Source organism: Halichoerus grypus, chromosome 3, assembly GCF_964656455.1.
Source record: "Halichoerus grypus chromosome 3, mHalGry1.hap1.1, whole genome shotgun sequence".
In the NCBI taxonomy this organism is placed as follows: Eukaryota; Metazoa; Chordata; class Mammalia; order Carnivora; family Phocidae; genus Halichoerus; species Halichoerus grypus.
This window is the reverse complement of record NC_135714.1, coordinates 155,854,761-156,143,118: the sequence shown is the minus strand read 5'-3', so window position 1 is coordinate 156,143,118 and position 288,358 is coordinate 155,854,761. Positions and strand designations below refer to the sequence as shown.

General features: G+C 45.7%; 4 protein-coding genes and 1 pseudogene across 13 annotated transcripts; 2 read left to right on the top strand and 3 right to left on the bottom strand.

The window, feature by feature from the left end:
• Positions 1 to 60,984: 60,984 nt before the first annotated feature.
• On the bottom strand, positions 60,985 to 80,914 carry STMN4 (stathmin 4). 4 transcript variants are annotated; one of them, XM_036104439.2, is made up of 8 exons: positions 80,772 to 80,914; positions 68,180 to 68,271; positions 66,983 to 67,078; positions 66,239 to 66,319; positions 65,591 to 65,799; positions 64,544 to 64,735; positions 63,805 to 63,858; positions 60,985 to 61,605 (listed from the first exon to the last, which is right to left on the bottom strand). In XM_036104439.2, exons 2-7 carry the CDS (start codon positions 68,190 to 68,192, stop codon positions 63,838 to 63,840), a joined length of 612 nt encoding a protein of 203 aa, XP_035960332.1. In that variant the 5' UTR covers positions 68,193 to 68,271; positions 80,772 to 80,914; the 3' UTR covers positions 60,985 to 61,605; positions 63,805 to 63,837. The 4 variants fall into 4 exon arrangements, with proteins under 4 accessions (XP_035960332.1, XP_035960331.1, XP_035960334.1 ...); XM_036104438.2 differs by lacking the exon at positions 63,805 to 63,858; XM_036104441.2 differs by lacking the exon at positions 66,239 to 66,319.
• A 104-nt stretch (positions 80,915 to 81,018) lies between these two features.
• On the top strand, positions 81,019 to 85,844 carry LOC118543402 (V-type proton ATPase subunit D pseudogene; annotated as a pseudogene).
• Positions 85,845 to 106,741: 20,897 nt separating this feature from the next.
• On the bottom strand, positions 106,742 to 133,880 carry TRIM35 (tripartite motif containing 35). Its single transcript, XM_036104436.2, has 6 exons — positions 133,357 to 133,880; positions 120,080 to 120,175; positions 118,646 to 118,876; positions 115,624 to 115,646; positions 114,704 to 114,822; positions 106,742 to 113,366 (listed from the first exon to the last, which is right to left on the bottom strand). Exons 1-6 carry the CDS (start codon positions 133,789 to 133,791, stop codon positions 112,789 to 112,791), a joined length of 1,482 nt encoding a protein of 493 aa, XP_035960329.1. The 5' UTR covers positions 133,792 to 133,880; the 3' UTR covers positions 106,742 to 112,788.
• Positions 133,881 to 145,573: 11,693 nt separating this feature from the next.
• PTK2B (protein tyrosine kinase 2 beta) lies at positions 145,574 to 268,690 on the top strand. 6 transcript variants are annotated; one of them, XM_036104430.2, is made up of 31 exons: positions 145,574 to 145,754; positions 209,234 to 209,477; positions 236,846 to 237,024; positions 237,555 to 237,642; positions 238,821 to 238,900; positions 242,296 to 242,358; positions 242,570 to 242,624; positions 243,052 to 243,192; positions 243,603 to 243,677; positions 244,281 to 244,382; positions 245,100 to 245,217; positions 245,767 to 245,806; positions 246,259 to 246,305; positions 247,016 to 247,066; positions 247,544 to 247,641; positions 248,885 to 248,969; positions 249,219 to 249,319; positions 249,560 to 249,675; positions 251,335 to 251,435; positions 251,635 to 251,724; positions 252,581 to 252,785; positions 255,409 to 255,517; positions 256,788 to 256,853; positions 258,128 to 258,253; positions 262,550 to 262,696; positions 262,915 to 262,950; positions 263,326 to 263,350; positions 264,810 to 264,856; positions 265,506 to 265,643; positions 265,898 to 265,978; positions 267,585 to 268,690. In XM_036104430.2, exons 2-31 carry the CDS (start codon positions 209,271 to 209,273, stop codon positions 267,798 to 267,800), a joined length of 3,033 nt encoding a protein of 1,010 aa, XP_035960323.1. In that variant the 5' UTR covers positions 145,574 to 145,754; positions 209,234 to 209,270; the 3' UTR covers positions 267,801 to 268,690. The 6 variants fall into 6 exon arrangements, with proteins under 6 accessions (XP_035960323.1, XP_077925613.1, XP_077925614.1 ...); XM_036104433.2 differs by lacking the exon at positions 145,574 to 145,754 and adding an exon at positions 208,977 to 209,127; XM_036104431.2 differs by lacking the exon at positions 145,574 to 145,754 and adding an exon at positions 208,981 to 209,154.
• A 1,019-nt stretch (positions 268,691 to 269,709) lies between these two features.
• Positions 269,710 to 280,479, bottom strand: CHRNA2 (cholinergic receptor nicotinic alpha 2 subunit). 2 transcript variants are annotated; one of them, XM_036104422.2, is made up of 6 exons: positions 280,407 to 280,479; positions 279,723 to 279,874; positions 279,277 to 279,321; positions 275,665 to 275,774; positions 271,904 to 272,918; positions 269,710 to 270,743 (listed from the first exon to the last, which is right to left on the bottom strand). In XM_036104422.2, the coding sequence occupies exons 1-6, from the start codon at positions 280,477 to 280,479 to the stop codon at positions 270,618 to 270,620; spliced, it is 1,521 nt and encodes a 506-aa protein (XP_035960315.1). In that variant the 3' UTR covers positions 269,710 to 270,617. The 2 variants fall into 2 exon arrangements, with proteins under 2 accessions (XP_035960315.1, XP_077924349.1); XM_078068223.1 differs by lacking the exons at positions 275,665 to 275,774; positions 279,277 to 279,321; positions 279,723 to 279,874; positions 280,407 to 280,479 and adding an exon at positions 275,297 to 275,342 and having other exon boundaries at positions 271,904 to 272,913.
• Between the last annotated feature and the right edge of the window lie 7,879 nt (positions 280,480 to 288,358).

The following is a 288,358-nucleotide window of genomic DNA, read 5'->3' as shown; positions in this document are numbered from 1 at the left end:
TCCATCTCTTTGTGTCTTCCTCAATTTCTTTCACCAGTTTTCTGTAGTTTTTAGAGTACAGATTTTTTTACCTCTTTGGTTAGGTTTATTCCTAGGTATCTTAAGGTTTTTGGTGCAATTGTAAATGGGATTAATTCCTTAATTTCTCTTTCTTCTGTCACATTGTTAGTGTATAGAAATGCAACTGATTTCTGTGCATTGATTTTGTATCCTGCCACATTGCTGAATTTGTATACTTTAAATAGGTAAATTGTATGGTTTGTGGATTCTATCACAATAAATCTTTAAAAAAGGATTTCCTGGGGCATTACTGACCTGGCTCCACAACCACCTACCACAGCTCTAAAAGCTGGTAGCACATCTTGTGTCAATGTGACAAACTGCAAAACCCAGGGAAATGTCTAAATTCCCCCCTCGTGAGGAGAAAGAAACATACTGCCTCTCCCACCCCATTGAGAACCATTGGGAAAAAATGATGCAGAAGGATGTCTATGAACAAACATGTTGGAGATTTCCAATGCTCTTGCCCACAGGTACTCATGCAACCTAATTCTCAAACAACCTAAGTCTTTTCTGCTGTCTTTTCTCTAGTCTACAAGAGTTGAAAATCAGGAAAATAAAAGAAACTTCTTGGGGCAGCTGAGTGGCTCTTTCGGTTAAGTGTCCAACTCTTGATTTCAGCTCAGGTCATGATCTCAGGGTCCTGGGATTGAGCTCCATGTCGGGCTCCTCACTCAGTGGGAAGTCTGCTGGAAATTCTCTCTCTCCTTCTCCCTCATTCTCTCTCTCTCTCTAAAATAAGTAAATCTTTAAAAAAAGAAACTTTTCTTTCCTATGGAACCATAAATCATCCTACATGTTTCTCTCAAATTGCATTGGCATTATGTCATTGCAAACAATCTCAAACATAATTTTGCTGAAGCTACTTTCATTTACAAATAGCCAATTATTATTTTAATCTTTGAAATGAGGTGTTTTCAAACACACAATCTAGATAGGAAATTATTTTTGACAGCTTATAAGAGTGTCTGTGATATAGCACTTGCACAGTTCTTCAATAAAGACTAGTCTAACTAAGAGAAGATGGACTGACAACTCCAAGCCTGGAGGCAAGAGTGATCGTGTAAGATCAGAAGGAATGATTTCAGCTCAACACCATCAGTATTTATGTAATTAAAAAAGAGTCATGTTGAAAGCCATCTAAACTGGTAAGAAGGAAGTAAAATTTTCACTATTTTCAGATGACCTGATACTATATATAGAAAACCCAAAAGACTCCACTAAAAAACTACTACAACTGATAAATGAATTCAGCAAAGTCTCAGGATACAAAATCAGTGTGAAGAAATCCATTGCATTTCTATACACTAATGATGAAGCAGCAAAGAGAAATTAAGAAAACAATTCCATTTACAATTGCACCCAAAATAATAAGATATCTAAGAATAAACCTAACCAAAGAGGTGAAAGAACTGTACTCTGAAAACTAAAAAACACTGATGAAAAAATTAAAGACAACACAAAGAAATGGAAAGACATTCCATGCTCATGGGTGGAAAGAACAAATATTGTTAGAATGTCTATACTACCCAAAGCAATCTACACATTTAATGAAATCCCAGTCAACATTCCAACAGCATTTTTCACAGAACTATAACAAACTATCCTAAAATTTGTATGGAACCACAAGAGACCTCAAATTGCCAAAGCAATTTTGAAAAACAAAAACAAAACTGGAGGTATCACAATTCCAGACTTCAAGTTATATTACAAAGCTGTAGTAATCTAAAGAATATTATACTGGAACAAAAATAGACATATAATTCAATGGAACAGAATAGAAAACCCAAAAATAAACCCACAATTAATGGTTAATTAATTTTTGACAAAGCAGGAAAGAATATCCAATGGGAAAAAGACAGTCTCTTCAACAAATGATGTTGGGAAAACTGGTCGGCTACATGCAAAAAAAAAAAAAAGAAAGAAAGAAACTGGACCACTTCCTTACACCATACACAAAAATAAACTCAAAACAGATTAAGATCTAAATGTGGGACCTGAAACCATAAAGATCCTTGAAGAGAGCACAGACAGTAAGGTCTCTGACATGGTCTGGAGCAACATTTTTCTGGACACGTCTTCTGAGGCAAGGGAAATAAAAGCAAAAATAAACTACTGGGACTACGTCAAAATAAAAAGCTTCTGCACAGCAAAAGAAACAATCAACAAAACTAAAAGGCAACCTACTGAACACAAGATATTTGCAAATGACATATCTGATAATGAGTTAGCATCCAAAATATATCAAGAACTGATACAACTTGGAGCATCTGGCTGACTCAGTCAGTAGAGCACGTGACTCTTGATCTCTGGGTTATGAGTTCAAGCCCCACAATTGGCATGGAGCATGCTTTAAAAAAAAAAATGTAAAAAAAAAAAAAAGGGACGAAGAACTGATACAACTCAACACCGAAAAAACAAATAATCTAATCTAAAAAATGGGTGGAAGACATGTTCAGACATTTCTCCAAAGAAGACATCCAGGGGCACCTGGATCAGTTAAGCATCTGCCTTCGGCTCAGGTCATGATCCCAGAGTCTTGGGATCGAGCCCTGCATCAGGCTCCCCACCCAGTGGAGAGTCTGCTTCTCCCTCTGCCCCTCATCCTGCTCATGCACTCTCTCGTGTGAGCTCTCTCTCTCTCTCAAATAAACAAATAAAATCTTAAAAAAAAAGAAGACATCCAGGTGACCAACATACACATGAAAAGATGCTCAACCTCACTCATCATCAGGGAAATGTAAGTTAAAACTACAATGAGCTGTCATCTCACACCTCAGAATGGCTAAAATCAACAACACAAGAAACAAGTGTTGGCGAGGATGCAGAGAAAGGGGAACACTCATGCACTGTTGGTGGGAATGCAAACTGGTGCAGCCACTGTGGAAAACTATATGGAGGGTCCTCAAAAAGTTAAAAATAGAACTACCATATAATCCAGTAAGCACACTACTGGCCATTTATCCAAAAAATACAAAAACACTAATTCAAAGGGATATGTGCACCTCTTATGTTTATAGCAGCATGATTTACAATAGCCAAATTATGGAAGCAGCCTAAGTGTCCATCGACTGATATAGATAAAGAAGATGTGTGTGTGTGTGTGTGTGTGTGTGTATGTGTGTGTGTAGACGCATATTATTCAGCCATAAAAAAGAATGAGATTTTACCATTTGCAATGACATGGTTTGAGTTACAGAGAATAATGCTAAGTGAAATAAGTCAGCCAGAGAAAGACAAATACTATATGATTTTACTCATATGTGGAATTTAAGAAACAAAACAAATGAGCAAAGGGTGGGGCAGAGAGAGAGAGGCACATCAAGAAACAAACTCTTAACTCTAGAGAACAAAGTGGTGGTTACCAGAGGGGAAGTGGGTGGAGGATGGGTGAAATAGGTAATGGGATTAAGGAGGGCACTTGTGAGGAACATCGGGTGTTGTATGGAAGTGTTGAATCATTATATTGTACACCTGAAACTAATATAACACCATATGTTAACTATACTCGAATTAACATTTTTTTAAAAAGGCATGTTGAATAAAAAAAGTTAAACCAATGAATTATTTAATGAGATAGTAAGAGCCAGAAGCTACTTGAGTGTGAAAGTATTAATTTATTAGCCTCTTAGAATGATGGTTAACTCCTTTGTTAGGCTTTGGAATTACATTTTTTCATCAACAAAGAACAAAACAAAATGAAAAATACAAAAAAAAAAATCACTTTATATCATAGATAACCTCATTCCATCCAAAATTGAATGCTGCAGTTGGTGTGGTAGTGGAGTTGTAAGTGACAAGCTTCTTTTCTCTTGGTGCTTTTAAAATCTTCTTGTCGTTATTTAGACAGTTTTAGTATTATGTATCTTGGAGAAGATTTCTTTGAGAAAATTTGTTTGAGGACTATAAGCTTTATGAACTTGACTGTCCAAATCTTTTCCCAGTCTTGGGAGGTTCGCAGCCATTATTTCTTTAAATAAGCTTCTGCTCCCTTCTCCCTCTCTTCTGGAATTCCAATAATTATGTTTGTTTCTTCTGATGGAATCCCATAGTTCACATAGGCTTTCCTCACTCTTTTCTATTCTTTACTCCTTGTTCTCTTCTGCATGGGTAATCTCAAAGATCCTCTCTTCTACTTCCCTACCTCAATGGCTTTTTCTCCATCCCAAATGGCAAAAGGTCTGAGCACTACATGAGGTGTCAGTTGCATGTGTGAGCAGAGCAATACTCCTCACCCATGGGCTGTGGTGGTGGGGGGGGGGGCAGAAAAATAATCTTGGGCAGATATTCAAACAGATCACTCATGTACAAGGGCGAGGCATAGAAAGAGATTCTGAAAATGAAGCCAAAGCAATAGTGACTTGGGAAGATAGAAAAAAAACAAGAGATTGGGGTGGTAGTGGTTAAGGGTCAGATTCTGAAGTTAGATTGCTTGGTTTTGATCCTAGCTCTGTTTCTTGCTCACTGTGTGATCTTAGACAAATTACTTAACCTCTCTGTGCCCCCTTTTTCCTATCTGTAAAATGAGGATGATAGATAGTATCTACCTCAAAGACTTAAGTGAGTTAGTCACCTACAGCACTTAGAAAAGTTTGTGGCTCACAACAAACTACTATTATTCTACCCAGGCAAATCTGCTACCAGCAGCTCTCCACATTTACTCCAACACCTTGTCCACTTAGAAGCCAGTGTCAGAGCTTATGGGAGTGACCGCTTTTCCTTCCTCATAGGAAAACATACTAGGACTAAGGTCGTTGGAGGAAAGCATGAAAGTGATTGCTTGTGCTTATTTGTTCTCTTGAGAACCATTCCTGATTGTGAATGGGAGATGGTCTTGTGAATGCCCAATCCAGAAAAGATTTTAGTAATATAAGCCAATTCACTCATTTATAGATGAGGACAACGTACTCAGGGAGGTTGTATGAGCTGCCCAAAGACACAGCTATGAGGGCTAAAATGGGAGTAGAACCTAACTACTACTTTAATGCTTTCTCTAACACATCATGATCTAGGGCTAGATCTGCATGATTCAACCTACAACACAGAGGCATTGTGGCACAAAGCTGGGGGATGTACAATCTCTCAGAATGTACAATCTGAGAGAATAGCCTGGGCAATTCACACACACACACACCCCGCCCCCCGCCTTGTTCCCTATTCATCAGCTCAAAACCTCCAGGAATGGCCCATCTGTCACTTGGGAACCTGAAAAACTCAGGAGGATTCCGTAGTCCACCTCTGCCAGAGATGTGAGTTTGGGAACATAGGTGCCTCTCTGGACTCAGGGTAAGCCCAGTGAACTCCATCACCCACATTTTCAGGAAAGCTCCAGCAGCTCCAAGAATAGCACTAATGCAATTAAGAAAGGGAAACTATGCAGCAAGCAGGAGATTTAAAATCAAAACAGCACCGCCCTTAGGGAGCCCCTGAGAGCTCCACAGTCAGATGTCTTTTTATTTGCTGTTTGCCGTGAGGAATCCAGCCTCCTACGTTCCATCAGTCACCTTGGCTACCGCGGCTAGCAGGGCAAGGATGACCGCTTTTTTCCAGCCCTCTGAAGGTACGTTATGCTTCCCTTTGGGGGCTATCAAGTGACAGAACAATCTGAAAATACTTCTTTGCAAACTCCACTCCACAAATGAAACTTTACATCAGCACATCAGTAGGTGCGTGGGGATGTTGTGCTTCGGAAGTTTCTTAATGCTTCTGGATTTTGAGTGAGTAGATTTCATGAAAACATGACAGATCATCAAGCCAAGAGAGGGGGTCAGGTCTAAATTCAGAACTTGCCATCTGACTTTTTAAAAGCACTTGCATAGCAACAAGGGTTTCCCTTCTGTTAAAACAATTAGAGACAGAGATTAAATGTTTCAATCTAATTTTACATATCAAATTCAGCTCTGATCCGAGCTCTCATCAGAAGGAACAATCTTCAGCCTGCAAATGTATTTCATTTCAGGTCCTTTGGTTCAGAAGCCCACGAGGGAATTAACAAAAACCCTGGTTATGAAAAGAGCAAATGATTGAGCACCAGCTAAATTACTACGCAGTTGTAGCAGGGTCTGATTTACCCGGTAACCAGCAAGCACATGCTTCTGAATTTAAGACCCATGTCTCTTGAATCAAGATCCTGAAAGGTCATGATATACTTTGGTGCCCCCAAATTGGCATCTATAGATACAAGCTTACACATTTAAGAAAATTACAAGCAAAGAAATACCTATTACTAGTTAGAACTTTGAATCAAAACTCTTGGATCATCTCCCAACCATGGTGAACCAGATTCATCCAATTTATGCAGCCTAGACCAATTGGTTCTCAAACTTTTTGGTCTCAGAGCCTCTTCATATTCTTAAAATTGATTCACGGCTCCAAAACTTTTTGTTTATGTGAGCTATATTTACCTTACTAGGAATCGAGACTGAGATAATTTTAAAATATTCATTAATTCATTTAAAAAGAACAATAAACTGATCACATATATATATTACATTTTTATGAAATATGATTACAGTTTCTACAACAAATACAATTAGTGAGAACAGTGGCACTGTTCTACAAGTTTACAAATCTGTTTAAGTCTGGCTGGAAGACAGCTGAATTTTCATATTTGCTTCTGCACTCAATCTGTTGCAATATGTTGTTTTAGTTAAACTATATGAAAAATATTCTCACCTCAAACAGATATTTAGTTGGAAATGAAAGGAGTATTTTAATAGTCTTTTCAGATAATTGTGGATATTCTTTTTAATTCTTCAACAAGTGTTTCTCAAAGCCAAGTTAAGATCTGAAATTTTGTCAATGAACTTGTTTATTGGTATGTTTTAAAATCCATTAGTGTCTCTCACATTTCCAATTCACTCCCACATGTTTTTGTAATATCATGCAGTGGTCATTCGGAAAATATTCACTAATTTATACACATCTTCCAAATGTTGGCAAATTTCAATATTATATTATCAAAACATTTTTTAATTTGTTAATATCACCATTTGTTAATTATTTGTTAATATCACCACTGTTCTCATTAGAAATGCCTTTAAATTTGGGAGACTGTCAAGCTAACAGTGATGGATGCAAGTTTTTCACAACTCTAATTTTCTAGTATCTGATATTCTCTTGAGGGGCTGAATTTTATCACTGGCAACAAATCCAGTCAGTTGTCTTCCTTGAAGTGACCATGGTGACATTTACTTGCAAGAAAATGCCTAAAAATACCCAAGTCTGAGTAACCACAGTTTTTCTGTCAGCCATGCTTCAAGTAAAATTCGTGTCCCATGAAATAAAGTGGTTACTTCAGCTCATTATTCAAAGCTAATTATTCAAAGAAGTGCTTTTCTTCAATACAATCATCTTCAGTATTCAGCAGAAGGGCTTCATGTGTATTTTGCATTTCATCACACAGGAAATTAAAAAGACATGTATTCAAGAGTCAAGATTTAATAAAATTAACATTTTTACTTTTTCACCAAAAACATTCTTTTTTTAAAAAAAGATTTATTTATTTATTTGAGAGAGAGAGAGTTGGGGGGTGTGGCAGAGGAAGAGGGAGTGAGAGAAACCCAAGCAGACTCCAAGCTGAGCATGGAGTCCGCACAGGGCTCTACCGCACAACCTGACCTGACGTCAGTCATGACCTGAGCGGAAACCAGGAGTCAGATGTTCAACCAACTGCGCCACCCAGGCACCCCTCACCAAAGACATTCTTGATTAAAACTGGCTTTGCTTTTTCCTGAGAATGAAGAATCAATGACTGTGAATATAATTTGGTGCCACTGTCTTGACTGGCATTAAAGCACAGAATTGACCCACCACTGTTTCTGTACCATGACAGCAAATATGCCAACACAACGGAAGAAATAAATAATGTCTTGGCATTATAATGAAAATAGTTTTGACTTCACAGATGCCTCTGCAAGGATTTCATGGATGGCCAAGGTTCTGTAGACCACACTTTGGAAACCACTGGCCTACATCAAAGGCAGTTCTAAGGGCTGCCCCCTGCCCCTCCTCCTTTGTATCCCACCTTTGTTATTATGTGGCTAAAATATACAAAGTGAAGTATTTTGTCCCATAAAGAAAAATGTCCCAGACTATCCTATTACCTTGCCATATGAAATGAATTTAAAAAAAGAATGCTAGCAATTCAAATGAGCAAAGAAATTCCAAAAGCCAAGAAAAAACAAGCCATATGGAAGAAAGAACATTTAACCTCTTGGCTCCTCTTATGAAAGCCCACCCTCAAACATGATGCTCCTGGACCCTTTACTGGTACAACCAAATCCTTCCTGGGAGTGGAGTGAGGGGGGAGAGAAATCTTGAGCCCCCTTCCCAGAAGCTATAGCATGTAAATTACACCCACTGCATTTCTTCTTAAAGACCAAGATGCAAGGTCAACCAAGGGTGCAATTCTGTTCAGTGAGTAATCATCAACATTTCAGAAAAACTCTGCCCCTAAAAAGGGTTGTTTCCAATCTTTTCTCTTTGTCCTAAGAACTCAAGAACTCTCAACTGTGTTCTGAGTATCTCAAGACAACTTTCAAATGTCTCTTCAGTGCTTTCCCCAGAAGTTGTTTTAATATATTATTTCCCAAAGTAGGGGCGCCTGGGTGGCTCAGTTGGTTAAGCGACTGCCTTCGGCTCAGGTCATGATCCTGGAGTCCCTGGATCGAGTCCCGCATCGGGCTCCCTGCTCAGCAGGGAGCCTGCTTCTCCCTATGACCCTCCCCCCTCTCATGTGCTCTCTCTCTCTCTCTCATTCTGTCTCAAATAAATAAATAAATCTTTAAAAAATATATATATATATTATTTCCCAAAGTAATATTTTAGTTTTAAAATTGTATTATGTATTTTTCAAACATACTTAGCAATTAAAAAAATAGTGTGAAGAACCTCCCTATATCTTTCACCTAGATCCACAATTATTAAGGTTTTTTCATATTTGCTTCATCCATCCATCGCTTTTTCTTTTTCTTTCTTTTCTTTGCTAAAGTATTTTTTTTTATTTTTTTAAGATTTTATTTATTTGACAGAGAAGGACACAGCAAGAGAGGGAATACAAGCAGGGGGAGTGGGAGAGGGAGAAGCAGGCCTCCTGAGGAGCAGGGACCCCAATGGGGGGCTCCATCCCAGGACCTGAGCCAAAGGCAGACGCTTAACGACTGAGCCACCCAGGCACCCCTTTGCTAAAGTATTTTAAAGCAAATTTCAGGCATCATGTCATTTTCCCATACATAATTCAAAAGACATCTGTAAAAATATGACTATGTAACCGTGATGCCATTATCACAGCTAATTAAATTAACAATCATCTTTCTGTTTCATGTAATACAAGCCCATAAAAAATTTTTACCAATTATCTCAAAAGCGTTTTTTCTACATTTGAATGGTTCAAATCAGAATCCAAATAAAGTCCAATCATTACCTTTGGTTGTTATGTCTTAAACCTCTTTCAATCTAGAGTTTTCCTTCCTTCCTCTTCTCCATGCCAGGCACGGACATGTTGCAGAGACCAAGTCAACCATTTAGAAAATGTCCTACATTCCAAATTTGCCACCCTTGGGGTCTTAACTTGTTTCTCTATACTTAATGTTTCCCATAAATGGGAATTAATGCTATAAGTTTGATTAGATTTATTTTCAACTTTATTTTATTTTTTGCAAGAAAATTCATTGGTGGTGCCGTGAGCTCATGTTTGGACTTCCCATAGTTGATGATGAGTGATTGATGAATGGATTCAGCAGGTGGCAGTCCGGTCCTCCCCCACTCCCCATTACAAAGTTCCCTACCAACGTTTCACCTAGTCCCTTTTCTAATGATTAGTAACAATTGCAAAATGGTAATTTTATGATTTCATTATTTCTTCCACATTTTTAGCTGGTATTTTTCTATGATAAAGAATTCTTTTTCTCATCATCCAAGGCTTTCTGATAACCCTGAAGTACAGCTCATAAGAAAAGACAGCCTAAATGTCTCATTCTGTCCTTTTAATTTTCAGCGTTTGCAGTAAATTGTTTTTGCTCCAGTTACTTCCAGTGGTGTTCACTGAATTGTCCTTCTGTTTTATAAGTGTCACTTTGAAACTCTGGGGGTTTTATAGTCAATGTTTTCAACCAATTACATTCATTATCTTTTCAAATATTCAAATGGTTCCATCTTTGGCCAATGGGAACCCCTTCTGGAAGCCCCTGTGTCTTTTGGACATGCATCGTTTTTAGTCCTCTGTGACTTCCTTACTTTCTATCATAATGCAATGTTCCAGGGTTGTGGAATACATTTCCTTCCCCATACCTGGATACAATGATTACTCCAGGATCACTGTTTCTTTTCAGTAGGGATAGTGTTAGGAGGTCACAATCTCAGTCAATGTGGTGTCATTTCTCTTAAAACTTTACAGTGGGCAAATCTATAAAAGATGTAATTTTGAAACTAAAAAATTCAAAAGTTCATACTAATATTTCCTATTCAGATATTACAGATTTTTTTCATATACTCTTTTATTATAACTGTACCTCCTTTATCTTACACTGAAGGTTACTATCAAACATTCTGAACATAATTATCTATTTTCATTCTCTTTCAATATGCATGAGATTAAAAATAATTATTCCAATATTACCACTAACAAACTATGGAATGAAATTCAATATATTATAGCTTCTTTATGTCTCCTTATTGTACATACTCTAAGAACATAGAGTCAAAATACTAACCTTTAAAATCACTTAAAAATTTTTTTCTGTGTTTTTCCTTAAATTATGTGTTTAGGTTGATTTTAGTTTTTTTTCCTTTCCATGGGTGATCGTTTAAATCAGTGTTCTCCATGAGCTCCTGGACTGCTGCTGAGAGAAGCAGTAGCCTCTTCATGAGCCATTCAATGTCCACAGCCGGGACCAAGGTCTGTATGCCTATTGCTTGATACATGGGTGGGCAAGGCTCCTCCTAGGTCCCATGGCATATGGTGCAGGTGACAGAACTAAAGCCAAACAGGGCTGTAGCTGAGTCCTCAGGGATATGGTGCAGTTTTCAGGTCTAGAGCTAGGACCTGGGTCAGCAAATCCATCACCTTGGTGCAGGCATGTGTTCTCAAAATGGTTCTCCTCATTCTTGGACTACACCAGGGTTTTGCATCTCCTACCTGGATCCCACAGCTCCCAGAAAAGCACTTTTGTCCATGGATGGATGCCAAATTGCTGTTGTTGGGGGGGGTCTGGGGGGGGTTATGAGCAAGGGATGTCTTATTCTGCCATCCTGTTGTGCCATTTTTTTTTTATTGAACTAGCCTTCTCTGCTTCATTCTTTTGGTATTAAATACTGTTTCACTGTGCAACTGTGTGCATTGGTTATTCTATGGCTTTTCCCTGTGTATCTTTGGGATAGGTTCTCAGTGGAATTGCAGGGTCAAAAGATCAATGTCTGTTACTTTGCTAGGTGCTCCTTCATAGATATTGTACCATTTTGCATTCCCATCAGCATTGTGATAGACTGCCCATTTCCCCATAGCTTGCCAACAGATCATGTTGTAAAACTTTGGAATCTTTAGATCTTATTGATAAGTGGCTTCTCATTGTAGTTTTAGTTTGTATATTCTTGCTTTGTATAGCAGTAAAGTTGAACATATTTTTTCATATGTTAAAACACCATTTTCATTTATTCTTCTACAAATTGTCCACTTATGTTTTTTGCTCATTTCCCAGAAGCTCTTTTAAAATATTCTAACTACTATTTTGCTTCCATTAACCCCCAAATTTTACTATACCCTGGGCCAAGAAATCCATCTACAAGCTATTTCTATTCTCAAGGTTTGCCACTATGTTGTCCAACAAAGAACAAAAGATAAGCTTATAAAAATTACACCATTGCAGTCAAAACTACAACGTCAGCAGTATAAAATGCCCACTCTATTAAATATTACCTTCATAACATCTCTACGAAGGGAATATTACAATTACCTCCATAATAAGTTCAGGAAATTAAATTTTAGAAATATTAAGTAACGGGGCACCTGGGTGTCTCAGTCGTTAAGCGTCTGCCTTCGGCTCAGGTCATGATCGTAGGGTCCTGGGATCAAGCCCCACATCGGGCTCCCTGCTCGGCAGGAAGCCTGCTTCTCCCTCTGCCCCTCCCCCTGCTTGTGTTCCCTCTCTCAGTCTCTCTCTCTCTCTCTGTCAAAATAAATAAATAAAATCTTTAAAAAAAAAGAAATATTAAGTAAAATATCTAAGATTACACAGTTAATAAAAGACAGAGCCAGGACTCAATTTCACTTCCATTTTATGCCAAATCCTATACTCTTTATTACTAGGCCCGGCCTTGTATCATCTGCTTTATTATTGTTTTAAATTTCATTTGTTAATTCCATTGTTTTTAACTTTTTAAAATATTTTATGTCTGTTTTCCCAACTATATTATGGACTACGTGAGGTGGTATTTTATATGCAGTTGTTTAGTTCCATCTATTAAGTATAAACTCTGCATAAACCATAAATGTATACTTTTCTATAGATGGATATTAACATTCTGTTCTTTTATTAAGATATATATATGTATATACATATATATATATATATATATATATCTCCCTCTTTCTATATTACTAGGAAATGGTGCATGCATAGAATGGTGAGTAAACAAGATAATTCTGGAGAATTAAGAATTGTAGTAAGACTACAGAAGGGCTGGCTGATCAGCATTACTCTGTTACAGGGAATGGGTTTCAAAACATTGGTAATCACGTATCCCAAGATGGGAGTTGACAGTTCAAACTAGATCACACAATTCAAATGAGATGGAGCCTCTGGAAAACCATACTGATTTTGAGAATGCATAAAAAGGATAGGGAAAACTGAGGTAATAAGATTCTGTGATCACCTTGTGAGTATTAGAGTAAATGAGAGGAGGAGTATCATTGCAGGAAAGCATCAGAGAATGATAAAAGGAGAGGATAAGAGTGTGTTGTATATGTCATTGAATCTAGGCCAAACTGAAAATGGTTACAAGCACCATCAAGATGCAAGGGTCCAGAATCGGTAAAAGTGAAAGTCATTTCTGAACTAACAAAAATCATAATCATAAGATATAGATATAATATACACAATATCACCTAAATGTAAATGAAATTCTTGCCTTTGAAGGCATGGGCTGCTCAACAATACTATTTTACTCAACTCTGACAATTAACAAGACATTTGGAAAATTAAAAATAGGTAAATTCTATCAAAAATAAAATCCAAATATAAATTTATTTAAGAGGCACATGTGAAACATGATGGCATGAAAAGTGTAAAAGTTAAGGGTCTGGCAAAGGTCATATTATGCAAGATAAGCTAAAAGAAAACAAAGATTGCATTATTAATATCAGAGTTGAATTTGATGTAAACAGCATTGAATGAAACAAGAATGCCCCTTGAAATTAATAAAAGGTATAATTCACAGTGAACACATCATGAGTATTATTTGCTGAACACTTCATCTACTACTACTCCCTCCCTAGCTCCCTCTGCTCCAAGCACATTCCTGACTTCTTTTGAACACACCAGGCATGCTCTTACCTCAGGGCCCTTGCACTTGCTATTCCTTCTGTGTAGAATGCAAGATAGGGGCAAGTCGGGCTCCTTCACCTCCTTCAGATCTTTGCTCAGCTATCACTAGATAGTGAGGCCTCCACTGGCCACCCTATTCAAAATTGCAACCTCCCCCCAGACTACAGCTTGTCTTTCTTCCCTACTTTAATTTTCTTTAAAAATTCTTATCCCTATCTAGCTGGCCATTTGTTTTACTTATTTATCTTGCTTATTGTCTGTCTCCTTCTACTAGAATACAAGGCCCAAGACAGCTGGGATTCTTATCTATGTTGTTACTAGTAGAGTTCCTCACCTAGTAGATACTCAATAAAGAATGGATGAAGGGATGAATGAATGACTTGGTAAATTACATTACATTAGAAATGCAAAGAGAAATTTATAGAAAACAGTAGTAAGGAGAAATTTAACATAACAAAAAGAAACTGAAAAAGATAACAGAGACTAAGTAATAAAATTGATAAGGCTGATTTAATCGCTACACAGATATTCCTTGACTTACGATGGGGTTACATCCTGATAAACCTATTTGTAACCTGAAAATACGAAAAGTCAAAATGCATTTAATACACCTAACCTACCAAACATCATAGGTTAGCCTAGCCTACTTTAAACATGCTCAGAACACTTCTAGTGGCTTACAGTTGAGCAAAATCATCTAACACAAAGTCTATTTTATAACAAGGTATTGAATATCTCATATAATTTATTGAATACCGTACTGAAAGTGAAAAACAAAACATCTGCATGGGTACAGAATGTGGTAAGTGCACAGTTGTTTACCCTCATGATCGCCTGGCTGACTGGAAGCTGCAGCCCAGTATCAGGAGAGAGTATCACACTACATACCATTGGCCCAGGAAAAGATCAAAATTCAAACTTTGAAGTACAGTTTGTACTGAATGTGAATCATTTTTGCACCATCATAAAGTCAAAAAATCATAAACCGAAACATCATAAGTCTGGGACAGTCTGTGCTGTGTAGCAAACTTAAATTATGAAATAGAAACTCTCCTTTGTTTTCAAGCAACCATGAAACATATTAACTGGTCATATACTGAGCCACAGAAAAATTTCAATAAATTCAAAAAAGAGGACTTTTCATAAGATGTAGTTGTAAAAGTATTGTAATAAAAATAGAAATTAAAAACCAATATATATTATATAATTCCATTTATATGAAAGGCCCAGAATAGGAAAATTCATTGAGATTGTAGATTAGTGCCTGGGCTGGGAGGAGAGAGAAATGGGAAAACACTGATAATGGGTATAGGATTTCACTTGGGGTAATAAAAATATTCTAGAATTAGTAGTGATGGATGCACAAATTTGTGAATATACCAGTTGTATCAACTGTACACTGTAAAAGGCTACACTTCATGTTATGTGAATTACTTCTCAATAAAGATTTTATTTTAAAAAAACATATAAATAAAAATATCCTCTCACAAATAATTACTGGATCAGGGGCACCTGGGTGGCTCAGTCGGTTAAGTGTCTGCCTTTGGCTCAGGTCATGATCCCAGGGTCCTGGGATCAAGCCCTGCATTGGGCTAGCTGCTCAGTGGGGAACCTGCTTCTCCCTCTCCTGCTCCCCCTGCTTGTGCTTTCTCTCCCTGTTTCTCTCTCTGTCAAATAAATAAATAAAATCTTTAAAAAAACAAATAATTACTGTATCAAAGAATACATCAAAACTATAATTACTAATTATTTACAAAACACAGCAATGAGAACATGACATATCAAAACTAATGAGTTTCCACCAGAGACATGCTGCTAGGAAATAGTAATATTTTCATTACTAAACAAAATAAAACAAAAATAAAACAACTGGAAATTCAATTCAGCAAGTTAGAAAATGGAACACAAAACAAACTTCAGTAAGGCAAGGCAAATTTGCATTTACCTGATGATCAGCGATGTTGAGCATATTTTCGTGTGTCTGTTGGCCATCTGTATGTCTTCTTTGGAAAAATGTCTGTTTATGTCTTCTGCCCATTTTTTAATTGGATTATTAAAACTAATGAGATATCACCTCACACCTGTCAGAATGGCTAAAATCAACAACACAAGAAACAACAGGTGTTGACGAGGATGTGGAGAAAAAGGAACCCTTGTGCACTGTTGATGGGAAGGCAAACTGGTGCTGCCATTCTGAAAACAGTATGGAGGTTCCTCAAAAAGTTAAAAATAGAACTACTCTAGAACCTAACAATTACACTACTAGGTATTTACCCAGAGAATACAAAAATACTGATTCAAAAGAATACATGCACACTCATATTTACAGCGGCATTATGAACAATAGCCAAATTCTGGAAACAGCCCAAATGTCCATTGACTGATGAATGGATAAAAAAGATGTGGCACATACATACAATAGAATGTTATTCAGTCATAAAAAAAGAATGAAATCTTGCCATTTGCAATGACATGGATAGAGCTAGTGAGTATTATGCTAAGCGAAATAACTCAGAGAAAGACAAATACCATATAATTTCACTCTTATGTGGAATTTAAGAAACAATATTTCCCTTAAGAAAGCAAAGGGAAAAAATAAAAGAAAGGCAAACTAAGAAAAAATACTTTTTTTTTTTTTAAAAGATTTTATTTATTTATTTGATAGAGACACAGCGAGAGAGGGAACACAATCAGGGGGAGTGGGAGAGAGAGAAGCAGGCTTCCCGCTGAGCGGGGAGCCCGATGTGGGGCTCGATCCCAGGACGCTGGGACCATGACCTGAGCCGAAGGCAGACGCTTAACGACTGAGCCACCCAGGCGCCCCAAGAAAAAATACTCTTAACTACAGAGAACAAACTGATGGTTATCAGAGGGGAGGTGGGCGGGGGGGATGGGTGAAATAGGGGATGGGGATTAAGGAGTGCCCTGTCATGATGAGCATTGGGCATTGTATGGAAGTGTTGGATCACTATATTGTACACCTGAAACGAATATAACGCTGTGTGTTAACTAACTGGAATTTGAATAAAAACTTAAAAACAAGGCAAGATGAAGTTGATAAATATAAAAATGAGAATTATTAAATTAATGAGTTAGAAGAAATGTATATAAATAAATCAAGAGCTGATTCTTTGGAAAAGAAAACAATATAGACAAGTTTTTGGCAAGTCCATTCAAGATAAAAATTAAAAACAAAAAAGATCCACAAATATAAAACCTAGGAAGTGGAAAGTCGATGTATCCATAGAGGAGAATTAAACAATGCAATAAAATATAATACTCAATGCTTTTGTTTGTTAATGTTTACTGAGGCGTTCTATTGCCAGACACTTTGCTTCTTTACCTCATTCAGTTCTCTTAGTGGCCCAATGGCATTGCAGATGGGATTGGAGAGGCAAGAGATTCACTAGGGGAAAACACCTGTGGAGAAAAATGAGGAATGAGTTGTAAAAGGCTCGGAAAGTGGTAGGGTCAAGAGGTAGAGCTGAACAAAGAGCAAAGGAAGGGAAGAAGTCTGGGTAGAATGAGTCTTAGACTGCAATGGGTTCTTTTTTTTTTTTTAAATTCAATTAATTAACATATAGTGTATTAGTTTCAGAGGCAGAGTTCAGTGATTCATCAGTCTTATATAACACCAGTGCTCATTTCATCACGTGCCCTCCTTAATGTCTATCACCCAGTTACCCCATCCTCTCACCCACCTCCCCTACAGCAACCCTCTGTTTGTTTCCTATGATTAAGAGTCTCTTATGCTTTGTCTCCCTCTAATGCAGTTAAGTTCTAAGAAGAGTCTGAGCAATGCTGATAGGGAGGCATCAAGGGAAAGAAGGGCACCCATCAGAGGAGCCCCATTCATCTCAGGATCCAGACCATTTTCGTATCCCTGCTGCCTCAGTCACTGGCTGTCAGAGTGACACAAGTGGATTCAGAGCACAGCAGCTGGTCCACTGGCCAATTACCTCCCCTCTCCCCCCCAGCAGTGGATCTGGGAGGCACTGTTTTATGGTTGCCATGGATTCTCATAGACAATTTGACAAAATTGAACACTTATTCTTGATTCAATTAAACTTCCACTGATCTGGAATGTGGATATTTCCTTAAATATGATAGACATATTTATGTAGTTCTCAATCATATGACTGATAATTACATTTAATGTTGAAATATTAGAGGCATTTCTGTTAAAGTCTGGATCAGGATGCCCATTATAATTGCTTTTGGTTAGTATTTTTTCTGGAGGTTCTAGCTAGTGCAATGTACAAGAAAAAAAGAGTATGATGTATATATATATATATATATTGAAACAGGGAACAAACCATCATTATTGTAAGTGATGTGATTGCCTAACTAGAAACACCTTCCTCTCTCACCAAATTAACTAAACATATTTAAGAATTAGTGAGAGTTCATGCTCAATTACAAAATAAATATACAAAGGTGTTTTTTCCAAAATATTAGCGATAACAAGCTAGAAATAACAAGCAAAAATATAAACTACCCAAGCATTACATTAACAGAATATCAATAAACCAATCTGAGTAAGATTACAAAACTTTACCAAAGGACGTGAAAGAGATTTGAATAACTAGAGAAAAACAGCCATACTAGTGCTAGATGAAAATATTTAATGAGTCAAGATTTTAGTTCTCCCCAATTTGGACTATTCATTTTATCAAATTCCAATAAAATCTCCAATATAATTTTTAGGAAATTGTAGACTTGTTTCTAAATTATTTTTTCTGGCCAAAAAAAAAAAAAAAAAAATCATGGATTGGCCATAATAAATTTGAAGCAAAAACATTATTCTAGAAGATTTATTCTATCCAATTTTAAAGTATAAAAGTTACCACCTACTAAAATAGTACTGGAACAAGAATAAAAATATAGATTAATGGAAGGGAAATGAAATCCCAGAACAGCAATATATGATCATGAATGTATCATGTGTTAAAGACATTTCAGAACATTCAATATGGAAGAAATGGATAATGCAAAAATAGTATCTAAACAACCGGTTGGAAACAACTTAAAAATTAGAACTTTACCTCAATCCATACATCCAAATGAGTGCCAGATGCAGTAGTTAAATGTAGGGCAGGAAATGAAATCCAAAAGACTGAGAAAAAAGAACAGATAAATATTTATATAATTTTGTGGTCATGGAAAACTTTCTAAACGTTAAACCAAAGGCAGACTTTAAAGAAAAAAAATTTAACTAAATAAAAATTTAAAATATTTGTGCATCAGAAAACAATGAAAGAAAAATAAAAAATATAATAAATTGGGAGACCCTTCTTTTCACTACATCTGTGTCTTTGTGGTAAATACCCAGGAGTGCAATTGCTGGGCCATAGGGTAGCTCTATTTTTAAATTTTTGAGGAAACTCCACACTGTTTTCCAAAGTGGCTCTACCAACTTGCATTCCCACCAACAGTGTAAGAGGGTTCCCCTTTCTCCACAACCTCTCCAACATTTGTTGTTTCTTTCCCTGTCCATTTTGGCCATTCTAACTGGTGTAAGGTGGTATCTCAATGTGGTTTTGATTTGAATTTCCCTGATGGCTAATGATGATGAACATTTTTTCATGTGTCTGTTAGCCATTTGTATGTCTTCTTCAGAGAAGTGTCTGTTCATGTCTTCTGCCCACTTTTTGACTTGATTATTCGTTTTTTGGGTGTTGAGTTTGAGAAGTTCTTTATACATCTTGGATACCAGCCGTTTATCTGTAGTGTCATTTGCAAATATCTTCTCCCATTCTGTGGGTTGCCTCTTTGTTTTGTTGACTGTTTCCTTTGCTGTGCAGAAGCTTTTATCTTGATGAAGTCCCAAAAGTTCATTTTTGCTTTTGTTTCACTAGCTTTTGGAGATGTATCTTGAAAAAAGTTGTTGTGGGCGATGTCAAAGAGGTTACTGCTTATGTTCTCCTCTAGGATTTTGATGGATTCCTGTCTCACATTGAGGTCTTTCATCCACTTTGAATTTATCTTTGTGAATGGTGTTAGAGAATGGTCGAGTTTCATTCACACCCCAATGTTCATAGCAGCAATGTCCGTAATAGCCAAACTGTGGAAAGAGCCGAGATGCCCTTCAACAGATGAATGGATAAAGAAGATGTGGTCCATATATACAATGGAATATTACTCAGCCATCAGAAAGGATGAATACCCAACTTTTACATCAACATGGATGGGACTGGAGGAGATTATGCTAAGTGAAATAAGTCAAGCAGAGAAAGTCAATTATCATATGGTTTCACTTATTTGTGGAACATAAAGAATAGCATGGAGGACATTAGGAGAAGGAAGGGAAAAATGGGGGGGAATTGGAGGGAAAGATGAACCATGAGAGACTATGGACTCTGAGAAACAAACAGGGTTTTAGAGGGGAGGGGGGAGGGGGGATTGGTTAGCCCGGTGATGGGTATTAAGGAGGGCACGTACTGCATGGAGCACTGGGTATTATACGAAAACAATGGATTGTGGATCACTACATCAAAAACTAATGATGTATGGTGACTAACGTAACATAATAAAATTCAAAAAATAAATAAATAAATAAATTGGGAGAAATATATTTTAAAGATTTCAAAGGTAAAATAGACTCAAAATATTAAGAACAAGTGTAAATTAATTAAAAGAAAATTATCATTAGGAGGCAATTCACAAAATATGAACTATGATGCCAAAAAACCCTATTCTTAACCCTTAAGGTGCTCAATTTCACTAATAATGAAAGAAATACAAATTAAACTGATGAAGTACAACTATTTGGAATCTCTATTTGAGAGGATAGTACTATCCTGGGATAGTGAAGTTAGACAGAAAAGCACTCATACAGCACCAGTGTGAGTGTAAAGTGGATTAATCTTTATGCAAGGTCGTTTGGCAGTACATTTTAATAGTCCTAAATTTTTACACTTTCTTTGAGCTAACAGTTCTTTTTTCCAGGAATTTATCCTAAGGTATTAATCATGAATACATGCAAAAAACCTTGTCCTCATAAGTAAACATACCATTGTTGACCTTAAAAAACAGAAGAGCTAGTTATTTTACCAGAAAAATGAGCTTATTCAGAAATAACAGAGGAATGGCAATTTGAGACTTACAAGCTATGGCAAACCATAGGCAAGTCCAGAGAACAAAAGAGAGGAACACTACTTTATAGAAAAAGAGGAGAAAGTTTGGCTATTGTGGACATTGCTGCTATGAACATCGGGGTGCACATACCCTTTCGGATCCCTACTTTTGTATCTTTGGGGTAAATACCCAGTAGTGCAATTGCTGGATCGTATGGTAGCTCTATTTTCAACTTTTTGAGGAACCTCCATACTGTTTTCCAGAGTGGCTGCACCAGCTTGCATTCCCACCAACAGTGTAAGAGGGTTCTCCTTTCTCCGCATCTCCACCAACATCTGTCGTTTCCTGACTTGTTAATTTTAGCCATTCTGACTGGTGTGAGGTGGTATCTCATTGAGGTTTTGATTTGGATTTCCCTGATGCCGAGTGATGTTGAGCACTTTTTCATGTGTCTGTTGGCCATTTGGATGTCTTCTTTGGAAAAATGTCTGTTCATGTCTTCTGCCCATTTCTTGATTGGATTCTTTGTTCTTTGGGTGTTGAGTTTGTTAAGTTCTTTATAGATTTTGGATACTAGCCCTTTATCTGATATGTCATTTGCAAATATCTTCTCCCATTCTGTCGGTTGTCTTTTGGTTTTGTTGACTGTTTCCTTTGCTTTGCAAAAGCTTTTTATCTTGATGAAGTCCCAATAGTTCATTTTTGCCCTTGCTTCCCTTGCCTTTGGCGATGTTTCTAGGAAGAAGTTGCTGCGGCTGAAGTCGAAGAGGTTGTGGCCTGTGTTCTCCTTTAGGATTTTGATGGACTCCTGTCTCACACTGAGGTCTTTCAACCATTTGGAGTCTATTTTTGTGTGTGGTGTAAGGAAATGGTCCAGTTTCATTCTTCTGCATGTGGCTGTCCAGTTTTCCCAACACCATTTGTTGAAGAGACTGTCTTTTTTCCATTGGACATTCTTTCCTGCTTTGTCAAAGATGAGTTGACCATAGAGTTGAGGGTCCATTTCTGGGCTCTCTATTCTGTTCCGTTGATCTATGTGTCTGTTTTTGTGCCAGTACCATACTGTCTTGATGATGACAGCTTTGTAATAGAGCTGGAAGTCCGGCAGTGATGACTTTTTGTTGGCTGAGTTGTGGCACTTTCTCATTGGCTGGGCTGCTGTTGGGCAAGAAGAAAATTTTCCTTCCTCCTACCCAAGTAGTAGAGTGAACTTTTTCTGCCTGGAAACTTGGAGTAATCTGCCAAGGAAAGTTTGTGCATGCGAGCTCCCACTTTAGGGCACCCCAGCTCCATTCTAAATGAGGTTTTCCTTTATTAATTTTTACACCATTGGTGTTTTTGTATTAGATATAAATTAATAAATCTATACTTTTTTTATTATTTAACAATATTCATTGAAAGACTAGTAGGTGATAGGCACTGCACTAGGTGTTTTAAATGTACATACATGTTTTAAAAAATAAAACAACCAAAATGTTGTTAATCAAACCACCAAAATGTTAAAAATAAAACAATCAAAAATTAATTGAAAATAGTTAAATTAGTTACAATGGATGCCTAAAACAGAGTATTAATACAGTCATGAAAATTTTTTGTTGTAGAAGAAAATTTGATGACATGGAAAGATTTTAATGATACATTTTCAAATAGAAGAAGCAAATTACACAGTAGCATATGCTGAGTGATCCACTTTTAGAAATATATATCCAAAGATAAGTATGCATGCATAGAACAAAGATTGCCAAGACACGCAAAAAATGTTAATAGTTTTAATCTGAGTGGCAGATTATTTTTAGTTACTTTTGGTTATTTTTACTTGCCAATTTTCATGGAATAAATATGTTACTTTTCTAAAAAGTCCAGAAAAGTTACTTTAAAAATTTTTATTCAATTGAAAAATCTTTTTTTCTGAAGATACTCTCTGTGACAAGAATAGTCTCACAGCAGGATGAAAAAGGACAAAATCTACTGCTTGTCCAAATTGCTTTCTCTTTGAATATGGAATTTACAACACTTTTGTCTCTTGGGAAAACAGACATTTTCAAAAATGGGATGTCCAGTCTCCGCGTCTTTTTGTGCAACCCTCATCTCCCCAACTCCTCCCATATTTTTTTTTTTAAGATTTTATTTATTTATTTGACAGAGAGAGACACAGTGAGAGAGGGAACAGAAGCAGGGGGAGCAGGAGACGGAGAAGCAGGCTTCCCACCAAGCAGGGAGCCCGATGCGGGGCTCGATCCCAGGACCCTGGGATCACCACCTGAGCTGAAGGCAGACGCTTAACAACTGAGCCACCCAGGCGCCCCTCCTCCCATATTTTTAAACGCTTGATTTTCCATCAGATTTATCCTTGGGTCCCTGTGTTCCAAGCATAATGAGTATTGTCCACAATTCTGTCTGACATCCATGCTTGTAAATTGTAACTTTCCAAGGAAATTAAACACCATGCATCCCCACCCTACACCCATACTCTAAAGCTCATTTTCTGCAGTTCCCCACCCCAAGGCTCTCTCTGTCCATGAAGCTATTATTAATGCTTCTGAGACTCCTGAGAAGTGTTTCCTCTGCCAATTGTCCCTCCTTGGAGCCTTCCTGCATTCTCCAGAGCTTTGAAAGCCTTCTCTCCTATTACTGCAGTACCTACATCCACGTAGGATGCCTTTTATCCAGCTGCAGCTGTACATACCTTGATTTTCCCTAGAGTATCATGTCAGTCCTTTAAACCCACATGACAATTTGGATAAAGGACCAACACCATCAAATCAAAACTCTTCATATCAAAATTCTATATGTTTAGAGGTGAACCCACAATAGAATTTAGAGGATTAACCAGTACTGAGTCCTACTTCCTAGGATGGTCAATTCAGACTCACAATTATGTTTGCGTCTTGAGGTTTTAGAGTGAGCCTGTTTTTGGTCTCATTTTCACTTATTCATTCAATAAATGTTTACTGAGCACTTACTGTGGCTATGTGCTATATGCTAGGCATCGGCTATACACTGTTAAAAATAATAAATAATAAAAAGTAGATGAGGTCTCTGTTTTGCAGAATGCATAATCGATTAAAGGAGATATGATAAATTCTCAAAATTGTTTTATCTATAATGCTAGTATAGCTAATGGGATAATACAACAAAGTAGAAAAAGGAATCTATTTAGATAGAGAAATAGAGGATGCTTCTCTGAAGAGGTAGCTTTTGAGCCAAGACCTGAAATATGGAGAAGAATATTCTGTGACCAGGAGCTGGGCTGATGTTGGCCAGTGTACACATGGTCATTTGACGTCCATTCTGATTGTCTGCAGTCTATGCCAGATTGGAGGGCATCTGCCCTATTAAATGCAAAAAATGTTTTAATATCATTTCTGGACATAAGCATGGATGTCAGACAGAACTGCAGACAATACTCATTATGCTCTGGCATGAGCAAAAACTCTACAGCAGAAAACTAGTCAACATGTTTGAGAAATTGAAAAGTAGCCATTAGGATGGATATTGAATGAGTGGGGTAATAAAGCTGAGGTAAGAAAATTTGCAGGGGCAAGACCATGGCAAAGAATAAAATTTTCTTCCATGTTCAATAGGAAGCTACTAAAGAGTTTAAACTCAAGAAGATGGCACAATATGATTTAAGGTTTGTTCAAGGTGCCTGTGCCTACTCTATGAAGAAGAATTGGAGGTAGGCCAGAAAACCATCAATTGATTGCAGTGTGTTTAATAGTTCAGCTGGGATATGCAGAAGAGAGGAGGTTGGCAGTGGAGATGAAGAAAATTGAAGGTAGTACACATGGACATCTGGGATACAGACCATAGAACTTGGTGTTATACGTGCTGAGGGCATGAGAGGAATCCATTTTTCATCCACATTTCTGGCCTGAGGCAATCATGGAGGATGTTTCTTTTTATACACTGAGTTGAGGGAGCCTGAGGAAGGCTGCAAAGTTAGGAAGATGTGGAGAGAATGCAGTGTTTTATCAGTAATGGGTTAAATTTGAGGTGTGTGTGACATACATTCAAGAGCAGATAAAAAGCCAAGGTGACCTGTGACCCCTCTAGTCTCTACTTAACATTCTGTGTATTTAACAGAGTTTATCCTCTCTGTCTCAAAGGAACGTGAAGGATTCCCAGCCCCGCATGATTTCCAGACAGCACTCTCTGCCTTCATTCTTTTTTTTTTAATTTAAATTCAATTAGCCAACATATAGTACATCATTAGTTTCAGGTGTAGAGTTCAGTTATTCATCAGTTGTATATCACACCATCATTCTTTCCTCAAAGATTTTTCTCATCAGGTGGTTTTCATTTTCAGGAAAATGTCTTCATGCATCTTCATTTTCTGGAGAACAGTTTCACTGTGTGGAAATCTAGGTTGCTACTGCGTTTTCAGCATTGAAGTGTTATTTTATTATCTTTCAACATCCCTCATTCCTGTTGGGAATTTTTCATCAGATTTCCTATGATGTGCCTTCTTACGGTTTTCTTTGTGTCTACCCTGCTTACATTTATTTCCACTTGGGAAGATTGTTCAGCCTTGAGCTCTTCCAATATTGTTTCCACCTAATTTTTTCTACATCTATCTTCTAAGATTCCAAAAGATGCATGTTAGATCTTTTGCTGCAGCCCTATGTCTCTTATACCATCTTATCTATTTTCCATCCTTCTTTTTCTGTTTGCCTAGCTGTTTTTTTCCAATTTATCTTCCACTTTACTAATTCTCTATCTGTATATAATGTGATGTTAAACCATCCATTGAGTTATTAATCATTTTTTTATTTATACATGGTCTATTTATTCCTTTTGCATAGTTTTCAGTTCTCAGAAAATTCAAAGCCTTTTTTCATAAAACTCCTTGAATATAATCAAGATGGTTACTTAACTTTCTGTTACTGGTAACTTTATTATCTGGAGCCATACGGTCTGTTTCTGTTGTTTGTTTCTTAACCTTGGCTTCTTATCATATTGCCCTGTGTCCTTATAAGCCTAGCTATTCTTTTATTGTTTACGAGACATTTGAACTTCTGGATGTCAGTATATTCCTCAGTATCTTATTTACCATTGCTCCTTGAAAGCAACTAGGGACACCAGCAATTCTGGATCATTTGAAGACAATTTCACAGATGGAATTATTTGAAGCTGAAGCTGGATTTTAGCCCAGTGAATGCAAACTTACTTCTGATTTGTCAATATTTCTAAGATGTAGCTGCTTGAAGTCTCAATCCAAACAATGCTTTCTGGGACCCCTGCATTTAATACATAATAAACTTTAATTTTTATCTCCCTAGGTACTGGAGGCTATGAAAAGCTCTGTTCAGTTTCTCAGACCCAAAGCCACCTCTTCTGAAATTCACAGATTCCAATGAAAGAAGAAAATAGACAGATGTTCACCTCTGTAGATTTTCTTCTTTTCCCAGATTTTAGCTTTATTGTTTCTCACTGCTTTCATAATAGTGTTGTTCCTGTCTTTTATATCATTACTGACTATCTGTCTGCTTGTTCTATCAACTTTGAGTGGGGAATGTATACATTCAACATATGTGAAATGTTTATTGGCATCCATGAAGAAGGAAGCCTAAACATATCTGTGTATTAAGCTGCTTGAAGTTGTTACACAATTAACTAGTAATCTGTTCTTTTCCTTTTGAGTTTTTTGTCTTTTGTGTGTTTAATTTCAAATAGTGCTATTGCTATGACTTTTAGTTCTCTAATCTTTTCTTTTGCAGTGTTTAATTCCTCCAATGGATTTTTCATTATGGAAATTTTATCTTTCATCTCAGACATTGTATTTTCATTTCCATGTGTTTGATTTGTCCTTTTTTATATCTCTACTTAATGTAATCAATTTTTCTCTACATTTTTGAACATATGGAATATAGTTTAATAACTGTTTTATTTTCCTTATCTACTAATTCTATCATCTCTGTCATTCCTCGGTCTTTTTCTATAGATTGTCTTTTCTCCTTTCACAATATTGCATACCTAGTAATTTTTTATTAGATGTTAATGAATTTTACCTTGTTGCATGCTGGATGTTTTTGGATTCCTGTAAATATTTTTAGCCTTTATTTTGGTGTATAGTCAGGTTACTTGGAAATAGTTTGATTCTTTCAAGACTTGATATTAAGCTTTGTTATATGGGATCAGAGCAGTCTCTTGTCTGGGGCTCATTTTGTCTCACTATTGAGGCAATATTTTCCCGGGTATTTGACAGGATACCCAATGAATTACAAGGGTTTCCACTCTGGCTGGTAAGAACATGAACTGTTCTCAGCCCTTTAGGAGGTCCAGAGAGTATTCTTGTATTCCTTTGGATTGGATATTTTCCCAGTGTTGGGTAGTGTCCTCACATGCATACGCAGATCAATAGTTGACTTAATATCCAAGAGGGACCTACTGAAGCTCTCCCTATACATATCTCTCCCCTCTAGTACTCTGCAATGCAAACCTAGCTGACTAGGCATATTCATCTCCCTAACTCTTTGATTAACCTAGAGAGACCTCTGGGCTCTGACTGAGTTCTTCCTCTCTGCACTGCAGCCTGGAAACTTTCCTCTGTCCAGGGAAATTGTCAGGCTCATCTATATTTCCCCCTACCATCTCAGAGACCACTGTCTTGTGCTGCCTGGTTTCCAATGTCTGAAAACCACTGTTTTATATATTTTGTCCAACTTTTTATTATTTCAAGGCAGAAGGATAAATCTGATCTGTATTACTCCATCTTGACCAAAGTGGAAGTCTTCACTATTTCATTAGCTCTCCGGTGTCTTTATGGATATATCTTTATGGAACTATTCTAATTGTTTCCAGTGGGAAGATTCACCTTGGCCTTAAAGTCCCCTGTTTCACTCATCATGATACTAATCTCCCCTTGTTCTTCTTATTAAGTGTAACTTCCTGGTTTCTGCCATGGCTTAAACACATTAATTTTCCTAAACTTGCTTTTATCTATTTATTTCTTTCTAAGTTCTATAGTCAAGAATTTGTCCCATGGTTTTGCTCTCTGATAGCTCTTAGCCCTTGGCATCTATGAAAATGGCAATCACATTTAACCTCTTAAACTCCAACCTCTGATTTTTGCATAGTCTCATTTTTCCCTATACTATCAAACTAACTTTTAAACATGTGGGATTTTGGGGCACGTGGGTGGCTCAGTTGGTTAAATGTCTGCCTTTGGCTCAGGTCCTGATCTCAGAGTCCTGCTCAGCGGGGAGCCTGCTTCTCCCTCTCCCTCTGTGCTCTCTCTTTCTCAAATAAATAAATAAAATCTTTTTTAAAAAATGAGGGAGTTTTTTAGGGGGAGAGGAGTAGAGGGAGAGGAAGAGAGAGAATCTTCAGCAGGCTCTATGCCCAGCACAGAGCCCAACACAGGGCTCGATCTCATAACCCTGAAATCATAACCTGAGCTGAAATCAAGAGTTGAACACTTAACTGACTAAGCCACGCAGGCATCCCTAAACATGTTTTATTAAAATACTTTGTTATATCAATAATCTAATTTCTTTATGTGACATATCTGATTTTTTAAAATTTTATTTTATTTTATTATGTTAGTCACCATACAATACATCATTAGTTTTATACATATCTCATTTTTATCTACTTTTCTTTTCATCCACTTCTATATCCCTATTATTATAAGTATTATTAACCTTGTAGCCTGAATTACCATTTCAAAGTCCTAGGAAATCCCCTAATTCCCAATTCCATGATACCATACCTACAAGTGGAGACCATCTGAATGAGAGAATAAAAGTGTATCATTTTACTAATAACAGTTTGAGAGCATCCCTTAATGCATAAATCATGATTGCTCATTTGAAACTTCATATGATTTAGTTATTGTCAAAGTTTTAGTTACCTATGTGATTCTTCGTCCCAATTCTCAGTCCCATACTGCTTTGATAGCACTCCCCTCAGTCTGCTAAATTCTTTCCTCAAATAATAGTTCTTGTATGAGGCAAAAGAGAACCATGAACCCAGTTCTGAATTAACATTCTTCATAACTACATACACCTACTAGAACAGTAAAACATGTATATTTATATCTGTGAGGATATTTGAAAAAAGGAACACTGTAATCCATGTTGGGACTTTAGCTAAACCACTTTTTATATTTCTAGATCTTACTGAGTTAATTTGGACCACATTAGGGAAGATTATTTTTTACCTAATTAATAGACCTAAATAGTCTGCCTCAAGACTCCCTTCCTCTGGGCACCACCTTGGTTGCTACTTTGCCTTCCGAGAGATAGAAGGAGCCATCGGGTATTGTCTTCTTGAAAGTGGGAAGAGGTACCAAACCATCTTACATTAGCCAAATTAAGAAGAATTACAAAGAAAAACAATCCAAAGAGGGGAAATGGACTCAAGAAAAATAAGGGAGCAATCCCAAACAGGAGAAGAATTTTTGACTCTTTGATTTTCCCCCTCTGAAAGAATCAAGTCCTAACTCAAAGGCTCAAATGTGTACCTATGCTCCTGATGAGGCTTCTAGCTTTCAGTAAGAAAAGAAGGGTAGATAGGCAAGATTTAGAAGCAACCATAAGTATAGATGAATGGGTATGGAAAAGATGTGGTATACACACACACACACACACACACGCACACAGAGGAATATTAGGCAGCAAAAAGGGATGAGGTCTTGCCACATGCAGCAACATGGATGAACCTAGAGGGTGTTATGCCGAGTGAAATAAGTCAGACTGAGAAAGACAAATACCATATGGTCTCACTCATATGTGGAATCTAAAAAAACAGCAAATGAATTAACAAACAAAAAGCAGAATCAGACTTATAAATACAGAGAACTAATGGTTGCCAGAAGGGAGGGGTGGAAGGATGGGCAAAATGGGTGAAAGCAAGTGAGAGATACAGGCTTCCGGTTATGGAATGAATTTAACTCACAGGAATAAAAGGCACAGAATGGGAATATAGTCAATGATATTGTAATAGCATCGTATGGTGACAGATGGTAGCCACATGGTAATGAGCATAGCATAATGTATGAAGAAGTCGAATCACTATGTTGTACACCCGAAACTAATGTAACATTGCATATCAACTAGACTGAAATTTAAAAAAAAATTAAAGAGAGAGAGGGAACGTAGGACAGAGGAGAAAGCCTTGAGCTCCCCCTAATGCTACTAAGGGCAATAATTTTATAAGACTCTTTCCAATACTTAGAAAATCTTTCTGTGACTTATTCCCTTCTCTCTCTCCTTTTCTTCTAAGACATGGGAGAGGGACAAGTAAGGCATAGTTTTCAGAAATATTCAAGAGACTCATTTATAGTGAAAGGGAAGAAAAGAAGGAAGAAAGAAGAAAGGAAGGAAGGGAAGGGAAAGGACATAGAAAGAGAAGGGGGAGGAAGAAAATAAATGGAAGGAAGAAGGAAAGGATAGAAGGATGGAAGAAAACTAATGTTCCAGGAATACCAATAATGTCTCCCAAAATGCACTAGGAGCTTTGCCTACATTATGTGATTAATGCTCACTGTCATCTTGCAAGAGAAAATCCTTTATCATTTCCACATCATAGAGGAGGGAATTGTGTCCTAGACAAAGAAAATAATAATGATTTTGTTGATGCCTACTTCATGTTTTCCAAAGGCAATAGCCAAAAGGTGGTGTATGGATAAGTGACTCCCTGAAAAGGCATCTTGCCATTCGGGAACAGTGGTTAGATGGTAGACCCTGAGAGGAAAAACGCAGAAGACCTGAAAAAGTTGGAGGAACCTGGGGCAACTTTAAGAGAGGAGGAGTGGAGAGAAGCTGCAACTATAGTAACTGTATGGACACTATGTGTGCAGGGGCCAGAGATGGGCTCTGAGTCAGTAGGCAGATCCAGAGTACTCCTGAGTGAGAGATTGGGGCAGAGGAACAAACTAAGTCCAGAGAGACCTTTCCTTTCCTAGGGACCAACAGAACCACATCTCCAGCCTTAGACTGGGACTAGGAACTTGTAACAAATGGTTACATGAATGTAACAGATGAATGGATTGATTCATCCCATTAATACTTCACCTGTTACATGCAGGTGTAACAACATGGGCTGTATCATGATAGAAAATGAGCTCTGGGAGTAACCTATCTAATTGGGAAATGAAATGAAGGGCCTAAAATTCACTGTGCTAAAGATTTAAGGCAAGTCTGAACTGAATAACATGAATCTGTATAAATCAAATTTCTTTACAGTCTTTATCCCCAAATTCTTTCCGACTGCAGTAAATTTGTTTCTAAAGTTGAAACAGCTAACTGAATTTGATCTCAGATATGTTTCTCCCTGACGTTTGAGGGGGATTATTTGTATAAAATTCAAAATACATATCTAAAGGACTATATATTATAAAACTAAACCTTAATGACTTTGGAAAAAAACACCCATTATACAATTAATTCTCCCTATAATCAAATAAACTGCTAGAATAGCTTAATGTGTGGGTCACTGATTTGTATTTAAGCTGGTAATTAAAGCCATCAAGATAATCCACTAGGTATAAAAAAGAGTGCTGTGTTGATCATCAGTGAAATCTCAGAAAAACATTCATGTGTAATTAAAACATCCTAAATAGAAGACAGTCGTCAACCTTCAGATAAAAAAAAAAAAAAACCTGGAGGTTTGATCGAAACAAATCTGTAAATTTATTTTTTTAAAGATTTTATTATTTATTTCTCAGAGAGAGAAAGAGAGAGAGCACAAGCAGGGGGAGTGGCAGGCAGAGGGAGAAGCAGGCTCCCCACTGAGCAAGGAGCCCGATGTGGGGCTCGATCCCAGGACCCTGGGATCATAACCTTAACCGACTGAGTCACCCAGGCATCCCAAATCTGTAAATCTAGAAAAAACCTTTAAAACAAAACAAAACTACTGATAAATAAGTACCAGTCAAAAAGATACCTGACAACAAGCCAGCAAGGCAAAATAGTAACTCAGTGAATGGATGCAAAGGAATCGGAGACCAGAGCTAGCACAGAAGACAAGTGAATGTGGACATCAATCACCCAGCCAAAATTGGCTAGTGAGCATCAGCTGCAAGATAAAAGTGAGAACGTTTCTATTTCGTGATGAAATAAGCCCCCACCTATACCCCAGGAACATTGCCAGCTCACTCCCCCTGCTACCTTTAGATAGTTTCGTGAGACTGAGATACCAACACTTGTGGGTGCTGGAAATAAAGGACATAAAGCAGGTTGAAGGAGGTGGCAGGACTTGTCAGCTCTAAAGATTTATCAAATGGAGTTTGAAAGAGTCGAGACTGAAAAGTGAAGTATTTAGGTCTAGCTCCAGATGTGGGTGTCTGTCTTATTCTGTTGGCGCTGCTATAACAAAATACCGGAGACTGGTGGCTTATACAGGTCAGAAATGTATTTCTCACAGCTCTGGAGGCTGGAAGTCCAAGATCAGGGTGCCCGTGTGTTCGGGCTCTGGCGAAGGCTCTCTTCTGGGTTACAGACTGGGGACTTCTCGCTGTGCCCTCACATGGTGGAAGGGACAAGCTAGTTCTCTGGGGCATCTTTTATAAGAGAACTACTTCCATCGGGTTTTTTTGTTCCTTTTTTTGTTTGTTTTTTTAGTTTCATCCAAGTTTTTATTTAAATTCCAGTTAGTTAACACATAGTGTAATATGAGTTTCAGGTGTAGAATTTAGTGATCCATCACTTACACACAACACCCAGTGCTCATCACAGTCAGGGCCCTCCTTAAACCCCATCACCCATTTAGCCCATCCCCCCACCCACCTCCCCTCTAGCAACACTCAGTTTGTTCTCTGTAGTTAAGAGTCTCTTATGGTTTGTCTCTCTCTTCTCCACCCCCCCACCCCGTTCATCTGTTTTGTCTCTTAAATTCCACATATGAGTGAAATCATATGGTATTTGTCTTTTTCTGACTGGCTTATTTCAACAGATGATTTTGGAAGAGACGCAGACATTCAAACCATAGCGTTCCCCCCCAAGACCCCCAAAACTCATGTCTTTCTTACATATCATCAACTCAAAAGTCTAAATCCACAATCTCATCTAAATATCATCTAAATCAGATAGGGCTGAGATTCTAGTTGGGAATCTGGGAAATCATACAAGTTATGGGCTTCCAAAATACAATGATGGGACAGGCATAGGGTAGACATTCCCATTCCAAAAAGGAGAAATAGAAAAGAAAAAAGAAGGAAGGTCCTAAGCAAGTTCAAACCTGGGGCTCACTGGAGTGAGGCTTGGGCCCCAGAGACTCCCCCGGGCCCACCCCTGCTGCTTTGCTGGGTGCAGCCCAAGCCCTGGCTCACACAGGATGGTATTACTCACCACCGGCGGTCCTACTGGTCTGGGGTCACAGGGATGGCTTGTCCCCATGGCTCTGCCAGCCATTGCCCTAGGGGTGACTGTCTACAATAACTCTGCCCCTGGAGTGTCTCTCTGCTTGGGTCATCACCTGGGACTGTAGATGGAGGGAGCCAAAATGTAGCACATGAGGCCCCAGGCCCACCAGAGCTGCACAAGGGGCATGGCGTACTGAAATTTGGGGAGCAGAGCCTGAGAAGTGGGGGCCTCTCCTTGAAACCATTGCACTACCCAGGCCCTTCACTCTGGACCTGTGATGGAAGAGGCAGCCCTTCAGACCCTCCCATGATCTCCAAAGTGCCTTTGAGGTTACTCTTCCATGGTCTTGGACATGTTCCAGCTGCCATTGAGATGGCTGATTAATCTCATCAAACCCCGGTTTGGCCACACCCATGTTTTCTTCCAAACACATTTTTTGATTTTTTATTCAATATGGATAGGTAGAGAATTTCCTAAGTTTTTCAGTTCTGCTTCCCTTTTGGTGAAAAATTCCATCTTTAAGTCATTTCTCCTTTCTTGCATTTGAAGCATTCAAAAGGAAGATGTGCTGCTTCGTGGACACTTTGCTTGGAAATTTGCTCAACCAAATATCCAGTTCCATTGCCTGCAAGCTCTACCTTCCACAGAACACTAAGACACAAAACACAGTTTAGCCAGACTCTGAGCTTTATAACAAGGATCACCTTTCTTCCATTTCCAACAACACGTTCCCCATTTCTGTCTGACACCTCACTAAAGAGCATGTTTCTACCAACATTCTGCTCACGACCACTTTAGTATTTCCTCAGAGGATTGAGGCTCTCTCTACAGCTCACCTCCTCCCCTGAGCCCTCAAGAGAGCCACCTTAACAGTCAGTTCATGGCAACGCAGGCTTTTCTAGCACTCACCTCTTGCATGCCTCTTGCAGCCTCTCTCCACTACCCAGTTCCAGACCACACCCACATTGTTAGGTATCTATTAGAGCAGCACCCTCCTCTTGGCACCAATTTTCTGTCTTAGTCCATTCAGGCTGCTAAAACAAAATGCCACGGACTGAGAGGCTTTTTTTTTTTTTTTTTTTTAAAGATTTTATTTATTTATTTGAGAGAGAGAGAATGAGAGAGAGCACATGAGAGGGGGGGAGGGTCAGAGGGAGAAGCAGACTCCCTGCCGAGCAGGGAGCCCGATGTGGGACTTGATCCAGGGACTCCAGGATCATGACCTGAGCCGAAGGCAGTCGCTCAACCAACTGAGCCACCCAGGCGCCCGGACTGAGAGGCTTCTAAATAACAGGAATTTATTTCTGTTGTGGAGGCTGGAAGTCCAAGATCAGGGCTCAAGCATGGTGGGCTTCCAGTGAGCCTGCTTCTGGATTCCAGACTCCCAACTTCTCGATGTGTCCTCACACGGTGCAAGGAATGAGCTAGCCCTCTGGAGCCTCATTTCTAAAAGCACTAATCCCATTTATAAGGGCTCTGCCTCATGATCTAATCACCTCATGAAAGTCTGACCTTGTAATACTATCACCTCGGGCATTAGATTTTCAACATATAAAATGTGGGGGACACAAACATTTAGACCATAGCAGTGTCTTCCAATATTATCCCCACTCCATACCCTTAGATTTCATCAGTTTTTATCGCCATCAATGTTGGAAGAAAGAAAACAATGGGTGGCTGAGTCAGGTAAGCATCCAACTCTTGGTTTCGGCTCAGGTCATGATCTCAGGGTCCTGGGATGGAGCCCCGTGGCCAGCTTTGGGCTCAGGGCTCAGCACAGAGTCTGCTTGAGATTCTCTGTCTCCCTCTCTCTCTGCACCCCCCACCATGCATGCACTTACGTGCTCTCCCTCTTTCTCTCTAAAATAAATAAATAAATCTAAAAAAAAGAAAGAAAACAATGGAAAAAGTAAGAAGGTAAAGGGAGAAGTAATATTTATGGAGTGCCTACCTGTATGACAAACACCTTTCTGCTTCATTACATACCTTATCACATTTGATCCTCAAAGTAACCCACTTGGTAGGTTTCATTACCCCCATTTCACAGATAAAATGAAGGCTCAGAGGTTATACACACCCCCAATCTTGCACAACTTACAAGGAGTAGAAAAATATTTTGGAGCCTGGATCTGCTCAAATCCAAAGTCTAGCAGAGGCTATATTATTTAGAAAAGAAACCCCCTCAATGGAAGCAGCATAGAGTCAGCCAGAGGAAAGGAGTGAGGGGACCGTCTGCCTGGTGTCCTGATACAGGTTTCAACAAAGAACATCCCTCCTTGTGTGCCATGGCTATTGTTTTTTTTTTCTGCTATAGAGAGTCAGTTCAGACATGCAAGGTGCTTCCAAAAAAGGCAAGAGGCACAGGGATATACACACAATAAAATATTAGTGAGGATGACTCCCTGGGGAGATAAAGCAGGTATGTGCAAATACTCAGTGTTTTTGCATGTTTGTGTGTTTTTTGGAGCTATGTTTTATGATCTATCACAAATGCTTATTCACAGGGGGAATGGTGTCTCTCTGAAAAATTGCTAACAACATAGTGATCTTAAAACATTGAGAAAATGCAATAAAACAGAAAATAAATGGTGAGTAGAGGCAAAGTGCTTCGAACCTTTGCCTTTTCATGAGAATGTGGTAATAATTTGATGCTAAGGTACACATGACTTATCATCAACACCGTTGGCTATGTCTCAGTGTTAATTCATTTTCCCACTAAAACTGAGGGCTAAAGATCGTTTATGAAGAATAATTGCAATCAATAGTATCCATGGGCAGATATCAATTCAAAAACATTTCTTAGGAGCCCCAAAACAACAATTAACATTTATTGAACCTCCATTCCACACTAAGAGACACTGAGCCTTTGCTGGGCCTGTGCCACAGAAAAGAACCCAACACCTCATTGCGGAAACCTACATAAACATGATCAATTGCAATTGAACCCATTTTTAACAGAAAATTCATTAATATCTTAGCAAAAAAATGAGGGTAGATTCCCTAAGTGTTCATGAATATTCCACTAAGATGGATTCAATTGTCATTTGACTTTTTGGAAATGAAATGGGACTTTGCATAGACTTTAATATGCTGGCATATACTGTGAATCTTCAAGAGCATTAGCATCATAGCATCTTTCCCAAACCTGTTAGACCATGGAGTACTTTTATGAAAAATACATTGAGAAGTGTTGGTGATGGAGAGAAAACAAATATGGGAAAAATAAAAAATCCAATGTAGAATAAGATAAACATGTTAAAAGGAGTACACCCTGGTTATAGCCCTCAAAACACAGAAGAACATAGAAAGAATAGTAACTACCGCAGGTTGCACAATCTTAGGGGATTTTCATGACCTTGTTATGCCATCCATTATCATCAAAGGAAGCAGTCTGATAGCTTATAAAGCATTGGCTCTTACAAAGCCATAAACATCCCAAGACATCCCCCTCATCACCATAGCAACCCTATCCCTAATTACCAATTATGTGAGCTCTGGTATAACAATCTCTTTTGTGCAAGTCTACGTTTTTGCAGAACTATGGCTCGAGCACCTAGAACGAAAAAAGCAAGAACCAAGAGCGCCACCTGGTGGCCAGCACTCTCTCCTGCGCGCTCCAGGCCTCCTCCGCGGTGCAATGCCAGGCAGTCAGGATCAAGGTCTGCTCGCTGCAAGTATCCTCCTGATTTCCAGAAAGAAATGCATCATGATCAGACAGAACTTGCACAGTAATAAGCTTCCATTCTTATATCAATGGAAACAAAAGTCCCAAGCCCAATGGCAAATTCTTAAAACATAATAAGAAGCCAAGATAGGAAAGTAGGAACTAGCATGTGGAAATAAAACCACATTTGGGTTTTATGTAAATTTCTGGAAAATGAGTCTCCCCATAGACTCTTTTCTGAGATCGACTTTAAGTGCATTCAGTACTGTCAATGAGTAAATAAGTAGATAAAGACCTCCTTTACAATGAATGTTTAGCTCAATGTAGTAAGAGAGAAAGCCAATGAAATGGGAAACATTTTAGGGTTGACAATTAAGGAACAGCGGTCTTGAGACACGCTCGAAGCCAAAAGCACTCTGAGCCATCTCAGTCATGGGAGCCCATAAATTCCCTTTGATGCTTAAATTTGTTTGAAGTGAATTTCTACCTGTACCCCCAAAAATGCATATTAACACATACTACATTCTATTTATTGTTTGTTCACTTTAAAAATTGTATTTCTCTTTTCCCCTGCATTCTGGGAGAAATTTTCAGGTGTGTATTACACTTGGCTTAAATATTCCTTTCATGGTGAGTTATTTATTTGTTTTACTGATGCGAATACATGACTCAATTGTGGTATGCATTTTTATTTTTCTTTAAGACTTCTCAGTATCATATGTATCTCCATATTTCTTTCTTTCTCTTCTTGGTCCTTCTCTCATTAATCTTTTGTCTTTGCTCTGGTCCATATCTTCTTGAATTTTATTGAAAGACAAAGCAAATGCTATGTAAAATTCATTTCTCTTTTCTATGATAATAAATATTTCTCAAAACAATCCCAAGCATTCATATACGATGAATGCTATGAAAGCTTTATTTTGTACTTTTATCTCTTTTCACAGCCTCAGATTGGTTTTTCCCTGTTTACACATCCCTGAGCAGGGACAGTTCTATCTGGCCCTGGAATTGATCAATTCTCCCTGGGCCTTTTCCATGTGTGTCTCATTTATGGAAATGCCTTATCACAGATCATAAGCTGGAAGACCGGTTGACAATAATCTACATGAGCACTCAATGATACAGCAGTCTAAGGTGACAAGAGAAAAATCCTTGGGGAGCCTCAGGAGGCAAAATTACCCCGGTGCAGTTTCTTCTACTTGTTTTGGTGAAAGAGGAGCTTTCTCCATCAAATCGTATCTTTGGTGTGATCTCACGCCACAGTTCCCAGGTGGCTGTTGTTGGCTCTCATCCCGTAGCAGCTGTGTCTGGGTCTGGAAAGCCCCGAGGCCCCTCTGGCTTTCTGCCCTGACAGAGCACTGCAGGGACCCTGGCCTCCCAATTCCTCCACTGCTCTCTGACTGTGCTGCCCTTCGAGGGCAGGAGGAATCCCCAAAGGCACGTGGCCCCTGGTATTCCTCAGCCACCATCACCCATATCCTTTGACCCTTCCAATTAGGGTGTGTCATAGGCAGAAATCTGGTCCATTCAGATGGACACCCAAGATTTCCATATCCTAGAAATGGGTTTCTTCAGTCAAACACTAATGTAGGTGCTGCTGCAAAGGCATTTGGTAGATGTTAAAGTCCCAAATCAGTTGATCTTAAGATAGGAAGACTATCCAGATATGCTTGGCCTAACAACATGAACACTTTATTTTTTTTATTTTACTTATTTATTTATTTAATTTTTAATTTCTGTATAGTTAACATACAGTGTTATTTAGTTTCACGTGTACTGTATAGTGATTCAACAATTCCATGGTGCTCATCAAGCTACGTATACTCTTAATCCCCTTCACTTCTTATCCTTGGCCCCCATCCACCTCCCCTCTGGTAACCATTGTTCCCTGTAATTAGGAGTCTGTTTTTTGGTTTGCCTATTTTTTCTTTGTTCACTTGTTTTGTTCCTTAAATTCCACATATGAGTGAAATCACATGGTACTTGTTTTTCTCTGACTGACTTATTTCGCTTGGCATAATACCCTCCAGTTCCATCCACATTGTTGCAAATGGCAAGATTGCATTCTTTTTTGTGGCTGAATACTATTCCACTATATGTATATACACCACATCTTCTTTATCCATTCATCATCGATGGACACTTAGGCTGCTTACATAATTTGGCTATTGTAAATAATGCTACAATAAACATAAGTGTTCATATATATTTTCAAATTAGTATTTTTGTATTCTTTGCCTAAATATCCAGTAGTACAAATACTAGATCATAGGGTAGTTCTATTTTCAATTTTTTGAGGAAACTTCATACTGTTTTCCACAGTGACTGTACCAGTTTGCATTCCCACCAACAGTGCTCAAGGGTTCCTTTTTCTCCTTCCTCACCGACACTTGTTGTTTCTTGTGTTTTTTATTTTAGCCATTCTGACAGGAGTGAGGTGATAAAATAGTCAAACTGTGGAAAGAGCCAAGATAGCCATCTACAGATGAATGGATAAAGAAGATGTGGTTCATATATACAATGGAATATTACTCTGCCATCAGAAAGGATGAATACTCACCATTTACACTGAGGTGGATGGAACTGGAGGGTATTGTGCTGAGTAAAATAAGTCAGTGAGAGAAAGAAAATTATCATATGGTTTCACTCATATGTGGAATATAAGAAACAGCACAGAGGATCATAGGGGAAGGGAGGGAAAACTTAATGGGAAGTCATCAGAGAGGGAGAAAAACCATGAGAGACTCTTAACTCTAGGAAACAAACTGAGGGTTGCTGGAGGGGAGGTGGGTGGGGGGATGGGGTAACTGGGTGATGGGCATTAAGGAGGGCATGTGATGTGATGACCACTGGGTGTTATACACAACTGATAAATTATTGAACACTACCTCTGAAACTAATCATGTATTATATATTGGCTAATTGAATTTAAATTTTTAAAAAGTTAAAAAAAAGGAGGGAGGTTATAGTTCATGTAGTTTTGATTTGCATTTCCCTGATGATGAGTGATGTTGAGCATCTTTTGTCTGTTGGTCCTCTGGATGTCTTCTTTGGAGAAATGTCTGTTCATGTCTTCTGCCCATTTATTAGTTGGATTATTTGTTTTGGGGTATTGAGTTGTATCAGTTCTTTATATATTTTGGATACTAACCCTTTATCAGATATGTCATTTACAAATATCTTCTCTTATTCAGTAGGTTGTCTTTTGGTGGTTTGTTTTTGTTTTTGTTTTTAAGATTTTATTTATTTATTTGACAGAGAGAGACAGAGGGAGAGAGGGAACACAAGCAGGGGAATGGGAGAGAGAGAAGCAGGCTTCCCGCAGAGCAGGGAGCCCGATGCGGGGCTCGATCCCAGGACCCTGGGATCATGACCTGAGCCGAAGGCAGACGCTTAACGGCTGAGCCACCCAGGCGCCCTTTGTCTTTTGGTTTTATTGGTTGTTTCCTTCACTGTACAGAAACTTTTTATTTTGATGTAGTCCCAGTAGCTTATTTTTGCTTTTATTTCCCTTGCCTCAAGAGATATGTCTAGAAAAATGTTGTTGCATCCAATGCCAGAGATATTACTGTCTGTGCTCTGTTCCAGGATCCTTATGGTTTCATGTCTCACATTTAGGTCTTCAATCCATTTTGAGTTTATTTGTGTGTATGGTGAAAGAAAGTGGCCCAGTTTCATTTTTTTTTTTTTTTTGTATGTAACAGTCCAGTTTTCCCAACACCATTTGTGAAGAGACTGTCTTTTTCCCACTGTGTACTCATTCCTCCTTTGTCAAAGATTAATTGACCATTAATTGTGGGTTTATTTCTGGTTTTCTGTTCTATTCCATTGATCTATGTGTCTATTTTTATACCAGTACCATACTGTTTTGTTTACTACCACTTTGTAATATAGCATGAAATCTGGAATTATGATACCTCCAGTTTTGGTTTTGGTTTTCAATATTGCTTTGGCTATTTGAGGTCTTTTGTAGTTTCACACAAATTTTAGGATAGTTTGTTGTAGTTCTGTGAAATATGCTAGTGGTGTTTGACAGGGATTGCATTAAATCTGTAGCTTGCTTTGAATAGTATAGACATTTTAACAGTATTTGTTCCTCCAACCCATGAACATGGGATTTCTTTCCATTTCTTTGTGTCATCTTGAATTTCTTTTGTCAGTGTTTTATAGTTCTCAGAGTACAGGTCTTCCATCTCCTTGGTTAAGTTTATTCTTAGATATTTTATTATTTTTGGTGCAACTGTAAATAGGATTATTTTCTTAATTTTACTTTCTGCTACTTCATTATTAGTGTATAGAAATGCAACAGATTTCTGTATATTGATTTTGTATCTTGCTATTTTACTAAATTCATTTATCAGTTCTCGTAGTTTTTTGGTGGAGTCTTTAGGGTTTCCTAGTTAGAGTATCAAATATCATCTGCAAATAGTAGAAGTTTTACTTCTTTACCAGTTTGGATGCCTTTTATTCCTTTTTGTTGTCTGATTGATGTGGCTAGGACTTCTAGTACTAACGTTGAATGAAAGTGGTGAGAGTGGATATCCTTGTCTTGTTCCTGACCTTAGGGGGAAAGCTCTCAGGTTTTCACTATTGAGTATGATGTTAGCTGTAGGTTTTTCATATATGGCCTTAATCATGTTGCCATATGTTCCCTCTAAGCCTACTTTGTTGAGGGTTTTTATCATGAATGGTTGCTGTACTTTGTCAAACGCATTTTTTGCATCTATTGAAATGACCATTTGGTTTTTATCCTTTCTCTTGCTGATGGGATGTATCATATTGGTTGATTTGCAAATATTGAACCAATTGCAAATATTGGTCCATTTATTCCTTGCATCCCAGGAATACATCCCACTTGAACATGGTGAGTGATTTTTTTAATATATTGTTGGATTCACTTTGCTAATAATTTGTTGAAGATTTTTGCATCCTGTTCATCAGAGATATTAGCCTGTAGTTCTCTTTTTTATGTAGTGTCTTCATCTGTTTTTGGTATCAGAGTAATAATGGCCTCATAGAGTGAATTTCCTTCCTCTTCTATTTTTTTAGAATAGTTTGAAAAAAAAATAAGTATTAACTCTTTAAATGTTTGGTAAGATTCACCTGTGAATCTGTCTGGTCCTGTACTTTGGTTTGTTGGGAGTTTTTTGATTACTGGTTCAATTCAATGCTGGTCTTTTTCTCTTGCTGTTTTAAGATTCTCTCTTTATCACTACTTTTTGCCATTTTAATTACTATGTGTCTTGGTGTGGGTCTCCTTGGGTTGATTTTGCTGGGGACACTCTGTGCCTCCTACATCTGGATTTCTGTTTCCTTTCCCAGACTCAGGAAGTTTTCAGCTATTATTTATCCAAATAAATTTTCTGTCCCTTTTTCTCACTCCTCTTCTTCTGGGATCCCTATAATGTGAATGTTATTATGCTTGATGGTGTCACTGACTTTCCTTAAGTCTATTTTTATTTTTATTTTTTTTCTCTCTCCTGTTCAGCTTGATTGCTTCCCATGACTGTCCTCCAGGTAACTGATCCATTCTTCTGCTCTTTCTAGTCTACTATTTATTCCATCTAGTGTATTTTAATTTCAGTTATCAAGTTCTTCATCTCTGACTGGTTCTTTTTTGTTTTCTATCTCTTTATTAAGGGTCTCACTAAGATCCTCCACTCTTTTCTCAAGTCCAGTAAGTATCTTTATGATCATTACCTTAAATTCCCTATCAGACATATTATTTACATCCATTTCACTTAGGTCTCTTGCTATGATTTTGTCCTGTTCTTTCATTTAGGACATATTCCTCTGTCTTTTCATTTTGTCTAACTCATGGTGTCTGTTAGGAATGTCAGCTATGTCTCCTGCTCTTGAAAGTAGTGGCCTTATGAAGAAGAGGTCCTGGAGCGCCCTGCAGTGCCATGTCCCCTGTTCACCAGAACCTGGCACTTCAGGGAGGTCTCCTATATGTGTTGTGTGCACCCTGCTATTGTGGCTGAGCCACCTCTGCCTTAGTCCAGTCATCTGCAATGGCTCTCTTTGTCTGTTGTGGGCAGGGTTTGGTCCCTGTGCTGTTAGTGGGCCTCTTTAGAGCCACTCTAGGCTTGAGTTTGCCAGGTATTTGCCAGAGATGCAGTAGCACTGAACTGCAGGGTGCTTTTCCTGTGATTGTCCCCTGAGAAGCTTCCATTGGTGGATTGGGCCTGCAGTCAGACCAGATGTCTGTCCCCAGCCCATAGCTGGGGCCACAGTCAGATTGATATATGTGGTTATTTTCCATTCTCCCTGGGGCAGGCGTCACTTTGGAGTGGTGCTTGCCCCATCAGAGACCTTATACACTGCTAGGTTTGTGGCACCACTTTGGATGGGCTTCAGCCAAGGGTGAATTGGAGGGGGCAGGTCCACTGGAGAATGCGGGGGCAGGGCACACAATCTTAGCAAGGTTTCCTCAAGATGTGTTATGGGAGGGGACCTGGACTTGAGACACAGCTGAAGAGGGCATGTCCACAGGAGAACACAGGGGCAGGCTGTGCTGTTACCAAGTTAAATAGCAAGTGTTGGTGCCCTGTTGGTTCCCACATGTGTCTGGGTGTCTAGGCTGGGGGTGGAGAGGGAAATGGTGCCCACCAGCTCCTTTGTTCTTGGTGAAGTCTCCCAATGATCTCTGTCCTTCTAATGCAGGTTCTGTGACTAATAAAAATAATTGTCTCTCCTATATTCCCTAGGAGTTTTTCAAGCTGCTGTTTCTATGCTGTCTCATTGGGGCTGTTTGTTGTGCTATCTCTCTAAGGGCAGGGACTCAGTTTTCTATCATCCTCTGGACTCTCCCAGAGCCAAGCCCACTGATTCTCAATGTTCCAGGTGTTAAGCTCCACTGTAAGAACTCAAGAAATTGGGTGGAGGACCTTAGTGAGACCCTTAATAAAGAGATAGAAAATATTACAGGGATTTGTCTTTCTTTTTTTTTTTTTTTAGATTTTACTTATTTATTTGAGAGAGAGAGAGCGAGTGGGGAGGGGCAGAAGGGGAGGGAGAAAGAATCTGATGCGGACTGCGCACTGAGTGTGGAGTCTGATGCAAGACTCAATCCCACAACTGTGAGAACATGACCTCAGCCTAAACCAAGAGTCAGACACTTAAACAACGGAGACACCCAGGCACCCCAGGATTTGTCTTTCTAATGCAGGTTCCCCATATCTGGGGTGCCTGGTGTGAGGGTCTTTTTCCCCTCTCCCTGCCATCACTGTCCCTTCCTCCCAAAAACAGTCCTGTGGGTCCATTTAACTCCCAACCACATATCCACCCTTCCTACTCTCTTCAATATGGCCTCTTCTCTACATTTAGCTGTGGGGAGTCTGTACTGCCAGTCTTTGGGTCATTTTCTGAGTTATTTATACTGGTGTGGGTGTTATCTAGTTGTATCTGTGGGACGAGGTGAGCTTTGGATCCTTTTACTCTACCATCTTGCCCAGAAGTCTCAATATGAACCCTTTAAAACAAAAGGGAAGTCAGAGGGGTTTCAAGCATATGAAGGATTTTATGTGTCCTCACCAGCTTGAAGATGAAAAGCACACATGAGAAGAATGTAGGTAGCCTCTAGAAACAGAACAGACCCCAGCTGTAACTAGCAAGGAGATGGATCTCAGATCTGCAACTAGCAAGGAAATGGACTTCATACCTACAGTCAGGAGGAACTGGATTTTGACAACTTGAATAAGCATAAAATTATTTTCCATAATCTTTAGTGAAGAGTCCAGCCTAGCCAACACCTTGGTTTCAGCAGTGTGAGACCTTGAACAGAGAACCCAGCAGAGCCCATGCTGGACTTCTGGCCCACAGAACTATGAGCTAATAAGTGGACATTATTTTAAGCTGGTAAGTTCCCACAGCAATAGAAAATGAACACATGGTGTGTTCGTGGGTTTCTTCTAGGATCTCCTCTGCTCTCTTCCTGGAGTTCGGCTAATTTCTTAGTAAAGGAGCTTCAAGTCAACCCTCAGCCCTGTCTTCAGTCTGGTCATATCAGCACTAGATGTAGCAAAATTCCCTGAGATGGTATTTCTACTTTACAGATGAGTATAGCTTAGAAATACTAATTTGCACAATATCATACAGCTACTTAATTTTAGAGCGAGGATTTTAATGCAAAGACAAAGCTTATCGTTTTTCAACAATACTGTTTCAGTGACATGTTTTTGCCTAAACCAGGAAAGCCAAACACATGGTAAGCTTTTCATTACTTCCTTCTCCTGCACCCATGTCAGACATCTCCAATCTATCATAGAGCTCTTGGTCTCAGTCTAGAAGGGCCTTCAGAATCCTTCTTAAAACAGAGGTCCAGAGCCTAAGGTTAGTTCCAGTGATTGAAGTTAGTATAATAAATGAACACATTTTGTTCATGAATTGGAAGAATTTATGTTGTTAAAGTGTCCATACTATGCAAAGTGATCTATAGAAACAATGCAATCCCTATCAAAATTTCAATGGCATTCTTTACAGAAATGGAATAAAACAACCCTAAAATTTGCAAGGAACCATAAAAGATCCCAAATAGCCAAAGAAATCTTGAGAAAGAACACAGCTGGAGGCATCAAACTTTCTGTATTAAAATGTTCCAGTAATCAAAATAGCCGGGTACTGTCATAAAAACAGAAATGAGACCAATAGAACAGAATAGAGAGCCCAGAAATAAAACCATGCACATACAGTCAACTGATCTTTGATAAGGATGCCAAAAATACAAAATGTGGAAAGGACAATCTCTTCAATATATGGTGTTGGGAAAACTGGATATCCACACACAGAAGAATTAAATTGGATCCTTATTTCACACCGTATACAAAAATCAACTCAAAATAAGTTAAAGACTTAACTAAGACCAGAAACCATAAACTACTGAAACCATAAACTACTGAAACCATAAAGCTACTAGAAGAAAACACAGGGGGGAAGTTTCCTGATACCGGTCTAGGCAATGATGTTTTGAATATGACACCAAAAATACAGGCAACAAAAGCAAAGATAGATAAATGGGATTGCATCAAACTAAAAAGCTCTGCATAGCAAAGAAAACAAAGGTAACAAAGAAAACAAAGTTAAAAGACAATCTACAGAATGGGAGAAAATACTTGCAAGTTGTATCTGATAATATCCAGAATATGTAAGAATTCATACAACTCAACAACAACAACAACAACAAAAACCCAAATAACCTGATTTAAAAATGGGTAAAGGATATGAGTACATTTCTCCAAAGATGATATATAAATAGCCAACAAGCTTATGAAGAGATGCTTAACATCACTAATCATTAGCAAAATGAAAGTCAAAAACACAATGAGATAATCACCTCACAACCATTAGGATGGCTCATATAAAAAATAATAATAACAAGTGTTGGCAAGGATGTGAAGAAATTAGAATCCTTGTACAGTGTTGGTGAAATTGTAAAGTGGGGTAACCACTGTAAAAAACAGTATGGCAGTTTTTCAAAAATGTAAAAACAGAATTACCGTATGTTCTGGCAATTACACTTCTGGGTTTTATCCAAAAAAATTGAAAGCAGGGTCTTGAAGAGGTAGTTTCACACCAGTGTTCATAGTCACATTTTTCACAACAGCCAAGAGGGGGGAGTTCTCCAAAGGTCCACTGACAGATGAATGGAAAACAAAACATGGTATATACATACCATGAAACAACATTAAAAAGAAAGGAAATTCTGTCATGTGCTATAACATTGATGAACCTTGAGAAAATTAAGCTAAATCAAATTAGCCATTCACAAAAGGACAAATACTGTCCAATTCCACTTATATAAGTTATGTAAAGTTGTCAGATGTATAGAAATAGAAAGTAGAATGGCGTTTACCAGGGGCTGGGAAAAGACAGAAATGGGCACTTTTTGTTCAGTGGGTGTGGGGATTCCATTTTGCCAAATAAAGAAGTTCTGGAGATCGGTTGCTCAACACGGTGAGAGTACTTAACACTACTGAACTGTACGGTTAAAAATGGCTATGATGATAAATTCTAGGTTACGTGTTTTTACCACAACTAAAGGTTAATTTTTTTTAATCAGAGGGAAAAAAGACACATTCCATATATACAGAAAAGCTGTTATTTAGAAATATAAAATCATCTAAACAGCCCAGTTAAAAGGTGGAAATAGATTGAGTAGAAAAACAGGATTCACTTATGTGCTACTTATGAGAAAGCCTGTCCAGCTTTGTTTGGATTCACGTTAGCATATGTCTGTTTTTGTTTTTTATTTTTTTACTTTAAACTTTTTATGTCTTTATATTTAAAGTGTCTTGCTTGTAGGCAGCAAGGATTAAGAAATAATAAATTGAAACTTTTCCAAAAATAATAAAGAAAATCAAACCACCGATCCAAGAAGCTCAGAGAACCTGAAGCAGATAAAGAAAAAAATCCTGAAAGCAACTAGAGAAGAAAGACACATACAGAGAAACAAAGATAAGAATAAAAGCAGACTTCTCATCAGAAAATATGCAAGTGGGAAGATGATGCTAGAGATTTTTAAAGAACTGAAATATTTCCTTCCTTAGATGCAGACAGAATAGAAAAATGAGGCTAGACATGAACTGTGAGGTGTAGAACAAGTAATCCCAGGTGTGAGAAAGCATAGGAATAGAGAGGAAGCTAATAAGATCTCATGTTTTGTTAAGTGTTTATTGTATTTCTTGTACCATCATAAAAATTCAGAAGCTGTATCAGTAATTTCTTATGACTATATGAAGTATTGTTACCTCCCTCTCACAGATGAGGTATAGACATTGGGATAATTGTCAGTCCTTCAGAGAAGCTGCGTGTCCTGGTATGTCTGAGACCCATGCAGGGCATTCCAGCTCCGTAGGCAAGGCAACAGTAGAAAGCCAGCCTCAAGAATCATGAGGATCTGAAAGATGAACATCAGAAGACAATGGTTGGCAATGTGCGAGCCAACAGGAGACTGCGGGAAGTAGAGGAGGGAACACCAGAAATGAGAAGGTTGAGAACAGAGCTGGGTCACTGGGAGGTCCTAAGGAAGTGGAGATTTTGAGAGTCATGCTGCACTCTTTTTTACCTGCCATGCAGCTGAAAGGGTGCGCTTTCCAAGGGGCATGCCCCAGGACCTGTCAATCCTCAGTCAGCATTTCCTAAGCACCTACTAAGTACTGGCGATGTTCTCAAATAATTTAATCAGAGGCAAATAAATTAAGGTAAGGGATTAAAAACAACATGAAATAGTAGAATTTTAAGTTCCAAGGGAAGGGCAGATTGTAAGAACCACAAAAGCTTCCTGGTAAAGTTGAGATTTGCACTGTTCCATGAAAGAAGAACAGGACAGAGGCAAATAGATGAAAGAGAAGCGCATTCCAAGCAGGAGGGAAGGCACAGAGTTGGAAATACATATTCCATGATGAACATCATGCTGATAGGCAAAGGGGCTTTGCAAAAAAAAAATATCAAAAGTTAGGAAAGATAAACGCCAGAATGTGTGAACTCTTGACTTCTGGTTTTTAGGGCAATACAAGGTGTTTCATTTTCCAACCATTTCCTATCTCTACATTGGGGTCCCACAGCCTGATGACAGAACTTTAGACTCATAATACTATATTTCTACCTTCACGGGCATGACAATTCCATGAAATCACCATGGAGGAAAGGAAGTAAGAAAACTAAATGCCCATTACCATGAGGGTTCACAGATTAATATCCTGTGTGATTTGAGATATTCAAGGCTTATGAAACACTAAAATATTAAAAATAGCTAGCTAAAAATAGCATGTAACAAGGCATTCCCATGTTCTTAAAGCTTCCCATATGGTTCAAGAGCCTTATACTCCTCACCTTTCAATGAAGCATGTGGTTTATATGTGAAGAGATGCAGTGACTTAAGGTGGTTTAGAATTGTTCAGCAATCCCTCCTGTCTCACTGAGGCCAGAGCATTCCAAGTGGCTTTAAAAGACTTTTCTGCATAGATTCAAGGGACCCAAATAAAACTGCCAACAAGAAATAATGGGATGAGTGCTCTATTTCCTTCCCATGAGAAACTTAACCTGGAATCACTAGTGTGCCTCATTTCAGGGTTCCCAGAAGCATCGCCTTTGGGAATTCAGAGCATAACTTAGTTCGCCTCATTACGGCTATCCAACAAAGCTCTAGTTCTCTCGGCTGGTGAAAGGCAGAGCCACGATGTTCTTTGGGTTTCAAAAGAACATAGACTCTACAGTCAATCTGATTAGAATTCAAATCCTGGTTCTGCCACTTAGAAAGAACCTGGGCATTATTCTCAGTCTCTAAGACTGTCAGCTCCTTCTGTAAAATGGGTGCAATCATGTCTACCTCCTAGGGTTACAGTGATGGGTAAACCAAATGAGGTGAGGTAGACTAAGCCCCAGCCATAGTCTAAGCACATGGGATGCATGTCATGTCCATTTTCTTCTCCTGTTTCCAGCGCAAAACTTAATTTTAAAATTACAAAATTTCCCTTGGGTATTTATAAAAAAATAAACCTGGAATTAAATAAATATTGCATGTAACATTTCTAGAAACTGAATCAAAAAGGCATTTAACATCTATTACCATTAACCTGCAAAGAAGCCACAAAAATAGACCTAGGAAGAAAGTGTGAAGATCTCATTACAAATAAATTTACAGAGAGTTTTCTCCTTCCCTAAGGCAAAAATGTCCCATGATCTTAATTAAACTTTTCAAAATTCATCTTCATTCTTCCTTCCATTCCTTTGAAATCTTTTCTGATTCAAATCTTCAGGCTTTCTTCTCTCTCTTATCTACCATCTGGAGCTTCTATTAAACATGCACATGTACACATTCTGTGTGTGTGTGTGTGTGTGTGTGTGTGTGTGTGTCCCTCCCTCCTTTCCTTCCCCCAACTCCCGGTTCTTGCCCAAAAAATTATTTGAGTCTGTGAAAAAAATTGTAATTATATTGTATTTCTATAACAAGTCCCCTCACTATTTTGCTGCCCACAGATAGATGATCTGAAAATGGAACTGTGTGATCGCTGCTATGGCAAACTGTGACTAGACTTCTTATCTTTGCAGATTATTAGATGGCTCTTAATTACTTGTACATTAGGTACAAATTACTTAGTTTGACATTCAGGGTCCTTTCCAGGTTCATCTGGTGCCAGTCCCATTGCATATGGCATTCTGGTCATTCTGGATAACACACTGTTCCCTAAACACACTAGCCTTCCAGAGAATACTCCTGTTAGTTGCACATACCCATTGCCTTTATCCATGCTGTATGATCCTCGAAATGCCCTCTCCCCACACTGCTTCCATACCTGCCTCCTCACATGGAGGCTTCAGCTCAAATGTCATTCATCCTCACCCTACCTGAGCTAGCTAATGACTCCCTCTTCTGTGCCTCCAGCAAACAACAATGGGACCTATCACCTGTGGTTTTAGCTGGTGGTGTGTGATTCTTCCCCAATAGAACGCAAGTTTTATAGTCCTTTTATTTATATCCATCATCCCAGTGTTTTCAATGCATCATTACAATCTCGGGCATGGGGAGGACAAAAATTTTATGTAAATTATACTAATGAAAACAGAAATTATTTTATTTTTATTTTTTAACATTTTTTTACATAGGCTCCATGCCCAACTCAGGACTCTGAGATCAAGAGTTGTACACTCTGCCAACTGAGCCAGCCAGGCATGTCTGAAAACAGAAATTAAATTCAGTATGATTAGATCCAATTGTTACTGACAGAGAAAAACTCAAAAAAAAAAGGGGGGGTGGTTATTTCTCTTTTATATGTCTGAAGTATGTTTGGTACCCATGGTGTTAGGGATTCAGGCTTCTGCCACCTTGTTATGCCCCCAGGCGTACCTCTTTTCCCATTTTCACCTCAGGATGCAAGATGGTTGCCCCAGCTCCAGTCATCCCACCCACATTCAATCCAGCAGGAGATATGAAAGGGAAGAAAAAGGGCACACCTCTCCAATTAAAAACACTTCCTGGAGGGGCGCCTGGGCGGCTCAGTTGGTTAATTGTCCGACTCTTGATTTTGGCTCAGGTCATGATCTCAGGGTCGTGAGTTCAAGCCCCAAGTCTCCAGCTCCATGCTCAGTGTGGAGTCTGCTTGAGATTCTCTCTCTTCTTCTCTCTCTGCCCCTTCCTTGACACTTGCACATGTGTGCATGCGCGCGCTCTCTCTCACACACACAAATAAATAAAATCTTTATTTTTTAAAATTTTATTATGTTATGTTAGTCACCACACAGTATTAAAAAAAACAGTATAAAAAAAATTGTATTACCATTTCCATTTCCTGGTCAGAAATTAGTAAACTGACACCTAGCAATAAGGGAGTTTGGGAAGTGTAGAGTGTAGTTATCTAAAGTTTCATTATGCAAACTAAACACGTACTTATGAAACAGAATCCCTGCAACCACAATGACTTATGATAATTTGAAGTTATGCTCAAGGCAAGTTAAAATGTGCAACACATTTAGCATTAATTACTCTACATTCACGCATATATTTTCACATGTATTTATAGCTAGGACTTAAACTTAACCATGTATTGGGTTATTACTGCACTCAGTGCTTCTGAGATTGCCTATGTCTAATTGTGGCAGAATTGTTCCCCCACCTTCGGTTGTTAAACAGGGCACCCCATTACTCCTTGATGGTGTTAATGAAAAATGGCTCATAAGCAAGGTAGGCAACTTAACTGTAATCAAGAAATCAGCTTAGTGATATTACTTTAAGAAATCACATCTCAAAGTCACCATACCCCAAACCAAATACGTCCCCTCCTCCCATGCTCTCATCTTAAGGATGGCACCACCATCTGCCCACCTGCTCAAGCCAGAAACATGGAAATCTCTCTATACAGTCACCAAGTTCTGTTGATTCCTCCTGCTTCCACCCCTCCCTCTACTCCCTCACTATCACATTCTTAGTGCAGGCTGTCACCCTGCCTGGTCTTCTCCTGTACTTTCACCAGACTCCTGCTTCTAGCCACAGCCCTTTCCCCACCACTGTCAAAATGACCTTCCAAATTACAAGTGTGTTGTTCTCTTGTCTTAAATCCTCCCTACCACTCACAGGACCAAGCCCATACTGGTTAACTCCCACCCTCCCGGGCCACATGAAGAATCCTGCCAATCCTTCTGGCTCCAGCTGTTGGAACTTCCCCTTATTACTATAAATCCCTGCTTAAGGGAGCTACTTGTCACTTCCAGAATTCCATGTGACATTCCTACCTTTGCACATGCTCTTCTCTTGGTCTGGAAGGCTCTCTGCTCCCTTCCCCCATCCTTTTCTTCCCATTCTCTGCTGTCCTGACCTTTCTTAGTTATCCTCCAAAAGTCAGCTCAGACATCATTCCTCTGTGTAACATCTGCCCGTCACCCTGCTCGCACTCCACCGAAGAGTGAAGCCTGCCCTCTCTGCTCCATTCCCATGAAACATATACTTGACTTATCACAGTATTTTAAAACTTCATCTCAGCTAGACTGCATTCAGAATAAGAATTTTAACTGTTTATATCTGTGTCCTCAGAACCTCACATGAGACCTAACCCATAATAGGATCTCAGTAGAATGAAAGACTAAAACATAAACTAGCATGTTGCTGTGTTTATGCCTGTATAGTCTTGTGTGATTGAGAATTATCTTGTTTTTTTCCACTTAAGATTATATAATAATTTTTTTTATTTCATAGGGACTGCTGAATCAAGCTCCCTATAAACATTAAAATTTTAATAAGCATCTACTATGTAACTGTTCCCTACTTTTTAAAGTATTTCCCTATAGCTAGACACTTAACATTATTTGCATTTTTATATTTAACCCTTTGATGAACATTAAGGTTCATGAAGCTTTGTATTTCAGAGTATTTCTTTAGATTAGATTTTTAGAAAGAATATAACTAAATCAATGGGTATGGACTTTGGGGGGGTATGGACATTTTTAAGGGTCATGTTACATATTGCCAAATGGCTTGCTAAAATGGCCGAACCCATTTGGATTCACAAAAGCAGGACATGTAAGTGAGCATCACATTTGGAGAGCTATAAGCCAACTAGAAATCACCTATAGCAGAAGGAAACAAATTTGAGGAATTTGTTAACATCACATGCAAGTAATTATTGAAGATACGTGAGAGCTAGGTATGAAGTAAGGGTGAAGATAGGAGAGGAAAAGTCTTCAAAGAGGATACTTCTCTGAAGAGAAGTAAGGGTGGACACAATATTTCCAAATCATGAAGACAGTATTATGATAATGTTATCATGAGGAAGAGGAAACAGACTTTGGTGTCATTTACAGAAAACAATAGAATAGCACTTGCTACTATTTATTGAGCATTAGCTGTGTGCCAGGCACTGTGCTAAACATTGTAGCTATGGTAGTTACTGACTCTTCATCTTACAGATGGGTAAGTAAGACTTCCAAAGGTTTAGTTACTTACCAAGAGTCACAGAGGTAATTCATAGCAGATCTAGTATTCATAAATCCAGGTTGTACTGATTCTAAAGACCATGTTTTTCACTACTACACCAGGAGTTCCCAAATTTTTCTACCAAAGGAAGCCTAATGGTAGAGAAGAGTGAAAGCTGATCCTTGGGATACGTGGAATTGAGTGGACAGAGCTAACTCTCTATCATGTCCATATGTTCCTATCATCATCATTCACATTGGCCAAAAGGACGAAATAACCCAGATGTCCACCAATGGGTAAATGGATAAACAAATGGTGTATTCGTACAATGAAATTCATACAATTCTTTAGAAGAATGGAAATCCTGTCACATGTTACAATATGGCTGAAACTTAAAGACATTATGCTAACTGAAATAAGCCAATCACAAAAAGATAAATATCATCCAATTCCACTCATATGCGGTATCTAGAGTAGTCAAACTCATAGCAACAGAAAGTAGAGTGGTAGCTACCAGGGGCCGAGGGGATGGGGAAGGGGAGCTGTTGAATGGGTACGGAGTTTCAGTTTTGCAAGATGAAAAGTTTCTGTAAATCTGTTTCACAGCAATGTGAATATACTTAATACTGCTAAACTGTACACTTAAAATGGTTAAAATGGTAAATTTTACATTGTGTGCTTTCACTGCAATTTAAAAATCTAGCTACATTTTTGTATTGTATTTGATTTTCATATTTACCATAACAAGATGTTCCCCCCAACTTTCTGATAAAAATGATCCTCTAGGAAGATGTGCAATTTTATCTGTAGCTTTGCATATCCTTGCATGTCATGTGCTCAGTTTGAGAAGCATTGCTCTGCATCACATTTCCAGGGAAACCAAACTCAACATCATCCATGGGGTACTGTCATTTCTGTATCTTCATCCAGAGAAACAATTGGCTATCGTCTTCCTGTTTTTAATTCCATTGATTTCTGTTCTTATCTTTATGCTTTCCTTTTGGCTACTTTGGGTTTAATTTGTTCTTCCCGTTCTAAATTCTTAAAGTGGGATTTAGATCTTTTTCTAACATAGGCATTTGAAGATATGAACTTCTGTCTAAGCATTTCAATAGCTGCATCCTATAATTTTTATATATTTTTGTTTTCATTCAGTTCAAAATATTTCTAATTTTCCTTGTGATTTATGCTTTCATCCATGGGTTATTTGGAGTGTGCTGTTTAATTCTTAAATATTTGGGGATTTCCCCATATCTCTGTTGCTGTTTTCTACTTTAATTCCATCATGGTCAAAGAACTTATTTTGTGTCATTTCCATCATCATAAATGTTTTGACCCTTGTTTTATGGCCCTGAATATAGTCCTTCTTGATGAATTCCATGTGTACTCAGAAAAGAATGTACATTCTGCTATTGTTGGATATAATGTTTTAGTTTAGTTGGTCAAGTTGGCCAACTGTTTTTCCTTTCAGTTCTATCAGGTTTTGTGTATTTCGAAGCTCTAGTTATTAGATGCACATATATTTAGAATTATTATTTTCTCTTGATAAATTGACTCCTTTTGTTATTACATATTTTCTCCCTTTGTGCCTGGCAATAATCCTTGTTCTGAAATCCGCTTTGTCTGATATGAATGTGGCCACTCTAGCTGTCTTTTGATTGGTACTTGCATGATATATCTTTATTCATCCTTTTCCTTTTAACTTGTCTTTGTATTTATATTTAAAGTGGGTTACCTGTGTCTGTGAAATAGCTGCATCTTGCTTTTTTGTCCAACGTGACAGTCTATGCATCTTAATTGGAGTGTTTAGAACTTTTAAATTTAATGTGAATTATCAATATGGTATATTTGAAAGCCATTAAGAGAGTAAATTCTGAGTTCTCATCACAAGGAAAAAGCCTTTATTTTCCCTTTTTTTTGTATGTGTCTATAGGAGATGATGGATGCTACCTAAATTTATTGTAATCATTTCTCAATATATGTAAATCACTATGCTGTACACTTTAAACTTTTACCATGCTATATGTCAATTATATCTCAATAAAAATGAAGAAAATAAAGGAAAAAATTATTCATGTGGTTAGATGTAAATATACCATCTTGCTATTTGCTTTACATTTGCCCCATTTGGTGTTTCTTTCTTTTCTCTTGTTTTGGGTCGGATTTTTTTTTTTTAATATTCCATTTTATCTCCAGTCTTGGTTTATGAGCTACGCCTCTCTGTTTTTCTTTTTTTTTTTTTTTTTTAAAGATTTTATTTATTTTTTTTTACAGAGAGCACAAGCAGAGGGAGAGAGAGGGAGAAGCAGGCTCCCTGCTGAGCAAGGAGCCCGATGTGGGACTCGATCCCAGGACCCTGGGATCATGACCTGGGCCGAAGGCAGCCGCTTAACCGACTGAGCCACCCAGGCGCCCCCTCTCTGTTTTTCTGATTCTCGTCTTTCTTGTTGTTGGCATTGCTGTTTTCATTGTTGCTCTAAGACTTACGATAGATATCCTCAACTTGCTTCAGTCTCTCGTCAAACAACATCATACCCCTTCACCTACAGTATAAAAACCTTACAGCAGTATGCTTTCATTTCCCACCTCCAATCTTTTGTGCATTCTTGTAATACATTTCACCTTTATGTGTTATAAAGCCTTCAATACATTGTCATTAATTTTGATTTAAACATTTTTAAATGAGAAAAAATGTGTTTTATATCTACCCACATATTTATGATTCTTTTTTTTTTAAGATTTTTATTTATTTATTTATTTATTTATTTGGGAGAAAGAAAGAGCGAGAGAGAGCAGAAGCAGAGAGAGGGGCAGAGGGAGAAGCAGACTCCCCACTGAGCCGGGAGCCCCATATGGGACTCAATCCCAGGATCCTGGGATCAGGACCTGAGCCGAAGGCAGATGCTTAACCGACTGAGCCACCCAGGCACCGCCATATTTATGATTTTTGATACTCTTTAGTCCTTTGAATAAATCTGATAGCATGTTCCTGCTGCCTGAGGAAAGTTTATCATTTCTTTTAGTTTAGATCTGCTGGCAATGAATTCTCTCCAATATTGATGATCTAAAAAAAGTCTTTACCTCACCTTCATTCTTGAAGGATATTTTTGATGCAGATATAATTTTAAATTGCCAGATTTTTTCCTTTCAGAACTTTAAAGATTTTGCTCCATTATTTTATTAGTTTGTTAGGGCTGCCATGTAAACTACCAGAGACTGGGTGGCTTAAACAACAGACATTTATTTGCTCATAGTTCTAGAGGCTAGAAATCCAAGATCAAGGTGTCGGCCAGGTTGGTTTCTTCTGAGGCTTCTCTCCTTGGCTCCCAGATGGCCACCTTCTTGCTGTGTCTTCACATGGTCTTTCCTCTGTACATTTGTGTCCTTACCTCCTCTTCTTATAAAGATACCACTCATATTGGATTAGGGCCCACCATACAATCTCATTTGAGACCCATCTCCAAATGCAATCACATTCTGAGGTGCTGGGGCTTAGGACTTCAACATAGGAATTTGGGGACTGTATGTTCAGCCCATAACAATTATTTTCTGACAAAAGTGTGCTATCACTCTTAGCTCTGATTCTCTGTATGTAATATCTTTTTTCCCTAGCTGTGTTTAAGATTTTTCTCTTTATCATTTTTTAAAAGATTTATTTATTCATTTGAGAGAGAGAGTGGGCGCACAGAGGGGTAGAGGGAAAAGGAAAGAGAAACTCCAAACAGACTCTGCACTGGAGCACAGAGCCTGAGGGAGGGCTCTATCCCACGACCCTGAGATCATGACCTGAACTGAAACCAAGAGTCAGACACTTAACCAACTCTGCCACCCAGGCGCCCCTCTCTTCATCACTTTTTTTAAACAATTTGGTTGGGATGTGTCTTGATATGGTTTTTCTATGTTTATCTATCTTTCTTGAGGTTTGTTGGGATTTTTAAATCTGATGCTTATACTTTTTATGAAAACTCAAATATGCCAGCCCTTACATCTTCATATATTTTTCTGTTCTCTCACCATCCCCAACATTCTCCTCTCCTTCTGGGACTCAAATTTTACATATGATAAAGCATTTTATCTTGTTCCACAGGTCATTGTTGTCCTCTTCATTTTTTTAGTCCTTTTTCACTCTGTGCTTAGTTTTAGATAGTCTTTGTTTTGTCTTTACCTTCAAGTTTTCATTTACTGTAACTAACCAGCCATTAATACCACCCAGTATATTTTTTTCCAATTGTATTTTTCATTCTAGAAGTTGCATTTGGGTCTTTTTCACATCTTCCATTTCTTCTATGCTTTCCACTAGTTTCTTGAACATATGGAGCATATTTCTAGAAATCTTAAAATCTTGGTTAATTCCATCATAGTTGTCATTTCTATATGTGCATCTATAGATTTTCCTCTTAAGTAAATGTTATATTATCCTACTTCTTTGTATGCCTGATAAAGTTTTATTGAATGCTAGACATTTTGGAATTCTACATTATTGGTCCTGGGTTTTGTTGGATTCCTTTAAATCAGTTGGGACTTTGTTCTGGCATGCCTTTAATTTACTTGAAAGCAGTATGATTCTTTCAAGGCTTATTTTTTTTTAAGATTTTATTTATTTATTTATTTATTTATTTATTTATTTATTGGGGGGGGCGGGCAGAGGGAGAGGAAGAATCTCAAGCAGACTCTGTGCTCTGACAGGAGCTTCCATCTCATGACCCTGAAATCATGACCTGAGCCAAAATCCAGAGTCTGACACTCAACCGACTGCGCCACCCAGGCACCCCTCAAGGCTTGCTTTTTAGTGTTCTCAGAGTGGGTTCAAATTAGCTTTTCTCTTTGAGAAGGTGCTGAGTGGAAGAGAAGAATCAAGTCCAAGGACAGAGTGAATGAACAGGAATAGGACTCAGGAGACAGAAAAGAGGAAGAAGAATGAGATAGATCAGGGGACAAAGACCAGAGACCAGCCGACCTGAGAAGTTGTATTCCTGCAAAAGTCAGCAAATATTTAAATTGGCATGGGAGGGGGGGTAGTTGTGTTTATTTATAAAACTGAGCTAGGTTCTGGGCTTAGATGATCATAAACAGGTTTCTCATTTACATTTAGAAGTCGAATGTGATGTGGGACATTCTCTTGGTGCATCCTTGGTCTCCACCCACTCAAAGGAAGCGCTGAGCCTGCTCCTTTTGTTTACCAAAACTGCTGCTGCACATTTCAAAATGCCCTCTAGGGGGCATTACTGCCTCCATTGAAAACCACTGGTTTGGGATCTCAGGATTTAAAATATGTCTCTCTTACTTTGCTCTTCCTTGGCCCCAACTCCTCATCTTGCCACAACACTAGGGGAATCCCAAGAGCCCTTTGCTTTGTATACTCTTCCTGGACGAAGAATTCATCCACTTCTGTGGCAACAACTACTTCCCAATGCTCATGGTTCCCAACTCACATTTCCAACTCTCCCTTCCTATGTCTGCCTCTTCCTCTCTGTTCAAAGTCTGCTCATCCTTAAAGCCTCAGCTCAAGTGCTGCCCACTCCATGAAGGGATCTCCCTTCCTCTTGCCTTCGGAAATACTGCCTAAGACTTAGTCCTTAATTGTACAGAATTCCTCAAACTGTAGTCATGATTGGCACCTAAAAAGCTGGGAAATGGCTTTTTAAAACGTAGGTTCCAAGGCAACATCCTCAAAAAGATAATATTTCAAAAAGCCTGGTCAATTATTTTCATTTACAAACAGCCAATGTTTGTAATGTACCTTGTAATGTACATTTTAACAAGCTCTCAGAGGGATTTTGATAATAAACTGAAAATTTAAGATCTGTTGCTTTGGTCATTTCATTCGTATCCCAAGTGGTGTGTAAACCTTTCAATGTAGGAATCCTTTTTAATGCTTGGAAGCTAGCTCCATGCTGAGCACATAATTGGAGTTTTCAGTTTTCAGTGTCAGGCATTGAAGATTAGTGGGACCCAGGGGGTGTCTTGTTGACAGATTTTAGTTTTCTGCATAATCTGGATCAGCCATATTCTTTGATATGTACAATTGATTGTGTTTTCTGGGTCTTATATACAGTGCTTCAGTAAAATGGTGTATCAGTGAAGCTTCAGGACAAGTGGCCTGGCCTTTCTTTTAACTAGATTGCTGCCCATATTCTCCCTATGAAGAAATTCTGGAGCAGCCACTGCCTGGGACACAAAGAATAATAAAACTGGTTCCTGTTTTCAAGGAACTTCAAGTCTAATAGATGAGAGAGATAGGTAAACAAATAATTACACAGTAATCAAAGCATGTAAAAGGTACAGAAATATTGGTGGAGTCAGGGAACTTACTATCTGAGTTGAGTTTAAAAGAATGAGTAAGAATTAATATTCAGCCAGGCAGGGAAGAGCACCCCAAGCAAGAGGACTGCCTTTGCAAAGGATGGAGGGGTGGATTAATAGGGTTTATCAGGGAATGAAAGGTGAGTGCAAGAGTTTGGTGAAAGAGAATAGTGGGAATGAAGTTTCCTCCCAGCCTTGGGTTTTCCCGTGGGAGGATGGAGATACTGGTGGGGTAGATTTGTGGGAATAGACCCTTGAAGCCATTCTTGTCTCCTTTTACTCAGAAGCAGACAGTTCTAGATGGCATGGCCCCAAGCCTCTCACTTTCTCAAGCACAGCAGCTTCTAAAGCCCCTGGGGCTCTAAGTCTGGTCTCCACATTCACTGGAGAGCAGTGACTTTCAATGAGCTTTGATTGCAACCCCCAGAAAGAAATACATACTATGCTGTGACCTAGAACACACATATGTAAATATAAAATTGAAACACAACTTCTACAAAATACTATCTCCATTGTTGCCTGTTTTTTTTCCTAGTCTATTCCATTAAAAAAAAATTAAGGTTGGGTGGCACCCATAAGTTGATTTCACAGTCCAATGAGCCACAACTGGCACTTTGAGAAACACTATCCTGGAACTCATATTCTGGTTTAGAAGTGTTGAGAAACAGCACAGTGCAGTGGCTAAGGGCTTGGACTCTGGGAGCAAATGACCAGAATTCAAGTCTCTATTCACCTATTTATTATCTGTGTGGCCCTGAGCAAGTTACTTAACCTTTCTATACCTCAATTTCCTTGTCTGCAAAATGGGATAAGAGTACCTACTGGGTAGGGTTGTTGTGAGGATTAAGTGACAGATATAGATATAGACATAGATATATACCCAGAAAATTGCCAGACAGCTAGTAAGTGCTGCTTAAGTGTTAATTGCCATTACCTTCCTCCTCTCCTGCATATCATCATCATCAATGATGCTTCCTGTTATCCCATCCTAAAATGAAGAAGTCAAATGTGTACCATTAGTGGGTTGGGGTGGGGGCAATACCAAAAGGTTTATTTATAAAGCTGTACAAAGCTACAATGTGTGGGGCAGAGTGGGGAACCTGCAGGCTGTGGCCTGTCTGCAGGGCAGAAGAAGAGGGAGACTCCTTTCCCAATCATGGTTTAGTGTTTTGGATAAGGTGACTGCTGGGTCTGAAAGGATCCCTCCACTTTCTACTAACAAACATTTTATTTCCTTGCTCACTTTTGTAACCACCTAGAATACCACACTCCCAAAGTGAGGAGAACTTCCTTCTTACTATGCATGTGGGGGACCATCAGAATGTCAATCCACAGAAGGCAATACGGAATTTCTTTCCTCATTAATTCAGTGAACTCAATCCAATAATGGACAACCCACAAAGGGGGTTTAAAAAAAAAAAAAGAAAAAGAAGAAAAGCAAAAGCAAACTTTTCAATTATGCCAAAGGCTGGCATGTTTAACCCACCTCGCCCAGCACCTCTCAGATGCTCTGATAGTCCAACTAAGGAACAAAAGGGGCATCTGCCACCTAATGGGTAGAAACCAAATTCAAGAATATTCTGCCCACCACTCAAAGGACAAATTCAGGAAATAAAGAACGGGAGACCTGGAGTAAATATTTCATTGGTCATGATGATCAAAAGATAATGGTTAATACACACACACTCAGACCTCATCCCACCTGTTGCAGGGCGGAAGCAATACCTCCAGGCCCCCCACCCTCTCCCTGGGCTTCTCCTGCCATGCCCTGCAGCCACTGCCTCACCCAGGACTCCACCCTTCACTTGGTAATTCTCCTGCCCCGTTTGCAGCTTCCCTCAACACGGTGCCTGGACGTTCACTGTGAAGAAAAGCCAAGGACTTGACCTGAGTCTGCGGTGGGCAGGGTTGCAATGTCCATGAGTCCTTCTCTACCTCCTTTCCCAAATTCTCTCCTTCTCTCCCCTCTCCCACCCCATCATTGTTCCCCGGAAACAAATAGGATGGCTTCACTGGTCAATTCTTTACATGTACAAACACCAAAAGCAGAGGAAACACCCCTGGCCACCCCCCTCCCCCCAAACCCCAGTGCTGGGAGAGCAGCCGACGGCGGACGAGGCTGCCTCGGGAACTGCGGAGCTGCTGGAGCTGTCCGGCTGTTCTGGAAACTTCTTTGGCCTCTGGGCTTTACCTGGAGGCCTCTTCCTTCAGCTCCTTGTTTTTCCGCACCTCCTCCGCGTGCTTGTCCTGAGAAGGAAGGGAGCGAAAAGGGGAGGTCACACAGGCTTCCCCGGGGATAAAAGGGAAGCCAAGGGGCAAGAGAACCCAAAGTAAAGAATTGCTGCCGCAGGAAGTGAAGAGAAAGGTCTGCAAAGATGTCCTGAGAAGGGGCAGAAGGTGGCAGGTGAGACTGGTAGGAGGCAGGTGAGCAAGCCGACTGGTGTGGCCCCAGGGAGCTCATTGACTGGGACCAACCTCCCATGGGGGACCCACCTCACAGCGACCCCAGAGCCCACCAGCTTGCCCCTCCTTCACCTGGCCATCCTGGGCTTGCACTGAGTGCATTGCTTGACTTAATGTAGGGAGCAGCTCAGTGTAGCTACGCCAGAGGAGCAGGTAGGACAGACAGGCCTCATTACAAATGTCCCCTGCACACACTTGCAACGTGACCGCTGCTTTCATTTCTGTCCATCCCCTCAGTGCAAGTTGTTTTCTTCAGCCCTTCAGTGAAAGATGAGGGCTCTTAAGTATAAATTGACTGAAGAATTTTTGGAAATGTCACCCAGCTCCAAAAAGTGGACTCACTCACAAGTGGTGTATGAGAACCCTCTTCATCGGACAGTGTAATCAAGCCAAAAGATGGGATCTGACTTCAAAGACCCATCAGCTGTGTGACCTCGACTAACTGCTGCATCAATCAGGCCTCCTCAGCTCCCTGGTTTTTAGAGAGGGCCCTAAACTGAAAGCTCTTTTTACCTCTAGAATTCTGTGATTTTAGTGTTCACCTCTAGGGCACATTGTGGTCTGCCTTACATCCCTGTTCATTGTGCATCTGTCTGGGTCCTCTATTGGACGGTGACTTTCTTGGAGACAGGGAGCACATCTTTTTCTTCTTTCCCAGTTCCTCCTATGGCACTTTGCACATGGCAGGTGCTCCATAAATATTGTCTCTGCCAGACCCTGGCAATCATCCAGATAGTATCATATCCAGATACCAAAAGTCAGACTGGAGTAGGCCTACTGAGGCAATCCAGGAGCCCAGGATATACCTTAAACTATGAATCCATCCCTGAGAAAGCCCTAGAACTTTCTATGGCCCTGGGGAAAGTGTGGGTAGTGTTGTATCTAGGGCAGTGGTTCTAAACCTTGCTATGTATCAGCATGACCTAGGGAATTTGTTATACTGCTGGGTCCTCAGGCGCCCCATGACAGTAGATCAGTAGGCTCCCAAGGATCTGTAGTTTTAAACTTTACACCAGCTGAATCTGATGTGGATGATCAGTGACCCATGCAGATACCGACACAGAAAGCATTGGCTTGGAGCAGGGCAGAAGCCACACACCTGTCTCTTATTCCATCTCCCACATTCATCAGTGGCCAAGGGTGCAAAGGAGTCAGTCAATCCCAAAGGAGTGGTGCCCACTCAGATTCTGACTCTGACATCTTGCTTTTTTGAGTCTTACTCCACCTCCATAGCTATTACTCCACAGTGGGGGGCTTCTCAATCCCTTCCCCTTGGAATTGACCTCCACGTGAGCCTCTGGGCAGAACCCTAGATTTCTGGGCTCTCTTTCTTTGGTCTCCAATGGTCCCCTCTCTGGCAAAAGGCCAATAGGATGATTGTGGGCTGGCCCCCCTGAAACAGGGGTTGAAAGAGTCCCCTGGACTTACATAGCCAGAGAATTGGGTTCTGGTCCCAGCTGCACTGCTTAGTGGCTGCGTGACCCTGGCCAAGTTATTTGACCTTCTCTGACATGGTTTCCCCATCGATTAAATAGGGATAACACTGTTCTGCTTACCTCATGCATTTGTTGTGAGGATAGGAGTTGGAAGAAGTAAAAGTGTTTTTGCCATTTTTTAAGTACCATATCATGGCTCTAGCCCCAATTATTTCTTTTGGGTTTGGCCTGAGAGCCCATGCCCCCTTTTTACGGCAATCTCAGATTTTTTTTTCCTGCAAGAGTTTATTCCTAGCCATCCCTCAATAACTGGGGAAGACTGAAATGAGACCCAGATCACTTCCCTCCCATCTGATACTTGGTGGAGGTCTTACTGCCCCTAGAATGGTGGAGTGTGAGAGCGGAAGGGCTGCCACATGCTGGCTAGCTGCAGGGCCTATGCAACATTCAGATCCCCTGTAAAGAAACCAATCTTTCTAGTAGCTGTTGCCAAGGGCCTGAGACTCTAGGTGGATGGGCAGGAAGGAGTGGGGACCACGCTGCTCACCATGGGACGAGGCCACCGATCGGGTCCCGGGAGTCACCGCGCAGCAGGCGGCTCCTGGAAATAAAACACAGAGCTGGAGCTCTCCCAGGAGCTGCAGGAGAAACTGGGGCAGGCTTGAGACTCAGGAAATGAGGCCAACGTGTTCTCAGCAGAACGGGCTGTTATTCTGCTGACACGTGGGACCAATCCCAGTCTCTCACGTTTCTCTTATATAGGTGACACCATTTGGTTTATTGACAAAGGGCAGAATATTGGAAAGACCAGTGACTCACTCAGTCCATATCATAGGTTTGGAGAGAATCATGTTTCCTGCTCAATGGTCAACTCAACTTATCATGCCCTTGGCTTAGAGCCAAGAGCCCAAGTCATCACCTTTCATTAAATCGAATCAGTCCATTCAAGGATGAACCAGGAATGTACAACTGCTTGTTCATCCTTACTCTCTTGCATTAAGCAGGCTTTCTCTAGAAGATAAGAGGTCTAATCTCCCTAAGACAATGAGAAATTTCAATTGTGTAGCTGCGCATAATATCCCCCAAGGAATTCTAAAGCTCAGCTCGTTTCTTGCCAATGACTTCCCAAAACATCCCTTGAAACTCTGTAAGGATCCAGCCTAACAGAAATACCCCCTTTCCTACCTGAGGCTGTTTGCTACCTGAAATAATATGTAGGTCCTTTATACTTGCCATGTAAGGAAGAGAGTGTTCCAGGAGTCTCTTCTCTCACCAAGAACACTTACCTTCTCTTGCAGCCGTTCCAACATGGCGGCAAGGTGGGCCTCCCGGTTCTCCTTATTGGATTCCATCTTCTGAGCCAGTTTTTCCTTAGCCATCTTGATGAAATTGTTGTTTTCCTCAATGGCTTTTTGGATCACCTCCCGCTCATGTTCTCGTTTCTCTGCCAGGTGCTTCAGGAGCTCAGCTTCCTGGTACTAAGGCAGCACAAAGGGAAAAAGAGGCCCTTGAAAGTGAGCATGCCATGGTGTGTTTTCACCATAACTTAAGAACTCTACACCCAGAATGCAGCCTCCCTGAGCCTGGTCCCTGGCCCACTGGCAGGAAGCAAGGACACTTTCTGGATTCTCCCACCATTCCCTCAGTTCTTTTTTCTCATTGCCTTCATTCATTCCCTCCTTCCTTTATTCATTCACAAATACTAGATGACTATATACCATGTGCCAAGCACTATCCTAGCAACTTGGGAAAGAAAAAAGTCTCATAGAGGTAAGACATATATATATATATAACTCTAATCCAGACTAGCATGTGACATATGCCTTAAGAGGTAGAGAGGAAATGCTGTAAGAATCCAAGGGAGAAGAAGATTATTTTCTGCTTCAAAGATGAAAGCTTACATAAAGATGGCACCAGATTTGGGCCATAAGAATCAATAGGAAGCACAGAGGGCACACAAAGGGTGGAAGGATACCATACCATGACCTTCTCCTTCCCCCAGTTAAGGAGTCCTTTCCTTGATTGTCTAGCCTTTCCATAAATCCTTAGTGTTTGTCAATGTCTTCCTCCTGTTAGTGTGCATACTAGGCCACCTCTTGGACATATGTAATGCAATGCCTTATCCCTCTAACCAAACTGTAAGCTCCTAGAGACCAGGGATCTTTACTTCCTTGTTTCCCTCAATGGTACCTCATTATCTGCCTTGAACATGGGAGGGGCTACTTAAATATTTGTAGGTTGGTGGTGACTTGACCTCAGCTCAGAGCCACCTCTTATCTTCTCCAACTCCCTCCTGTCATGCTGAGTTGGAAGAAAGAAAGGACAGCACTTACCTTCCTTCGCTCCTCAGCTGCTTCTAGTTTCTTCTGGATCTCTTCCAGTGATGGGTCTCGCCGCCTGGGTAGGGAGGCATTGAACTCAGGAACCCCATCAAAGGAGGGTGGCTTCAGGATGACTTCAAAGGACTGGCCCGAGGTACATTTGTTCAGCTCGATGACTTCCATGTCAGAAATTACACACCAGTTCAGGTCCACTGTGTCTGCTGCAGAGAGCAGGAAACAGGCTGCTCACCCCCTGTAGACTAGATGGGCACCCCAAAAGCATGCACACATGCATACATATATGGGAAATCTGGGGTCCCCAAGGCAAATCAAAGACCAGTGTTCTGGGTTGGTCCTGAACCTGGCACCTAATAGGGTCAATGGGCTCCAGTGGGGCTGAAGGAGTTGGTAGCCACAGCAAGGGCTCAGGCTCCAAGAGTAGAGGTCCCAGGATTTGTGGTTTCTAATAATGGCTGTAGCAAATGCTTTTGCTTTTGCTTCTGCAACAAGGCTCCTCCCATACTTGAGCTCTTGCTCAAATTGTCCTGAGTGGTGGCCAACAGTGGTGCATTTGCCCACCACCCACCACCCATTCACTCCTCATCCCACTACCAATCTGATGGCTCATCCTGTTGCCACCTCTCCCCTGCTCCCTCCTACCCTGCTCTCTTCTTTCTCTCCAGTCAGCACTGTCTTTCCGCTGGCTTTGATCTTTCCTCCTACACTGTCTCCCACACCAGCCTAGACAGAAAAAACAATCTCAGGTAACCCAAGCACTCTCATCTCTCATTTCCAGAACAAAACTGTCCCTTCCTTTTAATCCCTGGGAAATTAAGAGGTGACCTGTTCCCTCCCCTCCCTGAGCAGAACGTGGTCATTCAGTGCTCCCTGCCAGTGTCCTGGGACCCTATCACAGGTCCCAGTCAGCATAGCCCCCTCATTGGGTGATGGCAGGTGGAAGTCCTCTCTCTACCTCTGGACTCTCAGAGCATTCTCCACCATTCGCAGAGGAGGCCTGTCAACCGTGGAATCTAGTGATTTATACTGCATCTTGTCTTCTATTCTAGGTGCTCTCCAAGGGCAGAATCTCTGTCTGCTTCACCTCTGTATCCTCCACAGCATCCATTTGTTAAATGAATGAAGAAAAGCTAAGATCAAGGTCACTCGGCAGAGGGTCTGATTCAGATTTTCAACTGCTGTCTAGTCCCCCAGCTGCAGCCCCACACCAGGCTTCACATGGTGCTTAGACCCTCAGAATAAGCTGTGGTGATTTTCCTGGCTCTAGGAAAGAGAACGTGATATGGGGAGGAGAGTTTCATGAAATTGGGACAGGAGTGTGGTATTCATGGATACAAGCCCAGGAACCCTCCACAAGTTCCTCTCCCAATGGTGGCCCTCACTTACCTTCATATTTATAGGATGATTTATTCAGGGGGTCGGCCAGAAAACAGGAGCAGAACAAGGACACCAGTGGAAGCTCCTTCATCTTCTCTTTGTAGGCTGCAGAAACACCAACAGGACAACATGGTGACCCCTACTAGACTCAGAAGTCAGCCTTCGTGAGAGTTTGGGTGCCTGAGCAGCAAGGGGTGACCAGGCTCCACAGAGGCACCTAAACCACCCAGACCCACCCCTTGGCTGAGGATCCAGCCCTGTTTGCCCTGAGCAGCCTGGTTTAGGATTCCTGTGTGTGATTAGATCCACTTCTATCCATCTTATTAGAACCTGAGCCTTCCAGAGCACCCAGATGATCCCATCTTCTCCTCAGTACATTGTTTCCCTTCTTAGTACTGAATGCAAAATGCCTTCAGGTAAAGACCACAAGCACTAGTGCCTTTGCCCCAGCCTGGCAACCTAGACCTAGTTCTCTATTTCCTCATGCTTGCCAGAATATTTCATTTACTTTGCTCCAAGATGCAGGAAATCCACACTCCATTTTACTCAAAGCATTCAGCAGTGCTTCTCTGAAAGGTAAAGAAGCTCACCACCATCCCTCTAGTCTTGACCCTCACTGAGTGGCAAGGTCAGGATGTGAGTCTTCTCTGACCTTCCCAGTGCAGTGGTCAAAGCCAGAGGTGCTGGTGTCCATGAGGGCTGGAGGAGTTCCCACCACCGTCTAGCCTCTTCGTGTCAGGGGAGGATTTGAAAAGCAGGAAGTCACAGGTTAGAGCTGATACAGTGAAGTCCAGCCCACCTCTGCTCTGGCCCTGGCATGTGCTCCTGCCAGTACCCCCACCACTCTGGGGCCAATGCCCTTTGTTTTAAGCTCCACTATGTTCAAGCTCTCTCTGTTCTCAGCTAAACCCAGCACAGTGCTCAGGCACTCTCCTCATCGTTTCCTTTTACAAATTGAAAACATAATTAAGTGTAAAATAATATATGTGCATTGTAAAAACTTTTTAAAAACACACACAGATGAGTAAAAAGGAGGAAAAGCTCAATGGTGATCCCACCCATCATCTAGACATAACTTCTTTTAACCCTTAGGTGTACTTCCTGTCAGTCTTTTATCCTTCTCTGTGCCTATGTAAGTACATATATGTGTGCACAGAAATATCTTATGCTGTGGGGCCCCATCACTTAAACAGTTTTTGTACATACCAGCGAGGGTCATGTTTTCTGGAATGTGAGGGCTGAATCCGGCTGAAAGTCACAAAGTAGGTCTGTCACCAGCTCAGGATGCTGTCACAAATCTGAGAAAGAGAATATTTTACCACTGACAGGTTATTCCCTTAAGAAAGGTCTTTATACAACTGGGGAGGGAATCCCAGGAGGCACCTGGTCTGCTCCCACCTCCAGGAACTCTACACACCCACTCTCCCTTTCCCAAACACAGACCCCTGTTCAACATCACCACAATCAAGTTCAGTTTCCATGCACAAATGATAGTTTCATAATTAGCTTTCTAGTCTCAAGCCCCCTGAGTATCAGACATGAATTTCCCGAAACTGTATGTGTCAAGAGGTGTTCATTTGTCTCCCTGTGCAGCTTAATGGCTGGCCTAAAGCAAAGGTTAGGGTGAGAGACAAATCCTAAGTCAGAATCACTTGGGAGGTTTTCAAAAAATAACTCTGTGTCCTGAATTTCTCCCTATTCCCATCCCAGACCCCCCTGCCCAGCCCGTTCTGATATGAGATCAGAGGGAATTGGACAGAGGATGTCAAAATACTACTCCAGATGGCCCCTCACTCACTACCCACCAAGAACCTCTTGTCTTAAACACTCCTTGACCCCATTTAACATAACCCTGGACTACAAGAGAGACAAACATTATTACAGAATAATGTCATCATAATGTAGTTGGTGCAGAGATGGAAATTACGCCACCAGCTTTCCTGGGTCTCCAGCTTGCAGGTGACTGATTGTGGGATTTCTCAGCCTCTATAACCACATGAGTTAATCCATCAGAATAAATCTCTTTCTTGATGCATCCTATTGGTTCTGTTTCTCTGGAGAATGCCGACTAATACAGTCACCCTCAGTGGTCACTGTGCCAGCAGAGGGTGGTGTGAGCCAACAGTTTCACTGCCTGCATCTCAAAGGCAAAGGGCTCTGAGACTGATGTAGAGCCCCTTTCCTTCCTTAATGAGGTGTCTTCCCTCTGGCAACGGGGGTCTGTATTAGCTGTGAATGGGCAGGGGAGCCAATGGGAGCAGGGGGCTCAGCTTTAGGATCAGACCAATGTGGAGTCAAACTCAGACTTGATCTCACTTACTAGCTGTCACTCACATGTCCAATTTGCTTTCTCCATCTTAATTCTGCACCAAGTTGCACAAATTCAATAAGAAAAGCATATGTACAGCATCCAGCAAAAAGGAGGTACTTAATAAATGTGAGTTTCTTTTCCTCTGCCTTTTCCATCAGGTAGCCACCACCCACACACCTGCTTCAGAGTCACTGCCCTGGTCCTCACCAGCTCTGCAATTAAGGACTGTAATCTCCATTTGTAGATGAGGAAACAGAGGCTCAGAGGGTTTATGTGGCTTACTCGGGGTCATGAGGTTAGAGAGTTATAAAAGCAGAGATTTAAAGCCAGGTCAACTGGCCTTAAAGTGCTCTCTTCCCTGCAGCGTCTTTGTGTTCTCTGGAGTCAGAGGCCCCTGCCATGCACCACCCTCCTCGCTATGCAGCACAATGGGCCTTTTTCCTCAGAGTCAAGCTGATCCTGACAGTACCAGTGGGTCCCTGAACAGGGCCTGGATGTGACATCCCTGGTCACGAGGCTCCATTCCACACAATTTTGGCTTATAACCAGGCTGATTGATGAGGTGACTGGCTGGGTGAGCGAGCCCTTGCCGGGAGAGGGAGTAGCATTAGACTTAACCTAGGTAATGGATCTAAAGCAGGGGGTCCAAGTAAGTGAAGTGAGGCAGAGAAGGACACTCTGAGAAAGAAGGGGGACTGAGCTGGACTTTTTCTGTAGGGGTAGGTACCTGGAATGAAGGACTGTGCCCCTCAGCCTGAGCTGGGCATGATAATTAAGGCCATCCACTCATGGAGCACGGATTACAACTCCTGTCCTATCCCTATTAATCTTCACATGAGGCTGGGCTGACAAGACAGGTATCATCAGCTTCACTTTCAGATATAGAACCTGGGGCTCAGAGAAGTTAAGACTCTTAGCTAAGGTCACACAGCTACTTAGTGGTAGAGCTGGTTCTTTGATCCAGGTCTTCTCACTTTTAAGTTCTTCCTTTGTGACCAGGGGAGAGACTGGATGCTAGTTCCTCCATGGTTCTGGGGACTCAGGAAATGCCAGTCTGGCCTGTAGATATGGTTTAATTAAAGACATGAATAGGTGCTTTCTATACTTCTATGGAAGATACTGTGCTAGGAGTTGTAGGAGCATAAGGAACCAGGTAGAGAACATAGGTCAGAGACACTGAGAAGGAAGACTAGGGCATGGAACAGGAGACACTCCAGAGATGGGCAGAGGTATGCATAGCCAAGGGATTAGTAACTGAGAGCTCTCTGTTTCACAGGGCTGGAGTCTACATAATCAAAAATGTGTATTTATAGAGCATCTACTATGTGTCAGATATTTTCATTTTCATTTTCATAATAACCTTATGATGTAAGGATTGTTGTCCCCATTTTATAGATGTGGAAATTGAGGCTCAGAGAGGGTAAGTGACATTTCCAGGGCCATCCAGTGTAGTGGATTGAATGTGTCTCCCAATAAGATATGTCCTCATGCTAACTCCTATAACTTGGGGATGTGACTTTATTTGGAAAGGGTCTCTGCAGATTTAATTAACTTAAGGACTTCAGGGTCATATCATTCTGTATTATCTGGGTGGCATCAAATATAATGACAAGAGTCCTTATAAGGGACACACAGAGAGGAGACAGACAGAGAGGAGAGGCCATCTGAAGAGGGAGGCAGAGATTTGACTGATGCAGACACAAGCCGAGGAGCACCTGGAGCCACCAGAAGCTGGAAGAGGCATGAAAGTTTCCTCCCCTAAAGTCTTTGGGAGACTGTGACCCTACTGACACCTTGATCTTGGACTTCTGGACACCAGAACTGGGAGAGAATTAATTTGTGTTGTTTTGAGCCACTAAGTGTGTGGTCATTTGTTACAGCAGCTGCAGGAAACTAATACACGCAGTAAGAGATGGAGCCAGGGTTCAAACTTGTGATTCTTCCACCTTATCTCAGCTACTAGTGCTTATACAAAGTTGACTTGTTCCTTAAGGTAATCTGTATATTTGTACTTATGGGTACAATAAATCCTTATGCCATAGTCACATCATCTCTATTGCATTCAAGACCCAAAAGATGTTGCTGCCTGTGGGACATTCTGAGAAAGGATAGAAGGGGGCAGGAGGTAGGGCATAGACTCTTCAAGAAGGCCAAGCAGTGAAGAGGGGTCCTAAGCCATTGGGTGGTGGCTGCCAAAGCAGGGGGCCTGACATTGCCCCTAATTAACATGGAGCATCAGAGTTGAATGGGTCCAGTCATACCCATGGCCTGGAGGCCCTTTAGAACAGCTCTGAGGCCTCTGTTCCCCCCATCTTAGAGCACCAGCAGCTCAGATCATTCTCCTGGGCATGTCCAGTCAATCCAAAGGCCCACAAACCAGCCTTAGTCTCTAGGCTTGGTCCCTACAAGCTTCTCACTGTCAAATCTATTAAATGACTTGGTGGCTTGGGTTAGCTTGGGTTACATTGTCAGGCCACAGCAAAATACCTGCAATGCAGTAGGGCCACCAAGCCTGTCCTGCATCTGCCAGAGAAGGGCATTAAGGGATGTTATTGCTCAAGGTCAAAGAGGACAAAATGCCAGGAATTCAGGGAGGCAAGATGAAAATTAAGAGACAATAGAGGCCAGAGTAGACATGAGCCAGGCCCATTGGGGGAAATTCTATCCAAAACGTTACATATCAGAGCATCATAAGGCAAAACTCTGTGCTGAGACAAACCTCTGGCCCTCATAGAGGCTCTTTGCATGGTTTCTGTTATGGCAGAGGCCAGTCCCAGGCCTTGGCAGCACTAGGGAAGACCAGGACAATGACTATATCTGAAAACTCTGTGCTGAGACAAACCTCTGGCCCTCATAGAGGCTCTTTGCATGGTTTCTGTTATGGCAGAGGCCAGTCCCAGGCCTTGGCAGCACTAGGGAAGACCAGGACAATGACTATATTCAGCCATAGCAAAGATCAAAGCAGTCCCCAACTCAAGGTAGATGAGTTACACCCACTCAGTCAATAGCCACAGAAGCAGAGCCCACAACAGTGGCTTCCTGACTCTTGCCCAGCGCTCACTCCCCAGCACTTTTAATGGGTGCAGGCTGCTGGGCATCCCAGCCCCTGTGCTGGCCATTATTGATCTAGCATAGCAGGTGGTAAGAGGACTCAAGTTTCAGACAGCAAAGGTCAGAGGGTTCTGGGCTTCTGAGGCAAATCAGATTCTGCAGGTGCCTCTATCCCTGCCATGGCTTTGGAACTTGACAGTGTGTGGGCATGCGGACTGGATTTATTGGGGAACAGAGAAGACCCACTGGGCTGCATGCAGGACTCATTGGGACCAATTGGTAGAATAGCAATAGGAGGATGAGGGACCTGCAGACTAGGGAAAACATTTGTACTTTATATTTTATTCCGTAGGAAGGCACTGACATCTTTGGACTGAGAGGGGAGAGGGGAAATGGGGATGCTGATGATAATACCAAAAAGAATAGCTACCACATCTTGAACACCTGCTTGGTACTAGAAAACTCACAAGCATTATTTCAATTTCTTCTCTGAGGTTATTTGTGAGAGGGAACTTGAAGCTCAGCAGAGTGAGGTTAATGACACAAAAGCCTACAGGTAGTAAGAGCAGAGCTGGGATGTTCATTAGCTGCTACTCAGGCAAAAAGATTCTTCCGGCAGCATCAGCTTGGGGAAAAGAATAGGAGAGGAAGTTTGGAAGCCAGGACTAGGCACAAAGTGATGAGGACCCGCCTAGAACAAGTAACAGCCTCAACTGTTTGCATCCCCCCCAGTACTGTTTCCCTGTTTGCAAACCAATCTATACATTTACTCCAGCTCCAGCATCTAAGAGTCTATGTATAGAAAAGCAAGTGATCACACATTTTTGTTGATAGATTGAACCATTAACCTAATTGGTAGAAATAATTAGTTAGCAATAACCCAACCGAGAAGAGACCCAGGCCATAAAGAGACAAGACGCAGAATGAGTATGTTTTGATTGGCAGACGGGGTGGCTGAGAGAGAAGGTCTAGAAATTAAGGCTGTTGACTGAAGGGGGATCTCGTGTGGCACTGTGGGGGAAAGATGTCTAAAGTGAAGAGGTCAGAGCCCCCAGTTTTCCCCTCGAACGTCAGAATGTCAGCAATGGAGTGGAGTGATTTTCTGATCACTAGCCTGAGGGTCTCAACTAGGACAGCCTCACTCCCAGAAATATACGTGGGACTCTCTGATGGTCACTAGACTAGAGGTGCTCCAGGCCTTTAGTGGGCAACAGCTGGATAAACTAAACACTCTGAACTGCACATATCCATCCCACACAACCAACAACTGTCCCTTCCAGAGTGCCAATATGCTCCTCCCGGGGATCAGAGATCTTGAGGTCACACTGGCTGAGTTGGGACCAGGGTCCAAACCTTTGAATTCCAGTGCCCTTGCCCTTCATACTGAGCCCTTCCCTCCTCCCACACACTAGGACATGAGGGGAAAACCCACGTGGGGGCCACGTCGGGGAGCAGCATGAAAAGATGGGGATTTAAAGTGACCGGAAATGGTGCCCCATGCTCCCAGGCTTTCTGTAATGCAGTCGATGACCAGGAGCCAATAGAGATGAGCACCCAGTTCTCTGATGCTGTGGCATCATGACCATTTACTAGGCGCACCCCTGATCTCCTGAGGCACCTCTGACTGCCCACACTCCCCAAGGGAGCCAGTGTTTTATTTATCACTGCAAAGAATGCCCAGATAAGGCTTTCAGGATGTGTCAAATCCTATGTGGACTATTTTTGAAGGGTAAGAAACTAATGCACATGCAAGTGGCTTGACTAGAGTGGTCCCTGGTGAGGGTGTTCAGAGAGGATAGACTCTGGCGTGGAATCAGAGCAAGGACACAGTGATCCGGGACTTCTAATCATGGGCAGAAGAGGGAGGTGGCTCTTTAGGTCTGTGCCAATTACTAGTCCTGTTGAAGTGATGTATGTGCCTGAAATCAGCTGTAGAACCTACCTAAATGTCATGGAATCCTATCTCTGCACAGTAACCCTGGTTATTTTGTGCAGATCAGAAGACTTTGACTGAAAGCTATATGTCTTATCTGGGCAAAAAAAAAAAGGAGATAAATTATTTTTTCTTGAATGTGGTTCTTTCCACAATATTTATTGACTATATAATTCAGTGCCAAGCCCTCAGCTGGATCCTAAAATAACCGCAGGGGTCTGGGGTGATGCAAATGTGAAACAGGTCCCCAGGGTGAGAATTTGGAGCCTCTGAAAGTTTTGCAGATGCTGTGTGGGTCCACAGCAATTCCCCAGCAGTAGCAGGGACCATGTTATAAAGGGAGAAGGAACAGATACTAGAGCACAGGCCAAGACCGGACCAGTGAGACCCACAGAGGGCGAGTGGGCAAAGCGCAACAGTGTGTAATCACTGCAAAGCCGGCTTTTGGGAGCTGGCGCTTGTCTAATCACCACCCCAGCCTAGGTTGCTTCTAATGGCTTCACGAAGAAGAGATGGTGAGAGCTGTGGTCAGAAGCAACTCCCAGACAGCACCTAACGGGCTTAGAAATGCCATTTTGGTTGTGTTTCTAGGAAACAAAGAGGAGTCACCTGTTGGCAAGCACAGCGTCCAAGGATCCCCTCCCCGTTTTAACAGCTACGTTGGGAGGCCAGCCAAAGAAGGAAAATTAAGTCTAGAAAAACGACAGTCCCAAATAATCTACAGTGGCGGCACTTTCTGGGCTGCTTCTGTTTTCCATTCAATACGTACAGAAGAATCAACATATTAGAAGCAAAATTCCAGGGCACGGACTTGCATTCAGGGTCGCTGGATGGAGTGCAAGGCATTGCGACCCTGGGAGATCCTGGACTCAGAATACTTGGAAGCCCTACTAATCTGAGTCCTAGTCACACCAGTAGCAATATTTTGGAGTGCTTTATAGTTTACCAGACACAAATACATTTTATATGTAATGTTTTAATTACAAACATATTAATATCCTATTTCAGAACACCTATGTGACAGAGAAAAGAAAAGAAATCCCTGTCATCTTGCTACTTTTCACTGTTGGCATTTCCTTCTAGTTTTTTTTTTTCCTTCCTAATGTCCATTATTTCTAGATAGTTGTAAATTGGGCATATATATTTTATCACTGCATTCTCTCCAAATCCTATAAAATAGGTTCTATTATACCCATTCTACTGATGATCAGTTCAGGCAAGTGACTTGATGTGCCCAAAGTCATACAAGCAGAAAATGATAAAGATGGGATTTGAACTAACGCCTTCAAAGTTCCATGGTACTTTCTCATATCCAAGGCCAAGTGTAAATATAAGTAGGATGGATGATTGCCTAGGGCATGTGGATGAAGGGCGCACAAAGCCTTGCCTGCCCCACATCTGCCTCCCAACCATGGGCAGCCCCAGGGCTTGAAGTTCTCACCACTGAGTTCTTTCTTACAACAGGCTTTGCCTCAGAAAGTCCTGTTCAAATGCATACACATGCCCTATCAAGTGTAATAAATTAAATCACTTTCACATCAGCAGAGAACAAGCAATAGATCTGTAGGCATTTCCACGGGTCAAGCTCTCTGCCCGTAGATGGGAGGAGCCAGGGTGATCCCTGGCATCTCCATTTCCCACCCTTTTCAGATGAAGAGACAGAGGACCAAAGAGGGTCAGTGCCTCTCCCAAGATTAAGTTGGAGGAGCAGAGCCAGGTTCCCAACCCACATTTAGCTACGACCAAGGAAGATTCTCATCTTTTACAATATTATTCTTGTTTTCTTTATTCTTTCATTCTTCCCCAGTGCTTTGCAAGTTTTACATCTTGTTTTAATCTCCAAGTTAAAAATCATTTATATCTATGTTTTATTACATTAAGAAGAAAACAGTAGCGAATGGTTTTCTTTGTGAAAGATGAGAGATTTTGCATGCTTTTATTTCCTTTCACCACAAACCTTCTGATTTTGTCACAGTGATCTGTATTTTCAGTTCTGGATTACTATTATTGATTTCTTTCTTAAATTACTCTTTCAACAAATATTTATTGAGAATCTACTCTATGCATTACGTTAGGAAGGTGCTGGGAAGTAATACAATGATGAATTTAGTAGACATATTCCTTAGCCTTAAGATATTGGACATTTGTGTTCAGCTCTATAAATATGTTGATAATAATTAGACAAAGACTCAGGGCCCCCAGGTGGATCAATTGATTCAGCATCTGACTCTTGATTTCAGCTCAGGTTGTGATCTCAGGGTTGTGAGATCAAGACCTGCGTCAGGCTCTGCGCTGGGCGTGGAGCCTGCTGAAGATTCTTTCTCTCCCTCTCCTTCTGCCCCCCCCAATAAAGAAAAATAATTAGACAAACAATCTAAATTCTAGTATTTTCTTTGTCACCATTATCAATACCATATCTGCTCTGTACCTGAGTTCTTTAATTTGTTAAAAAAAACTTTTGGCTAGCTAGACAGACTACTTCTGGGGTAATATATTCCTCAAACAGGGTTCATGGAATACTTACTGAGTCCTTACATATCTGTTTGGTGGCAGATGAAGAAGACAGATACACCTGTCCCAGAATCAATAGTCAGGTAAGTTGTATTAGCACTATCAGCTAATGGAATCTATCCACCTGTTTCCTCATTCTTGGTTTCAACTTTGCTTTCTACCTGGCTTGCATTTCTGGGCACTGACCCCCAAACGATCCACTGGAACTCTGCACACTGCCTCACCCCCTCGCCCACTGGGTCTCTCACCCTACAGTCTGCACTCAGCTCCCTTCTCTGGATTCACAATCCCTGGTTTGTTCTCTGAACTCCCGGGTTGCCTGTGCTCTGCCATAAATTAGGCCAATCACCCCAGAGCCCTACCCCTTCCAATCTGTTCTGTCCTCTTGCCTCCTACCACCTACCTCAGACAGAAGGACCCTAAGGGAATGGACACACGGCAAAGATCAGTTTGAATGGATAAAAAAGACCAGTGAGAGCTGGGGAGGGAAGGCAGAAGCGTAGGTGTGTGTGGGGAAGCCGGGGTAGTGGACCTCTATCTGTGTATTTTCCTGTCTTCCTAGTGGAAATAAAAATGTAAAAACCTGCAAAATGCTTTTTAAAATATCAGAAGAGGTTTTTTTTCCCATACTCTTCCTCAAAGAAAAACAGAAAAAATAATCTTTTTCCGGACTATCACATCTCTAAATATAGCAAATTCTAACTTAATAAGCAAATTAAATTTTACACGATGAGTGTTTATTAGCCAAGCCAAAAAAAGCAGGGGGGAGGGGGAATAGAGTTTGTTTCTCTACAGAGCATTATAAAACACATTTTGAATGTTTTATAATTTTCTCCCAAATTTCTATCCTCCTCCCCAAATAAATGTCTCATTTCTGTCTACCTATGATTTCAAAATCTCTGGGAATTCTGTATCTCCAAATGATAGTCTCCAGTTAAGTGAGAAATAATATAAAGATATCAAGGGGGTCTGGAGAAAGGATCTTAAGACTTCGGGAAAAATTAAGCCCTTCTGAATTATGATTTTGATTTTGAAAACATCCAATTATTTAAAATCAACAGCACAAAAGATCTGAATTTTCCCATTCTTTCTATACTGTTGGTTTAATGCAGACACTCTGTCCTTCTCTCTTTACCTCTCTCTTACCTTCCTTCTCTGCCTTCTTTCCTGTCACACCTTACTCTCTGGATCTCAGTTTATCAATCTTTATTGCTCTACTTTTAAGTCTTATCTGTCAGCACACTTACATCCCATATGGCAAATGTGGTTTAAATGACCTAGTCGGATGAGAGAAGGCAGCCAAACTTGCTTGGCCCTGGGATTTCTTTTATTGAGCCAAAATGAAATCTAAATATTAAGCAAAAAAAATGCAAGACACTCTCACCACCCCACCAGCCAATAGTATGTCTGTTCAACACTCTGCTCAGGAAGAACAATATTAGACCAGACTTCTCAATTTTTGATAGGTCCTTTAGAACACAATATCTCCCTAAAGAGACACAGTTTTCCACTTAACACAGTACTTGGACTTTGGACACCTATATTGTACGTGGTCATTGGGACGTGTTTGAACACGACAGTTCTCCTTGCAAGAAGTTCATAGTCTATGATATGGATGAATCTTGAGGACATTATGCTAAGTGAAAGAAGCCAGTCATAAAAAGACAAAGGCTATATGATTTCACTTATATAAGGTATCTAGAGTAGTCAAATTCACAGAGACAGAAAATAGAATGGGGGTTGCCAGAGGCTGGGGGGAGAGGGAATGGAGAGTTAGTGTTCAACAGGGACAGAGTTTCAGTTTGGAGAGATGAAAAAAGTTCCGGGGATGGATGGTGGTGATGGTTGCCCAACAATGTGAATATAGTTAATACCACTGAACTGTGCACTATAAAATGGTTAAAATGGTAAATTTCATGTTATGTGTATTTTACCACAATTAAAAATTAAAAATTTTTAAAAAGAAGTTCATAGTCTAGTAAAAGTTATCCACAGGCTTACAGTCTTAGAAAAGGTCACAAGGGTCACTTAGCCAATGTTTTTTTCTTACTGGGACCGACAATAAAGAACTGCATTTTGTATCATGATCCAGTATGTACATGTCATAATACTGACATACACACATATGTATAGTCGCTGATACATCTACATACATACACATAAATGTACATGTAACTGAAATATATTGTATTTATTTATAAATATAATAATATTTCTAAAATATGTTTATAAATATAAACATTATATTCATAAATATTTACATAACGGAAAATACATAACTAAGAAAAGGTAGAGGAAACATTTACTCCACTATATGGGATGTGTTTCGACTTTTTTTCTACTCTATTTTATCCCATTTTATTTGAAAAAAAAATACCAGTTACAACCCACTAATTGGATTTCACAATACACTATTGGATCTCAATCTGCAGTTTGAAAAACACTAACCAAGACCAGTCTCCAACACAATGCAGAAATCTCTACAGCCACCCTGCAGGTAGTCAGCCAACATCTGCTTGAATACCCTCGGTGATGGGGAGCTCACTCCCTACAATGCTCTTGGTGGATCCATCTAGCAGTTAAGGATCCTTGTCCATTCTAAACCTGTTCCAGGAGTGGCCTGGGTGGAGCTGGGGATCCCAGAAGGGCTGGGACCTGCTGACAGGTGCTCTGGCACTGGTGATGAGTGGGTTTCAAGGAGGGTGCAAGCATAGTTCCTAGCAGCAAGGTGGAGGCTTGGGGCAAGCTGAGGAGAGGGTGATGGCTGGCCCTAGAGGACAGGTAGGGTCTCTGGAGGCTCTAGCTTCGTTCGGTGGAGCTGCTAATCAGACCTTGCCCCTCTGCCTCCTCACCTCTCACTCCAGCACTATGATTATCTCCTCATCTGATGGATGATCTCATTCCCCCTGGCACCCTGCCTTTGGGAGAGGTTTCCTCCCCCTAGAGGGGGCCTCAGCCTCAGTAGAGAGAGATTCTCCCACATTCCCTCTCAACCTGCCACCCACCCCGCAGGACTCCAGCAGGCCACCGCTGGCCATCCCCTCCCAATGTGTTCTCTTGGTCTTGAGACACGGGGCTATCCCTGCCCAGGGGGTTCTGACCTGGGCTGCCTCAATATTTCTGCCCCCCCCCAAGGGGTTCAGGGGACCTGCCTTTTTTTTTTTTTTTTTCAGGACAATGGGACTCCTCCACACCTGACTGTGTCTTCCTGGGAGGAATGAGACAAAGACAGCATCACCATGTGGGGACAGACCTGGCCACTGGACAGCAAATCCCTGGTCCTGGCCCCCTGGATGAGAAGAGAGCAATCCCTAAACTCCTGGCGAGGGCAGTGGGCTGAGCGAGGAGGGGCCGGCTCGGCCACCCGCGGGGACCAGGGCGTGGCAGTTGTGGCTTCCCACAGTTTGCAGCCTGACAGCCCCCTGGCCCTGCCCAGGTAGGAGCAGGTTGACCCCAGGGCGGGGCGGGGTGCAGAAGAGGCGGTGATCTCATCGTATCCTCAGAACCAGGAGCAAAAAGTAACCCAGTGCAGATAGAGGAGAAAGAAAAGGAGCCAAGGAAAACTGTGGTCGGGAAAGGAAATGTAAAACCCAGGGCAGATGCTAGCTTGAAACGGGTCTGGGCATCAGAGCCAGCTCAGGCAAAGCCAGACTTTGAACAAAACCATTCTGCCTGAGCAACAGAACATTTTTATGCAGAAAAACTCACCATGAATATCCGACCTGAAAGAAACCCTGGCAATTCCCGCCTGCCTCTCTCTCTCCTGAGCTCTGGAATAGAAGGACTGACTCTATCCCCCCCTCACCCCTTGGGATAGCCCTATTCTTTTCACATCACCCCGTTTCCCCCAGGATTTGACAAAGTTTAATTGATCGAGTGACACCAAAAGGCGACACAAATGGTGCCAGACCCCTCACTTCTCTCTGCCACTGCTAATTTTTTTCTCTTTTGTCTGAAAAGTCTCAAATAATTTGCATTTCATTCCTACTTACCTGCAGTCCTGTTCGAGGCGAGCTGCTCCCTTCCTCACTCCCTCAATTAGTGGTACCCTGGGCTTCTCCCCACATCAGCACCGCTGCTCGCTCTGGCCATGACATCACCTCTAAGCTCTGTGATTGGCCAGCAGTGGGTTGCTTGGCAATTGGACAGCCTCCTCTGGCGGAGCAGGGATTGCCTGAGTGAGTAACTCTTAGCAGGCCAGGGAGTGGAGGATGATGTCAGACAAACAGCCTGCTCTCCATGCCGCCTGCAGAGCTGGGGGCCAGAGGGTGAGGGTGGGGATCCAGAAAAGAAGAGGGGAGTGGTACAGGAAGGTGGGGGTGAAGGCACTGCTTGCAAGCTGAGCTGTCCAGCGAGGGAGAGCACCCGGAGAGGGGGAATGATGAATGATTTCCAGAATCTTTAGCTCTTTCAGATCTGGGGGTGGGAAAATATGGAATCTAGAGGAGAAATCAGAAAGAACAGATGAACCCCAAAAATAGCTTCCAGAGGGCTTGGTGCCTGTTTCCAGCTCCTGTCAGAAGGGCTGGTGGGTTTGAATGGTGACTCAGAAGGCAAGGAGGGACTGCAGACACCCCAGGCCTTGGAGCTCGTGAGGGCATGGCCCGTGGGTCCCAGGAGAGCAGGGCTTCCCTCTTGCCACCTGGCTGTGATGTTGGCCACGCCTCTCTTGTGGCATCTTGACTAGCGCTGGTGGGTCCTCACAGGCCACTCAACCCTCCCTGGGCTGTCCAGAGGGAAGAAGAGCATGACTGAAGCTGAGGAGCATCACTACCCTGGTGATTCCTAAAACAGATGGACCCCCGAGGGGAGGGGACGGGTCATCCATGGTGGCTTCCCTAGTTGTCTCAGGAAATGAGGGCAGGAAGCCCCTGATGTCACCTTCTCGGCCAGCTGGTCCGCAGGAAGTGGCAGGGCCAGGTAGCCGGTCAAACAAGACCCCTTCTCTAGAATGCCTCTCCCATCAAAGCCTTGCTGAGTGTGTTCTCCATCCCCGCACTCCCATGGCAGTGCTCCACCACCCCGCCTCACCTCACCTCCTTTTTCCGGGGAGGGGGGTGGATATCTTTTACTGTGGTAAAATACACAAAACACCAAACTTACCACTTTACCCATTTCTCTGTATACACTTCGATGGCATTAAGCACATTCACGATTTTGTGCAGCCATCAGCACTCTCCAGAACTCTTTCTTCTTCCCAGATTGAAACCTTGTCCCTGTTAAACACTAACTCCCCCTCCCCCTCCCCCTCCCGGCTCCTGGTGACCTCTAATCTTTTTGTTCCGATGAATTTACCTCTTCTAGCAAATTCATTACCTCATGTATTACCTCATATAATTGGGATCATACAGTATTTGTCCTTTTGTTTCTGGCTTACTTCACTTCGCATCATATCCTCAAGGCTCATCCTCATTGTAGCAGGTGTCAGGATGTTCTCCCCTCACCCTTTCTGTGGAGGGTCTGCTCTACCACCGTCAATATCACTGACCTCCACCCTCTACCACCACCGCCCTGCTGACTGAGAATGGACAAAAGTTACCTTTCTTCAGCCCATGCTTCTAAATCATTTTTGAATTGCAAGCACCAAGAGCATGTGCACATCACCGTTTGTGTGTGTAGAAGCCATGCCATGTATCCGCTCTGCAAGCGTCTCGGGGAGGAAGCAGGTTCTCGGGCCCTAGCACGGACTAGGCCCACTGGTTGGCGGCTCCCTGCCCAGTGCCCTGTGCTGTTCTCCGGGGGCCCCACGTGGACTTACATCTCCAACTCCAACACCCCCCCCCCACACCCGGTCATCAGGAAAGGAGAGGAAAGCACCCACTTAGTTGCCCCGCTCTGGCCAACCACACAGGGTGGGGGTGGGAGGGTGACCGGAATGATGAATGACCCCTGACAGCCTTTGGAGTTCACAAAGCTTGCTCCCACTGGTCCTGTCGTGTAACCCCCAGCAGCGTAGCAAAGGCAGTGGGTTGGAATAACATGCTATCTTTGGTTGGAATAACATGCTATCATGCATGCCACACGCCACGAACCCAGGACCCTCAGGTCCCAAGCTGGCCCAATTCAAAGGGAATCAGGAGCGCCTAGGGATATCTAAATGGTTGCCCGGATGTGCAGAGATAGTAGAGGCCACACTGCGTGCCAGGCTGGTCTCAGGAGTCCAAGCGAAACTGAACCATGTGGCCGCCTTTGCAGTCAAGGAAGCCTCTCTCCCCTCCCCCGTCTTCTCTTTCCTCCTCCCTCCCAGCGCTGAGAAGTCTGGAACTCCACAATCGGCTGCTCTGGAAAGGGGGGGTGGGGGTGGGGAGGAGACAGTGAGTTGCCATGGTGATGGCAGCCAATGAGAGATTCTCTGCTACTAGGGGAGGGGAGCACTCTGTCTGCATCCCTTTTACTGACTAATAAGAGAGGGGGGCTGGGGCAGGAGGACAGGACATCACAACCTGAGAGCAGAGACCAAGGTGGGAGGAAAAGGGAAATGCAGAAAGCTGCCTTATTTCTAGAGTTATTTAGCTAGTATCTGAGTACTACCCAGTGAAGGACTGTGTGTGTGTGTGTGTGTGTGTGTGTGTGTGTGTGTGTAATCAGTAAATCTCACTACAGCCCTGTGAGAAAGGGGCTCAAGACCCCATTTATACAAGAAACAGAGTCAAATGGTCAAGGTAACTTGCACACAGCCTCCCATTAAGTGGTGAGACCTAGATTTGAATTGGTGGGGGCTAATATCGGGAAGAGGGAGAGTAGGCAAGCCACATACAGCTCTGCCCGCCCAGCCTTACCAGATGGGAGAGTCCCAGAGCTTCCCCAAGATGGCATAAGGCAGTACTGTGATGGAACAGAGAAAGAAATACAGTTATTTTAGGAAAAAGTGTCAAGCATCGAGTCCAAAGGTTAAAGAGTGAGGAGAGCAATCACCAAAGTCAAAGCCCAGAGGTTAAGAGGGGTGGGGTTGCCATCAGGGAACAGATGGAGGGGAAGGAGATGGGCCAAGTGTTCCTTGCACCTCAATGTCCTCCGCTGAGGAAGGTGGGTGAACAGAGGCCAACGCTGGGCCTGCTGCATTGGCTGTGGGAGAGCCAGCTGCCTGTGATCAGTCCATCTAAATATAGCAGCTGGACATTAGTCAAAGGGACACAGGGCCCGTGAGGAGCAGATCGGTGATGTCGCTCTGCTGACTGCCACTTTCCACAGCTCAGGGTGCACCGTGGCAATGGGCGCGGGAGGCCATTCCCTGAATCCATGCGTGCTGCCTGGCTACCCTGTGGGACTCCATTCATTTACCTCGTCCCAGGGTGGAAATATGACTATTATGTAGGAAAGGGGGCTCCACATCTTCCTGTTGATGTTGAAGGGTAGAAAGAAGCTGCAGCATAGAGGACTGATTTTCCAGAAGCCAGGCATGTAAGGGCAGTCCCTGTTCAATGACTTGACTCACCCATAACTCAAGCTCACACCCCCCCGGGGCCCAGAGGACCGTGCCCAGGCCCCAGAGGGGCTCTGCTTTCACACACGTAGTTCTATTATAAGGCCAACAGCACAGTCACCTTGGGGACCCTCAGCAAACTTCTGGTCACTTTCCAAACTTCAGGAAATATGGTCCTTGCCTCACACAAGAATTCAGAATATCTGGTCACTGCCCATGCAGACTGCTACCCTCATGCCAATGCAATTTTTAAAAACTGTGTGTCTTAAATGAGCTTTCATTTTCTGCCTTTATTTTAGGGGGAGACTAAAGTTTGGGAGATCTCTTCTATAGAATTTATTGAATTGAATACTGTCAGACATTTACTTAAAACAAATAAAAACGTGCATACTATGTAATTTTTAAAAATGTGAGCCATGCTATTTCACTTGAAGACTGGCTCCTGTGATTCATGCACGCTTATGATACCAACAGCTTAGATTTTTTCAATCAACTGAAACACAAATAAAACTTAGCCAATTCAAATCTAGGCAATGTTGGATTGCTGAACCTGTTTATTTATGCTGATAATTGGATTTGTAAACTAAATTGTAATGATGGTTAATATTTAGAACAACATATGATGTTTCTAAAAACAACACATATCTAGGGGGCTACAACCTGTAAGTCACTTAGAACAGTGCCTGATGCAAAGTATGTGCTCAATAAACATCAGCTTTTATTTCTGTTGAATTCAAGAGTAGACTACCTGTGAGTTTGCAAGTAAGAGAAGCCAGTTTCAAACTTAACAAAACAGGAGCATTTATATCAAAACTGAACATGCACACACACACCCCATTAGAGAATGGGCACAACGAGCATCCTCCTCCCAGAGGAAGGCGCTGTGGCTGAGACCGTTGCAGGGGACCCGAGCCAAATAGTCACCTTCAGAATGTGGGCAAAGACCCAAGTGAGACCTCTCCCTGGCCGGTGGCACAGACCATTGCGAAGGCTCCATTAAAAGGAGCAAGACAGGTCAAAACCTCCCGAAGAAACAATGTGATGCCTTAACTCCCTGATTTCACCAGACCCTCAAGAAAATAACAGAGATTAAAATGTGATGAGAGAAGCTGCCCTTACTTGCCGAGGCCACGTTCACAGTCCAAGGGGACTTGGGCACCACAGTTATCCACAGTGTAAGTGAAGGTTAAGTGAAGTTTCCGGCGAGGATAATGCCGCAGGTGATATTTGCCAGTATTTGAACATAACCATGAAGGAACTGACAGTTACAAACTGGCTGGTTTAGCCAGAGGTGGGGACAATGCCTCTGAATTAAAGAGGAATAATGCCAAAGCAGTAGGAGTAGCTTCGCTGCAGACTCCCTTTGTTACTTTGGATGAAGCTGTTAAGATAACCCACAGGCGTGTAAATGCCACTGAACGTGTCATCCTTCCCCGGATTGGATGCACCCTTGCTTGTATCATCATAGAGTTGGATGCGAGGGAGTGAGACTTCTACAGGTTAAAGAAAATACAGAAGAAGAAAAAGATTCTCCAGGAAAAATCTGAGCAGGACTTGGCGCAGCGGAGGGTAGCTGGAGAGATGACGGGAGCCCGCTAATCTGCTGGCTGGACAAAAGCACAGAACTCTTCTGTTCAGATAGTCTTTCCTGCTTGGCTGCATTCAGAAGCCCTCAGGCCGAGCATCTGAACACAAGATGCGTAAGTTCGGTATGGGTAGTTCTTTATTGTTTTGGTCTAGGAATTTCGCAGGTTGTAAAATTTTCTTGGTAGTCCATTTACGGGATTTCCTTTGCAGAATCATAATTCTGCAACCATTTGTCACAGAAGAGATTGGTAGAAACTGCCCGGGAACTTGAAGAATTTATTCTGCGCAAGTATTACCCCACTCCATGTACATCTGTGTTACAAGTGACATGCTTCCCAGACACATGAGGAGATTGCCCTTGAGAAACATGAGGAGATTGCCCTGATTACAGTGGCCTTCGGGCAACACATGTGGGCCAACTACCCTGTAGCGCCCCTGCTCACTCGCGCACCCTGACACCATCCCTTGAGACTGCTGCAGCCATCCTTGTGTGACCGCGGCACTTCTCTCCGCAAGCTTTATAAAAACCTTCACTTATTTTTCCTTGCATGACAGGTCACTGCCCCGTCAGTCCTGAAGCGGTTCTGCCAACTTAGATGTGACTGTGGTACAGACAGTAAAATGATTTAAAAATGAGTTCTTCCTGGGGCACGTGGGTGACTCAGTTAAGTGGCTGCCTTCGGCTCAGGTCAATGATCTCAGGGTCCTTCGATGGAGCCCTGAGTTGGGGCTCTGAGCTCAGGGGGGAGCCTGTTTGAGATTCTCTCCTTCCCCCTCTGCCCTTCCCTCCACATGCGCTCTCACACACACATGTGTGCACACGCTCTCTATCTCTCTCTCAAAATAAATAAATAAATCTTAAAAAAAAAAAGATGAGTTCTTCCTTTTTTTTTACTAACTTATTGCTAAGACTAACAGTCAACATGCTTATGCTCAGATCTGCACATGGGATTGTCATCCAAAAAGAGCTCTTTCTGTAGACATGGAAGAAGGGGGTAGCCTTCGCTCCCCACCCCACTCCCCTTCATATATCAGTGTTTTACAAATAAGCTTAATGAGATGATTGTTGAAATTTGGGAGTAGTAATAAAATACACGATTGCCAAGGGAAAATAAAGAAAATGGGCAAAAGATATGAAGAGACATTTCATCAACTAGAATATACAGACAACGAATATACACATGCAAAAATGTTTAATGTTACTAGCAATAAGGGAGATGCAATTTAAGACCACAATGAGATTAGAACAAGTAAAATAAAAAATGACACTATCAAATGCTGGTGATGATGAAGAGAAACTGGAACTCTCATACAGAGCTGATGTGAATGCAAAATGGCACAGCCACTCCAGAAAGGAGTCTATTAACTTCTTTTAAAAAACAAAACACTCACTCACCATACAACCCAGCAATTGCACTCCTGGGCATTATTCCCAGAGAAATGAAAACATGTTCACAAAAAAACAGGTAGTACATAAATGTCCATAGCAGCTTTATTTGTAATAACCCTAAACTGTAAACAACCAAAATGTCCCTGGAGAGGTGACTGGTTAAACAAAAGTAATACACCCATGCCATGGAATACTAATCCGCAGTAACAGTGGATGCACAATTGATATTCATAACAACTTGGATGTATCCCAAAGAATTATGCTGAGTAAAAAAAAGCCGGTCTCAAAAGGTTACAGACTGTCTGATTCCACTTGTAGAATATTCTCAAAATGACACAATTAGAGAGGTGAAGAACAGATTGGTAGCCGCGGGGGATTAGGAACGGTGGGAGGAGGGGTGACTACACAGGGGTGGCAATAAGAAGATGCTTACGGGATGGACTAGCTCTGTATCTTGATCGCAGATCTACACAGGTGATAAAATGGCACACATTATAGCAATGTCAATTTCCTGGCTTGATGTTGTACTACAGTTACGTAAATTGTAACCATGGGGGAAACAGTGAGGGGTCCATGGGACTTCTCTGTACTAGCCTTGCAACTTCCTCCTGATCTAGAATTATTTTCTCTCTGTGTCTCTGTCTTGATCTCTCTCCCCCCTCCACAAAGCTGCTTCCTCCTTTGTAGACTATGGTCTCTGCTCCTTCCATGCATGTGGCTGCCTCACAGCCATGAAGGACCCCATGCCTTCTGGTGGGGCTGGTATGCTTTACAGATAGCACTGGATATCTGACAAGGCCATGGCCATCACATGCTGACTCCTGCAGGCTCCTGGTTCTCCAGTAGGGCCACTCTACGTTCTGCCCCTTGAGGACATGGCCTTGTCAGGAGCCCTCGAGGAGCACCCCTGGGGGGAGAATGGACAGGAACTAGCTGTGGGGCGTGAAAACCTTCTGAATGGAGCCGGCAGCCTCTGAGCATGGACCTGGGCTTGCCTCAGGGACTGAGAAGCCCTGCGGAATGGATTTGTGTTGCTCTAAAGACCCTGTGAGGTTTTCCTGGCAGCATAATGCCTATAAAACCTTAATTGGCAGCTCACTGATTTAATTTAAGGAGACTCCATTTGCTGGAAGCCTTTTCTAGACAGCTTGCTAAACTGGACAGCTAGAGGCGGGCCATGTCTGGGGGGCTTCAGTTTCTTAGAAGGACCCCTGAGGGCTGTGCCTGGGGTCTCTGTTTAGTTTTTTCTTCTTAGGGTGTAGAGAGCAGTGCGGACAGTCTGTTTTACCTCATCAGCCCAGTGGAGCATCCCAAACCTGGTCCTAAAGTGTGCCTCCCAGTGGCAGGCATCACCACCTCTGCCCAGCCCGAGGACACAGCAGACTGACTTGGAGAAAGCATCGGAAGATGAGGGCTCCCCAATGCCCCTGGCATGTCCCAGGTGTCCTCTTTCCAAGTGCCAGGACCAGGACCTCACTGTTTCAAACTTGGTGCACCTCATTTAGTTCCCAATGTCGGTCGCTGCGGAGTATGAAGTGCTACAGCTCAGGAAGTCCACTTCAAGAGTGGACTCAGGTGGTCTCAGCTCCTATCGCATCAGCAGAAAGGACTCCCGGGAGCACAGTTGCCTAACTGACCTGTTTCCCCCCTCCCCTGTAAACAGGGCAGCCACACACTGGCTCATGTCTCCATGCCCCTTACTGAGGTCCCAGGGAGGAGCCAGCGCAGTCGGACGTCCTTCAACGTGGCCTTTCAAGCCTGCTAAAGCCTCAGCCTCAGGAGGAAAATTGTCCACGACCCCAAAACAGTGACCCTAACTTCACCAGCTGTTTCAGTCTGTGCTCCACTAATGTCCCAGGATGGCAGGATCCTTATTGTTTCTAAGCCCCCCAACAGCCCACTTTGGTGGTGGTTGTGGGCAACTTTGTTTCCTGATACCAGGTTGCATCTTTTTCAGAGTCTTTTGGTTGCAAATGAACAGGAAACTACTCCAAGTCACCTCATGCATAAACAGGAAGTTCATTCAAGTTTACAGGAATATCACATGGAAACCAACACAAAAGGACAGCTGGGCTGGAACTTGGAACTGGAAGCCAACAGAATCTGAGCAGCATTCCGCCTCCCTCTCTCTTTCCCTCCCTCTCCTTCTCTCCCTCCCTCCTCATCCCTCCCTCTTCTCTCCCTTTCTCCCTCCCTCTGTGCCTCTGTCCCTCTCTCCCTGCCTCCCCTTTCTGTATGTGGGTGGGCCTCCTGCCCCCAGCACTCTATGCCCACTCAGGTCCACATCTGCATCCATCTACAAGGCTGTTCCCTTCCATCTCCATGACAGACTCTGCCTTCTGAGCACTGGCCATCCCATGTTTCTTAAGGTGAGAGACAGACGAGCCCCTCTTTCAATCCCAATTTCAGATATCCGGGCAAGAGAATCCATCTGGCCCAGTTTCAATCAGGTGTGCATGTCTGATGTCAAGGATGGTCCAGGGGCTGGGTTGCATAGTATGAATCTGCATGGGTTCTGTTCTCAGAGTGTGGCATCGTGGAGAGCTGAGCAGGCATTCCACATGGGTACTCCACCAGGGTTAGTGACCAATCATAAAACAGCAACATTGTGCTCATTGCAAAAAGGTCTTCGAACAAAAATGTAATAGCCAATGGCAGAACACTTACATTGGATTAGGCAAAAAAGAAAAAAAGCTGGGGACAAGAGAATATTTGCTTTTTGCATTTCATGGTCCCTCCCTAGCACTAGAGTTATTTCTTCCCCCAGTGCAGGACTCCCAGGGGCTGAACCCCTCGGAGGGATGCCTCCTCTGGTGTCACAGCAGGGAACTAAGAGATGCACCTCTAACACAGGCTGTCAGGAGGTCTGGGGGCTGGGAGGCGAGGGGCCATAGCAGTCAGGCATCCAGGTTCACCAGCTGCATGCTTGTCTGTACATGGAAGGTGCTGGAACCAGGAGATGGAATCACCTCTGGGGTCATCTTGACAGATTCCCTCCCGGCCCCCGTCAAGAATGCAGAGATGATGGGAGCTGGGAGCTGGGAGGGTGGGCTGGCAACTAGTACCTCCCCTACAGAATTTAGGTTTAAGGGACAGTAGGGACTTGGAAGACTGTATAGGTAGGTTAAAAAGAAAGGCAGAAAAGGAAGAAATACATACAGTCCTTCCATAATAACAAAAAGCCATGGTAAATTTCATTCATGTAGTTTAGAATCTGTTCAATGTCTTCAAAAATATATTCCATCAATGAATAGTCCAAATTCAAGCAAAGTAATCTTGAAGATGTATGAGCCCATGAAAAATCAATTTGTATCCAAATCCAAGGAAATTAGAAATACCCATAAGCAGAATGCCAATAACATTTTTATATTCTAGCAAAATAAATAAGACATCAAAGGAAAGTGGAAACATAAATTGGAGGAGGGGCAATGGGAGAAGGAGGATAGAGATTTTGAGCTAATCGGAAAATATAGTCAGAAAGATTATATTTCAATCTGTTTACTTTCCAGAGAGAACAAATATTGGTTTGAAAACAACTCACATTTTAAACTGACTTTCTTATTTTCTAGAAAGAAATTGGCTTTTTCTTATGCAGACAGATTTTTCTTGATTAAACTTGAGCTGTCAAGTACAATTTCATTTATGTGAAGCTCTAGGAAAAACAAATCTCATCTGAAGAGATAGAAAGCAGATTGGGGTTGCCTGGGGCTGGACAGGGGTGGGGGTCACCTGGGGAGGGGACAAGGGAAATTTGGGGTGACAGAGATATTCCATATCTTGACTGTGATAGTGATGGGCATGGGTTTATGTATTTGTCAAAACTCACTGAACTTAAAATGAGTTTATTCTATTGTTGGTAAATCATACCTCATTAAATCTGATTAAACAACAACAACAACAACACTGTGCAGTAATGGCAAGAAGAATTATTATAAAGAATAGCATCTTCCCCCGAAGCTGGGGCATTGGTGGGTTTGTCCTCCTGCAAACAAACAGGTTTACCCCTTCTCCCTCTACAAAGGAAAGCAGGAACATGGCAGGTCGAGAGAGATGGTGTTGCTGGGATGCAACAAGAATGTCTTCAAAAATATATTCCTCAAGGAGATGGAGATGGGCTCGTGTTTGGATGAGGGAATAGGATGGAGGGCAGGGGTGGGGAGGGCATTCTAGGCTGAGAGATGAACTCAGGCACTGGCTTTCCTGAGTGCTGTATTCAGAGAACTATAAGAGTAAAAGCAAAGTGCAATTGAACGAACACAATTTATAACAGGCAACCAATGTTCCTGGATGAAAACCCAGGACTATCTTATTTCTTCTCACTCTTCTCAGTTCCTAAAGCAGCCTCAATTCAAGACTTAGTTATGTCCCGGGTCACCTGGATGGCTCAGTTGGTTAAGCATCTGACTCTTGATCTCAGCTCAGGTCTTGATCTGAGGGTTGTGAGTTTGGGTCCGGCGTTGGGCTCTATGCTGGGCATGGAACCTACTTAAAAAAAGAAAAATTAGTACGTCCCATAAAGATCTCCAACTTTGTTAGAAGTTACCACCTCTGTCTCCATCCATCCTGGGGGTGTCTGGGGCTGGGGTCAGCTCCTCTCCAGGGCTCTGCCTTCCTTTCTTCCTCTCCTGCCAGAATGCGGGTGGGGGGTTTGTGGAGGGAGAAGGGTCTTCTGAGGATGCCTCAGTCATGATGATGAAGTGGATCTTCTCTGGGCCTCGCAGGTGTTCAGAGCTGACTTCTTCCTTTGGAGCACTCTGGAGGGTTCTTCAAAGAGCCCCCACCCCCATTTCTGGCCTTTCTTGCTTGCAGCTCTCTTCTGGTGGGTGGTTGGGTGCCTCTGTAACTGCTTGCTCTAGCAGCCCCTGGGCGGGGAGGTACACCCCAGCTTCTCTGTGTTAGGGCCCCTCTCCCCTCAAGGCGGCCCCCTTGGGCGGAATCTAAGATAACTCCAGGAAGCTCGTCACACAGGCCACATTAGATGCGCAGGAGCTTCTCATCTGCACTTTGTTCTGACAAGCCTGTGGGTTCAGGCTGTCCCTGATGCAGCAGCCTCTCTCCTCTGCCATCAGAGGTACCCACCAGGCACGGACCCTCCCAGTCTGATTGTGCAAGCATTCCTGAGACGCCAGCCCACCGTAGGAAGTATTCCAGGTGGTCCCCGAGAAATTCCTTTCCTTGGTCTTGGGATAAGAGAAAGGCACATCCTTCATTCTCCGTGGTGGTGGAAGCATGTGGGTGGGGGAGCTGGAGGGATTGGAAAGCAGGGTGGAACCCACAGCATCCCAGCAACACTCCTCAAAGAAATCCTCTCTAACTCCGCCTTACCCTTTGGTTTCCCGACTTCTCTTACAGCTTGGAAGAGGGTGGTGAGCTGAGGATGGCAAAGCAAGGTGTGGGTCCCCTTTACTTTAACTTTACCTTAACTTTCATTTGGGTCCCACCTCCTCATCTTAGAATGCCAGGGTATTTTGGCCCTATTTCCTTGGAATCCCAACCTGAAACAACACCAGCAACATTGCTACGCACTGATTCCTACATGGGTTGGGTACTCTGCTAAGCTCTTGACATAGATTATCTAATTTAATTTTCAGAATAAACCTATATGGCAGGAATGGCTATTATCATTTTACAGATAAAGAAACTGAATCTCAAGGAGGTTAGCTAACTTGGCCAAGATCACATTGCTACATACAGGAGCCAGACGATGAGCCAAGGTTTTCTGGCTCCAAGACTCTGTGCTGCACCAAATGTTTTGTGTAGGTTGATATTATGGAAACAAAATCCACAAATCCAAAAGTCTTCAAGTGGCTCACAAACCAGATAGTGCAGGTAGTGACCCCATTCTTCTTCCAGGCCACCCTCTCCTGCTCATCCTTCCTTCCCCCTTAGCACCACCCCCCACCCGCCTTCCCCATTCCCCCTACTCCTCTCTGGTCTCAAGCACAATGTTGACACTAAATATTCACAATGTATTTTACTTCCCTGTCTCTGCATTAGACTGTGAGCTTCTTGAGGGCAAGGACTGATGAACTTGTTATCCTCAGTGTGTCTCACTTCCTGGCAGGGTCTCAGCAACTATGGGATTAAGGAAGGCAATGAATAAACCATGAACGAATGACAAGGATGAACTGGCCTCGGAAATCCTGATCTTTGCACAAGAATCTGGTCACAGCACTTGATGCAAGGGGTTTGTAGCTGTTCTCTGGGAGGGAGAAAGGAAGTGAGGATTCAAGCTCCCAGCCTGTAAGATGACAGGGTTGAGATGGGTCACATCTAAGGCCCCTTCCCAGGGCTATCGCTGTGGCTCTTTTTTTAAAATATTTTATTTGTTTATTTGAGTAAGGGAAGGAGGAGGAGGAGCAAAGGGAGAGGGACAAGAAGACTCCATGCTGAGTGCAGAGCCCTATGCCGGGCTCAATCCCAAGACCCTGAGATCATGACCTGAGCTGAAATCAAGAATCAGTCACTTAACCAACTGAGCCACCCAGGCTCCCCTCACCGTGGCTCTTAAGGAGTCCAGAGAGAAGAAAGAAGGAAGACAGTTCACTGTCTCTGTCTGCTCCCTTCTTTCCTTCTTTCCTTTGGCTGGGTGGTACACTTCAACAAAACACATGTACAGGTATTGGGGATCAATCCTGGGCCGTGAGCCCAGGATGTACCAGGAACATCCCAGGAAGAGCGAAGCAGAGAAGGAGGAAGGTTTTGGGGACAGAAGCAGTAGATGGATTCACTCTAAGGCAACAGAAGCAAAGTTTCACTACTTTACGGGTTATGTGTTTCAAGTTCCGAACAACTATCCCCCCAGATGAACTGTTAGAATCTGTCATAATTTAAGGCCCACCTCCACGGATGCTGGGGAAGACCACAGAGGAGCACCCAGGGGAGTCTGACAGGCCAAAGGGAATAGAACCCATCTCAGAGGTCTTGCACAGAAGGACTCATTACCATGGTTCACTTCGCCATTTCCCTCACAGAGCTGATCTAGAAATGGAGAGATCAGAAACCACTGTCAACACCATGTTTAATATTCAAAAAACATCACAAGCCACCTCTGGTCTCAGCTCACCATCTTGGGCCTTCTTCAGCCTGTGGGCATGCACTTTCCACCTGGGGAGAGGCTTACTTGTAAGGGACACAGTGAACGTTGTCCCTGGGGGAAGGAGGACTCAAGTCACAGAAAGCATGACATCATCCTGGCTGCTGAGACTCTGATGACTCCTGTGATGCCCTCAGCTCCCCAGGGATGACTCCAAGGCCCATGAGTTGCTCTAATTCTTTAAGTAATGAGCATCATGGCTGTGGAAGTCAAGCCATTATTGTCATTCTGTCCTCATACGAGAATAACCTCACTGGGCTAGGGGCTGGGGGAAGAGAAAAAGGGGAAACCTGCTCCTGGTCATACCTTGTCCCTCCTTTAAAACCTTCAGTGGTTCCCCAGCACCTGCAGGACAAAGTCCAAACCTCTCTCTGTGTGTCCCCAAGGCCTTCCATGCACACCACTCTCCCCTCCTGCCCTCACCCCTGACACACACACACACACACACACACACACACCCTACACACTGAGCTCCTTTCAAGCTGCAACAAAATACAGTTGGCTCCCCAAAGGTGCCACACAATTTCCAGCCACTCATCTTTGAATACGCTGTCCTTCCTAGTGGCTGGGGTGACTTCCCACCATCCCTCTGTCTGGCTAGCTCCTATTTATCTTTTAAATCCCAGCACACTTGCCATCCCTTCTGGGAGGCTTTCTCTGACTTAGGAAACAGTTGTTCTCACCCCTGTGTTTCCCAAAGCACCTGATAGAGACGATGATTTAGAACAGCTAACACGAGAGCTGAATATGAATCTAGAATTTTTAAGGGGGAACCCACCGGGAGAGTGGAATTCTTAAATGATAGGAAGCACATGGTATAATTTCAGATACGGAGGTAAGAATGTAGAGGAGATATTTTGAGTGCGGGTGGGGTTTTACTGTCCTCCTCATTTTACATCATTGTACAGCCACCCTGCCACTCTGCACTTTTTATTATAAGGCTCAGAATTTTGTTTTCTAATTTTAAAAGTAATACATGTTCATTATAGCATTTTTTTAAAATATGGATTTACAAAATTAGAATATTAAAGTCATTTATAATTCTTTTTTTTAAAGATTTTGTTTGACAGAGAGAGAGAGAACACAAGCAGGGGGAGTGGCAGAGGGAGAAACAGGTTCCCCGCTGAGCAAGGAGCCCAGTGTGGGACTCGATCCCAGGACCCTGGGATCATGACCTGAGCCGAAGGCAGACGCTTAACCGACTGAGCCACCCAGGCATCCCAAGTCATTTATAATTCTTGCTCCCAGTTACCTTTGTACAAGCAGAGAGCAGTGCACCACCCTAGAGACTGGCGAGCCGCCGCACTTGTTCCTGATGGGGTCAGCTGCACAAAACGCAGAGCAAAGACACTTCAGTGCAGAAGCAAAATTCCCAGCTGTGACGAACGAGGGTTCTGGTTCCCTCCTAACCATCCCACCGCAGGCTTTTGGTTCTCTGAACTGTGAAAGAATACATATGGCAAATGAAAATGTTTCTTTTCTCTTTCCATTTTGGCCTGGGTGTTAGACCGAGATCTATACTAGAGCCCATCTTTACTTCTTCATATATTCTGAATTCAAGCCCTTTGTTGGATTATATGTTTTACAAATATCTTCTTTTACTTTGTGGCTTGAATGATTATTTTCTTAATGACCTCTTTTGATGAACAGAACTTCTTAATGTAGTCAAGTTCATCAATCTCTTAATTATAGTTAAATATTTGTGTGTGGCTTATTTCGCTACACAAAGTCTTAAAAATATTTACTTATTTTATCTTTCACATTTGAAAGCATTACTTGCTTTTTACATTTGACTCTACAATCCACCCAATATATTTTTATAAATCATGTGGAATTTTGACTGGGATTGTGTTGTATCTTTAGAACAATTGGGGGAGAATTGACATCCTAGCAATATCAATTGAATATTACAATCCATGAATATGGTATATTTGTTATTTATTTAGATCTTCAATTTTTTCGAGATGCTTTTTTTTAATCACATGGATTTATTTATTTTTTCAAGTTTCAAAATTTTTTATAATTTTCTGTGTAGAGTTTTCAACATTTTGTTATATGCCTAAATATTTAATTTTTCAACCTCACTGAAAAAATCTTTTGTTGAAAATGCTTTTGCTAAATTTCATATTCTAGTTTCTTGCTAGACTCACTTATTAATATTTATGTGTAAATTGTTTTGATTTACCTACACAAATAATTGTACCATCTACAAATACTGAGTTGTATTTTTTCTTTTCAATCTTTATGCCTTTTATTTCTTTGCCTTGCCTTGTCCCACTGCCTAGGGCCTCCAAAAAGATACTAAATAGAAGTGATTGTGAGGTGCCTGGGTGGCTCAGTTGATTAAGCGTCTGCCTTCGGCTCAGGTCATGATCCTGGAGTCCCAGGATTGCCCCCCCCCCCTTAGAGCTCCCTGCTCAGCAGGGGTCTGCTTCTCCCTCTCCTTCTGAGCCTCTCCCTCTGCTCCTCCCCCTGCATGTGCTCTCTCACCCACTCTCTCTCAAATAAATAAATAAATAAAATCTTAAAAATAAAAAAAGTGGTGATTGTGGACATCTTTGTCTTATTCTTGACTTCAAGAAAAAAGCTTTTAACATTTCATCAGTAAGTATGTTTTTCCTCTAAGTTTTTATACCCATTATTAGATTGAGAATTTTTTTTCTGTTCCCTGTTTTCAAAGATTTTTTAAATAAATGGCTGTTGAATTTTATCAGATGATTTTTCCACATCAACTGAGATGATCATATACTTTTTTCTCTTGCTAATGTGATGAAATAATTGACTGATTCTGAAACTTTAAAAGCAAGGAATGAAATAAATTCCTGAAATAAACATAACCCAGTTGTGTTTACACACACACACACACACACACATGTATATATATACACACATATACTGTTTTTATTTTTATTTATTTTTTTTAAAGATTTTATTTATTTATTTGACAGCGAGAGACACAGCGAGAGAAGGAACACAAGCAGGGGGAGTGGGAGAGGGAGAAGCAGGCTTCCTGCAGAGCAAGGAGCCCGATGCGGGGCTCGATCCCAGGACCCCGGGATCATGACCTGAGCCGAAGGCAGATGCTTAACAACTGAGCCACCCAGGCGCCCCCACATATACTGTTTTTAAATAAGATTTGGTTCACTATTTGTTTAGAACTTTTGTTTGGGATCTTTGGTTATAAATGAAATTGGTCTATAATTATCTATCTTATAATGTCCCTTTCAGGTGTTGATCTGTAATGCTAATTTCATCAAATGAGTGGAGAGTGTTAGTTATGTTTTCTAATAGAACTGAAGATAGCAGAGTGCTTGTCTGGCTCAGTTGGTGGAGCGTGCAGCTCTTTCTTGATTTTGGGGTTGTGAGCTCAAACCCCACACTGGGTGTAGAGATTATTTAAATAAATAAAATTAATCTTTAAAAAAAAAAAGAACTGATGATAGCTACTAAAACCATAAATAAGCACTTACCAAATTTCTAGAGGAAAAAAAATGCAAAGAAAATACACTTTACACAGCAAAATATGGGGAGAAAATAAAACAAAGAAGTATAAAACATGTAAGATAGAGTGACACTAAAAATAAATTTTAGATTTTTCTATTAAAAACAACATCTGAAAAAAGTCTCATCTTACTATTTTACTGCAGACATATCTTTAAAAAATGACACAGAAAGCTAAAACTAAAAGGATGAACCAATGCAAACTAGACAAATGGACACAAAAATAAACTGAGAGTAGGGCGCCTGGGTGGCTCAGTCGGTTAAGCATCTGCCTTCGACTCAGGTCATGATCTCAGGGTCCTGGGATTGAGTTCTGCATCAGGCTCTCTGCTCAGCGGGGAGCCTGCTTCTCCCTCTGCTCATGTGCTTCTCTCTCTCTCTCTCTCTCAATCTCAAATAAATAAATATTTTTAAAAAATAAAATAAAATAAAATGAGAGTAGCAGTATTACGTCAGATAAAATAGAATTCAACAGGAAGCATGAATAGTGTGCATTAGTTACCTATTGTGAAAAATATTACTTCAAAACTTAAAATGACAAACATTTATTATCTGACACAGTTTCTGAGAGTCAGTAACCCAGGAGTGGCTGAGCTGGGTGGTTCTGGCTCTAGGTCTCTCGAGGGGTTGCAGGTAAGGTGTCAGCCAGGGCTGTGCTCATCTGAAGGTTTGACCGGGGCTGGAGGATCTACTTCCACGAATGTCCTGGAGACACAGCAGAGCAAGTGACCCAACAGGGGGAGAGCAACCAGGATGGAAGTCACAGTGCTTTTATATGATCTATTTTCCCAAGTTGCACACCACCATTTCTGCTTCATTTTATCATTTTAGAAATGAGTTGCTGAGTCCAGCACACACTTAAAGAGAGGGGAATTAGATCCCTCCCTCTAAAGGAGGAGCATCAAAGAATTGATGAAACATTTTCAAAATCACTACATGGAACACAGAATATTTTTAAAAATGGTTATACACAAAACTACAAAGAAAGCATCAACAACTACAAATAGCAGAAATTATACAGGCCCCATTTTTTTACTTCAAAGAATAAAAGCGCTTAAATAAAGCTTATAGTTAGAGAGATGACCTAAAATAAAATACTTCCAAATTACAAAAAGAAACATAAACATGCATAAGAACAAACACAGATACATAGTAAAATATAACAATTATAAAATTTTTTAATTATAAAATATAAAATCATAAAAATTATAAAAATTCAGAAGCAATAAAAACAGAAATCATAATATAAATTTGATGACAGAATTAAATCTAAGCTTCTCTGTCATGCCAGTTATTACAAATGGGCTAATCTTGCTTAATAAAAGGAAGCAACTCACAGATTCGATAGTTACTTGTAAGGATAGTTACTGTAGCATCATTTGTAATAGCAAGTATTAGAAATAACCTTAATTTTTTTCAAAAATGATGTAGGTAAGTAAATTATAAGTTCCATACAATGGGACAATACACAGCTCTTAAAAGAATGACATAACTCTTCTGTGTTAGATAAGATAAAATCTTCAAAATACATTTTTTTAAAAAGCAAGACGAAGGGACGCCTGGGTGGCTCAGTCTGTTAGGCATCTGCCTTCCGCTCAGGTCATGATCCTGCAGCAGACTCCTTGCTCAGAGGGGAGCCTGCTTCTCCCTCTCTCTCTGCCCCCACCCCTGGCCTGTGCTCTCCCCTCTCTCTCTCTCTCTCTGTCTGACAAATAAATAAAATCATTAAAAAATGCAAGATGAAGATATTTACAGTCAGTGACTATTTTCTATTTTGTGGTTTAAAAAAAAGGATATGCTTTTGTTATTTTAGTATATCTCTGGAAAGATCCATAATAAGCCAGTAATAGTGCTTGCTTATGGGAAGAGGATGTAGATGGTTGGGGACAGAGAAGAGGGAGAAATTTACCTCGTACTGTCTTCCTTTTGAATTTTGCATTTGTACCCAAGTGAATACTACTAATTTTTAAATTTTTGATAAAGAAATTTTAATACAGTTTTATTTAAAACTTCAATTGAACTAAAATAATAAAAATTTAATTAAGAATAGATTAATTGAATTGACTAAGAATTATGTAAGATATTTTTTAAGTAGTCAAAGAATTACTTTCAATAATGGCTCTGGTTCTTTAAACTTTCCAGGAACATAATACACAAACTATTCCACAGCACAGATAAAAGAGGAAAGTTGTCCAGATGCGCTACAAAAATACCTGAACACTGAAACAAAAGCCTGACAAAATAGCATAATAAGAGAAAACTGTAACCCACTATGTCCCTATGAAAAAAGATTCAGGAAAATACTGTCAAGTTGAAATTATAGATCTTGCAAATGGATTAGAAAAAGACAAATATCCTGATATAAAAATAGGCAAAGAAGATAGGTAATTCAGAAAAGAAATATAAAAGGCCATTGAACATGTGAAAACATGGTCAACATCACTAATAATGAAGGAAATGAATAAAGATTAATGAGCTATCATTTTGTACTAGATTATCAAAGATGTAAGAGATTGGAAACATCCAAGTTTGTTTAGGGTGTAAAGAACTGGACACTCCCATAGAGTATTTACATTTCTGGAAAGCAATTTGAGAACATGTATTTTAATGTTTGACACAGGAGTTTCACTTCTAGGAATTTATCCTAAGGAATTCATTGGACAAGTGTCCTACAATACAATGTATATACAATAGTGTTCACTGCAGCATTATTTTCAACAGTGGCCTGGGCACTTTTAAAATAAATTGTGAGGGTGCCTGGGTGGCTCAGTTGGTTGAGCGACTGCCTTCGGCTCAGGTCATGATCCCGGAATCCTGGGATCGAGTCCCACATCGGGCCCCTGGCTCAGCGGGGAGCCTGCTTCTCCCTCTGACCCTTTCCTCTCTCATGCTGTTTCTCTCTCTCTCAAATAAATAAGTAAATAAATAAAATCTTAAAAAAATAAAATAAAATAAATTGTGATATATCCGTACAATACAATTCCTTGAAGCCAGTAAAAATGATAGCGTAGATTTATATACTGGTGCACTTATGGAATGTCCATTTAGTTGAAAAGTTTTGCAGCTATTAAATACTATGCATTTGAAGATTATTTAATAGCAAAGGAAAAGTCTCACAGCAAGTGAATTTAAAAAGCTACAAAGAAAATGTAGCGTGAGTTAATTTCTATAAAATCTCCCACTTTTGAGTTTAAAAGTATAGGAAGAAACTATATCGAAATGTCTAAGAGGTGGTGGAATTTGGGGTGATTCTTTCTACAATTTTCTGAATAAACATATGTTACTTCTCTACCTTAAAAAAATGCATCTATACCTGTTATCTACAAAACCTGGCACTACCTGTCCTGACTGTGTATTTCCAACTCCACTTCCTCGCTCCCCTACCCTGGCGAAGAGCAGCCAAAAAAGAGGAGGCGTACTGTTTTTGTGGGCTCCTATGGTTTACGAAGAGTTAATTAACTTCTTAATCAACTCCTTAGCCAGGGAGGCTCGACTGACTTCAGATTGGTTGATGGTGACATCATGCCAGTAGCAGGAGCCAATAGTAGCGTCCCTGCTTATGAAGTTTCCCTAAGACCCGGATGCCTTAATGAGGCTCCTGGATCCGCTCGGTTGACGTTTCCACAGTCCGCGCGGCCAGCTGAGCACCGCGGCGCCGGCTTGCAGAACTGGACCTCCTCCGCGGGGTCTCCCGGTCCGCAGGTTCTGGCCCTTGCGGGGTAGCCCTTTGGAGGGCTCTGGCTTCACTTTTGTTTTTTCTTTTTTTTCCTGGACAGCTCTGCCGCCTTTTTCCTGCGTCCTGCTGAAAACAATCCGGGATTCACAATGAGTCTATGCGGTTGCTTCTGTTTGTCCCCACGTTGTCACCCATCTTCTCTCTGGGGACCCAGTCCAGCGTTTGTGCTCCCTCTCCCTTGTCTGTTCAGGTTGCCCCCTCCTAGCCTCACAGTCCTGCAAATAAAACCCTGAGTCAGGGGCACCAGCCACCACCTAATTGTCGCCTCTAAGAGAATCTTATTTTCTTAATGTCCCCTTTTCCGATTTTAAGTGCAATGCTTTCTCTTTTTAGAAAACAAAGGAGGAAGAGGAATGAGGGAGAAGGAAGAAAGCAAAAGTCACATGTAAACACATCATCCAAAGATACCCATTGTTCACAACATCAGGTATTCGTGTCAAAAATGATAGATTTACAAATTTAGAATTGCGCTGATTATAGTCTGCTTTTTTTTAACTTTGGCTTTTATCATGTAGCATATCCTCATGTCTAAATATTGTTAGAGCGGGGAGGGGGGGGAGAGATAAATTTTTTTGTTTTTTTTTTTAGTGGCTTCATGGTATTCCAGCATTTGGAATAACTTATTTCTATGCCCTTTCTTTTGTATATTTAATTTACTTCCAACTATTCCCTATTTTAAATAATTCTGTGGTGAACAAGGAGCCTTTGTACATAATTTCTGAATATCTGAATATTTCCTTGGGATACAATCTTAGGGATATGGCTACTTTAAAGATTTCTTTTGCCCTCAAATATTTTTGATTAACCTTTCTTGTTATTCCAAATTAAATAAAAATCACTTGGTCTCATTTCAGAACCAAATCAGTTATTTTTATCTATGATTGCTTATTCAGTAAAGTTTTCTAGTTCTGTTTTAAAATTTAATTCAAGAGGTGGTTTTATATTTTGTTGATTTTGTGAAATGGCATCTTTATTTCTACCATATTTCCGAGATGGCATAAAAAGGTGTTGGTTTTTATAAGCTAACGTCATTGGGATTCACTTTACCACATCTCAGTAGTTCTGCTTTTAGTTGATTTTCTTGGGTCTGTAGGCAATTATTACCAGCAGCAAACTTGCAGTGTATGCCCAACGACTTGTCATACAGGTCGATGCTTTTGTCGGTTTGAAATAGCCCTTCAAAGCTCACTTTGTCCTTTTCCTCTGAATCTCTGCATGCAATTATTGGTGCCAGTCTTGTTTTCTTTTTATTTGGGTGTGTGGTTAGAAACCAGACTCCTTGCTACTGTGGTTCATTTTCTCATTTCATCTGAGATGTGTTTTTAATAAGCAGTTGATTGCGGGTTTTCAAAATCTTATTTGCAAATTTTAACTTTTTAATAGGAATATATTTGTTGACTTAGCGACTATTCTATTGAATTTTATGGCTTCTCATTCCCTTTGTTTTCATTTTTGCTGCATGCACTTTTTTTTCTTTCCTCTTTGTTCATGTTTTGGAAGGAATATACGCTGTTTTAAAAGTCTCCTAGTGTTTTAGCAACCTTCCAATATATACTTATTTCAATATCAAAAGCACAGAATGAAACAATGTATTATTTTAATTCCATTCTTTCCAGTTCTTTTTCCTCATGTGAGGGATTTAAGAAACTTTACTTCTCTTAGCTCCAAATTTTCTGGATTTGGTTAATATAACCTAGAGTTATATAATCAGATTATTGTTGCTAAATTGCATTTAACATTATATATTATCTCTTCCAGGAATAATTTTTGACATTTGCAACCTACTCCATCTTCAACACAATTATATAACCAAGGAAGCAGGGTTTATGGATCATATATTTTCTGAATCCTTACATTTTTAAAAATGTCATTTTTTACCTTCATGCAACGTGTGTAGGTATAAAATTCTCAGACAATTCAGAATTTGCTCAAGATTCTATACACATGCCCCCATTGTCTTTTAGTAACATGGGCTGATTTTAATTCCTTTGTACATAACTGGGTGTTTGTTGTGTTGTTTTCCTTTTGGAGTCCTGGATATTAGAAGAGTTGATTTTATATCCTGTAAGTCAAAGTATTTGCCATGAATTTGTCCAGAATGTGATACACACTTTCAATTTCCAGTTACGCTAGTCATTTCGTTATCAGTGGTTCTGATTTTTTTCCTATAATTCTTAAGTGGGATTTCTATTTTCTGTCCTCCCTTTCTTTCTCTTTCCAAAAAAAAGTCCCTCACCTCTATCTTCTGGCAACGTTTCCAAGTCCATCTTCTGCATTCCTTGCTCAGTTATACCCATCTTAGTTACAGCTCTGGTCTTTGTTGTCTCTTCTCTGGGCTGCAAGTCTGCAGTTAGCTTTTCAGTTTTCCTGCAGTTCTGTGCCCCCACCCCCACCCCACCCCGCTCTCTCCATCTCCGTGGTCACTTGCTCCCCTCCTGCTCCCTCCTTGGACAAGACTCCTTGTCAAGGATGCCACAGGTTTCTCTTGGATTTTGCAGGTGGCCTTTTAAAGGAGTACGTGCCCCCACTGAGTCAGGAGGATTCTTTTTTCCTTTGTTCTGTGGTATTTTCTCATACCCCCTTTTAATCGATAAATTTAATCATCCGCAGGAAGGTGGTATCTAACTAGACACATGGATTCCCTCGACCCCACACAAGGTCCACTCAGGCGACAGTGTGTGCACAACTGAGGGCCATTCTGGTGCCCCGGCTCCCAGCACCTGCCAACTTCTGGCAGGCACCAAAGTGGGGTGGCTCTGTTGTGTGGAGGTGGGATCTTCTGGGCCTGCAGCCCTCCTAAGACTATGAAAGAGTGGACTAATACAATCAGAAACACAGCGACAACAAACTACAAACCTGCGTGCACCCTGGTAGGGGTCCCCCTGCCCCCCACATTTTGTAGAGACACCTCCCTGGCCGCATGATGCTGCCACCCCTCCCCCCTCCTTTCCACCTGCTAGTTTTCTGGGCTGTGCAGTCACTGAATGGGTATGGCAGGATGAAGGACAGAAGAAAACAGTATTTCTGGCCACTTCAAAGAACAGCTTGGGAACAGTAGAGGGTTAGGACATGTAAGGAAAGTCCCTTGGTTAAAATAATGTCCTGATCCTCAACCTCAACAGTAAAAGTCATGATTTCCAGGCGAGGGGAATGGCTGGATCTCACAACCTCAACTTTTGTTTCCCAAATTCACTTCCCTCTTAGGTACTGATTCATTCCTTTATGCATTTATTTACTCAACAAATATTAATTTCAATAAGCTCCCCGGTCACCGCTGTGCTGTCACCCATGGACCCGCAGAATGGTATTCCTCCTTTAATTCCCACAGCTGAGACCAGGTTCATGGAGAGCAAAAGGGAATAAAGCAAGGAGGGAAAAAAAATTAAAAAATAAAGCAAGAGGGACTCAGGACTAGGACTTTGTAGCACCAACACCGCCACCTCATATGAACCCCAAAGTCTAACACCAGAGCCCTCATAGTGTCTGGTCCTCACAGTACAGATAGGGGAGAGATGGAGAGACAAACTAGCTTTTGAGGTCTCTTGGGTGGCTGTTTCAAGAGGCAGTCAGGGTGGGTGCTAAGAACCCCACTCCCCTGGCTTCGGAATTAGGGGCATTCCTCCCAACTTCTGCCAACAGGTTGTTGACATGTGAGTTTTCATCTTCTCTTCTGTCTTCACTGATACTGGGAGAAGCTCTACCAGGCGCCATGATTAAACTGGAGTTTAACCATTCTCGTGTTACGGGACTTTCTGGGTCTTTCACCACTTGCTCGCTCCCTTCTACCTTCAACATGATTTTTTGTCTCACTACCTTCCCCTGATTCCGCTTCTGCATTCACTCCTGGTTGTCTCTACCCCGGAAACCTCGGCCCACCTCGGAATGTGTCGGTGCTCCCCAAGATTCTGCCCCTGCCCTCTCCTTTCATTCTAGACACTCCGCATGTGAGAGCTCAGGCTCCAGTGGCCCCCAGCAGACGCCTCAGCCCTGACTCCCGACGCCCGCATCTCCCATCCAGATCCTGAGCTAGAGCGCCCTCTGATGGCCGTCTCTATACGTCCACCCCGGGTCCCGCCACACGACACTGAACCCACTGCTCCCCTCGTCCCTCCGCTGTGTCTACACTTCAGCAAGCCAGAAACCGGCAGCCATCACCCCCGACCTGCCTGACCTGCTGCATTCCTCCCCGATGCTGCCTGGCCATCCTGCCTCCTCCAGTACTTCTAAGGCCCATTCCTCCTTATCCCCACTGCCCCCCCCCCCCGTCACAAACTGAACTGCCTCAGTTATGCCACATTTATTGCCGCAAACCCCAGCTGTTTGGGGATTTGGGGACGGGAACCAGACCTGGGAGGTCTGCCTCGGCTACCTCCGAGTCACGTGATGGGCCGGACCCCCCCCCCCCCCGCCCCTGCGTCTCTCACGTGATAGCCGGAATTAAAATGAGAGGGCGTATCCGAAATGTTCTGTAAATAAACAAAGGAGCTTCACACGCTAGGTACAGTTATTGAAGGCCCCCTTCAGACAAGAGCTGAGATAAAGGGGGAGCCAAAGAGCAGGGACGTTTGCTGAACCCACAGTACAGACCGTGCCTGTGGGGGGCGCTGTGCACGCACCACCTCCCTGGATCCTCAGGGCTCCGCGTGGCTCTTCTCCAACGTGCCGGGTTGGGTCCCAGGCTCCCGTTCCTGGACGAGGGCTGAAACGGAGCTTGACTTCCCGGGCCCTGCACCTCGTTTCGGTGTGCCTTTATGTTCCTCCTGGGTCCACATTGTTCCCAGACTGTCTGTTCTCTGAAATACATTATGCAAATCCCAGCTAGCCCAAGTATCCATAGAAACCAAAATCTCCCATCTTCCTCAGGCTGTTCCCTAGCAAAACGAACCCACCCAAGTGACACCCACGAACAAGGACAAAGAGCGCCCAGAGCCGGGAAGCTTCCCTCTGCCCTGAGGGCATCAGGCTTTAGCGATCCGATCGGGGATCGCTGAATCCATCTTACCCAGTCCTCCAGCCGCAGGAGGAAGGAAAGGGCGGCACGGGCCAGTGTGAGAAGCTGCATTTTTGGAGCCCCTGAAGGCAGATGCTACACTCCCCACCACGATCGGTGGGTCATCTTGTGCCCGATCCAAACAGCTCTGCCGCCACGAAGACCACACTCACCGTGGATGTGAGGCGGTACTCGACATCGTTTTTAATCGCGCACATACAATCAACACGAGCCATCTCTGGAACGGGACAATAGTTTTATTGTGCGTGACTGATTACTGTTTGTAGCAATAATTTTTCAAGACCTGCCCCTCTCTGGAATAACCTTGGTTACACTTCAAACATTATGACTCTAGTCCTTTTTCCAGACTCAAAACGTAGGCAGAGCTCCTGGTGTCACACCCGGGTCCTTAAATACTTCACCTGCAGCAGCAGTTTCTACCACGTGCAGGACACTAGGTTTCAGCTAGTGACACAGATCGTTCATCACAGGACGTTAGAATCGGAAAAGGCCTTGAAACAATTATGCAAGTGTCCCAGTTTCCCTTTTTACAGAAGACAAGTTGAACGGTTTTCTCTTAAGTCTCACAGTTATTTAGTAGCAGAACCAGGTGAAACAACAGTAAACTCTCAACCTCGGAGTACATGCCAGACCTATCCTAAGCGTTTTACACATTTGCTTCTGTAGTCCCATAACCACCTTATGAGGTGGCTTATTATCTCCATTTGTCTTAAGGTATCCTTTTTTTTTTTAAAGATTTTATTTTTTTAAGCAATTGCCACACCCAGTGTGGGGCTTGAACTCACAACCCCGGGATCAAGAGTCACCTGCTCTACCGACTGAGCCCACCCGGCGCCCTTGAGGTATTTTATATCCATTTTTCACATGATGACGCTAAGGCACTGAGAAGTCAAATAACTGTCCCAAGGTCACACAGTGGATGGTAAGACTTTGAACCAGGTTGTCCAATCCCACATCCCAACCTGGTAACCACTAGGCTATTTAGGTCCCTAGAGACCTTTCTGGGGATTGAAATTTTAAAAACAGATGTTGAGGTCTCAGGTTTATCTTCTAATGTCAGGAGCAACTAAATTCCATAGTGTTCCCTGTTTTAAAACCTAGCATGAAATATTTATTTATTTTTTTAAAGATTTTATTTCTTTATTTGACATAGAGAGAGAGACAGTGAAAGAGGGAACACAAGCAGGGGGAATGGGAGAGGGAGAAGCAGGCTTCCCGGCGAGCAGGGAGCCCGATGCGGGGCTCGATCCCAGGACCCTGGGATCATGACCTGAGCCGAAGGCAGACGCTTAATGACTGAGCCACCCAGGCGCCCCTAGCGTGAAATATTTAAACACAAGTGAAAAGCTAAATCCACCAGTTAGGCTGAATGCATGAACACATCCATGGCATACCTCCCCCTTGACGACAGGAAAATACTTTAATAACATCTTTTATTTGGGGTATTCTCCTCTTGGTTGGGTTGCCTAGGGATACCGATCTGGAGTATATGCTCCTAAGTGACATTGTATTGGGAGAACCAGAATATACTCATGAACAGAGTATATGCTATACATTAAATATCTCTGGAAGGATTTTTCTTTTAATAGTAATATGGATTGTCCACAGGAGGGGAGCGGAGTATGTGGGCAGAAGCGGGAGACTATTCTATGTACCTTTGAAATTTACAGCCATATAAATGGATTATCTACTCAAACAATACACACAAATTATAGACAAGATCCTGCCGGTCTTTTTGTGTGTGTTGCATGTCTGTATGCATAACTCTGAACCCTATTTTTCTCGGTCACTACGACATAAGCATTTTCCCACGGTGCTGAAATTTTTCATAAGCCTATATCCTGTATGTATAGATCCTTGTTAAAAAATCTCACAAAATTTGAGCACTCCCAAGATAGAAAACTTGTATTTCTCAATTTCCTTTGGGATTTATTAATGTGCATCATTATGTCAACATTCAGAATCTCCCACTTCCTGAAAAATTGGCCAACATGTATTAGGGCTGTCCTATGTTTAGGATATATCGCATTTGTACCAAAAAAAAAAAATTACCCCATTTGATCTCCATGACAGTCTGAGGTAGATACCCTAAACCTCTAATCCTCATTTTAGATGAGAGCGCCGTGGTTCAAAAGGTTTAGATAGCTGAAAAATCATTTGGCGGGTACCTGGATCCAGGAGCCTAGATTTCGGGTACCAGGCTTTCTCCTTACCAAAGATGTGGAGCTTTCAGGGACAGCTTCCCTGAATTCCAGTGTCTACATCCAATAATCCTGGTTACGCCAACGTGTGGTGGCAGCCAGGGAAGCCCTGGGCAGATCTCGGAAGGTAGCACCGAGCCCAGGACAACTGAAGGCAAATGAAGGAGGCCAACAGGCCCTGCGGGCCGAGGAAACAACAGGAAGCACTCCCAGAGGCGTACAAGTCCGCGGGGGCTCGGGAAGGTTGGGCAGTCTGCGGGGAGAGGGTAGGCAGAGGGGGCAGGAGCTGCTGCGGAGGGCTCTCAGGCGTCACTCCGGGGAGCTGGGAAAAGCCCAGGATGGCACACGTGCCAAGGACCCTGGCACAGCCACTCCGCGAACGACAGGGGTCATGAGAGACTTGCACTATTTGATCAACACACAGATGATGAAACCGTTGAGGGAAATTTCATCCTCCACTAGCAGAAGGAAGCAACGAAGGAGAGGGCCCAGGTGACTAAATATAACATTGTGACCTAAAAATAACTGGTGGCCGACATGGCAGGGACAGGAAGCCAGGGAGATCAATGAGGGGACCTCAGGTTGTCTCCTTTGGTGTTGGCAAGCATGCTTCCAGCAGCTGCCATCCCCAAGTGTTCGCCGTGCGACAGCACACGCAGGTGTGCTACATCAGACCTTTATGAGGTGGGCATGATCCCCGTTTTTACAGATGAGGACAAGAGCTCAGGAAAGTAAAGAGTGTGCCCGGGGAGAAACAGCATGTATGTGGTGGGGCCAATGTAACCAGAATTGGCAGTATAACAGATGCCAGGACAATCCAATTAAAATGGCCAGCTGAAAAACCAACCAACCAACCAACCAACCCAGCCAGCTGTGTGAAGCCAGGCAGGGGGCTGAAGATGTCCTGAGAAGCCTGGGCTGGTGGGAGCTGGGGGGGGTGGGGTGGGGGGCCGTCAGGAACTCCAGGTAACAGAAGTGGAGCTGGGTAATGAACTCCAAATTGCACCCTGGAGAAATGTACCAGGGCAGGTAGGAGCAGGGTCACCTGGGTGAGAGGCAAGACTGATGCTTCTGGCACCAACACATGGGATGGACTGAAGGTAAGAGGAGACAGAGAAGGGGAGGCTGCCCAGTGGACTGCAGCCTTCAGCCTGGATGTAGTAACGAGGAGGAAACTAACATGGGGATGAGCAAGAGTAGAAGGCAAGGGTGGGAGAGGGTTCAAAAGAAGAAGAAACTTGTGCACTAGGGCTCTCTGTCAACAGGTGACCTGCCCCATGCCCGTGCCAAAATCCAAAAATTGGGGTACCTGGGCTTAAGGGCAGTGTTGAAAGGGAGATTTCTAGGATGTACAAGTAACGAGAAAAAGTAAGACTGGACATCATCAAAGTTAAAAACTTCTGTGTTTCAAAGGGCATCAGCAAGAAAATGAAGACAACCCACAGAAAGGGAGAAAAAATTTGTAGATCATGTATCTGATAAGGGACTTGTATTCCGAATGTATAAAGAACTCTTATAATTCAATGATACAAAGACAAGTAACCCAGTCAAAAATGGGCAAAGGATCTAAAGACAGTTCTCCTAGGAAGATACAAAAATGGTGAACAAGCACATGAAAAGATGCTCAATATCATCAGTCATCAGGGAAATGTAAATCAAAACCAAAATGAGATATCACTTCACCCCCATTAGGATGGCTAAGTTAAAAAACAGACAATAACAAGTGTTGACAAGGATATGGAACAACGGAACCCTTGTGCACCTCTGATGATTATAAAAAATGGTGCAGCTCCATTGAAAAATAGCCTAGCAGTTCCTCAAGAGGTTAAACAGAGTTCATGCATGCACCACCAAACCCACTCCTAGGTAGATAGATACCCAAGAGCATGGAAAACATACGTCCACACAAAACATATGTCCACACATTATTTGTAATGGCCAAAAATGGAAACAATGTAAATGTTCATTAGCTGAAGAATGGCATATTACCTGATCATAAAAGGGAATAAGGTCACATACATGCTACAATATGGATGAACTTTTGCTCACGAGAACACCGAAAGGAAAATGTCCAAAGGAAAATGTCAAAAGAAAAAGTGGGTTTTAGCTCAAATATCATTTTTATTTAAAAAAAAAAAAAAAAGAGGTCCAGTCTATCCAAATTATCCTATTCAAAAACCCCTTCCAATATCTAAGTTGGAAATAAAAAACATTTTTAAAAGTTTATTATAACTAACAAAATAATTCCAGGTCAAGATTGTCCTAGAGATTATATTTGATGGGCTAGATTAATACTTTAGAGAATGCACACTGGTCTCAGATGTGTTGGCCGCCAAAGTGCCTTGAGCTCCCTGAGACTGACTGCCTTCAGATGGGACGTGCACATGCCAGTCTGCCAACATTCCAACCTGGTCCCCTTCACGCAGTAGCATCTCCTACCGCGTCCTTCCCTGTGCCCCCTACCAATCGTACATATCATGTTTATAACCACCTCATGGTTTTGAATCATCCTTTCTGTTTAAATGTCCTTTTCTGTTTACCGGGGGCACAGGCAGGAGAAAGAATCTTGAGTTCTCGGTCAGGAACATGCTCCTGATGAGACCACCACCACCCCTACAGGCCAGTATTTCCTTCCACCGTGCTGTTTCCTGGGACAGGACAGCTGACAATTAAAAACACTCTTCAGGCAGGTGCGAGGAAGAAAAGGTGGAGGTACAGGTCCGTAGGCACGGCAGGGCAGAGGCAGACGAAATCAGGATGAAAACACGGGGGGCAACAGAGCGAGAAGGAGCAGGCTGAGGCCAGCAAAGGCCAAGCGAGGTACCTCCGCCCTTCTCCCTCCAGGCCCCCCTCCCCGGACCAAATCCTCCCTTTCCTACCTCCTCACTAAAAAGGACCCCTCTTTCCTTCCTTTCTCATGACTTTGTAAGAATGAATCAGAGCTGCTTCCTTCACAGTAACTACAGGACGTAATTTTCCACTCCTCCTACCTCATTTACAGATGAGGGAATCGAGGCCCACAGCAGGAACGGGTCTAAACTGTGGTTTTTAAAATCATGTTTGCAACAGTCTTTCAAAGAGTGTAAATAGATAAATCAGAGGTGACCTGAGCAGGCTTGCCTCTGCCCCGGGGGGGACAAGAGGGGGCTCTGTGGAGCGGTTTTAAAATACTGGTATAAAGTGACAGACTTGGGCCTGGGTCCTGCCCCAAAGCCATAGCAGCAGCACTGTATGAATTAGATTTTCTTATTTTCTGTATTCTTGATACTCCGACCACGGGGAAACTGCTCCTCCCAGGGCTAGCCAATTCCCGGGGAAAGCAATCAACTCCCCTGGGTGCACGCCTTTCATATGCAAACCAACCAATCCAGAGCTATTGGGCTAAACTCCCAACCACTTCCTTTACCTCTCACAGGGCTCTAACACTCCCTCCTGATCACCCCCCCCACCCCCATCCCCGTCATCCCTGACAACTGGGGGCAGCCCCTCTGCCCCAGAGCCCGCCAAAATTATTCCAACCCGCAGATCCCAAACCTGTCTACCCAGACAGAGCCCTGCCAAGCCTGTTCTGTCACTAAAACCACAATAAAGTCTACCTGGTGCTTCCTCAACTCCCTCTGCTTCCTAAGGGGCCTGGTGCTTCCCTGGTGGCTCCCCCGGCCCACGTGGTGGGGCCTTCCTCTTGGGAATTGTAAATAACCAACTCTTTCCCACTGCAGCCTCACCATACCCAGATAATAAAACCCACATGCTAAAATGGGCCCATTCTTCTAGAAGCAAACGTCATCCCCAGACATCCTGGAATTCGGAGTTAGAAAATGCACATCCTGAAGGGGCCAGGACTCTGGGGAGTGAGGTGTCCCCTGGATGACTTCAGAAATGAAGGAGGCGGCTTGGGGCCTGGAGCCACAGGAAAAGGACAGGACTGGTCAGCAGGTAGATCCTGGCAAGGAGGTGGACGGTTCAGAGGTACTGAGGTGAGCACGGCTTGAGGAAGACGGACACAAAGGAAGCAGGACCATGACCCAAGTGCCAGGTGGCGCGGGGCAGGCTCTGGGCCGGCCTCAGCCATCCAGCTCCTCCTTGACAGTGATGCGCAGGGGGCAGATGCGCAAAGGCTCAGGGGGCCCGTCCCCCCGCGCGCCCCCCAGGTAGAAGTAGGGCCGCACCTCCCCGAAGCGGGCGTGGAAGGTGTACAGGTGGCAGTGGTTCTCCGCGTCGTAGAAGGACAGCTCGCCCTCCTCACACTCCAGCTCCACGCGCAGGCGGCGAGGGATGGCTGGGACCAGAGGTGACGTGGCCGGGTCCGAGGTCACGCAGTGGTCCCCGTCCACCCCCTGCGTGCGGCACACGTACCAGAAGCCAGAGCGGGTGTCGTGGTAGCAGCTGTGCGAGTGGCCCTCGGCGCCGGCGTCCTGGCGCAGCCGCACCACACCCACCCGCCAGCTCGGCAGCCCCCCCAGGTCCACCTCCCAGGTGTGGGAGCCCTGGGAGAAGACGCGGGAGCCCAGCAGGCAGGGCGCCGAGGAGAAGCGCTCCGGGTTCTCCACCTGCACTCGGTAGCCGTGGTTGGTGACGCTGGTGAGGTCATCGGACACAGAGAGCCAGCCGGCCGCGGTGTTGGGATCGAAGCTGAAGGGCACTAAGAGCAGAGGCGGGAGGCGGGGGGAAATCAGCAAACCTCAGGTGCCGCCCTTCTGCCATGCCAGTGGTGCCTGCCATCCCCCCAAAGCGACCCCCTGCGTCCCGCCTGGCCGCAGCGCCCGGAGGGAGCCGGCGGGGCCCGAGGGGCCATGCTACGGGTTGAACCGTGCCCCACCAAAGGGGAGGCTCAAGTCCTAACTGTCAGTGCCTCGGAAGGCACGCTTATTTGGGAATGGGGTCACGTGACTAGGATGTGATTAAGATGAGATCAGACAGGAGTTGAGTAGGACCTTAACCCAATATGACTGTTGTCCTTAGCAAAGGAGAAGAGACACAGACACGTGAGGGGAGGCGGCCAGGTGGCGACAGGGGCCGAGATCACAGGGCTACAGCCGGCAGCCAAGGACAGCCGTCAAATGCCGGAAGCCAGCAAGTGGCAAAGAAGTCTCTCCCTATAGGATTCAGAGGGAGCATGACCCTGCTGACACCTTCATTTTGGACTTCTAGCCTCTGGGGACTGTGAGCAAGTAAATCGGTTATTTGAAGGCATCCAATGTGCAGTCCTTTGTTACGGCAGCCACAGGAAACCAATAGAAGCAGGGACCCTGGATGCTCACACAACTCCCGTATGATGGAGAGAAACACGTAACATTCCTCTGGGTCACTGACAGCTCTCTCTATAAAATCATGACGTCACCGTCAGCTTGGGTTGTGCACAAAAATACCACAGACTGAGTGGCTTAAACAACAGAACCATCTTTCTCATAGTTTTGGAGACCAAAGTCTGAGACTGGGGTGCAGCACGGTTGGGTTTTGGTGACACCCTCTTCCTTGTTCACAGATGGCCACCTTCTTGCTATGTCCTCACAGGGGGGGAGAGAGGGTCAGGAAGCCAGCTCTCTGGTGCCTCTCCTTATCAAGGCACTAATCCCATCATGGGGCTCCATACTCATGACCTCATGTAACCCAATCACCTCCCAAAGGCCCCACCTCCAAATGCCATCACATCGGAGGTTAGGACTTCAACGTATGAATATAAGGGGATGCAAACACTCAGTCCCTTCATCACCTATACAATACCGTTCTGAAAAGAGAGGGCAGCCGGTTCCTCTTTCTGCAGAGGTGGCCGAGTGTCAGGACCCAAAGAGGAAGGGGTTCTGCCAAGACAGCTTTGAGCGGTGGGGCAGGGGGTGGAGAGGGCACCAAGGGACCTGTCTGAAAGGGGCTGGAGAAGGCCCTACAGGGTGGGAAGCTGAAAGAAATGAGTCTGGCTGGTTCTCCGCCTCACATGAAGTGCCTTCTCTGACTGTAACCCCTGGCTGCGCCCCCACTCACCGGATTCGACAGACGTGACCATCTTCCGCCAGATGTGGTACTGCAGGGAGTCCAGATATTTGCATATGTCGATGAGCATGCCGGGCTGGACCGGTTCTGGCTCCATGGTGCAGAAGAGGCTGGAAAAGGAGAATTGGGCCGGGTGGGCAGGGCCAAAGCCAGGTATCCTGGGCCTAACTGGGTCAGCAGGAAACAGGCAACAGGACTCATTCCTGGGCACCCTACCCAAGACAAAGCTTGGCTGGGCTCTGATGGGACAGAAGCCACTAGCCAACTAGGCTGCTCACAGCTCCTCAGGATTCAGTATGCAGGGTCAACCTGCCCCAGCTGGGAAAAATATAAATAAGAGGTTCTCAGACATAGGTCCCATCCTTGTGGGCAGAAGTCATACGTATATATCTGCTCATGGGATGTCTGAGGCAGAAGGGACCGTAAGGGTCCTCTAGTCCCAATGTCTGAAGGTATCATTTTGCTTGAACACCTCCAGTGACAGGAAACTCACTACTTCCCTAAGCATTCTCTTCCATCTTTGTGCAGCTCGGACTGGAATATAGTTCATCACTGTGAACCCAAAAGCCATCAACACAAACCAGCCTCTCTCAGAGAGAGAGGCTAACCAAGAGACAAGCCTAAATGTTGGGAGGACCCGCTGGGAAATACAAGTCGTGTGCAGGATGACGCATTCTCTCCCCGCACAGTGGATGGTCATTTTCCACACTCAGGAAAACAACACTTCACCACTGCCAATTGAAGTGGGATGACTTGAAAGAGGACTCTCTCCACCTGGCCAGTCCCCACCACTCCCTCTGGGTTCCACCCAGCTGGCTTCATCACCTGCCTGGCCCTGGAGCCACTGCAATGGGCACCCCCGGTATTTCTGCCTGCTTTTCCCCTCCCCTCCACCAGCCTTGGCAACTTACCGGCGTTTTCGGCTTTTGTGTTTCTAAAAGAGAAAAAAAAAAGAGAGAGAGAGAGACATAAACACAGGGGAAAAAAAAAAAAAACCGTAAGTTTCTGACCTCAAAAGGAGTCCTACATCCCATGTTCATGGATTAGAGGACTTAATATTGTTACGATGGCAATACTCCCCAAAGAGATCTACAGATTCAATAAAATTCCCATCAAAAATTCCAGCTGGCTTCTTTGCAGACACTGACAAGCTGATCCTAAAATCCATATGGAAATTCAAGGGACCCAGAATAATAGCCAAAACAATCTTGGACAAGAACAAAGTTGGTGGCTCACATTTCCCAATGGCAAAGCGTATTAAAAGCAACAGTGGTCAAGGCAGTATGGTACTAACATAAGGACAGACATAGCTCAGTGGGCACTGAAAGTCAAGAAGTAAAGCCTCAAATTTACTGTCAATCGGTTTTCTACAGGGTGCCAAGGCCATTCGATGGAGAAAGAATGGTCCCCGGTACACGGTGCTGGGACAACTGGGTATCCACGTGCAAAAGAATGAACTTGGATTCTCACCTTGCACCATATACAAAAATTTTAAAAATTAACTCAAAGCCTTAAATGTGGAGCTAAGCCTATAAAACTCATGACCTTGGATTAGGCTATGGTTTCTTAGATATGACACCAAAAGCACAAACAGGAAATAAAACACAGATAAACTAGAATCCATCACAGTGAAAAGCTTCTGTACTTCAAATGAAGTTACCCAAAAAGCGAACAAATAACCCATGGAATGGGAGAAACTATTTATAAATCATATACCTGATAAAGGTCTAGTATGCAGAATATATAAAAACCCTTATAATTCAACAAGAAAAAGACAAACAACCCAATTTAAAAAATGGACACAGGGCTGGAACGCACAGTTCCCCAAAGATACACAGATGGCCAGCAAGTCCCTGAAAAGATGCTCAACAGCATTAGCTGAAGAAATGCAAATTAAAACCACAATGAGATACCATTTCACACCCCTGCAATGTCCATTAAAAAAAAAAGGAAAGTAAAAAGGTCCGTGTTGGCAAGGATGTGGAGAAATTAGTCCTCATACACTGCCCATGGGAATATAAACTCTGCGCAGTCACTTGGAAAACAGTGTGGCAGTTCCTCAAACAGTTAAACTTACTAGTTACCATATGATTCAGTAAATCTCCTTAGGCACATACTCAAGAGAAAGGAAAAAGTACATCTACACAAAAACTTGCACATGAATGTTTATAGCGGTGTGATTCATAACAGCTCAGAAATGGAAGCAACCCAAACGCCCATCAACTGATGAATGGATACATAAAATGTAGTATACCCCTACAATGGAATATTATTCAGCCATGTCCTGATACATGCTGCAACAGGATATAGTTTCAAAACATGCTGAGTGAAAGAGCCAGTCACAAAAGGCTGCATCTGATAGGATTCCATTTATGGAAATCATTTATGGAAGTGTCCAGACAAGGCAAACCCTTAGAGGCAGCAAGGAGATTAGCGTTTGCTGAGGGCTGATGGTGGGGGTGGGGGTGGGGGGGCAGAGGAGGGCCACAGCTAAAGGGTATGAGGTTTCTGTTTCTGGAGACAAAACGTGCTACAGTTGATTGTGGTGATGGCTGCACAACTCTGTGAATAGAGTAAAAACCACTGGATTGTACATTTTAAATAAGTGAATTATGCAGTATACGAATTATATCTCAATAAAGCTGTTATGAATTATATCTCAATAAAGCTGTTTTATATATATATATAAATAAAAAAAAAAGTCACAAAAGCATCCCTGAAAGCACAATGGGTCCTGGCCACTCCCAATTTCCTGAACAGAAACAGCAAAGAATCCAGCTTTTAGAACCCACCAAATGATTTTATCATCGGGGCATTTTGGAGACAGGAGACACCAGGGTTCAAAGCTTTGTGTGAGGCAGAAAACCCACAAGAGTCCCCAGCCAGGATGTGACACCTGCCTGAATGGAGGATGTACCTGTCCCTTCTCAATCCACTCTACAAAGTCTCCCCTTTCCAGAGAGTTCGGCTGTTCTCTAAGTAGAGGAGATAGCTCGCTATCCTGACTGATTTCCAAACTAGCTTTCCAGTTACAGACACGTCTCCATAAGAATCATGGGGTGGGGGGGGAGAGGGGAAGGGGGGGGTGAAAAACATAAAAAGAAATAAAGAAAATGAATGAAACATGTATTTTTAAAAGAGAGAACAGAGCCATCCTTTTCTTAAGAAAGCAACAGAGAATACCAAAACATCATATTTAAATTTAAAAATTAAAATAATTGTATAATTTTAGAATAGTCCATTTTGTCTTCTTTGTAAAATCCTATAACCCCTGTCTAATTATGGAAAAAACATCAGGCTAACCCAGAGTGGGAGGACACTCTGCAGGCTATCTGGCCAGCACTCCTCAGGTCATGAAAAACAAAAAGAATAAGACACTGTCACAGACCAGCAGAGACTGGGGCACAGGACAATTAAATGCGATGTAGGTCCCCGGACTGGATCCTGGAGCAGAAGGAGGATATTAATGCAAAAAATGGTGGACTCCAAATAAGTCTGGAGTTTAGTTAATTACAATGCACCAAGGTCAGGTTTCTATGGACAAATGCGCCACGAGGTGATATAAGGTGTTAACAATGGGAGGACGTAGGAGGAGGGGTCTACGGGGCACCCAGCACTACCTTCACAACTTTTCCACCTTGTTTAAAAGGTACTCTGCTGTATTAAGGAGTAGACAGAGAAGAAATAAAAAGAGAGCAAGAGTACAAGAGAGGCAGGGAGAGAGACAAGGAAAGGAGAGAGGCAGACAGAAGTGAGAAAGTCCTCAGGAACCCCACTCTGCTGAAAATCCCCTTGGCTTCCTGACAAGCAGGGCACCTCCTCCGGGGGCTCCTCCGGCCCAGCAACCCCACCCAGCACCTGCCAGTCTCTGGCTCCCCACTGGCTCCCGACCACCTGCTCCCTGTCCCTGAAGCCAGATGGCGAGCCCCTCACCATGAGAAAAGAAACATCATCCTCCTTCATCTCCACCTGCAGCCGCTCAATCTCATGGGCCAGGGCTTCGGTGTCTTCCGCCAGCTGCTTCATCTTCTCCTCCACCAGACGCTGCTTCTGCCTCGCCTCCTCCGCCATGGTGTCCAGGATGGCTTGCTCCTCCACGCGCAGGAATTCGCGAAGCTTGTCGAACTCCTGCCGGATTCGCCCTTCCAGCCAGGCAGCCTCCACCTACAGCCCAGAGCAGGACGGGGCCACGGAGGCTCAGGCCTGGAGGGAACCTCTCAGGCAGCACCTGGCCTCGGGACTCTCAGGTTTCTAGCAAAGGAGCGCTCTTTTCAACAGAAACCGTGGGTGGAACCCCAACAGGTAAAACACAGACGCAGTTTTATTAGCACAAATTTTTAAGTTTAAAGTCACACAGCATGAGGTTGTCTTGATAAATTAAAAAAATCACATCAAATCTGCTTATTGATAACACCTGTCATCTGTATCTTCCTCAACACACAATATTCTGTATCTTGGCTGGGTACACCATAGCAAGGGAAATCCTGAATCACAGAAACGAACTGTTGTAAATAACGACTTTTAAAAATTATCTGCCTTCCCATCTTAGGACTTCAAATCTGTCTGATGCAGAGGCTTAACAAAAGAGGAGTAGAAAGCACTTATTTTAAAGCTGAATCATTCACAATATCCGTACCCCTAATCATAACTACAAAAAGCTTTTTTAAAAAGTTAGAACAGGGGCACCTGGGTGGCTCAGTCAGTTAAGCATCTGCCTTCAGCTCAGGTCACGATCCCAGAGTCCTGGGACTGAGCCCTGCATGGCAGCTCCCTGCAAAGCAGGGAGCCTGCTTCTCCCTCTGCCTCTGCCTCTCTCTCTCTCATGAATTAATAAATAAAATCTTAAAAAAAAAAAAAAGTGGAAGCTTGGAGCCCAAGTAGGAGGCCGGGTGAGAAACAATGGAGACAGGGCCAAGATGGTGGGTGGCGGGGGAAACACAGCGTCGGGTGGACAAGATGTACTTTCCGTTAGAGAGGCCAGGACTGCTGATGGAGTGGACCGGGGGAGGAAAAGGGAAAGAGGAATAACTAAAGAGCCCCAGGTCATCGGTGGCTTGCGCAGCTGGGTAGACGGTCGAGTGCGGCACGTGTTCAAGCTAGTCTGAGACCACAGCGCAGACGGCACAGGTCACTTTTCACGCCCCTCCCACAGCTGCTGGCGTGGCCACGCCCAGCTATTCGGAGAGGCCACGGCAATGCCGCCACAACCAGCGACCTAGGACGTGACTATGCTAGACCCTCAGGGCTAAGGCAGGCTGAACCTGGGTCAACACCCACAGTCAGGGCGGGCCCACCCTCGCCTCTCCCCCCACCAATTCCCCCACTGACCCAGGTATCCCTAATCTCCCCGCCCAGCCGAGCACTCACCTGATTGTGCTTGGCAATGGCCTCGTAGGATCGCCTCATGGCCCAGAAGGCCTTGGCTTTCTCCCGCAGCGCGTGCTCCATGTTCCTGCACTTGGCCTGCCGTGAGGAACGAGAAGGAGGAACATTAGGGCTGGAGGCCAGGCAGGGGCAGGGCATACTCCATTTACAGCTGGAGTCCCACTTCAGTGCGGGTACAGCTCAGCCACATTCACTCAACCCATCTGTCCACACGCTGCAGGGCACAGCCCTGACCTTGAATCTAGGTTTTAGCATAAAACTCTCTCAGACACCTTCTAGCCGGCCCCTTTGTTTTATACCTGGTACAAATGGGGAGACAGAGCCGAGGAGGTAAATGACCCGTTCCCTCTCAAGCTGGCCATAGTACACAGAGAAGGGCATCCCACTCAGGCCTACAGCTGGTCCAGGCTGTCCATGAACCCCTGAGCTGTTGCCACTCTACAGACAATGTGCTCACAGGCTCTCTTAATGACTTTCTAAACTGGACTGGCCTGCAGTCAGAAATGAAAAGGTCTGATTACAGGTCGATCCAGTTAATCCTATAGGGCCTTATCTAAACTACATGTCTCCCCACATCCCCACCTTATTGCAATATTCCAGTAGTGCATGGGCCATGCAAAATACTTTATTTTTTTTTTTTTTTAAAGATTTTATTTATTTATTTGAGACAGAGAGAATGAGAGAGAGAGAGCACATGAGAGGGGGGAGGGTCAGAGGGAGAAGCAGACTCCCTGTCGAGCAGGGAGCCCGATGCGGGACTCGATCCAGGGACTCCAGGATCATGACCTGAGCCGAAGGCAGTCGCTTAACCAACTGAGCCACCCAGGCGCCCCCATGCAAAATACTTTAATCACTGCTTTAATCAAATACTTTTTGTTTAGTAGTCTTGTTTTTTTAAACTTAACCATTATTGCTCTGATCTCCTTGGACTCCTTGAAGAACCATTACCAGTTTGAGGTTGGATTCCTACCTTTTGTATTCAAGGACTATCCATTTCTCTCCATTTTTATCCTTTTCTCTCCTCATTCTGAGAAAGCTTACCAAGTTTTTCTTTGGAAAAATAGTAACAATTCTAGTGGCATTAATTATAAATGACTAGCATTTATTGAGCATTTACTATTTGCCAGGGAATGTGTAAATTACTTTACAAATTATGTCACTTAATCATCACATCATCCCTATTAGGTAAGTAATAGGATTAGACTCATTTTATAAATTAAAAAAAAAAAAAAAAAAGCCAAAAGCACACAAAAGGGAAGTGAGAGCACACAGCTACTATGTCACAGGACAAGGATGTGAACCTAGACAGTGGTGGTAGGCAGCCCCTAAGATGGCCCCTGGTGATCCCTCCATCCTGTGAGATAGGAAAGTCTACTGCTTTAAGATTCCAAGTTTGGGGGTGATTTGTTATACAGCAGTACATAATAGAGATCTGTCCTCAAAAGCCTCATCCCCACCTGGACCTGATTCAGATGACAAGATTCAGAAGCGGATGCTGTAATGGGGTAAGACGTTTGGGGATCTTGGGAGGGGGTGAGTGTATTCTGCATGCTAGGGGGACAGGAACCATTGGGGAATAGAGGGCAGATTGAAGGAGGGGGCCTCTAAAATGGCCCCAGTGGTCCCCACCTCTGGGGATTCATGCCCTGGTAGAATCTGCTCCCCATGGGCTGGACCTGATGACTTGCTTCTAACCAGCAGAATGTGGCCAAAGCAAAGGGATATTGCCTCTGAGATGAGGTGACTAAAAGCCTGTGCACATCCTTTCTTGCCCTCCGTTGCTTGCTCAGCGGGATGGAAGCCACCTGCCACGTTGTGATGCAGCCTATGGAGTGGCCCACAGAGCTAGGAATTAAGGATGGCCTCCAACCAGCAGCCCATGAGGACTGTAATCCCACCAGTGGCCACACAAGTGAGGAGCTCGAATGGTGACCTTGGCCTACTTGAACCTTCAGATGAGACCGCAGCATCAGGAGAGATCTGAAGCAGACATGCCCAGCTAAGTCATGCCCAGATTTCTGACCCACAGAAACCACGAAGTAATAGATATTGCTTGTTTTAAACCACTATTTTTGGAGGTAATTTGTTATGCAGCAATAACTAGGCTGTCTGTCCTGCTCCAGAGCCCATTCTTGTAACTGCTGTACTCCAGAAAATGCTTTCATTTTCTGCAGGTTTCTTCTTTTCTATTCATTTTGGCCACTTTTATGATCTTCTTGAGAATAGGTAACAGATCTTTTTGTTTTCTGTAGTATAACATCTCTAAGGTGCCTCCTCAAAAGCAAAATCAAATCAGTATGAATATCCCACAAGGCCAGTGAAATACCATCCTAATGTTTTGTGGCAGAAGATGTTTTGTTACAAAGTCATATAATAAAGTTCAAAACAATTCTGTGATAAGCGTGGATGACAGGAGTGAAGCAACTGCCCACACACGTTACCCAGGGGTGTGCTGGCCCCAAAACAACGCAGCCCAGCCCTCTGCCTTCAACCTTGACAGCTAGGGAGTTACAGGCGGATGAGGATGGTGGGGGGGTAGGGTGGGGGGGGAGTGACAGTCCCTGTCCTTTCCCAAACTCTTGAAGCACTTGGAGAGTTCTGGTGTCATTCAGCAAAGACCAACCCCAAAATGACCCTTCTCTGAGGTGTGAGTTGATGAGATCCACTAATGGTTCTATTAGTAACAAGCAGTTACTGCTGCACATGCGCTATGCATCACGCACTAAATTACACACTTAATAGAGATCATGCTACTTAATAATTTTTTTTTTTAAGATTTTATTTATTTATGTATTAGAGAGCGAGAGAGAGAGAAACAGCATGAGAGGGGAGAAGGTCAGAGGGAGAAGCAGGCTTGCCGCTGAGCTGGGAGCCCGATGTGGGACTCGATCCCAGGACTCCAGGATCATGACCTGAGCCGAAGGCAGTCGCTTAACCAACTGAGCCACCCAGGCGCCCCATGCTACTTAATTCTTACATTCTTGTGAGGCAGGCACTACACTCCTCTTACACAGAGGAGAAAATAAGGCCCAGAGGAGTTGAGCAACTTGCCAAAATTATACTTAGACTTTAGCAGAGCCAGGATTTGTATCCAACAATAAAGGCCATGTTCTTAGCCACGCTACACACCCTATCTCATTCAGAGAGCAAGTACTATGTTTGTCTGCCTGCCATTTATGTTTCTGAAAGTGTCATCTTATTCCCAAATTTGTTGTCAGCTTTATTTAGTTCTAGAGCAAGTTTATAATTCTGTCAATACTTTGCCCAATTCCTTCAATAACCTAGCAGGTTAATGAATTTCCTCCCATAAATGTCAAACTAAACAACACATTTTAAAAACTAATGGCTATTCCCAAACTGGAAACCAACCAAATGTCCATCGAGAAATGGCTGAATTATGGTATATTCATAGAATGGAAAACTACTTAGCAATACAAAAGGAACTACTGCCACACAGTACATGGGCAAGTTTGTATATATATGTGTGTGTGTGTATGTGTGTATATATATATGAATTTATAAAAGTTTATATATGTAAATATATATACACACATATTTGTATATGTGTTTACATGTTTATATATGTATATCTGCATATACATAAAATTTACATAGATGTAATATACATATATAAATAAGTATATATATAAATTTTGCCAGAAAGAAGCCAGATACAAAAGAGCATATATGGTATCACTCCATTTACGTGAAGCTCAAGAACAGGCAGCACTAATAAGGTGACAGAAATCAGAAGGTGGTTGCCTCCTGGTGGACTGGCTGGGAAGAAGGGAGCTCTCCAAGGTGACAGAAATGTTCTATTAGTTCCTTTGAGGAGGCAAGTATAGGGTGTGTGTAACACTCAGAACTCTTCAAACTCAACAGTTAAGATCTATGCATCTTTTTTTTTTTTAGATTTTATTTATTTATTTGAGAGAGAGAGAACGAGAGAGAGAGCACGAGAGGGAAGAGAGTCAGAGGGAGAAGCAGACTCCCTGCTCAGCAGGGAGCCTGATGTGGGACTCAATCCCGGGACTCCAGGATCATGACCTGAGCCAAAGGCAGTTGCTTAACCAACTGAGCCACCCAGGCACCCAAGATCTATGCATCTTATTGTATATAAATTATACCTCAAAATTTTTAAAACCTATAAAATGAAAACTTTAGAAGTGTTAGCCTTTTCTTGTCACTTACCAAGAGCCTTCCTTCCTCAATGAAATCCCTTCAATTTCTCTCAAGTTTAATGAGTTGGTTTTTACCTTTCAATCTCTTATTGTTGGCAATTAATTTGCTCTGGCATAAAACATAAATGTGCCTTAAGTAGTTGTAAACGGAACACCTCTTAATCACACCCAGGATGTACCCCCTTTTCAATCTTATCCCCTTCTTCCTATCAGAGGAAACAAAGATCCTAATTTGTATAGCATTTCCCTGCTTTTCTTCATAGTTCTATCACCTATATATGCATCCCTAATCTAAATAATATACTTTAGTTTTGCCTGGTTTTGAACTTTATATTAATGGAACCATTCTGTATGCATTCTTTTGTGTCTTGTTTCCTTTACCTTGACATTAAGGTTTGTAGGATTCAAACACGTTATTGTATGTAAGTTTATCATTCATTGTTGCATTGTATTCCCCTGTATGAACACACCACAATCATTTACCCATTCTGGTGTTCATGGACAGTTGGCTCATTTACAATCTTCAAGTAATACAAATAGCATGAACCTTCTTATATACATCTCCTGGCGCACAGGTACACTTGTCTCTGTGCAAAATATCCCTGGAGGCAGGAATAGGCCACAAATATGTGAATCTTCAACTTTAGTAGATATGTCAAGCTGTTTTCCAAAGCAGTTGTAACAGTTTACACCACACAAGTGATGTTAATGAAAAATGTTTCTTAACCATTTGGATCTTTATCTTTAAATACCTGTTCAAACCTTTTGACTATTTTTCAATGCAGTTGCCTGCCATTTTTCTACTGGTTTGTAGGAATTTATTACAGATGTGCAATATATGTCTTTTCATGGGTTAGATGTGTAATAAGTATGTTCTATTATATATAATATATAATAGAATTGAATATATAGAATATATAATACTCTATTATATATTTCTTAATTTCAATATGGTCAAATTTATCAGCCTTTCCTTTAGAATTAGGGCTCCTTGGTTTTGTTTTAAAAATACCTCCTCCCTTCCCAAACTGCTAAAATAAAAAACCCTCCACATCCTGGGGTCACAAAGATAATCTATATTATTTGTTCTAAGCTTTACGGCTTTCCTTTCTCATTTAGGTCCAATGTGGATAACCTGGAGTTTATCCTGTGAATGGTGTGACCCCGGAGCTCGCTGCCTCAGAACCATTATTTAGAGTACTAGCATTCCCCACTGATGTACAGGCCACCTCTACCACACATCAAACACAGATGTTTCCAGTTCTCTAGTCTGTTCCCCTGGCCCACCTGTCTGTCTTCTGCCAACATCACACAGCCTTAATTCGAAAGCTGTAAAATATTAAGAGTTAAATGTCTCCTAAGATTGTTTTGGCAATCACTGGCTCTCTGAGTTTTCTTTTTTCTTTTAGGATTTTATTTATTTATTAGTGAGAGAAAGAGAGAGAGAGAGTGCGCGAATGTGTGCACCAGCAGGGGGAGGGGCAGGCAGAGGGAGAAGCAGGCTCCCCACTGAGCAGGGAGCCCGATGCGGGACTCATCCCATCTGACTGAGCCACCCAGGAGCCCGGCTGAGTTTTCATACAAATATTGGAATCAGCTTGCCAAATTCCACAAAATATCATGTTGGAATTTTGATTAGCATAGTACTGACTCTACAGATCAGTTTACTGACATCTTTAAATACTGAGTCTTCTAATCTATGAACATGGTATATTTTGCCACTTAGTCTTTGATGTCTCTCAATGAAATTATGTATTTTTCCCTGCCAGATTTCTGCAGTTGCATTTATTGCTAGATACCCAATTTTTATACTATTGTAAATGTTTTTTTATATTTGCTGATACACAGAGATATGATTGATTTTAATGTTGATTTTGCAACCAGTATTCTTCTAAACTCATTTATATTCATAATTTATCTGTAGCATCTTTTTATTTTCTCTGCAACAGAAATTTCTATGCAGATATATGGAATCATATTATCTGCACATCATGCGAGTGTAGTTTCCCTCTTTCCTAATCTTATACCTTTTACTTACGATTCCTGATTTACTTTATTAGCTAGGATCTCCAGCACAAAACTGTATACAGTTGGTCATAATGTGCATTCCTTTTTCTTGACTCCAATGAGAAAACTTTCAATATTTCACCATTAAATATGGTATCTGCTCTAAGTTTTTCAGTAGATATCCTTAATCAGATTAATGAAGTTCCTTCCCTTCCTAGTTTGCTAACTTTTTAAATCACAAAAGTATACTGAACTTCAACAAATTGATTTTTCTCATCTGTTGTCATAATCCTATTTAAGTGGCACAGAACTGGATTGTTTTCTTAGCTATCTGACAATTGTCATTTAACTTGGAATATTTAACGTAATTACCTGATACATTTGCATTTAAACCTACCACCTTGTTCTGTGCTATTTGTCCCACCTGTTCAGTATTTCCTTCTCTTCCCCTTTTCTGGGATTTACGATGCATGTTTTATTCCACTTTTTCCCTTTCCATGTATTTAGCGGTGAATCTAGCAAATACTGCACGTAAAAAATTTGAATTCAAGTGAATCTCAACAATATACTTTCCATGTTTGCTTTAGATATTCTGATCTTAACACTAAACATACTTGTATCATGGACAGACCATTCAGGGACTGCATGTAGCCCAAAGAGCGCGCTGAATGAGCAGAAGCTGCAAGTTGACTAGAGGGGGCTCTGCCATGAAGCCCCGTCAGGACGAATACGGGTCATCACGGCCCTGGATGGAGCTAAATGGCCCATGACAGGTGTGGAGCATCTCCCAGACCCCAAGCCCAAAACAGCAAATGAGCTCTGATTTTAGTTTCGAATTACGACACTCAGGATTACTTATTTATAAACATGCAAAACAGGAAGTCTTTATTTACACTAAAGGATTCAGAATGTGATTCTATAGTCTACATCGTTTATTTAAAAATTACAATTTGATCCCTTAGGCAACAAGTTTCAAGAGTATATTTAATACCCTAAGGATTTCACAAAATTGTTTTGCCCAAAACATCCATTAACACAGGTGCTATGTGGTATAGCACCTGTAATGGGAAAGGCACAGGTAAGAGAAAGAATAAATATTATTTCCCAAGATTGTCACAGAATCCCTCAGGTACCTATCAAAGGCTAGAGTCATGTCTGTAGCCAGGGCTGTCCAGCCCAAGCCAGGTTTTCTGTCTTCCAAGGCCCTGTGTACACTGTTGCTTCTGACTAATTCCTGTCTGCACCCCACAACTATCTCAACGTAGCCTTGAAGACTCAGCTCAGGCTCCCTTCACTTCCTCCAGAGAGCCATTTCGATCTCCCCAGTAGAGTTCAGGTACATCCTGTGGGCTCTCATAGCTCCCACATACACCTCTATCGTCCCACTTACTACCCTGGATAATCAATCACTTCACTTTCCTGGAAAGGCTGCAGGCTCCAAGAAAGGGCAGGTCTTCTGGCCCAGCACAATGGTGCTCAATAAACCTTTGCAGAAGGAAAGGAAAGGACGCTTGCCCTGCAAGGGGAGAAACTGTCCTATCCATGCATATCCCCAGGGCTCAGCACAAATTGGATGCTCAACTACCTACCTGCCCAGTCAAGGAGTCCATCGAACGCCTATGTTCTTTCCACTATGCCACACTGCCTCCTGGATTGAAAGTCGGGAGACCTGATTTTTACCCTTGTCTTTGTCACTAACCACTGGTGAGAACTTTGGCAAAAGCTCGCTCTCTCACTGGCAGTCAGGCTCCACACCTTAAAAATGAAGGCATGAAAGCTTCTGCAGACTCTCAAACTTCACTGTAAAAGTGAAGACTGCAGTTGTCTGTCCATGCTTACCTAGCCCATCACCAGGGTTTCTAGGCATTTGCCTGTAGTCATTTTCCCTATCTAATTCAAACATTTGTTTTCAGGCAGACTGACACAGCAGCAAAGAGCTCTGGCACCTGGCCCCCAAGTTCAAATCCCTGCTCCTCTGTTTTGCAGCAGATGATTCTGAGCTAATTCCTTCTCTTCTCTGCACCAGTTTCCTCATGAGGGCAAGAGGGATAAGACTGCCTAGCTCGCAGGATTGCTATGACGTTCCCACTAGCCAATCTACGTAAGGTGCTTCCAAGAGCACACCAGGCCTGTGTTGGCTCTCACTACCATTAGGTGCCACTTAGTGGTGGATAATTTAACTCTCCTACTGGCTGTTCTCCAGGTTTCTTACAAGGATAGCATAAATGCATCCAAGACAACTTCATCTCGTCCATTATCCCTTTCTTATCCAACCGCACCCCAGTCTCCCGTTCTTCCTTTCCCTGTGGTGTTTCAGTCCTCCTCATGAAGCAGGTGTCCACCACAGTGCCTAGTGTGGGGGTCCGGTAACTCAGAAGCCTCAGTGAGCAGTGTTCAGTAAGCCCCCACCCCTGGGCACATGCCTTACCAAGCAGGCAGTAAATGTCCATGCAACTTGGACCTGGTAGTGTCTGGTCCATAAGGGGGAATCCAACTGGGAGTGCATAGTTAGGAAAAGGGGGGAAAGAATTATAAGGCGGGGGGAGACTTAAGGAAAACATGGAACATTCCTAGGTAAGATTTGGCCAGACTGATTCTAAGAATCCCAGAAGGGGAATGGATTGGGGCTGGTGCAGGAGGAGGCTGGAGGGCAGAGAATGACTCTCATGTGAGTCCCATGGGATGGGTAAGAAAGGGGACTGGACAAGGCAGTTCGAGGCCTGGAACTTGGCAGGAGTTCGGGCAGGCTTGCCTTGATGATGCAAGGCAGAGCAAACACCAGACGGGGAGTCAGGAAATCTGAGTTCTAATCCTAGATGTACCCTTGCCATTCCCTGCCAATGCCAGGAGTTGCTGCATTCCTCCAAGTTTCTGTTTTCTCACTAGTAAAATAGAACCATCTCCTCACAGTGCCCCGCGGCTCTGGGCCTGTGTTTGGGGACCTGCAAGTTTTCCACAAGAGTTTTCAATTAGTGTTTTCATTCAATAACCTAAAAAAACAAACAAACAAACCTAAGGTAAACCTTTTCCAAGCTGCCTTATAAACAGTGTGGACACACGCTTTCAGTTCCTACAACTGCAGTGCTGGCATCTGTATTTGTTAACAACTACCTTGACACCAAACTACACTACTTTCATTGTCTTGGCCTCATAATGATAGAACAGAAGTACACTTAATTTGTGAAGGAGTGAAGGATATGCTAGATCTAAATGAAGGCCAATTGTAGCGCAGGAAAAGTTTCAGATCTGCAAAGAGGGAAATTCAGACTGGCAAATCAAGGAACCACACAGAAGAGCGTAAAGGCGTATCCCAAACATTGTCAGACAAGCCTCACAGCCGCCCAGAGCAGTGCTTTCCTTTCAGCTAAATAAAGCCTGGTGATGAATACTTCAACTAGAACTGAACTGATTTTCTTTTGTGCTTTACCTGTAAACTGTTGTTGTTTTACTGCCTATATGTGCAATAAGCAAGAGGAATTTACGCTAGCTTAGCGTTTGTATGTACGGAATGTATTTTAAGTCACAGTGCTGGAACGGCTTTTCCTTTAAGAAGAATGGGTGCGTTGTTCAAGTTTGAGAAACAAGTGCTAGAGGCTGTCCCTTCAAGCTCCAACAAGCACTTCAGCGCTCTGGTCTCAACCCTTATGGCATGTCTGGATAGCTCAGCAGTTCTTTCCCTTCTCACCCCACTGTCTTTAGGACAAAATCTCAGATCTCTTAACATGCCCTGGATGCCCCTTGGGATCTGTTCCAGACGCCTTCCTTCCTTGTCCAGACGTCTCTGGATTCCTGCCTTCCCTGCCCTCTGCCCCACCACTGCTGCTTGCTGCCCCTCACTTAGCGAACTCCTTCTAAGCCTTCAGGTCTCTGTGAAATCACTCCCACCGGACAGGAGCAGGCTCCTTGTTACAGCCGTCTGTCACCTCCTGTACTGTCCCTCACAGGAATGTCAGTCGATTATTATTAAATTATGCCTATCTGACTCCAAGAAGCCAGGGGCTAGGACTCCTCTGTCCTCTACTGAAGATACTGCGCCTAGCACATAGTAGGGACCCACACGGTAGGATAGTGGTCCTCATCCACTCGAGCCTCTTAAATACCCACACATAACCTGCTGTCCTCACAGCTCCCAGAACAGAGAGCCAGCAGGTAAAGTATTACCCGGGGACCAAAGAAGTTTCTCTCAAAGTCCATGACCAGAGTAGGGGCACAACAAGGCTCCAGGTGAACTCTATATAATACCTGCTCTGTGACTTTGGACAAGTTACTTAACCTGAGACTCAGTGTCACTGTCTGTAAAATGGGGAGAATAGTACCTACCTGTGGTAAGCTGAATAAAGATGTCCACATCTTAGAACTTAGAAGCTGTGAATGTATTATTTATATGACAAAGAGGACTTTATAGATGTGGTTAAATTATGGATTTTAAGATGGATGATTATCCTGGATTGTCTCGATGCGCTCAATGTAATCAAAGGGTCCGTATAAGAAAGAGGAAGTTAGTAGAGTCAGAGAAAGCAATGGGAAAAAAGAAGCAGAAGTTGGAATGATGTGCTTTAAAGATGGAGGAAGCGGCCTCTAGAAGCTGGACAATGCAAGCAAATAAATTCTCTCCTAGTCTCCAAAAGGCACGTAGCCCTGCCAACACCTTTATTTTAGGACTTCTGACCTCCAGAACTGTGAGAAAATACATTGTGTGCTGTGTTAAATTGCCATGTTTGTGGCAATTTATTACAACAGCGATAGGAAACTAACACACAACCTCACAGGGGTTTTGTGAGGATTAAATTTATTGACGTGTAAACACACGAAGATCACCTGGCACACAGTAAGTGCTCCGAAAGTGTTGGCTGGTACCATTACTCTGTTTGTCGAATTCCTCACAGCGTTGCCTAAGTGATCTTTCTAAGCACACATCTCACCACGAAGTCCCTATTTAGAAGCTCTCAGAGCTCCCCACGGCACCCAACAGCAGCCCCTTCAGCCTCTTCTCACCTCTCCAGCCCTCCCACACTGCTCTGCGCCCAGCCAGCCAGCACAACAACTTGTCTATTTACTGTCTGACTTCCCTTGCTACGCCGTGAGCGCCACAGGGTGAGGGCTCAGTCTTACCTTTGCGGCCTCAGCACCCCTCACAGGTTCCAGAACACAACACAACACAAGTCCTTGATACACAGCTGTCTAACACGCTGAATGAGTTCCACCCTGCATCAGGCTGAGCACACTTGGCTTGCATTCTCCTCAGATCTTTCCGGACTAGACTCCCTACCTCCTCATACATCGCCCTGGGTGCCTATCAATCTGACTGCATCATCCCTCTGCGTAAAACCCTCCTACTGCTCCCTACCGTCTTTAGGATAAAGGCCAAGCCTCAGGCCTCATGGCTTCTTCTGCATTTCCAACCTTATTTTAACTACTCTGAAATTCTTAGTGCCTAGAAAGTTAGGCCTCCCAGCTTCTGGACCCTTACGTATGCTGCTGCCTCTGGCCAAAATACCCTCCCTCACTCTCTTCACCTGGCTAACACCTCCTCATCCCTCAGGTCTCTGCTTGAAGTTCCTTGAAGGTATGAATTGTTGTTTATCTTATGCCTTGCAGTACCCCTGGGACCAAGCAGTACAAAGCATCTGCTGAAGGAACAGGAAGTTGTCCCTAGACCCTATTTGCTTCCCGGCACCTGACTCACTAATCTTGAACCCTGGATTAGCCCGGACCTAGGGGTTCTGCCTTAGTGCTCCTGGCCTTGACTCCTGCCCACCTTCCTGATCTGTACCTGTGACAGCCCCATGGTGATGAGTCATGACCTGATCCATGGTGCCCCCCCTACCTCGACCCCAGCCCCCAGAATGCACTTACTTTAGCTGTCCCACATCAGGACCTGGCACTTCTGCCAGTGGTAATGGGGAAAAGCATTGTTGTGGACCACTGTTAAACAAATAAGGCAACAGGAGTTATAGGGTTATCCCCTTGGTAAGCTACTGTAGTATTCAAACATGCATACTAAAGACATTCCCCTTCACCTGAACTCTGTCTAAATGTGTATGAAATTCTAACCAACTTTCAATATTTCTTAAGAAAGGCCTTAAAACAAACAAAACAAAAACAGTGTCTGGAGACCAGGCATTAGGGGTTCTTACAGTGCCTCCTTTTCAATACACTCAGCTTCCTACCAGTGGGTCTGACCCATGTGTTAGTAGGTGAGGAAATAAATTAGTGTTTCACATCCTCTGCAATCTTTTAAATAAAACCATAAATAAAAATAAAATAACAGAAAATGCCAGAATACAACAGACATTTTCACAGAACTTTTGTTTCAAGTGATACAATACATAAAGGTGTTCCGGATCACAACAGAAAAAATAGGGGCCAAGGTCAAAACATGAGCTTACTATGGGCTAAGGTCAAAAATTCTGAAAACTCCTAAGTTAGCTAATCCTTATTTTCTGATCATTTTTCCTTCTTACACCAAAGTATTCTCCGTGTTACTTCTATACCAAAGTATTTTCCATTCACTTTATTTACAGGAACTCTAGGCATTGGGGTGCTGAGATCCAGAATAAACCAGCCAGCCAATGCCAAAAGCCTCTCCACTCCTACACAACACATAGGGCCAGGTCGGGGAAGTATGTGACCCCTTTTGGGAGACCTTTAGGCCAGGTCTTGGACTCCCACACCTCTAACTTGAGTATGCCAAGCTCCAAGATTCTTGGGCGTTACCCACACCTGTCCTTCTCAACCGGGCCCGTGCCACACCCCGCTGGCATAGAGGGTGCTGGCCTCAGCCCTTCAGAAGTGGGTGGGGCCGTCTTGGGAGCATCGTGTAACCTCAGTTCCCACACTTCCGTTTACAATCCCTCTTCACCCATCCCAGGCCCCCTGGGCCGACCCCTCTGTAGGTTAGCCAAGTCAGAGCGCTGGGGGTCCTGGCCGCAGGACCAGGCGGGGGCCTGGGCACACAGCTCTGGCAGGCTGCAGTGGCGGGAGCCGCGGGGGCCCAGGGGTGCTGAGTTGCAGTCCGGACCCGGCCGCCACGTGCGCGCTCGGCCACCTCCCGCCCACTGCCGCTCTTACCCGAAAGTCGTGGGCAGTGTCTTTCACTGGCTGCACGCGGTGCCCCTGGTGCCGGGGGTCGGCCTGGCACAAGCAGCACAGCAGCTCCTTATCGTCGAGGCAGAAGAGGCTGAACTGGCCGCGGTGAGGGCGGCAGAGGCGCGGGGAGCGGTGGCCCGTCCAGCGCGCGCCCTCGGCCTCCTCGCGCAGCAGCTTCTCCACCAGGTTGTTGAGGGTGTGGTTGGTGCGCAGGTCGGCGAGGGCCGCGCGGTCCTTGCACACCGGGCAGGTGGGCGCCACCTGCACCTCCCAGCAGCGGGTCACGCACCCGCGGCAGAAGTTGTGGCCGCAGCGCAGAGTCACTGCGTCCCGGAAGGGGTCGTAGCAGACGGCACAGAGCAACTCCTCCTTGAAGGAGCGGGAAAGCCCAGGGGACGCGGCGGGACCCAGCTCCATCGCCCCGGCCGCCGGATCCCAAACATGCAACTTTCGCTCCCGCCCCTCCCACCCGCCTAGAGGCTCCGGGACCCCGCGGTGAGCGGCGCCCGGCGCCCGGCGCCTTCCGTTCGGAGCGCTGAGCGACAGCAGCGCCGTCCAATCGCGAGGGGCGCGCCCTGGCGGCTCCGCCCCAGTTCCGATCCGCGCAGGAAACCCCGGAAGAGCGGGGCGGACCCCGGCGCTCTGCGATCGCTGTACGTCGTCGCCGGTCCTCTGCGGTCTGGCCGGGTTTAGGGAGAAGGAAACTCCCCATTTGTGCTGCCGGGCTTGAGTGTCACGGGAAACCTATTTCCGATTTGAAATGCGAAAGGAAGTTGAGGAGCCTCTTCCTCAACCACTCCCTGGAAATTTCTGGTCCGCGAGGTTGGGAAAGAGCGAGCGCTCCACTTCCTGGTTCCGAAGTAGAGGCAAAGATCTGTCCCCCACCCTTGCTTTCGTTGTTCACTTAGTTTGGCCAGTCTTAATTCTGTACCCTGGAGTAAAGAGGAAACAGGTGAGAGAAGCGGGTAGTGGGAAGACCTCTAAAAAGACCCTTCTGTCCCGTGGTTGCATAAGTGGGCGGGTCACAATGTTTCCAAACTGTTTCCTAATGAGTAAAGTGGTGATCGTATCACTTGTCTACGTGAGATGTGAGGATTAAAGTTAAATACGGAAAGTACTCATTACATGAGGCAGGCCCCCGTTAAAACAGAAAGAGTAGGGATTGCTTTGAAGCGAGCTATGGGAAGGAGAATCCAGGCGGAATTCCTACCTGCTATAGCAGGCCTGACTCTCTCCCAACTCCCCATTCCTGCCTCAGTTTGACCACTTTACAGCCTTCAGGTGTAGGATTCCTTTCCCCTGACACACGTCCATTTTCCCGGTTTCTGTTGGAAGACAGTTCTCCATTTGTCGTTTTTCTGTATTTGAGCAGAGGCACTGACTGCCTTTTTTGGAATACCTTTTCAAGGATGTTTCTGTGGTGAATAGCCTTGGACAACAAATAATGTCTCCCTCCAGGCAAAGATCTGGCCGACTTCATCTCCGGTATGAGAGATTCTGTTTCCCTGAGCTTCTAATTGCTCTTCTGTAAGGCAGCCTGCCATGGCCCTCATCACAGAGGATTCTGGGAATCGGGGCTCAGAAAAGTGGCCCAAATGATAATTCTCGGACTGTTGTTACCCACATTAGTAATGAGCCTCTCTTTGTCTCTGATGCAGGACTCTCACCTACCAGCATTCTTGAACCTGGTACAGGCTAACTTGTTCATTTGCAAAAAGGCTAAAATCTCAGTCGTTTTATAGTTCTTGACAGTTGTCTTCCAGACTTTTCCTCAGAGTAGCCTGTTTCTCACAAAGCCAAGGGGATGAACACCACCAATTACTGCCTTCTGCAGTGTTTCTTATGCATGGTTCATGGTCCTCCTGCATTACCTGGGGAGCTTTTTAAAAGCAGATGCCTGGGCCCACTTTGATCTCCTTGCCTCTCTGAGAGAAAGGCCCAGGTATTTGCATTTTCACGTGCTCTCCAGGGATTCCCAGGCACACTAAATCTTGAGGCCCGCTGTTCTAGATCAGATCTGGAGTTAACAGTTACTGATTCAAAAATTAACCTGAGAGGCAGTCTCTGAAAAGGCCACAAGATGGGGCTAATAACCCTACACTCCAGGCACCTCCCTGAAAATCTTGTTTTCTAGTTTCCTTTTCTTTCACTGTGTTCTCTTATCTGTGTGTCCCAGTGCTCTGTCAGTCCGTCTGTTTTGCTGTCTGTGTATTTCATACTGTTCTTACAGGCTTTTCCCTGTTTGTTTTGTCATTGTTTTTCTCAGACTCTGAGTGGGGCCACAAATCAAAACAGGGGTGAAGAATAGAAATTAAATAGATCTTATTTTCTTTAAGCAGAATACAAAAGTTACCGTTCAACCAATAAAGTTCTCCAGGCTTTCGGGAAATCCGGAAAGGACTTGGTTCTATTCCAAGGCCCACCACTAGCCAAAGGCATGACCCAGGGCACTTTTCTGACTTCCTTTTCCTCAACCATAAAAGGAAAGATCCAACTAAATGCTCCAAGTTCTCAGCAGCAGCTCAAACACTCTGAACTTTCTTATGCTTTGCATAATTTCAGTAAAGAGGGTGACTAATACTTACCCAGAGACCAGAAAAGAGAAATCTTGGTGACTATAAACAGTCTGTCACCAACTTCTGAAGAACTTTTCCAGAGGACCTTGAAGTTCAGGCTCTCTCTTATACCTACCGAACTAATGCAAAAGTCCACTGGCAGTTCTTGCTGTCTCTGACTTGCCCCATCCCAGACCCCAGGCATTCTTGCCAAGCACTGCCACTTTCCAAACCCCTGCTATACCCATGAAAGTGTATGTAAGGAATGACAACTATTTTTCAAATGTTGTGTTAGAGAAAAAAATTCCTAGGTGCAGAAAGATGGGTGAATTCTTTTTTTTTTTTTTTTTTCTTTTCTAGACTAGAAAGTGACTCCTGCAAAGAAAAGGCAGAGATTAGATTAACAAGATTAGATTTTAAAAGAAAAATAAGACCCAACTGTATGCTGCCTAAAAGGAACCCACTTTAAATATAAGCATACAAATAAGTAAAAAGGATAGAAAAAAATACGCTAACAGGAGTCAAAGCTGGGGTAGCTCTGTTAATATATGAAAATCAGATTTCATATCAAAGACTAATAAAGGGATAATGTTCTATAGGATGGCTGCTGAGTCCAACAGTTGCAGAGCTGGCAATTGCAAGAGCAACTTCTAGAAATAGGCAACCAGAGATGCAAACATGATTGAGCTAATTCAACAGAAATACCATGGAAGTCTTAAAGGAGATCACTATAGTCCAATGCTTGATGTGGGACATAGAGATGACTGGGGCCTTCTCTGAAGCCTGAACCATGGAGAAAAAAGGAGGGTAGGGGCTCTGATTTAGTTTGAATAATGCAGGGAGAACTTCCATAAGAAGTAGTGTTAATGTAACTGGTTAGGGATAAACCTAGGGTAGTGAATTGCCTGCCTCTGGGTCAGATTGGTTGAAGACTTCTTTTATTTGATCCACATGTTTTTTCCCCTCTGTATAATACATAATTTATGATCTTCTAAACTTCAACTTTTATTTTTTATTTTTTTGTTTTTGTTTCAAGTTTTTATTTAAATTCCAGTTAACATACAGTGTAATATTATTTTCAGGGGTAGAATTTAGTGATTCATCACTTACATATAACACCCAGTGCTCATCACAAGTGCCCTCCTTAATGCCCATCACCCATTTAGCCCATCCCCCCCCCCCACTTCTCCTCCAGCAACCCTCAGTTTGTTCTCTCTAGTTAAGAGTCTGTTCTATGGCTGCCTGCCTCATTTTTGCCCCTGCTATGTTCACTTGTTTCGTTTCTTAAATTCCACATATGAGTGATCATATGGTATGTGGTATTTGTCCTTTTCTGATTGATTTATTTCGCTTAGCATGATACACTCTAGCTCCATCCATGTCATTGCAAATGGCAAGCTTTCATTCTTTTTTATGGCTGAGTAATATTCCATTATATATATTTATATATATATATATAAAAATATATATAAAGTATATTTTATACATAATATATCCCACAACTTCTTTATCCATTCATCAGTCAATGGACATTTGGTAAGCCTCCACCTTTAAAATGCAACTCAAAATGATTAAACAGTAAGCAGATGGATTATCTCATATCACCAAAAGTCTAGAGGCAAGAAGGCTATGTCCAACCCAAAGACACTGAGACCCCAGATTCTTTTCCATCTTGCAGGTCTGCCTATGGCTTCCTTTTGGTTGGAAAATTACTGCAACAGCTCCAGGCATCTTACCCTGATATCAGCCAATGTCCATAAATGGAATAGGGCCATTTCCCTCAGCTATGTCTCATTTTCAGAGCTAAGAAACCTTTTCTAAAACCCTCCAGAAGACTTCTCCTCACACCTTGTTGGTCAGAACTGGGTCACACACTCACCTCTAAATGCATCACTGGCAAGAGGAATAAGACCACTATGATTGACTTGAACCAGTCAGGATATACCTGAGTCATGGAAGTAGAGAGATGGCCACTGAGATACATTTGGGACTTGGCTATTTATTAAGAAAGAGAGGGAAATTGCCATTAGGTAGGCAACTATAGGTTCAGGACAGTTGCCAACATTTGCAAATTAAGAGATTTTACATAAAAAGTCAAGATTTCTTTAAAATTAATTGTGCTAAAATAAACATAAAATTTACCATCCTAAGCATTTCTAAGTGTACAGTTCAGTAATGTTAAGTATATTCCCATTGTTGTGCAACCAATACCCAGAACTTTCCATCTTGCAAAACTGAAACTCTTTACCTATTAAATCTTTTTCCCTCCTTCCCCCAACTCCTGGCAATCACCAGTCTACTTCCTGTCTCTATGAATTTGATTATTCTAGGTACCTCATATAAGTGGAATCATACAGTATTTGTCTTTTTGTGCTGGGTTATTTCCCTTAGTATAATGTCCTCAAAGTTCATCCATGTTGTAGCCTGTGTTAGAGTTTCCTTCCTCCTTTAAAGCTGAATAATATTCCATTGTATGGGTAGAACACATTTGTGTTTATCCACTCATCCATCGATGGATGCTGGGGTTGCTCCCACTTTTGGCTCTTGTGAATAATGCTGCTATGAACATGGGTGCATAAACATCTCTTCGAGGCTCTGCTTTCAATTCATTTGGATATATGCCCAGAAGTGGACTCTGGATCATAATGGTAATTCTACTTTTACTTTTTTTGAAGAACTGCCATACTGTCTTACATAGTAGCTGCACCATTTTACGTCCCTACCAATAGTGCACACGGGTTCCAATTTCTTCACATCCTGGCCTCCACTTGTTCTGTTCTTTTCTTTTCTTTGCGTTGTAGGCATCCTATTGGGTGTGATGTGATATCTCCTTGTGGTTTTTATTTACATTTCCCTAATCATTAGTGGTCTTGAACATCTTTCTATATGCTTGTTGGCCATTTGGATATCATCTTTGGAGAAATGTTGATTCGAGTCCTTTGCAGATTTTTAAATTAGGTAATTTTCTGTTGTTGAGTCGTATGAGTTCTTTCTATCTTCTGGATTTTAACCCCTTATCAGATATATAACTCGCAGATACTTCCTCCCCTTCTGTAGGTTGCATTTTCACTTTGTCGATTTCGATGCATAGAAATTATTTATTTTGATGTAGTCCAATTGATCTATAGCTATTTTTGTTGCCTTTTGATGACATATCCAAGAAACCATTGTCAAATCCAATGTCATGAAGCTTTTCCCTATTTTTTTCCTAAGGTTTTATAGTTTTAGATCTTACGAGTAGGTTTTCAATCTATTTTGAATTAATTTTTTTAAGATTTATTTATTTGAGAGAGAGTGCACAAGCGAGGGGAGGGGCAGAGGGAGAGAGAGAGAGAGGGTAAGCACCCTCTGAGCAGAGAGCCCAATGCTCCCAGGACCCCGGGATCATGACCTGAGCCAAAACCAAGAGTTGGACCCTTAACCGACTGAGTCACCGAGGAGCCCCTCCATTTTGAATGAATTTTTACATATGGTGTAAGGGAGGGGTCCAATTTCACTCTTTTGCATGTGAATAGCCAGTTTTCCTGACACCATTTGTTGAAGAGACTGTCCTTTCCTGCATTGAATAGCCTTGGCACCGTTGTTGAAGATCATTCGACCACATACACAAGAGTGTATTTTGGTGCTATCTATTCTATTCCATTGGTCTATATGTCTGTCTTTCTGTCAGTACCACATTTTTTCATTACTGTAGCTTTGTAATAAGTTTTGAAATCTAGAAGTGTGAGACCTCCAACTCTGTTCTTTATAAAGATTATTTGGCCATCAGGATCCCTTAAGATTCCATACGAATTTTAGGATGGATTTTTTTTTTTTTTTTGCATTAAATGTTGTTGGGATTTTTATAGAGATTGCATTAAACCTGTAGACCACTCTGGGTAGTATGGACATCTTAACAACCATACTGAGTATTCCAATCCATGAACACAGGCTATCTTTCCATTCCATTATTTATGTCCTGTGATTTCCTTCAGCCATGTTTTACAGTCTTCCGCCTCCTTCATGAAGTTCATCCCTAAGTATTTTATTCTTTTGGATACTATTGCAAATGGAGTTATTGTCTTAATTTCCTTTTTGGGTAGTTCATTGTCTGTCTTTGCTTTTAGAAAAAGAAAGCTCTGCTGCATTGCTACATTAAGCTTCCTCTTCTGCAGGGCAGTAGACTTTTGAGCTGAATAGCAGGTGCTCCCTGTAATGAGGGACATTTGTTCTCCAGTTTGCCACAGACCCTATGCAGCTAGCTTCCTTCACGTCCCCTGCCTTGCCTCTGTGGACATTCAGGCTTTCAGCCCCTTGTTTGGATGTCCCCCGTGAAGGTTACGCACTGCTGCTCTTCACTGTGAAGGAGGTAGGGTGGTAAGATACTCCAGTACAGACAGGCAACTTGGTACTTGACAAAATGAAATCTAAATGGATTTTCCATGTTCCTGAAATTTCTCTCTGAGCACCCAATTACTTTATTGCAAGTATTTTGAATAGACTTTTTAAAAAATATGTTGTGTGATTTTTTTTCCCCCTCTTATAGGATGCAGAACATAATGTAAACTTTCCTTCGTGACTTACAAAATAGACAATAATTACTGTGCTGCGCTGGGTAATAAAGGGGTGCCCTCAGGAGTTAGCGCAGTATGTAGGGTTGTTTGTCTCTGTCCTGTAAATGGCCACAGATGCCTGTGTTTTAAGCGTTCTTGCATTTGCTAGGCACTTCGTTTTTTCTTTCTTTTTTAGAGGCGCTTCTTGCTGCTAACAGCCAATCTGCCTGTAGCAGCCTGCTCTCAACGCCGCTTGATGCTTCCTAGTGTGGGCTAGGCACAGAGAGCCAGCTGCATTTGTTAGAATTGCAGATGTCAGTAGTGCAAGACAAGGTTCATATGGCCATGCCATTGCTTCAGAGCTTATCCATAGGCTGTGGGGACCCGGCGAGCTCCCTCACAGGTGGGAGTGAAGGATTGAGAGCCAAGAAAGCCAAAGTCACAGAAGTCATGGAGCTGGACCGAACTGGGCAGGGCAGCAGGCAGGCTCCATTTCCACACGGGCACCCTGCACGAGCGCCCTGCAGCCCACTGCCCTGCAGCCATCCTGGGGAGCTGCGCAAGGCCAGACAGCGGTGCCCGGAGCTGTGGAAATTGCCCTCCCTCTGTGGCACTGAGACTCTGCCTGTTGTCTTTAAAAGGAAAATAAAAACATTCTTCTGACTTCTCCATCTGCCCTCCCTCTTGGGTCCCCAAATTAATTTCTTAATGGATTTAATATGGTTTTATTTTTCCCGAAGAGATTCACTTTGGATTACGTCCAGGAATCCATTTTTTTTTTTTCCTCCATGGAAAGATTTCATTTATTTTAACTTTTTCACTGTGAACATTTTCAAACACAATGTGAGAGAGAACAGTATAATTAACCCCCACCTACCCATCATTCAGCTTACATCAGTAATCAAATTTGCTATTTTTGTCTCACTTCTCCCCTCCACATTTGGGGGAATGGGTATGGTGGAGTATTTTAGGTAAATCCTCCCCCCTCTTTTTTATAGTAGGCTCCACACCCAGCGTGGAGCCCAACACAGGGCTCGATATCACGATCCTGAGATCATGACCTGAGCTGAAATCGAGTCAGACGCTCAACCGACTGAGCCATCCATTCGCCCCAGTGATGGAGTATTTTAAAGTAACCATTATTTTTATTTCAGGAACACATTTTTAAAAGTTGCAACAGGATATAATACCTTCCATTTATTGCCAGCCATGGCACTAGCAGGGAAATTTACATGTGTTATTTCTAGTCCTTCTGACAACCCTGTAGTAAGTTATTCCCATTTTATAGATGAGGAAATTGAGGTTCTGCCTTAATTTAGAGACAAAAGAAAATAGGCTGAGTGATAGTATATTAGAAGTACATTTGAAGCTATGGTGACAGAAAAGCCCCAAATGCAGCAACGTGAAAAATTTAAATTTCTCATGTAAAAGTTCAAGTTGGCCCAGACCATGTCTAGGGCTAGCATTGTGGCTTGATGGCACTAGGGACCCAGACTTCATTTCTCAACACCACAGACCAAGATGGTGGCTCTGGGTTCCATCATTCGGTGCAGGTGGAAAAGGAAATGGTGGAGGCTTGCCCCTTCCCTTGACGGCATGATCCTGAAGCTGCACACATAACTAGCACTCACCAACCATTGCCCAGAACTTAATCACTGGCCATACCTGCAAAGGAGACTGGGACATGCAGTCTTTATTTGGGGCAGCCTAGGACCAACTAAAAATCAGGGATTCTATTATAAGGGAAGAAAGGAGGACAGCCAGCTGTGCCTTCATGAATGGAATAGAGTCCTTTTGAAGTCAAGGGCATGGTTTTGAGGTTTGGGGTTTTTTTTGTCGTTTTTGGGGGGAGTTGGCCTCAACTGTGGTTCATTTAGCAAACCCAGTAGTGCCTGGTTTAATTAGAGGTAGGTGTCCTTTGGTGATGAAGGATTTCAGTTATTTAATCCTTGTGCCCATGACTTTTTTCTTTGTTCATTTTTTTTTTTTTTGCTCAGAACACTTATAACCATACTATTCTTTTAAAATGAAATGTATTCTGATTTTTTTTTTTTTTAAGTAGGCTCCATGCCCAGCACGGAGCCCAATGTGGGGCTTGAACTCACAACCCTGAGATCATGACCTGGGCTGAGATCAAGAGTCAGACGCTTAACCAACTGAGCCACGCAGGCGCCCAAAAATGAAATGTATTCTAATAACAAATTTACATTACGTGATTTCATTCCATTATCCATAATAGACTCCGATGACGTATCATTACATGCCAATAATGGGTTTATATTCAGCCCTGCTCTGGGTGGCTGTGGACAAATTATTTACCTTTTCCAAGCCTCCTTTCTACAAAATAGGAATACTGTTATTTACCTCAGTGAACTGTTGTGAAGGCCCATTAGGTGACGGATGAAAGTTCCAGTCACAGTGAACACTTGATTGTATCCGTATAACAGATACCTAGGTAATCACTCCCCACTAAACCTACCCTATTTAATTCCTATTTTCTTTCTTTTTCTTTTTCTTTTTCTTTCTTTCTTTCTTTCTTTCTTTCTTTCTTTCTTTTTCTTTTTCTTTTTCTTTCTTCCTTTCTTTTTCTTTCTTTCCTTCCTTCCTTCCTTCCTTCCTTCCTTCCTTCCTTTCTTTCTTTTCTTTCTTTCTTTCTAAGTAGGCTCCACAACCAACGTGGGGCTTGAACTCACAATCCTGAGATCAAGAGTCGCATGTTCTACCAACTGAACCAGCCAGGCGCCCCTAATTTCCATTATTTCTAAAAATAAAATCATAGCATGTTATAGCACAATAACATAATAATCACCATAGTATGCATATTTTCATACTTATCAGTTAATTGGGGCATCACAGTACCCTGTGAAATAGGTTGGGGAGGTATTTCTTATTCCTCTAGTCTCCTAGATTAGGAAATACAAACTCAGAGAAATGGATTCGCCTGGCCAAGGTCACGTTCTTCCCTCTTGACCGTCTCCTTCCCGTGTACATCTAAACCGGCTCCGTTGGCTACCATCTTAAAATTTAGAACGCACAATGAGATGTCGGTAGAATTTTAAAAGACCATTTACATAGAATTCTAGGCTCCTGGAAGCATTTCTGATAGGTTTTTTTAAAAGGCAGGTAACAGGCTGACATGTGTGACCCTGTCACCTTAACTTTTCATGACTGATACTGGACAGGACATAGGGAGACCTACAGGCACAGTATCCATCCCAGGGAGTTTCCCAAGGTCTCTTTCATAAATAAAACCTATTATCCTACGATGCTAGGAACTAGGTTTCAGAGCTTTAAAGAAATATCTGTGAAGCATTCAACATCCTCTGAAAATTTTGAAAATCTGAAAACTTTTCTCGAATGAGGGCCCGATTAGATTGTAGTTTAAGGATTTGGCCACAGGGCGGCAGCATACACAAACTCACCTTTCCTTAAACCTGTTTGGATTAGTTTTCCTCCTTAGTTCCCACTGCCTCCAGCCCAACACAGACCCTCAACAGCTAATGCAAGTATCTAACTTTCAACTGCTCAACATTCATCTCCTCATTCCCATGCACAAGAACACGGAGCCTCCATTTTCCGAAGCCCTCTGACAATCTGCTTGTGGTGCGGTCAGTTGGTCCGTTAGTCTTCCCCACACTTTGCCTGCTAACTCCAGTTTACCCGTCCCACTTGCCTGATCACCCCGAGCCCTAGCCAAGGTCTCCCCTGACACCTTCTGACTGCTTTGCGGGTTGCCAGCATTACCTGGTGCTGGGGACAGCATGAATGGGTGAATGGGATGAACCAGGGGGAGCTCCTGCAGCTGTGGCTATGAGCTCCCATCCGATGGGTTGTCAGTTGCCTTGGTTGGGCAGGTGGGCCCCAGGCTCAGAGATTCTGATTGTCAGTAAACCCGAAGTGCCATCCAGGTATCTGCATTTTAAAAGATACAAGTCATCCGTCCTCTGGTCACACTTTGAGAAACATTGACTTTCTAGCTTTGTGGCCTTGGACAATTTAAGGAATCTTAAGTCTTGGTTTTCTTTTCAGAGAATGGGAGAAATTAAATGAAATCATGTCAAAGGAATGCTTTCTTAGCAACACTGGATGGCATTTAGACATGCTCACCAAATGCTGGATTTTCCTATTGTTCTCCTGGGATGGCTGAGTTTGGAGTTAGTGGATAAGGTTGTACTGGGGGGGCCATCATGTATCGGCTGTCACCTATGGCAGCACAACTCAAGGGGGCGCCATCCTCAGAGACGACCCTGTGAATAGCATGTTCTAGAACTGTGGGAGATCCCAATCCTTCACAGGACCCAGAATGAAGAAGTTTGGGGCAGGGGCTCTGGAGAGGAACTTTGAGGATGTGGGGAACATTGAGGACACACCAGCTTTCTGACCTTATGCTAAGTCCTGTTCACCTCCTCCTACTCAGGGGGAAAGTCTGGAATTTTTCTAGCAACAGGGGGAAAAGGGTTTCTAAGTGCCCTTGAGTCACTGCCTTGCATTTCACTGCCCTGCTTGCCTGAGTAAAGAGGTGAACCAGCCTCTTTGTTTGGGCAGGGAAGTCAGCTGATATGGAGATGGGGCTGGGTAAAGGCTGCCCAGCTTCTGTGACAATTCTTGTGCTGCCGTCTGGTCCTGCCCTATCACAGCACAAGCACCTGGATCGGTTCTGCCAAAGCCCTTGGTGATATTCACCTGATCTCCAGTGCCCCATCAAGTGGTTGGGGCCACTTTAGGACAGGGAGAGACCTGGAGGGGCCCAGCTGCTGAGATTATGGGAGCCAGGTAACCATCTCCCACTCTGAACCCTACCTGGAGGCTAGAGAGGAAACACCAGCCTCTTAAGTGTGGCCTCCAAAAGTCTGCAAGCGGAGTGCGAGGAGGAGGGGAGGGGTGGGAGGAATTAGGAGGGGTCAGCCGCTCACAGGGCACGCCCACGGCCACGGCCGAAGACCCCTTTGGGGCTCCGGAGATGGGTCCCCAGGTGGGCACGTGCAGCTCAGGGAATTGGTGGCGGCGTCTATTTCAGGGTTTATGGTAAGAGGCTGGAGCCGGCAGACACTCAGCACCGACAACACACCCCACCCTTTAAGGAAGTGAGGAGGAGAGCAGCAGGGGTGTGGTTAACTGGGAGGAGGAGAGGGGAAAACACAAACCTGTCAGCCCTGTTACTCAGCAGAGGCCTCCGCGGCGGCCGCGAACCCCCTACCTGCCGCAGCCCCCGGGCCCACCTGTACCTGCGCTGCGCAGCCGGCGCCTCACCTGGCCCAGCCAAGGAGCCGTCGGAGTCGGAGCTTCTGTCGGCGTGAGTCCCCTCCCGCGACCCGGGCCGAGCGCCCAGCCACAAGTTGGAGGCTGGCCGGGGTGGTAGGGGCTGGAAGGGGGGGGGATTCCGAGACTGTGCGTACCTGGACACCTGGACGGAAGCGGGAGTTCTTGCAGAGGGACTGGGTGGCCGGAGCCGCGGGTGCGCTGCACGCCCAGCTTGCTAGCCTTCCCCCGGGGCAGAGCGATTCTATTTTTGGAGTTACTTTGACACTGAAGGGTGTTTCTCCCGCTTTGTCCTCTTAACGTATTCTGGGAGGGGATGTTGGGGGCGATGATGAGAAGGCACAAAATCGCCACCTGCCTCTAAAGGTCAGATCAGAGAGCAACAGAGCAGGGCTTTCAGAATCCAGCTTCAGGAGCTGCCTCTGAGCTGCTCCCTGCCCTCCCCACTCTCCCCTCTCCCCATGCCCTTCAGCACCCCCACCCTGGTCGTATTCCCAGCACACCCCATTGCTCTGGCATGGACTTCCTGCCCCCCAGAGGGCATCTTCTAAATCAAGCCCTGACTGGAAGCAAGCCGGGTTCCTTGAGCGGCATAGAGGCAGAACTCTAGGGTGTGTGTGTGTGTGTGTGTGTGTGTGTGTGTGTGTGTGTTTGGGGGTTAAAGTTAACACTGATTGCTGCTCACTGGTCCTTTGTGAAACTACCTTCTAAATTCCACAAAAGGGTTAAGTTCTGTGCTGCCTTCTCTGGCTGTCAGGCTGTGCGTGGGCAAAGCCTTGGGTGGGTGAACAGGGAACATATGGGTGATGTTCTGAGCCCACCGAGCCCCACCACCTGCCCTAACCCTCAGCCATCTGACACTGGCGTCTCCCCACACCCCAAACTTGGGGCTCAGTCCAATTAGGTTCCCTTAAAGGGGCCAAGGGGAGAAGGGGAGCAGAGTTTGCACACAGAGGGGGCATGTGCCAGGAGGATTTGGAAGCTGAGGAGAAGTTTCCGCTGACCTGTAGCTAGACGTGAGCCCCCGGGGACAGTGGGTATGGCATGACCAGGTAAGGGGCACGAGGAGACCTCTCTGAGCCTTGACTGCTCTCTCCTCACCTGAGTCCAGGCCAGGACGTGCCCTTGTGGACCTAAGCCCCAGCCTTTCACAACTCTGAGGGAGGGAAAGGAGGCAAGAGATGAAAAAGTGAGTAAGGATAGAAGGGAGGAAGGAAGCAGTCACATTCAAGAGACGAGCTCTGCCTGGACAGTCTCCATCCATCCGTTCATTCATTTAATAAGCATCTGCTGACTTACTACCTGAGGCTACATGTCGGTGCCAGGTGTGGGGACGCAAGGATGCTTGTGACCCACCCCCGCTCTCTGGAGCAAGCAGCGCGGTGGACAGCAGATGCTGCGTGCTGCAGTATGGGAAGGGGCAGGGATCAGGGTGTCAGGGAAGACTTCCTGGCAGAAGCAACTCCAAGTGGAGACCCTAAGGATCAATAGGAAGTGGCCAGAGAGTGGGAGAGAGGGAAGAAGGCAGGCACAGAACACAGCAAAGCGCTAAGACCTGAGGCCAGAAGCAGCATGACACATTCAGGAAACTGAAAGTAGCTCAGCATGTTTGGAGCATGGAGAGTGCAGGGGCGAGGTGAAGCTGGGGTGGGGGGGTGGGGAGGTAAGTAGAGACAGCTCCAGAAGGGCCTGCTCAGGCTGCCATGGCAACTCCCATTGGAGCAACACTTGGGACCTAGAGCCAGGCAGGAGACTTCCCAGCATGCCTCTGACTCTAGGGTGGCGTTGCCAGATTTAGCGAATAAAAACACAGGACACTCAGATTTGAATTTCAGATAAGCCATGAATATTTTTCAAGTATAAGTATAGCCCGTGCAATATTTGGGACATACTTATACTAAGACATTAGGTATTGTTTATGTGAAGTTCAAATTTAACTGGATATCCGGTACTTTATCTCGCAACACTCTTCTAGAAGGAAGGTGAAGATGCTCCCGTGCTGGGAAGTGAAGGATGGGCAGTGCCCAGGTACCAGGAGAACAGTCTTCAGGGCATATTTATCTTGTAACCAATCCTCCTGGATTCCAGTTTGGGACTCCTTCACTGACTGACCATGTTATTTCTTTATAAAAAAAAAAAAAAAAAAAAAATCCTTGGTCTGCATGTTTATCTACACAGCTGAAGGACTGTGATGCCTCAGAAAGAGATTGGGCTTTGGAGCCTGTTGGACCTGGATTCAAATCCCCTCTTGGCCAATTGCCCACTGTGAAGCTCCATGTAAACCACTTAGCTCCTTGGAGCCCTGGAATCTCTTTTCTGAAAGAATTCAGGAATAACAGGTTGTTGGGAGGATCTGTGATAATGTATGTAGATTGCCTAGTGAGCGGTCAAGAAAAAGTGGCAATATTAATTTTTGTAACCCCTGCACAGGGGTGACCAAAGGAGTATCCACAAAGTGCTTGGGGCTCATTGATTTCTGTTTATATTTATCGAGCACTCAGAGGTCCCCGGGGAAATAATGTGGTAGGGGTCCTGCTTCTAGTGAGAGAGTGGGTTAGCTCCTAAGCAGAGAGGGAGAGCCTGAATTGTTTTTCTCAGTTCTACCCTTCCCTTTGCATGTGACCTGTTTCCAGGGGAGGAGATCCTCAGCTCTCCTCTTGGAGGAGGGTAGTGCGGGGTTGCAGGGCGGGGGGGGGGGGGGTGGCTCAGGGCAGAATTAACGGAAGGAAAATGTGAATGAATTACAAGAGAACCCACATAAAACAGCTAGAACAGCGTCTGGCACAAACATATGCACTATAAAATTTGACTGCCATCATTCCCATTTTTACGAGTACCTTCTTAGAAAAATAGACTCATTGCAGCAGTAGATGAAGTAGGGGTGCCGTGTGAACCATGTTTTGACTTTAATGGGAGAATCTGTGAGAGCAATTTAGGGGCCTCCTAAAAGGGAACCGGAGGGAGTTAAGAATTTGTTAAGAGAAAGAGGAAATGGAAATTGTGTTCCCCTTGTGGGGACCGTGGAGTTAAAAATGGTCCCTTTCCAATGGCTGAAACTCCCCATCCCCCTACCCAGTGGTGAGTGTTTTGTCCCCACTCTTTAGAACAGCACCCGCCAAACAGTGTTCCGAGAAACTCTATGCCATGAGATAGTTATGGGTGTTCCACTGGTGAAATGTTCAGATGAGCTGGCTCTTGGAGATTTGTCACGTGTCTTTGCACTGTCAAGGTCCTGCAGAAAAAGACTTCTGTATCACTGGGTCTTCTAGCATTCTGTGGCTTTGACTCTAGAACCCTGGCAGGGGTGGGGGGAAACCTATTATTGTCTCAAAGGAAATAGCATTTCATAGCTAGTGACTGTTGATGTGGGCGCAGTTCTGGGACCAAGCAGGTCTTTCAGAAGACATTATTCAGCCCATAACTCTAGCCAGGAGGGATCTAATTTATCCTAGACTCAGCAGTGTCCAACTTACGGAGGATCTTCAGGGACTGAGTGCTGGGGCACAGCTGGCCCTGCGTCACATATCCCCCATGGACACAGACCCCTACCCGTGTCAGACAAAACCTTCCTACCGCAGCTTACACCCATTTCTTGTGGGTCAGAAAAGCCTGGGAAGAGGATGTCTCCTAGCAAGTGGCCCTCCGTGGTTTTGGCAATGGCTCCATGTGTCCTGAATACTGCTAAGGCAAGCACACTGATGGTGAGGAAGGGAAGGGAGGGAGCGTACCCTAGGGTAGACCTTGAGTGGTAGATCTCTACCAGCCCCTACATTTCCCCCTGCCCAGGAGTCACGGGCGCTGGACCGCGTGGCCCTGGCCTCCCAGATGGATGGGGCTCTGAGGTGGTCACACACGGGTGGCTGGAGATACCCAACGGCTGGCATGCTCGGGGCTCTGCAAGTATGATAATTAAGAGAAGTTCTTGCTGGCTTGGTGATTGGGGCTTTCTCTTAGACTCTGTGTGGGTTCTAGGGTAAAGGGGGAGGAGCAGGGATGGGGGCAGTGGCCTGTCACGCGCACAGGGCTGGTAGTCTGGTGGTAAGTGCAAAAGCTTGGAGTCAGTCGGCCGGGGTTCCAACTCCAGCTCCCGGACTCCCTAACTTGACGTTAGGCAAGTCCCTTGGCCTGGTCATCCTCATCTGGAAGACGGGGGTGATTGAGGGGGCCGGGTGAGCAGGCGTGTACCAACCCGCCTGGCCTGTTTCAATATTTTACCGTCCCAGATGGCCTTATGCACCAGCTTCCTAATAACCTCGACTGAATGCAAAAACTTGGTCCTTCAACTGGCACATGGTTGGTGTTGAGTAAGTGTGGCTCTCCTTATCGTTATATTTTTACACTTAGGGTTAATCTGAGTGGGTGGGAAGCCCCTGAGGAAAAAGGCCATCCTCAGAGGGCGGCACTCGGGGCTCCTCCTCCTGCGTGCTGTCTCCCTGACAAGCATCATTTCTCCAGCAGTATTTGCTTCTTGCCCCGCACCCCAGCCCCCCTGCCCTGCATCTGATGAACAGCCAGCCCTAATGAGCTCTTGAGCCCAAGAGACTTTTTGTGACTGCCCATCAGACACTGGAGTCCGCATGGTCACTTAAGCAGACAGGCTTCCCGAGCTGAGCTGGTGGCTTCACTTTCTGGGGTTCTCGGCACCCTGAACAAAGCTCTGAGCTGTGCGAGGGGGTGGCAGTGGGGGAGGGGACCGCTTTTTGAGTCATTCTGCTGTTTCCCAAGGGATAATTATTACTCATGATGACAGTTTGATTAAGAGAGCAGGCTGGAGGCTGCAAATTCCAATGCCCTTTTTACCTAGACACGATGGGCGGATGGATGGGAATGCAGCATTTGTTTTCCAGGTAGGCTATGGGTGGGTGGCAGGAAAGGATGCTCCTCTGGTTCCCAAGGCCTCCCCCAGCCCTTCCCTTTCCCCAGTACAAAGGGAACTGCTGCTTTCATAAGGCAGCTGGGCAATGCGATTAGAACTAAGATCAACCACTGCCAACATCCACGGAAGGGTGATCCTTCCCCTTTTCTATCTCGAAGCTACAAGTTCACTAACATTTTCCTCCTCTCCAGTGCCCTTCTTGCCTTTTCTCTCTTGAAATCCAGCAGCAAAGATTCTGGTCACATCACTCACTAGCCAGGGGGGCTCAAAGGAACACCCTGCGCCCAGTGTTTAGAACTTGGCACTGGCTTTAATTGTTGTCTCCCTTTCGGTTAGGCCAATTCTCCCAGCAGCTTTGAGGGCATAGGACTGACCATCCCCCTTTCCTGTGCCCCTTCTCTCTCTGAGGGTCTGCCAGCCACCTGGCTCTCTCAGACTCCCCCAGCTGCTGTCCTTATGGGACACCCGAGGGTCCAGGCGGCTCCTTGAAGTCCTGCTGGGAATTCTGCCTTGAGTTTAGGCTTTGCTCCTAGGGGATGGGGAGAGGCAGGGATCCATTTCCTACCTGCGAGAGAACAGCCCCTCCTCTGGTCCTGGCCCCTGGAGCATCACATCTTTTCCTGGTTTCTAAGTTATGGAGTTGGCCCCGCCCCCTACTTCCTCCCTAGCCTCAAGCACATCTCCGTTCTCCAGGTGCATTTGCGGTGGGACCCTAGCTCCTCTCTCTTAGGTAGGTTTCCACTCTCCCCACCCCAGGTTCCTGCTCCAGGCAGGTTCCCAGGGATCTGACGCTCGGAAGGCGCCCTTACTAGCAGTTGCTTACCTTCCCTCCACTACTTACAGGGACATGGGGCACCGAGGTACAGTGATGCCCATCTAGGCAGTCCTTAGTGGCTGTCCTGGGCTTGAGTTCCCAAGCCCCCAGCGCAGGCAAGCTGGGAGCCTGGGTTAGTGGAAAGAGGATCAGGAGTCAGAAGACATGGCCCCAGCGTAGATTCCGCCACTCGCTAGCTGTGCGACTTCGGGCTTGACTCTTCCAGACCTCACCTTTCTCACTTGAAAATGAAGAAAAAGGACAGCGTCCCTGATAAGATCCTCCAGAGAAATCCCGGACATGGGTGAAAATGCCCCAGAAAGCACCCCGGGCACTATCCCTGGAGAGATGAAGAGTGGCGGGTTAGAGAGATGTGGGTCTGAGCTTTGACTCCGTCACTATCTCGCTGGGTGACATTGCCCCACAGAGCCTTAGTTTTCTCATTTGTAACTCGTTCTGGAGATTTGTTTCCTCTTTCTCCCCTCTTCACCTCCTTGACTCTCGGGGTCAGTCTTTCTTTACATGGAAGGATTTTATCTTTTCTCAGTAAGTTTACAGCCTGGTCGGGAGGTAGTAAATAAAGATACTGAACTGTAAGACGAGATGGGGACTTGCAGTGCCATAAAAACTGCACCCATGAAGTGTGATGATGTCAGAGGATGGAGAGGTTATTTCTGTCGGGGGAGTCTAGGAATGCTTCCTGGAGGAAATGGCATTTGGAAAAGCTCTGAAAGGATGGGTAGGGGATGACCGTGGAAACTTGGGATGGTGCTTGTGGTCAGAGCAGAGTGTAAATAAAAGCAGTGAGGCGGGAAGGCCTAGTTTGAATGAGTCATTTTGGGTGGAGCCAAGGGTGTCAAAGGACAATAAAGATAAAGGGCAGAATGTAAGATAAGGCTTGAACCTGGCAGCTGAAGAGTTTGGACTTTGTTCTGAAGGCTGCAGAGAGCTGGTGGGAGTGAAGGGGGGCCTGATCAAACTTGAGCAGTAGCAGGTAAAGTGGATCCGAGAAAAGAGAGCTTGACGTTTCGGGAGGAGCAGGTAGGACATGTTATAACAGTTCATGTCTTAAGAGTCTGGATAAATTGTGTAATTCAGGATGATTTGGGGGTCCTGGAGATATCTGCTAGTCAACTGGAGGCTTCTCCATTCTCTGAGTGGAAACTGGTCCTTAGTTGAATTGAAAAGATGTAGCGTTGGGGCACCTGGGTGTTATAGTCAGTTAAGCGTCTGACTCTTGGTTTCGGCTCAGGTTGTGATCAAGCCCCATGTCAGGCTCCTCGCTGAGTGTGGAGAATGCTTGAGATTTTCTCTCCCTCTCCCTCTCCCTCTGCCCCTCACGCTTGTGCTCTCTCTCTCTCCCTCTAAAATAAGTAAATAAATCTCAAAAAAAAAAAAAAAATAGATGTAGGGTTTATGGTAACATCAAATTGTTTAGGTTATAGCTATAATTTGCCATTCTCCTTAATCCTCTCCTTCTTCTGGGTCCTTGATTCACAGATAAGCCCTTTCCCGCAGACTTCATCTTTGCTAGGTATGCACTAAGTGTTAGCCTGTCTCCAAGCCTAATGACAACCTCTATACGGCAGCCTCCTGGAGAATCAAGGGGCAACACGCACTTAGATCTGCTGCCCCCACCTCCACTCTCATCACTTCACATGACTCCTGGGCTCTGCATCCAGCCAGACCCTCCTCCCTTCAGCCCCCCACTTCCAAGAGTCTGTAAGACGTTTCCACTCAAGCAATTCACCTTAAGTGCTACATGTCGGAAACCAAATTCATCAGTTTCTCACACCAAACCATCTCTTCCTCCAGGCAACCCTCCCATTCACACACCTGTCATTCTCCTAGACACCCAGGTCAGAAACCTTGAAGTTCTCTTCCCTTTCTCCTCTTCTCTGCTCATATCTTACCTATCACTAATCCTGCAGACTTCTTCTTCATGCCTCTCATTCCTGTCTTCCCTTTTACCCCCTGGCTCCACTCTAGCCCAGGCCAAGCTGATTAGCTGATACCCCCTGATATTACCTAGGAGCCTCTCCCCTTCTTCCAGTTCCCTCAGAAGCTCCCAGGCCTCTAGACACATCCTGATTCCTTCAATTTGCTCTTTGGTGCCATGCATAATGAGACCTCTGTCTACCCTTCTAACCCAGCCCTGCCCCCATACTTTCCAAGTAAGCCCTTCACCCTCGATAGCATGATATGCTCTCTGGGCCCCATCAAACCTTTGCTCAAGTCCTGTGTTCCTGCCCCCAGCCCTGTCCACCTTCCCCAACCCGACTCCTCCTAGAGCCTCCATGCATGACCCCTGGGAAACCTGTTGCTCCCCCCGCCCCCCACAGCAGCCTCAGGGCTTCTTTGCATCCCCTGATCTACCAGAATTTATCAGCTCATCCCAGTGTGAAATTCTGGGGCAGGGAGGTGCTCTTCATTTTGTTCTCCTTCTTAACTGCCTCAGATGCCCAGGATGGGAGGTTCCGTTTCCCTCCTTCCCTGCACACCGGTGCCTGGCTCACCGGGCTAGGTGGGGTCTTCCTCATTCCCTGTGCTGGCATGACAACAGTCAATTGTAACAGCAGGGACCACATTCTTCCCAGGGGTCAGGATGCGCTCCTAGCTTCTTCTGAATGTGGAGGTTTCCTAGAGCCCAGGGACTTAGAGCAGGAGCTCAATAATCTCTTTATAAGCTGCTCCCGTGTTTCTCTAATCCATGGATCCTTGCCTTTCCCTTCTCCCTTATCCTCCTGCGTATTGAGCTCATATAGGCCAGACTGAACCACAGGAGAAAGGGTGTAGGAAAAGCAGGGAGCCTTGGTCGAGGGTGAAATTGCCGTGGGAATATGGAAGAGAGGTTTGCAAGGGACAGGTTGGCGGTTTTAGAACCCCGGACTTCGACCTACCTGTGCACAGGCATAGGGCTTGCCATGGTCACTGCTCTTAGCTTTCTGGATCCTGCAGTCCCAAGATTGGAAAACACTTAGTACGCATCAGCTCCTTTATCTCCAGAGAGTGGCCCCCCCTCCGTTGGTCCGAGGGTACCTCTGAGTCCTCTCCCTCTCTCTCTCTAAGAAAAACCCTTCCTGCTCCTGTTTGCTAAATCCTTAGCCCCCAACCTGTGTTCCCTCCCCGGGAGAGGCCTGAGGGACAGAGAGAGCCTTGCTCTGGGACGGGGAGACCTGGGTCTGGTCACTGGCTGCTGTGTCACTGCCCTGCCCCATGATCTTGGGTGAGTCACCTGGTCAGCCTGCTTGAGTTTCAGGGTTCTCATTTGCTCATACAATAAGGAGGTCTGGGGACTTGTTAACTAGTGAAGAGCTTTCTTCAAAATGGATCTCAGGCGAAAGCCCTGTGTTAAACCAGGTAAAAGTAGACCCTCTCGGGGTCAAAGTGGGGAGGCAGGTGCCTGTCGGGTCCTCAACCCTCTTACACAGTGGTCCCGGGGCCCTCCCTGCGTCTCCTGGGGCTCAGGTCATCTTGGATCCTTTCCAGGCCTCCAGTTCTTGAGGTCCTGATTGTTTATGTGTTTTGGGGCCTAGAGAATGGGTCCAGATTCAAGTAGATTCCATATAGAATGATCTCAGAGTAAGGAATCCAGCCCGGGCCTGGCATGTGTGTGCGCAGGGGTGGCAGGGAACTGTATACATGAACGGCCTGAGACAAGATGAAGAAATTTCCCCTCTGAGGGCGCCTGGGTGGCTCAGTCGTTAAGTGTCTGCCTTCGGCTCAGGTCATGATCCCAGGGTCCTGGGATCGAGCCCTGCATCGGGCTCCCTGCTCAGTGGGAAGCCTGCTTCTCCCTCCCCCACTCCCCCTGCTTGTGTTCCTTCTCTCGCTGTGTCTCTCTCTGTCAAATAAATAAATAAAATCTTTTTTTAAAAAAAAAAGAAATTTCCCCTCTGAGCAAATGCACATGATCATGGGGAAGAGGTACAGAATTTGCATCTGAGCTCCGAGGAACTGATGGCACTCCGAAATATTAGGAATGACCCACAAGGTTTTATAATCAGTTTTACAAACTTTTCATAGAAATTGCTTCAAAATTGAGCTCCATTTTAATTGAAACGAACGAGGCTGGAAGCTCTGTTGAGGTCAGAACCATGTCCGTACCGAGAGTCGGTGTTACTCTCCCGAGGACGCAGCTGCTGCCTGATAGACAGCCGGCACCTGATACGTACAATGTGTGCTTGAAACTGACCATATGTGTGCTTCCCAATAGGGAGGGTTGTTTAAAAAAAAAAAAAAGCTGATGTGAATATGTAAATGATTTCGGGTAATATTTAATATATTTAGTGACATGTTTCAAGTGACATACTGTACAAAATAATACATTAAATTAAAATACGACATTTCTCCAACTCCCCCTGTTACAAAACATCCAACGCTCCACTCCCATCTTTGACTTCAGCGTCCTTTGGCCACTGGAACCATATCCACGTTCTAGCCTTTATCATTGTCCCTACAGTCTAAAGAGAGTTGGCTATTTCTTTTTAATCCAGAAGATATTTATTTATTTCTGAATAGCAGCTTTCTTGAGACCTACTTCACATACCGTAAAATTCATCCTTTTAAAATGTGCTGGATTTTGGTATATTCACAGACTTGTACAACAGACACCACTGTCTAATCGCAAAACATTTTGTTAAAGATTTTATTTGTTTATTTGAGAGAGAGAGGGAAGGAGAGGGAGAGAGGGAGAGAGAGGGAAAAGCAGACTCCCCGCTGAGCATGGAGCCCGTCATTGCAGGGGGGGCTCGATCCCAGGACCCTGAGATCATGACCTGAGCCGAAGGCAGACGCTTAGCCCACTGAGCCACCCAGGCGCCCCTAGTTGCAAAACATTTGTTTCACCCCATAAGAAAGCTCATACCACCAGCAGTCATTCCTTCTTCTCTCCCCTGAGTCCCCTGCAACCACTCATCTACTCTCTGTTTTTATGGATTTACCTGTTCTGGACCTTTCATATAAACAGAACCATGCAATAACGCGACGTTTTTTGACTGGCTTCTTTCACTTCGCATCATGTTTTCAAGGTTCATCCAGGTTGTAGCATATGTGAGTCCTTCATTCCTTTTTTGTTGCCAAATAATATTCTAGTGTATGGATATGCTGCATTTTGTTTATCCATTCATTAGTTGATAGACATCTGAGTTGTCTCCATTTTTTGACCATTGTAAATAATGCACCTGCGGAGCATACATGTACAAGTTTTTGTGTGGCCGTGTGTTTTCATTTCTCTTAGTTATCTACCTAGGAGTGGAATCCTGGGTCATGTGATCTATGTTTAACATTTTGAGGAACTGCCAAACTGCTTTCCCAGCCGCTGCACCATCTTACTTTCCCATCAGCAGCGTGTAATGACTCTAATTGCTCCTGATTCTCATCAACACTTGTTATTGTCTGTAATTTTGATCTTAGCTCTTCTAGTGAGCATGAAGTGGTATCTCGTGGTTTTCACTTGTATTTCCCTAATGACTAACGATGTGGAGCATCTTTTCATGTACGTATTGCTTATTTGTATGCCTTTTTTTGTTGAAAAGTTTAATCAAATCCTTTAGAAGGTTTTTGTTTGTTTGTTTTTGATGTTCACAATAAAACCATTTCGTATATTGCTTTAAAAAAAAGATCTTTTAAATGTTTTTTTAATGACGAAATTCAGCTCTTGTAATTGCGAGTCTATAACCTCAAGAAAAGTTACTGAATCTATATTATAGTACCAGGCTTACTGAAAAAAAAATCTATTAGGTGACCTTTGTAAGCCTCCTTTTGGAGGCATTGATTGAAGGGGTATCAGGCTAATACTTTTCCCAGAGAGTATATTTTTGTTCAAAATAGGGTAGCTGAGAGGGCAGCCCATACAATGAAAAATTCTGTAAGGGCTAAAATACATACTTCCTTTTTTTTCTGACAGATAATTTGGGGAAAGGAAGAGCTTTACCTTAAATTCAAGCATATACAATATATAAAAATAGATATATAAAAATGGATGGATGGATGAACAAATAACTTTAGGAATGAACAAATGGACAAAAGAAGGGCTATAAGCTAGTGAGCCAGTCAATCAAGCAGCCACACCAATCTGTCCCTCTTTATCCTCTCTTAATTCCTGCTGAGAAAACCAGCACTGGTCTTTAATTTACACTACCTAGAACCATATATAAAATTATTGAAAAAACAGGTTTGCAGTTACAAGTTGGAAACAAGACATTGTATTTTCCGTTGCCTAGATTATCTTTATCGACGTCCTTTAAAATGGGAGAATCTGAGTGTGCCCAGTATCCTGGACGTGGTTGAGAAACCCAAAGATCATGACTGCAGGATTTGAATCAGGGTCGTAAGTCATGGGAGCAGTACCTTTAGGGAGGTGATTGTATACAGCAGGATTTCTTCAGTTCTGGAGTCCAGCGCTGCCCTTCCTGCCAGCATGAGGACTTCAGAGCTGCTGTAGCCTCAGGCATGAGCCCATCACTGGAGGCTTTTTGCCTTGTCCAGTCTCAGGGATGGAACGGACCACAAACCACATTCCCCAGTGATTCACTAGCCAATTCCACAGAGAGAGACTGCCCCTTCCTTCTTCCCCTTTGGTCCCCTCTTGAGAAGACAGGGTGAACTGGAAAGGACTACTCTGGAGTTTGGGGTGAGAGTGAGGCATGGAAAGAGGAAGAATAGCAGACAAGAGAACAAGAACGGAATGGACGTTGTGGCCAGACCTATGAAGAAGTGACGGAGACATGGGTGAAGGCTGGAGAGATAGCTTTTAAAGACTCAGATCCTGCAGGGGGAATAAGTGAGAGATGATATTGCTCTTTAGAAAGACCTTCATGGGGGCACCCAGGTGGCACAGTCGGTTGAGTGTCCAACTCTTGGTTTCAACTCAGGTCATGATCTCAGAGTCATGAGATCAAGCCCTGATTGGGCTCCTTGCTCAGTGAGGAGTCTGCTTGTCCCTCTCCCTCTGCTCCTCCTCCTATTCTCAAACACTCTCGTTCTCTCTCTCTCTCTCTCTCAAATAAATAAATACAATCTTAAAAAAAAAGAGAGAGAGAGAGAGAGAGAGAGACCTCCATGGCAGTACAGAAAGGCAGGTTCCTATGATCTTTACTCTGGAGTGCATGCGGTTGGAGTTGGGGTCAGGAAGCAAGGGACAGTAAAGGGAGGTGTTGACGTGTTGACATGGCCTGGAGTTCCTGCTGTCACAACTGCCCACACTGCTGGCGGCCAGAGGGGGTGTTGGGAGGGCTGGCCCTCAGGAGCAGCCCACTTTCTGCTTTCTTCTCCTTACTTCTCGGTGCGGTGAATGAGTGGGGCAGTGAGAACTGAGAGGGGCTTGGCCGGATGAGCAGGAACCAACTTCCCTTTGGGTGGGGGGGGGGGAGGAGTTCAGAGGATGAGGTGGTGCTCGGTCTACAGGAATGGGGAATCTGTGAAGAGGACACCCACTTGGAAAGCAACGGGGCAGACAGGCATCATTTCATAGGAATTATGGAACACGTAGGGTATTCAGGACTAGAAAACTCTGGTGGGGCGAAAGGAACTGGGCATAGGACAGAGCCCGCATTCCACCCTCCCCGAGCACCCCTCCTCCGGAGTTCTTGGCTGTACCATCCATGTCTGCCAGGCACATGTTATCTTGAGATAAATTTATTTTTCACAAGTACATGCCTTGCTAATGGAATGGTGGAAGGCAGAGACCTTGTCTTGTGGCTCTTTGTCTCCCAATCATATTCCAGCAAATGCCAGGATGTGAAACCTGTACTCAGTAAACATTTGTTCAGACCTGAGGAGGTTTCAGGAAGAAAAAGTGCTAATTTAGAGATGCTCTCCAAAACCTGTGGAAATGAGGGGCAGCAGAGGGATTCAAATAAAAAACCAAATGGTCAAAATCTCATCAGCTGCTAAAAGAGATGAGTGGGCAGAGGACTTCCTGATCCCAGGATGAACACACTTTGGAGAACATTCCGAGAGGAAGCAACCTAGCTGCTCTGGGTTGCACAGAGTTGTGCTTCTTGAACATCGGTGTCATCGGAATCACCCAGAGGGCTTTTGAAAACACAGATCACTAGGCTCCAACTCTACAGTTTCTGATGCAGCATGCCTGGGGTGGGGCCCAGGAATTTGCTTTTTGGACAGTCTCACAAGTGCTGTTAATGCTGCTGGCCCAGGGACCACACTTTGACAACCACTAGTGTGAAGCCAATTCTGTTTCTTAGGGGCATGTATTAGCACCAGCTTCTGTCTGCAGTCAGAGCTGGGCAGCTATTTCTTCCTCCTTAGGTTTTGCTTTGCTTTGTTTTTAACACTACAAAAATGGTTTCATGCTCATCCTGGTGGAAATACCCACCATGTCTCCATGGTGCTCCACCGTGAAGCCCAACCTTTCATCTGCCCAAGGCTCCCTGAGAGCTTGGTGGATTTTCCAGGCCTCTGACCTTTGTCCGTGGTGTTCTCTCAGTCAGGACTGCCTCTCCTGGGCTTCCCAAACTCCCACCTCTCGGTCTCTAACCTGAGCACCACCCCTGCCGGGCCCTTCTCCCCAGTGCCCTCAGTCTGGCTTCACCTTCCACCTTCTCTGTTCCTGCAACCCTCTTCCTGACTTTCCTTCTGCCTTGTGCTATCGTTGATTATATGTGTGCCCTCTGCCTTCATCAGTGCAGACTGCCATAACAAAATACCATAGCCTGGGGGGCTGACATGACAGACATTTATTTTCTCACAGGTCTTGGAGGCTGGAATTCTTAGATCAGGGTGCCGGCGTGGTGCGTTTCTGGTGAGGGCCCTCTTTCTGGCTTGTAGACTGCCGCCATCTTGCTGTGTCCTCTCATGGCCTTTCCTCCACGTGTGTGCACGAGGAGAGAGAGAGAGCACTCTGGTTGCTCTTCCTTTTCTCATAAGGACACTAAATCTATCAGGTCAGGATCAACCATTATGACCTCATTTAACCTTAATTACTTCCACAAAGGCCCTATCTCTAGACACTATCCTATTATAGGCTAGGGCTTCAACATGAGGATTGGGGGATGGGGGTGGGGGCACAAACATTCAGTCCATAACATCGTCTTTCCCAATTAGGCTCTGAATCTTGGAGGTCATGTGAGTCACGGTGACTGAGTCCCCCCTCAGGTATTGTGGAAGAGGTGTTCGATCAGTGTCTGCAGGATCGGTGAAGGTCTGAAAAACAAACCAAGATCTGTTTCCTTTGGCCTTTACTGGCCCCTAGTTCTTAAAATGTGCGTACAAGGCCCGAGGAGACGGAGAGGAGAAGGCATTTGCTGAACCCCGTCCATGGGATGATGAGGCTGGGTGCCAGGGTCATCATGGGCTCATTAGCCTTGAAAATAATTTGATTACTAATCTGTATCACTCAGGAATACCACCCCCAGAGCTGTATTAAGAATGTTTTCCTCAGGCAAAAAATGTGCTGCCTTTGGCATCCAAGCCAGACTCAGGAATTTCATTTTATGATTGATTCCCCTTTCTTCTTCTTCTTCCTGTACTTCTTCCAGATTCTGTTCCTTCCAGATCCCTCAGCTGATGCACAGCCAAGCCCGTACTCTGCCCTCTTCAACACTCAAATAACTTCCAAATGCAGTTTCTTTTCCCCCAAGGTTGTCTTTTAGTTCTTGCTTTTCACCTCATTTCTGTCCAATGAAGCCACTAGGCTGATGGTGACCCAAGTGACCCAGGTACATCTCTGGGAACTCCTGTCCTTTGCCGTTTATTTATAGCTTTTAATGACAAGGTCACCCTGGAGGAGACCCACAGCTCCCTGAGTGGGCCTTGAACAGGTCACAGCTTTTCTTCACAAAAGTGTTCCTGATAACCCTTCTCCAACCTCTACCATATTCATGAAACTTGCCTGCCTTCTGGCCTTCTTCCTTGTGTGTGTGTGTGTGTGTGTGTGTGTTCCTCTGAGTCCTGTAACTAAAGGAAAATGCCTTAAGGTTGGAGAGAGGACTCCAGGACTCAGTTCTTGACCCCCCCTTCCACTTTCCAGGAAAATGGCAAGAACCTCAGCTTACTTTGTGTGCCATCCCCCAACTCCTTATCCTTCCTTCACCCACTCCTCTCCTCCCTTCACAAGCTTGGGCCTGATATTATTACTCCTTTGACTATGGGGCAATCCAGTCTCCTGGTGGAGGCAGAGGAACATCCAGCCTGCACACAAACAATTCACATCACAATCTATCAGCGGGCAGTGCTCGTAATGGTTGGGAGCCAGCACTCACACTCAAGGTGTGGCTCCTTACTTCCCAGCCCCGTGGCCTCCAGCACATTCTTAACCCCTCCAATCTTCAGCTTTCCCACATGCCAAATGGCAGTAATCATAGTGCTTTTCTTAAAGAGATACTGCGAAGATTACAAAGAGATCATATATTTATGTATATAAAGCACTTGGCATTGGTGCGTTGCACATAGCACTCAATACATTCACCAGATATTATCAGGACAGAAGTATGTGTTAACTGCAATTTCATGCGGGGCCCCTGCCCCCCTTGTCTTCTAGTCAGGCTTGGCGGAGACCCCACTTGTGGCAGGTGGCCCGAGGTCCTGTGCCAAGCTCTCTGCCGGGCCAGTTTCTAGACTCACTTCCTTGTGCTTCTCGCCACCTCTGTGCTACCAGATCTTGCTTGTTCACATCACCCCAAGGCACAGAACTCAGCTCCTTCACCAATTACCCCAAGAAGTCTAACCCCACAGAACATTTTTGGCAGAACTGGAGGGAGGAAGAGAGTGTTATGAAGAGGGTCCTATCCTGCAGAAGTCCGCTTTTTCTCTGGTCTCCTCCCCATCCTCCTTCCTGTCCTTTTCCCCTTCCTTTCCTGGAGCAATGAGCACACACCTGCCCGGGCTGCTGAAGCCTCATTGCCTATTAGCAGAGAATTCTCTTGGTTCATTTGGGCTGCTCTGACAAAATACTACCGACTGGGTAACTTACAAACAACAGACACTTATTCCTCACAGTTCTGGAGGCTGGAAGTCCGAGATCAAGGCACCAGCAGATTCAGTGTCTGGTGAGGACTCACTTCCTGGTTCATGGACAGTCTTCTCTGGCTGTGTCTTCACATGGTGGAAGGAGTGAGGGACTCTGGGGGGTCTCTTTTATAAGGGTAGTAAACCAATTCATAAGAGCTCCACCATCATGACTTAATCACCTCCTCAGGGCCCACCTCCTAATACCATCCCCTTGGGGGGAAGGATTTCAACATATGAATTTGGGGAAGAACACATACATTCAGACCATAGCAGACATATTCCTAAACAAATACAGTTTTCTTCCTGGAGGAATTCTGTTACCTCTCCTAAGGGAATAGAAGCCTCATCATCTTTGACACGTGTTTAAGGAAAGAAGCTACCTCCTGGGGACAAGATTGCCCGTGTTGATATCTGGGTAAGCCTGAAAGTGAGCAGCATGGTAAAAAGTGGGGAGCTGCCCACCACTGAGGGGACAATGTGGCTGTTCTGCATGAGGGTTTTCATGGCTTGGAAAACAAGGTCTGTGGGAACAGATGCCCATTTCCCTGCAAAGGCAAACTGAGCCAGGGCTTGTGAGGGAAGCCGTTGCTTTCCAAACTATGGACCTAACCTCCTGACAATGGGGGATAGTCAGCACTACACAGACTTTCTGCTCCAGCCAGGGAGGTAGACAAATTCTATTACACACAGTTGATTCAGCCATGGAAAACAAGCAGAACCTATGACAGGGTTGACACATATGTGGGAAGATGAGTCAAGTGAAAACACGTCCACTGCTCCCATGGAGGAGACCAGGAGCTCATGAGCCTGGGGGCACCATGAGGGTTCCAGGCTCTGGGGGCCGAGTTTAAGAACCAGGAGAGGCTCATACCGATGGCTGAGGCATGACTGATCTGTCACGTACCAAAGGTGTCCAAACTCCTCACCTCCCAAAATGAGGTTCACCTCTCACACCTTTGCCAGGAGAGCTGTTTTTCCACTCAAATGTTCTTCCTTCCCTCTTGCCTCTTCACGTTTTTGTTCTTCCTCTGAAACCCTCCTCGGCTTTCTGTGCTCAACCCCTGTGAGGCCTTCCTGATCTGCTCTTGCTTGTAGTCAGAGTGAGTGGCCCTGTTCTTGCTGCTCTCCCAGCACACCGCCTTGGGTGACAGTGGGCACCCTCCTCCTTCTGCCTCTCAGTGAACCCTGTGAGACAGTCTTCCCCACTCTCGACCCTAGCTAGTGGCTCGGGTGGTCTCTGGCATGCACTAAGTTATCTTTAAAAATCCATTAAACATGCCATTAGAGGAAGTTCACAGCAATCCAGAAGCAAAGGAGAACCTGATTCAGCTACAAGTCTGGCCGCTCAAGACCATGGCAGGTGTTATAGGTAGTTTGCATTTCTCATTTGCAGATGGGAAAGAAAGAGCCCAAGAAAGAGGTTCTGTGGATCTTTATTTTTATTCTATTCTCATAGAACTATTTGCTCTCTGCTCACCTTGCTGCTTGAGTAATGGAAGAGTGAATGGGGAGTCTCCTTGGGTCACAAAAAAATTGGACTGTCCCAAAGGACCAGACATGCCTCCATGAACAGAGAATGATTTGGGGGAGGAGGGGGTGGACAACTGAAGTGATGTAGTTCAAACTCCTTCTTATGGAGAAAGGTCTTCTTTTTTTTTGGGCACCTGTGAACAATATCTCCCACAGAAAACTCATCATTGTTGGAAAACTCTCATTGATAGAAGGTTCCTCCTTTCACTGAGCTGAGCTCTGAACTCTGTCAGAAACTCACCCACTGGTGCTAGAACTGCCCTCTGGAACAGCCCAGAATAATGACTGGTTTTCAGTATGATAGCCCTGAGAGAGGGACCACCTACCCATTATTTTCTGATCCAGGCTCAACATAGAGAGCAGTGTTCCCTCCACCTTGCATGACATGGTTTTCAGATGCCCTACCCATCTGGCTCTCTACTTCTGCATCAGTGATTTTGTCACCATCTTAAAATGTCACAGCCAGCAGTAGACATAACATTCCACAAGAAACAAGACCCCTCAGCTGTGGTCCCTCCCTCTTCATCACCATGCGCTCCTATCTTTCCCCTCTCCAAATGGGCCTTTGGTTGAGAAAGATTTTGCTAATTAAACTTACTATGTAAAATCCATCTACAGATGTCTTTAAGTTTGAATTCCTCAGCCTGGCTTTCATGGTCCCAGAATCCTCTGCATTTTGTCTCTGGTCTCCTCCCTCAGCCTTGCTTCTCATTTTTCTTGTGTTCATCAGCTCAGGCTGCTGTAACAAATACCACCAACTGGTGGTTTCAACAGCAGACATTTATTTTTCTCACAGTTCTGGAGGCTGGAAGTCCAAGATCGAAGTGTGGATGAGGTTGGCTTCTTTGAAGGTCTCTCTCCTTGGCTTGTAGATTGGCTTCCTCTCCCTGTGTTCTCATATGGTCTGTTCCTGTCTGTGCTCATTTCCTCTCCTTATAAGGACACCAGTCATATTGGAGTAGGGTCCATCCTAATAACCTTACTTTATGTGTCTCCAAATCCAGTCACATTCTGAGGTACTGGGGGTTAGGACATCAGCATATGAATTTGGGGGGAACACAATTCAGCCCCTAACATTCTACCTTACCTTCATGTAGTTAAGCTGATTTTACCTCATCTTCTCAGAACATACCCTTTACTTTCATCTCTCATGCCTTTGTTCCTCCTGCCTCTTGCCCCGCTTCACCCTCCTTCTCTTTCGAGGTCATTCTTCTAGGAAGCTTTCATGCCAACTGGTTGTCCAGTCCAGTTTAGATACCCACAGAGATGGAGAAATTCCTGTCTCCTGAGCCAGCCCATTCTGCTTGCTTCGATAGCATTCCACCTAGCAACGTGGACCTAGAAAGGCCTCAGGTGTTACACACACTAAAGGCGCTTTCCCTTTCATTTCAGATAAAATGATCTCCAGATAAGTCAAATTATCTCTAGATAAAATGAGCCCTGAGTAGCATATGGGGAAAAAAAAGCCCAAAATATCCCGGAAGTTGAAAACTAGTGAAACTAGATGCCGAAACCTGTGTACTCTGAGGTACTGTTCTTGGGGAACAGTTTTAAACAGAACTTGGTCCTCTGCCACTGTTGTAAATACTCAGATGTTTCCTCCCTTGTTCCCCACAATTCAGGAATACTGCAGTCTCCTCCTTGTTCCCTCTGCAGGACAGGGTTCTTCTTAACCTCACCTGCCAAGATCTCTCAGTCAAAACAAAGTCAACAAGCCTACTTTTCTTTCCACTCCACTCTGCTGCTCTTCCCGAGCATGCACACACTCCACCACACACACCTCCTAGAGCTTCAGCCTTGTACATTGGCTTAATGCTGTTGCTTAGCAACCAGTAAGGGAAGTGTGATCACACCTCCCAGCACTGTCCATGGAACCCTGCAGACAATACAAACAGTTCCCTGGCTTCTTTCTGCAACTGAGGAAGGTAACTGTCAGGGGTGGCCAGCATTATGCTCCAGAGATATTGGCTCATCATCCGGGGGCCCAAAATTGGTTGCTGCTTAGCTTTTACTTGGCATTGGGTAATGTCTTCATGGGGGCGGCTGGGTAGGTGGTTCTTGAAGGGCCGGATCTCTCTGCTTGCACTTGTTCTCAGGATGCCTGTGATGCAGGCAGGGCAGCTTGCAGAATCCTCTCTGCTCCCACGCAGCCCTGCCCTGCACCAAGCCTGCATCCTCCCTGCCACCGCGTTCCCTGCAGTCTCTTCCATTTGGAGGTCGTTCTTCAGTGTTCTGGCACTGCCCCGCCCACCGCTCCCCACTTAGCCCTCTTGTTCTTCTAGTGCCTGGGCCCTCTGCCTTTCAGATGCTCCTCCATGCTGCTGGACAGCCCCAGCTCCTCAGATCAGCCATGTCTCTGCCCCACCTCTGTCCTTTCCATTCCTTCCATCCCAGCCACAGACCACTGGGCCAGAGGCCACACAAATGGACTGAGGCCCATCTCCTGCTCTCAATTGGTGTCCTGATCAGAAACTGGATGACTGTGACTTGGAATCCCCGGGTGTCATGGAACATAGAACAGTAGAGAAGGCAAAAGAGTCTGTAGTCTGAAGACATATATCCCAGATCCCCTCCTTTTTTTGTCATTATGGGATCTGGGTCAAGTTTCTTCAACCTAAGTGTTTGTTTCCTACGGGGATTGGAATATTTGCCTCACTGGGCTATTATGGCAATTACATGAAGTAATGAATAGAAAGAACCCAGTGAGATGCCTATCATATAGTTGGAGTGTTCTAGGAGCCTTCTAGGTCTACAGTCTAACTCTTCATTCTTCCTTCGGGACCTACTTCTTCCTCAAGTGAAAACCAGTGTGCCTGTTAGATTCTCAAGAGGCCGTGGCATGCAGTGACAAGAAGGCTAAGTACTCAGTACCTCTGATCTTGGGTCCTGCACTCCACAACCCTGAAGTTTCTTTTGTTCACCTATAAAATGGAGCTAAGAACACCTGCTTTGTCTAATGCACAGAGTTGCAGTAAAGCTCAAAGGAGAAAATATGTGTCAGTATCTTTTACACATTTCAAGGTGGTTTACAAATTATAGACATAAGAATTATCTTGGACAAAACTGGTTCCATTTCTTCCCCTGTAAAAGGTAGGAGTTAGATTCCAAAATGTCTAAAACCCCCTCGATGTCCTAAAATTGTAGCAAACTGAAAAGATGACAGTCACTTGCCCTCCAAAGACCTCAGTGGACAGAACTAAATCCTTTTTCAAAGAGAGTATGTGTCTTGTGGCTGTAAGAATACATCGCCGTAATACTTCCACTCCCTTATCCCTGGGGCCCCATGACCAAGATGGCTGCTCATCACCTCGTCAAAACCTCAGCCCAGGAATGTTCTAGAGGCTTCTTCTAGTTCTGGCTTGGGAATGTATATAGCTCTGTCCTTTCAATAAGGAAAACAAATGAGTCAGAACTTGCCCAAGGTGTGATAGAGGTACTGGGGAAGCAATCACTGGTGTAGGTGTTAGAAGTTTATGTCATGGATACTTCCATGGTGGTTATGTGTTTAGTAGTGGCCTGGAAAAGAGCTGGATTTGCAAACAGAAGATAGCCGAAGCAAGAGATATTAGAGTGTGTAACGTCAGGAATTTACAAGTAAGCTAAATGAAAGTGTGACCAATGAATAGAATTCGGATATTATTGAAATCTTGAAGATTGGGAATCTCACCAAGGATGAATGAACATTTCAGACGCATTGGCACTGCCTTCAATGGGACTCCTCCAGGCCATTAGAGGGTCTCCTTCTAAAGGGGACGTCAACAGGAAAGATGGTAGCTCCCAAAGCTCTGGCTTTGCTTGGAAGATCTATTTCCAAGCCCTTTAGGGAGAGGGGTGCACCTTCACTCAGAGACTTTGCTGTTACCCATCCTCCAATCGCATGAGTTCAAGGGAAAGATGAATAGAGCCTTTTATTATCTGTTAAGTTGGGAATGCCTGCTTCATAATGAAGTTGCAAGAGGTCAGATATAAGACAAATGTCCATGGTTAAGCACATCACCACTAACTTCTTAAAAATATAGGTATTTGGTGGGGGAGCACTGGGGAGACAAATTTGATCTACGGTATGTCTGGACCCATGGACTAATTAGTCATAGAATCAGAGAATGTTAAGCCGGAGGGACCTTGGCAATCACCCAGTCTAACCACTTTGTTAACAAATGAGAAAATAGTCTGCAACATGTTAACAGTGGTTGATTTGGGATTGTGGACATGTGGGTGATTGTTACTTTCTTGATTGTTTCTTTTACTTTTCAAATAAAAATATAGCCGTAAGAAAACAGGAAAGTGACTTGTCTAAGGTCCTGTAGCCACATAGAGCAGAACTTGCCTCGCTCCCAAATCCGTTGACTTTTTGTCCTCTGCTTGTCCCCTGGGCATGGTATCTGAGGCTAGGACTAGATTTCCAAAAAGATCTTTTGCAATAAGAATGCAATCATGCTGCTTATCAGTCTTCACCATTTAATACTTAACTCTAAATGATCAGGATTTTACAATTTCCAGGATGATTTCATGAACAATTTTCTCTTAATTAAACCTAGACTTATTCTCTGGGGAATGTTAAAAATAAAATGTCAGTTGTAAGCCAGTCTCTCAAAACACACCTGGTTCTACAGAGTTAAAACCGCCCGCTGAAGGATAATGTGAAAATGGAACCTGTGTTTGATTTTCTTAACCCACATCCCACGTAGCCCATCCAGTAGAGGAAAGAGAAATGCTGTTAATGGAGTGGTAAAAGCAGTGTGAATGCCATCCCCCGCAGAGGCTCCTGTGTACAGCTTTTGTTCCTGTGGTCTCTTCAATAAATATGACTCAGTGTGCTGTTTGGGCCCCACTTCCCCTGGGCAGAGAGCTGACAGCAGGGCTGTGCTGTACCCGTCATTGGGTGACTCAGGGGGCCTGCTTGGGGCCCCACTGGTCCAGCCGCCTGCCGCCCCCTGGCTGACCACACTCCCTCTGCTCTTCTGAGCACTGAGATCCCTGACCCTTCCCAGCTTGCAATTAATATGGGTGGTGGCTTCCCACTGCCCCATTCTTTTTTAAAAAAGTGCAATACACTTATCTTGACAAATTGCCGAAGTGCTTTTTTCACCCACCTACTCATCCACAGAATTTGTGGTCTCCAGCATATGCATGATACACAGAAGGCCAAGTAAGAGTCAGAATGTGTTCCTGTGAACAACAAAAACAAAAGACAGGAAAAGCCTCTCCTCTTCTAAATGCTTGTTAGAGCAAGAATATTGTATACTTCATGTCTATAGGGGACGGATCGTCTGCACCAGCCCACACTTATGAACTTGTTTTGGCTTAAGCATCAAAATAGGAGCTTGAATTTATTTGGATGCACATTATTTGGATGCACATTATTCAAAGAGATAGTAAAATGACCCCAGCATTTTCTATAACAAGAACAACAGAAAGTATTAAATAAGAAGCTTAGGGTCTGCTTCCCCTAAGCCAACGGAGGCCACAGTCATCTCAAAGAGATAGAGAAGCAGAGAACTGCATGCTCCTGGAATTACTGATCTAGTCCCAGGATTAAGTGGGATTCAATTCCAGAAATACTTATTGAGCACTACAGAAGAGGGCCAGAGGGCTAGAGCACAAATTTGCTATGGGCTACACATCAATGGGGTCGTTAATATTGGGGGCTGTGTTCTAGAAGATGCCAAAGATAAACGCAATGGGGCAGATGGAGAGCCACCACATCAAGTCAGTGAGTCACCCTTAGTTTGGAGGATGGCACGCCCTGTCCAAGAAAGTGGTGTTTTTGCCAGAACACCTCAGATGCAATGCCTATCGCTTGCCAATCTGCTGCAGGATTTTTCTCCCTCCTTCTCCTTTCATCTCATGGGATAGGAAGGACCAAGTTTGGCCTAGTTGTACATGCTGACCTATGCATATGAGTAACAGAGCTCCTAACTCATTCACTCACAGGTGTTCTCTCTCCCTCATTCTCCACCCCCCCCACCCTGCGCTACACGAATGTACACACACAAACACACACACACACGCGTGTGATCATACTTTGGTCGTCACAACACATCCCCGTATCTACCCTATGATTGGAGATCAGACCAAGACCAGTACTGGAACAAATGAGGCACCTCAGTGGTAGGATTGTTCTGAGAGGAGGAGAGGCCGCTCTGGGGGGCGTGGCTTCCCACTGTCCAGCTGCCTAATGGTGAACAGCCTGGGAGTGACTTCAGTCACTTAGACCTGACTAAGTGCTTTGGAAGATGTTTCTCCAGAGCAGGAGAAATAAACAGCAGCAGCAGAAGAGAGCCTACTATTGAGAATGAAATAAAAAGAGGAAGGGGTCACCCACCTGTTGTTGTCCTAGTGCTCTTGTCATTGCCGGTGACAGAAAGCCAAAGAGAGGATACACTGGCTCACATACCCATATTAAGGAAGAATTAGGAAGCAGCTGAACTCAGGAGCAACTGGAACTGGGAACTCAGACATGGCCAAGTGTCTCTGGGTCTGCCCTTCTGCCTTTCTGGCTCTCAGTGCACATTGGCTTCATTCTTTCAGAACAACTCTGCAAAAGGCAGGGGGCATAGCTGCGAATTGCTTCCAGGCTCTCACCTACAGCTTTTTAACCCACAGGAGAAAGCCTGTTTCCCTAGGCTAACATTAAAAAAATGCCAAAGAACTCGATTGGTTTGGCTAAGACCATGTGTCCATTTCTGGACCAATCCCCTCTGACACAGACCAAGAGGGGCGGGGTGCCATGTTTACCCCAGCTTGGGTAATGGGTTCCATGCTGTGGTTCAGAGCAGGGGGACAGATAGAAGAGGTGGTCTACCATGCTGGGCAGCCCCTACTAGAATTACTCAGTTGCTGTGGAAGAAGGGGTAGTTCCCTGCAAAGACAGTGAGTGAAATTCCCTGAAGAAGGGGGAGGAGGCGTTGCAGGCAGACCAAACAGTCGAGCTTTGGTCCTGTAGCAGCTAATGCTCTGTGGCTAGCAGGTGTGCCTTTGGGAGGACCGTTAAACTTGAGAAACGAGGGAAATGGTGACCTCTATAGTGCTTGGGAATTGACAAGACATAATTATGTTATGGCTAGGACGAAATAAAACTTTGCAGAAAGAGCAAGCGCCAAGGTCATGAATTACACATCAATAAATCATTTCCATCCTGCTGGACTGTTTGACAACAGTTATTATATGAAAGAGATAACTGAGCTTGACGTCCTGGTCATGCTGCCCTGCTTATAGGATTTAACAGACCAGTTCATGTGGTTACTGGTTGTTCTTCCTTTCCTGGGCTTGAACGCGATGTCAACATCAGTCTTCCCAAAGCAGAATCACCTCTGATTTTCAATAATGGTATTTTTATTGTACTGCGCCTGCCTAAAATTGAAAGCCCGCCTTGCCCTTCAGTCTTGAGTGAATGGTGTTCTTAAAGTAGATGGCTATTTTTTATTCTGCTTCTTAACTCTTCGGGTGATCCTTTTGCTCAAAAAGTGTCTCAGTGCTTTAATCCTCCCCAGGTGTGTGCGTAGTAATGGCCTCCCAGAGATGTACCTGTCTTAGTCTGAAAAGCTGTGACTCTGTTAACTTAGGGCGAAGGAGACATTGCCAATGCGATTAAGGTAAGGATCTTGAGAGAGGGAGATATCCCAGATTATCTGGGAAGGTCAGGTGACAAGAGAAGGAAGTGTGACCAGAGAAGCAGAAGTCAGAGAGTGAGTTGAAAGTGCTATTCTACTGACTCTGAAGATGGAAGAAGAGACCAGGAGCTGATACATGCAGTCTCTAGAAGCTGGAAAAGACAAGGAAAGGGATTCTTCCCTAGAGCCTCCAGAAGGAACACAGCCCTGCTGGCACCTTAATTTTAGGCCTTCTGACCTCCTGAACTATATGATAAACTTGTGCTATTTTAAGCCACTAAGTCTGTGGTCATTTGTTACAGCAGCAGTAGGAAACTAATACAACTACCTTTCTGGAAAGCAACTTGGCAACATGTACTGAGAAATATAAAGAGTTGATGCCTTCTGACTCAGTCATTCTACTTCTAGGACTGTCTCCTATGAAACAATCAGATATGCAGAAATGTCCTTACATATTAAGATGTCCATTACAGGATTATCTCTAATAGCAAAACCATGAAACCACCGGAGGGCCCTCCTGGTGGCCTTATCTTTATTACGGTTACAACAGTGTTTGAGTAAGAAATATGGCCCACCGGGTGATGACCATCTTCCTTTATGACATTGCTTCAGGAGTGTGTTGTAATCACAGGAAGGGATAGCCTGTGTTAGAAAATGACCATAGTTGTGAAGAAAGACAGAAAGACAGAAAAGAAGAAGGAAAGAGGAGAAGGAAGGAAGGAAGGAAGGAAGGAAGGAAGGAAGGAAGGAAGGATGGATGAATGGAAGGGACGGACCATGGTGATAGCCTTGCTGATAATCTAGTGATTCAACGATGCTCTTTGAGCATGGGGTCCTGAGCCAGAGCTGAGGGTACAGAGGCAAAGGACACATAGGGGATTATGGAGAGCTACAGGAGCCTGGCCCAGGATATAGTTATCGACACAAAAACTTCTCAGAAAAGGTGATGTTCCACTTAAAACTTGAAGGATCAGTAGGAATGAGCCATGACTGAAAAGCCAATTAATGGATTGCAACTGTTTCCCTGATCTGGGCAGGCACATCACTGAAAGTGGAGGCTGCTCACCAGGAATTCTGAAGGGTCTAGCCACCCTCTTGTGAAAGAGCTCTAATCAACCCCCAAAACTGGAAACAACCCAGACGTCCTGCAGTGGGGGACTGGTATATCTATACAATGAAATATTACTCGGCAATAAAAAGGAACAGACTATGGGTGGATGGTTCTTAAGGGCATTATGCATCATGAAAAAGTCAGTCTCAAAAGGTTTCCATTTATTAAATAAGATTCTTAAAACAAAAGTATGGAGATGAGGAACACATTAGTACTTGCAGAGGTGGGGGGCAAGTGTGACCATCAAGGGGGTTCTTTCACTGTGATGGAACTATTCTGTATCTTGAATGTGGCAGTAGTTATGCATCCATATACATGAGATAAGATGGCATAGGACCACAAACACACACACACACGAATCCATGTAAAAGGTGGTGAAAATGGAATTAGGTCTGTCATCTCACCCCAGTATTATAACAATGTCAGTTTCCTGGATTTGATATTATACTGCACCACCAGGGGATGATGGGTCAAGAGTACAGGGCACTCTGTGAGCTATTTTCGCAACTTCCTATGAGTTTATAATTATTTCAAAATAAGAAGTTAAAATAGCAACAGACAAAAATTCCTCTGCCTGATGACACTTTTTTGTTCCCAAGAATTTTTTCACCACTCAATAGTTCCAGGTCAGTTTCAATTGGTGTTTAAATACCTCAGTTGCCAGCAGCATCCTAGATGCTTGCTATTGGCTGCGTGGTATAGGGAGGATTCTCCCCCAAATCTCCAGTGCATTGGACCACCCTGTGCCTGCCTTCTCCTTTAGCAACTATCAGGAACATCGCTTCCCAACTGCCAGCCTATGAGGAAATTATCTGTGTTTGTGAGACAATCTGGATATGTTGTGAAAGCCTGGCTTTCTTCTCTCTCCTTTGCAAACTCTGGATGAGGAAGGGGGAACTGGCCAGTGAACAGGCTGGAGAAAGGAAGAGGCTTTGTTGGAGGGGAACTTAGGGTGGAGTGAAGAAACAGATCACCAAGATTAAGGGAGTTGGTAAAGTAGGTGCTCTGGCCGTAATGGGAACACACAGGTTGGGGGTATCTGAATTCATTCACTCAGTCAGCAGGTGTCTTTGTCTCTTCAGGCTGCTGTAACAAAAATACCAGGCACACGGCTTAAACAATAGACATTTATCTCTCACAGTTCTGGAGACTGGAAGTCCAAGTACAAGCCTCCAGCAGATTCTGTGTCTAGGAAGAGCCCACTTCCTTGTTCATAGACAGTCTTCTTTGGCTGTATCCTCACGGGGTGGGAGGGGTGAGGGAGCTCTCTGGGGTCTCCTCTATAAGAGCACTAACTCCATTCATGAGGACTCCACCTTCATGACCTGATCATCTCCCAAAGGCCCACTTCATAATACCTTCACACTGGGTCTTAGGATTTCAGTGTATGAATGGGGGAGGGGGGGTGGGACTCAAACATTCAGTCTATAGCAGTGGGCATTTATCAAGTACCTAATCTATGGGAGGCATAGTTTGATGTATTGGGGTGACAGGGTGAAAAATGGTCCCTGGCTTCACGGAGATCATATCAATGGTCTGAATTCAATCTCTATTGCTCACTAGTCTTGTGACCTCTGAAAAGTTACTAAATGTGTTTGAATTTTGAGTTCTTCTCTGTAGATTGCAGTTATTAATCCAACCTCTTTGGATTTCTGTGAGGTTGCCTAAGGTGGTTTGTAAGTGCCTAGTGCAAGGTCTTAAATGTAGTGGGTTTTCAGTTTTTCCATTAGTTCTCACTGTCCTCCCTCTTTGCTCACCTTCTATATAGATTGAGTCCCACCGCCACATAGGGCTGTAGGCATAGCTCAGTCTTGTAGGTTCAGTTGAATTGAATGCACTCTACAGTTCTGTGGAGTGCAGGCCAAGTGAAGTTGGGAAAGAAAAACTTCTTTTTTACTTCTGTTAATTTTTTGCTTTATATTTTGAATTCTTTGCGTTTGGGTTATTTATTATTATACCTTCCTGGTGAATTTTTCCTTTTTAAAGTCATTTCCCTGTAATCATATTTTTAGGTTTTTTTTTTTTTTTTTCAAATTGAGTTTGTTGTTTTCTATCTCTGTATCAACTCACTTTCATTTAGTAATTGTCTGGTTGATACTTTTCTACCCCCTTATCTTCAACTGGTCTATGTCTTAATGTTTTAGGTTTGTCTTTTGTGAACTACATAGAACTGGATTTTTTTTTAAAAATTGAGTCTGAAGGTCTTTGTCTTTTAAGAGTCAATTCAAGCTTTTTAAAATTTGTTAAGACTTCTATTTACTAAGACATTTCTGCTATATTATTTCATATTTGCCTTTTTTCCTACCTTACTGCCTCTCAGAAGATTCACGGTGTTTTATTTCCTTCTTTTTCACCCTCCTGATTTAGAAGTTATATATTACAATTCTGTTATTCTAATTGTTTTGCTCACTTTTGGCACATGACTTGAAAATCTCCCATTGGTCAATATTGTTGCCCTTCTCCCCAAAGTAGAAAGACCTTATCATAAGGCTCTGACTGTAATCGTTTTCCTTCCATTTTCCAAACTACCGTCAACTCATGTTTTTGTGTTTCTAGCTTTTCAACGTCCCTCTTCCCTATGTGGCCATTAGGATCATCCACTTGGACTTCTCATAATATTTTTTCTCTATTTAAAGATTTCAAATATGCTTCGTATAGTCCTGAATTTTTCTATTAACTTCCATTCTTGATTGTCTAGTCCATAATTTGCATCTGCTGAGCCTCCCTCGGGGTTGGTTGTCTGCCCGCATAGCTTGTCAATTTGAATTGTTGTGTGTGTGTGTGTACATAGGTGGGAAGGGGGTCCCATGTATTTCTGATTCAGCAAGGGTCCTGCAGAGTTGTGCTTTTTCAGAGGAAACATCTGAGTCACTTGTTACCACTTCTGGCTTTGTTTTTATTTTAATTCCTTGGATTGGACTTCCTATCCCACTTAGGTAGAATGGCACAGGTTTGGGTTTTTCATTCTTTTCTTTTTTTAACTGGGCCCAGGCGGAAGTCAAGCTTTCTCACCTCTGCGGGCTGGTGAGCAGTGTTTCTGGTGCCCTTCTCATAATCACATCATCACAGCAGTGTTCATTCTCTGTGCTCAGTCCCCGCCTCCCGAGCATCTGCAGTGGGATGACACCACCCACGCGAACATCAACCCCCCAGCCCCAGCTCCCGAGGTGTCCACAGCCTCAGTTCTCCCTTAGTGCTCTGGACGCAAGCCCCCTCTATTTCTGATATCTGCCAATTTCCTCTTCCCAGCTTGGGTGCGATTACGATTATGTTTGTTATGTCTTATCCAGCATTTCTACACATTTGGAGTGGGATGGGCCTCAGCCACATTAGGTCAGTTTCTCACAGTTACTGTAAACCACACGCTCACACCTTCTTACACAGGCAGCAGGCCACCTTCATTTTATCAATCAGCAAATGTCATCGAGTCAACTAGACTCGAGTGCCACAGTGCTGAGTGAAGAAACTCCATCTTCCCTGCCCTCCCAGAACTTAGCCTTCAAAGAGAGAGGCCGACTTGAATCAGGTAGTCTAAGGAATCCATGTAAATTTGCAATTCTGGCAAGTGATGTTAAGAAAAGGCAGTGGATGCTCCAAGTGGGGCCTGACTCAACCAGCTATAAGGAAAGAAGAAGCCAGGATATCACAAAGGCCAGAGGACAACCTAAGGAGGAGTTCTTTGCAAGGGGAAGGGTTGTCGCCCCCCACCCACCCCTTTGCTGTGTCAGCCAGGTGATCTGGGAGCCAACTTTCTCTCTGACCAGGTGGCAGGAGCTCAGGGTGATTAAACACTACAGGTACAGGCCGGGGGGGGGGGGGGGGGGGGGGAGGAAGGAGGAGGGCTATGTAAATGTGGGGGATGGGTGTTGGGGGCAGGATTTCCCCTGGCAGGATGCCCCAAAGTGCAGTGAACTACCTCAAAATGATGCCATATATGCTGTGAACGACAAGAAAAAAAAAAGGATGTGAAAAACTTGTGCAAAGACCATCGTACCTGGTATATTTTGACTAGCAGGAAGGGGGAAAAAAAAAGGTCAGGACTGTATGTCTTTTGCCCTCTGGGTCTAGAGCTGGGGATTTCTTCTTCCAGATGATAACCAGGAAAAAGGGCCCTTGATTATTCTCTAAATAAAATGTTTGGTGGTTCAAATAGCCAGTGGAGTGATGAAGGGAAGGGTGATGAGAATTTGGCTTTTCAAAGGAAAGAGCCCTGGGCTGGGAGAGCTCTCTCTCCCATGCAGGTGCCAGGCCCCGCTCTGCAAAATTAGGAGGTTGCTCTAAGGGAGCCAGAAGGACCCTTGGACCCTGGCATCCAAGGTGGGCTCCCCAGGGGAGATGAGGTGCTGATGAGGCCCCAGCTGCCCTGCATTTCCAGGGTTCCCAATGAGCTACAGTCCCTTGGGCCTCTATACCCAGATTCCCTCGGCTTTGGAGCAGCCCCCTGCTCCCCTCCCCATCCCCCACTTCCTGCCACTGATAACACCGAGGATCCAACACCCTCCCCCGGGAATTCTTCTCCTCCTCGAATCCACCTCTGCAGCCAGCTCTGCCCAGTTGTGCCGAGAAAATGCAAATCTCTGCTCACAAAAATGAAGAGCTGCCTGTGTGCATCTCTTTGGTATTCACTCACCTGCCGGGGTGGGGGGTGGGGAGGAAGGGGATGCCCTGGCCTCTCTTTGGAACTTCCTTTTATGGACACGGATTGCTGTCCAGTGCCTGGCAGGCCTGTTCTAATCCAGGTCAGGCCCTGAGCCTCCTATCGATTCACTGACCCAGTTCATCATCCTGGAGGCAGGGCCAGTGGAGTTTGAAAAGTTAGAGCCTGTGGCAGTGCAGGGAGCCTGCCCTTCCCAGCGGCTCGTCCCTCATCCCCTCTCCCACCCTCCTCCAGGCCAACCTGATCTCCTCCCCACTTCCTGGGCGTGATTCACCCTCCAGCTCCCTGTCAGCATGGCAGGTATGTGTCATTTCCTTGTGCTGGTGAGACGTAGACTTCTAGTGCTCCCCCTCTCCCCGGCCTGTGACTGCTCTAGTCGGATTGAAAAGCACCAAAAGGGTTGGACCCTCAAGCCCACCATAGCATCTTATTAGGGCTTTGTTGTTGGGGTGGATTAACACCGGTGGGAGGTGGTCTGTGTTTTCGGAGAGATTTGGGAGGAGCTGGGGCCTCGTACTGTCTGTGTCACCCTGTTTGCTGCCACCCCATCGCTGTCCCCCAGAACTGTTCTGCTCTCCCCTCCCCTCCCCCTCCCCCACCATCGATGCTTCCATGGGACGCTTTGGCCTTACAGGTCACCCCTGTGCAGCAGCCTGCCCTGCCCTGGGGAGGCTGGTGGGAGGAGGCTGAGCGCTGGGATCGGGCCGGAGGGCCCCACATCGCTGCCACCTGGGTCAGACCAGTGGCAGGCAGAGCCATTCCCGTGTGAAATCTAGAACCTCTAGGTGGAAATGAGGCTCGGTAAGTGCTGACACTATCATTGCTGTGTGGGCACTGACCCACTTCTTTGTGACAGAACACACCCCCCACAATGCCCGCAGGGCCAGAGTTTGGCTGGGCATCCTTGTGATATCAGCCCCCGCGGCAGCTCATCCAAGGAGAGCCGCCCCTCCTGGTCCCCTCGTGGTGGGAAATGGGGCAAAGTACAGGGTATCCCACTGGCCCCAGGAGAGTCTCCCCACCGGGGCAGGGCCTGGGATAAGGGCCAGCTCAGCCCGTCAGACCTGGTCCTTCTGTGGTCTTGTGAGACCTGTTTGAAGGGCTAATGCAGTTTCAATTTGGAGAAAACCAGAAGGGGCCGAGAAGCTGTTTCCTCCCACTGAAGGGATCTCTGGTGCAGGAGAGAGATGTGTTTTGTTCTGTGTGCATCCGGAAGGCAGTCTGAGGACGTTACAGAGAAGCGTATTGGGGCTGAATATAAAAGAAGGCTCCCTTAGAATTGGAGCTCTGAGCAATGGACCAGCCTACTAGCATCTTGAGGCAGGGAGGACCTTATCTCTAGAAGAATTCAGGCAGACAGTGGCCGAGAGGGGCCTCTCCTGCACGGTGCTCAAGTCTGGACCCCCTGGCCTCTGACAGCTCTTCCTACACCCACTAAGCCTGTGGAGTCCCTGATTCCCAGCTAGCACTGCCCTCTCTCCCAACCCCACGGTGCTCCCGGAGCACTTCATCTTTCTCATCACAGACTGTCCCGGGGCAAGGCAGAGGCGAGGTCTGGCCTGGGCCTGGAGTGGGCTGTGGGACGGCTCTTGGCAGAAGCCCTGAAGGGGCACCTGGCTGGTACAGTCAGAAGAGCGTGCGGCTCTTGATCTTGGGGATGTGAGTTCGAGCCCCACGTTGGGTGTAGAGATCACTTAAAATTAAAATCTTAAAAAAAAAAAAAAAAAGCTCCAGAAAGGTCTACCACGTGCCAAGCTGGTCCAGCCACGGGGGAAGTGTTTCTGTTACATGTTTCTGTGGATTCTTACTGGTCATCTCACCCATTCCCGGTCCTGCAGGTCAAGATTACTCTCACTCGTGCTGCAGAGGAGGAAGTAAGGAAATACCCAGGCCACTGCAGGGCTAAGATTAGACCCGGAGGCTGCCTTCCTGTTCCCGGCCGTGGAGTGCCTGGGAGCCAGTCTCTGAGTGCCCAGACATCCTACGTGCGGCCTTGAGCTCAATCCTTCAGGCAACTCAAATAGCTGCCCATCATTGTCCCATTTTACAGAGGAGGAAGGCAAGGCTCAGAATTGCTGTAGCTGATGATGGCAGGCCAGGTCCGAGGACCCACAGGGGTTCCCGCAGACCCAGCCAAGGGAGTCCCAGTGGCTACGCGCAGGATAGAAATCAAACGGGAGCCAGCAGGAGGGGAGAGCAGAGTTGACCGAAAGGATAGAGAGGACGCAGGTACAGACAGGGTGTCTGGGAGACTCAGAAAGGAAAGAAGGGAGTCTCGTCTTTGTTCGGGGCCTGGGGTTTTTACTGAGGATTGTGGGCTGGTGTACGCGCCCTCTCAGGCCTCCAGAAGCAGATCGAACAAGGACAAGGGCCCAGGGGTTATTCCTTGGAGCCCGGGGGTCTTGGTGTTGAGATGTCTAGCGCCAGTGGTCTGGAATATGCATATGATGGCTTCCTCTGGTCATTCTCCCCTGGTCCTTCCTTAGATGTTATCTATCCTAGAGAAATCGTTAACTCCTTGTCATCCCTCACGAGGACGACATACACTGTTTGCATTATGAGGCATGTGTAAAGTGGGGGTGCAAGTCCTAGCAAGAATAGGAACAGGAAGAGAAGCGAAGAGCAGATTTTTATGGAGTCCTTCGGTTTCCCTCATTGAGAACTGTGTCTGTGACACACTAGGAAGGGACAGAGCTATGCTGTATCTCCTCCACCGTGAGCTGCAAGGGACATCCCACAGGCATGCAAGGAGGGACCCTATGTAGGTGCAGAGCGTGTGCCCCGGGGGACTGGGCCAGGGCCAGAGCCATTCAATTCCATACTCCTGGGTGAATGATGGTCTACTCCTTATATTCCAGTCCTGTGCTAAATACACCTGCGGGCGGGAGTGTATAAGCTACTATTCCCAGTTTACAAGAAACCTGCAGTCCAAAAGAGTGAGCATAGCATGTTCACAAAAAGCAATATGTGCCTAACAGGGAGGAAGAGCTCGTCCTATTGAGGGATGGGAAGGAAGCTTTATGACAGAGATGGAACTGGAAATGGGCTTTGCAAAAAGGAGCCTTAGAGAGGCAGACATGGGGGGACATGGAGATGAGAGTCTTTGCATTCAATGCCACAGGCATCCAATGGAATTAGGCCCATAAATTCTTGAGCTACTGTTAAGCAAGCACGATTAGCCCTCCCACTTTCTCTACCCATCCAGGGATGGCCCCAATCCTAAATAGAACTTTCCAGCCCAACCTTCTCAATCTCCAACTTGATGAATAGCCTCACCAGGCTCCCGGTGACTGGAGAAGGTTGTAGGCAACATGGGTTCCCTCCAATAGCTACCAATTCCCTGTGGATTCTACCTCAGACATCTCCCTTTATCTCCCCTTTATTATTACCTCCCATCCTGGGTGAGTCTTCTTCTCGCCCTAATCGATGCATCTGCCTCCCAATTGCTGCCCCCAGGTCTTTCTTTGCAAATCTGTCTCATGCATAGCTGGCAGGTAGAGTCGCCTTTATAAACCTTGGCACTGTCAATCCCTAGCAAGCCTTTACTTTCTAGCTGTTTGCCCACATTCCTTCTAAGTTTTGCTGACAACGCTCCCCGCCTACCTCTTTTGTTGCCTGGGTGGCTCAGCCTGTTAAGCATCTGCTTTGGGCTCAGGTCATGATCCCAGGATCCTGGGTCAGGCTCCCTGCTCATTCTCTCTCTCTTTCTCAAATAAATAAATAAAATCTTAAAACAAGCAGACAAACCGATCCAAATGCCCGTGCTGCCCTTCCCTGTCGGGTGAGGGTACCCCTTTCTCTTTGGCTGCTCCCGTGTATAATTTGATCTGTGCCCCTCTTAGAGCACTTACCACACTCCACCCTGTGGAATTCATCCGTGGACGCGTCTACCCGTCCAACTAGGTCGTTAAGTTCCTGCCTCACACTTCGCTTGCCTTTCTCTTCTCTGTCCCGCCTGCCCACTCGGCGGGCACTCAGTGATATTCGCTGACTGGTAATACTCACAGTCCCTGGGGCCCAGCCCCAGGCTGAGGGAGGCCAGAGGAGACCTGGGAAAGCAGCTGCACCCAGAACTGACCCCTGACGTGCAGAAGCACATGTTTTCTATGGGGGAAAAGAAATAAAACAATTTTGCAAGAACAGGGACCTGCCAAAGCCCTGGAGGCTTTTCTCCACAACGTGACGAAGTGCTATATGTTTCCATGAAAGCTGGTGTGGTGTACTGGTTCAGGAAGGAGTCGGGGCTGCCATGTCCTAGCTCTATGACATTGAGAGACTTATTGTAACCTCTGTATGCCTCAGTTCCCCCACGTGTAACACGGCCAGAGGGTCATAGTACCGACCTTTCTGCTTTGTTTTGAGTGTTAAGTTCCTTTTTGTGGCTGGCACATTAAAAAGTCCTACTAGATGTCTATTATTTTAAAGTTATCATTACTAATAGCCTGTGCCTCCCCCAAGGCAAGAAGCACACATCTGAAAACGAGGGAGGCCAGAGATGCCCCTCAGGATGGGGACTGTTGGGCCGAGTGGTTAGAAATCAACCTTCCTGTCCAAGGCCACCAAACGAACCCCTGGAGGGTTGAGATACGGGATAAAATAATGAGAGACTACAGGATCCAGGGAGAAGGATCCCAAACAACCACCCCAAATGTGCCTTCCGTTTTTAGAGTATTTCCCAGTGATACTGCCCCAGGAATACAAGAACTCTGGCCCTCGGTCCTGGCAACACCTCCCTCATCTCTTCCTTACACTGCCACATTCCAAAGTTCCGACGAAGCTTCTCAGCTGCTTTTTCAACTACGACAGTGACCCACCTGATATTCCACTTCCTGTGATCCACAGAAAATGTGAAACCCAAAGAGGCAAGTCAAGACTAAGAACTTGAGTCTTAGGATGACCCGAAACCTATTCTAGAAAATCTCAGGGTACTCTATCCCATCCCAGGCCCTAGGATTAGTTGAACCTTCCTGAGCACAGGCACTCTCTCAAGCACCTCCTACCCCGTTCAATCTCTCCACCTGCCACGATCGGAATGTGTACCCCCCACAAATCCCTACGCTGAAACCCTGCCCCCCCGCAAGGTGATGGTGTTAGGACATGGGGCCTTTGGGAGGTGATTAGGTCACAAACACAAAGCCCTCACGAATAGGATCAGTGCTCTTATAAAAGAGAGCCCAGCAGGCTCCCCTGCATCATGTAAGACACAGTAAGAAATCTGTACCCTGGAAGGGGGGCCCTCATCTGATCATGCTGGCACCCCGATCTCAGACTTCCAGCCTTCAGACTGTGAGAAATAAAGCCTGTCATTTATAAGCCACCCAGTTGATGTATTTCGTCAGAGCAGTCCTCCAGACTGGGACACCCTCCTGGGTGTGCCCCCCGTGCAAGTCACCTGCCCCCACGGGAAGAGGCTGTCTACTTTTTCCAGGGCTTTGGACTAATACCCATCCCTTCCTCCTTCCCAGCTTGCAAGTTTTATGCTAATCTACTTTGTTTCCTAGTAAACGGCACAGTTTCTGCAGATTTGGGTGCCCCAGGTCTTGAGGTGGTGGGCCAGCCTTGGCCTAGTTAAGTTGAGGAAGTCTTCCCGCTGGCTAGACTGCTTTGGGCTCAGGGTGCGTTCCTGCAGTGTGCGTTCCTTCATGCTAGGCCAAGATCAGAGCGGGGCCGAGGCTTCTAGCCTCCTGCATTTCCGCCTCTGTTACCTAATCTCACTCCTGGGAGGCAGTTCCTGAGGGGGTGGGGGTGTTCCTGTGCAGGTTAGCCTTTGCAATATGCAGTTAGCTTGTGACTGAGCCTGCATCCCCCAGGGAGGCAGGAAGTCCCGTTTGAAACTTCTGAGCCTGTGGAGCAGACACTGGGAGAGGACCCTGCCAGCCTGGGGACTCCAGCTCAAGTCTGTCAGGGGGCGTTTATATTTGTGGGTCTGGGTGTGTGGAGAGGAGGGGATGCTGCCTGGCAGAAAAGGGGGTCAGGGACTGTGCCCAGGGCACTGGCGGGCGGCAACCTACAGAGTAACACTGGGTGCAGAGGAGAGGAAAGGGGAGGCTGGACGCCAGCTTACTGGCATTTGTAGCCTCAGTTCGAAGAGGTACAAGTTCCCTGCAAACAAGGTCTCTCAAATTCTAGAAAGGTCTGGGCCTTTCCCATTTTTGGAGGCTCTCTGGATTAAAAAAGAAGAAATATCAAAATAAGGCAACAAATATCTTGATGTATTTTAAATATCTACTTTCACCAATTAATAATTTTAAACATGCACACGCGCGCGCGCACGCGCACACACACGGAGGGACTTCATGAATGGACTCATTTGGAAATAATAGCAGGGGCCGTTTATCCTGTGTGGCCTGAGCCCAGGGGCTCTCTTGGCTTTGGGAGTGGCACAGCCCTCCCTGAGACACCCTGGAGGGAGCGCAGAGAGCAGGCGGAGGGCCTGAAATTCTGGGCAGCTACAAAGTGCAGAGCACGCGTCCTGGAAGATGGAGATGCTGAGGCGCACAAGGCATCAGCTGTGTAAGGGTCTGGGCTTGTCCGGGTGTCGCTGCTCCACCATCCAGCTAGGCAGGGACACTTGCCCCTGCATGTGCAGTAGGCACTGGTGGGGAATCTCCTGTCAGCCTCTTGTTGACTTCTCGTCTGAAGCCAGGGGACAAAAGCGGGTCCTACTGAAAGGGACGTGGTGGAGTCAGGCCCAGGTCGGGCCTGCCTTGTGGGTGGGATCGGCCTTTCTGTGGGCCCAGCCCACACTGTTCTGGTTACTAGTTCTAGGGAGCTGGGGACCATCATCTCATTCTGGTGGTTCTTACGAGGGCTGATGCCCATGTTGGCTCGTTTCCAAGGGAGGTAAGGGAGGGGAACAGCTTTTCCCCCAAACTGCTCATCTCTCTGCTTCCTTCCCACTGAGCCCTCTTCTCAACTGGGCTTCACCCTTAGCCTTTCGTCCCTGGCCTGCCATGCGCCGTTTGCAGGAATCCCCCATCCTTGACACCCAACCAAGTTCCTCTTGGTGATTTCCATCCACTGATTCCCTCACCTTGCCCCTTGGCTATAAACCAAGCTGGCCCTGCTACATCTGGAGATGAGTTTGAACTCTCCCCTGTTGCAGTTGTACCGGATAAAGTCTTCCGTGTGGGTTTAACTCCATCTGCTGCATTGCTTTTCTTTGTGATCGCACCTGTGTACACGCATGCTCAACAAATGCTGGTTCTGTGGGGTTGTCTCCTCATCTCTCCCGTGCTCCGAAAGGCTGCTGGGAAAGGCTATTCGGATCTGGGGGAGAAGAAAGCCATTTGTCACCCCTGGCCATGGGACCCCCTGTCAGGGAGGAGCCGAACACTGTCACTGGGGCTGCAAGTGACTGAGGGGCCCTGCTCTCTGCTCTGCAGCTGCTCAGCTGTGTATTATGTCCTGGGGACTCTGGAAAGAGCCACTACTGCCTCAGGCTGGCAGGGCAGGAGGAGAAAGGCCCCCAGGAGTGTCTCCCTTCTAGGCTCTGCTCTTTTCCCTTGGAAGGGGCTGTTCTAACCTTGGTGCCTGCAGAAGCACTCTCTGTCATTAGAGGCGGTTCTCGGCATGTCTATTTTGGAGCTGCAGCTGGTTGCCTCTCAGAATAAACAGAGCTGTGATATTGGGATAAAAGAAGAAAGGAATATCTTCTCCTCTTTATGCCCTCCCTCTTCTCAGTGTTTTCCAACCTGCACGTCCCTCGTCTTAAAGACCTTGCCCTGAGACCCCTTTCCCCTCACTCCCTGTGCTGTAGCCCCCATGCTGCCATCTTGTCATCCCGGGATCCCCGCCCAAGCACGTAGGGGCCCCTGCTCTGGCCAGTCCCTGTGCTAGGCTCAAGGGCTCCAGGGCCTGCAAAGAACTCAATGTCAAGTGACACAGAGTTCATATATTAAGGACTTCCACCAAAGAGTGTAGAGCTGATCCAGCCTCCAGTGTTTTGATGGAGCAACTGAGGTCCGCACTGGGGATGTGCTTTGCTTGGGGTCTCAGAGCTCCTGGGGGTTAACGAAGGAGCTGTAACACCCCGACCGAGCACCCTTCCTCAGACCTTACCATGTCATGGTCAGAATGGTTGTGTTGTACTGCAATCATTGACATGGGAGCTTGATGCTTCAGGGACAGAAAGAGAAATCAGACTATTGTTTGTTTTGGACAAAGCAGATGTAGGGGTACCCAGTGTATTTTTGGACTGAAATGGCTTCCATGAGGGAGCAAGGCAATCAGGGATGTTTTCCAGATACTTGGGTGTGGGACGGTCTGGTTGTTAAGGAGCAGATGAAGAGACTTGTGTACGTGGCCCCCAAGTTACTCATCATCCTGTGTTGTGCCTTCCACCCCAAGTGGTTCTGACAGCGCCCCCATTTTTGTGCAAGCTCTCACCTCTGCTTTGGTCTGTTTGGAGCCCTTCCTTCACCATCTGCTTTTTGTCTGTCAGCCTGCTGTGTGGTTTGACCCATATGGGGTTACAGACACGGAGCATAAGGAGGTGGTAGTCTCTGCAAATTGTGCACATTTCCCCAGAAGTTCTTCCTACTTGGGGTGAAGAGTGGTCAGTCTCACCTCCGTTATGCTGGCCTCTCCACATAGGTGCCAGACCAGCCAGTTTGTCCTGTTACCTGAAGCAGCTCTGAGAAAAACGGGGTGAACCAAGACTGCTGCAGTGGGTTTCCTCTCTTGCCTTTGTCTTTATTTTTAAAGACGAAGCTGTGGTCAGACTCTCAAATTAGTCTTTAGAAACCTCAGTGGATGGCTTGGTTTCAGAGCTGTCCGTGGGGGTGGGTGAGGGGCCCTGGGCCGTGAAGGAGCTACACTCTGGGCATCCCTGTGGGCTGAGAGAGCCATAGGTGCGAAGGTCAAGATCAGGCACCGGAGAGGGGCCTGGCTCTTCCATGTGCAGCGGGACGGGGTAGAAGATCAGGAATGTGGGTTTTGAGCTGAAGTGAACTTGGGGTTGTGTCTCAGTTCCACCATTTCTTCACCCTGTGACCTTGGGCTGCAGATTTAGTGCCGCGGAGAGTCCATTTCCTCATGTGTAATAAGGGGATATTAATAGTATCTATTTTAAAAAACAATTCATTCCTTAATTCAATGTGTAATTTGCTGAGCACCTCCTCCTTATAAACATCGGTCCTGGCACAGGCTACAGTGGTGGGAAGGCCTCTGTCCTCATGACACTCACGTCTTCTGGTATGTTGATTATATAGGAAAAAAAAAAAAAAAAAAAAAAAAAAATATATATATATATATATATATAAATAATTTTAAGTATATATTTATAAACTTATTTATAAATATATAAAATATAAATATATATTTATGTTGTATATTTATTAATACACATTTATGTTATATATGTTATATATAAGAATATATATTTATAAATTTTTACAAATTTAATAAATATATATAATATATAAACATATATAACTTACATGTTTATATATTATATATAATTTTATAAATACATGTAAATTCTTTTTCTTTTTTTTTAAGATTTTATTTATTTGAGAAAGAGAGAGAGCACGAGCAGGGGTGAGAGAGGCAGAGGGAGAGGGAAAAGCAGACTCCCTGCTGAGTAGGGAGCCCGACATGGGGCTCAATCCCAGGATCCTGAGATCATGACCTGAGCCGAAGGCAGATGCTTAACCAACTGAGCCACCCAGGCACCCCTGTAAATTCTTATATATATATATAACTTAACATCATGCTTGAAACACAAAAAGTACTTGATAAATGGTAGTTGTCATTGTTATTATATTTAACACTGGAAATATGCTATAAATGGTCAGGCAGAGAACAAGAAAAAGTGTTTTCATTTGATACAATGCTTAGTTTTTTCTCAGATTTATAGCTCTCCTTTGGTTAAGGAGAGTGTGTTAGTCTCCCAAAGAAACAGAACCAATAGTATATATGGATCAGCAACAGCAAGCTGGAGACCCAGGAGAACCCATGGGATAGTTCTAGAATGAAGGCCAACAGATCCAAGACTCAGAAGAGCTGAAGTTTTAATTTGAGTTCAAAAGGCAGGAAACTGTCAATGCCACACTTACAAGGGTGTCAGGCAAGAAGAACTCTCTCATGTTTAGAAGAAGGTGAGCCTTTTTAATTCTAGTAGACCTTTGCCTGATTGGATGAGGCCCACCCACATTAGAGAGAGCAATCTGCTTTACTCAGTGTACTGACTCAAATATTAGTCTAATCCAAAATCTATGGAAACACCCGGAATAACCTTTGACCAAATAACTGGACATCCCAGAGCCCAGTCTGTCTGACACATAAAATTAACCAGCACAGGGAGCCATGGTCAGAGAATGCTATAGCTGACAAAGCCCTTTGGGGTTGGGGGGAACTGAGTGACTACCCTGTCCTGAAGGGGAGAGTAACCCTGGCTGGGGGTGGCACTTGTGACAGGATGCAGACTAGTTGTCCCGGGGCTCAAGCCATTCCAAAGACATGTTTTTGTTAGTTTACACTATGTTTTGTAAATTTATGCCAACATTTAAAGATTAAAGAGTTCACATTAGAAATCTGAATGTCCAGCTTCTCATGAAATACTAGAAGTGGGCATGTGGGGCTCAGGCGTCCACTCTCCCATGGCAACCATCAGTGGAGGTGCTACAAGTTGTGGTAGGAAAACTCCTTCCCCTCCAGCTAAGGAGTCACCCAGCTGTCCAGAGGAACTGGCCTTGGGCAGGGGCTGGAAGAGGACCAGCATCTCCATGCAACTACCATTTCATAAGTTTGTACCAACATTTAAAAATTAGAGATTTCACATTCAGTGGAGGTCAGGCATCTTTTTAGGTCTGGGTCCTGTCTTCTCCTTCAAGCTTGACTTTGAGAGATGGGCCTTAAGATGCAATCTTCTAGAGCCACGGAATGGCGAAAAGCCTGATTCTCAACTTCTGGGGTACAAGGAAGGAACCGGAGGTGTTTAGACGGGAGAAGAAATGCCTCTAAGGGAACCAAGAACTGCTTTGAAAATAGCTGAAGGGTTGTCATATTGAAGTGGGACTGAGCTAATTCTGAATGTCCCCAGAGGCCAGGAGTCCAACCAGGGACTAACAGTTGGGAGAATCAGGTTTGTGGTGAGCATAATGCAGACTTTTCTAGCCCTCTAGAAGCAGAAAAGCCTGGTGCCTAAGGCAGTAAGACCCATGGCTGAGGGGGCTGTGAGGGCCTTGAGCGGCATTCCATTGCCAGACTAGAAGTTGACTGGGTTGGGGGGCTCAAACCTTTCCTGTGGGAGGTACACATAGACAATGAACGTATTTGTACCTCACACAGGAGATAGACTGGAGAGGATGTGAACCCCAGAAGGGGTTGCACACGGCCACGGCAGGCCCGGATTTGAGGGGACTCGGGATTTGTTTTCAGCGGGATTTGTTTTCAGAAGGATTTGTTTGCTAAGGCTCGCAGACACAGAGATGAATCATGAAGGAAGTTTACGCTCACAAGTCCCAAGAAACAGGAGGCAGAGCATGCCAAGCAGGGGGACCCTGTAAAGTAGTACCAGTGTAGGTCAGGAGGCACAGAGAGGGGGGAAAATGTGGTCAAGAGCCTCTAATGTGGTTTCCTGGGGAAGGGATGGTGAAGTGGGGAAAGCAGGTGTAGAATTGGCTGGTTGGAATAATTTTGGCAGGCTCTGGGGCACAGGGGCTGTCCCTAGTTGTGTGGTACCTGGCCCTGGGGTGATTGCAGCAGGTAGCTGGTGGCCCAAAGAGCAAAAGTGCAATAAATGAGGTGATTAGGGGCGGTGGGGGCTCCAGATTGGTTGGTTTGCATATGAAAATCATGCTCTCAAGAACTGGCTAGCACCAGTCCCTCCAGGGTCAGCAAGGCCCCAGAGGTCAAAGCGTCAAGTACAGAAACTAGAAAACATGGTTATGACAAGGCCCTGCCCACATGTCCCAAGGGGATCCGTTTCTCCAGGTGCACCAGGAAGACAGTTCCATGGTCTTCCAGCCCCAAGGTGCTATGGTCAACATCTCCAGCCAGAAGGTCACCCTGAAGAGTCCTGCCTTTCTCTCTCTCTGTACAGAGGGGACTCTAGGCTCAAAAAGGTGAACTGACTTGGTCACAATCTCAGGGTTAGTTGAGAGTAACTGTCCTGTGAGGGGGAAGGGGCTGGAAGGAGCAGGCACAGAGTCTTCATTCTGAGCGTCCAGGACAGGATGACAAGGCCCAGGAAGTGCCTCTAGCCTGAAGCATTGGGGTTCCTGGGCCAGTGGAAGGGGTGAGCAGTGCAGTCCCTACCAGGACAGCTCTCCTGGTTCTCCCTACTCTGCCCTGAATGCACGAGGAAGACTTAGAGCCAGAAGCAGCCTGCATGAGGAGACCTCACCTCGGTCCCAGCTTTGTTTGCCCTGCACTGAGCATCTGACTTGGGCAGCTCATTTCCCTCCCTGGCATCAGCCCCATCAGCTGTGATGCATTCATTCTCAACCTGCAGTATAACATCCTTCCTGTTGAAATAAAAATTCCTATTCCATTGTGCCCCCCCGCCCCCCGCAACACACACTCACCACCATTTATTCTGATGGGTAGATCTCGAGTAGGCCTCCTGTATTTGCATAACCCTGAGAAGCAGCCGGGGTTTGGAAACCACCAGACCCCGACGTCTCCTAGATCCCCTCCAACGCTAAATCCTACACCATACTGATCCTCTGGGCTGATCCCTGCGGGGCAGTTATGAGCACCACACCAGGGAGGCAGTGGAGTAGAAATGACTTCTCAGAGTTCACAGCTACCAGGTAGGAGAGCGGTGGGAACCACAGCCAGATCTCCTGCCCGTGTCAGGCTGCTCAAGCCGCCCTCACAAGATACCCCTGCCTCAGTGACTTCAACAGCAGACCTTTGTTTCTCACTGTTCTGGAAGCTGGAAGTTCAAGATCGAGGTGTCAGCAGGGTTGGTTTCTTGCGAGGCCTCTCTCTTGGCGTGCAGATGGCTGTCTTCTGGCTGTGTCCTCACCTGGGTCTTTTCTCTGTATGCAGCTGGTGTTTCTTTGTGAGTCCAGATTTCCTCTTTTTATAAGGACACCAGTCATACTGGATTAGGGCCCACCCTAATTAGGGCCTCCTTTTACCTTAATCACCTCTTTAAAGGTCCTCTCTCCAAATACAGTCACTTCTGAGGTCCTGGGGATTAGAACTTGAACATGGGAAGCCGGGAAGCCTGCCTGGTGGGGCTGCATTCTTTCCTCTGCTCCACGTGCCTCTCCCCTAGTGGGCCTCTTCTCCCCCACTCCGTGTGAGGCATTCAGAGCTGCTCCCCACCTTTGGTGAGCCTTATGTCTACTGAGTGTACCATGCCCATCCGCATCTGGTGCAGTATTCTGCCCATATGACCAGTTGGTCTCCAGCAGGGTCGTGGGCCGCGGCAGCGAGCAGGGCAGCCTGTGCTCGGGGTTCTTCATTCCCCTCACCCGGCACACGGCCATGTGCGATTAGACACTTGACAAACGATGGCAGTGCTGACAGCTGAGAATAGAACCCGGGAGTGGGAGGTTAGTCTGCTCCGCCCATGCTGTGGGGACCAAGGGGGATTTGGCAGCCAGCTCCGCACAGGGATGAGCAGGGACCAGAGTGGACTGAGTAGCCGATAGGAGCCACAGCAGTGATTGCAAGACTATGGGAGAGCATCTTGGGGGATGCACCTCAAAGCCTATATGCAGCTCTAAAGTTCTAAAGACCTGAGACTAGACCCAGAGAGCTGGGAGCTTCAGGGCTGACTCGAGCCAGGCTTGACTGCCCCCCACCCTGTGCCCTTGCTGAAAGACTGAGTGGAAATGTCTGCTTGCCATCACTGATGTCAGCCGGGCTCGTCCAAACTCATTTCTATGGGCTTCTTGAGGTTGGCATTAAAATGTGTATGAAAGCAGGTGGTCCTGGTATGGAATGATCTAGGAACAGCCCACCCCCACCTCAAATTGTCGTGTGTCTCTGCAGTCCTGTGTTTAGAACCAGGACTGGCTGTGCAAAGCAGGGGTGAGGGGGGCGCGGCTCAGGCGTGGCAGCTCCCGAGGCAGAACTGGCACCTGCCAGGAGCAGCTGTAGGAAAACTCCTTGACCACATCATAGGGAGGGACTCTCCGGTACTAAAAATGGTCCAAAACTGGGACCAATGGGTTGCCTTTGACAAGACCGAGTCCCTGTCATTGAAATGTTTGTGTAGACGCTTGAAGGAACCAGAGGAACACGGACGACTTGTGATCGTGACCAACCCTTGACATTAGGGGTTCCAAGTTCACCAAGTGTTGTTCTGTTCATTATTTTTGTTCATCTTCATAACGGTTCTAGGGAAGATAGTATTCAAATGTCCAACCTTGGTGGGTGAGATCATTGAGGTTCAGGTTGGTAAGAGGATTTGTCCCAGAGGCGTTGACTGGGCAGGATAGATCTGGAAGATGCGCTTCTCCTAGTCCCTAACGTGGCACAAACTTGCCCCTCCTGGAAGCCTCCTTTGGCCGCCAACAGGGAGGCCGTTGTTCTGACCCTTCTTTGCCATCCTGTTGGGTGTGGGCCTCCACCCTTTCAGAGCCAGCATCCCCTGCCCTCTGAAGGGGCCAGCACCCACTCCAAAGAGAAGAGAGAGGAGACGGCGCAAGTGCTTTGTGAGTTGCCACTTAACTCCTGCACGTGTGAGGGAAGAGTTCCTACTTAAGGCCACCTTTGGAAAGTAGACACCCTGGGGGCGCCTGGGGGCTCAGGCAGTTCAGCGTCTGCCTTCAGCTCAGGTCATGATCCCGGGGTCCTGGGATCGAGCCATGCGTCGGGATCCCTGCTCGGCGGGAAGCCTGCTTCTCCCTCTCCCACTCCCCCTGCTTGTGTTCCCTCTCTCTCTGTGTCTCTCTCTCTCTGTCAAATAAATAAATAAAACTTTAAAAAAAAAAAAAAGAAAGAAAGAAAATAGACACCCTGTCTACCACATTCTGGGCAGGCAAGCACCGACGTTTGGGTTGGAAGAAGCCTCTTCCAAGAGGGCAGTCCATGGTGGGCAGGGTGAGGTAAAGATCAGAGAGGCATAGGGTGCGGGTGTGCAAGGTTCTAGAGAGCAGAGGCTTCCTCCTCTGTGTTACTCTGTACCTGACCTGACTGGTGTCATCTGCATGGTCGGTCTGTAAGAGATCACTTGGACTCTTGCACCTGCCAGGGGATTTACTCTGGGTAACATGGGCCTCCCAACAAAGACTTCAGTCCTGTGGTTTTACCCTTCAGAGGGCCCCTGCTCTGTTTCCCACAATCAAGAGTTCAGCTCTGTGTCTTTGGGGAACTCAACATCTCTGGCCTCATCTACAAAACAAAGGAGGTTAAAAAAAAAAAAAAAGAAGATCATTTATAAGCCCCTTCAGAGCTGATTCTCACCACAGATGAGTTTATCATTTTAGTTGCTCTGTTTTCCCTGATATCCATATCCCAAGTCATTCTCCTTTTTTTTTCTTTTTTGTCTTTCTATTTTCCCACCCCTCACATTTTTTTTTTTTCTCAGCCTCTCATTTCTCCCGCAACAACCCAGGGGCTTTCCTGTGGCTAATGATTTTAGCTCCCAGAATTTTAGATCCAAGAGGGCACTTTGGGAAGCATCTAATCTGGTCCTGCGGCTTTATCCTGGAGTTCGGGGGCTCTGAAAAGTGTTTTGGGGGTTCCGCAAACACTGAAACATTTTCCGCCAAACAATGCAGAGTCAAACCACCTCAGGAACTGGGCTATGGCTTTTAACAGTTTGAAATATTCATGCTCAAGACTTTGTTGGAAACACGTTCCTATCCCCTAATCTCTTCACTTTCTCTGATGAGAAACCTGAGGTCCCCACAGGTGAGGTGACTTGGCCATGTTATCAAAGGATCATTCTGTCATTGAAGTTGAATGTGATTCAAAAGAATTAAACGTCATCGTTTTCTGTGTGTGCACGTTAGGGATGAGAAAATTCTCGGTCAACAGAAGGAAAGAATAGAATGGGGGGTGGGGGGGCACCTCTGGAGGCTCTTGAAGACCTGGGTATGGACCTAACAGCCACCGGCCCTCCCTCCAGCCTCAGCCCTGTGGGAGGGGAGGGGCCCCAGCGCTCGCTCTCGCTCCCCTCACCCCCTGCCTACAGAGCACTTTCTGAGTACTGCTGCCCTCTCTCCCTCCTGCCTCAAGTCTGTGGTGAAGCTGTGGAGAAGTGGGTTGCTGTTCTTTTTTCTGACTTCCTGTGCGCTTTGGAAACCTCAATGAAATAAGAGCTAAAGGCAGAAAGGGCCGAGGGCTCTCATGTCAAACATAGACTTATCCCTGGCATGGGTGGGTGGGGGGAGCCGGATTCGTGATTTTTACAGCCCGAGAGCCCAGGACTGTGGGCTGCTGGGGCTGGAAGTAGGTGGTGGGCACCTCGTTCTTTCCGGGCGTGGCTCCAGTGTATCCATACAGGTAGCCAAAGTGATTTTTTGAGAACTATTCATCATTGAGGCCAAACCCATTCAAAAGGAAAACTTAATTACCTTTCCAGTACAGCTGGTTCATTTTCTCTGTGTCTCCCTTTCTGCCTACAACCTACTTGCAACCATGGCAGTGTGTTTGTGTAGCGGGTATGCATATAGTCCTTGGAGTTTTTACACTACCTTGATCGCATATGCCTAAGTGGTCTCCTTATCAATTACCTTTCCGGGCAGATGGGAGTCAATGTAGGAGTGCAGCCCTGTACCTCCGCGAGGACAGTGATATGGGGAAACACTCTGCATTTCTTTTTTCTTCTTTTTCCTTTTTTTTTTTTTTAAGATTTTATTTATTTATTTGTCAGAGAGAGACAGAGAGAGAGCACAAGCAGGGAGGAGGGGCAGAGCGAGAGGAAGAAGAAGGCTCCATGCTGAGCAGGGAGCCCGATGTGGGGCTCAATCCCAGGACCGTGGGATCATGACTTGAGCCGAAGGCAGACACTTAACCGACTGAGCCACCCAGGTGTCCCTACTTTTTTTTTTTTTTTTTGATGGCACATTGCTGAGCCCATAGACCTCCATTATCAGGGCCTCCTACTCAAATAGTGTCCCACAGCAGACCCTACAGGTCAGTTCTTTCCTGGCCTAGCCTGGCCACCTGGCTTAGTTTCTATGCCTGACCTAGGGTCCATGAGACCTTTCCCTTCCATAGCTCTTTTAAAAAAGTAACAGTAATTTTGCCTCCCTTCGGGCTCAGAAAATTTGGGGTTGGGTTTTTCCCTTCGTGTTTCATTTTGTTTTTCTCGCCAGGGAAGAAAAAGATCCTCCCCCAGTTGGAGTAGTGTTTGGGAAGATGGCAGGAGAAGGGTGCTAGGCTGGGGGTTTCTCGCTGCTGTGCTCAGCATTCCCGACCGTGGCTAGAGTTTTAAAAGACCAGGCTTCCCCCAAATTTTCTTAGCTCTGAATAACTGAAACCACCTGTTTCTTCTATTTCCCAATAATGGGCTTGGGTAACAAGAGACTGAAACAGAAACCACTACTGTGCTCTGAAATAAGAGGCTCAGAGACACCCAGGAAGGTCCTGTGTTTGAGAACCAATTGTAACTATAGGACCTGTCCTGGTAATGAGAGGCCTCCAGCCAGGGAATCGGGAGACCTTGGTCCCAGCCAAGAGTCCTCACATGTCAGCCTCTTTGAAACTCAATTCTCTCCAGAGAGACAAGCGCCAAACCCGCTGTCCCACCCGCACCCCCGCCGCCTGTGGGTGACTATCAGAGTCACCTGGGATGTCAGTAAAAAGTACAGGTGGCTGGACTCAGCCCCAGAGGTCTCCACTCACTAGGGTGGCACTGAGACTTGCAATGTAACCATCTACTTATGTCTACATTGTTACAGAAAAATTATTCAGATACTTGTTAAAGATGGTAAAGCGAACTTTATTTAGGAGGACTACAGCAATGGGGCTTGCCGTGGGGGAAAGTCATGAAAATAAAACAAGGAAAAGTAGGGATTTATAGCCAAGGAGCAGGGTGGGGGATCAGTGGATGGAAAATTGCTACAGGGTAATTCTTTTCTAAATGGACTTAACAGGATTGCTGCTAAAGGCAGGCCAGGGCGATCGGTATTACCTGGGGGATGGGGATGGGGGGGTGAGAAATTCGATCAGATATCAAGAATAATCAGCTGTAGAAAGTGGGGGATTCTGGCTAAGGCCACCTAGCAGGAGTCTTGCTAAAGATGGACTCCATGAGAGCAGAGACGGAAGCCGAAGCTTCCTAGTCGAGCGGAGGACTCAAAGGAACCTGACTGAAATTTGGTCAAGGAGAGAGTCTTTGTCAATATATATACTGACACGTGAGCACACAACCAGGGTGAGGAAACCATGGGACCAGGTGCTGTTTGAGACCATATTGCAGATCCAACAGTCTAGTCTTGTCATGATTAGAATCTAGAGCCCCAAAGGACAGTACCCTGGGGGTGTCTATGGGCCGAGTGAGACCACCTTCACAGGCAGCCCGGGACCCTGCATCACTGCAGGGTGTGGGGGTAAAGAGCCCCAGCTCTGCTCTCTACTTGTTGTGGGGCCTTCTGGAAGTCACTCGGCTCAGCCTCACCTCCCTCATCCGTGGGATGGATGATAAGAGTACCTACATTTTAAGTGTGTTACGAGGATTGAATGGGCTCATCGTGCATGTAAGGTGTTGGCCCAGGGTCAGTCTAGGGAAATGCTATTAGTTCTCGGAAGTGAACCCCTCGGTGTGCGTGCAGAGGTGGAGGAAGGAAGAGGGCACACACTCAGGGTCCCGGGGGTGCAAGGCTCCCTGCCGTGCTGTTAGAGGACTGTCTGCAGTTGAAGAGAACTGTCTAGTCCTGGGGCTCTCTTGGCAAATTATATTGGGATATCTCTCAACCCTATTCACCCCCAATCCTGACTGTGGAGGGGATCCAGAAATCTGGAGTTCCAGGGCCTGTTTGCTCTCTAGGCTAGCTTTGGGGCAGAGGATTGGCCCCTCTCCGGGCTACGTGCAGAGCTCAGAAAGGAGGATTGTGTCACACAGGGAGGTCAAGATGGACGATGGAGAGAGGGCTGGCTTCTATCTGTATGGAAGTCACTGATTTTTTTCATATATTTAAACAATTTAACAGTCGAAGAACTTAGGATCTTTTGTCTATATGTCATTCTAAATGTAGATGCATTTTTATGTCATTATAATCAGGATGTGAGCTTCATTCCCTGTCACTTCGCATTGTTATACAAATATTTTCATGTATTACCCCTGCTCATATTTTAATCGACTCTATCATTATTGATATTGCCTAGAATCCCCCCACCCCCCAAGCAGTGCCCTGAGGATTTTGTTCTGATTTTACAATCTCACTCTTATAAACAGTACAGGTATGAACATCTTTGTGCAAATGATCCATGCTCTCCCCGTTTAGATAGATGGAGCGCATTTCCCAAGGTTGAGGGACCAGGTCCGTACATGGGAGTTGCTTTATATTTAACCAGCCTGCCTTCAGAAAGCCAGTTCTGAATCACCTGGCAATTGTCCCAGCTTCATTTCAAGGCCATAAACATAAGATTTTATTCTTTTTCTCTTGGTGTCTTGGCTTTTTTAGTCAATTTGTAGTGGTACCTCAGAGTTGTTGTCATTAGCATTTTTAACTGCTGAGGATTTTTCCATCTATTTTTAATTTCCTCAAGTCTTTTTACACACGGGTGGCATCCTGTTTGCTTGACAGGGTGTCTAAATTGCTGTTTTATCCAATCCACATTAAAATGAAAGCTGATGGCTGTAGGGTGCAGACGGGGGCCATCGTCATGTTTAATGGTTTTGATATCTGTTTACATAAAGCAAATTTGTGTACTGGATTTGCAAAGAGGAGCAGATTGGGGATTGGCAGGCAGAGAAGCTTGTTCAAGAGGATGTTTTAGCTGTTTTCAAGGTGGTAATAGATGAGGGAGACAATTGTTAGTACTGGGTTTGTACTTTCTCGCTGAAAAAAAAAAGTCAAATTTTTTTATTGTCGATTTCTATGGTTGATTTTTTTCCTGTTTATTAAATGTGTCCTAAGAGATAACTTAAAAATAAAAGTTGACATCACCATCATTATTACACATATTAATATGTCAAAGGCTGGTATTCCTTTTCCCACTGCCTGGTTAGAAACTGATGAGCTTACATGTAAGTTTCTGTTTGATCAGAATAGTGAGGCCACACAGAAAAGCAGTGTTCATCTGAGCTGTCGTCTCTGGCACAGAAATAACCTGGATGTGTGGAAACAAAGCCAGAGCGGGGGACTCCCTGACGGGATTGGAGTTGTCGGCACCAACTTGCATTTGTTGGGTTAAAATAGGAAATCCAAGCTCTGGTCCGGCCTCTGCCACTTAATAAAGGTGAGCCCAGGCAAGCTGCTCAGTCGCTTTTCCTCATCCTCCAAATGGAATGACTTCTGCCTTGGGAGATGTCAGCAAGATAGCAAGAGTGCAAATACTCTGGAAAGTGTGTCATCTGCACAACGTAAAGACCCTCTTCCCTCCTGTCTGTCTGTTGCACAGTTTTTAATCCTTGACTTGGATGAAAGAGTGCAGTCCATCTTTTGCATTGGCAGCCCTACAACCATTTGAAACCAGCAATCCTGTCCTCACTTCCCAGGACTCCACTCTCCCGTCCCTTCTGTGTCATGTGACAGTCCCCAGGCTCCCAGGGCTCTGAATGTCCTTCCCCTAGAATGCGACCTGTCAAACCTCAGGGTCCCTGGGCCAGTAGTGCTGTTGATGGGTCACATCTATGCAGAGCCCTGGGGAAAATCACCGTCCTTATTTTAGGGATTTTCTAATAGCCCCAAAACTGCACTGATCTTTTTGGCAGCCGTATCGTAGTGACTAACCATGAGTTCACAGACAGCTTAAACCCCATTTTTGTTTAACCCGTGCTGTTGCTAAACCACATCTTCCTCATCCCAGATTAGGGAAAAAATTTTTTTTTTTAAATCTATGTAAAGAACTTCATATTTATCCCATTTTACCAGTTGTGTTTTGTTACACTTGGCATGTCTTACCAACCTATTGCAGATTTCAGGGGTCCTTTGTGGCCTGCAATTAAAGTCACAATCTCTCCCCATCCTGTGCTTAACTTGGAGCATCTCGTCTGATAACCACAAACTCTTTAATGCCAAATTAAAAGGTGTGAAGAAAGGCCAGTTAAAATAGCAGTCGGTCCCCAAGTGAATATAGATGCTCAATCAGTAGTCGATGAAGAAACCATTTGACTGCTAATGAATTCATCTGCTCATCATCTGCACTCCTCATTAACCTCTCAAGAAAATGGGGAAGAACTCAGTCAAATGCCTAGCTGAAGCGTTGATTTGTCACGGTACCAAATTTCCCTGCTCAAAGACCAACTCTGTAATGCACACAGACAGGGAAGTGAGATTAGCTGGAGTCGAAGGCTGGGAGAAAAGGAAAGAGTTGAGATCATGACTCAAAGTGGAGAAGCTGGGAAAGAATTTAGTTTAGGGTTAGAGATGACAAAGAATGTGGTTTTGAAAATTACAACCTTTAGGAGATTGGACAATAACAGAAGATCCTTGGAAGGAGAAGCACATCTTAAAACTCCAGGCTTCTGGAACAGAATAGAGAGCCCAGAAATGGACCCTCAACTCTATGGTCAACTCATCTTTGACAAAGCAGGAAAGAATGTCCAATGGAAAAAAGACAGTCTCTTCAACAAATGGTGTTGGGAAAATTGGACAGCCACATGCAGAAGAATGAAACTGGACCATTTCCTTACACCACACACAAAAATAGACTCAAAATGGTTGAAAGACCTCAGTGTGAGACAGGAGTCCATCAAAATCCTAAAGGAGAACACAGGCAGCAACCTCTTCGACCTCAGCCGCAGCAAATTCTTCCTAGAAACATCGCCAAAGGCAAGGGAAGCAAGGGCAAAAATGAACTATTGGGACTTCATCAAGATAAAAAGCTTTTGCACAGCAAAAGAAACAGTCAACAAAACCAAAAGACAACCAACAGAATGGGAGAAGATATTTGCAAATGACATATCAGATAAAGGGCTAGTATCCAAAGTCTATAAAGAACTTCTTAAACTCAACACCCAAAGAACAAATGATCCAATCAAGAAATGGGCAGAAGACATGAACAGACATTTTCCAAAGAAGACATCCAAATGGCCAACAGACACATGAAAAAGTGCTCAACATCGCTCGGCATCAGGGAAATCCGAATCAAAACCTCAATGAGATACCACCTCACACCAGTCAGAATGGCTAAAATTAACAAGTCAGGAAACGACAGGTATTGGCGGGGATGCGGAGAAAGGGGAACCCTCCTACACTGTTGGTGGGAATGCAAGCTGGTGCAGCCACTCTGGAAAACAGTATGGAGGTTCCTCAAAAAGTTGAAAATAGAGCTACCATATGATCCAGCAATTGCACTACTGGGTATTTACCCCAAAGATACAAATGTAGGGATCTGAAGGGGTACGTGAACCCCGATGTTTATAGCAGCAATGTCCACGATAGCCAAACTGTGGAAAGAGCCAAGATGTCCATCGACAGATGAATGGATAAAGAAGATGTGGTATATATATACAATGGAATATTATGCAGCCATCAAAAGGAATGAGATCTTGCCATTTGCAACGACGTGGATGGAACTGGAGGGTGTTATGCTGAGCGAAATAAGTCAATCAGAGAAAGACATGTATCATATGACCTCACTGATATGAGGAATTCTTAATCTCAGGAAACAAACTGAGGGTTGCTGGAGTGGTGGGGGGTGGGAGGGATGGGGTGACTGGGTGATGGACACTGGGGAGGGTATGTGCTATGGTGAGCGCTATGAATTGTGCAATACTGTTGAATCACAGATCTGTACCTCTGAAACAAATAATACATTATATGTTAAAAAAAAAAAAGAAGATAGCAGGAGGGGAAGAATGAAGGGGGGAAATCAGAGAGGGAGATGAACCATGAGAGATGATAGACTCTGAAAAACAAATTGAGGGTTCTAGAGGGGAGGGTGGTGGAAGGATGGGTTAGCCTGGTGATGGGTATTAAAGAGGGCACGTTCTGCATGGAGCACTGGGTGTTATAGGCAAACAATGAATCATGGAACACTACATCAAAAACTAATGATGTAATGTATGGGGATTAACATAATAATTTAAAAAAAAAAAACTCTAGGCTCTGGACACCTCGTATGTTGCTGTCCTGAGTGCTGGGTTGGGGAGACTGCCGGACCAGACGTGGAGGGTCGAGGGTCAGGTCGGAGGCAGGCTGGAGGCAGGTCCTCGGAAATGTGCCCCCCAGCCCCTGCCCAGCTACCGTTCAGGCCGTGGTGTGCCAGAATCAGCTCTCACTAGCTGATGGCACCCATTTGTCCCCAAGGGCCCTTTCAGCAAAGTCACATTGACAGCTTGAAATCAGCCATGAAGGCATTTACACCAGGGAAATTGGCAAAGACTCCAAGTCAGGTCACCCTTCCCCTGCATCCCCAGTTGTGAACCGCGGACCCGGGTGCATCATCAGAACGGCCCCGCTGCCTCCCAGCTCACACCTGTACTTCGTCCTCTAGCCCGAATTTTATCTTTTAGATGAAAATCTGCTTCTCCACAGGGTGAAGTTCAAATTCCTTAGTGTGTTGCCACCATCTCGTCTCACTTCCCAACACCCCTCGCCACCCTCCTCACCAGTGTTATGCCATGTCACACGGTTTCTGATCTTGCTGTGTCCCCTTTTCCTGAGATCCTGGGGCCCCCTGAGCCAGGGCTCTTCCGTGCTCCTCAAGCACCAAGCGTGGACCCCTATTAGATCCCATACCAGGCTGTGGCTGTATTCTGTTCATCTTTTTCCTCTTTACTGGATTATGAGTCTCTGCTGGACAGGGACCCTCTTCCCTCTTCTGTTTAGCTGCGTATGTCTGGAGTCTGGCATGCCTCCTAAAACATAGGAAGGCAGAAAGGTGGGGAGGGGGGGATGCGGAGGAAGAAAGGAAAGGAGGGAGGGAGGAGGAAGGGAGGAAGGAGGGACAAAAGCAGGCCAGCCAAAATCACTCATGAACTGGCAAATAAGGAACAAGGTGCCGGGGATTTTCGCAAGGGTTGGGGGAGCAGTGGAGCCCAGAGGGTACACAGGAGGTCTGCCTAGCTCTAGGAATCAAAGTCCTTGAAGTAGGAAGGAGAACAGGAACAAGGAAGGATGGGGTCACGCATCTCTTTGCTCCCCTTCTGCCGCCCTGACCGCCAGCCCCACGTCAACTGGCCTCCGGCTTGGTAGGTGCTGACGACAGAACGCTCCTGAGTGGGTGACGTGCGTGGGGGTGGCGAGCTGAAAATGTGCCAGAGTCTCAGTAAATGCTTTTTGAATTACATTGAATTACAGCTGGGGGATAATCACCACCTTTCTGGTTCCTTCCTTCGAGAGGTAGTGGGGAGGGATGCTCGGAGCGGAGGGGAAGGGCTTAACCAAGTGACGGATTGGGGGGCCTGGAGCGGGCACCACGCCGGCCCCGCGGGAAGTGGGGGCTGAAAGGGCTTGGGCTCCGGAGGCGGGGGGTGCACCGCGTGGCCCCAGCAGGGCCCAGCTCGCCCAGAAACGCAGGCCTGGCTCCCTGAGACAGCGAGGTCACTGCCAATTAATTAAGTGGCTGCTCTCAGCAGGTCTTTGCAGAGGACAGGCCTGTGTTCCCCATTCCGTTGATGTGGAAACAGCAAGAGGAAGTGACTCAGAGACAGAGTGGAAATAAAGCGTGTGTCTCGTGACTTGCTTGCTTCTGCTAGATCCAAAGGGCTTACATTGTGACACTCTCTCGTGAGGCTCCCTCCACGCTTCTGTGGTGTTCTCAGGACAGACGAGGGCCCTGTGTGTGTGCGCAGAGAGCGGGAGATAGGGCTGAGCTTTCCAGGTGGGCAGGCGGGTGGAGGAAGGTGGCTGTTGGCACAAAGGCAGCATCAGAACTGTGGAGACGGAAGGAGCCAATCCCGGACTCACTGGGCCAGTCTAGTGTTTGGCAAGTAGGGACTGGTACGGAGTTTCTGGTTCTTTCTTCTGCCAAGTCACAGGCCCTTAAAAAAATACATGTGCCAGGGAGTTTACAGAAGTAATCTCTGATTCTCCAGAAAATTCCGCAGGATAGGTAATGTTAGCTCCAGCCCCCAAGAGAGGAAACTGAAGCTTAGCAAGGTGACCTTGTCCAGGTCACACAAAGGGTCAGCGGCAGAGGTTTGAAGGCCACCACGTTGCCTGACCCTGAGGCGCATGGTGAGCAACACCCCAGACTTATGAGACATGGCAGCCCGAGGACACGAGTTTTCAACCCTGGTTTGATGAGTCAGGTGAGCAGGTGGGTGCACCTTCTCCCTGACAGTATGCCGCGTCTCTGACTAATGGTCCCTCCCCATGCTCCCTCAGATCACGGGCGGAACTTCCACTCCTCAAGACAATGCATTTTATGCTCAGGATTCCCAGCATCTGCTCCCGCATCTGACTCTCTGAGAGGCCCAGCTTTAATGTCATTTGCCAAAGACTGTCATTGTCGCTTGATAAACAAATGAGCGCTGGAAAACCAACAAAGGTGGAAAGACATAAAGTTAGAATAAAAGCCTGCCCTTCAAAAAGAATACGTTGAGCTTTATGATAAATTCTCTCTAGTGTCCATATTTTTCCCATTTTGCCATGGTCACTGGAAAACATCAGAGGCCATCATCCCCGTACCAGCTACTGTTTGGGAACTCTGACCCATCTGGCCTGATGGCTCCAGGCCTCAGAGCCAGCTGATGGCAGAGCTGGGTACCACCCCCTAAGCCCGGTGGCAGGACACGACACCAGCCCTCTCGTCTTTGGCGATTACTTGCACAAATTTCCTGGCACACAGGATGTGTTCAGTAAAGACAGAACATTACCCAACAATGTCTGCAAGTGCAAGACTGTATTTTTCTGTGATATTGACACCCGTGACCCTGTCCTCTTCCCCTGCCGGGAACACAGCCCTGGGCCCAGTGGTAACGCAGAGGATCTGAGTGGGACTTAATCCTGCTTCAGCAACACCTCCTTTCGGCAGGTGAATGTCTTGCCATTCAGGAAGAGTGTCATTTATTTTCTTCCTGAAGACTTCAGGGACTCCGAGATTGTACAGCCTCCTTTACTACCCTTTTCAGGTTTTGGCTGAGACATACTTATAGCCAATCAAAACTTTTCCTGTTTTAATTTAAGCCCATTTCCTTGTGTTTGTTGTTCTTTGATTTGGACTTGGGCAGGTCTGGGTTGGGAGGCAAGCTGGAGCCCATGATGGCTCAGAGCCAGGGTTTCCGCTGGTGCTATGGGACCTTCTCTCCTCTGACCTGCTTGCAGGGGCTGGGGCAGGCTGGGATGCAGGGAGGGATCGCCAGGCTGGGGGTCCAGGTCTTGACTGGAAAAAGGGGCAGCACGTTTGGCTTACAAGTTGAGAGTCAGAGGATTTAGGGATCGTCAAAATACAGAGGCAAGCCAGTGATGAGAAATTCCAGTCATCCGGCAAAATCTGGAGAAATAGACAAGTTCTGTTGTCAGAAACAATAGCTAGAGGCAGCGGATTGTTCTCATATCCTCCCAACTCTGTGTTCAGGGGCATATGTTGGTGGCTTGAAATCAGCCAGAGTGGGAATATTTACACCACGGAAATTGGCAAATGCTGCAAATCTGAACTTCCCCCCCCCCGCCCCCCACCCCCTGGAGAGCCATTGGCAGGGGGAACAAGATATGGGGAATACAGATAATCAGACAAGATTTTGGAAAATAGGCAAGTGATAACCATGATGGTAAAGCCTTTTGTCTGTGCTCAGCTTTATTGCTTATAATGAATTTTTGCTTATGTTTTTGCATTTCATCTTCACAAACCTTCTGTAAGGAAAACAGGGCAGGTAGCATTACCCCCATTTATAGGTGAGGCAGATGAGGCCAAGAAAGGCTCAGTAACTGGCCCAAGAGCTAGCCAGAAAATGAGCTGGCAGAAGGACAGTGAGAGAAGCCTGCAAGTGAGGTCAAGGGCTATGATCTCCAAGACCCCAAAGACAGGTGTCTGAGGTGCTCCTTACATGACACGTTTCAGTTACTCTGCTCCAGAGAGTTTGGGGTATCACTTGGCAGTCCATTGCAGACCAGTGCTGACAGATGGGAACTTGGGGTGCCGTTGAGGAAGTTGCCGTGTGCCCATGAAGATGTAGCACCACCTTTCTGGGCCCTCGTCTTTTAAACAAACACGTGAGTCCCTCCCCGCCCCCCGCCCCCCAGGAATTCTCATGACCGAGTCCTAGATTGGGAAGGGTAATGCTTCCTAAGCCAGAGGACCTCAGGATTCTTCACAGACTGGAGATAGTCAATGCTGCGTTGACACATTCCTCCTTCCGTGGAGTCTGTGCCAATCTCAGTAGTATCAAGAGATACCACCTTCTTCGAAGGCAGATGGGAAAGTGGGAAAAACTTTGCACTTGGATTCAAATCTTCTCTGAGATCCAAGTTGGCTACTCAACAAGCAGGAATCCTTGACCAGATGGCTTACACTTTGTTATGTTTTCTCATCTGTATAATGGGCATACTCATCCCTTCCCATCTCCAAGGATGGTGGTATAAGGCACTTACATTTTTGGAATAGGTAGGTAGCCAGAGGTTACTGCTGCGAAGGATTAAAGGCAGACCTACGGGGCTTAACCTCAGGCTGAAGGTGGAAGAAAGTACGCTGGGGCTCCTGGGTGGCGCAGTTGGTTAAGCATCCAACTCTTGGTTTTGGCTCAGGTGGTGATCTTAGGGTTGTGAGATCGAGCCCTGTGTTGGGCTCCACTCAGCAGCGCAGAGTCTGCTTAAGATTCTCTCTCTCCCTCTGCTCCGCCCCACCCCCATCCCCATGCACACACTCTTTCTCTCTCTCTCTCTCTAAAGTAAATAAATAAATCTTAAAAAAAAAAAAAAAAAAAAAAAGTAGCTCCTGAGTGACCAAAATGATTTTGCAAAAATATTTCAACTGGAGTCATGTTGACCACTAGGAATGATGGCCCCTGAACCAAGGGCCTGGAAAAACGGATGAAGATAAGAAACCAGGGTCCTCCAGGCATATTGGCGATGGTCAATGCATTAGTCTGGGTGGGCTGTGCTCAGTCCAATGTAGACTATGAATGTTTCTCTTTGCTCAGGGTAGAGGTGAGGGCTAGCTCCCGAGTTCCTGAGTGGGCTGGAGAGGGGGTCAACGATCCCGCTATGGTTTCTCATCATTACATTTTTTCTTAATAGACTTTATTTTTTGGCCCAGTGTTATGTTCACAGCAAAAGTGAGAGGAAGGTCTGGAGATTTCCCATATACCCCCACCCACACACATGCACGGCCTCCCCCACTGTGGACACCCCCCACCAGAGTGGGACATTTACTACGATAGATGAACCTACATTTCACATCGCTATCACCCAGAATCCATAGTTTATGTTAATGTTCACTCTTGATGCTTACACTCCACGAGTTTGGACAAATGTATAATGACAGGTATCCATTAGGATAATATCACACAGGGCGGATTTGCAGTGCCCTAAAAATCCTCTGTGCTCTACCTATTCATCGCTTCTTTCCTCCCAGCCCCTGGAAATCACTGATCTTTCTACTGTCTCTGTAGTTTTTCCAGAATGTCATGTAGTTGGAACCATACAGTATGCAGCCTTTTCAGATTGGCTTCTTTCAGTTAGATGCATTTAAGTTTCCTCCCCTTCTTTTCATGGCTTGATAGAACATATCTTTTTAGCACTGAATAATATTCCATCGTCTGGATGTACCACAGATTATTTACCCATTCACCTACTGAAGGACATCTTGGTTGCTTCTAAGCTTTGGTGTTATGAATAAAGCTGCTATAAACATCCATGTGTAGGTTTTTGTGTGGACATAAGTTTTCAACTCCTTTGGGTAAATACGAAGGAGCACTATTGCTGGATCGTATGGTAAGAATATGTTTCGTTTTGTAAGTAACCATCCAACTGTCTTCCAAAGTTTGCACCAACATTGAACGAGAGTTCCTCTTGCTCCATGTCCTCATCACGTGCTTACATCCTCTTGTCTGCTCGAATTTGAAAGCGCCACATTTCATGGTGTCACTGGCTGAAGCCCCTAAAAGCTCCATGGGGGTCTAACCCCTTTCCCCCTGCCAGACATCGCTCTGGCCTCTGTCCCCAGCAAAGATTTCTAAGTCACCTGCTCTATCTCTGCCCCTCGTTCTGCCTGCCAGAAAGGGCTTACCTGCTTCGCTCTTAACTTCAGCCAATGGCACACATAATATGTGAAAATGGGGGCTCCCAAGTTGCACCAGATCTTTTGACTTTTACTGACATGTTAATTTTACTTAACACTCCTCTCTCAAACTTTTCCCCAGTGTTTCAGGGAGTCCCTGGGGTGTCCCCTGTGTGCTCACTGGCATCAGCACTCTTTGGATGAGAATGCTGTCTGGGCCGGGGGCACCTCCTGAATGGCACCCCATCCCCTTCATTGTGGATGCCCAGAAGCCATGTGGTGTAACCTGCAGATGTGGGCATAGCCCTGCTCCCCAGCTCTGAGTCCACGTCCCCACTGGTCAGCATGACAGCACTGATTGTGCCCCTGGTTTCTAAATGCCTTTGGAGCATAGGCCCTGTGACTTCCATCTGGTATATGGGGATGGATGCCATGTGCCACTCCATTTCCTTCCTATCCCAACACCTGTTTTACAAAACTGTGTCATGAAGCCCCTGCCTGAAAACTAGTTCATACAAACAGATCCCCAGGGGTCACAGGCCCCTGGCTCAATAGACAGACACACCAGTTCCTGAGCCTGGGACCAATTACGTATATGTCTGGTGCTGAGCGTGCCCATGCGCACGAGTGTGTGTGTGCATGTGCCTATCTCTATGACCAGAGTGTACACTCTGTAGGGGCGGGACACCCTACCCTCATCTTTACATCCTATAGCAGATCTGTCATCATCACATCTAATACCCCTTGGGCCTTGACATTCCAGTATTCTCCTGCTTACTTCTGCCTACCAGCATCTGCATCTTTGTGCCTGAGGACTTTCTCTGGCTCCCGAGTCCAATCTGCCCTTGTGCAGAACTGGCTGGAAATGCTGGGAATGACGGCTGTAAGAGGGGTGTACAAATACCCTGGAAACCCCCTCCCCTCCCCTCCCTGGGTAGAGTAACTCTGCAGCACGTCCTGGCTCCCAGAGTTCCCAGCAGGACTGCCCTGCAGCTGCCCAAGTGGTAACTCTATTGATAACTCTCCTTTGGCTGTCTTCCCTTCCCCGTCACGCATGTCCCCCCTCCTCAGTGGGCTTCCTGGGGTTGCTTCTCAAGCTATTTCCTCTGGACTCCTTCTTCAGGGTGTGGGGAAACTGAGATACACGCTCAGCACCTAGCAGAGTATTGGCACACAGGACATGTTCAGTCGATATTTATTGAAAAATGGCGTGGATACTTCCAGAATATACATATTAGCCTCTAAAATAAAGCCAACTGGATATTCTTTTCTCCATCTGTCTTGTCCCAAATTCTGGACTCAGACTGGTGCTGTGCCCATTGTCTGCCTGCCCCTGATGGAAGGGGCATGCCCTGCTCCTTCCCTGGCCCTCACAGCATCTTCTTCATGCCCCCATAATACACACCGCCTGCTGAAAAGGAACAGCTCCCTGTAGCCAATGACTGTCTCCATCTTCCCTTCTGGTGTCCAACACAGTGTGAATGGGTGAACATGACTGGTTCCACTTCTAAAATATTTGCCTCTACATCTGTGTGTTCACATTCCAGCTCCATCCTTTGGCCCCCAGCCCCTGGTCTAACACTGTCCCCCTAGAACCTCAGTCTCCAGTTAGAAAGGAGATCATTTTCCTGTAAGAATGGATTCAGAATGAGAGCTAAGGTTAGCCTAGAAAGGTGGTCCCCAGGCCCAGGCTAAATGTTAGAAAAATCCTTGGAAACATAAAAATACCAATGCCAGGCCTCCCCACACGCCAACTCCGAGGCCATCTCTGGGCACAGGGCCTGGATTTAGGCTTTCTTAAAAGCTTCCCGGGGAGGGGGGGGTCCTAATGTGGAGCCAAGCTTGACACCACGAGTCATCAGGTAAAACTTCCTACTGTTTCCTTGGGGCGCTCCTGCTTTAGACCAGTGCGGAGTAAACCCCACAGGGTTGAGTTGGATCAAGAGGACAGGACCCATTTTGTGGGGACTCAGGGAGAACTGAAGATTCCTGGAATTCTTATCGTCGATATAAGTGTCAACCAAACTGTCATCCAAACTGGGCTGGGTGTTCTAGGGGACCCAGCCCAACCCTCTCCCACCTGACAGAAAGACCTCCTGAATTGGGCTGCAGGAGTGCTTTCCCCCTTGAATCCTCCTGTGTGCCATGAACGATGTGCTATAGGATGAGTTCCTGTGGGACTGAGGCCTCCTGCCCCAAAAGTTCGGGCTGGCAGCCGCGGGTGGGGGCAGACAAAGCCATCAGCTGATGGACTGGCCCCCCACCTGGGCCCTTTCCTGCCTTGTCCATTCCAGCTCCCTCCAGGCCACCCATTCTCCCCTTCTGCTTCTTCTCTTGTCCCTGTTTCTCTCCTGCTATTTTCTAGTGTCTAACTCTTTGCTTTTTCTGCTCAGCTGTGCCTTGGAACCATGCTGCGGCCGCCCCCTCTCACAGCTGCCTTTGCAAAGTGTGGGCCTCTTGCCTTGGAGCCCAGTGTGGGAGGAGAAATGTGATGGAGAGAGGGGGCTTCTAGAAGAGAAAGCGCACAGCCTGGGAGCTCGAGGGCCGGGTTTCAGACCCGGATGTTTATACAAACTGCTCCTTTGTGCTTCAGCTTCCCCTGGTCCATAAAGCTGGATGCCTTGAAGGGGAGTTTTTGAGAATGGGGGAAGGTGTGGTTTGCTAGGTCCTGGAGCTCGGTGGGTGCCGTCCCTGGGGCACGAGGCATGTGGGCCTCCTCGGACTCATTTCAGGGCTGTCCCTCTGCTGTCTCCACAGGACTGCAATGTGCGGGTGCTAGCTGCCGCCCGAGAGGATGTCCGGGGTGTCCGAGCCCCTGAGCCGAGTGAAGGTGGGCACGTTACGTCGGCCTTCTGAAGGCCCTCCAGAGCCCATGGTGGTGGTGCCAGTCGATGTGGAAAAGGAAGACGTGCGGATCCTCAAGGTCTGCTTCTATAGCAACAGCTTCAACCCTGGGAAGAACTTTAAACTGGTCAAATGCACTGTGCAGACCGAGATCCAGGTGAGTGTGGCAGGCGGGACCTGCTCTCTTCATTTGTCTGTCTCTCCCTCTCCTTCCTGGGCAGCTGGGCAGCCCTCCTTCAGCCTTGCAGGCTCTCCTGCATCCGCTCCCTGGGCTGGGGACACCTGAAGAGACGTTCTTAGCCTGCAAGTCCAGGTCTCCTCTCCAGGACTCTGCAACCAACCTCATGGGGGTAGGGGGGGAGGCAGATTTTAGAGGCTTCATGTGAGCCCCAGATCATTTGCCTTGTCTTTGATTCAACTCATTTCAACTCATTAAAGATTTATGACATTTGGAGCTCTGCAAGGGATGTAAGAGCCTTCACCCTCAAGGAGTATATGCTCTGATAGAATGGGGATTCGAGATATACACAAGTGATTGCATTGAAAATAGAGCAAAAATGTCTTAAGACATGTGCTTGCACTTAGAGAAAGGAAGTGGGAGGATGATAATGAACTAGAGATGCCCTAGACCAGGTGGATGGTTGCCAGGTCCTTTATGAGGCAAGACTTCCATTGGCTTATTCTCATCCAGGGCCATGGAAACTGTTTTGTGGGTTTGGGTGCCCAACATCATCACAGCACCTAGATACCAGGAAGCCAGTTCACCTTAAGCAAATCTATAAGAATTTGTCATTAAAAGCAGAGTTACAATACACTGATTGTTTTTTTATTATTATTTATTTGAGAGAGAGAGTGCACGAGTGGGAGTGGGAGGGGCAGAGGCAGAGGGAGAAGCAGACTCCCCGCTGAGCAGGGAGCCTGACATGGGGCTCGATCCCAAGACCCTGAGATCATGACCTGAGCCAAAGGCAGACGCTTAACCGACTGAGCCACTCAGGTGCCCCTACACTGATTGATTTTAAACACTTGTATTTATTGAACAATTATTATGTACAGCCTAGATCCATCCCTCAGCATACATTACCTCCTTGGATCCTCCCAACAGCCCCATGAGACAGATACAACGAGGATATCCTTTCCCACTGCCCAGAGTATCCCTTTCTGATGTCCAAGGAAACCAAACAGGTTTTCAAAAGGTGGCTTGATGGATTTATCATTTGAACAAAAGAAGCAGAGGACTTTCAGGAAAACTAACCACATTTGAGAAAGCTGGATGAACTATTTCAAATCCCTTCATCACCAATCCTTCCCCTGTCCCAAAGGTCAGTATCCCTCAAACTCAGGGAGTGTCTCTTCTAGTCGGCAGTCTCTCCACCTGTTCGTCTGTCTCCTTAGCCGTCTTCCATCTATTACAGTGCATGCCGTGCTTCAATACATCAGAGCAGAATGTAATTGATTAGGCCACCGCCTTGGCCAATTATCATAATAGATCATGGTTCGGTTACTCCGTTTCCTGTCGTTGATTTGATAAGGGTCTCATTTGCGCATCTTATAGTTTCAGACATGTAGATAGAGTTGTGCCCTGAGAGTAAGCTCTGGGCACCTTCTTCCTCCCTTCCAGGGACGTGTTTTCATATCTTCTTAGCTGTCTACTTCTTGAGACTTCCTTTGGCTATATCATCTTCACAGATAGCTGATGACATCCACTGTGGGTTTTACTAGTTTAATTTTCAGAAGTTAACCTGCTTTCTAAGTTTGGAGGCACCTCCCTGACCTTTTATGCTAAAAACCTGCAAGCATCTAGTTGGCCCAGATTAGGACTTGTTCTATTGAATTACAGTGAAAAAGGACCCAAAAGGATAGGTACTTTCCAAGAGGAGGGAACAGCAAGAACAAAAGCAAGGAGGCTGCTAAACAGTGAGTAGTTCGGTTGGGGTAATATGAGTAATATTTAGAAAAGTGTCAAAGTCAAGATCAGAAAGGAAAGTTGATGGCAGATAAGAGAAGACCTAGAATGTTAAGTTGAGAAATTTGGACATGAACAGGCACTCAGGAGAGACACAGTTTTTAAGCAGGAGAGAGGCTTTTCTGGAGCTGATGACTTGCTGAGTGCATAAGAGGAAAAAAATACAGTGGTCCTACAGAAAAGGCAATGAGACCCAAGCTTAAGAAGAGCGGCTAGTACTCAAGGCATTATCTGGGTGTGAGAACAAGGTGAAAAGAATAAAGAAAGAAATGATAGCCTTCTAAGAAGTTATGTCCAAGCCTTAGATTTTCCCATTTCCAATCTGTCCTTCAGGCAAACAGCCATGGCTTTAAAGCCACCTAGACCCTGAGCCAGATACTGCTCCACCCTTATTGGTTATATGACCGTAGGACCAATACTTGACCACCCTGGCTTCAGTCTCCTCACTTGGGCATTATGCCCACCTGTGGCTATGTTGTAAGGGTTAGAGGTGGTAGATGAGAAGCACCTAACTTATTGTAGGAGCTCGATCATTGAAAGCTACTGATTGCCTGAGTGTTAGGTCATTTCCCCACTCAGGAATCTCCAAGGACTTTTCATTGCTCATAGAATAAAGTTCAAATTGTCTTCTGTTAGTGTGTATCCACATATCTGTCCTATTTTCAAATAGAGAAGTAAGATGATCAGATTGGTGTTTTCAAACAGTATATAATGTTCTGCAAGATGTTAAGAAGTATGTCCAGGAGAATGGGTTTTAGGGTCAAGGAAGTTTGGGAAATGCTTGATTAAACAATTCCAAACAGACCCTTTGTGACAGGACTTCTCAGAACTTTAAATATGCTGATATGCATGGTGGATCACTAAGAAAGGGCCACAGAGGGGATGTTTTCTGAACTAAGCCATTTTTTATTTGCCTAAGAAACCCTTCTTTTTGAAAGGTGGACCACTAGTTCTCTGGAAAATCATTTAAGAATCTGTTTTCCCTAAACTTTGACAGCAGTACAGAAAGGGCAGGAGAGAGGAAAAGCTGGAGACAGGAGATGGATTAGGGAGCCGTGGCCATAGTGCAGGCGGGAAATGATGGTGGCCTGAACTAAGGGAGTGGCATTGGAACAAAGACAAGCAACACATCTGAGTGCATCTAAGGAGGCAGAGTTAAGAGAATTTGATGATTAACTGGAGGTAGGGAGGGAGAGAAAGGAAGGACAAAAGAATGACTCAAGCTTTTGCTTGGGTAACTGACTGGGTGTTGGGGCCACTCATTGAGATACCAACAGAGACAGGAAGGGCGTTCTGAGATTTCAGCTTTACATGTGTTGTGTTTGAAGTGTTTGTGAAACACCCCCATGGAGGCACATGGGCCTGGAGCTCAGGAGGGAGGAAGGACCCAGTGAGAAGGATTTGGGAGTCATTATGCAATGGATACCATGTGAAAGGATGGGATCACCCACAGAAGGGTAAGTAGAGTAAGTGAAAAAGAGTTGCAATTTGGAAACCCTGGGAAAGCAACTTCTAGGAGGCTGATAGAGAAAAGGGGGCAGATGAGGGAAAAAGAAGAATTATCCAGGGAAAGATGAAAAGAACCAAGAGAACAGGCAACAGACACAAAGGCAGAGGAAATTTTGAGGAAAGAGTGGTTAGTGGTGTCAGACGCTCAGAAAGGTCAAGTGAGATAAGGCTAAAAATAGGTTCATTGGCTTCAGTAACAGGTGCCATGATCTTTTGCTGGGCACATTCAGTGGAAAGATGGGGGGCAGAAGCCATTGTAAAGTTGGTTGGAGAGTGGGGACAGTGAGTATAACCAACATTTCAGAGAGGTTTTGATCATAAAGGGAAGGAAAGAAGAGAAGGCAAGAGGAACAGTGTTAGCAGCATATTTCCAGCATAAGATATATAAGCAGAAGATAGGAGATGAAAGAATGAGGAAGAGGGAGTTGTCAAGAATGGCAACCCTGGTTCAGGTAGACAGGACCTCGAAGGTCCTGGAATGAGAAGGTACATGGCAGGTTTGAGGCTAAGAGATGCCCAAGTATGGTTATTTAAACTATGCTAAAAATTTTTAGTTTCATCCATCTTTTGTGGGAAGCCAGTGACAGTTTAAACATATGAGTGACATGAGATTGCATTTTTAAAAGATCACTTGAGTTACATAGTGGAAAACAGATTGGAAGAAGGCAAGAATGGTTGTGGGGAGATGTTAGGTGGCTGTTGCAGTGATCCAGATAAGAGATGATGGTAACTTAGCCATAAAGGTCACGATGATGATGATCTTAGTGATGATATGTTGATGATGGTGATGGTGGTGGTGATGGTAGTGTTGATAGTGGTGATGATGTTTGTGATGGTATTGGTGGTGAGGGTGGTGGTGATGGTGAGGATTGATGATGATGGTGATGGTGAGGATTGATGGTGGTGGTGATGATGATGGTAATGGCGGTCGTGATGGTAGTGCTGATAATGGTGATGATGTTTGTGATGGTATTGGTGGTGAGGGTGGTGGTGATGGTGAGGATTGATGATGATGATGATGGTGAGGTTTGATGATGGTGGTGGTGATAATGATAATGATGATGATGATGGTGGGGATGATGATTGTGGTGGTGGTAGTGGTAATGATAGCAGCTAGCACTTTTGAAAGCACATCATATGTATTATCTTATTGACTTCTCAAAAGAACTCTATGAAGCACATACTAAATTATCTCCATTTTGTATATAAGGAAACAAGGTGCAGAGTAGTTCAGCAAATTGCTAGTAGTTAGTGGGGGCTGTCTTCAAACCCAGTCAGCCCGCCTCCAGAGCCTGCACTCTTAACCACCATGATCTATGAAGAGAAGTGATTATAACCCAGAGAATTTAGGAGACGTAAATGAAAGGTTTTGCTGACGGACCGGAGATGTGGGAATGAAGAAGAGGGAGGTGTGAAGAATGGCAGCCCTGGTTCAGGTGAACAGGGTCCCCCTCCCTAAGATGAAGAACATTTGAGGAAAAGCCGGTTGGAGAGGGGAGTAGTTCACAAGTTCAGTTTTGGACCTGTCAAGGGCAGTTAAGATGCTCTAACATTTTCACATGAAAATGTGGAGTAGACTTTTTGATACACGATTCTGGAGGAGAGAACGGGTCTGGAGATGGACATTTGAGTGTTGTCAGCGTCTGGGTGGTGGTTGGAGCCCCGGCTATGGGTGGTGAGATCATTAATGAAAGCGTCCTGAATAATGTCATGGTCCATTCCACAAATATTTTGTGGAGTACCCCATGTACCTGGCACGATCCTGGTTATGGCCTGGGGGTATTATCATCATACTCCAAAACAGAATGAGCTTGACATTGACTCACACTGATGAATGAATCTTTACAAGAGGCAAGTGTTCTGACAGGGAGAAGGGGGGTCTGTGAGAGCATAAAATGCAAAAGAGTTTGGTCTAAACGTCAAGGAACATCTTTGCTCTTCAGGGCCCGTTTGTGGATTCTGTGTCCAGCTGCAAACAGGTCCAGATCCAGCTTCTGTGCCTGAGACTCTTGGGCCCCTGCCACCCTCTGACTCCTTCCTGTACCCTCCTTCCCTAGCAGAGCTTTGTGCTTTCACGGGTTTTTCTACTTCCAGGTCCTGTCTTCTTTCACCATCCTCCCTGTGCTCAGCTAGCCAAGCACTTGTCCTTCCATAAGAACACGTCTGAAATTCTGACACCCCCACTTAGCTGTGTCTGATTCAGTAGAAGCGACAGAGAATCACTTTTGGCACAGGCCATGTTGTAGCACCTCTCCCAAACAGAGTTACTGCATGTGCACTTGCTGATTTCATGTTTTCCTTCTTACTCTCAACGGCTTTCTATGAGAATGTAATTGCCTTGTGATGTTTTCTCCGGGCTGTTAAAAGCTCTGTAAACAACGCTGGCCCTTGTGCCTAGGATCCCACAGAAATCAGACAGGTGTTGAAGGGAACTGAGCAAGTGCCAGATGAGAAATGTATTTTGCTCTTCTTCATTTTCCATTTCCCTTTTGTTTGAGATTCATAGGAAATTGTGTTTGTTTGGGAGCTCTGAATCTCTGTTGCAAGTGGAGGCTTATATCATTATATCCTTCTCTAACATGCTAATTTGCTTGTCTGGGAAAGAGGTTAAGATAACACTTTGTAAACAACTAGCAGAGTGCTACCCAGACATGCCCACACGGGGCGTCTCTCTTTGACTCTTAATAGCTTCTCCTTCATTCCCGTTCTCCCTCTCTCTCTCTCTCCTGCTTTCCCCCTCCCTTTCCCTTTCTCCTTCCCCTCCTCTCTCATTCTTTTCCATGTAGGTTGACCTTACATGCTGATTTGTGTCAGACGGTCCTGGTTTACACACCCTGTCCAAAGATGATTATGAACGGTGCTCCTGCCAATCTCAAGAGCATCATGATTCAGAGGATAAATTACATGGTCACCTACTTCTACTTCTAAGTGCCACATTCACTCCTCTCTTTGCCTGGCATACTGACTTGCTGGCTCATGGTGTTTTTCTCTCTCTGGCTGATGTCGGCTGACCCACTCTCTGCATGGGCCTGTCTGTTCATCATGGGACTTCTGTGTCTCACACAGGAGGGCCTCAAGCAGAGAAGTAGGTACTTGTCTGTGATAGGGTATGGTTAGGAGGGTGCTGGGGGGGAGGGGAACCCCACATCCAAAATCCTCTTCCTCGGCTGGCCTCTATCATGCTGAAAAGCCATGTTCAAGATTCATCCTCGTTTTGTCCTGAAGCGTCCCTCTGCTAAGAATCCACATTGACATCCCCAGGAAGGACGGAGCCTGAGCCAACCTTTGCCCTGCCCTTCGCACCAGCTGTGTCCTGCCCCTCAAAGCAAGGCTTCCAGGCTGCGGAGTTGGCCTGTGGTGCTTCTTGCCTGGTGTGTGAGCAAGGCAGAATCCGGCCCCAAGTGAAGCCTGCTCTGCACACACTTGTACTCACTGGCCTCCCCTATAAATCCAGGGGTCATTTTTTTTTTTTCAAGATTTTATTTATTTGAGAGAGAGAGAGTGGGCATGCACATGATCAGGGGGAGGAGGGGCAGAGGCAGAGGGACAATCAGACTCCCCATTGAGCAGCCCACATGGGGCTCCATCCCAGGACCCTGGGATCATGACCTGAGCCAAAGGCAGATGCTTAACGGACTGAGCCACCCAGGCGCCCCTACAGTAGTCACTATATATACAATACATTGAAGAATATTCTCAGAAAAGCACATTTCAGATCTTGAGACCCATTGTCCCTGGCCGATACTTAATTAGTTTCAAGTTTAAACCTATCACTTAACCAGACACAGGGGGCTATGGACTGAATGTTTCTGTTCCCCTGCAACCCCACACATTCGTACGTTGAAACCCTAACCTCCAGTGGGATGGTATTAGGAGATGAGGCCTTGGGGAGGTGATTAGGTTTAGATGAAGTCATGAAGGTGGGGCCCCCAGGATGAGATTAGTGTCCTTTCAAGAAGAGGAAGAGACCAGAACTCTGCCCGCCATGTGAGGACTCTGCCCGCCATCTGTGAGCCAGGAAGAGAGCTCTCACCAAGAACCGAATCTACTGGCACCTTGATCTTGGACTTCCAGCTCCTGGAACTGTGAGACATAAATGCCTGCAGTCTGCGGCACTCGGTTACATCAGCCCAAATTGACTACAACACGGAGCCAGCAGCTCCATGCACCCAGAGGAGGTCTTCAGCGGGAAGTTCACGGTCTCCAGTTCTTTGTTTCCAGAACAATCCCTGCTGCCCTCCTTCAGATGTCTCTAGGGGCAAGACCACAAGGTTGTGATGCGAGAGGAAGGGAAGGCATGATTACCTGTCCTGGGAAGTTGCTGTTTCTCAAAAAAAGGTTGCCCTAAGAAGAATAAACGGAGCCACGCAAGGCTAGCCCGCCATACGTGAGTTCCGTCCCTGAAAACCTGAGGGGGAAAGAGTCCAGCCAGGAGACCACAAATCGTTACCACAGAGCCACTCACAGTGGTATCAAAAAGCAGGCCCGTGGACAAGCACCTCCCCCTTTGTGCACCCCCTCCCCACTTCCTGTGCGTGCCTCCCGGCCGGCCCACCCACCCACAGACACCTGCAGAGGCCAGCACCAGGCGAACACGCCGAGTTCTGAGCCTCTCTGTATTTATCTGCATGCCTACATTCATTATATCGACAAATTCGCAGGCAGGTGCCTGTGCTTACGTTTCTATTTTTAATCCTGCAGTTGCGTTGCTGAATGCCCCTGTTAGATAGAGGCTTTTGTCCCATCAAAATGAACGCTCTCAGAGTGATAAGTAATGCTAACTTTTATTATTTTGTTCTTCAGTCCCTTTTTAAAAATTATCCCTTAGGTGTGTTGAGAACTGGGGACTTGTAGAGCTATTGTATTTGTTTCCTAGGGCTGTAGTAACCAATTACCACAAACCCTGGGGGCTTTAAACAATAGAGATGTGTTCTTTCACGGTTCTGGAGGCCCGAAGTCCCATATCAAAGGGTTGGCGGGACTCGAAGGCAGAATCTTCCCTCACCTCTTGGGGCTTCTGGGGCTCCAGGCTTCCTTGGCTTAGGGCTGGAGGACTCCAGTGTCTGCCCCTACCTTCATGACCCCTTCTGCTCTCCTCTCCATGTGCCTTTCTTCAGTGTGTGTTTTAGAAGGACACCTGTCATTGAATTTAGGAGCCACCCAGAGAGTCTAGAGTGATCTCCTCTTGAGATCCTTAACTTAAGTACATCGGCAAAGCCCCTTTTTCCAAATGAGGTTGCATTCACAGGTTCTGGGGGTTAGGGCATGGACTATCTTTTTGGGGTCATCATTCAGCCCTTTGCAGCCATCAGTTAGGATCACAGTGTCTGTCGCTGGTACCCCCATTCCGGTGTACAGAGACCCATGTGTACAGTACGCAGGTGAGTGTGAGCACTTTGCACACATAAGCACGCCCATGCTGAAACGAGGCTAGTTGTTGGGAAATGACACGGAACAGGGGCTGGTGCCACTTTTCCCCACTGCTGTCCGGGATCCTCAGTCTCTGGGCAGCCTGTGGCTGGCCTATGCCCTGGTAGGATGTTTCCTATGACACCGTCAGGCTATGTGACACCACAGGCCGGTCCCTTGACCGGAGCTCATCCAGTCATGTGACTTGAAATTGGTGACCGACTTTGTAGCGCCGGTTCCAGGACCTCCTCCCGTGCCTCCGGCTCGCGCATCCACCTGCCGGCTTGCTGTCTCCACTGAACAGCTGACTTGCGTGGGGAGGATCACACTCAGAATCCCCTCCTCAGCTCTGCTTCTCTTCCCGTCTTTCCCAGCTCCCGTAACTGCAGCTCTGTTCTCTCTGTTGATCGTGTCTCAGGCTGTAGACCTCAGGGTCATTCTTGAATTCTTTCTTTCTCTCACACTCTGTATTTAGTCCATCAGGAAATCCTGTCAACCCTGCCATCAAAACACACCCGGATTCTGACCAGTTCCTTCTCACCACCTGTCACCCGGAATGACACTCTGGCCTTCTCACTGCTTCTGCCCGCTGCGGTCCATTCTGCAAGGAGCGACGGCGGGGACTCTTTAAAACATCGGTCAGCTAGAGAGATATGTTTGAGGTATAGGTTAGAGCATATTTCACTGCTCTCATTTATTTATTTATTTTTCTCACCACTCTCCTTTAAAGATTTGTTCATTTTTGAGAGAGAGAGTGAGAGTGGGGGGGAGGGGTGCGGGATGGAGGGAGAGGGAGAGAGAGAATCTCAAGCAGAGTCCCCACTGAGTGCAGAGCCTGATGGCAGGATCAATCTCACAACCCTGAGATCATGACCTGAGCCGACACCGCGAGTCCAGTGCTTAACCAACTGAGCCACCCAGTTGCCCATCACCGCTTTCCTTTAAATTCTCCAATGGCTACCTGTCTCACTCAAAATAAAATCCAAAGTCTTACCTCAGCCTACAACGGATGTTGACAAACAATGGCCTGCAAGCCAAATATGGCCCACCACCCATTTTTGTAAATAAAGTTTTATTGGGACACAGCCACACTCACTTGTTTACATATTGTCTACAGCTTTTGAGCTACAACAGCAGAGTTGAGTAGGTGCAATAGAGACCATGTAGCCCTCAAGCCTAAAATATTTACAATCTGGACTTTTACAGAAAAGGTTTGCCAAGCCCTGGCCTACCTCTCTCTGACCTTTCCTCCTGTCACTTTCCCCAGGCCTCTCCACCTCAGCCCCCCAGCCTCTTCACAGTTGCTCAAATGCACCAAGTATGCTGGGCTGTACATCTTAGGGACTCCGTACGATATGATTTCTTTGTTTGGAAGGCTCTGTCCTCACAAGCCACCCTTCTCTCTCTTATTTCCTTTGGGGATCATTCAAATGCCCCTTTATCAGAGAGGACTTTGCTGGCCATCCCCATGTGAAATAGCAGCCCCCTCTCATTCTGGTACCTGTATCTGCTTTGTCTGTCTTCTTAACACTTAGTAGAACCTGAGATATTATTATACGTATATTTTGTTTAACACCGCCCCCCAGTAGAAAATAAGCTCTAGGAGAGAGGGACTTGTTTTTGTTTCCCCGATTTGCTGAATTAATTAATGAGTAGTTGTTTAACAATGGATGGATGGATGGATGGATGGATGATGGATTCCAGTTATAAGCCAACAGAGATTTACTGGCTAGAATTCTGTGTCTCAATTCCAAATTCCAGCAGGGAAGAGAGAGCTTCTGATAGATCTGGTGTCTACAGGGGGTAATGTCTTTGGCCTGTGGCAGTAAATGCCCAAGAGGTACCGTAAATAGGGCCGGCAGACTGGTTCATATAACCACTACCATGGTCTTCCTACATGAGGCAGATGATCTGAGTCAGCAGGAAGTTTTTTTTTTTTAAGATTTTATTTATTTATTTGTCAGAGAGAGAGAGAGCACAAGCAGGGGGGCGGCAGGCAGAGGTAGAGGGAGAAGCAGGCTCCCCGCTGAGCAAGGAGCCCCACGCAGGACTCAATCCCAGGACCCTGGGATCACGACCCGAGCCGAAGGCAGCCGCTTAACTGACTGAGCCACCCAGGTGCCCCAGCCAGGGAGTTTTTAAATACCGGTTTTCCAAGTCCCATCCCAAATTCACTGAATTAGGATCTCGGGGTACTGGGACTGGTTGCTGCCTCAGAGGACTCACCTCTGCCTGCGGAATACCCATCTGGCTCACATTCCCTGGAGGAGGTTTATCAGAATCACTTGGATGGTGGGGAGCCCCAGGGTATGAGGTCATGTTACAGGGTTTAGGAATTCACAAGATACTCAGAGATTTGAAGGATCTATGAAAGAGTGGCAGGAGAAGGCTGGATGGGGCAAAAGAGAAGAGAAAGTGTGTGAGTGGGCATCAGGTGTTAGAGGTGGCACCAGAGTGCTCCCATTAAGCCTACCACACTTGACAGGCTGTATAGTAACTGCCTCTTGTCTGTCTCTAAACAGAGGTGGCCTCTTGGAGAGCGGGGACTATGTCCTATACACCATTATATCCCCAGTGCCTACAGAGAGCCTAACACAAAGTAGATGTTTGAGGAATGAATGAATGAACGAACGAATGAACTAATGCCTAGAGAGTACTCAGATGAGATCAGTAATCTTCCAGGTCCCTTGATATAAAGACCAAATAGGAAGTTGACTGGAAGGCAGATTCGCATTCATAAATAACAGTGTGTAGGAGGGGTAATAGAATTTCAGCTGGCTTAAAATAGAATTCCCTGTGTCATCTTGGGCAAGTCTCTTGACCTCTTTGGGTCTCACTTTCTTCATTTAAAAACAGAGTCAAATTAAGTGATCTCTAAGTTTCCTTAAGGCTCCAAAGTTCCAGCCTAAGATTTATGGGCTCAATAAACATTTGAACATTTGAATGTCTGTATAATTAGAGATTATATTTTTGTGGCTACATCAGTGAGGTCTGCTTTCTAGGATCTAACAGGCAAAATATCTGTTCAACTTCATTTTCATCAGGACCTCAGTGAATTTTGGCCATTCTTTTTCGGTCTGGCTCTGTGGAATTTACTGTCTAGCCAGCATTTTAATTTTAGAGTTTTATATTTTACAAGGAGTTTATTCACCCCTTAAAAGCTGATCCCATATATAGGGTATGAGGTCTCATGAGCCAAGCACGTAGGCATAAACTAGGGCATTTGTCTCAGGCTGGAAGATGATGTCTGCTCCCACCATTTAAGTATGATTTTCTTATGCCTAATCTGCACAACCACGTCTATTATAACAGCTGAACTAAAACATTTATTTTTGAAGAGATTTTTTTTTACAACTCTAAAATGAATTTATGAACGATATACATGAAAGGAAAGCGACTGACCAGCACCTCTCATGAACAGAGATGCAAACATCTTCAACAAAATGTTAGCAGATGGAATCCAACAGTTTATGAAATAAATGCATGTTCATCCGATATTAATAATAGCTTTTTATTTAGCACTGCTGTGCACAGGCACTATGCTAAACTCTTCACTGGTATCCCCTCATTTAATCCTCGCGAGAACTCCAGGAGATAGGAAAATGTTTACATTTTACAAATATGGAATCCAGGGCAGAGAAATTAATTTGTCCAAAGTCACAAAGCGAATCAGAAATGAAATAGTTCTGACTCCTGAGGCCATCCTCTGAACCACTACATTGTATACAAAAGTTCAAACACAGGAAACCTGGAAAAACAAAAACGTATGTGTGGGTATGCTCCACCCCAAAACAGCACTGTTCACATTTTAATGTACTTCATTCTGGATTTGTTTGTTTCAGTTTCTAGCCGCTACCATTCTTTGTATATGGTTTCATGTCCTATACCTCCCATTTATTACAATAGAAGCATTTTCCAGAAGTTTCCAAGCTCTTTAGACGGTTTTTTAAAACCAGCAAATAAACCCTGTGTGGCCCTCCCATTATTTCCAGGGCCCTTTCAAACTATTTCGATTGGCTGCTTGCTGGGGGGGATTTTGCTACTTAAAAAATGTCTACAGTGCGTTTCTGAGTACACAGGGTATTTCTGTATTTTGAGTCATTTCTTCAGTACCTGCTTTGTCCTGGTCTGCTCTGGGTGCTATAACAAAATACCACAGACTGGGAGGCTTAAACAACTGGAAATTTATTTCTCACAGTTCCAGAGGCTGGAAGTCCAAGATTATGGTTGGGTTCTTGTGACGATCCTCTTCCAGACCTGCAGAGGGCCACTGTCTTGCTGCGTCCTTACATGGCAGAGAGCGATAGAGAGATCTCGTCTCCCTCTTGTCTCTCTTAAGGGCACTAATCTCATTCATGAGGGTTTTCAAGAACAGAACCCTTTTTGGATTGTCACATTGTCATCACAGTCAGGATGACTGGGCCACGGGGCGAGGCATTCACTGGGCGGCAGCCTTGGGTGTTGAATGGTACACACCGCCCAGAATCATCGAGCCCCGAGTGCCAGCTGTGCCCGTTGAGACTCACGGGTGTGAGTTATGAAGCATTACAGTGACACGAGCGCCCGGGACCCATCCCCCTGGGTGAGAAATAAAATGTCACCAATCATGTCGCAGTGACCCGTATGACGCTACATGCCACACACGAATCATAAAATCATTCCTTAAAGGGGCATTTTAGTAGGGGGACTGTTTTGAAGAAGTACGTGAAGTCCACCTGGTACTTTCCCGTAATGACCTTCACTCCTCCCAAACCTCAGCTGGGCATCAAGAGCCTTTCCCTGTGGCGTATCAGTAAATCCAAACATTTGACAGAACAGTCTTCTTTTTAACACAATATTTTTATTTCTCAGAGACACCTCTTATGTTCTGTTCAAGTCATTTAAGGAGAAGGCGTCTTGTTGCCTTTTTGACCTGTTTTGTGCGCTTCCTCAGAGCTTTACTACCTGCTCTACAGGGAAAAGGAAAGAGCCTGCTGTAGGGAGCTCTCGCCCTGGGGCCGTAAAACCCTTCATGGCTTTCTTGCTCCAAGCAGAAGGAAGTCCTTTTTCTCTGCATCATTTCTTCCCAGCCAACTTCGTACGGCCATGACCTGACATCCTACAAGGCTCATTTATCACACGTCAGCCTCCTGCTGCTGCTAATACTGGCTTCAGCTTGGAAACAAGATCAGAAATGACTTTCTTCGGTCATTTGTGCAGAGCTCAATGGCTGTTGGGGTGCTGCCAACCATGGCGCCCTTCTCTTACCTCCGCCACTGCCGTGGGGGTGTGTCTCCAAACGTTCCCACTCAGGCAGGGAGAATCTGAGGAGCCTCTGGCCCAGGCACCCTTGGACTCCATTTCAGGCTCTCAAATTTATATCTCAGTTATAGACTTCTTGAGTCAATTAATCCAACTCCCCAAGTCGGCCTGCCTCTTCTGATCCCATGCCTCTGCCTTCTCCTTTGCCTGCCCATCATGATCATGGTCACCATCTACTGAGACCTACTCTGTGCCAACCATGGTGCCAAGCTCTTTACATTTCTGTAACCCACATAAAGCTGGCCGGCTTGCTTTTTCCTTGAGGCCAAGCTCAGGACAGTGTCACATTCCAAACGATATTAGTCTATCCTCTAAAAAGAAGTGAAAATTTTATTCTCTTCAGGAGAAAAACACCATTGGGGCTTCACTTTCAAGATCACAAAATTTTTTAAGATTCTCATACTTATTTCTTAATATCCCTTTGGGTTGGCTGCTGTCCAGAAACATCTTTACTTGCATTTTCGGATTCCTGAATTCTGGCCCGTGCAGGCTCTTCTCTTTCTCCCCGTATTGTTCTTTTCAAGATCTATTCTTGTTCTTCCTTCAGGTCATTCTTTGCTTCTTTCAGTGTAAGTCAAATCCAACTGGATTGAGACCTCTCCAATTTTATCCTCCCCATCACCAAATTTATGCTCCAGGGGTGCAAGAGTTGGGTGGTGCACAGAAACCTCTTAGAAGATGAAGGACAGGGGGCGCCTGGGTGGCTCAGTTGTTAAGCGTCTGCCTTCGGCTCAGGTCATGATCCCAGGGTCCTGGGATCGAGCCCTGCATCGGGCTCCCTGCTCAGCGGGGAGTCTGCTTCTCCCTCTCCCTCTCCCCCTGCTTGTGTTCCCTCTTTCGCTGTGTCTCTCTCTGTCAAATAAATAAATAAAAATCTTTAAAAAAAAAAAAAAAGAAGATGAAGGACGGGATAGTTAGCATGCTTATCATTTAACATCTGCTCTTTTTATTTACACCACATGCTATCTTACCTAGTCCCGCCAAAAAATCTCACACTGAAGGGGTATTTTTCCCTTTTTACAGAGAAGGAAATGAGGTTAGGTGACCTGGCCAAGACCACACAGCCATGGCTGCATCCAATAGACACCAAAGCCTGTGGTGTTGTTAATCACCACACTCCTGATCTCTTGAACATTTTTGACCATGGGTCACTGTCCTTTGTAACCCCAGGTTGTTACCCAGACAGCCGACTCCTGTTCATTTACTCATTCATTCTTTCTTCAAATATCTGTGCCAAGCACTGTGCTCAGAGTAGGAGATGATATTGCATGTTGGATTTGGCTTCTGACCTTGGACTTGAAAGGCTAGAAAGGCCAACATAGACAAATGTCTTCGTTGTAACTAGTAAACGTCTGTGTCAGTTTCTTAGGGCTGCCGTAACAAAGTACCACAAGTGTGGTAACTGAAAACATCAAAAAGTCATTGTCTCACAGTTTTGGAGGCTAGAAGTCCAAGATCAAGGTGTTGGCAGAGCCATGCTCCCTCTGAAACTTGTAGGTGCCTCTTTTTAGTTTCTAGAGGTTTGCGGGCCATCTTTTGGCCTTCCAAGGAAGGCCCATAGACGTATCACTCAAATCCCAGCACCTTCTCCCTGTGCGCATGTCTCCTTCTATATCCAAATTTCCCCTTCTTATAAGGACACCAGTTATATTGGATTAGGGCCCACCCTAATGACCTCATTTTAACTTGATTAGTCTGTAAAGACCGTATTTCCAAGTAAGATCACATTCTAAGGTATGGCGATTAGGATTTCAACATATCTTTTTGGGGGCACACAATTCAACCCATAACAGTATCTGACCAGATGTGGGTGCACAGTTCTTTGGGGACCCAGGGCAGAAAACAAACCCTATCAATCCAAGTCAGGGCCAACCTCACGGTGCTGACTGGCCCCCAAAGCTCACCAGGAGGAGAGCACAGAGAGAGGGGAGCCAGGAGTCCTCTAGGTAGGAAGAGCATGCTGTGCTTGGCAAGGGAGGATGGAACTGACAGCACATCATGGATGAGAGTGGGAGATGAGACTTCTATGCCTCAGGCTAAAGAGTTTGCATCCTATCCTAGCACATAGCAAATGAGAGCCAGTGTGGTTTTCAGCAAAAGTCATCTGTTTATATTTGCCCTCACTCTCAAAATGGAGCCTTTATAGATAGAATTTAAGCAAGACTTTTTCAAACTAAGGCTTTAATTTATTCAAACTGTAAATTCAGTCATCTTTAAAAAGAGGAAGAGGAGCATTGTGCCTTCCTTAGGGGACGCCTGGGTGGCTCAGTCGGTTAAGCATCTGCCTTCGGCTCAGGTCATGATCTCAGGGTCCTGGGATCGAGCCCCAGGTTGGGCTCCCTGCTCAGTAGGGAGCCTGCTTCTCCCTCTCCCTTCCCCCCACCCATTCGTGCTCTCTCTCTCTCTCTCTCAAATAAATAAATAAAATCTTAAAAAAAAAAAAAAAGAGGAGCATTGTGCCTTCCTTAGAACAAAGAGTAAGGAGAATGAGTGAGATCAAGCCGGGAAAGCAATTTGAAGGCCAGTGCCCTGGGTGGGGTCCCACGAAGCAGACCGTGCACTGTGGGTTTGCACGCAGGAAGTGCATCCGTTCATACTCTCATGAAACTCACCTGGGGAAGTGACCAAAACTGGACTGGGCAGAGGGGAAGGGTGGGCTGCGATGTGGCCAGTGGCCACAGGGAGCTCTGGTGCTCAGATGAAAAGACAGGGCCTTGAAGCCCCTGAAGTGACCGGTCACCAGATGCAGGCTGCCCCCAGTAAGGGCTATGACCCGAGTCGAGGCGATTTGGATGGGGGCGCCAGGCTGTGAACTCAGTTGTTTCTAAAAACTAGCCAGCCACTGACATGAGTATATTTAATAAGCTCAAACAACAACAACAACAACAACAACAACAAAAGTAGGTGTTTTGTTTAAAAAAAAAATAGGTGAACCTGAGAAAATCATGAGACTACTAAAGAAGTGATAAAAACCGTGACTGAGGTATAAAGATAGACCTTTAGATCAAAGGAACAGAGAAAGACACCAGAAACAGCCCAACACATATAATCACTTAATGTTAGATACCCTTGTGAAAACAAGTTAACTTCAAGCTGTACCTCACACCATATACAAAAATCTATTTCAGATAGAAAAAGAAAAAATGTGACCGAGTCCCAATAAAGGAGAGAGAAAGTGGCCTGAGTGCTTGATTGCTTGGGTGACCTCTTTCTTTGGGGAAATAAATGATTCTGGACGTGGGACAGCATTCAGTCCTGTCCCTTCGTTGTTTCTGACTTCTTACAAGAGGAAATACCAGAGAATCGAGAGACAAAGGTGGTTTGGGGTCTTCAGGATATTTGATAAAGCAAATAAATCAGTGGTAGCTAAGCAGGAAGAAAGCCATAGAAATTCCACTGCATGCAAGATGTGGGCCAGGGGCGGTCTGAGGGCTTGTTTCTCAGTCACTCTCACAAGGGCAGAGGTAACAGTTTCCCTATCGCAAAAAAAATAAAATAAAAAAAAAAAACACATTCTGGGCTTATCTAAATAATAAGTGATAAAATTAAGACAGCTTTTTTTCCTCTTATGTTACATATGGCAATTTAGTGACTAGGCAAACATCTCAAACTGTTGTTCCTAAAAAGTGATTTATTGATAGAGAAAGGAGTACTGACACATTAATGACAATTTATGAGCCGTGGGCAGAGGGCTGGTTTTGCTGTTCCCACCATTTGCTTGAGAAGCCCTATGAAGAGCAGAGGAGAGGTAGTAAAGGGAGGGGGGCAGGGCTGATACAAAAGCCCCCTCCATGAGATCTTGTCAAAACTTCTAGTTCCTCTTCTTTTAAACTGATTACCCACCCCCACTCTGGGGCCCCTCAAGTGAAGCCACTTTCTTCCTTCTACCCTAAATAGAAGCTCTTTGAGTCCGGGGGCCTCTGTGTGTGCACTGGGGCTCCCCACAGTGCTTTGCAAAGTGAGCACATCATAGGAAATTGCTGATGGTTTGAGTGAAGGAAGCCTTCAGTGGCTTCATATGACAAGGGTAGTGAACAGCAGGGAGGGGACCAGCTTGCGGAGCTTGTCATCCTACTAAAGTGTATGTCAGAACCGGGCTGGTGTGACTCCAAAGTGCATGCTCTGTGTCCCCCGTGATGGGCAGCCTTGTTTCTCCCCACCTGCACCTGACGGATCTGCACAATTTGCAGTGCAGTTCTGACACCTGGTAATTCTGGACCTGGCACAGACTTGGCAGGTTGAGAGCCCAGTGCTCCCACCAGACACCCCTCCTCAAAACACAGTCACAAGCTCCAGGCTCCCCAGACCACCTGCAATTCTTGACCGACTGGCTACCAATTTGGGGGTTCCTGCTACCCACCCCCCAGGTTCGTTAATTTGCTAGAATGACTGGTGGAACTAAAGAAAGTGCTATCCCAGCGATGACAGCTTTATTATAAAAGATGCAAATCAGGACCAGCTAAATGAAGAGATGCATGGGATGAAGTGTAAAAGGACCCCAAACACGAAGTTTCTGTGTCCTTAGGACGTGTCACCCTCGGGGCACGTCGATGTGCATCACAAACCAGGAAGCTCATGTGAACTGGAGTTTTTATTGGGGTTTCATTATGTAGACAATCAGTTGATGGATTAATTGGTTGAACCATTGGCTGTGTAATTGAACTCTCCAGCTCTCTTCCTGTCCCTGGAAACCAGGCTGATATCATGTGGCTCAAAGTTCCAAACCTCTAATCACACAGCTGGTCCTTCCACCAAAGCGGGCCCCCATCCTGAGACTATCTAGCCCCCCCACCACTCACCTCATTAGTATAAACTCAGGTGTGGTCCAAGAGGCACCATGAACTACAAAGACACTACCACTGAGGAAATCCCAAGGGTTTAGAGGCTCCCACCCCAGACACAAGGACAAAGACCAGCCAAATTCTTTATTATAAGACATACTTTCGTTAGTAACCAGGGATGTGATGGTGGTGGTAGATGGAGGTGCCTCTCTCCAGGAACTTCCCGTCTGCCCCTCTGGGAAAAATGCTCCCCCCGACCCCGTAGGAATCTGCCAGCACCAGGCAGCCTCCCAAATAATGCACTTTATGTTTAGAAAACACCCAACTTCTTCCTTACCGCAAGATGAAATCTATCTTCCTGTGAAAATCTGTTGGACAGAGCCTCAATGAATTTCTACCCCAAGGACCTAAAATTACCCCACCACCCTTACAACAGAAATTGGCTGCTTTTTAGAAAGCAACCTAGGAAAATGTCTCCACAAGCTGTACCCTGGAGAGTTTCACCCACCACAGAGCAAAGAGCGGGATGCAGTCTGGCCCCTCACAGAGACTGTGAGTGGAAGAGAAGGGGCAAGACCTTGTCTGGCCTGAGAGAAATCTTACTCTTTACTTCTCATGTGCCTGCGAGTCTCCCTCACCAGAACCTCTCCGTTTATTTTGAAATTATTTTAAACTTATAAAAATGTTTAAAGAACGGTACAAAGAACTCCCATAGTGCCTTCACTCAGATTCTCCAGGAGTTGTGTAGCCGGCGTGCCGGGGAGCAGACCAGGTTCGGTCAGTCGCTCGTCCCTCCGACAAAATCCACAGGCAGAGAAACAAGCGAAGGGATTTATTTCACTGAGGCCAACACTGGGAAGATAGTGGACTAGCATCTCAAAGACTGCCTCCAAAGTGCTGAAAATACTTCTAGGTTAATGTAAGGAAAATGTGGGGCAAGGTGGGTGGGTACCGTGCAGGTGGGCAGTGAAGGTCAAGTGGATCACTGTCTTGGGGTCAGTCATGGGGTCTGGCTGGCTCAGGGCAGGTCCTATTGCTTAAGGGGGGTAGTTTCTGTTCCCATCACGGGATGCTTTGCCCACAGGGTCTTTTTCCTGAGTTAAGAGATAAGCTGGGGAGGGGGGAACGAGATCAGCTGGGAAGAAGGACTTAATTAGAAAGTTTGAAGTCGAAAAGGAGATAGTTAAGTCATCTCTAAGTTCAGATCTATCACATGCCATATTTAGTAGCTCTGTCTTTTTGGACACACACATGTCCATTGTCATTATTCTTTTCCTGATTTATTTGAAAGCAAGTCACAGCAATACTACTCCATCACCCGAAATACTGCAGTGTTTATTCCCCGACAAGGACACTCTCCTACAGAACTAGCCTGCAGCCATCCAAAGGAGAAAGCCAAAACTGCTGGGACACTTCTCTCTGAACCAGAATATCCATTCAAATTTCACCAACTGTCCTTCCAGTGTCTATTTTTTCTATCTGGCCCAGGAGCCCACGCTGTGTTTAGTCGTCATGTCTCTGTGGTCTCCTCCAATGTAGAAGAGTTCCTCGGTCTGAAAGACGGCAGGCCTTTCCAAGGAGATGGAGCAAAGGGAACCCCCCCTCCCTCCGCACTGTTGGCGGGAATGCAAACTGGTGTGGCCATTCTGGAAAAAACAATATGGAGCTTCCTCAAAAAGTTAAAAATAGAACTACCCTATGATCCAGCAATTCCACTTCTGGGTATTTATCAGAAGAAAATGAAAACACTAATTCGAAAAGATATATTCATCCCTGTGTTCATGGCAGCATTATTTACAATGGTCGAGATATGGAAGCAACCCAAGTGTCCATCCATAGATGAATGGATAAAGAAGAGGTGGTACATATACACGATGGAATATTACTCAGCTGTAAAAAAAAAAAAAATGGAACCTTGCCATTTGCAATGACATGGCTGGAGCTAGAGTGTATTATGCTGAGTGAAATAAGTCAGAGAAAGACAAATACTGTATGGTTTCACTTATATGTAGAATATAACAAAGCTAACAAATCAAAACAAAACAAAAAGCCAAGCTTATAGTTACAGAGAACAGATTGATGGTTGCCAGAGGGGAGATGCAGTGGGGAGTGGGCAAAATGGATAAAGGGGGTCAAAAGGTACAAACTTCCAGCTATAAAATAAATAAGTCATAGGATGTAAGGTACAGCATGGTGACTATAGTCCATAATATGGTGCTATATATTTGAAAGTTGCTAAGAGATTAAATCTTAAAAGTTCTGATCACAAGAAAAAAATTTGTAATGATGTGTGGTGTTAGATGGTAACTAAAGTTATTGTGTGATAATTTCGCAGTGTGAACAAATACTGAATCATGTTATATGTCTGAAACTAATATAATGTTATGTTAATTACACCTCAATTAAAAAAAAAGGTAACAGTTACAAAAAAAAAAGAATACAGACCTTTTATTCTTTTTTTTTTTTTTAAAGATTTTGTTTATTTATTTGACAGAGAGAGATACACAGCGAGAGAGAGAACACAAGCAGGGGGAGTGGGAGAGGGAGAAGCAGGCTTCCCACAGAGCAGGGAGCCCGATGTGGGGCTCGATCCCAGGACCCTGGGATCATGACCTGAGCCGAAGGCAGATGCTTAACAACTGAGCCACCCAGGCGCCACCCAGACCTTTTATTCTATAGGCCTCTGGGAAGACCCCTCACCCTGGGTCGTATAACTAGACTTGGCCAGGAACTCTTGGCAGGAATCTCAGAAATGCGCTCTTCTTGGTGCATCAAGGTGGGAGGCATGCTTTGTTTACCTGTTCTACGACTGATGCTGTTAACCTTGATAACCTGATCATTTGTGTCTGCCAGGTGTGTGTGTGTGTGTGTGTGTGTGTGTGTGTGTGTGTGTGTGTGTCTGTGTGTATGACTAGAGTCTGAGGGAAGATACACTGAGACTATGTCAATACCCTATTCATCATCAGACCTCCACCCTCCAGCTCTGTCATCCATTGATGAATCATGCCTGAACCAACCAACACTGAGTTTGTTGCCAAACGGTGATTTCCCATTTCCATCCTTTCTTCTACTACATTTACTAGTTGGCATTCTACTGTAATGAAGAATATTCCCTTCTGCCTCATTTGTTTATTTGTCTGTCTCAGATTCTGTTTTATTCAGTGGGATGTAATCCATTCCTATCATTATATTATATTATATATTTTTGTTTTTAGTTATTTTTATTTTTTACTATTCTTTATTTAAATTCAATTAACATATAGTGTATTATTAGTTTCAGAGGTAGAGTTCAGTGATTCATCTGTTGCATATAACACCCAGTGCTCATTATATCACCTGCCCTTCTTAATGTCCATCACCCAGTTACCCCATCCCCCCACCCCCTCCCCTCCAGCAACCCTCAGTTTATTTCCTATATATTCTTATCATTAGATATTTTTATACTTAGGTGTCCCAGATCTGTCCTATGCCAGCCCCTTTAAGCTAATACTGTTTCCTTGTTATATATCCCAACATTCTCTAAACACTTCCCTTTTTTTTCCTAGGACAAAAAGATATTCCAGGTTTATCTTGTACTTTCTTTGCCCCAGCCCTAGAATCAGCCAGTGCTCCAAGGATCCCTGGATCCTCTTTAAAAAAAAAAAAAAAAAAAAAAAAAGATTTATTTATTTATTTGAGAAAGAGAGAGAGAGAGAACACACAGAGGGGAGGGGCACACTCCCCACTGAGTGCAGAGCCCGACACTTGGCTCTATCTCACGACCCTGAGATCATGGCCTGAGCCAAGATCCAGAGTCAGATGCTTAACCAACTGAGCCACCCACAAGCACCCCCTGGGTCCTTTTAGTGGATAAGGGTATTTGGATACTAAAACTCAAAGTTTGGTTTGCAAATGACCATCTGGGTGTCTTTCAGTACATGTAAGTACACATAAGACTCTCAATGGTTCATGCTCACCCTCCTGTGTGCACCTGGGCTCCCATGCTCTCTCTCTCCAGGCCTCAAAAACCATGAGTTCTCACCAATTCTTTCAATTTCAATCCCTCACCTAAGGGTCCACTCTAGCCTTCTCCTCTCTATATTTCGAGTACTTTCTCCATCATTAAGAAGCCTATTTCCCATTATCTTTAATATATTTACTCTTTTGCTGGATCCCCCTGTAGGTGAACATTGTCTTCACCACACCAGCATCTCTGCCCCTGGCCCCACCTCCTCCTTTGCTCTGTTCCTGGCTTTGCAGCCAATGCCAACCCTTCTACTTCTGGACTTTGGCCTTGGTCATACCATGTGCTCCAAGGGGAGGAAAAAGTAAGAGACAAAAAGGTATAAGAGGACATCAGGATTTTGTTTTGTGTTTCAAAGCTTTTTTTGTTTTTACGAAAGCACCAGAATCTCCAGTGGCGCTCTAAAGGGAGCTTTCTGCCTCCTAACCCTCTTCCATTTGCAGAAAATACAGATTTATTCATTTATTTTATTTTTTTATTCATTTATTTTATGTTATTCATTTATTCACTATTTTGTATGGAGATTTCAAATATGGTGGAATCACTTGGCTGGACTGATCTTCTGGCAGATGACAATGATAAAATCTGGACAAAATAACAAGGAAATGATCTTTAAAACCCTGGAGAGTGACCAGAACTAGCAGAGACTTGAGGGAAATCTGCTGGAGAGCAGAACTGCAAGGAATGAGATTTGCAAATTTCTGGCTTTTTGCCTGAGGGCACTTTCCAATCTGGGAGGGGTGGGAGGGGCAGAGAGCTGCAGCCTTACTGGCTTGAGGGATCAGAGGATAGAATTTAGGGCTGAGTGAGCTCAGCCGGAAGATTGAGGAAAATCCCGGAGAAAAGGGAGCCACCAAAGGAGTGAACCCTGAAATAGAAAATTAACTTTAATTTTTTTTTAATTTTCAGAAGCATAAAAATACATAAACTATTTAGGAATAAATTTAACAAAAGACCTGCAAAACTATACACCAAAAAGTGCAAAACTGCTGAGAAAAATTAAAGAAGAGTAAAATTAAGTGGAGAGATAACGTGTTTGCAGATTGGAAGACTCCACGCTGTTAAGATGTCAATTCTCCCCCACTAAGCTATAGATTTATCACAATCTCAATCATGATTCAGCAGGCATTTTAAATAGAAAGTGACAAGCTGATTCAAAAATGTATATGGAAATGCAGAGACCCAGAATAGCACAATAATCTTGGAGAGGAGATGGTAAAAGGTTGATGCTATTTGACTTTAAGATCTCCTGTAAAGCTACAGTAATGCAGACAGCGTGGTACCAGCAGAGTAAAAATAAAGATCAATAGATCAGGAGTGAGAGTCCAGAAATAAACCTAAACTTATATGGCCAATTGATTTTGACAAAGGCAGTAAGACAATTCAATTGAAAAATGAAAGTCAACAACCACTGCTGAACAACCATAGATCTTTAAGAGAAAAAAAAAAATTTTTTTTGACCCCTACCTCACACCACACACAAAAATCAATTCAAGATGGATCACAGACCTAAAAGGAAAAGTGAAAACTACAAAGTTTATCAAAGAGAATAGGAGAATATCTTCATGATTTGGAGGCAGGCAAAGATTTCTTAGTACACAGAAAGCACTGACATAAAAGAAAAATTTGATAAATAAGACTTTACCAAAAGAAACTGTCAGGGAAATTAATAATAGGCACAGTAAAGACCTGGAGAAAGTATTCATAAAAACCATAAAAAGTACTTTTATCTAGAATCTATAAGGATCATCTACAACTCAATAATAAAAAGTCAACAGAGAAAAATGGGCAAAGGATTGGAACAAATACTTCACAAAGGAAGATACATGAATGGCCAGATGAAAACATGCTCAATACCATTAGTCATCAGGGAGATGCAAATTAAAAGCACAGTGAGATACTATACATAACCATCAAAATGACTAATATTAAAGACTTCTAACACCAAATGTTGGTGAGGACATAGTGTAATGGACATCTCATATATCACAGTGGAAGTACAAAACGGAATGATCTCAGCGGCTTCTTAGAAAGTTAAACATATACATTTACCTTTGACACAGTAATTTCCATTACTAGGTATTTGTCCAAAGGAAATGACAACATATGTACACAAAAAAGACCTGTAGAATAATGTTCACAGTACTTTTATTCACAGTAGCAAAAAATAAGAAATATCCCAGGTATCTAGAAACAGGGGAATGAATTATATATACTAAATGTTTCCATCATATGAAGTTCTAGAACAGGTGAAACTAAGCAAAAATGGGAGGAAAAATTGGTTGCCTGGAGTTGGGGTGGGCATGGGCGTGAGAGTTGACTGAGAAGGGATATGAGGGAACTTTCTGGGGTGTCTTGAAAAGTTCTGTATTTTTTTTTAAGATTATTTATATATTTATTTATTTGAGAGAGAGATAGTGAGAGAGAGCACGAGTGGGGGAGGAGAGGGAGAAGCAGGCTCCCCTCAAGCAGGGAACCCGATGCAGGGCTCGATCCCAGGACTCGGGGATCATGACCTGAGCCGAAGGCAGACACTTAACAGACTGACCCACCCAGGCGCACCTCTTTTTTTTTTTGAAGATTTATTCATCTGAGACACAGAGATACAGAGAAAGAGCATGAGCAGGGGGAGAGGCAGAGGGAGAGGGAGAAGGAGGCTCCCTGCTGAGTCAGGAGACCGATGTAGGGCTTGATCCCAGGACCCCGGGATTATGACCTGAGCCAAAGGCAGATGTTTAACCATCCGAGCCACCCAGGTGCCCCGAAAAGTTCTGTATCTTAATTATTGGCGTGTAGATTACACACAAACTGTATAACTGACGTGTGCATTTTAATGTCTATAAATTTTACCTTAAAGGAACTGTAAAAAGTGGTAATTAGTTGAGTGGTGGTTGGGGGAGGTCAGTGGCAGAATGGATGAAGCAAGAATGGTTGAATGTTGGTAATTTTTGAAGCTGGGTGGTGTGTACATCGGGGTTTATTATACTGTTCTTTTGACTTCAGTGTACTTCATATATGTTTGAAATTTCCAATAATTACAGGGGTCCCAGTCCTGGAGAAATTAGACATAGGCCAATAAGTTTCATTTGGGGCAGGGAAGGCTCTACATTTAAAAACACCAGAGGCTGGGACTCCAGGTGGGGCTCGGGAGTAACATGGGGCTCTGGATAATATAATCATGAGTGGACAGAGCAGTACAGAGGTTCAGTGGCAGGAGAAATGGGTGGAAATAATGACAAAATGGTCAACTTCACAGCCGTGAGCTCTCCCTTTGTCTGTGTCCCTCTTGCTGTAGGTCCCATTGATCACAGCCTTCTTCCCCATCCTAAGACCACAGTTCTGATTCCTGCACTGATTTGTTACAACTGTTAACGTGTGCTTTCTGTGCCTCGGTTTCCCTGTCTATCCCACAGAGCAAGAGTTGATGGCTGTGATGGCATTTGCTTCCCTAATCGGGAAGGGATCTTTTAGGCTTAGGGTCTTTTAGCTTTACCACTGCATAGAATTGAAGAGGGCTGGCAGGAAGCAGAGCGGGACCAATGTATGTGGGTGCCCAGGCAGACCAATAATTTGGCATTCCTTTAAAACAGTGCTATTTAAATATGAGTTTAATATTTTATTAGTGAAAATAAGAAGAGTTTTAAAAATCTGCCTCTGATGGTACTTTCTACTCTGCTGGGAGTGGGCTCAATTCACCAATTACATGTGCAACCATATGAGAAACCTGAATTAAACTGAAACTAATGTGATTTCAGAATGAGGCAAGACCTTATAGATGGGCTTCCAGGCAGCTGCCCAGTGGGCCTCTTCTTGATCCAGCTCTGGCTTGAGGCCAGGAAACGATGGCATCAGTCTATGGGCAGGCTGGCTTCTCATCAACAAGAAAGCAGGAATAGGAGGGTTCCTATGCTTCTTATGTGGAAACTGGGCCACTTAATCCATTAATGTGAGTCTCATCCTTTTGCCTTGTCCAGCCCCAGCACCCCATGAAGCAGCTTGGCCTAGTAGAAATCCTCAGAGTCCACTGGCCCCAGGTTCAAAACCCCAGCTTAATTCCATGAGCTGTGTAACCCACAGCAGTTTGGTCATCAGCCAAATGGGGATGTAACACCTACTTCCCTGTGTTGTATGGATTACATGAAATAATAATGTATGCAAGGGCCCTGGAGTGCCTACCACAGACCCTCGGTTATGCTGGCTAAATTGGAAGCCATTCAGAAGGTGATTTTACATGGCGGATGCTCAGTAATTATTCATCGGTTTGGTTGGAGTGGGCTGCAGAAGCACAGATTCTGTGCTCTTGGCCTCCGCTGCATTTTCTCCTTTGCTCCTACTCTCTCCTCTCCATTTCTCTGTCTCATTTTACCAAATCATTCATTCATCAGATAGAGCCCACTGTGCACTAAGCCTTGCACTAAGTGCTAGAGTACCAGAGATAAATGAGAAGTTAAGACGGAACCCCACCCTAGAGAATCATACTTCTGGGGGCTGCATGAGGACTGTGGGAACCTAGAAGGGGGCATCCCTGAATCCTGTCTCTCTATTCTCCTCCCCAGGATGTCATTGCCTCCATCCTGATGAGTGGACGGATTGGGCCCAACATCCAGCTGGCTGAGTGCTATGGGCTAAGGCTGAAGCACATGAAGTCGGATGAGATCCACTGGCTGCACCCACAGATGACGGTGGGGGAGGTGCAGGACAAGTATGAGTGTCTGCACGTGGAAGCCGAGTGGAGGTAGGAGAAGGGCCCTGGGCTCTCGAATGGGGGGAGATGAGTATGGAGTGGGGAGGCCATGGGAAGTCCTTCCTCAGAGCACTTCCCAACCTCTGAGAATCTCCTAGAAAATCTGGGTGGCATTTTAAGCCTAGTCCTCTTGCAGCATCCAATGCATGTATTGGCCAAAGCCTAACATGGGCTCATAGCACATCCCCCTCCCCAGGGCAGATATCAGGAACATCCCCAGGCAGGATGCTCCTGGTACTATGGAGAAAGAGGAACAGTAGGGTAGGGAGGATAGAGAACCAGGTCAAGTGCTGATCTGCAAACCTAAGGAAAACAATTGCCAAGAGGGGGAAGAGTTGGAGAGTCAGGACTAGCGTTGACTACCACCTGCTGGCCTCCATGGTCCTCCACGGTCCTCCACCCGACCACAGAGGAGGGAAAGAAGAATCAAGTCCTGAATGGGTGGCCATCGGCCTCATGGGCAGACCCTTACATGACCAGCTTCCCTGTGTCAACCAGAGAGTCTGAACTTCCTGTCCCAGGTATGACCTTCAAATCCGCTACTTGCCAGAGGACTTCATGGAAAGCCTAAAAGAAGACAGGACAACGCTACTTTATTTTTACCAACAGGTAGAAGTATTTTATCTTCCTGTCCCCAGGGTCCTATTACTCATCCTCACCTGGGGAGATAGAACGACAAAGCTCAGATTTTGGAGATCCCAGTCTAGGAAACTTATCTTAGGGATATACATGCCTTGGTCCCTGGTCAATGGTTCCAACCCTGGTTCTCTCATGGCTCATTGAGTTTTGGCTCACCCCGCCCCATATGCACAGCTCTTTTGGACTTTGCTGGTGGCTATTTACTGCTCAGGAGACCTGGTGGTGAGCAGACAGAGCAGGTCCAAAGAGAAGTGGTAGTCTTAACACACAGACTCTCACATACATGGCTTCTAGCCCAGCTCTGCCACCTCCTAACCCAGGATCTTCTAAGGGCTTAACTTACCTGCCTGAAGCTGTTTCCTTTTCTAGAAGATGGAGGTGATAATAATCATATTTACTTTATAGGGTTGTGGTGAGGACCAAATGGTATCATTCGCAGGGGCTTGTGAACCGGCTCTCTGAAGAAAAGAATCTCTGATGTATAGCACGTGCCAATTTCCATGGTGTAAATATTTCCCCACCATGGCATTTTTCAAGCTACCAGTATGATATCATACAGCTTGCAAAACTTCAGAAGCTTTAATACCTGGCTTTCATGAGCTGTTCAGAGCTGCTGTAACACACCACTGGCTATAATAAGGCAGGTAGCATGCCTGGCACAGGACGGGGCACAGTGGGCGCTGAGGACGCGTGAGCCTGCTGCCCCTGTTGTCTGTCTGGTCCCTGCTCCCAACTGTATCTCCCTCCTGGTTTGCTGGACACAAAGCCAGACTCTGAATGTAGAGTGGATGACATCTGTCACTACTTACCAACAAGACTTTGAATAAATGATTGGCTCGTGCCCAAATTCCAGTTTCTTTATCTCTAAAGTGAAGAGTGGAGAGGAGAATCTGAACTCCAGCTTCATAATCCTGGGTGTCTGGAAGCGCTTCCAAAAATCTGAGGGCCTTGGCCTACGGAGGCATGAGTCTAGACAGTTCTGGAGGGAGGCAGAGACTACACATTTGTGCCTGGTGGGGTGTATGAGAGAGAGAGACGGCTTGGGGCTGCAGGATTGTATTCAAAGCACCCGCCATCTCCTGGGGCCTCTGTTCAGGGAAACAGGGAAGGAGGGCGTGACTCTCCACCTTGGCCTTTCTCCTCACCAGCTCCGGAATGACTATATGCAACGCTACGCCAGCAAGGTCAGCGAGGGCATGGCCCTGCAGCTAGGCTGTCTGGAGCTCAGGTATGTGGCCTCAAGGACCCTAGGGACTGGAGTTCTTGGCCAGCTCCGTCTTGCCTCCAGGGTGGGAAACAAGAGTGGGTACATGGCGGGGGGGTGACAAATGGTGGCTGACAGAGGGTAAGGTGCTCGCCGTCTGGTCCTTAGAATAGAAGGGGCAGCCCCATATCAAGCCAGTGTCCCCCGCTTCCTTTGGCTGCCGCTGCTTTTCCCTCTAGGCTGCCTACTTCTTCCATCTATCTGCCATTCGAATGATTCAGTAAATGTGTCTTTGAGCACCAGGCAAGTTCCTGGGAGATGTTTGAAGGTCGGGTTTCCAGCTGTGTCGTTCATTGCTATGTCCTCAGCTGCAGTAGGCACCGAGAAATCTGTACAGAATTAGTAAGTCATGCAGAGATGCCCTCAAACTTCCGGGTCTGGTCTGGGAGGTGACAGGTGTGTCCACGGTTGCTTATAATATAAGGCAGAATGAAACAGGTGCCAAACATACACACATACGGAAGCCCTTAATCCTGCCTCAGGGATCAGGAAGAGGGGATCTGAACTTTCGAGGAAGGAGGATACATCCCATCCAGAGAAAATGGGGGGAATTGGGGGTGGGAGAGAGTGCATTCTCAGTCCAGGGTTCGGTAGAAAGAAGAGAACAGCCTAGAAGGTAGTGGGAGATGAGCAGAGGAGGTCAGTCAGACCTGATTATGGAAGACTTTGAGTGACAGACTAAGAAATAGGCTCTATTCTTGGCTGTGGAAGCATTCGGGGCGGAGGAGGGTGCGTGGTTAAAGCTGTGCCTAGGACTCTCTTGACCAGAGCAGACCATTCAGTTTCACCATCAGTCATATCCATCAGTTCTTTCATCTGTAAAATGGGAATGATGATAATAGTAGTGACCCTATAGGATTGTTATAAGGAATTAATGAGTTAATGTATTTAAAGTACTTACAACGATAGGGACAGAATATTCAGTAATTATTTATTGTTTGTATGACTTTTTTCTCTTTACCCTTATTTATTATTTGTTTATTTTTAATAGACCTTTTTTTAAGAACAGTTTTAAATTCGAAGCAAAGTTGAGAGGAAGGTGTAGAACTTGCCTGCCCCAACACACACATGGTCTCCCCACTATCAGCATCCCCTACCAGCGTGGTACATTTGTAATCGATGAACCTACATCGACACATGATTATTACCCAAAGTCCATAGTTTACATTGGGGTTCATTCTTGATCTTGTGCATTCTATGGATTTTGGTAAGGGTATGTTGTCCTTTATCCCCCCCCACCACCACCATTACAGTGTCACGTGGAATAGCTTCACTGCTCTAAAATCCTCTGGGCCCCACCTATTCATCCCTCCCTCTCCCAACTCCTGGCAACCACTCACATTTTTACTATCGCCATAATTTGCCTTTTTCAGAACGTCATAGAGTTGGAATCATACCTAATTAATTTTTTATTGATTTCTTAGAAGTGCTTTGTAAATGCCAAATATTTTATCTATATGACCCCTCTAAGTTAAAATGTGAAATTCATGGGCCACATGCTACGTTCCCAGTGTGAGGAACCAAGTAGCCCCCCTTCACCCGAGACACCCAGGACCACTGCCCACTCCCAGCAGAGTCCCAGAACAGTCTGACCTAAATACTCAGAGTGAATGTGTACCCCAAGAGTAGTTGAGTAGTAACTGGTAATAAGTAAAGATTGGAGAAAGAGCATTCAGCTTGCTTCAGAAGGCATTTTATCTCATAGTTAATTTATAAATGTTGGTAATGAGTTAATATTTCTGCTGCTTTTTAGAAGAAAAACACAGCCAACTGGATTTTGCATAGATTCTTCTTTACCTTCTGCTGTTTTTACCTAGGCATCAGTCATGGGCCTATGCCTGCCCGTGCCCTGCTTTCCACCTAGTGTTAGCCAGTCAGGATGGCAGACCTGGGCTTCACAGAGCCAGTCAGACCCCCTCTACACTCATAGAAAACCTCAGAGCATGCCTGTGAAGTGTCCATCACAAGCAGTATGGTGGCCATAGGTTCTTCCCACTGAGCCGGCTCCAGGGTCTTAGCGTCTTGAAGGCTCCCCTTCCTCATGCCCACCCCACCTCCCCTACCCTATATAGATCTGCTGTACTCATGCTTCGCTCTACCAGGCCCTGATTGGCTCCCGTGCACTAGATTGTGAAATCCTATCAAATCCTAGAAGTTGGCATTGGCATCTCATTGCCTGGCACAGACTGAGAGTGCAGTATGTATTTGAATGAATGGATAACCCTGAAAGATCTAAAACCCTCTTCTCTGATGGGCATTTGCCAACATTTATTCTGTTAGAATTAAGTAAGTGCGTACAGCAAGCCAATTTGTTTAGTTACCTAGGAGTACATTTTGCAGCTCCCTCGAGCCAGCGGGAATGGCTGGAGGCCATGTTGTCTATAACCAACACTCCACAGGCATGCTCTGAGGTTTTCTGTGAACCTGGGGGGCAAGTGGGTAACACTGGCTCAGAAAACTTTCTAAAGCTGCCATGATGGGCCGTGTGGAAATTTGGGATCTTAACCGTAAACATTTTCAGGTAGAAGTAGGAGGAGAATGACCGTCCATCCAGGGGAGAACCCTGGATAGGCTCCTCATGTCCTACAAGGGAATATCATCCCTACTGACCTGTTGTTTGGTTTCCAGAGTTTGGGCCTGCTTTAATCAGCTGGCCTGCTCCTCCGGGATCTGCTATCCCAGTAGAGAGAAGTGGGTCAAGGAAGAACATTCTTCCCAGATCCCTGAGCTCTCTCCTTGGATCAAGCTCTCAGGGTTTCTCCATCTCAGCAATAGGGACATTTGGGGCTGGATAATTCTTTGGTTGGGGGGCCATCCTGTGAATTGTAGAATATTTAACAGCATCCCTGGCCTCTACACACTAGATGCTGGTGGGACCACCCTCCTCCTAACCAGATGTGACAACCAAAGATTTCCAGACATTGCCAAACGTTTCCAGGCTGGAGAAGGAGGTGTAAAATTGCCCCTGGTTGAGAACCACTGAATTGGGCCATTAGGGGGCCATATACTTGAGCCACTGAATGCTAGGCCTTCCAAAGATCATTATTGGCTGCCTTGGGTCATTTGTTTTTAGAGGTCACAGATAGAACCTCCATCTTCCTACTCTGCCCCAAAACTGGGCAGTCTTAGAGCTGGGCCTCCCAAAGCACAGATATATATATATATATATATATATATATATATATTTTTTTTTTTTTTTTTTTTTTTTTTTTTACTCTCGTAATGTTCTCCTTTCCTTTGGTTACTACATTTGGAAGGGGAAAGGGAGCTTCTAGACCAATGTGTGGCATTAGGTGACCCCAGTCTAATGGCCTTGTTCTCCAACCATCAACCTGTCCATGACTTCTCTCTCTCTCCAGGCGGTTCTTCAAAGACATGCCCCACAATGCACTTGACAAAAAGTCCAACTTCGAGCTCCTGGAGTAAGTTTTGACACTGGCCCTCGCCTCTCCTGCCTTCCTTCCTTGCTGCCCTGCTTTTCCTATTCACTCCCTACCTTGTTCATCTCCAGACCAGAGCCAGGCAGGACCCATCCCCCGGTCCTCAAGCCATCTTGCCTCTTCTTGATTGGCCTGAAGTCCTGGATTGGGGGTGAGGGAGAGTCAAATGTCACTTCCCCCCGTCTTCTTTCAGGAAGGAAGTGGGGCTGGACCTGTTTTTCCCAAAGCAGATGCAGGAGAACTTAAAGGTGAGGAAACCACTGGGCAAGGGGCTCAGAGAGACCCCCTTTGTGTTGGCCTCCAGGACTGGAGCTAATGGCATTGGGCTGGGGGTACACGGGAAAGCCAGGGTATCTGTGGGCATAGGACCACTAAAAGCATCTAGTGAGCCCTTTCTGTGGCTGGCAATTAGGAAACCTGGCTCCATTTCCACATCAGAGGCCAATTAGCTTCGTGGCCTGGGGATGCTACTTCCCATGCTTCCCTGCCAGGGCTATGGTGAGCCTCCCTTGAGACAGTAGGTGTGTGGTTTAGGTAACAGCTCGCTGTTGCTCTTGTGGCAAAGGCCTGGGGACCATCCTCCAGCAGCAGAAAGGCTTTTGGTGAGATCAGGGAGGGAATCAGAGCTTGGAGGAGCAGGGCCCGCTCATCACTGACCATGCCCCCCCACCCCAGCCCAAGCAGTTCCGGAAGATGATCCAGCAGACATTCCAGCAGTACGCCTCACTCAAGGAGGAGGAGTGTGTCATGAAGTTCTTCAACACCCTCGCGGGCTTTGCCAACATCGACCAGGAGACCTATCGCTGTGAACTCATTGTAATGCCACGTCCTTTTTATTCTCTCCCTGACCTGAATTCCAGGCCTCTCGGGGAACAGGCCCATGAGGCCAATATGGGGGGCCAAGAAGGGGTGTGCTTGCTTGTAGCAGCCCACATAAGCCAAGATCCTTGGGCAGCTGGGCCTCACCAACACACTGTCAAATGCGGCCAATGGTAACCCACTTGCCTGAGGAAGGGAACTGAAATCCTGGCTACAGATCTTGGACGTGGGCAGAGCAGCAGGGTGTTGGGAGGAGAGTAATCTGTCTGGCAGGGTTTGAAGATTGAAGGAGCTGGAGGGCTCAGGAGACAGTGGCCTCTATCTAACTTAGTGAGCTTTTTTTCAAATTTCTGAAATAGGAGGGAGACAGAACTGAAGCAACAGTCCTCTCTTTTCTTTTATTCCAGCAAGGATGGAACATTACTGTGGACCTAGTCATCGGCCCTAAGGGCATCCGCCAGCTGACAAGTCAAGATACAAAGGTAGAGAGAAAGAAGGGCAGGCTGCACCCAGCCCCAGGCTAAGCGTCTTCCCCTCTCTGCTGCCTCCCACCTTGTCCTGCTTTTCAGTTGTTCCTTCCCCTTGCTGAGATCAGAGAGGTCCTTGATATGAATAGCCATAGAGAGAGTGTTTGGAGCATGGGGCAGATGGCTCTTTACTTCCCTGTGCTATCCCCTACACAGAGGCTGGGGGGCAGGGGTGGTTTGGGGGGAAGAGAACACAGAAGGGCACCATCACTGCTCTTCTGGCTTAGATAAAACAGTTGCTCTGGCAATGGCAACGTGGGACAATCGTTCCCCTGGAAGTCAAAAGACCTGGGGGAGGGGGGGGTCCCAGTCCTGGCTCTATCACCAATGTGGCATATGACTTTGGGCCAGTCCCGGCTCTCTAGACCCATCTTCTCTTCTGCAAAGTGAGGAGCTTAGACCAGATGATCCTTTCAGTCTTCATTGTCTTTGATTCTCTCTTCATCCCACGGGGAGGCTCTCAGTGCTTCCTTACAACCCCTCCCCCCCCGGACTGACCAATCTTCATGGCCCGACCCCAGGAGTGGGATGGTCTGAAGGGTCCCTCCTTTCTTACAGCCCACCTGCCTGGCCGAATTCAAGCAGATCAAGTCCATCAGGTGCCTCCCCCTGGAGGAGGGCCAGGCGGTACTGCAGTTGGGCATCGAAGGCGCCCCCCAGGTGAGCGTCTCTGGGCCCCTGGCAGCTCTGAAACAAGGGCATGCAACCGCAGGGCAAGATTCCTTGCGTAGGTCAGCCTGGCTTCTGGAATCTTGCTAAGAAAACTGCACCTATTTCTCAGACAAGGTACCAGGTTGACAATAAAATTATAAGGGAAATGTATCAGGAAGCAAAGCTGTTTAAAAATGTCAAGAAATAAGTTGGGGGAGTTTTTAGAGTGGGTGAAGTGACCAGAAATCAAGGTACATATGAGAGGTCTAACTTTGAACAAGTGAATGATGACTCAGTAACAGGACCTCCGGGGACCTGGGCTTTTTGTGGGTGGAAGAATCAGAGAGAACTCAGACTGCAAACTGTCTATTTCCCATTTCATCTGTCTGTGCCTGCCCACTCCTTCTTCTCCTAGTTTCTGCTCTTACCTGTGGAGCACCTACTAGATACAAGGCATTGTGCTATGCACTCAGAGACCAAAATAAGTCCTAGCTGAAACTGGCCTTCCTAGGGTTTAGGGTCACCAGTGGGGAGGGATGATGAGTGCACCCCCTTGTGGCAGTGGGGAATGCAAGCCGAGCCCCGGGACAGGTGCTGATGGATTCCAGGCAGGAGATGGGTGGTGTCGTCTGCTCCTTCCGAGTATGCAGTTTCTTCTCCAGTCCTGTGGGGCAGACTCTAGCCAAGGCTTTTGGGTCTCATCCTTGGCTGGTCTCTTCTCTGCAGTCCTTGTCCATCAAAACCTCCTCTCTGGCAGAGGCCGAGAACATGGCTGACCTGGTGGATGGTTACTGCCGGCTGCAGGGGGAGCACAAAGGCTCTCTCATCATTCATCCCAAAAAAGGTGAGTTTCCATTTAAAGGCAAACTGGCCCAATGAGCAGATGTGGCACAAGCCCCCAGAGGCAGAGCGGGAGAAGCGAAACCATTGACCAAAATGTGAATGAAGAGGCTCTGGAAGTGGGACGAGGTGCTTGCCGAGTCCTTCCATCACAAGGATGCTCCTTGTGGACCCATCCTGGGTCCTTAGCTGCAGGCCCTGGCCAAAGGCAGTTTGGGGGCTGGCTTCTGGAGCGGAGGTGTTTGTAGCCCCAGGAAGAGCAAAGTTAGTGTTAGAACATGACTGGCCCCTCCTGTGAACATATGTCTATTTGGGGATGGGATCAGGAAGCAGGGGTCCGGGTTGGAACATGTGGGTGGTGGCAGAAAGAAACTCGAGAATTTCTTCTACTAAGAGGACTCTAATTCAGGCCAGCTTCCACTCCGACTTTCAGAGGATTTGGAATGGTGGGAAGGGGTCCCCCTTGTGTTGGTTCATAGGAGAAGGGAGGTCAGCCATCCATCCAGGACCCTGTGTCCCTGGCTCCAGCTCCCCCTTTCTGCCCTCTCCCCAGATGGTGAGAAGCGGAACAGCCTGCCCCAGATCCCCATGCTGTGAGTACAACGGGAAGACAGGGAACAAGGTCTGCACTCAGCCTGTGTCTTCCTGGGAGGAGGCAGAACAAATAGGGAGCCCCCACCGCCAGGGTCTCTGGTTTCCAGGCCCCAGGGGAGAACACGGGAACCCCGGCATTTCACAAGTGGCAATTTCTCACCAGTAAATTTCACCCCATCAGTCCCTGCAAGGGTAGCCCTGTGTCCTAATGCCATCTGGCCTCATCGTATGGAGAATGGCGCATGCCCTCTTTCCTGCCCCCTGGCAGCGGGGGCCGTGCTCCCAGGCTGGTGTCACCAGAACAGGGTACTCATCCGCCGGGCAGGCAGGGGGACAGGGGCAGCTGGCCTCCAGGAGGGGCGGCTGGGAGAGGGTGGGCCGAGGCTGCCCCGGGGCCGTGTTGCCGGGCTCTGAGTTCACCGGGCTCCTGCCCTTTCTTCTCCTCCTACAGCAGCCTGGAGGCACAGCGGCCCCACCTCTCAGACAGCTGCAGCATAGGTGAGTCTGCCCATCTGCAGTCCTCTACCTGTGTCCAGAGCCTCTCTTCTGCCTGCTCTTGTGCATTGCCACGGATTCCCTCAAAGTTGCAGAAAAGCACACTTCCCCTATGACTTCTCAGTGACAGCTTAAAGCGTCATTAATCCTAATAGCTAACATGTATTCACCAGTTAATACAGGGCGCCATGTTTGTCTGAGCTCGGGCCGCCATGACAAACACCACAGCCGGGGGGCGCCATACTCCTGACCTCCCCTTAGCCTAATCACCACCCCTCAAAGGCCCCGCCTCCAAATACCTTCACACTGGGGGGTCGGGATCTCAACATATGAATTTGGGGGAGAGACATTCAGTCCCCAGCAGTGTTAAATCCATCATAGGTATTATTTTATTTGATCTTTAAGATATTCCCTGGAAACATTCATTTCACAGAAAGAAAAACTGAGATTGAGGGAGACTAACTTGCCCTAAATGATGCAACCAGGCAGTAGTGAGCAGGGATTCAAGTCAAGGTGCCCTAGGCTCTGTGGCCACGCCAAAACGTGGGATGGGAGCCCCAGTTCTTGCCTGGCTCCCCTTCCCTCCACCACTCCCCTCCCTGGGATGTCAGCCTTGGTTTTGCTGGCCTACATGTGGGAGCCCCATGCCCGGTTCCCGGTGGTGCCCGCTGAGAGCGTCTTACCCATAGGATGTTCTCTTTCTGTCATTCCAGAATCAGACATCTATGCTGAGATTCCCGATGAGACCCTGCGAAGGCCCAGAGGTAGATCTCTGGCCCCACCACAATGGCCACAGCCAGGGCCCTATGAAGTGACATTGTGGGGACACCTGTGACACCCCAGGGGGATTTTATTTCCTTTCTTCATCCTCTCCCATGTGTGCCTCAGACAGGGACAAACCGAAGTGAAATACCTTTGATTTGAAAGCTGAGATCATTCTTTTGTCCCCACACTATTGACCTTGTGTGTGCCTGTGATGTGTGTGGGGATCCTAAGAGTGTGGATATGAGACCTGGCCTTCAGAGGGAACAGGGTGGTGGTTTTTCTCCAAGTCTGAGATGATGGAACCTTCTAGAACCCCTTTTCCAGGCCAACTCCTGCATCTTACCTGAGATGTTGTTGAGGGGTTTGGTGATGCCGGGGCAGGAGGGGAGCAGAGCCTGGCATTGGGGCCTACAAATACTCAGATTCCCAGGGGCACCCGTGGATAGTGAGACTCTCTGCTCTTTCCACCTGCCCAGGTCCGCAGTATGGCGTCACACGGGAAGATGTGGTCCTGAATCGGATTCTTGGTGAAGGCTTTTTTGGGGAGGTCTATGAAGGTGTCTACACAAATCACGTGAGTTCCAGACTCTTCGCGGACACTCCTCTCCCACTTTTCCATAGAATGAAAGGGGAGTTCATATATTCTGGGGTTGGAGCGGCCACCATGATATGTGGCTCTTCATCCACTTGGCATTTGCAGTATTTATGAAATACCCAGGAAATGATGGAAGCAAGAGTCATTTCCTAGAAGGATAGCAAGCCCAGGGAGTAAAATGGAGGCAGGACCTGGGAAAGAGTTGGCTGAATCTTGACGGGCAAGAACATGGGGAAGTGTGAGAAAATGTAGCTCTGGGAAGAGGAAGAGCAGGATCTGAGGCAGGGGCTAGTTTTGAGGCCCCAGTGGGATGGGACCCTGCAGAAAGGGTAGAGCCAAGGAAAAGAGGCAGCAAAAATGCAAAAGCCAACAATAAAAAGAGAGAAAGAGGGCGCCTGGGTGGCTCAGTTGGTTAAGCGACTGCCTTCGGCTCAGGTCATGATCCTGGAGTCCCGGGATCGAGTCCCGCATCGGGCTCCCTGCTCAGCGGGGAGTCTGCTTCTCCCTCTGACCCTCCCCCCTTTCATGTGCTCTCTCTCGCTCTCTCATTCTCTCTCTCAAATAAATAAATAAAATCTTTAAAAAAAAAAAAAAAAAAAGAGAGAAAGAGACTGGAACACTGCGTCGGATGGCTTTGCACATGCACTCCACACACACCCACGAACAATGGGCAGAGCACTGGCCCTGAGCCTCAGTGTCCTGATCTGGACGGCCAGAGGCTTTAGTCTCAAAGGTCCTTTCTAGTCCTGACATACCCTAATCAAGAAGCAATGAAGTCAGGGGGCGCCTGGGTGACACAGTCGGTTAAGTGTCCGACTCTTGGTTTCGGCTCAGGTCCTGATCTGAAGGTCGTGGGATCGAGCCCCATGTCGGGCTCCGCACTCAGCATGGAGTCTGCTTGAGATTCTCTCTCCCTCTCCCTCTGCCCCTCCTGCTCATGTACTCTCTCTCTCTCTCTCTCTCTCTGTAAAATAAATAAATAAATCTTAAAAAAAAAAAAGGCAGTTAAGTCAGGAGTCAGAGAGGAGTGGAGAAAGAGAGTGGGGGGAAGAAGGAGGAAAGGGAGGAAGGTGCCTGGCAGAGACCAGGAGGCCCAGATGTTGCCTGTCTTCCCTCAGCTGTCAGCCAAGCCTGTGGGATGACCATGGCAATGCCAGGGAGGGGACACTTTCTTTTAAGTCCTGGGCTGGCCCAAGGGGCTCTGAACAGACTTTCGTTGCAGAAAGGGGAGAAAATCAATGTCGCTGTAAAGACCTGTAAGAAGGACTGCACTCTGGACAACAAGGAGAAGTTCCTGAGTGAAGCAGGTACATGTCCCCTGGGAAGTGACACAGCCCCCGTGAGTGAGAAAAGACCCCGTGGGATGACACGGACCTGGATGTCCGAGATGGGAGAGGGGCCTGGAACCGGGGATGGGGAGGGTGCGAACAGCACAGGGACCTCCTTCGGGAGGAGGGGTTTCCCTCCCCGTTTCTCCCAGCTGGGACAGCCCAGCCTGTTTCCCCGTATTGGACCTTAGGGCCACTCTGGCCCATCCCTCTTGCCCCCAATTTCAGTGATCATGAAGAATCTCGACCACCCACATATCGTGAAGCTGATCGGTATCATTGAAGAGGAGCCCACCTGGATCATCATGGAATTGTATCCCTACGGTGAGGTGAGCTGGGGATGGCAGGAGTGGAACCCTGTTGAGCCGGGCCTCCGGGTGGGATGCATTTAGAGCATGGACCCTTCACTCCCAGCTTCCTGCCCTCTGTATTCAGCCCAAACAACCCAGAGATCGTGTGTAGGGAAATTTCTGGAACATCTTGCCAACTTGGGTTTGCCGGGGAAGGGCTTGGTGGCTGCCCGCGGAGTCTGTGCCGGGGTCCTGATGGCATCTTCCCTCTTCCTACAGCTGGGCCACTACCTGGAGAGAAATAAGAACTCCTTGAAGGTGCTCACTCTCGTCCTATACTCGCTGCAGATTTGCAAGGCCATGGCTTACCTGGAGAGCATCAACTGTGTCCATAGGTGGGGCTGGGGAGAAAGCTGGGCTCCTCGATCTGACCGTGGAGGGGTTGGGGTCATGCGGGGCTTTGGAGTCACACAGACGAGTATTGAGACCCCAGCATTAGTCCTGCCTCACATGACAAGTCGAGCACCTGCTAGGAACCCATTGCCTCATCTGAAAGGTGGAATCGCCATACGTGCCTCATGGCATTGTTATTAAGACTAAATCTAAAGTGCGGGGCATCTGATTGTAGCTCGGCTCCATCTAGCCAGTTTCCCGGTGGGGTCTAGGAAATTGCTCCCCCACTTGCACGGAGCTGGCTCACCCATTTGGTGGCATGCGGCCCAGGTAGGGGGATGGGACTGGGGCAGCACCAGGAAGATCCTGGGGTCTGGGCCCTTCCCAGCCTGAGCAGCTGCCCCCCCCACCCCCCCGTCCTCAGCAGCCCAGCTGCCAAGTCCTCTCCTCCCTCTGGCTGGGGGGTGGGCCCCTTCTCCACCTGGCTTTGTTCCCAGTCCCTGAAAGGAGGTTCCAGCCACAAGGGATGTGATCCCCTGGAGGAGACAAAGGGGGTGCTCCCAGAATATTGGGGTGAGCAGACGAATTCTTCAATCCAACACCATGGACGTGGGATATGTGGTCTTGTGGGTGGTACTATGCAAAGCAATGTGTGGGGATATAAACGTTCATTCATTCATTCCATTCACTCATTCAACACCTCTGGAACTTCTACCCTGTGTCTCCAAGTGCTGTCCTTGGCTCTGGGATAAAGTTGTAGTCAAAACAGACCCAAACTCCCTTTCCTTGTGGAGCTTACCTTCTAGGATGAGGGTGAAATTCGAGATGTAAATAAATAGTCATGAGGGGAAGGTGGTGGGATAATAGATCTGTTTCCCTTGTTTGTTTGGGTGAAGCTGTCCTGCTTTGAAGTCAGCTTTTCAGTAATAAAGACAAATGATAGGGAATGGAGCCTGCCTGTGAGAAGCGAGCAGACGACCCTGGGTTAGAAACGATGCCAGGAATATGAGGTACACTGAGTCAGTGGATGCTCCCCAGAGAGGGATGAGAGCTCAGCTCTGGAGTTAGGCTGCCTGGGCTGACCCCTTTCCCCGCCCGGGGAACCTACTGGGCAAGCTCCTTCGGCTCTCTGTGCCCCCCAGCCCCGTCTCCTCCTCTGTGCCAGGGCTGGTGGGGGGCGTCTGAGGGTCTGTCTGTCACAAGGCAGGGTATGTACAGAATTTGGGTGGTCCTGACCATCCTAGTGCTCCCTAGAGGGTATCTGGGAGCTGTTGCTCTTAGCCACGACAAAAGCCTACAGTCCAATGGAGTTGCAGAAGCAGGGGAGAATAGTGACCAGGAAAGTTGCTGGGGCTCTCCCTTGAAGAATCAGCAAGGTGACAGCATTCCTGGCAGAGGGGAGGATACAGCCTGCAGGGCACGTGTGCGGAGCAAGTCCTGGGAACCTGAAGTTGGCTTCACCCTGGAGCCACGTGAGGAGGGGTGATGGGAGATAAAGCTCCCCAGGGAGGTAGAAGGAGGTGGCTGAGGGCCTCATGTGTGGGGGGACCTGGACGGCCAGCCCAGCCTCCTGGGGCCCTAGCCGGCACTCTTCTCCTTTACCTCTCTGTCCATCTGTCTGTCAGAACGAAACATTCTGAACCTCCACATCTCTCTCCCAGGGACATCGCTGTCCGAAACATCCTGGTGGCCTCCACTGAGTGTGTGAAGCTGGGGGACTTTGGCCTTTCCCGGTACATTGAGGATGAGGAGTATTACAAAGGTGAGGGATGTTCGGCCCCGGACTTGTCCCTGGAGGGGTCGCTGCAGCCCCACCCCACCCCAAAAAAAGAAAGAAAGAAAAAAAGGCTACCGTTGGTCAAGCCCAGGCCAAGGGTTTCTGGAGAATAGGCTGTAATTCTGGATAATTCTGGATCTTTCTTCACAAAATAACCCCTGTGAATCTCTTTGCCCACCCAAAGCCTCTGTGACCCGTCTCCCCATCAAGTGGATGTCCCCTGAGTCCATCAACTTCCGCCGCTTTACAACAGCCAGTGACGTCTGGATGTTTGGTGAGTGGAGTTTCAGAAGAGCATGGGAAAGGGTTCTGATTCTCCCCTCCAATGACCAGGCTAACAGGGGGTACAGGACGCAGAGGTCTGGCCCCCCATCCCTGGGTTGCAAGGGTTCTGTTTTGCTGTGGCCACTGAGAAATCCCAGAAGTGGGGGGCCCGTGGTGGGTTGGGGATGATATGGGCTAAAGGCCTGCCTGGGCACTATTGGTTAATATTCCTGGAAAAGGCTCCTGAGGGGAGCATGCACTCCACCAACCAGTCCCAGGGACTGACGTGATCCCCTAGAGGGGATCAAACTCTGAAGTTTGTTCTGAGAAGGAGGTATAGGGAGAGGTGAGAACAAGACCAGGTGATAGATGGACAGCCCCTTACAGAGCACACAGCCACGTAGATTATCCCTCTCAGTTCTCCACAGCCAGCCCAATAAAAGCTCGTTATTATTATTCCCATTTTCCAGATAAGGAAACTGAGGCTCAAGCAGGCCAGGGGCTTGTGTTGGCAGCAAGTGTTGGTGCTAGGCTTCAAACCGCAGCTTTCCAATAGAGTCTTCACTCCCTCTTAAGGGAAGGCACTGGTGGTCCCAACAATATGCCCTTTGGCCCCTCTTCCTTGTCCCACAAAATCTAATAGCTCCATGTGGAAGGGCTCTAGGGAGGGGATCCTTAGTTCACTTGCAGATGCAGGTGATTGGTCCCTCAGTGGCCCACCACACTGGGCAAGCCCCCAGGGATGCTAGAGGGGGAGGCTGGGGAACTCAGAAGGTCCCACAGTTTTTCCTGAGGAAGGTGGACTGGACTCTCCGGGCATGCGTCCTCCACAGTGCAGGTCCTGAGCCCTCTCTTCCTGCCTTTAGCTGTCTGCATGTGGGAGATACTGAGCTTTGGCAAGCAGCCCTTCTTCTGGCTGGAGAACAAGGACGTCATCGGGGTGCTCGAGAAAGGGGACCGGCTGCCCAAGCCCGACCTCTGCCCACCTGTCCTCTACACCCTCATGACTCGCTGCTGGGACTACGACCCCAGTGAGCGGCCCCGCTTCACTGAGCTCGTGTGCAACCTCAGGTGACCATGGAGCAGGGGTGGGGGGCTACAGGTGCAGGGACCCCAGATAGCAAGTCTCCTCTTCAACTGCTCTTAGGGGCTTAAAACGAACGTACTTCCCTAAACAAGATGCAGTTGGCATGACCACCTTAAGGATGAGAGAATTCAGGCTCAGAGCTGTGGCCATGACGGGTGGGGTTGGGACTTGCACCAGGACCTCCCCTCTGACCAACACGGAGCCATGTGTCCAAGCGGAGATGGCTGGTCCTCCCAGCAGAAGCACAGTGCCCTACATTTCACAGAGGCTCAGCAGCTCGGTCAGAGGACAGGGGATTGAAACCGAGTTCACTGTCAGATAGGAACTCACAGACAGTGAGCCTGCGTAAGCCTCACCATCTTGGTATCTGTCAACCCCAAGCACAAGATGTGGCTCCTAGTATGCATTCCAAAAATATTTTGCAGGTTTGAGCACAAAGTCTAAACCAGACTTTCACTGATGTGCCTAGGCTCTTTGCAGAGATTGCTCTTTACAGGAGGCCCAGCTCAGGCATGGGACCTGCATTCCCAGCAACACCCTTGAGCCTCTGTGCCTTTGATTGTTCCTCCCAGATAGTGGGGAAGGGAGTGATTGATTTTTGACCATTAAGACAGCAACCCGGGGATGGCCTCTCCTTTCTGATTAGAGCATTGGCAGCCTGAAGGTCTGATGTTTCATCCAAGAGCCATTATTCTCTCCTGGGGAAGGGTGCTGTCAGATCATATTTTAGATGGTCCCCTTGTTTCCTTGGTGGCTTGTGTGCCAACAGCTCCTCCTTGGGTGGTCTGACTTTTTTTTGGCCTCCTTTAGGGCAGGGATCAGCAAACTTTCTGTAACGGGCCGGACAGTAAATGTTTTGGGCTTTGCAAGCCATATATGGTCTCTGTTAAAACGACTCAACTCTGCCGTAATAGCTCAAAAGCAGCCATAGAAAATACATAAAAAATCAATGTGGGTAGCTGGGTTTCAGGAAGACTATTTGGGGGAACAGAAATTTGAATTTTATATAATGTTCACATGTCATGAAGTTGCTTCTTTTTATTTTCTTCAGTCATTAAAAATGTAAAAAATATACTTAGTTTGGAGCCATAAAAAATAGGCAGAGGGCTGGATTTGGCCTGTGGGCAACAGTGTGCTGACCCCTGCATTAGGGAATCTAGTGCTTAATTAATGTTAAAAACAACTGACTGTAAACACTGCAGTCAATGTGTTGGCACTTTTTAGAGAAAGAAAAGAGCCCCTGGAAACTGCTTTGCAGGGAGGTACCCCAACAGACAAGCTGGGACTGTCCACACTGGGGCAGTGGGAATGACACTGAATTTGCTTGTGGGGCCAGGGGTTCCAACACGGTCTGCAAGGCCTCTCTGTTCCTGTCTATCCCTTTGTTGACACCCCTGATTAATTCTAGTCTCATCTTTTGGTCCTTCATATGGGAAATTTGAGAAGCCAAAAGGTTCCAGGAAAAGTATTTGAAAAATGTAATTTGAAAGGACCAAAGCTCTGAGGTGATGAGGGTAAGAGGGAGATCTTAATTCATTCTGGGGGCTTAAGAACCCTGGGGAGTTGTGACAGGTGCTTCTCTGTGGGCTGAGAAGGATGCCCCATTAGAGGACCCAGGCCAACCTCCACCATGGATGGAGTTAGGAGCAGGCTTTCTGTGGAACTGGAAGGATATCCAAAGACCCCAAGGAGCCCAGGATACCCCCCTCAAGCTACAGCCTGGCAGTCCTCCATTAGAGTTAAGAAAGGATTAGATGAGAATTTCCTGATCTTGTGGGCATAAGAAGGTCCCTTTTAATGTCAAATTCTGAAAATTCCTCCCTGTAACAATAGTTACATTTTCAGAATTTATTGATTGGCAAAATGTACTATGCTATCTAATGAATTTTTTATATAATGTACAGTACAATTCATGTACACTTGAAAATACAATACAAATATTATATGTCTGGTAGCACATAATACTTGGTCTACAGACAGTGAATACATGTGAATACAATGAATACAGACAATGAACATGTGAATTCAGGGACCCCCTGTGACCATTCCAGAGTCCTCTAGGGTCTGTGATTCCCAAGTTGGGAAACAGTGGATTGAGTAAGAAGGGCAAGAAGCATGCACATAGCTAACCCGGGAGTTGAATCCACAGCCATTTCTCATTAGTATACGCCAGGAATGTGTTGGTGGGTGGTTTAATGAAAAATAGGAGATGCAGAACACAGGCCTTGGTCATGAAGTTGGCTGGGATATTAGAAATCTACATAGGGGGTTGGTGCCAGTAGCAGGCCCAGGAAGGCAAGATGCATGGCAAGGTGGGTGGGAGACACACTTACACTGCCCTGTGGGACTGGTTCTCCAAGGGCTTTTCCCACCATGGATCCATTCCTGTGATTCTCCCAACTTCACTGTTGGGGAAGCAGCCTCAGGGTCCATCTTCCAGCCTTCTCAGAGGGGTCTCCCCAGCCACTCTCCTGAGGAGACAGAAATGGGACCCAGAGGTCCTTCTTTGGGCTTCTCCAGGCGTCAGAGGAAGGACTGCAGAAGAGGGGCCCCAGGAGCATCTTTAACTTTGTTCCTCTTTCTTTATCTGACCTGACTCCTTGGCAGTGACATTTATCAGATGGAGAAAGACATCGCTATAGAGCAGGAGAGGAATGCTCGCTACCGACCTCCCAAAATCTTGGAGCCCATAGCCTACCAGGAACCCCCACCCAAGGTAAACCAAGCCCTGGTCTCATGGGTCCTGTGAATCAAGCAGAGCTGGTTCTCCATCTAGCCCACTCCTGGCCTGACTATGTAACTCCTCCCTCTTCCTCCAGCATAGGCAGGATGTGCTCCCGTGGTCCTCTTGGCCCTCAACCCAACTGTCCGCCAGCACTAAATTTAGCCCCCATCACATGGGTGCCCTGGCAGGTGTGATCTGAGGCCCTAAGAGAGCACACCTCTCAGAGGGCAGCTAGGGCAGGGAATCACCCTGGACACTCTTCCCTTGAGAGGCTGGAGCACTTTTATTTCTGGTATTTTTTAGGGGCAAATTAGATGTCCCTGAGGGCATATGAATGGGGAGTGTCCCTGGGTCCCTTATGTCCAGCCTCCATGCCCACACTCATGGCATCTCTGGACTCAGAATCCAGTGCCTTGCTACCATGCCATTATGTGAGTGGGTTTTGAGGGACCATATCCATATTAGTCAGCTCAGACTGCCATAACAAAATACCATAGACTGAGTGTGGAGGCTGGGAAGTCCAAGATCAAGGTGCTGGCAGATTCATTGTCTGGTGAGGACTCTCTTCTTTGCTTGCAGATGGCCACTTTCCCACTGTGTCTTAGCACAGCAGAGAGAGCAAGAGCTCTGGTGTCTCTTCTTATAAGGACACTAATCCCATCATGAGGGCCCCAGCCTCATGACCTCATCTAACCCGAATTATCTGGCAAAGGTCCTACCTCCATATGCCATCACACTAAGGGTTGGGGCTTCAACATATGAATCTGGGGGGGGGGGACACAAACAGTCCATAACAAAGTCCTATCTGGTCCAAGGCCTTTTCTCACTGTCCCCCCTTGCCTGGCATGCCCTGATCCTTCCCTCAGGCAGGGCCCAGCTCAATTTTCATCTCCTCCATGAAGTCTCTGCACGTGCCTGAGCCCTTGGTAACTCGTTACCTCTGGAAGCATGTGGCTTTTGACAGCTGATTTGACAGGTGTTCCCATATCTAAAGAGGTTACACACCAGAGATCAGTAAACCCTTCAATTAGTGATGCCCCCAGGAGGGCAGAGAGACTGGCTTCTTTGTACCTTCTCATCACTCAGCACATAATGGGTGCTCAGTAAGTGAATGCAAATGATTTTAATGATAACTTTGCCCCTCATCTCTCCTTTATTCTGAATAAGCCTGACCTGTGTCCAGCCCAGTATTCCCCTTGGTGAGCTATGCTCACTCAAGGAGAGAGGCATGGACTGACTCATCTCTGTGTTTTCTCTCCAGCCCAGCCGGCCCAAGTATAGACCCCCTCCACAAACCAACCTTCTGGCTCCCAAGCTGCAGTTCCAGGTAAACATGTAACCAGAGGGCTGGGAAATTTGGGGCCATTCCTCATCTCGGACCTTCCTGAAATTCCATTCTCGTGCCTTGGAGGACTAGCAATTACCTGCTTGGGTTATGGAGATGGCCTGCATTGACTCTTCTTTGGTACCCACAAGAGAATTTGAACTCAGAGTTCCCAGAGAGCAAAAGAATCAAAATGCAATTCTACCAGGCTCTCCTCAGCTAAGACTTGCCTTAAGCTCAGTCCATCTGTCCATAGTGTTTGTTGCTCTGTGTGCCTGCCTATAGCTACTTCTCTATTCCCAAGGCCTTCCTGGCCCCCTACCCAGAGCAGAGCTTTCTGAGAAGGAATTTCAGGCAGTTGGGAATAGTTGATGTTCCCAGAGGATGGAGTTGCTCCCTGGGGCTCCCCATGGAGACCTTAGGCAGAACCCAGGTGGCCAGAAGCTGAGAGCAAGGTTCCATTGGAGCTTTCCTCATGCCTCCATCATTACCAACCATGGGATCTTCCCAAGATGTCAGTCCCTGTCTGAGAATGTCTCTGTCTGGTGTCTCTGTCCTGCATCTCAGTCACAGGGAGCCAAGGCCCATCTCTTTTCTTCTCTTACATCCCTCAGCTCAGAGTCACTGATCAACAGTGGAGCATCTCAACCAAATAGAAACAATGTTTATCTGGTGCTCCTTACAGAAAAGTGGTGTCCCATGGTCATATATTTCTCAAGGAAACACTCCAATACCAAAACAAGGCTAACCAAGAACTAACAGCTAAATCCTTGTTGTGTGAAGAAGAAAACCTTGATGCAGAAGATAGAAGCAATATTCCTGAAAAGAATCATACCTTTTTGTGATGTTTAAAATAGTGATTAAATACAAACACACACACATATTTCTGTGGGCTAATCATACCTGTGAGTTTGCGACATGCTTATGAAATAGAATTCCTTTCTGAAGAGTCCTGAAGGAGGAGACATGGACTCAGTAGGTCAGTAACATAATGTGGACCCCATTGTACGCAGAGCGTCATATCGTTGGCTGTCAGATGAATGAGGCCACGGGGGCTGCACTGACTCCTAGCCAAGAGCCGTGTGTGTCACCCTGCCATGTCTCCCAAGCAAGACCAACGAAATGCCCACACCACATTCTTTGTTAGCTCCTGAAGAGCAAGTCCGATGTCTCCTCTGGTGCCCATTATTGCTTCTTTGTGCTCACGTTTGTAGCAGCTAATTGTCCACCTTCTTGTCTTGTCCCTGTGCTGGTGCTTCTTTACTTCTCCTGAATAGGTCCCTGAGGGTCTGTGTGCCAGCTCACCTACGCTCACCAGCCCTATGGAGTATCCATCTCCTGTAAACTCACTGCACACCCCACCTCTCCACCGGCACAATGTCTTCAAGCGCCACAGCATGCGGGTAAGAGGGCTCTGCATGCTGGGTCCTAGCCCGAACTCAGAAAGCTGCTAGAGGGAGGTGTCTGGGACACCAGGAACCCCACATCCTCCAGCTCAGGAGGCGCCCTCCATGCTTTAATGCACCAGTCAGTCCATCAAGGGGCTCTGTAACTTCCCCTCTTTTGTAAACACATTGGAAGCTGGGGGCCAAGTCAGGCTCTGCTCCCAAGGACACTAGCTGGACCTGGACCTGCCCCTGTCCATACTTTGGTGCTATGTTTCCTGAGCCCTGGGGCGGGGGGCGGGGGGTAGTGTGGTGGCTTGTGGGCAGAGGGTAACCAAGCTTGATGGTGCCAGAGAATAAAAGATCCCAGAGGTTCTGCCTAGTTCTGCCCTTCCTGCCTGGTTGCTTCGGTTGCTAAATCTCTCCTCAGTCAAAGGAAAAGTTTCCTTGTGGCTGTACTCCTGCTGCTTTTGTCAAAGTTGGTGTTGTACAGGAAGGAGCTTGGGGGTTAGTGTGGGGCTAAACCACCCTTCCCAGTCACGTCTTTGTGTAACCGCCAATGGGGCCCTGAGTACTTCATGGACTAGCTTCTAATTGTCAAGTTTTGTGGGGAAAAAAAAAAAGGCAGGTTTGCTTGTAAAAGAGATACCCACTTGTCACTTCTCAGCACCCATCTTCTCCTTCAAAGGAGGTGTGGTCATCTGGCATGAATATTTGATATACTTTACTAAACTGAGTCTTGATATGTGACAAAACAAACCAAAGGCATTATTTTAGTTCTAACTCTGTATACATGCATGATATTTCAGACTCAGGATACATGACTCTAAAAGTTTTTGGAAAAACTCCATGTTTATTACAATAGATTTGAAAAATATAGGAAAGTTATGTTGGTATATTCTGTACCATTATTTTTAATTTAGCAAAATTTTGAAATGCGTAAGGTAACTTAGAATTCTAGGCAGCAAGATCTATTGTGAACTAAATTTTCCCCTGACCTAGCTCATTTTCCTCTTTTAAATTAATTTAACCAATTTATATCTTAACACATACTTAACAATAATAAAACTGCATTTTTAAGTATGCACTATAATTTAGGCAATGCTCAGTTCCTCCACCTTCCTGTCCTTGACTCTATTCGTAATTGAGTTTTGCTTTAAAATGTGTCCTTTTAGAAAAAAGCTATTTTGCACATTTCCGGGGTGGCACTGCCTTTGTCTAATCCCCCTTCACCATAAGACTTTGTTCAGTTCCATAAAGACATACTGTGCAGCAGGGAAGAAAAGACTTTTTGTGTTAGGGGTTTAGAAGTACTTGTTGTAAGGAAGGTCTACGTAAAAGAATATAATGGATGTTTCTTTAAGTAAACAAAAAAAAGTAAAAAATATAAAATCCATTTTATGATATACATCAGAAAGACTGAGAAAACTTCTTTTAGGTAGAATGCTGGAAAGGTATAATAGGCTTCCTGCAAAGCATCTGAAAGCATTTAACAAAAATCAGAGATGGTTTCCCCACCAAAACAATTTTTCTACTGACTGACTCTCTTGCCTGACTCATCTGGGAATCTGGCATTCCACACAAGAGTCAGGATGGCAGCAATCTCCCTCTTGAAGACCTCACAATTGAGGTTTAAAATTATAATAAAATTCAATGAACTACCTTGTGCAGGAACGCTTTGCCAGGCACTGTCCTAGGTGCTGAAGGGAGAACAAGGGTGTTCTGCTTTCGGTGAGCTTCAGGCAGCCAGAAGGAATACAGCAGATGCACACTTACCTGTAATGCAAGCCATAAAGCTGTGAGTGGCACACAGAGGTAATGGAAAGGTGCACTGGGAGTTTAGAGAGAAGAACAGCTCTTTCCAGCTTCTTTTTTTTTTTTCAGCTGGGCCTCGAAGGATGGGGAAGATTTGGACAGGAAGAAACTGGGGTATGGGAAATAAAAGAGGCAGATGCATTAGTAGAATCCAAGACTAAGTAATGGGAAGCCACAGGGCAAGTGCAGGACCTGTTTGGCTAGAACACAGGAGGATGCATTTGGAGGTGGAAATGAAGCTGGCAAGATGGGAGGGGGTAGTCAAATTATGGAAGGAGTTACAGCTTGCGAGAGTCATTTTAAGACACCATGAGAGCCTGATTCCTTTTAAAAGTGACCAGCAATCTAAGTTGCTATTGCCTGATAAGAATATCTGAGGTACCTTGCAGACAAGTAAGCCCTAAAGTGATCAATTTTTTAAAATCTTATTTTCTCCTTGAGTTTTATTATGAAATTGTAAGACATAGGAACATTTTCGCAATACATGTTAAAATATTTGGTGAGATGGTGATCAGGCCTGGGACATCCTAGACAGTTGAGTAGTGGGAATTTTCCTTTAATACTTACAAAACTATACAATGTTTTCTTGAGTCTACTAACTTCCTCTACCAGTATTTAGTCTCTCTCAGTCTAGTCTAGTCTAGACTAGTCTAATCTCACCTAGAGATTTGATAGTCAGAATATTTGACACTTAGTTCCTGTGTGTCACTATTTGTCAATAGCCTGGGGTAGCCATACCATTGTGTTTGTAGATATCGACATTTAACTGCAGATATTTATAACCTTCAAATACCCTCATTTTGGAGCATCAGTATGTGGGAAATAAATCTTATTTTATCAATTCTGTGATTGTAGAATACTCTTATGACCTGAAACTTATTTTCTTAAAGTAAGGTCTAACTCAGTAGCCTTCAGCTGAGATGATCTTGCCTCCGAGAGGACATTTGGAGATGTCTGGAGGCATTTTGTTACAACTGGGGAGATGCTAAAAGCATCTATTTTGTGGACTTGCTGCTGAGCATCCTCCAATTTACAGGAAATCTCCCCCAATAAAGAATGATCTGACCCCACATGTTCATGGTGCTGAGGTTGAGAAACTTGGTCTAACCGTTGCTTACTTCACCCTCTGAGAACAGGGACATTGCATATTTTATCATCACTGCCCTCCCAGCACCCAGCCCTATGCCTGCCACAAAGTAGCTGCTTAATAAGTAGGTGTTGAATAGAGTAACAAAGAATATTTCAGTAAGAAATCTAACTTGCGGGGGGTCAGCGGGGGAAGTATTGTTAGAAATCGAGAGCCGTGATTGAAACTCAGTGAGCACTAGGAAAAACACCAATATAACTAATCTGAAACTGTGTGGTTATATTCAAGTGTGTTTTAAAGGGTTTGGTGGGGAAAATCTTTTTTAGAGGCTTGGCAGAGATTATGGCTTGCTAAAGTAGATAGAGAATAATTTTTAGCATTCTATGCTAGTGACTTGTATGTAAAATGGCCACTTTAAAAGCAAGGATCTGAAGAGGCTGCTGGTCTGGATGTCACAGAAGGGTCCTGCTCCTGACAAAGGTCACCCTGGGCTTTCTGCAATCAAAAGAATGACAATAGCACACATGAGTCTGGGAGGCCAAGGTGATCGCGTGGAGTAGAAAAAAGCCAGAGTTTGAAGGGACGAGAAGACACTGATATAAATGAACCCTGGGGAAGAATGAGGGGAAAGAAGGAGTAAGAAAACATGTAGCACCTTCTGTTTAAGAACTCCCAGGTGAAACTATAGTTCCAGAGCCCTTCAAATGAGTTAAAAGGAGGGTTAGATTAATAAAGTTAGGGAGAGCAAGCATGTACTGCATATCTATAGATCCATATTGCTTTAAATTTCGTTCTTCACTTTTCTCTTAGCTCATGGATTTCTTTTAGCCTTTGGTTCGATAACCCAAGCTACTACTAGCTTAATAAAGAGTATGTTTTCATAAAAAGGCACCACCACATGGGTGCATGCTGTCGCTCCTTCCCTCAGCCTGCATCCCTCCACGGTCAGCTTTGCAGGACTGCACACCGTGAGCCTAGAGGCGGCGCCGCGCTCCTCTAAGCTCCCAGACCCCCTGCCACGGTGTTCCGGTGGCGGCGATAAGCACCCAAGGCTTTCCAGAGGGCTGGCTTTGCATTTTTAAATGTATGAAGTGACTGCAACCATGACAAATGCCAACTGAGAAAATACTATTAGGGCAGTAATTTGAAAATGAAATTGTATGAGCAGATCCTGTAATTGTTCATATACGATGCATGTTCAGTGCTGCGCTCTCAGGTTTGACATGATACTGCAACATAGCCAGTAACTGTCTGCATCCATGGCTAAGGATTTAAGAACAAACCTTGCAAGAAACAAAGCAGCAGGCGAGGCCAAGCTCTGTGGCTCCCACAGGCTCTTCGGGAGATTGCCCTGCCTGGGTCTGGGCACTGGACTCATCGTGTCCTCTCCTCTCTCCCCGCTGTCCTCTCAGGAGGAGGACTTCATCCGACCCAGCAGCCGAGAAGAGGCCCAGCAGCTATGGGAGGCCGAGAGGCTCAAGATGCGACAGATCCTGGACAAGCAGCAGAAGCAGATGGTGGAAGATTATCAGTGGCTGAGGCAGGAGGAGAAATCCTTGGTGAGCAGCCTCTGAGCCGTGGGTGGGAGGGGACCCCACTCTCTGCAGCGCTGCTGAACACAGTGATAAAAGTGCTTGAATGGGAGCGATGTCCACACCACCGTGTCCACTTGGGTCCTCGTGCGTCCCCAGCTGACGAGGAGGAATGCTCTCCGTGCGTCCTTAGGGTTTTCGGTTCTAGAATCCTAAATCGTTTGCTTCGATTTCCTCCTCTGCAGGACCCCATGGTGTACATGAATGACAAGTCCCCGCTGGTAAGTCACTGGGAGTGATCTCTGTCTTAAAGTCAAGGCCTGGGAAGGTGTTGGAGACAGCGGGACCCCAGCACCAGGCCCCCTGCCTGCCCATTCCTTCCCTTTCTGCCTCTCCCTCTGGGAGCTCGACTCCTCCCTTCACCTTGATCTCCACGAAACTCTGAAGCTCCGCTTGTGGTTCCTTGGCTCCGGCTGGATCTACAGCCGTAGCACATCCCCCGCCTCTGCCACCGGGCCCTCAGGCTCTGAGACGGGAGCTCCCCAGCGGCCCCCTGCACCTCTGACCTCCGCGTGCGCAGCGGGGAACTGGTCAAGGTGGGGAGCGGGAGGTGCCCAGGGCCACACTGGTGACATGTTCTCTTTCCTCCCTTCCAGACCCCGGAGAAGGAGGCCGGCTACAGTAAGTGTTCGCGCCCTTCCTTTGGGCGGCAGCTTCTGCTTGACCTCGCATGGGGAGCGCTCCCGCATGCTCCTTGCCCACCACAGAGGCCGAGAGTCTGTTCGCCATTTTCAGAAACTGCCTGTTTCAGTTCCGAGCGTGCAGAGAGGGCCCGTTTGGGAACTGATACCTACACTCTGCTCCATCTACCACCCCCACCCTCTCCCTGCCTTGGCCCGTCTCTCTCGTCTCTCCCTCTTGCCGGGTCCTCAGCCCTCGCTTCACTGATCTCCTCTTGCATGTATTTGGAGGCCTCGGTGGTTCTTCCGTCCTGTCCCCCCTCACTCTGTGCGAGGCTGTCTGTGGTGGAGAGTAGCTCCGCCCGCCTCTCTCAGCTGATGCCTCTCTTTGCTAGGCCCAGGGGACGGAAAGGAGAGGGCAGGCAGGGGCAGCTGAGGCCGCAGGGCCTTTCCAGAAACTGCTGCTGAAGGGGGGGAGGGGAGCAGGAAGAGCCAGCAGTGAGCCAGGCTCATCATCATCCTCCTAGGGAGGGTGTGGCTGGTGAGGGTGGCGATGGGGATGATGACAATCATGACAATGACAGCGACCAATGACAATGACAACAGTCACTGGAACCAGAACACTAAGCCAAGTTGCTTGCAAATGTCAGCTCTAACCTCACGGCAACCCTGTCGGATAGATACAATGAATCATTATGTCCATTTTACAAAGGACATGAAACTGAGGCACAGAAAGGTCAAGTAACTTATCCAAAGTCACACAGCTAGTAAATAGCAGAGCTCTGATTGGAGCCCAGGCAGTCCGGCTGCAGGGTCCCTTCTGAGTGAACCCTCCTATTTAACAGATGAAAAGTAAGGGCCAGGGAGTGTAAGTGAGCTGGCCCAGGTCACACAGCTGTCTGGCGGCAGAAGGTTAGAGAGTAGAACCAACCAGTCTTCTGGCTTCCATTCCTGCTCACTCTTCCAGCAACTCCACACGCCTTGCGCATGTCTTTGCTTTTCAAAGTGTGGAGTGAATAGTGTGGTTCCTCGGCTGTTTCACTTCCTGGACCCCCAAATGCTCAAGGCAGACCATCAGGAAATCCTCACAAAGCTACCCCATTAACTGCTCTGGCACCGGGCTGAAGATTCTTCCCCATGAATGTCAAGGCCAGAGTGTGTGCTCGGGGGCCAATGTGCAACCGGCAGAATCTGGAGCACCTGCTGTAATCACTCCATCTCCACTGCAACTTTGGATTTGTCTTTCTATCAAATGGACAGCAGTGCCTGACTGTGGGAGGGCCAGGGAGCCCAGAGGTTATTTTCCCAGCCACCTTCCCGGAAACGCCTTTGACCTTAGCTTCCCTGAGTCTCCTGGTAGCAGAGGAGAGGGGGTTGGCTTGGTTATCTGCAGGTATGAAGGGAAGGGCCAGGGTGCTGAGACCTCCCCCCCCCCGACTCACTCTCCCTCCCCCTTGCAGCGGAGTTCACGGGCCCCCCACAGAAGCCACCACGGCTGGGCGCACAGGTATGTGTTGGCGGTGCTGAAGCTGGTAATGAGTTTGAATCAGGGCTATACAAGACACAAGGCCAGGGGCTGTGAAGGCTTCAGAGGCCCTCAGAAGGAATCCAGTCGTGCATCCTCATTGTAGAGCTGAGGCTCAGAGAGAAGTACCTTGTTTAAGGCCACATAGTGAATTCGTGAAAAAGCAAGGGGAAACCCAGTCTCCTCATCTCCTGTGCCCCCCTCCCTGACCTGGAAGAAAGCTCATTGACCCAGCCCTAGGAGCAGGAAGTGTGGACCCCCTTCCTCTCTCAAGCTGTCCCCTCGGCTTCCTGCACCCACACTGTTCTCACAGTAGCCTGGGGCCAGGTGCTGGCTTTCCTCACTCTGGAACAGTGGCTATGAGCCTTGACTCCTGTTAGAACCATCCGAGGAGCTTGGAAAACCACCCGGCCCCCAAACCCAGGCCGATTCTCATCTGAGAACCACTGCCCTGAAAGCAGAAAGGGGGGATGTACCCCCCCAAGGACAGGGCACCATTATTCCGGAGAAGAGTCTTTTCAAATTGGGCTAGAGGCTGTGTTGGCACAATAGTGCCTGCCCAAGAAAGAATCACAGTGTCCCCCAGACTCACGACCCTCCCCTCTGGCCACTTGCTTCCCCCCCCCCACAGTCCATCCAGCCCACAGCCAACCTGGACCGGACCGATGATCTGGTATACCTCAATGTCATGGAGCTAGTGCGGGCTGTGCTGGACCTCAAGAATGAGATCTGTCAGCTGCCTCCCGAGGGCTACGTGGTGGTGGTAAAGGTGAGAGCCGTGGACAGGGCAGGTGGAGGCTGCTCATTCTGGCCCTGGGTGGAAGGGGGTGGAGCTGGGCTTCCTTGTCTGCCCAGCAGGTGCCTTTCCCAGAAAGACTCCCTTTAGTGCAAAGTGGTTGGCGGGAATTTAGTGCCAGGGAGTCGTGGAGGGCAGGTACCATCCCAGGAGGGCTCTTCCCCAGGGAAACACGGCTTTCTCCAAAAAGCCAGGGGTGATAGTCACCCTACCCCTCTCTCTCGCAGAACGTGGGCCTGACCCTGAGGAAGCTCATTGGGAGTGTGGATGATCTCCTGCCCTCCTTGCCGTCGTCCTCCCGGACAGAGGTGGGTATGCTCCTGAAGCTGAAGACAGTTCATCAGCTGTCACTTCTGCCCTTCACCTTCACCCATCCCCAGCTGCGCTTCACACAGGAGACTCAGAAGGACCACATGGGCAGCCTCGTGTCTGTCTGCTGAGCCTTCCACGCGTGGCTCTGCACAACAGATCTGAGCGGGACCACAGGGGGGCTGAGTGGGCACCCAGGGACCCGACCAGCCTCCTAGGGGGAGTCTCCCCGTTTAAGTCTTAGAGAGTTGTGGTGATTTCGTAATGCACGAGGGTGTGCAAAGGAGGACAGACCTTCCCTTTCCCTTTCCCTTTTCCCTCCCCGTGACTCTTTATCTAATTAGCTGCCACACTAAGGCTAAGTGTACTAAAGTACTGTGGTACCGTACTTTGCAGGTGTGATTAAGTTAAGGATCTTGAGATGGGGTGATTATGCTGCATTATCCAAGTGGGTGCAATGAGGCACAAGGGTCCTTGTAAGAGGGTGTCAGAAGCAGACATCCTATAAGAGCCAGAGAAGGAGATGGGATGACAGAAGCAGAGGTTGGGATAATGTCACTGCTGGAAGGATCCAGAAGCCAAGGAAGGCGGCAGCCTCTAGAAGCTGGAAAAGGCAGGGAACAGATTCTCTCCCCTAGAGCCTGTAGAAGGAGCATGGCCCTGCTGTCCCCTTGACTTTAGCCCCATAGGACCCATTCCAGCCTTCTGACCTCCGGGAGTGGAAGAGACTAATCTGTGTTGTTTTGAGCCACCACCCCCCCTCCCCGCCCCGCCCCGGTCATGGGTCGTTACCGCAGCTGTGGGAGACGCTGAACATAGTTGGATGCTGAACACTAGCGCCTCTGCACGTGTGTTGGTTGTCTGCCTGGAAACCAGCCATGGAGCTCAGCAGAACCCCATGCCCCCCACCAGGCTGTGAGCCAACAACACAGCACAGGGACGGCCGCCTCACACCGCTGTCCCCACAGCCTGTGACTGTTGGAGACAAGACAGTGCGGGAGGGCTTGGGCATTTCCCAGCCTCCCTCTGGGTGGCAGCAACAGCCCATAGAGGAGCCCCAGCTGGAGCTGTCCCTTCGGATGTGAGAGGTCCTTACCCTCCACGTGAAGGCTCCGTCATTCATTTCACTTGGTAAATATCTCGAGGGCCGAGTATGCGCTCAGCAGTGTGCTAGGCACTGGGATATGGCGGTCAACCAAACCCTACAGCTCAAGCCATGGTCCCTGGTCTCTTGATTCGAAGGTAGACAGCTAACACATGAATGAGCGCACTTGTCCCCTGACCATTCACTCTGACCTTGGGCCAGCACGAGGGATGCAGCCGTGAAGGGGACAGTCTGTGGGGCTGCGTCAGACTGAGCTAGCATGGGGTGGGCTGGGGTGGGCTGGGGTCTGCGGCGTCTGCAATGTGTGTCCTTGCTGACCTGGCTCCAGCCCACATGGGACCTTAGGCTCGGTCCAGGCTTGGATCAGACCTGTCCCCCAGAGAACTTCCGCCTGCCTCGGCCAACACCAAAGGGGATACTTGCACGGCTTCCCCAATTCTCCAGGCTTAAACTTTGCAGCCCCTCAGGCTCCCAGCCTCTCCTGTGTGCTTTTCTTACAGATCGAGGGGACCCAGAAACTGCTCAACAAGGACCTAGCGGAGCTCATCAATAAGATGCGCCTGGCCCAGCAAAACGCCGTGACCTCCCTGAGTGAGGAGTGCAAGCGGCAGATGCTCACAGCCTCCCACACCCTGGCGGTGGACGCCAAGAACCTGCTCGATGCCGTAGACCAGGCCAAAGTTCTGGCCAATCTGGCCCACCCACCTGCAGAGTGATGGAGGGTGGGCGCCACCTGCCTGCGTCTTCTGCCCCTGCCTGTAGTGTTCCCTCCCCTGCCCCCCCCACCGGCCCCTGCCTTGCCTTCGGTCATGTGGGTCTTCTCAGGGGGAAGGCTGCGGGGAGTCCTTCTTCCCTTGCCACTTTGCACGACCCCCTCTCCCCACCCCAACCCCCGGACTGTGCTGCTCAGGCTGCAGCTGGACAGAGGGGACTCAGGGCTATAGATGCCAGGGGGTGACCAAGAGGGCTCAGAGGGAGCCCTGCTGCTGCTGGCCACTCCCTCCTCACACCTGCCTGCCCCACTGGGGGGGGGGGGGGGTCACACTAGTGCCCCTAGTGGGCACGATGGCTTTATGCGTGGACATGGCAGGCCTCTCTATTGGAGCCAAGCTATTCCTTCTTCTTCCGCCCATGGAGGTCCCCTGATGCACAGAGGGGCTGGGGAGGGGCTTTCCTTTTGGGGGTGGGCGGCTGGCAAGATGAGGGATGGGCCTGGCTTTCTTGTACAGTGTATATTGGAATTTATTTAATGTGAGTGTGGTCTGGACTGACAGCCGTGTGCCCCCCTGAGGGGGGACCTGGGACCCAGTCCAGGAACAAGCTATTGGGAGTCCGGGCACAAGACGCTGTGTTGTCAACACGCCCAGCGTCAGGGAGAAGGGGAGAGATGAGGCCAAAACAGGACTTGGACCACAATCTGCTCTCTTCCCTGTGCCCTTTCTCTCTCTTCCCTGACTTTGCCCCTTCCTTCTCTCCCTCTTTTCTTACTTCTCCTTTTCTCCGCCCCCCTTTCCCATCTGCCCCACCCCTCCCTCGTGTTTGTGCAAAACACTCTTTTACCTTCTTTCTATTTGACTTGTGGATGAATTAAAATTGTACCATTTGCTTTGTGGTTTGATTGTTTCGTTTGCTTGACCTGCTCTGTGTAGGGAGGGCGACATTGACCTCGGGCCACCGCCCTGGAAGAAATCGATTGTGCTCTGGTGTGTGCAGATCAAGAGCCGATTCCAGGCTCGATCATGAGCACGGAGGGGTGTGTGGTGACACCGGGGCAGTAGGGTCAGCGGCGTGCTCCAGCCCCTTCACCCCTGCGCCTGACCCAAGGGTGACTTTCCAGCGGGGACCCAGGGCAGCCCCCTCCTGTGCCACGTGAGCAACGCCAATGGCACTCTCCCAGCTGTCGTGCAAGTGACTGGGGCTCCAGTGGAGCTTCAGTGGTCCTGGGGATGCTGAGGAGGGGTCACACAGCTGAATGAGCACCGGCCCTAGCTTTATTTCATCTCTTTACTCACATGCAAGGTGGATGGAAGATGGAATAGCATGAGGGAACGTCACTGCACCAGGATGGACGGAGAAGGGAGGCTGGGAGGCTGCCCCCCCCAGGAGCCGGGGGAAGCCAGAAACCAGATGGGTCGCCGAGTAGGGGGTCTTGGGAGGAACTGAGGAGTGGGGGTCTGGGCCGGGGTGTTGCAGGTTTCCTCTGTGATTGTCAGGGACAGGTGAGTGGGGTACCCCAAAGGCCGAAGGGAAACCGGAAGTTCACCCTGCTCAACTTCCTATCCAGGATCCCCACATGGTCCAGAGAGCCAGTGTCCACTTCCGTTAGCTGCTGAGGTTCTGCCCTCTGAGGGCTGGACAGGCAGGGGGAGGCCTGACCCTGGGGCAGGAGCTCCTCGGGGCTCCAGCATGCGGCTGAGGGCTCTGGATTGCTGGATTCTGAGGTGCGAGGATTCTCAGGTTGCACAGAGTGGCTCAGAAGCCATTGAGGGGCTTCAGGAAGGACCAGGAGGCCAGGCTGGGAAGGGAAGCCGTCCTGCAGCTTCTGCATTTCCACAGCAGTCGATGTGCAAAGCAACCCAGCTCACTCCTGTCAGTCACTCTGAGCAAACTGTCCTGCGGGCTGGCCACCACTTGCCCCGCCAATGGGGCTTTTGAGTCAAGGATGGTCCAGGATACCTCCTGGTTTGTCAACGTGCATTCAAGGACAGATGGCGGGGACTGCAGCACGGCCAAACCTCTTGGGGCCGGCTGGTGCTGAGCCAGTTTGCAGCAGGAAGGTGAGGCAGTGTTGCTAAAGGTGAGGGGAAGCCAGGGGTTCAAATGAGCTTCCAGGCAGGTGGGACGGCCCAGCTACCTGCATCCAACCACACATCCTTCTGCCACTCAGAAGGTCTGACCTGTACCTCTGCCCCACCTGTGGCCCTGCTTCCCCCTTTCTCTCCTTCCAGGAGAGTCTTGACCAACGTTAAACCCACAGGATCAGACTCAAGACACCCTAACCTGCCTTTCCAACCTCCTCCCACAGCTCCCACACTGAAGCCCCATCTCAGCCTGCCTGTTCTCCTAGACACCTTGGGCTCATTCCTGAATCCAAAATATTGTTCACAGCCCTTCCACCCCCTAAAGCACCCTCTCCCTTCTCCACCACGCACCCATCCTTTGAGGTCTGTGCCTCTACCCCCTGGATCGCCCCTCTTGGTCCTCCTGTTACTCAGTGTCTTCATGGCTCCTACAGGAGAATCTTACATGGCTTCACATTGTCACCACCATATTATAACCTTCGGCAGAGCAAGTTCCTTATTTCCGAGTTCCCCAGCATCCAAAACCGGGCTCTGTGCCCAGCAGAGTCTCGGCACACAGTACAATAACGTCAAATGAATTGACCCAAGGAGTCTTCGATGATCAGGCCAGTGTAGGGACTTGACAGAGAGTGACTGCAGTCAGATGGCATTGACCCCAAAGGTGTACTAGATGGGGCAGTGGTTAAAGATGGTCAGCAGTGCCACCATTGGGTCATAGCAAGGGACAGGAAATCAGATCATTCCAGCCAGGAACGGAGGAAGAAAGAGTCCAATGGTCCCCAGGAAGCAGACGATGATAAACAACCAGAGGAATATCCTATCAATGACCATGGCCACATACTTCCAGTCTTCCTTCACCTGCGGGTGGAAATGGGCTCACTGTGACAGAGGCCAGGCCTTGGGAGAGGGGAAGTGTCCCCCCCATGAACAGCCTCTGTAAGGATGACACCGGGGACAGCAGTGGCCCCACTGAGACCTGGAGAGGTTAAGGTTGTCTCAAGACTCAAACAAGCCTCTCCTAGTGATCCCTATCCTATCCCACCCCTATGACATGACCCAGTGCCTTTCCATAGACTCTCAATTTCCAGATAAGGGAGGCTAGATGTTCTAGAACCACCAAAGGGCATGGACCTTCCCAGGGGGGCTGCAGTGATTTAAACTCAACATCCGGCAGTTACAAAATGGTGAAGACTGTGCTGCCCCCACGTTGCCTCCCCCCCCCAATCCCTCACCCACTGCACGAGGTGGAGAGGAGGAGCTAGGTGAGGTAGGTGTGGCCCAGGGAAAGGTGGGAGGGTCATGGGGGGAGGGGCAGAGCTTTGTGGAATTTGGGCTTACAGCCCAAGCAAGCAGGTCTGGATTCCTACCTGCTCCCAGATTAGATAATGATTAATTTTTCTTATCCACTCAACAAGGCCACCCACTAATAACCACCTGGCCTTTCATCCTTCCCTAGGCTGGTAAAAAGTCTGTGATCCCGAGCAGTGGCCTGCTGACCTACTAATGCTGCGCACGGCAGGGGCCAGGGAGGGGAGCCCACCTGGTACAACCAAGGTTCCTCAGGGTTTGTGGGTGAATAGTGAATTCCACAACATGCCCAGAGCCCACAAAACAAATAGAACTGGGAGGAAACCACCAGGACAGAGGAGGAAGGCTGAGGAAGCAGCAGCCTGATTTATCTGATTTATCATCTGATGATATCCACTTTGCCTCCCTCTGTCCCCTTCCTCCACCACCTACAGGGTAATGGTGGTGACAAGGATGGCACGGCGAATTTCAGCATCTGGGATGCCTCCCCCTCTGGCTTGCTGTCTTCCAGTTAGCCTCAGCTGGGGCATTCTTGATTGCTACTCTGCCACCCGCCAGCTAGACGTTCTTTATCACAGTTTAGTCCAGACTCCCAAGGGCCACAACTGAAGGAAATGGGTCCTCGTGGAGGAGACTAGGAGGTCTAAACGAACACCTTGGGATGAGGGGTAGTCACCAGAGGAAGTTTCCCTCTCCCGGCCCCAACTCACCGAAGAGTCAGCATCCTCAGATCGCAGGTGATCAGCAATAGAGTGCACACCTTCCAGTGCCTTCTGTATGCGAGGTGACAGCAGAAGCCCACCCTCCTGCAACCCGGCCTCTGCCTTGGGACCTGAGGCCCCTTGGTGCAGACCACCATGGCCGCAGAGGACACCCAGGGAGGGGGATGATTGAGCCGCGCACACCCATCTGTCTTCCTCCTCCTCTTCCTCTTCCCTCTCCTCTGCATCCACGTTGGTCTCCAGCCAGTGACAAGAGGAGCTGGGCTTCAGATCTGGGAGGTCATGGGGCTCCAAGGAGGGCAGGGGCCGGTTCATCAGAAGCCACCGGGGCACACAGCCCAGAAAGGCCACCCGCACCCAGTGGGGCATCGTGTGGGTGCTGGGGGAGCGGTGGTGGACGTTGAGGACAAAGACCGTGATGACAATGGAGAGCGTGACGAAGATCATGGTGAAGAGCAGGTACTCGCCGATGAGCGGGATGACCAGGGAGGTGGAGGGGATGATGTCAGTGATGAGCAGGAGGAAGACGGTGAGCGAGAGCAGTACGGAGATGCAGAGCGTGATCTTCTCGCCGCAGTCTGAGGGCAGGTAGAAGACGAGCACGGTGAGGCAGGAGATGAGCAGGCAGGGGATAATGAGGTTGATGGTGTAGAAGAGGGGCAGGCGCCGGATGACGAAGTAGTAGGTGACGTCGGGGTAGATCTCGACACAGCAGTCATACTTCTTGGTGTTGTAGGTGCCCGTGGCATTGATGATGGCCCACTCGCCGCTCTCCCAGTAGTCCTTCAGGTCCACCGTCGGCTCCATCTGCTCCAGGTCGATCTTGGCCTTGTCGTAGGTCCAGGAGCCAAACTTCATCTTGCAGTTCTGCTGGTCGAAGGGGAAGAAGGTAACGTCGATGCTGCAGGAGCTCTTGTAGATGGCGGGGGGCACCCAGTGCACGGTGCCCGTGGAGAAGAGGTGGGCCTTGGTCATGTGGGTCACCGCAAACTCGCCATCTGCACTGGGGAGAGGAGAGGAGCTGGGGGACCCGGCTCAGCCCACCTGCCCACGCCAGGCTGCTCCAGACAGCCTGCAACAGGGAACCCTAATAACAAAGCCAGACCTGGCTCAGTTGTTGGGATCTATGCAAGTGTGCGAGACTCCCCCAGCACACCCACATTTAGAGCTCCCTGAGTTGTCTTTCAGACACTATCTTTTTAATGACCAAAGTAGGACAATACCAAGAATTTTAAAAACAACCGCTATTAACCTTCTGATGTTATATATATCATACATATCTGATTGACATACAGATCACATATATAACTTTTTACATATTTATAAACGCATGGGACAGATAGTCTTATGGCCTGTTTGTGTTTATTTAATATTTTAGGGTGATTATTTATATTTTCTCCCCGCAGCAGATGGTGAGCAAGGCCCTCATCTAGGGTCACGTCTTTTCGAGCCGGGATCCTTAGTTCCTGGCTCAGAAGAGACCTAACACCTTTGCTGGTGATGGAAGATACCTGCTTGACCCCGTCCATGTACTGGGCATTTCTGCACTAAGCCCCATGCGCTAGGGCCTGTAGAGGAGCTGTGGGGGATGGAATGTGAGACACAGGCCTGCCCTTAAGGAACCATGAGGAACCACGAGGAAATGCGATACAGCCCTAAACGCCTTTAACACAAGGGAGGTGGTTTGTCAACAGCATCACAAGGGTAGCCCACTGGGGGCGGGCGGGGAGGACGGGCCTCCCTTCTGGCTGGAGTGAGCAGGGTCACCCTGAAGGTTGCCAGTAGGATTGGTGGAGAGATGGGGTGGAGAGCATACTAGCGGAGCAAAAGTGGGGAACAAGGAACAGAGGAGGGGAAGGACAAAACTCACAGTGTGCGCTCAGGCTGGGGGGGGGGGCAGGGCATAAGAAAGGGTGGTGGGAAATGACCCCTGTGGCATCATGGGGCTAGGCATCCAAGGGCCCACCAGGGCTCTGGGAACACTGGAGGAACAGTGACCATTTGCTGGGGCTTCCTGAGAGCCTGAGTCCCTGATTCCCCTAGGGGGATGGTGCTGTGGGCTCTGCGCCCTGGTGTTTAAGGAGCCTTCCTTCTCCCTCCAATTCCTTAAAGTCAAGGGAATCAGAAGAAAACACGGGAAGACAGACTTCTTTCCTATGGAGAAATCCCAGGCTACGGATTGGAAAACGGGTAACTTAGAAGGTTGGAAACGGGAACTTTGATAAACAATAACGAACAGATCAGTCCGAAGTTTAACTTTTTTTTTAAAGGCATTTTTGTCACCACATAGAACTACCACTAGATGGCAACATGTGCCCCATTTGGAGGAAGGAAAGGTGCAATTTCCTCCATCCTCCTGTTTAACCTGGAGTGGAATGTCGGGCTAGAGGAGACCCTTCTTTAAATGTCTGCAAGAATTTGGTTTGGACTTTCGGCCTATCCAAAGAATTTCCTGTTATTATCAAAGACCACTGGTCCAAGCTTTATTGACGCTCCCAAACTTCAGGTCATATCTGATGCTAGGACTTTTCTCCTGACTTTTCTGCCAGGTGCAAAGGGAGCAGGAACTAGAAGGATCTTGAGTGCTGGCTCCAGGGCATAAAGATATGGAGGAAGGGGCCCATGAGTCCAGTGACAGCCGCCAACACCAGGCAGCTGCAGTTAGACCTTGCGGTAATCCGTGCTGAATGTGTGTTTATGGACATGGCTCAGGGACAAGGGCTTTGGGTCTGACCAGGACGGGGTGGTATAAAGGAGTCATTGTCATGACTTTCTCTGAAGACACCAAAACTCAAAAATGGATCTGTCTCCCTTTATTTTATGTTTAAAGATAGTTCTTCCAAATTCGGGTCAAATGATTTGGGAAAACCTAGACTACATGGGTTTCTTGGCAGCACAACTTCCAACAACACTGAAAATGCTGTCTTGTGCTAACATTTTCCTAAGGACTGGGGCCAGGGTGGGGGAGTTAACGACATACAAAGTTTTCCAAGATTATTTGACCGCATGACTGCTTTTCATACTTATTCATATCTCCGAGAACGGGTGCTCCTTAGAGCCCCACGTTAGAAAACACCGTCGGACAAGCATAATGCCAAACATCTTTTAAGTTTTGATTTCTAAGTGAAGAATTACCTGACACCAAGCAAACAGATAAAAAACTAGATCTCTCTATCTTTTTTTTTTAAAAAAAATTGTGTTGTTGGTGTTCACTGGGACTCTCTTTCGACTCCCCTGCCTTTTATTAGCTTCTTGTCATTATGTTCAAAGATGGCTCCTTTTTTGGTCTTGAATGCAAAGCAACTATAATGTGAGTTTCACAAAATACCGATGCCAAGTGAATTTGCCCCCTTGAGGGTGCTCCCCGGGGATGCCGCTTACCGGTTCCAACAATCCCGCCATCCTGCAAACTGCCAACTCTTCGGCATTGTTTTCAGAGCCTACATCAGCCAATTTTTCAAATACTGCTCAGTGTTGGTAAATCTGTGTCCCACGCGCACAGCACCATGCATTAATTCAGTGTGGGTGCTCAGTAAGTTTTGGTGTACGAGTGAGAGAACAAAGTGAAAGGAATGAAGGAATCAAGAGGAAATGTGGAGGGGGTGAGAATGAGCAAAGCAGGAGTTGAGAGGAAGGCAAAGAAGCTGAGACACAAGGGGGACCTCCCAAGTCCAACCCAGGCGAGCTTCACTGTACCCGCCCTTCCCAGGGGCTCCCAGGGGCCTCCAGGACCCCCCCCAGCTTCCTACTTGTTGTAGAGGACAATGTCAGGGATCCAGATCATCTCCGAAGGGACCCGGAGGGATGTGATGTTGCCGAAATCAGCTGGGTTCCAGTGCAGCTTGTAGTCGTTCCACTCCTGTGCACAGGGAGGGGTGTTGCATCACCAGGCACTGCCTGGGGAGGGGCCTGGGGACCAGCAGCTGGCCTTGGGAGCACCCCCAAGTTCCTCCCCTAAGCCCCAGAAGAGGCTGTGAGGCTGGGACAGGGCTCTGAGCTGAGGATCGGGATTCCAGGCTTCGATAACCAACCCCACTTTCCCCCAGCTCTAGTACTCAAAGTCCTGAGCACAGCTGGATGATAGGTCACCCTAGTCCCGCCTCTGGTCTCATTCCGCACCCCCTAGCGAGATGACCCTGGAGAGCCACCTCACTCATTTGTAGGAACAACACTGTTAGTTCCTCACAGTTTACAAAGGATCTGTACACCTTCTGTCTAGGAAGAGCCTCCGTGGGCGAGCTGGGGAGGGAAAGCTGAGCAGGTGAAAGAATTCCCCATTTTAACAGGTAAGGAAACTGAGAACCAGGGAAGTGAAAACGTCCCACCAGGGTTATGCAGCTGAGACCTGGGAGTCCACAGTGACCTCCAAACTGTGCTCCAGAGCGCCCCCCCTTGGGAGTCCCAGCAGGGAGGGGATGCTCTGGGCCCCAACTTTGATTCCAGCAGCAGGGCCAAGTGAATCTTCCTCCCCAGAACCAGGTTAGTATTATTCACTTGCTGAAATTCTCTTTGGCATCATCACAAGTGGTGATCAATGTGGATTTGCATATGTATTTATTTAATGCCTCTGTAAGTTCTACAGGCCAAGGAAGACAACTGGTTCACTCTGGCTCCCTAGCACCAAGCCCAGGGGAAATGCTCAGTAAATGTGTAGCTGAGCAATGAAAACAATGCCTCCTCCCTCTAAAGTTGTCTGGTTCCATTTCTGGGAGGGCTGCCCACATCCCTTCTGGACCTGAAAGAAACAACCACCCCCAACAGATAATGACTTGGGTCAACCCACAAGGCTGTCCTTTGCCTCCCGGGGGCTTTTCATAATTAAAATAATAGCCACTACCATTTAGAAACCCAGTTTTTTTACAGGACCTTTAGATGGTTCTTTCTAATCTTCGCAACAATCCTATGGGTTAGGGTGAAGAAAGTGAGGTGTGGAGGGTACGCTGCTAGTAAGTGGCAGCACTGGTACTTGAATCCTGGCCTCCCCGACTCCGAGCCTGCCCTCATTCCAGGGGCCATTTTGCTTTTGCACATCTTCACTAAAATAGTGCAGTAATGCACCCTTGGAAAGGGTCCCATGCATGATGCCTCTTCCCCTCTAAGGATAGTTGTGTAACGTTTACACAAAGCATCCAGCTGGTAGAGATCCAGGAAGGAGTGAAGGGAAATAGCATTTTCATGAAGCAGCTGCATGAGAGGAAGAGCACTGGTCTAGTTCAGTGGTCCCCAAACTCCAAGCACCCAAGTCCCAGTTTCATAATTTTTGCCAATATACCTGTATACTGCCTGTATCATCATGTACTTAGTATTTTCCTCTAAATTGGTTCACTATTTTTTAAATTACCTAAATTTTGAAACTTTACATCACTGACTTAACTAGAAAATCAAGAGCATTTGAAAATATCCACTAACATATAAATATAAGACTATTACAAGAAGGCTAGCAAGGCAAGTAAAATCATTTCACGAAACACCGCTATTGATGCCCAACCCATGCTTGGGAAGACACTGGCCTCCTGGAGATATTGACTGCTCACCTGGAAGGGGAGGCTTAGGTGAACAAAGGAGCCAGGCCATGCAAAATAAGGAAGGTTAAAAAAATTCGTAAAATTGTCAGGACTTGTCAGGACTTCTCAGGACATTGATGAACAATTTTGAAAGAGATTGGTCCTCATTAATGTAGCCCCCTCCCCCTAGTCCCTCATCTCTCAAGCTTTGGGGCTCAACCAACATTTGGAGGGCATCTACACCCATGGGTTATAGTAATTGGCAACAGATGATCCTATCCCCATTTAACAGGTGGGGAAATAAGACTCTGATAGGTTAAGTAACCTGCAGAGTATCACAGGCTAGTCAGAGGCAGTGCTGGTCGGCCGGACTCCTGCTCTGGCACCCCTTCCTCCGCTCCCCGCCCCAGCCCCTGAAGCCAAGGAGACCGGCTCATGGGGACAGTGATGGTAACCCAGGTCCTAGAGTTGGTCCCTGCACTGCAGGACTGTGTGGTTTCCCAAGTCCCTTACCGCTCTGGGCCTCAATTTGTACATCTGTAAAGATGAGCTGCATGACCCCCTGGCAGCTGCAGGGTGAACAGTGTCAGAGGGGTCCGCCCTATGCCTCTCACCTAAGCATTCAGTTATAAACTAAATGGCCAGTATACAGCCCTGGGGCCATGCAAAGTAAGGTGTTCATTCAAAAGACTCAAAATAGAGTTGCCAATCACAATTCTGATTGTCGTGGTTTTTCTGAGTGCCAACCTCTGAGATAGGAGATGGTCAGGTTACCAGCGGGGCAGGAAGAGGGAGTAGTGGGAGGAAAGGAGGCAGAGGGCTAGGTCCTCTTTCTCATGTTCTCCCACCATCTCCACTTCTGGGCCTGGGGAGGGGCTGGGCAGAGCATAAAGGGGTGAAGTGGAAAGGAATATATTCAGGCTCTAATAAAGCCTATGCCCCCAAGTGCTGCCCCCAAGAATGGTACATCAAAACGGGCCACACATTCTTTGCCAGAAGTGATGCTGGGCCAGTTTCTAGACCTTAAGAAACCAGCAGCTTCATTTCCTGTCTCTTGGGACCCTTACTCAGGGGTCTCTGAACCTCCAGGTAAGGCAACCAACTCCCCTGCTGGAGAAAGACCCTGAGTATGCCTGAAGAGGGTGAACGGCCCAATTGGGCCCAGCTTCCAGAAACTTCCAGAACCTTCCAGAGCCTTCCAGACATCCCTGCTAAGGAATGGACATGAGTGAATCTCTCTTAGACCCTCCAGAGCAAACCAGCCACAGGTTAAATAGCACCAGGTAACACCAGTGGTTGCCATGCAAAGTGGAAGAAACCACCCAAACTCCTGGCCATAAAACTATGAGGTATGATAAACTGCTGCTTTAGGCCATTAAGTATTGGGGTCGTTTGTTAAGCAGCACAGATGTGGAACACCCAGCATTCTCCTGCAGATGGAGCCTGGAGTTCTGAGTTGAGCACACCTGGGCTCCCCCTTTCTAGCTGAACTGCACTCTGGGGCAGGCTTTCCTCAGCTGTAAAATGGGCAGAATGAAACCTCCCCTGGGTTTTCAGTGACTACTCAGAATGAGCTGATCTGCAAACAATGGCCGGCATGCAGGAAATGCCCACTCCCGGAAAGGGGATGACTAGGTTCTTGTAGGCGACCTTCTCAGGGACTGGACTCAGAATCTCAGAACACAGCCCCTCCGAGAAGCAGCCCGCAATCGGCCAGCTTTGGGAATATCCCCAATGGCAACTCTCCTGTGAAACGTGAATTCAGAATCCCTCTGTTTGTGAGAGAGTCCTGGGAGGGGTCTGGGGTCAGCGGGTTCCCACCCCCACTCTTGCCTCAGCCAGGGAAGAAGCTCTCACCTGCTTTAGCCAGACATTGGTGGTCATCATTTGGTTCTTCTCATCCTGAGTGGAGAGAGTAAGAACAATAGAGTGATGGAGCCAGCCCCCCAAAACAGAGTGGAGTGGGATGGGCTAATACGGACTCCCTACTCCCCAGAAGAACCTCTCACATGGCACCCCAAGCCCAGCGTAACCTTCCATCCCCTCCTGACACTGCCACCCTTCCTCAGATTCTTCAGGAGCACACTGGCCACTTGGGTCCTCTGGGTTTGTGTCCAGTAGAATAAACAGGGCACCTAGACAACCCATTGCTGCCGATCAATGCCCTCTCAGGGGCTCCAGGGCTGGGAGAGTTGGATGGAGAAGGGCTGGAGCTGGGAAGGGAGGGAGGAAGGACCCCAGGAAAGGGACCTGTGGTCTGGGGGCTGATCCCAAGGGGGAGAAGCATGGGGGGACAGGCGCACCACATCGATGAGCTGGGCAATAGACAGCCCGAAGCGCACGATCACCACGTCTGAGGTGTTGGGCACCGGCCGTGCCCAGCGGTTGTAGCCCCTAAAGAGGTGTTTGAAGAGGCGGTCCTCAGCTTGGGTATGTGGGGCTCGCTGTGCCGACCCTGTGGACGGGAAGGAAGAGTGGGGGCTCCAGGAGGCCATGGTGGTGAGTGCTCGGGTCCCTCTGCCGTCAAATCAGAGCCACTTAATCTGTTTCCTCATCTGTAAAATGCGGACGCCATCCAGAACCTACCTCAAAACACTGTTGCGGATTAAATATAACGGTGTGGTGGAGCTTAACGAAGCAAGCAGCACATGCTGGGAGCTTAAGACATAGCAGGTAGTCTGTGACTATTAGATAAGAAGGCAGGAAAGTAAGTGCTGGAGAGAGAGGCAGAGGCAGAGGAGTGGGGAGGACCCGACCTGGAGACAAGATGCAGCCTTGAACTGAGGAGCCCCAAGGCACAGCAGTATGGGGGAGACACCTGGTCCGTGTGGGCTGAGCAGAGGGAGAACGGCTTCACGCGTCTCAGTGAGCCTTTCATTCCCAACCACTTGTCAACGAACCGCCGGCTAATGCTAACCACAAAATCCTCCATGCTGCACGGGAGCCCACAGGTGTGACATGATGTCCTAGTGATGACACCCACTCACCTGCTGGGATCAGAAGGAGCCACCACAGACCGAGCTTTGTCATGGACAGGACCGCAGAGTGGGAGGGGCCCATGGCTTCAGAGGACGGGGGCTGGCTTCCCCTGGACATCAGAAGGAGGGCAGGACAGGGCTGTGCTGTGGCAGGAGGCTCGGACCTGCTTCCCCAGGAAGGCTTCCAGGTGCTGACATGGCAGAGCTCCCACTGGATTCCACACAGCCCCTCTCACTGTGGAACCTGAGCAAGCCACGGAAAGGGTCTTGGGATCGTGCGTCCTTGACATACATGTGCTTTTGTTCCTCACACTTTACAGAGCCGAGAAAGGTGAGCAAACAGGCCTCCCAGGAGTTGAGGGCTTTGGGCTCTCCCTGGCTTCACTGAGGAACTAACATCTTCTCTTCCTCTGGTGTCAACCGGTCACTCTCCCCTGACCCGCTGAGGGGGTGCCAGGTGGGAATGAAGTCCCTTTCGTTCTGGCCTCAGCGCTACATCTCTACAAGAGAGATGATCATACCAGAGAGGGTGGTCAATAGAAGAATGCAGGTGCTATTCACAATAGCCCAAATGTGGAAGCCCCCAAATGCCGGTCAGCTGATGAACACACACACAACAGACGGTATGTTCATACGATGGAAGCCTAGGTCATAAAAAGGAACAAAGTGCTGACACCTGCTACAGCATGGATGAACCCTGAAAACATGCAAAATGAAAGATGCCAGACACACAAAAACTACACATTGTGGGATTCGATATATATGAAATATCCAGAATAGGTAAATCTGTGGGGGCAGAGAGCAGATTAACGGTTGTTGGGGGGGGAGATGGGGGGAAGGGAGAAGAGGGAGTGATCGCTAATGGTACGGGGTTTCCTTTTGGGGTACTCAAAATGTTCTGCAGTGATGTAGCGGTGTTCGTTGTACAACTCTGCGAATATACTAAAATTCACCAAAATGAACATTTTCAAAGGATGAATTTTATAGTAATGAGCACTATATTTCAAAAGAGCTGTTATTAAAAAAATAAATAGAGGGGGTTGGGAGGATGGGTTAGCCTGGTGATGGGTATTGAGGAGGGCACATTCTGCATGGAGCACTGGGTGTTATGCACAAACAATGAATCATGGAACACTATATCCAAAACTAATGATGTAATGTATGGGGATTAACATAACAATAAAAAAATTAAAAAATAAATAAATAAATAAATAGACACCTTGTGGATTAGTAAAAAAAATAAATAAATAGCCAACTTTTCAGACAATGATGAAGGCCAGAACATGGATATGGTTCCACTGGCGAGAAGGACGCTGAAGTCAAAGATAGGAGTGAAGTGTTGAATGTTTTGTAACAGGGGGAGTAGGAGAAAAGGGTGGTGCCCTCATGAATGGGATCAGTGCTTTTACAAAAGAGATCCCAGAGTGCCCTCTCTCTCCTTCCACCATGTGAGGACACAGCAAGAAAGCATCATCTATGAACCTGGAAGCAGATTCCTATCAGACACTGAATCTGCCAGCACCTTGGTCTTGGACTTTCCAGGCTCCAAAACTGTGAGAAATAAATGTCTGTTGTTTATAAGCCACCCACTCTGTGGTGTTTTTGTTACAGCATCCCCGCAGACTAAGACAACCAAATTGCTCTTTTCCAATCTTTTTTTCTGTGTATATACAGATCACCTGTGTTATCTCCGGGTACAGAAATTAGAGGTAATTTTTACTTCTTTTTGACATTTTGCTATATTTTCCAAATTTCCTACCATAAGTATGTACTAGCTATTGAATGTTATAAAGTACTTTGAATTGGGTGGTGACGTCTGCTGGGTGTTTTATGTGCCCTCCCCCCATCTCATGGTAGGGGGTGGGGAAGCGACTTTCATCCCCAAAATATGTGTAGATTTAAGACTCCATTCCTCTAGTACTGGGTGTTGTATGTAAGTGATGAATCACTGAATTCTACCCCAGAAACCAACATTGTACTGTTAACTACCTAAAATTTAAATTAAAAAATAAAAAAAAAGACTCCATTCCTCCTTCTGAGTGGAGCGCAAGTCATCAAAGTCATCTGTGAAAAATGTGGAAGCAACCCAAATGTCCATCTGTGGACGGATGGATAAGCGAATGTGTTGTATACATACAGTGAAGTATTATTTAGCCTTAAAAAAGAAAAAAAATCCGACATGTCTATGGACATGGATGAACCTTAAAAACATTATGCTAAGTGAAATAAGCCAAACGCCAAAGGACAAATATCGTATGATTCACTTATTTGACTACCTAGGGTAGTGAAATTGATAGAGCAGCTGGGAAGAGGCAGGGAGTGGGGAGCTAGTGTTTAATGGGGGCAGAGTTTCAGTTGGGGAAGATGGAAAGCTGTGGAGATGTATGGTGATGATGATTGCACAATGAAGTCAATGTTCTTCATGACACTGAACCGTACACTTAAACATGCTTAAAACAGTAAATTACGCACATTTTGCCACAATAAAAAAATACTTGGGGAAGAAAAACAGGTAATAAATACTCAAAACTCATCAAAAAAAAAAAAGAAAAAAGAGTCAGCTGTGTTCCTGGGAATCACCTTAGGGCTGAGACAAAAAAGAGAACAGGAAATAGATCCTAGCACTGAACTCCTACAATGGGCTCCGAAGTTGAGACAAAACTTGACAGGGGCTTGGGAAGAGAAGCAGAAGTCACTACTGTGAGCTCCTTGTGGACGCAAACTGTGTCTCATTCACCTGTTATCTCAGCCCCAAGCACAGCCCTTATAACAGGGGTTTGCTCTGTGTGTTCTAGGTATGTCGGGTCACCCATGAATGGTGCCCAGGAGAGGAAGAGGGTTCTGGAAGAATCTATGGAGACCCAGGCTTACGGCTTAGTTTACGGAGCAAGATGACATTGAACACTTCTTCCATAATCTTATTATTTATTCTTCTCTTTACTCATTCATCTTTCCACCTCCTCTTTCACACCTTTGACCTCATTTGAGCCTCATATCACCTCTAGAAGGGGAAGGGGGAGAGATTTTATTATCTCTTTTATATAAATAAAAGAAATACTGATGCTCAGAAAAGATTTGCTCAGGGATGTATAGTTCAAAATCGATACAGTTGGGATTCAAACTCAGGTCTTCAGTTTCTAAACTATAATCTGGTAAAGTGCTACCCAGTGCCACTAACTAGAAGGGTAATTTGTATGGGCAACTCATGCCTATACTTACATTTGCAGATCCTCGCTCTATTGACTGTCACTGCTGAGCCACTGTCAGGACTGAGATCTGTGGCAGATGGGTGGTGAGAAGAGAAAGGTGTCCCACCCCACAGCCATGTTTGCCTGGATCCAGGGTTCAAGGAGTTTCCACTATATGCAGATTCATTCACTCCTCCTTCCAACCCCTACCATGGCCACAAATCTCAAGGCTATGACCTGTTTCACCTTTCAACCAAGTGCACTAAATAAAAGATTTTTTTCCCCATTAGTGGCAATAGGAGAAAAAAAAAAGAAATCCAGGCATGCTGAAATTGCATCATATAAAGAACCAACCAGAGATCTGTTGGACCCTCCGGAAGAATGTGCAAATAAGTCAATCGATCCTAGAGGATATAGTCCTACAAGAACCGTCAAATTTGCATCCTTTGTAATCAGCCCACGAAGATAATTTCATTACTTTGTCACTGGAAACCAAAGGAGAATTATCCCAGGTAATTGACAGTAATTGGAGTTACCTTCTGCCTAAGAAAGATATTAAAAGAGAAAGAGCCCTGGACCCTTTGATCCTTTAAGCGGCTGGATTGGCAGCTTTGGGGGAGGGGATGGCTGTGGGGTGATGTCCCTGCTTGTAAAATGGGTCTGGGTGAATGGGACTTACAGGGAAATCTACATAAAGGACACTATGTATGTAAAAGGCTCAGACACCAAGATCCCCACTATCGCTGCTGACGCACTTGGATGACCAGACCACCCCCCACCCCCACGCCGACCTCCTGAGTCCTGGTTCCCTGAAGTCAAGGTAATTTGGCCTCTTTGTCCATCTTCCTACTGCAGCTGATTTTCGGCTTCCCGCCCACCAGGTCCACTTTCTATTCTTTTCACAAACATCACCTTCTCCAGGAAGCCTGCTTAGATTCCACCAGCTCCTCTCTGCCATCCAGCACCCCGCCCCCCCACATGAGAGTCCCAGCTCTTCCCCAACTGTCAATACCCCAAAGAAAGCCCCTTGATTAGAGGAAATGATACTGTTTCTTCTTCCAAATAATTTCATGCCAGGTGCTTAGGGGAGAGAGACCATATTTCTAGCTTGTATATCTGCTCTGCTCCATACCCTGCTCAATCACAGAAGCCTAATATCTCAAGGTCAGAAGGAATCTTAAAGGTCGTCTGGATTAGCACATCAGCTGATGTAGGAAACCTCTCTGACAAATTCCAGCCTCAGAAAAACCCCGGCAATGAAGAACTTGCTACCTTCCAAGTCAGTGAATACCATTGATGTCTATTAGTCTTTACTAAAAGATATAGAATATTTACTTCATGAGTAAATAAATGAAGGAATAGTACACAGAAGCAGATTTGATATAGGAATGCCACTAACTCCTGAGACTGAGCTACCCCAGTAGAAGGGGTTGACTATCACTGGCCTTTGAACAGCCCTCGCAGGGACAACCAGAAGATGAAAATTCTTCTAGGAGCAGGTGACTTCCAGCATTCTGACATACTCCCTTCCCAAAGTACCCAGAAGCCACTAATCTGCCAATATCCCCCTTGTTCCCACCCCCACAATGCCCCTACCCCCAAATCCCCTGATGCAAGCTTTGGAGGCACCTTTCTTACCTGTGGCGACAGAAGAAGAAAGGCCTTCGAGAGAACACGGAACCAGCCTGGATCGGAAGTCCTGGTCAGCCGACAAAAGTCCCCCCCAAATGGAAAAGCAGGTGCAAAGCAGAGCGGGGTGACTTCATTTTATGGTCACCCTGATGCTGGAGCAGGACACGCCATGGCGGATGAGGGCGACCTGACTCTGAGAGTCAAGTTGGCTTCCTGGAGAGGGCTGGGCAAGTTCTGCCGGCTGGTCGGTTTGCCTGGGGCTCCCAGCTCTGGCGGCCAGAGAGCCTTCCTGCAGGTGCTAAGGGGGAGGGCGTCATAAAGAGCCTGGCACAAAGGCTTCTGCAGGTAACAGCCAAAGCCAGTCCACAGGAGGGACTGCTGACTTGACCAGCACACAGACTCATGCTCTCATTCTCTCTCTCTCTCCCTCTCTAACGCACACACACACACACACACACCCTCTCTGGAGGGGAGAAGGAGGAGCCTGTGACTATTCAGTCTGTGTCCAGTGGGAGACAGACAACAGATTTGCTTTCCCTCTGTCCAGTTATTAAGATGCTTCTCTCTTTGCTCCGAAGGATCCTGTGTTCTGGGATCACTGCCTGGACCCCCAGACCTCACAGGTGGGAGATCTCCTGGGTCCTGGGTCCTGGGTCCTGGGTCCTGGGTCTGGGTGTCAAGAGAGCAGTATAATTGCAAGTAGAATAGGACTGAGGACAGAGCCCTCATTCAGCCAGCCTATGATCTCTCCTTCCCCTTCTCCTCTGGAGGAAAACCTCTCTCCCCCCGGCTTGCTGTCTGCAGGACCATCGGCTCCCTCATGCTGCCAGCTGGTTTGGCTGCAGCTTGCCTGTCACCTCCTCAGCCTCCCTGCCCTGTGACTTTGCCTTCAATTCCCCAGAGAAGCGAGGTCAAGGTCATCCTCCAAACTGTAAACCAACACTTGCCTCCTTCTCTCACCAGGAGTGTTGTCCTCCTCCTCTCCTTCCTGCACAGGGAAGCTTGGCCCCTGTGATCTTGATGGAGTCCCCATCTATTAAATATCCCCAGGGTTTTTCCTATCTTCACCGCTCCTCCTGCTGGAACCTTTTCCTCAGCCCATAAATAAGCTCATCCTCCATCCTAAAAACATGCTTCGAGGTCTGCCTCCCCCTCAAGCCACTTGTTATCTCATCTCCCTTATTTTGTTTAAAAACAAAGGGCCCTAGGGGGTCCTGGGTGGCTCAGTCGGTTAAGTGTCTACCTTTGGCTCAGGTCATGTTCCCAGGGTCCTGGGATTGAGCCCCACGTCAGGCTCTCTGCTCAGCAGGGAATCTGCTTCTCCCTCTGCCTGCCACTCCCCTTGCTTGTGCGCTCTCTCTCTCTCTCTCTCTGACAAAGAGGTAAATAAAATCTTAAAAAAAAAAACAAAACACAAAGGGCCCTAAATAACCTCCAGGTTATTTGCTCCTTAAAAGCTGTGTGGGTTTTTGCACAGTGAAGGAAACCATCAACAAAATGAAAAGGCAACCTACTGAATGAGAGAAGATATTTACAAATGATATATCTGATAAGGGTATCCAAGATATATAAAGAACTCATACAGCTAATAGCAAAAAAAAAACCCCAAAAACCCCACAAATAATCTGATTAAAAATAGGCAGAGGAATCAAATAGAAATATTTTCAAAGAAGACATATAAATGGCCAACAAAGATGCTCAATATCACTCGTCATCAGGGAAATGCAAATCAAAGCCACAGTGAGATACCACCTCACACCAGTCAGAATGGCTAGAATCAAAAAGACAAGAAATAACAAGTGTTGGTGTGGATGTGGAGAAAACAGAAACCTTGTGCACTGTTGGTGAGAATGTAAATTGGTGCAGCCACTGTGAAAAAGAGTATGGAGTTTCCTCAAAAAATTAAAAATAGAAATACCTTACAACCCAGCAATTCTACTTCTGGGTATTTATGGGAAAAAACCGAAAACACTAATTGGAGAAGATACATGCCCCCCTATGCAGCATTATTTACAATAGCCAAGAAATGGAAGCAATCTCAGTGTCCATTAACGGATAAATGGGTAAAGAAGATGTGATATATACATACGATGGAATATTACTCAGCCATAAAAATGAATGAAATCTCGCCATTCACAACATCGATGGAGCTAGAGGGTATTATGCTAAGTGAAATAAGTCAGACAGAGAAAGACAAACACCATACGATTACACTTATATGTGGAATCTAAAAAACAAAACAGACGAACAAGCAAACAGAAAACAAAACAGACTCATAAATACAGAGAAGAAACTGGTGGTTGATGGAGGGGTGGGATGGGGGATGGGCAAAATAGGTGAATGGCATTAAGAGGTACAAACTTCCAGAGATAAAATAAGTAAGTCACAGGTACAGCATAGGGCATATAGTCAATAATTTTGTAATACCTTTTATGGTGACAGATGGTAACTACACTTATTGTGGTGAGTACTTTATAATGTATATAATGGTCAAATCATTATGTGGTTCACCTAAAACCAATATAATACTATGTGTCAAATATACTTCAAAAAAACAAAGCTGTATAGTTTTTGATAGGTTTCTAGAGCTTTCTGTGCCTCAATTTCCTTATACGTAAAATGAGGATGTGAATATTGGTTCCCACTTCACAGGCTGGATGTTAAGAGTGAATGAGTTAGCATAAATAAAGGGCTTAGGATAGTGAAATAATGCATGCTATATATATGTGTGTGTAAATATATGGGACATGTATGTGTATAAGTATATATATACATTTATACATATGTACATGATTGCTAGTATTATCTTCTAAGAAAATTAAAAGACATGAAATACAAAAGAATTCACTAAACACCTATATTCTCACTGCCCATAATTAACAAATGTTAATATTTCACCACATGTACTTGCATATGGAGGGGTGTGTGTGTGTGTGTAAGGAAGGAAAGAATCATAGCTTATATCAACTAGGGTTCTTGGCTGCAAGTAATAAAAACCTATTAATGAATTTAAGCAGAAATGGATTTTATTAAAGGACAATGGGTAGTTCATAGGAGCACTTAGAAAGCTGGAGAACCTGCTCAGGGCACAGGTGAGAACAAGGGAAACATCAGCCAGACCAGAGCCGAGCTCACAAGCCA

Coding starts and splice junctions, on each gene's coding strand:
- STMN4 (XM_036104438.2), bottom strand. Junction 66,320..66,982: donor ATCATCCTATAAATATGAAG/GTAAGTGAGGGC, acceptor TTTTCTGTCTAG/GCTGGTGTGGGAGACAGTGT. Junction 61,606..64,543: donor TGGAACGGCTGCAAGAGAAG/GTAAGTGTTCTT, acceptor CTTCCTTCTCAG/GACAAGCACGCGGAGGAGGT.
- TRIM35 (XM_036104436.2), bottom strand. CDS start 133,791: ATGGAGCTGGGTCCCGCCGCGTCCCCTGGGCTTTCCCGCTCCTTCAAG. Junction 120,176..133,356: donor ACACTGCCCACGACTTTCGG/GTAAGAGCGGCA, acceptor TCCTCACGGCAG/GCCAAGTGCAGGAACATGGA. Junction 114,823..115,623: donor CACAAAAGCCGAAAACGCCG/GTAAGTTGCCAA, acceptor CTCCTTTTCCAG/CCTCTTCTGCACCATGGAGC.
- PTK2B (XM_036104430.2), top strand. CDS start 209,271: ATGTCCGGGGTGTCCGAGCCCCTGAGCCGAGTGAAGGTGGGCACGTTA. Junction 237,025..237,554: donor CACGTGGAAGCCGAGTGGAG/GTAGGAGAAGGG, acceptor TTCCTGTCCCAG/GTATGACCTTCAAATCCGCT. Junction 237,643..238,820: donor TACTTTATTTTTACCAACAG/GTAGAAGTATTT, acceptor TCTCCTCACCAG/CTCCGGAATGACTATATGCA.
- CHRNA2 (XM_036104422.2), bottom strand. CDS start 280,479: ATGGGCCCCTCCCACTCTGCGGTCCTGTCCATGACAAAGCTCGGTCTG. Junction 272,919..275,664: donor GACATTGTCCTCTACAACAA/GTAGGAAGCTGG, acceptor TCCTCTCCCCAG/TGCAGATGGCGAGTTTGCGG. Junction 270,744..271,903: donor CTGAGGATGCTGACTCTTCG/GTGAGTTGGGGC, acceptor TTCCACCCGCAG/GTGAAGGAAGACTGGAAGTA.